This window comes from Bos javanicus, chromosome 12, assembly GCF_032452875.1.
Source record: "Bos javanicus breed banteng chromosome 12, ARS-OSU_banteng_1.0, whole genome shotgun sequence".
NCBI classification, from domain to species: domain Eukaryota; kingdom Metazoa; phylum Chordata; class Mammalia; order Artiodactyla; family Bovidae; genus Bos; species Bos javanicus.
Genome location: NC_083879.1, coordinates 24434471 through 24683855, shown reverse-complemented (window position 1 = coordinate 24683855; position 249385 = coordinate 24434471). Strand labels below are relative to the sequence as shown.

Genomic DNA, 249385 nt, shown 5'->3' with positions numbered 1-249385 from the left:
CAAGTGTATGTTCCTCAGTTCTTTGTCTCATCACAACAAAAATTTGGAGCAACGGACATTAAAGCCCTTGGCGCATCACAGCTCTCAGGTCTTGGACAAACCGTGCTACAGCTCTTAGGCAAATCAGTATTACAGCTCCATTTTAGTTAGAAGATAGCAGGAGAATCCAAGACTCGAAGAGAAGAGAGTGGAGGAGCGTGCAGGGGAGGGAGGGAGGGAGGGAGAGAGAGAGAGAGAGAGAGAGAGAGAGAGAGAGAGAGAGAGCGAGCGAGCACGCAGGCACTCGGGAGAGAGTCCATGAGAAAGCGCTTTGGCTCCTCCTTTTATATGTTTTTCCTCCACCTGGGCCTGCCCTATGCAAATTGGGCTTAGCCAGGAGTCCTGTTTGTTCTGCCTGAAGTCTTCACTCTGGTCCTCGGACCTTCCTTTGACCTTCCTTGTCTTTTAGCCACTGCCATTTTGAACTCCTTTTCCCTATTCTACCTACCTAACACATACAAGTACTGCACTTTGGACTCTTTCGTTGACTATGATGGCTACTGCATTTCTTCTAAGGGATTCTTGCCCACAGTAATAGATATAATGGTCATCTGAGTTAAATTCACCCATTCCAGTCCGTTTTAGTTTGCTGACTCCTAAAATGTTGATGTTCACTCTTGCCATCTCCTGTTTGACCACTTCCAATTTGCCTTGATTCATGGACCTAATATTCCAGGTTCCTATTCAATATTGCTCTTTACAGCATTGGACTTTACCTCCATCACCAGTCACGTCCATAACTGGGTGGTGTTTTTGCTTTGGCTTCGTCTCTTCATTCTTTCTGGAGTTATTTCTCCACTGATCTCCAGTAGCATATTGGGCACCTATCCTTGGGAGTTCATCTTTCAGTGTCCTGTCTTTTTGCCTTTTCATACTGTTCATGGGGTTCTCAAGGCAAGAATACTGAACTGATTTGCCATTCCCTTCTCCAGTGGACCACACTTTGTCAGAACTCTCCACCATGACTCATTCACCTTGGGTGTCCCTACATGGCATGGTTCATAGTTTCATTGAGTTAGACAAGGCTTTGGTTCATGTGATCAGATTGGTCAGTTTTCTGTGATGTGGTCAGTTTGTCTGACCTCTGTTTAAGAAGGATAAGAGGCTTATGGAAGCTTCCTGATGGGAGAGACTGATTAAAGGGAAAACTGAGTCTTGTTCTGATGGGCGGGGCCATGTTCAGTAAATCTGTAATCCAGTTTTCTATCGATGGGCAGGGCTGTGTTCCCTCCCTGTTACTTGACCTCAGGCCAAACTATGGCGGACATAATGAAGATAATGGCAACCTCCTTCAAAAGGTCCCATGCACACATGCTATACTCAGTGCCCCCAACCCTGCAGCAGGCCACACCAACCCACGCCTCTGCAGGAGACTCCTGGACACTCATGGGCAAGTCTGGGTCAGTCTCTTGTGGGGTCACTGCTCCTATCGCCTGGGTCCTGGTGTGCACAAGGTTCAGTTCATGATCTGAGCCACAGTCAACTCCCAGTCTTGTTTTTGCTGACTGTATAGAGCTTCTCCATCTATGGCCACAAAGAACATAATCAATCTGATTTTGGTATTGACCATGTGCTGATGTCCATGTGTAGAGTCTTCTCTTGTGTTTCTGGAAGAGGGCGTTTGCTATGACCAGTGCGTTCTCTTGGCAAAACTCTATTGGCCTTTGCCCTGCTTCATTCTGTACTCCAAGGCCAAATTTGCCTGTTACTCCAGGTATCTCTTGACTTCCTACTTTTACATCCCAGTTCCCTATAATGAAAAGGACATCTTTTTTGAGTTTTAGTTCTAGAAGGTCTTGTAGGTCTTCATAGAACCATTCAACTTCAGCTTCTTCAGCATTACTGGTCAGGGCATAGATTCAGAAGGTTTTGATTATCATACCAGATAATCACGACGGTGGGATCAGTCATCTAGAGCCAGACATCCTGGAATGTGAAGTCAAGTGGGTCTTAGGAAGCATTACTAGGAACAAAGCTAGTGGAGGTGATGGAATTCCAGTTGAGCTATTTCAAATCCTAAAAGATGATGCTGTGAAAGTGCTGCACTCAATATGCCAGCAAATTTGGAAAACTCAGCAGTGGCCACAGGACTGGAAAAAGTAGGTTTTCATTCCAATCCCAAAGAAAGGCAATGCCAAAGAATGCTCAAACTACCACACAATTGCACAATTGAGCAAAGTGATACTCAAAATTCTCCAAGCCAGGCTTCAGCAGTATGTGAACCATGAACTTCCAGATGTTCAAGCTGGATTTAGAAAAGGCAGAGGAACCAGAGATCAAATTGCCATCAATTTTTTGATATTGGATCATTGAAAACGCAAGAGAGTTCCAGAAAGACATCAACTTCTGCTTTATTGACTAAGCCAAAGCCTTTGATTGTGTGGATCACAACAAACTGGAAAATTCTTAAAGAGATGGGAATACCAGACAACCTGACCTGTCTCCTGAGAAACCTGTATGCAGGTCAAGAAGCAACAGTTATAACTGGACATGGAACAACAGACTGGTTCCAAATAGGGAAAGGAGTACATCAAGGCTGTATACGGTCACTGTGCTTATTTAACTTCTATGCAGAGTACATCATGAGAAACGCTGGGCTGGAAGAAGCACAAGCTGGAATCAAGATTGCCAGGAGAAATATCAATAACCTCAAATATGCAGATGACACCACCCTTATGGCAAAATGTGAAGAACTAAAGAGCCTCTGGATGAAAGTGAAAAAGGAGAGTGAAAAAGTGGCTTAAAACTCAACATTCAGAAAACGAAGATCATGGCATCTTGTCCCATCACTTCATGGCAAATAAATGGGGAAACAATGGAAAGTGTGACAGACTTTATTTTTCTGGGCTCCAAAATCACTGCATATGGTGACTGCAGCCATGAAATTAAAAGACGCCTGTTCCTTGGAAGAAAAGCTATGACCAACCTAGACAGCACATTAAAAAGCAGAGACATTACTTTGCCAACAAAGATCCATCTAGTCAAAGCTATCATTTGTCCAGTAGTCATGTATGAATGTAAGAGTTGGACTATAAAGAAAGCTGAGTGTGGAAGAATTGATGCTTTTGAACTGCGGTGTTGGAGAAGACTCTTGAGGCTCCCTTGGACTGCAAGAAGATCTAACGAGTCCATCCTAAAGGAAATCAGTTCTGAATGTTCATTGGAAGGACTGATGCTGAAGCTGAAACTCCAATACTTTGGCCACCTGATGCAAAGAACTGACTCATTGGAAAAGGCCCTGATGCTGGGAAAGTTTGAAGGTGGAAGGAGAAGGGGATGACAGAGGATGAGATGGTGGATGGCATCACTGACTCGGTGGACATGAGTTTGAGTAAACTCCGGGAGTTGGTGATGGGCAGGGAGGCCTGGTGTGCTGCAGTCCATGGGGTTGCAAAGAGTCAAGGACACAACTGAGCAACTGAACTGAACTGAACTGTGGTCTTGATGTGCAGTTCTCTGATGGCCAGTGATATTGGGAGTCTTTTCATGTTCTAATTGGCCATTTGTCTATATTCTTTGCAGAAATGTCTATTCAAGTCATTTGCCCATTATTAAATTGAGTTGTTTGTCCTTTTGTTGTCTAAATTATGAGTTCTTTGTATATTCTAGATACCAGACTCTTATCAGATATATGATTTACAAGTATTTTCTCTAGTTCTGTAGACTGTCTTTTCACTTTTCTGACATTTTTTTGATATACAAACTTAAATTTTTGATGAAGTCTATGTGTGTTTTTTTGTTGTTTTTTTTTTCTGTTGTGAACTGTGATTTTGGTGTCATATTTAAGAATCCATTGCCAAATCCAAGGTCATAAGGATTGTTGAAAACCATCTTTGTATTTTGTTTTATACAAAGCAGAAAGTGAGTTTATCCCAAGGGTTTCAACCTGCAAGCCAAGAAACTCCAGGCTATGGGAGTTCTGAGTTCCTCACAGACTAAAGTGTGTATATAGGGTATATGCAGAAGTAATTTGACTTTTTCAGCTGATCTTTATTTGGATCAGGGTAGTTGTGTCAGGGGAACAAGGAAGTCCAAAGATAGCATGAACAGACTTGGTCTTTGAGGATGACTGGCATCCTCTGCCGATTTCTGAGAAGGGTGTAAATTCTTGCCAATTACATTCAATAATGTTTTGTTTTTCTTTAATGCATCTTTGTTGTCCTCCATTTTGTCCCCAGTATGACATCACTTTAGTTTGGGTTCTGCAGGATTTATCCCTATTTTCTTCTAAGATTTTTATAGCTTTAGCTCTTATATTAAGTTATTAATCCATTTTGAGTTTATTTTTGTATCTGTTCTGTGGCAGGCATTCCATTTCATTCTTTTGCATGTTGTCCCTGAACCATTTGTTGAAGAGAATGTTCTTATCCTCAATGAATGAACTTGACATCCTTGTCAAAAATCAGTTTGCCATAGATGTATGCGTTTGTTTCTGGACTGTTAATTCTACTCCATTGTTCTATATGTCTGTCCTATGCCAGTACCACACTGTAGCTTTGTACTGAGTTTTGAAATTGGGAAGTGTAAGTGCTCCAGTTTTGTTCTTCTTTTCCAATATTATTTTGGCTATTCAGCCCCCTTGCAATTTTATATGAGTTTGAGATCAGCTTTTTCATTTGTGCAAAAAAAGAAAAAAGCAACTGGGATTTTGATAGGGATTGAATTAGGCATCGAAGCAGTAGGTCTCTTTGACAAGTGTTGTTATCTTAAAACATTAAGTCCTCAAATCTGTGAACATGATGTCTTTTCATTTATTTAGATCCTTTTTAATTTTTTGCAATATTTATAGTTTCCAGGGTACAAGTCTTTCATCTCTTTAGATAATTTATTCCCGTATATTTCTTTTCATTTTTGAATGCTATCTTAGTCTCAGGGTCGCTATAGCAAAATGCCACAGACTGGATGCCTTAAACAACAGAAATTTCTTTCTCACAGTTCTTCTTGGGAAGTCCAAATATCAAGATGCTGACAGACTTGGTTTCTGGTGAGAGTTCTCTTCCTGGCTTGTAGAAAGCTGTCTTCTCCTCACGTGATGGTGAAGGAGAGAAAGGGATCCTCGGTAACTCTTCTTGTAAGGATACTAGGCCCTCTCTCCAAAAACAATCCCACTGCAGAATAGGGCTTCAACATCTGAACTTTGGGGGACACAACTTAGTCTCTAGTTGTTGTTTTGTCACTCAGTCACGTCTGACTCTTTGTGATCCCATGGACTGCAGCACGCCAGGCTTCCCTCTCCTTCACCATCTCCCAGAGTTTGCTCAAACTCATGTCCATTGAGTTGGTGATGCCATCCAACCATCTCATCCTCTGTTGCCCTCTTTCTCCTCCTGCCCTCAATCTTTTCCAGTATCAGGGTCTTTTCCAGTGAGTTGGCTCTTCGCATCATGTCACCAAACTATAGTAAATTCAGTTATAAATAAAATCACTACTGAATTTTCTTTTCAGATTATTCATTGTTGATGTATTAAAAAAGAATGGATTTTTGAGTATTGATCTTGCACTCTGAAAACTTGCCACATTTATTAGTGCTAATAGTTGTATGTGCTGTGTGTATATGTTCTTTAATATTTTTAATATATGAAATCATGTCGTCTGTTAAAAATTGAGCAAGTTTTACTTATTCCTTACAATTGGGGTGCCTTTTATTTCCTTTCCTTGCCTAATTGCTCTGGCTAGTCATCCCTTCATTTTAAAGAATTGGTTCGTGCAATTGTAGAGGCTGGCAGGTATGAAATCTATAAGGCAAGCTGGTAGGATGAAAATACCAGGTCTCTTTGTTGTTTTAACAAGAGCTGCCCGCAGGGGAAACTAGTTAACCAGAGCCTGATCTGATGGAGTTTTATCCCCTGGAGAAGGGAATGGCAACCCACTCCAGTATTCTTGCCTGGAAAATTCCATGGACAGAGGAGCCTGGTGAGCTGCAGTCATGGGGTCAAAAGCGATTCAGACATGACTTAGTGACTAAACAAAAAGCTGACCTGAGGGAATGGAAATACCTGAATCCAATCTACTGTAGCTGTCTTCTCTCACCTACGGGCAGGGGAGTCTGAGAAACACTTGGGAAGTCTGAAAAACACTTCAGGGACACAGACTCACTAAAAGATTGAGACCTAATCAAAGGGCTGTAGACTGCTTCCCCTCCCACACCTCCCCACCACGTAAGTGCTAAGTGAAGTCACTCAGTCGTGTCCGACTCTTTGTGACCCCGTGGACTGTAGCCTACCAGGCTCCTCCGTCTATGGGATTTTCCAGGCAAGAATAATCAAGTGGATTGCCATTTCCTTCTCCAGGAGATCTTCCCAACCCAGGGATTGAACCTGGGTCTCCCACATTGTAGGCAGATGCTTTACTGTTTGAGCCACCAGGGAAGTCCCACCACCACATAACTAACAGCTTATTTACGGTAGTTCCTTTTATCCACTAAATCATTTCTGACTATCAAGAAAAATTACAAGGCATACTGAAAGGCCAAAAATACAGTTTAAAGAAATAGAACAAGTATCACAACCAGATGTGACATGGATGTTGGGATTATCAGACTGGCAATGTAAAACTATGATTAATGAGATACAAACTGTTATGGACAAAATAAGCTACAAGAATATTTTGTACAACACTGGGAATATAGCCAACATTTTATAATAACTATAAATGAAGTATAACCTTTAAAAATAATGAATCACTGTATTGTACACCTGTGACTAAATAATGAACAACACATAAACTATACTTCAATATATAATATTCAATATATAAACTATGATTTATATGCTAAGAACTCTAAGGGATAGACAACATGCAAGATCTGATAGGTAATGTGTGCAGAGAGATGAAAATCCTAAGAAAGAACTAAAAAGAAATGGTAGAGATAAAAAAAAAATGCAACAGAGATGAAGCATTCCTTTGATGGACATATTAATAGACTGGATATGACTGAGGAAATAATAACTAATGGTTTCCATTAGTGGAAGTGTGAAAGGGACCTTTATAAGGAATGGATCAGGCTGACAATATTTTATCAATCTTTGCAATACAAAAAGTGAGCTGGTCAAGTATTATATGCCTCTTGACATAGGGTACTCCATACTATTACTGTTTATGAAATATCTTCACAAAAAAGAGCAATTGAAACTGAACTGAATCAAGCCCCTGGGTCTAATTATCAGTATACTAAGAAAAAGAGTCACAGGTTAAAGCGACAGCATGATAATACAATCTGCCCAGATCAGATCAGATCAGTCGCTCAGTCGTGTCCGACTCTTTGCGACCCCATGAATCACAGCACGCCAGGCCTCCCTGTCCATCACCAATTCCTGGAGTTCACTCAGACTCACGTCCATCGAGTCAGTGATACCATCCAGCCATCTCATCCTCTGTCGTTCCCTTCTCCTCCTGCCCCCAATCCCTCCCAGCATCAGAGTCTTTTCCAATGAGTCAGCTCTTCACATGAGGTGGCCAAAGTACTGGAGTTTCAGCTTTAGCATTATTCCTTCCAAAGAAATCCCAGGGCTGATTTCCTTCAGAATGGACTGGTTGGATCTCCTTGCAGTCCAAGGGACTCTCAAGAGTCTTCTCCAACACCACAGTTCAAAAGCATCAATTCTTCGGCGCTCAGCCTTCTTCACAGTCCAACTCTCACATCCGTACGTGACCACAGGAAAAACCATAGCCGTGACTAGACGAAACTTTGTTGGCAAAATAATGTCTCTGCTTTTGAATATGCTGTCTAGGTTGGTCATAACTTTCTTTCCAAGGAGTAAGTGTCTTTTAATTTCATGGCTGCAGTCACCATCTGCAGTGATTTTGGAGCCCAGAAAAATAAAGTCTGACACTGTTTCCACTCTGCCCAATGCATCGTGTAGTAAACTGTAGGAAAATTGGATGTGAATTGGCTGCTGCTGCTAAGTCGCTTCAGTCGTGTCCGACTCTGTGTGACCCCATAGATGGCAGCCCACCAGGACCCACCGTCCCTGGGATTCTCCAGGCAAGAACACTGGAGTGAGTTGCCGTTTCCTCCTCCAATGCATGGAAGTGAAAAGTGAAAGTGAAGTCGCTCAGTCGTGTCTGACTCCTAGCGACCCCATGGACTGCAGCCTACCAGGCTCCTCCGTCCATGGGATTTTCCAGGCAAGAGTACTGGAGTAGGGTGCCATTGCCTTCTCCAGTGAATTGGCTATGTGATATTAATACTAAGGGATTACTGTTAACTGTTACAGGCTAAATTGTGCCATTCCCCAAATTAATATATTGAAGCCCTAATGCCTGGTACCTCACAATCACATTGTGAAGATAGGGCCTTTAAATTAAATGAGGTTGTTAGGGTGGGCCCTAATCCAGTATGACTGCCAACACACAAACAATAGACCTTCTGAGGGTACATCAATAAGGGGCTATTTGCAAGCCAATCAGAGAGCCCAGAGAGGAAACCAGATCTGCTCTCCCCTTGATCTTGGATGTCAGCCTCCAAATGCTGAAAAAATTAACTCCTGTTATTTAAATCTCCTAGCCTGCAGTATGTTGTTGTGGCAGCTGTGGCAAACTAATACAGTGACATTAGATGGAATAGGGATTTTTTCGTTATGAGAATAAGAAAAAATGGACTTTATTTATTACAGATACAAAATGCAGCATTTACAAGTAAGTAAATAAAAGGAGAAAATAGAATTCTGTTAGAATTTTAAATCCTTTTTACATTAATAAGCCAAGTACATTCTGTTTATACACAAACCCAATTATCTGTATATTTTATATTCCTTGAAAAAAAAAGGAGGCAACTTCAAACCTGTACTAAATATTTAATATGTCCAAAAAATGTATTTCAGAGCTTAAGCCTGGTAGATAAATGGTTGTATAGAACAGTGCCTTAAAATTATTATTATACTTTTAGGCTTAATTAAATAAAAACATTAATAAGGTAGGGAGGTAATAAAACAAGATTTGTCATATAAAAAATTCGGTACTATAAGATTTTTATTTAAACTCTAGCTCCTAGATCTGATAGCCTTTTTCTCACACTGAAGATATTGGTCCCCAACTGCATCAAAATCATGATTGCTTTATCCCATGTAACATTTGCTGCCATCTCAGAATGACAACAGAAATGCTTACCATCAACAGGATGATCTCTGGGACATTTAAAGATTTTTATGGAAGGTTTTTTGACCTTAGATTGTATACTACTAGGAATATATATACACAAATTATGAGTTTTTAAAGTTGTTTAAAATAATTTCTCTCTGGTTGTCTCTATCAGCAACTTGATACACAGAGGTGTTTGTTTTTGCTTTTAGAAATTGAAAATTTTTTGGTTCTTAGCAATTATTTTATAGTTTATTTTTGTAAGTATTTAAAATAATCATATAGTTTCAAAGCAAATCTACAAAATAAAATTGAAGTCAGAAATTTTATTTTCCATTCCAGTTTTTCATTCTGTTCGTCCTTCCCTCAATTGGTAACCATTATGTTTTAGTTTTTTGCTTAATTCTGCCATTTAACATATTATACAATATAATAGATACAGGGGACTTCCCTGGCGGTGCAGTGGTTGAGACTTCACTTTCTAGTATAGAGGGTTCGTGTTCGATCCCTGGTCACAGAGCTGAGATCCCACATGCCTTGTGACCAAAAAAAAACCCCAAACCCCCAAAAAACATAACACAGAAGGAATATTGTAACAAACTCAATAAAAACTTTAAAAATTTTCCACATCAAAAAAAAGTAATAAATATAGAGAAATACTTATATCTCCTGTTACTAATACTAATGAAAACTGGTAAATAAATAGAATTAAGCATTTATCTTATTTTTATAATTGTTTTTATAATAAGGGATCCGATTAATTCATGAGCGGCATTTCCTTTTAAAGAAGTATGAAGGCTAATAAATGCAGAAGGACTGGTAGGACCAGATTTTCACCATGTTAAAATCATTGGGGTGCATGTATCTTTTTGAGTTAAAGTTTTCATCTTTTCTGAATATATGCTCAGAAGTGGGATTGCTGGATCGTATGTGACTCTATTTTTATTTTTTAAGGAACCTGCAAAGATACACATTTTAAAAAAGCCTTTAACCTCCTCTCTCCCCCAGCCATCCATTTGAAATGCAGTCATCAAGGAAGATACGGTCCCATCTCCCATTGTCTGCTGGGAGAGTAGGAAGGTGCCTGCTGGGAGAGTTAGCAAGGCTGCCTAGCTCCAGGTTGTAAAACATCCACAATCATGAAGATAAAAGAAGATGTACTCTTCCTTTGGGTATGGCCAGTTAACACAAGTGATCAAAAAGTCCTCATCCCAGCTCTTGAAACCTTTCCTGCTATAAACGTCCGTATTTCAAAGGATTGAAAAGAATCAACAGTCAATAGAGTGAAAAGGCACTCGTGGACTGGAAGAAACTATTCAGATCACACATCTGATGTGGTGTTAATATCTGGAGTACAGTACGAACTCCTACAACTTAACACCAAAAAACCCCAAACAATTTAATTGCAAAATGGCCAAAGGAGGAGCTTCTGGTTTTGGTGAATGCATCCACGTGCCAGGAGGGTGTGGCCACCTCGATTCCTTGGGGACAGAAGCTCCTGGGCCTAAAACCCTTCTGTACTCCATCCTGTGTACCTCTTCATCTGGCTGTTCTTCTGTATCCTTTACAATATCCTTCACCGTAAACGGGTAAAGGATCTTTCTTCTGATTCCTATACTCTTGTTCTTCTGGATCGTAATTTGTGTCATTTTATCAAGCAAGAGATTGTTTCAAAGGGCATTTGGAATTATGAGAGCTTACTCAACATTCAGAAAATGAAGATCATGGCATCCGGTCCCATCACTTCATGGGAAATAGATGGGGAAACAGTGGAAACAGTGTCAGACTTTATTTTTCTGGGCTCCAAAATCACCACAAATGGTGACTGCAGCCATGAAATTAAAAGACGCTTACTCCTTGGAAGGAAAGTTATGACCAACCTAGATAGCATATTCAAAAGCAGAGACATTACTTTGCCAACAAAGGTCCGTCTAGTCAAGGCTATGGTTTTTCCTGTGGTCATGTATGGATGTATGGATGTGAGAGCTGGACTGTGAAGAAAGCTGAGCACTGAAGAATTGATGCTTTTGAACTGTGGTGTTGGAGAAGACTCTTGAGAGTCCCTTGGACTGCAAGGAGATCCAACCAGTCCATTCTGAAGGAAATCAGCCCTGGGATTTCTTTGGAAGGAATGATGCTAAAGCTGAAACTCCAGTACTTTGGCCACCTCATGCGAAGAGTTGACTCATTGGAAAAGACTCTGATGCTGGGAGGGATTGGGGGCAGGAGGAGAAGGGAATGACAGAGGATGAGATGACTGGATGGCATCTTTGACTTGATGGATGTGAGTCTGAGTGAACTCCGGGAGTTGGTGATGGACAGGGAGGCCTGGCGTGCTGAGATTCATGGGGTCGCAAAGAGTTGGACACGACTGAGCGACTGAACTGAACTGAAGGTCTGTAAGGGATTTTTTGTTTTGTCTGTGTATGGAGGAAATACAAGAGAATGCTGTTTGGAGACAATGAGAAAATAAAATGAAGGTGATGGCAGGACTAGTGCCTAAGATGAGTTTGCAATAGTTTCTTAAATTGCCTTTAAAGATATCTGCACTTTATTTCTATTTTTTATAAAAACTGAAAGTCAAATGCAGAAAAAATTGTGTGATAGATTGATATATTTTTTCATTACTTGAGAACATGTACTATTGTTTTCCCCTGTATATTTAGCTATTTTGGCCTTGCACCTTTGTACTTCCATCAGTGTAATATTGAAGCCCATCTTAGGTTCTTTGAAGACTTAGCCATGTTTACTCTTTTAGTGACTATACTGGAACTAAGCACATCTTGGCAGAGAAATCATAGTGCCTCCCACCATGTGAAGTACCCACAGCCCATGGACGTAATTGTCTGTCAACCCTATAGAGATCTGTACATTTATTTGAAAGACCTGCAAATGATGAAGAAGGACCTGGAGAAAACGCTGAAAACAAATATACTTCTGTTATCACTGACCTCAGCATCTACTGTGGCTAGTTCCATGATCAAAACCAAAGGAAAACATTTTATGACAAGTAGCAACATTTCTGACTGATTTTTAGCTATATCCTTAAGAGGGAATAGATGTGTGTAACCTGTAATTATTCAGCTGTTACTCTGAGTGTGTATGATACTCAATAGTTCATATCCTGATATACTACATTTTAAAGTTTTAAATGATGCCATAAAGACTATATTGGTATATACCCCTACAGAGCCAACACTCATGTCATAAATACTGCTGTGAGCTCTAATAACCAGCTACATGTTAGGTAAATACATTTAGGTTTAGAAAATAGCAAATTATTGGCCATTTGCTATATATATGTAGGGAATTTATAAACACTCCAAACTCATACTTGCTATGGAAAAATTTTATCATTCAATTATTACTTGACCTTTTTAAATCATTATTTGGCTCCTTTAGACAGTTTACCTAATATGGACAAGTACTTTCCTCCCAAGAGGGAGTAGTTTTACTAGCATGTGCCTCAGAGGATCAGAAATAAACTGTTAATTGTTTCTTTAGTGTTGATAGCTTCTTTCAACTATTAAGAGGACTAATCTTATGTAAATACCAATCCAGTGAAATAATATGATATTTGTATTCAAAGCAATTAGATAGCCACTTAAATTTCTGTTCTATAACTCAAATTGCAATAAGAAACTTGAAAAAAAAAATGGGCAAAAGACTTGAATAGATATTTCTCCAAAGATATACAGAAGATGTTCAACATCACTAATCATTAGGCAAATACCACCTTCACACTCCTTGGGATGGCTATCACCCCCCGCCCCAAATCAAAATTATTATAAGTACTGGTCAGGATGTGAAGAAATCAGAAGCTCTGGACTTTGAGGGTGGGCAGGTGAAATGGTGCAGATGTACTGGAAAACAATATTGCATGCTCAGTTGCATCCGACTCTTCGCAACCCTATGGACTGTAGCCCTCCAGGCTCCTCTGTCCATTGGATTTTCCAGGCAAGAATACTGGAGTGAGTTGCCATTTCTTCCTCTAGGGAATCTTCCCGACCCAGGGATTGAACCTGTGTCTCCTGCATCTCCTGCATTGCAGGTGGATTCTTTATTGCTGAACCATCAGGGAAGCCCAAAAAACAGTATTGTGGTTCCTAAAAAAGTTCAACATAGAATCATCATGTGATCCAGCAATTTCACTTCTAGGTATATTCCCCAAAGAACTGAAAGCAGAGCCTGGAAGAGATACTTGTACACCAGTGTTTATAATAATATTATTCACAGCAGTTAAAAGGTGGAAACAACCCAGTGTCCATCAACAGATAAATTCATAAACTGTGGTGTATATATTCAACAATATTTTTCAGCTTTAGAAAGGAATAAAATTTTGACACACACTATAAGCTGGATGAAACTTGATAACATTATACGAAGTGAAATAAGCCAAACGCAAAAGGACAATAATTGTATGATTCCTTCTAATGAGATACCTAAAGTAGTTAAATTCTATTTAACTGTGTATAGAGACAGAAAATAAAACAGTTTATCAGGGACTGTGGGATAGAAGGAATGGAAAATTTATTGTTTAATGGGTACTGAGTTTCATTCTGGAGGATGAAAATGTTCTATGCTATGCTATGCTATGTTAAGTCACTTCAGTTGTGTCCGACTCTGTGTGACCCCATAGATGGTAGCCCACCAGGCTCCCCCATCCCTGGGATTCTCCAGGCAAGAACACTGGAGTGGGTTGCCATTTCCTTCTCCAATGCATTAAAGTGAAAAGTGAAGGTGAAGTCGCTCAGTCGTGTCTGACTCAGCAACCCCATGGACTGCAGCCTACCGGGCTCCTCCATCCACAGGATTTAGAAATAGATAATTCTGATGCACAACAACTGTGAAAGTACTCAGTGCCACTGAATTATATATTTAAAATAGATTATAGTAGTAAATGTTATGTGTACTTTACTATAATGAAAAATGTTTAAAAGCCACCAAAACAACTTTCCGATTCTTTGTTTCAGTAGAGATGAGTTCAGACTGTGTTCTGATCTCTTGTAACTATTTAGACAGTCTTGAGTGAAGTCTTCCTACCCTGTTTAGCTTTGTTGGGGGCGGTTTTGCTTTGACAGTTTGTAGTTCTGGCATGTGGAGAAGACAATGGCAAGCCACTCCAGTACTCTTGCCTAGAAAATCCCATGGATGGAGGAGCCTGGTGGGCTGCAGTCCATGGGGTCGCCACGAGTCGGTCGCGACGGAGCGACTTCACTTTCACTTTTCACTTTCACGCAATGGAGAAGGAAATGGCAACTCACTCCAATGTTCTTGCCGGGAGAATCCCAGGGACGGCAGAGCCTGGTGGGCTGCTGTCTATGGGGTCGCACAGAGTCGGACACGACTGAAGCGTCTTAGCAGCAGCAGCAGCAGCAGCAGCAGCAGTTCTGGCATTGCCTTGTATGTTCCATGCATTGTGTATAGTTGTTTGAGCACACGTCTGTTTCTGTGTGGCATTTTAAGCCCCTTGAGGTCAGCAACCATGCTGTGTTCATGTTTTCATCATCCAGAATGCACATTCTGGTGTCCTTACAAATTAGAGCCTCAGAACATTTTTCTGAATACAATTTAAATTGTTTCTGTTGTACATGGAGAGTTTTCTTGTATACAGGTGACATCTTGTGGCAACAAATGGAATTGCGAATACTCTATCAGTATTTTTCTCAAATTGTTCTCCTTTAAAAAATCTGGATCTTATATATCTTTTAAAAAATTACCCCAAATAAGCATTGTGCATTTGGGGTAAAAGGATAATGGTATTGCTAAAGGAGGCTTTTGTTCCGTGGCTGGAGCCTACCTGGGACAGTTCCACAGCCCCAACCAGGTCGGGAAAGTCATCACACTTTTAAGAGAGTCTCTAAGAAATAATGATTAATTTATTAATAACTGACATAAGGTGATAGTTGAAACCAAGGAAAAGGAGAAGTATGTGTGTTGGTTGCAGAGGCACAAGGCTTGCTAATTGTCTTGAGGGAAGATTTTGTGCTTGAAAAAACTATTTACAGTTGCCATTGTTTTAATGAATATTCAACTTAGATCTTTTAGGCCTTTAAACTCAAGGTACTTATTTTATTATAAACTTGGTAAATTTTGATTTGATTAAAAGTAGTCTCCTTTTCTAACTCCTCAATGGATTCTTACATGCCATGAAACTTAAAAAGCATTAGAAGCGTTTCTAAATTACAATGAATGACTCTCATTCTTGAATTATTATCTCAGTGAGGCCATAAAGACTACACTTCATGGATTTGGCATGAAGATTGCATAGCATGTTCAGTTCTCATTGGTGCAGGAAAAACCGTAGTTTTTTTTTTTTTTAACCTGGCACTGAAGTACCTGGTTGTTTTTACCTGACACTGTGTCTGACTTTCTCCTAAGGATAACCCTGATAAGGAAAGAAAGCAAAGCAAAAAAAAAAAAAAAAAGGCAAGAATGGAAAGAAGAGTTACACAGCAGTCCCCAGTGTAGAATTTGACTTTCTGTCTCTGCCCCTCTCTTCCTTTCCTCAGGCAAGCATATTTGAACCAGTCTAACTCTGAACATAGTCAATAAAGCAGAAATACATATTTTTCTGGAACTCTTGCTTTTTCGATGATCCAGCGGATGTTGGCAATTTGATCTCTGGTTCCTCTGCCTTTTCTAAAACCAGCTTGAACATCTGGAAGCTCATGGTTCACGTATTGCTGAAGCCTAGCTTGCAGAATTTTGAGCATTACTTTACTAGCGTGTGAGATGAGTGCAATTGTGTGGTAGTTTGAGCATTCTTTGGCATTGCCTTTGTTTGAGATTGGAATGAAAACTGACCTTTTCCAGTCCTGTGGCCACTGCTGACTTTTCCAGATTTGCTGGCATATTGAGTGCAGCACTTTCACAGCATCATCTTTCAGGATTTGAAATAGCTCAACTGGAATTCCATCACCTCCACTAGCTTTGTTCGTAGTGATGCTTTCTCAGGCCCACTTGACTTCACATTCCAGGATGTCTGGCTCTAGGTCAGGGGTCACACCATCGTGATTATCTGGGTCGTGAAGCTCTTTTTTGTACAGTTCTTCTGTGTATTCTTGCCGCCTCTTAATATCTTCTGCTTCTGTTAGATCCATAACATTTCTGTCCTTTATCAAGCCCATCTTTGCATGAAATGTTCCCTTGGTATCTCTAATTTTCTTGAAGAGATCTCTAGTCTTTCCCATTCTGTTGTTTTCCTCTATTTCTTTGCCTTGATCACTGAGGAAGGCTTTCTAATCTCTTCTTGCTATTCTTTGGAACTCTACATTCAGATGCTTATATCTTTCCTTTTCTCCTTTGCTTTTCACTTCTCTTCTTTTCACAGCTATTTGTAAGGCCTCCCTAGACAGCCATTTTGCTTTTTTGCATTTATTTTCCATGGGGATGGTCTTGATCCCTGTCTCCTGTACAATGTCACGAACCTCTGTCCCTAGTTCATCAGGCACTCTATCAGATCTAGGCCCTTAAATCTATTTCTCACTTCCACTGTATAATCATAAGGAATTTTATTTAGGTCATACCTGAATGGTCTAGTGGTTTTCCCTACTTTCTTCAATTTCAGTCTGAATTTGGCAATAAGGAGTTCATGATCTGAGCCACAGTCAGCTCCCGGTCTTATTTTTGCTGACTGTATAGAGCTTCTCCATCTTTGGCTGCAAAGAATATAATTAGTCTGATTTCGGTGTTGAACATCTGGTGATGTCCATGTGTAGAGTCTTCTCTTTTGTTGTTAGAAGAGGGTGTTTGCTATGACCAGTGCGTTCTCTTGGCAAAACTCTATTAGCCTTTGCCCTGCTTCATTGTGTACTCCAAGGCCAAATTTGCTTGTTACTCCAGGTGTTTCTTGATTTCCTACGTTTGCATTCCAGTCCCCTATAATGAAAAGGACATCTTTTTTGGGTATTAGTTAAAAGGTCTTGTAGGTCTTCATAGAATTGTTCAGTTTCTTCAGCGTTACTGGTTGGAGCATAGACTTAGATTACTGTGATATTGAATGGTTTGCTTTGGAAACGAACAGAGATCATTCTGTTGTTTTTGAGATTGCATCCAAGTACTGAATTTCGGACTCTTCTGTTGACCATGATGGCTACTCCATTTCTTCTAAGGGTTCCTGTCCACAGTAGTAGATATAATGGTTATCTGAGTTAAATTCACCCATTCCAGTCCATTTTAGTTCGCTGATTCCTAGAATGTCGACATTCACTCTTACCATCTCCTGTTTGACCACTTCCAATTTGCCTTGATTCATGGACCTGACATTCCAGGTTCCTATGCAATATTGCTCTTTACAGCATCGGACCTTGCTTCTATCACCGGTCACATCCACAACTGGGTATTGTTTTTGCTTTGGCTCCTTCCCTTCATTCTTTCTGGAGTTTTTTCTCCACGGATCTCCAGTAGCATATTGGGCACCTACTGACCTGGGGAGTTCCTCTTTCAGTATCCTATCATTTTGCCTTTTCATACTGTTCATGGGGTTCTCAAGGCAAGAATACTGAAGTGGTTTTCCATTCCCTTCTCCAGTGGACCACGTTTTGTCAGACCTCTCCACCATGACCCGTCCGTCTTGGGTGGCCCCACAGGGCATGGCTTAGTTTCATTGAGTTAGACAAGGCTGTGGTCCGTGTGATTAGATTGACTAGTTTTCTGTGATTATGGTTTGTGTGTCTGCCCTCTGATGCCTCTCGCAACACCTACCGTCTTACTTGGGTTTCTCTTACCTTAGACGAGGGGTATCTCCTCACGGTCGCCCCTCCTGACCTTGAACGTGGAGTAGCTCCTCTAGGCCCTCCTGCGCCTGTGCAGCCACTGCTCCTTGGACGTGGGGTTGCTCCTCTCTCTATGAAGTTCTGTCTCTTTTTTTTCATGTTCTTTGTTTTAAAAAAAAGAAAATGGATTGGGCCTTTTGCGAGGTAGAATTTCTGTTTCTAGATTAATATTGTTTAACATGTTTATCATCTGTTTATTCCCCCTAGCCTGCTATTAGATTAGATCTGAGTCTAGATGGATGTGTTTGTATTTTGCCTATTACATTACATTAATGAGAGGCTATAATGTCCGGCTGTCTCTCTTCCTGATGTCAAGATTCTTCAGTAGATTCGGGCATTGAATTAATTCAGTTTAGCCACTAGAGGTCAGGACTTTATTTTAAAAATAAGTGCTTCATGAAGGATGTAGACTGAAGTTTTATAAACGAGTAAAAAAAATTATGTTTCTAAGGTGTCCTCTTTAGGAATTTATGGGTAAATTTTCTTGACTGAAATACAAATGTCACTTTGAAGGACTGAATACTTTTTTTTTGCAATATAATTTTTCTATGTTTAACCATTATTACTATGCTAAAATTTTGTTTCTTAGATTTAAATACTCCTTTACCCTAGAAGTTCAAGTCACTTTACATGCTGCTTTAACTCAATATAGTACTCCGGATAAAATGGAAAAACAGGAAATATAGGACAGAAGGGAAAATACTGGTGAAAGCAAACGTGGAATACCAAGCACTGAGCCGTGAGGGAGAGGAAGAAGTAAATTTGTGTTAGCCGTGGCTGCAGTGGCAGCCCATGACGGCTTCCTCTCTGGGACGGGCTGCTTCCCGGTGCTATCTCCAGCACTATGTCATGCCCTGCTATGGGTAGCCTTGTGCCCAAAGAAGTTCCTCAGTCTAATCATTTTAAGAGTTTTGTTTGGGGTTGCTGCTATGCATTGTCTGGGTTTTTCACAAGTGGGAGACATTTGACTCAGCAGTGTAACTGTTATGATAAATTACTGGCCCCAAACTATACACCAAAACAATAGATGAGTATGATATTAGCAGTACATTGTTAGAATCACATCTTTTCTCCAATGAACAATCTTATAGGGGTAGAAAAGCATGGACTAACCTGGAGAGCTCAGGGTTTAGATTCTGGCTCTTCTTCATTATGGCATCTTGTACCATGACCACTTTGAGCTTCTGTTTGCTGCTGCTGCTAAGTCGCTTCAGTCGTGTCCAACTCTGTGCGACCCCATAGATGGCAGCCTACCAGGCTCCCCCGTCCCTGGGATTCTCCAGGCAAGAATACTGGAGTGGGTTGCCATTTCCCTCTCCAATGCATGAAAGTGAAAAGTGAAAGTGAAGTCGCTCAGTCGTGTCTGACTCCTAGTGACCCCATGGACTGCAGCCCATCAGGCCCCTCCATCCATGGGATTTTCCAGACAAGAGTACTGGAGTGGGGTGCCATTGCCTTCTCCGTTGAGCTTCTGTTTACCTGTATGTAAAGCGGGACCAATGAGACCTAGAGCTGCCTGGGTGGTTGCAAGAACTGGGTTTTCATCTTATTTCATTGGTTGCTTCTGTTCAGATTCCCTTGCTGGATCCTTGTAGAGTCCCAGCCTCATTTCTTTCTCTTTTTTTTGTGGTCACACTGCATGGGGGATTTTGGTGCTTCCTGCAGTGGAAGCGCAGAGTCTTAATCACTGGACTGCCAGGGAAGTTCCCTCGTTTCTTTTTATTGTTGAATATTCCAACTTATGGATCTATTGCATTTATTTATTAACCAGTTCAGGGTAATTTGGTTTGTTTTCATGTTTTGGTTATTCTGATGAATGTTGTTATAAACACTTACGTATAAGTTTTATGGTGCACATGTTTCCCCCGCCCCCTTGGGGATTTATTCAGGGATAGGATTATTAAGTCATTTAATAACTCTGTATTTAACCTCTTTAAGTAAGTAAGTGTTAGTCACTCGGTCGTGTTGACTCATCGAGACCCCAGGAACTGTAGCCCACCAGGCTCCTCTGTCTATGGAATTCTCCAGGCAAGAATACTGGAGTGGGTTGCCATTCCCTTCTCCAAGGGATCTTCCCCACCCAGGAATAAAACCCAGGTCTCCCACATTGTGGGCAGATTCTTTAGGGAATGCCAGATTCATATGTTGAAGCCCCCTCATTGTGGCTAGATTTGGAGTGAGGAAGTAATTAAGGTTATATGAGGCTATGATGGAGCCCTGATCTGATAGGATTTATGTTCTTATGAGAGGAGTCACCAGGGAGCTCTCTCTTCATCTTTCCTCTCACCTATGAAGACCCAGGGAGAAGTTGTCCATCTGTAAGTCAGAGGAGAGCTGTACCCAGAAACTGAATTGGCTGTGCCTTGATCTTGAACTTCCTAGCATCCAGAACTGTGAGAAAATAGACTTCTGTTGCCTTTTAAAAGTTTATTTTTAATTTCTATTGTTTAAACCACTGAATCTGTGGTATTTTTATGGCATCCCAAGGTGACTAATGCTTCCCTTTTGGCTCAGCTGGTAAAGAATCTGCCTGCAGTGTGGGAGACCTGGGTTCGATCCCTGGGTTGGGAAGATCCCCTGGTGAAGGGAAAGACTACCTACTCCAGTATTCTGGCCTGGAGAATTCCATGGACTATATAGTCCATGGGGTTGCAAAGAACTGTACACAACTGAGCAACCTTCACTTCACAAGGTGACTAAGATGAGTGATGCTCTTACCGTGAATCAGTCTTTTTTGTCCTTGTATTTGTGATTGCAGTGATATAATTTAGTTATGTATTGTGTAATGCATGAAATAAAGAGTAGGAAAAGTTATTTTTCTGAAAAATAAATAGATCTTTGGAAAGACATGATGAAGGCACATCTCTAAAGAAAAAGCATTGAATTAGGTATCTATTTCTGAAAACGCTTTGTTAATAATAAAGTTCTCAGAAAACATGTTATCGTCGGTTCTGGAAGGAATCTGTCATACTGAGTTCTCTTCACTAACCTAAATTTGCATTCTACTCCCATAGAGCAATTTCAACCACAGCACAGTACATGGCTCCACCAGATTAGAAGCAGGGGGTGGCTCAGATGGTAAAGACCCTGCATGCAATGCAGGAGACCTGGGTTCGATCCCTGGGTTGGGAAGAGCCCCTGGAGTAGGGCATGGCAACCCACTCCAGTGTTCTTGCCTGGAGAATCCCTGTGGACAGAGGAACCTGGCAGACCATAAACAGTCCATGGTGTCGAAAAGAGTTAGACACCACTGAGCGACTAAGCACAGCACACATAATGAACTAAAATAGACAATAATCTGGGTGGCAGAAACCTAGAACCAAAGTTACTGAGTGTACCTAACTCCTAGGAAAATAATGAAATGAGCTTGAGTCAGGAACTATGGAGCCAGTACAGGAGTTGTAAATGCTGGGAAGAAAATAGCATTTCTAGAGTTGGCTTCTAGAAACAGGAAGGATTAGCAGCACAGAAAACTGCCCTGAGGCTCCTCTATTTAAAAAAATTTTTTTTAATTTAAATTTATATATTTTTAGCTGGAGGATAGTTGCTTTACAGTATTGTGTTGGTTTTTGTCATATATTAACATGATTCAGCCATAGGAATGTATACATCCCCCTCCTTCTTGAACCTCCCTTCCACCTCCTGCCCATCCCACCCTTCTAGGTTGTCACAGACCACGGGATTTGAGTTCCCTGCGTCATACAGCACATTCCTAATGGCGATCCCTTTTCCATACAGTGATGTGCATGTTTCCGTGCTACTTGCTTTTATCGTCCCGCCCCCTCCTTCCCCTACTGTGTCCACAGCCCATTCTCTATGTCTGCATCTCCATTGCTGCCCTGCAGATAGATTCGTCAGTACCATCCTTCTTGCCAGGTCTCTTGGGAAAGCAGCTCTGCCCCAAAACATCTTATCCATATTCCTTGGCACATTTTGATTAGTGACAGATGAGCTAATAGTTATAAATTTGTCAAAAAAGTTATTTGGTTTTAAGATAAAAACAGTTCCTGGAACACTGAAGGTAGGGAGATACCAGATCACTCAATGTGCACAGACTCTCTCCCCCCCGCCCCATTTCTGCAGGGTTCCTAGTTCCCAGAAAGTAAAACTAAACTGGTATTTTCTCTTTCAAGTAACTTTTTCACAAAAAAGCTCAAAATTGTAGACATAGTTTATTTTGTTAATGGTTTTGAAATTTATAAAATATTGAGCTTTTAATTTTAATATTTGCACTATAGGTTTAAAATAGTGTTACACATAACACTGTAAGTTCATTAATTTTATTTCTTTAATTAATTCAGCGAACAACTATTTAGACAGCACTATTATGTACCAGAAGTTGTACTGTAGGCATAAGAATGAAAAGGGGATCTTCTGTTTTGAAGAATCAGCTATGATAAAATTCTAAATATATATGGTAGAATGGATCCATTCATATGGGGATGTGAACAAAAAAGAAGATGTTTTCTTTGGAAAATATGGGAACGTTCTTTCTCTGAGTACATGAAAACCAGGAGTGTGATTACTGTAAGAAAATTGGGGGCTCATGGACCAAGTATTAAAAAAAATACACCAAGTCTATTAAGAAGATAGTTGGGGGAGGTTGACTCTTAAGCAGTAAGATTATCTTAAAATTTAAAGGGATTTGTGTATGTTTGTAGTCTATCAATGGCAAGAGAGAGATTCCATCTACCAGAAAGAGAAAAATCTTTGTTATTGTTTAATGGGGTGTCTGAGTACGTTCAGAAGGGATTACAAAGAGTAAACTAAAGTGGGACATAAAATAGCCTGTGAAGAGTGCTTGGAAACTCCTCTGGCTGTTTATATTTGCACTGGGGAGTATGTAAGCACCTGAATTGTAGTTAATCCTATTTCCCAAAGCAGTAATGTTCTCCATATTTGTATAGCAGCCCATGGAAGCCAAACAAAGGTAAATTTCCAGTATTTTGATGCTAAATCAGATATTTTTCTGTATCAAAGTCACAGACTTAATATTGTCTGTCTTGGGCTTTAAGCAATTTATTTTTCCGCTTAACTGTCCCATACAGAAAAGGTTACTATGAATGGGAGACACATAAACCAGAAGTTATAAAATACTCCAGGGTGAGCTGTATCAGAGGAGAGGCATCAACACGGTGAGCAAAAAGAATTTTGTAAGCAAGAATATTGTAAGGCTATTGAATGCTAGAATGGACTATCAAAAGAAGTTGCAGAATTTTTATGTTTTGAGAGCTTTAAACGTATGACATAGATCCATTTAAGTTAAGAAAGTTTTAGAACAGCCTCTGACTTTGCACATGTGGTTATCCTAGTATATTTCCTATGACCCAGTTCTATCAGTACCATCACTAAGAAGCCTTTCCTTAGCCATCTACAAAGATTTGATTATTTCTTTCTGTGTATGGTCATGTCACACTATCACCACAAATGTATAAAATTTTAGGACAAATTTTTTATATAGATTTTTCTATATTATAGCTCTTCTAGAGCATAGACACTCTCTTATTTATCAGTTGTATTTCAAGTTTCTAGTTGAGTGCTGGCAAAAAAATAAATAAATAAATAAAATAGAGAAGTATTAAATAAATCCCCTCTCTCTTCCATTCTACCTAAATTGGTCATCTCATTGTTCTCGGAACTGGCCCCACACATTCCAATTTCTTGTGTTTATACCATTTCTCTTATTTTGGAATGCACTTTCTCTTTTCCATTTGAGTAATTCTTATGTATCCTTCCAGCTCCAGCATGAATCTCACTTCTTTCATAGAGTCCCCAGGAGATTAAAGGCTTGAGTGACCATTTTTTCCTTGGAAATCCTAAAGAATTTACTTACAGATTTGATGGATTTAAAAAAAAAGTGCATGTCCCACAACCCCCCAACTACTTTGTGAGCATCTGGGATCATGCCTTTTCCCTCTTTGTCACCTCAATGCCTGGAACAGTGGTCTTTTTAGAGAAGCTGGTCAGTAATAAATAATATTTGGTAATGAGGGAGGTGAGAAAATGGCTATTATCTCATCACTTATGGAATTTTCTATTGAAGATACTGATGTTAAATCTAGTTTCTAAAGTCTACACACAACGGAGAAACAGGATCAACTTTTCCAGTATTTCAAAATAAAGGGATAGGTCCCCGTTCCTCTTCCAGAACCCTTGGAGCCAGATTGTTTTAGAACTTAGAATCTTTCCTCTTCATTGAGGTAGTACTCCCCATTAATATTTCACAATAAGTGGGTAAATAAAAACAACAAAGACTGTAAATATCCTCATGTTCAGATCTGGTTTGAGTTAATAAGATGAACCTCAATAATCTTAACTGTGTAGACTGTGAAGTCAAATTATTTGCTTGGTGATTACCTTGCAAGTCATATTGTTGACCTTGTAAATTGTTCATAGTCTGAAATTTAGCCTTTGCAGTTAATTCAGTATTCTTTTTTTTTGTTTCAATGGGGAGATACCATTTAAAATAAGTTCGCAAGAAGACTGTAAAATCAGAATCTCAGGATTCAGCAAATAACTATTCTTAGAGTTTGGTGGCTCATACATGTAGGGTAATTTATGTATCTTAACTATTTTTTGGTGAGACTTCTGGCAAGAGTTTTTAAGGGTATCTGTTCAAAACGCCTACTTCTTCAGATAGAATGAACTTGAAGGACAATGAACTTTAAAATGTGGTAAAAACACCTTTCATTCAGTTGATTGACTCTCGCAGGAGCACACTCCTGTTTTTTTTATTTTTTAACTGTTTAAAGAGGATTTAGAAATAATAAACCACATTTATATATGACCTGGACTATATACAGTATTTTATATTCTCAGCATCTACTCTTCTTGGCTAGAGTTTCATTATATTTTGTGATCCAACATTCATGGATTAGTTGAGCAAGCTCTCTTGGCATGTATTTAGGTCAGTTTATTTGTTCACAGAAATGAGGTCATTGTCATATGGAAGCACTTAGTGTATTATTTAACTAATACATTGGAACAGTGAAACCTAGAAAGCGCTTTTTTTTTTATCAAGTTAAAATATCAAACCACACAGTTTTTTTCCTTTTCACTCAGCATAAAATTGCTCCTAGGAATTGTGTAATTAATATAACATCTGCATTTTCTAAACATGATTTTCTTTTTGAAAAATTAAAAAAAACAGATTTTGACAGGGAAGACACCACATAGGATAGTGTCATAAATGGATATTTAAAAAATAGAAGAGGATCAAAAAAGAGAATGGAGGTGAGAGATTGGAAGTAGGTGAGAGGAGAAGGAGGAAGTGCTAAGTGGTGAGGAACCTGGATGGAATACAGCAGCAGTGGATTTGGGAACACATTTTAGCACATTCCCAGGACCCATGCGATGAAGGGTGACTGAGGGTGCTTATAACCAGACCCTAAAAGGATGTGACTGTGAATATAAAAAGACAGCATCACACCTGAGAGGCCTCATGAAAAAAGAAGCAACAGACCATAATAATAGATCAAAGGTAGCTGGCAAAGGAGAAAGGGTAACTTTGATAGGAATGAGGAAATTGGGAAGGGATGATTATTAGTTGAGATTGGTGGTGTGTTGTTTTCCTCTAAGTTTCAGGCCACTAATATACAGGTTTTGTGTGTGTGTCACGGCCTAACCATGAAACAGTGAGAATGGCCGTGCTGACAGATAAAAGGTGGGCTTACCTCTGTGCTGGGAACAACCTCTGCACCTGTGACCACACCTCTCCACAGATACCTGAAGGCAGTGTAGGTTTAAAAATAAAATAAAGTGAAAAAGTGAAAGTGAAAGTGAAGTTGCTCAGTCGTGTCTGACTCTTTGTGACCTCATGGACTGTAGCCTACCAGGCTCCTCCCTCCATGGGATTCTCCAGGCAAGAGTACTGGAGTGGGTTGCCATTTCCTTCTCCAGGGGATCTTCCCGACCAGGGATTGAACCTGGGTCTCCCGAATTCCAGGCAGACGCTTTAACCTCTGAGCCACCAGTGGGAAGCTCATCACAGTTATTTAGCAGGTTGAGGTTCAAAAAGGAAGAACATAGTTTCTGTGATACTATAAAATATATGGTGGTGTGTGCACTCAGTCGTGTCCGACTCTTTGTGACCCAGTGGACTGCAGCCCACCAGGTTCCTCTGTCTAGGGGATTTTCCAGGCAAGAAGACTGGAGTGGGTTGCCATTTCCTACTCCAGGAGATCTTCCCAACCTAGAGATCAAACCCATATGTCCCACGTTTCCTACATTAGCAGGCAGATTCTTTTACCACTGAGCCACATAATGGCAGTAAAATATTTTCCCTTCCCTAAAAGTGACTGTGGAGTTGCTCTGTGGAAATGGAGATAAATTGGTTTGGTTGTTTTTCTTACAAGTGACAGAAATCTAACTTGAACCATCTTAGGGAAAAGAAGATAATTTATTGGTTCATATAACTTGAAAAGTTCAGGGATTCACTTCTTCAGACATGACAGTCCCCAGTTACTTAAATAATGTTGTCAGGCGTCTGTTTATTTTTTACATCTCTTGGCTCTATTTTTCTTTCTGTTGGCTGTATTTCTGTGTCAGGTTCTTTTTCAAATGATAGGAAAGATGGTTTCACATATATTTGGATCAAAATAGCTCTTATAACTCTACCCTGGAGTATTCTACTTTTTATGAGTCCATTTGGCCACCTGATGGAAGAACCGACTCATTCCCTCATGCTGGGAAAGATTGAAGCCCAAAGGAGAAGAGAGTGGCAGAGGATGAGATGGTTAGATAGCATCACCAACTCAGTGGACATGAGCAACCTCTGGGAGATAGTGAGGACAGGGAAGCCTGGTGTGCTACAGTCCATGGGGTCACAGAGTTGGACACGACTGAGTGAACAACAACAAATCAGTCCCTTAAAGACAATGAAGGCTCCAAGTGATCTTCCCTGAAGTTAAGTACACCAGTCATTGAGTCTTAGGGAGCAGAAGTGTCTCTCATCGACAGGTCTGATTTTGTCCATATTGCTGGGACGAGAGAGGTGATGTCTGATGATTAGCAGCCCCCATGGCATTCCATGGAATGGAGGAAGTGGGGCTCCTAAGAGGAAATGATGAGAGGCTGAAAGCAACCTCAGGTGGGCTTAAAGTTATTGGTAGGATAGAAACATTAAAGCAAAAAAAAAAAAAAAAAAGGTGTTTGGGAGATGGGGGGAGGAGAGACATCCAATAAATGCTCATCAATTACAGAGGAATTTAAGAAAAACGCAACACCTTAATTTCAGCCCTTGGAGAGTTCTGAAGCCAGAGAAAGCCCAGACTCCTGACCCACAGAAACTATAAAATTAAAAGCTATTCTCTATGTGGCAATAAATAGCCGGTACACTGGGCAAGCAACACATCAACTCCAGGCAGTGGGACTCATGGGAAGCCCAGTGGAGTTGATAGGCCAGGTCATGACAGGAGCAGTTGTAGGATAACTGGAAAGGAGCAAGCGCTAGAGAGTCTAGTAATGGCCTCAGTAGACCCCCAAGGAGATGCATAAGATGAAGATGATGAATTTGCCAAATTCCCCATTCTTAGAGGCTTTACAACATGGTGAAGACCCAATAGACCCCATGGTCAGAAAGAAGTTCAAAGCCCAACTTTGTTAAGAGTTACTGAAGTTGTCTTAACCTTACTTTTCTTCTCTGTGAAGTAGGACGACCTCTTATTTGGAGGATTGGCTGAGGTGCACGTGTCCCACTGTGCCTGATACATAGGGACTCACAACACATGGTCTTTATTGGTAGCTTGAACATTTTTTCTCCTTGTCCAAACTTTCTCTAGTCCATATTTGTCTGATTTACATTTCTGAGACACCACCCTCATTTCTCGATTTATCTTTCTGGCTGCCCCTTACCTTTGTTGCTTCTCTATTCTTTATTTTCCCAGAGATTCCATCATGGGTTTCCTCTTCCCATTTGCCATACTCTGCCTGAGAAATATTATCACCAGGGAAGCTATTCTTTCCTTTCCAGAAGTTCCTTTGGGTCATAAACAGGAACTTCCACCCACACTTTCACACACACAGAAGCACTCATTTGGAAGCAAGCTTCCATCTTCTCCATTCCTCCAAACTGCTTTTATGCCCAGAAGTGGAAATGACTTTACTTTTTGATGACATTGGGAAAAGGGGACTCTGTGTGTAAATGTAGCTTTTGGATTGCTAGAGTTCTCCCTCTCTCTGTTCCTCTGTCTCTTTTCTTCTTACCCATTCCTCTTCTTTTCACCTTCTGTTTCCAAGTCTTCTGTGATATTCTTTTCCTTGAAAGGAAGCATATTAGACAAGCCTGGGATGGTCCAAATTGAGCAGGGAAATTCAGCTTTGTTTAATATGGAAGAAACAGCATCAGAATAAACATTGTTGACATAAGTGCTTTAAGAATTCAAAGTGTAAGTTTACGATGTTTACTGTTTCACTTCAGATAAGAATGATTAAGGAAGGACAGAATTTTATTGTTGATTTCATGTTGAACCTATAATGTTATGACCATGTTAATCTCAAAGCTTATTCAAATGTTTGCTATAGGAAATTGTGTTCGCTCACTAAAGTTGTAAGCTATGTTTGTCCTAGGAAATTGAATTTGCTCACCAGCTTTGTGATAATTAACCCACTGACTGTGACCTCATTGATCTTAATAAAATTGACCCTCTCTGTATTTAAACTTTGTAAATTCTCTTTGGATAGGAATATATTTGAAACTCTTTGCCTAGATATTTCTTCCTGCTGGTTGTCGAGTTAAAATAAAATGTCAAACCTCATTCTTACACAGTACTGCTTGAGGTCCCAATGTTGTTTTTCCAATAATAATAAAGACTATATTTTGATTTCTATATTTTTTCTATATTTCTTGATCAATTTTGAATCTGGAGAGGATGGTTTAATTCACCTGGGGACTTGTTTTCATTGTAACATGCTACCTGGTAGTAAGATTGAGGAGGCGGGAGTGAATAACCCTACTTAATTCTAACTTGGGCAACTACCAACCTTTTAGAAAAGACATCACCAGGATGGCAATATAGGAGGATTCTGAATTTTCGTTCTTCTGCATTCCCATGTGCATTGCAGCCTTATTCACAATAGCAAAGGCATGTAAACAGACTGAGTGTCCATTGATGAATGAATGAATAAGAAAATGTGGTATATGTAAACACAATGGAAATATATTCCAATGTGGTATACATCTGACCTTAAAAAAGAAGGAAATCCTGCCCTTTGGGACAACACGGTTGAATCTAGAAGGCATTATGTTAAGTAAACTAAGCTAAGCACACAAAGACAAGAAGAATCTTTCTAAGTCAGTTTATAATTTCCCTACCTTTGATATATGATCTCCCTGGCTTGCCTTCAGCAAGAATCCTGTTATATTGATTTAACAAGAATCCCCCTACTCTTGATGTCTGATTCCTCATAGTTAACTTTCATCGACTGACCTCCTCATCTTGTTCTTTGGCTATAAATTACTGCATATCCTTCTTATACTATACTGAAGTCTCCTTTTCCTCGATTATAATAGTTTCTGAATAAAATCCTACTTCACCAACTTGATCAGTATTTGGCTTCAGGTCTCTTTGACAGTTTTAAGAATCTTCATTTATAGTCCTCTCCAGACTCCACAGATCTTGTTGTTGTTGCTCAGTCACTAAGTCATATCCAACTGTTTGTGACCCCATGGGCTGCAGCACACCAGGTTTCCCTGTCCTTCACTATGTCCCAGAGTTTGCTCAAGTTCATGTCCATTGAAGTCGGTTGATGCCATCCAACCATCTCATCATCTGTCGCCCTATTCTCCTTTTGCCTTCGGTCTTTCCCAGCATCAGTAAGTCAGCTCTTCACATCAGGTGGCCAAAGTGTTGTAGCTTCAGCTTCAGCATCAGTCTTTCCAGTGAATATTCAGAGTTGATTTCCTTTAGGATTGACTGGTTTGATCTTCTTGTAATCCAAGGGATTCTCAAGAATGTTCTCCAGCACTACAATTTGAAAGCATCAATTCTTCAGCACTCAGCCTTCTTTATGGTCTAACTCTCACATCCACAGAAATTAGGGGTGGGCTTTTTACCAAGCATTTATTATTTGCCTGTCACAGTGCCAAGTGTCATTTATCATATGATCCACATACTAGCCAATTGATAGGTCCTATTGCTGACCTCAGTTTACACACAATAAAACTTGAAACACGGAGATGTTAAGTAACTTTGTCAAACATCTCCCAGCTCAGAAGAGTCAGAACTGGGCCTGGAATGGGGCTACTGCCTCAGAGACTGAACTCTTAGCTTCTGTAGAGCTATTAAAATGGCAATTGTGATCCACATTTATTTTGAAGTGAATAAAACAGACTCATTAACCACAAGTAGTGAGGTTGTCTGGAGATAATAATCGTCTGGGAATCTGCAACAAATTGCTCAGACTCCAAGATTTGCCTTTTCAGACATGAGACTAATTGTAAAAACTGCTTACATTAACCTGTAATTAGTTCTGCCTTAAGTAATATAACTGCACAATGGAAAGAGTGGGTAATCTTGTTCAGATGGGAGTTTCTTCAAATAAACGAGCAAAGGAATGGAAAGAATCTACTTGAAACCTGAATGGAAGTAGCTCTGTACCACTTATTCAGAAGCGTTAATAGGTATGGGAAAGGTAGACTTTTGCTTATCTTGAGATAGAATGACAGTGCTCAAGAATTCTCTCTCTATATATATTGTTATATATGATATATTTGTTATACATATGATATATATTATATGTGATATATATGTTATGTATCAATCCTAAAGGAAATCAACCCTGAATATTCATTGGATGGACTGATGCTAAAGCTGAAGCTCCAATACTTCAGCCACCTGATGCAAAGAGCTGACTCATTGGAAAAGACCCTGATGCTGGGAAAGATTGAAGGCAGGAGGAGAAGGGGACGATAGAGGGTGAGATAGCTGGATGGCATCATCGACTCAATGGACATGAGTTTGAGCAAACTCCGGGAGATTGTGAAGGACAGAGAAGACTGGTGTGCTGCCATCTGTGTGGTCACAAAGGGTCAGATACGACTGAGTGACTGAACAACAAAATATATATTATATAAGATATATATACTTATATATGTCTTTACTCTTAAGATTTAGAATGTACTCTACTAGCAGGCAGGGTCCACACTGTATATCTTTTTTTTTTCTATTAAATTTTTAAAATTTTGTATTGGAATATAGTCAGTTAACATGGCACACTGTGTCTTTAAATACTCAATGTTAGAACAAATCTTTACCCACTCAAATGTTAGAATTGTCATCTAATTTAGAGCATCACCCCTGTTGGAACTTGGCCCTAGTGGAAAGTTTACAGATCTGCAGTAAACCTGTTTGTGGTTTGCTTCTTTGCTCATCATATTTATGTTTGTTCCTATTAAGATCAGTTTTTAATTTGAGAAATGTCATGTTTTTTGGCTCTTCATAGGACCATGAATTTTCCAAGCTCCTGATGATTTGTAAACCACAGGACACAGCAGCTGAAATGCATTAATTTAATAATAAAGGCAGGGAAATGTTTGATCTTATAAAGTATCAGTTATGCAAATATCTCACACTGAACAGTGGCCTTAATGGTCACCATGTTTCAGCCATAGCTGGTTTCTCAATATACTTTTAGGTTTTTTTTTTTTTTGCATGTGATTATAGAATTCTGACTTATTTCCAGGATAATTGAATTTCCTGCTTGTCCCTTACTGTGTTTTATCTTTCACAGTATTGCCTAAGCAAAGCATAAAGGAAATCTTGACTCACAGATGGAATCAGCAATGAAAAGTTCTGTGCTGTCTCAATCCCCTAAGTGAGAAAAGGTAAAAGTATTTAGAGAGACCATCAAGGACCCCTGGAGGTAGAAAAGCTACATCGCTGTAGAGGAAGAGTCAGCCATGTTGACTGCTGCCTGTTAGGTATCCCTGTAGGTATTAGCAGTCAGCAGCCTTCATTAGGTATCTATATCTCACAGTAATCTCAAACATATAACAACACACAAAACTGAATTCCCGATCTTGCCCTGCCCCTAATACACCCTGCCTAGGTCTTCTCCATCTCAGTTTACAGTGACTGTCTTCTGCTAGTTACTCAGTCCAAACATCAGTAAGTCATCTTTATCTTTTTTTTCCCAATATGGATAAAGAACACCATTGGCTCTACTTTTCAAGTACATCCAGAATCCAATAACTTCTTATTCTTTCTCAGCCTGATCCTAACCACGGTCACCTGAGTACCTAGATTTTTGTGGTAGAAACTGAATGGGATTTCTGCTTCCAAGCTTGCCTTCCTTCCTTCAAGCTCTTTTCCACACACCAAACTGATTCCATTAAACCTTCATCAGGTCATGCCGCTCCTCTGCCTAAAACCCTGTAACCTTTCTTCATCTCATTCTTTACCTCCTCTCCTCTACTTCCAGTTCTCTGACCTTATCCCCCTGTTGCTCTACTTTCTAGCCTTAGCAGCCTTCTTGTGCTCAGTTGCTCTGTTGTGTTTGACTCTGTGGCCTATGGACTGTAGCCTGCCAGGCTCCTCTGTCCATGGAATTTTCCAGACAAGAATATTGGAGTGGGGTGCCTATTCCAGGGGATCTTCCCAACCCAGGGATCCAACCTGTGTTCTCTTGCATCCCCTGCATTGGCAGGTGGATTCTTTACCACTAGCACCACCTGGGAAGCCCTGCCATTTCTGATACTCTTAGCCTGTGCCTGCTTCAGAACTTTCGCACTTATTGAAATGCTCCTTCAGCTCCATGTCTTTGCTCAAATGGAATTTTCTAAGTGAGGTATTCATGACTACCCTATTTATGTCTGTGCTGCTGCTGCTAAGTTGCTTCAGTCGTGTCCGACTCTGTGTGACCCCATAGACGGCAGCCCACCAGGCTCCTCCATCCCTGGGATTCTCCAGGCAAGAACACTGGAGTGGGTTGCCATTTCCTTTTCCAATGCATTTATGTCTGTAACTGTGTACAATACTCCTTATCCCCTCCACTATGTTATTTTTCACCACAATTATAAGTAATTTAATTTACTTGTTTCTTTTATTTATTTGCCCCCACTAGAGTACAGATTCTGTGACAGTAGGGATTTTTGTCTTTTTGTTCACTGATATGACCCCAGCAACCAGAACATTATTTGGCCTGTAGTGGGTATTCAATAAATGAATACTGAATGAATAAATGAAGATGTGAATGAACTGTGCTGGAACATGACTGTGTGCTCTTCTCTCCACTGTTTAATTCTGGAACTATTTCCCTGACCATGGAGAACAACACTCATGCCCATATAGGTGTTTATCTATCAGAATATGTCTAAGGTTAAATGTTAATAGGGGCAGAGGAAACCTATTTTGTCTGAATTGATAGATTCTCCTGTGTGCATTCTCCTTTCTGTGACAAGGATAACAGATTGACCATAAGGGATTTGAGGGGTAAATATGAGACTTGCAGTAAAAATTAATTTTATCTACAATTTTCAAGTCAAATATCAGACTAAGAGTCAACAAATGGGTTCAAAGAAATGCAGCAGGAAGCCTTTGGGATTTTTTCCCCAGGGTTTATATGAACAAGTCCTTATGTGTGCAACTGTTGTGGGTAGTCATGCTTGTACTGTAGGATTGGGGTGAAAAATGTGTATTTTCAAACTTCTGTGATCAACTTGGGTTGGAAATATAGCACCATTCTTGGCTGTTCCATCTTCATAATAGGTGGCATAATGGCCCTCAGGAATCACTGGTGCAGGAGATGCCTGGAGAACAGGAAGAGGGTGAAGGGACAAGGAAGATTCCATTCAACTTGTTGTTTAGTCGCTAAGCTGTGTCCAACTCTTTTGCGGCCCCCTGGACTGTAGCCTGCCAGTGTCCTTTGTTCATGAGATTTCTCAGGCAAGCATATTGGAGTGGGTTGCCATTTCCTACTCCAGAGGATCATCCTGACCCAGGGATCGAACTAATGTGTCTTGCATTAGCTGGTGAGTTCTTTACCACTGAGCCACCTGGGAAGCCCTCCATTCAACCTACACATGAATCAAACAACTATCCTTCCTTTTTTCCTCTTTTTTGGTTTAAAAAGTTCCCCCTAGCATTTTGTAAATTTTTTGTTTGTTTCTGAATTTCTTTATGATAATTTATGACTTTTCTGGGTTTTTCATTAAAATTTTACATGTTGAGGGACACTTCTAAATTCCATGATTATCCTGTGCCTACGCCAAGTTTCTAAATTATATCATACTTGGGAACTGTAGCCAGGAGTTAAAAACCTGGCAGTTAAAAACTTGGACTCAGTATAGGTTTTCTGCTATTCCTTGGAATCACTCAGTATGACCTCTTGATGAGTGAGGGCTCCATCTCTCACTTTTCTAGTTCCTGGGGATTTCAGAGTTGAAAGTCAAATAAACAGACAACTGATGATATGCCTTTGGAAAATGTGTAATTTTATTTCTACGTATTTCAGATAAGTGCTTTTTTGGTGACCCGTGTAAAGGTATCAATATGTTAAGAAAAATATCTACATATAAATGTGTGCATACTTAAAAAAATGCTGTGAACTTTAAAACATAAAATGTTTCATTATCATCCATCTTTATGTGGTAGATTAAAGTCATTTTTACTACTCTGTTGGAGAAGGGAAAGGCTACCCACTCCAGTATTCTGGCCTGGAGAATTCCATGGCCTATATAGTCCATGGGATCACAAAAAGTTGGACACGACTGAGCAACTTTCGCTTAGTACTCTATAAGAGATTCCCAACCTGGACACAAAAGGACTTGCACATGGATTGTTGAAGATTGATTCAGGGTATGGAGAGAAGAGTTAATGTCAAAGAGCCAAGAATGGGAATTTTTTGAGAAGTTGTTACTGTCCAAATGCTATTTTAGTGTTCCACTCACCTTAATCCATTTATTACTTAACAGCAATCTTATCCAGTAGCTGTTATTTCCCTTAACTTACTGGATAAGGAGGGTAAGTCTCAAATTGCATAACTAGCCTAAGGTTGTACAGAGATTGTGAATGAGCTGTGTACACAGCTGTGTAACTGAGCTGTGTGACCAAGGCTTGTGTAACTCTGAACTTTGTGTTCTTTCAACTTCCTCACACAGAAATGGGAGTCCCAGGGGCTTGTCAGGGTTGGGGGGGGGTGCGCGTAGATTTTCTTGTTTTCTTGCCCAGTCATGAACTCACCTACTTCCCTAGCCCTCATCTTTTCCTGGTTTATTGAGAATCATAGTACCATCTCTTGGGTTTTTCCTCTGCCATCTCTTTTATTACTTCCTTGTTGAATTTACTCAAAGTTTTTTTTTTTTTTTTTTTTTTTTTAACTGCTAGTTACCTTGAAATTGAAATGTCTTTTTTTTTTTTTTTAAAGCTATCTTTTAAATGCCCCTTCCTCCCCTCCCCCCACCCACCATGGGATCCTTCAAGTTAAACTGGGTTCCATAGAGAAGTTCTGATAAAACTCTGGCTAAACAAAGAATTGCGTAAGAGTTCACCAAAATTCAAAGGGAAACCAGACGTAAGTGATTCTGAACATTTTCTCAGAAGAATTGGGGCAAGCACTAACATGAAAGCCTATATCATTTGAAAGATATCCCCGCTTCATTATTCTCATGGGAATTCACATCAAAACTAAAAAAAAAAAAAAAAAAACCCAAGATTCTTCTGTTTTATGAGGTACAGTAAGCAGATGGGACAGGATTTGAGTATACTGCTAATGGGGCAGTAGCATTGAATTTCAGGAGGCAGTGGCAGAGAGGCAGGAGAGGGAGGTGCAGCTTTGACACTTGGTATCCCATTCTTCCTTATTCTGTCACATCACAAGTTTCTGATCCGCAGCAACCTGAGGGGAAAGAAGAAGATAGTTTGAGGTATGAGTGGGCATAGAAAGTTACAATGTGCTTTAAAATATATTATTTTATTCAATCTTTGTAACACGTGTGTGAAGTGGGTAGCACAGCATATTACTTGGCTTACCCTCAAATCTGAGTGACTTACAACAACAAAGTTGATTGAACATTTACATTTAGTGTAGGCTGTAGATCAGCTGCATCTCTGCTTCCCATGTCCTCGTCATTTTAGAATTCCAGCTGAAAGAGCAGCTTCCTCACAGGCACACTGTTGTAATAACAAAGAGATGGGACAAGCATCACATTCCAGTGGACACATCATATGATCAAATCCAAAGACAGTGGGTTGAAAGTGACAGAAAGTGAAAGTGAACGTCATTAAGTCATGTCCGACTCTCTACGACCCCACAGACTACACAGTCCATGGTATTCTCCAGGCCAGAATACTGGAGTGGGTAGCCGTTCCCTTCTCCAGGCGATCTTCCCAACCCAGGGATCGAACCTGGGTCTCCCGCATTGCAAGCAGATTCTTTACCAGCTGAGCCACAAGGGAAGCCCAAGAATACTGGAGTGGATGGCCTGTTCCTTCTCCAGCAGATCTTCCCAACCCAGGAATTGAACCAGGGGCTCTGGCATTATAGGCAGATTCTTTACCAACTGAGCTATCAGGGAACCCCATGTTGAAAGTGTACAATAAAATGCAGCACACCACTGGAAAGTTTATTATTGTGATTGTGCTTCTTATTTTACAGAGGTGGAAACCAGTGCTTAGAGAGGTTAAACTGCCCAAGTTCACACCACTGACAACTGGCAGAAGCCAACTTGGAATCTCAAATTTTGACCCAAGGCCATTACTTTTTTTGTATTATAGCAACAAAAATGGCAGCTTCATTTACTCATCCATCTTTGTTGCTGTTTGTCTTGAGAACAGTTTTCCTCGTAATGACTTCCTAGGAAAGTAGTTAACCCAGTGCCCATTACGCTTCCTTCCCTTTCAATTCTCCAATAAATGGCTTTAAAATGGCTTTGAAATGCAAATGTGTTCCACATGAGAGAAATATTTTGTAAGTTACCCATAGTCCATTCTTGGATGAAAGCTTAAATTAAAAAATAAAATCCCTTTTCAACACTGGAACTAGATTAACTTAATTTTCCTTTAGCAATCCTAAATCTCAAATTTCTTTGCATCAATTAAAGACATTGTATCAGTTAAAGCCAAATATAATTTATAGTGCTGGTTGTGTGGATTTTTAGTGAATAGGAATTTTGCAAGCATCTCCAGATTGAAGTGCTTTGTTAATGAAAGTGGTGATATGACCCTGAATTGTTTCCAGCCTCTCACAAGTTCTCTAAACTTTAAGGCATCAGGGCTGCTGACTTTTCCCAGAAGCCTTAGATTCTGCCTTTTCTTGTCTCTGGGTCTTGGCTTAGTCTATTGTTGTCTCAGCCTGAAATGCTTCCAGCCTGCTCCACCTTTTCCATCACCCAGATCTAATCTTGATAATTTTTCAGGCTCTATCCTTAAATGCTTTCTGCTCCAGGCAGGACTTTCCCAATCTCATCGAATACAAGTACACATCCCAGTAAAAAAAAAATCCAAACAATTCTTTGCATAAACTCCAGTATTCCTTCTTACTAAACTATGATAAACCTAGACAGCATATTAAAAAGCAGAGATATTACTTTGCCAACAAAGGTATGTCTACTTAAATCTATGTTTTTTCCAGTAGTCATGTATGGATGTGAGAGTTGGACTATAAAGAAAGCTAAGCACTGCAGAATTGATGCTTTTGAACTGTGCTGTTGGAGAAGACTCTTGAGAGTCCCTTGGACTGCAAAGAGATCAAACCAGTCCATCCTAAAAGAAATCAGTCCTGAATATTCATTGGAAGGACTGATGCTGAAGCTGAAACTCCAATAATTTGGCCACCTGATGCAAAGAATGGAAAAGACCCTGATGCTGGGAAAGGTTGAAGGCAGGAGAAAAGGGGGACGACAGAGGATGAGATGGTTGGATGGCATCACCGACTCGATGGACTTGAGTTTGAGCAAGCTACGGGAGTTGGTGATGGACAGGAAATCTTGACATGCTGCAGTCCATGGGGGTCTCAAAGAGTCAGACACGACTAAGCGACTGAACTGAACTGAACTGACTCTTTTGCCCAATACCTTTCCTCTAAAAGATGTGCAACAAATAGTTTTAAAAATTGTTACATTTGCTAAATTGAAAGTCTTCTGGACAGTGTATGGAGTTGATGTGTGTTCTTGTTTCTTCAACAAGTAGTTATTCAACACCTTTCATTGCAATTTTTAAAACTATTGTTTTCAATTGACTCGCTAAAGGTGACATGGCTATGTAGACCGACTGATTCAGGGTTGAAATCCAGAACTGCCCAACTCCACAACCAGTACACTTAATCATTATATAGATATCAATAGGTAGAGGTTCCTGAATGCTAGGTGGCTTCACTGTTGGGCAGCTATTAATTTTATTTCTTTTTTTAAAAAAATTGTATGAAGTATTTCACCAATGCCTTTTTAAACTCCTATTAGTCTTAGTTTAAAAATTGTCATTAAAACCTTTTTTTTGGTCCATATGAATCCAAGATGATCCCATTAAAGGTGAAATAACATTTTCTGGGTGGACTGTATTGAGTAAACTGTACTGCCTAGGGTAGATTCAGGTTTTTTGGGTCCTGAGCTTATAGAACTTTTTGGCTTTCTTTAAGAAAATGAAGATAAAAGTATAAACATAAAAATAAGCGTGACATATTTAGTGTAGGAAAAGAAATCAAGATAATTTACTTGAGTGTTGGAGGTTCAACTTCTGTTTTTCTAATCTATCTGAGGCAGTGTACCAGAAATACTTACAAACGTGCTTCCTTATTGCCACCTGATCACTGGGCTTCTCCTCCTCACTCACCCAGGGCGCTTCATAACTCCTGGCCTCACCCAACACTCACGATGACCCTGCACACGAGGCTTTGTTCATTTCCCGTAAGTCCACTTCTGGTCCTGGCAATTCAAAAACTACAGTCAAATGCAATTGATTTTAGTCTCATATAAGTTTTTGAGTTAATTTTTGGACCCCTTGGTACTCTTTCTCAACAAATGGAGATATTTTACTAGGGGATAGCCTTTTCAAATACAAGGATTTCTTTATAATTATAAAAAAATTTTTTTTGGCCATAGCATTGGTTAGACTACTGTCTTCATAGAAGCCATTTGGCATGAACATAATTTCATTTTGGAAACGTTTAAATAGAATACAAAAGAAGTAGTGAAAATCGGTTCTTAAGTCAATAATGTTGTCACTAAGGGATTTAGCTGAGGTTTATGTGGCTGACACTATGTTCAGAATAGCATTATCTAGAATTGTCACTTCCATTTTTAAAAATCTTGGGAATGACTAAGCTTTGCTTAAGAAGTTAAGTCATTTTTCCCTTGAAGCTTTGTTGAAGTATTGGCTCCTGCAAAGACAATGAGATACCACTGGAAATTAGGCTTTTTAGTGTAGTCTGGTGGGCTGCCGTCTATGGGGTTGCACAGAGTCGGGACATGACTGAAGCGATTTAGCAGCAGCAGCAGCAGTAGCAGTGTACACTTCACAGTGTAGTATTAAGAAAATGGCAGCAGAGGGCCTCATTGCAATGTGCTAGATTTTTCTTCATGAAAGAATTTTTCTCTCTATTGCTCTGCATCTGTTCTCATTTTGAAACTTGCAGTATGTTTATGTGGGAAAAAATTTTTTTAAATACCAATTTTACTAGATTGGGAATGTAGAGTGCAATTTAAGCCCTAAAAGCCATTATGTTTCTTCTTGGTTCCTGTGAAGATGTTGAAATTTTGACATCTTTCTTCACTTCTTCACTTCACTTTCTTCACTTCACTACAAGCAGTGAAGAATTGTATACTCTCTTTTGCTTTTTCTTTCAGGCTGTTACTGTTTTTATTAAGACCATTCAATTTGTTAGCAGATTGTTATGAAAACACATTCAGGCGAGTTATTTTACTTTATTCACAGATGAGAAAAATTGCATGGCAAGAGTTCATAACATAATTTCACACATATCTTTCAGTTGCCTTTCAGCTAATTGTCCTCAAGTCCTAACAAAGTTATTTCCCATAATTAAAAGAAAAGAAAAGTTGTAGATTATAGCTATGTCAGATGTTCAAAAGGAATGGGGTTGAGTACAGGTGACGTTAATTAAGCCTGCCTTAATGATTCTATGGGTTCATCTTGCTATTGGTTTGACTATGGTCAGGAAGGATAATGGCACAGAAAATAAGAGAACTGGTCAAACTACAGTTCAGTGCACTCTGAATAGATAGACATGGGTTTGCACTTAATCCTAGTGAGTTTCTTTTTAGCACTATTGTTTAGGTGAGAGTGTCTCTTGCAGACCACAAGTACCTTTGATAATTATGGGTTCTGTAGTCAAATATACCTGTTTTTGGAGTCTCAACCTGGTTATTATAATGTAATAATATCATTATGTTAATAGAGACTTTTCATCTTACTCAACTCTCAAAGTACATCTCTAAAATCCTGCTTAAAAAACAGATTCTAATCATCCTTTAGAAAGGACTTGTCTTTAGATGAAAGAGAATTTCAGAAAAATGGATTATTGTTCATTTCCAGCTTTCAGAATCCTTGCTTTTTGAAGAGCTGAAATAATCTAACTATTCAGTTCGGTCAGTTCAGTCACTCAGTCATGTCCCACTCTGAGACTCCATGAATCGCAGCATGCCAGGCCTCCCTGTCCATCACCAACTCCCGGAGTTTACTCAGACTCACATCCATCGAGTCAGTGATGCCATCCAGCCATCTCATCCTCTGTCGTCCCCTTCTCCTCCTGCTCCCAATCCCTCCCAGCATCAGAGTTTTTTCCAATGAGTTAACTCTTCGCATGAGGTGGCCAAAGTACTGGAGTTTCAGCTTTAGCATCATTCCTTCCAAAGAAATCCCAGGGCTGATCTCCTTCGGAATGGACTGGTTGGATCTCCTTGCAGTCCAAGGGACTCTCAAGAGTCTTCTCCAACACCACAGTTCAAAAGCATCAATTCTTTGGTGCTCAGCCTTCTTCACAGTCCAACTCTCACATAATATTATATAAGAAAGGGCTAATTTTTTTATTGAGATTAGATGAACATTAACATTCTATTGAATCATAAAGATAATATGGAAACATAAAAATATAGGTATTAAATAGAAATGTTATATAGACATGGGCCCCCATATACTTTCTATGGAAAAAATATGAACATTATAAACATTATATAGAAAAGGGCAAATATTTTATTGAGATTAGATGAACATTTTATTTTGCATATATTTTTTGTGATCCCCAAAACAAAATGTGAATAATGATCGTTACCAGTTAGACAATTTAGGTCACTCCCTACTATTTACTTTTTGTGATAAAACAAGGTATATTCTGATTGTGTTTTCGGATAAAGCATTATACAACAATAAAACTAGACAAAATGATAAAAAATCACCATTTCGGGGCTCTTAAGATTGACCGAAGGCATACAACAAATTGAGATGAAATTTATTCATGACAAAAATACCATATGTCAGCTATGAATGGTGGGAGTCTCTGGCGTTCTTGCATGGGGCTTCTCTCATCGACTCCTACCCACAAGGTGAATCTCAGCAGAAATGAAGAGGGCTCTGCAGAACCAGAACAGCAGACGATTCTTTGCCAGAGGGGGCTCACTTGGCTTGGAGCTGAGGGTGGGAAACCTCACATCCAGGAGTGTTGTCAGTGAAGTCTTAATTTCGGAGGCAAAGGAATAGGGGAGACCAATGACTCAGGTAGACTAAGGCTGTAGCACAGCTTGAAACAAATTGGTGGACTGGTGGACTAGCCTGGAATTTAACTGGGAGATCTGGGAAATGAGATAGCCATGCTGCTGCTAAGTCACTTCATTCGTGTCCGACTCTGTGCGACCCCATAGACCGCAGCCCACCCGGCTCTGCCGTCCCTGGGATTCTCCAGGCAAGAACACTGGAGTGGGTTGCCATTTCCTTCTCCATTGCGTGAAAGTGAAAAGTGAAAGTGAAGTTGCCCAGTCGCGTGCAACTTGAAGTGACCCCATGGACTGCAGCCTACCAGGTTCCTTCATCCATGGGATTTTCTAGGCAAGAGTACTGGAGTGGCTTGCCATTGCCTTCTCCGAGATAGCCATAGAGGGTCTTGAAAACCTCTCCACATATCCACTCGGGAGAGACTGGAGAAGTCCCCTAGATCCATATATCCCTGGCTATGTGTGAGACCATACACCTGTGCAGAAGGCCTGAGTGGGTGTGAGTGATGGTCAACTCAGTCATGTCTGACTCTTTGCAACCTCATGGACTGTAGCTTGTCAGGTTCCTCTGTTCATGGACTTGTCCAGGCAAGAATATTGGAGTGTGTTGTTATTTCCTTCTCCAGTGTAGAAGGCATGGTGGGAGGTAAAAGCCAGGGAGGTCTTGAAAACTGATTGATTAATCCAGTGGCAAAACTTTCTTTAGGTTACCCTAGTGGCTCAGACGGTAAAGCGTCTGCCTGCAATGCAGGAGACCTGGGTTCGATCCCTGGGTTGGGAAGATCCCCTGGAGAAGGAAAGGCAGCCCACTCCAGTATTCTTGCCTTGAAAATCCCATGGACCGCGGAGCCCGGTAGGTTACCGTCCATGGGGTCGCAGAGTCGGACACGACTGAGCAACTTCACTTTCACTTTCAAAGACCAAGATAGGAATATATAATGTCTTCTATGTCTGTAAATTCTGTAATTTCTAAATATTTAACCTAGAAATACACTAGACTAGGGAAGAGTTTTTTAAGCTGAGTTGTGAATCTCTGATATCTCTTTCCCCACCTACAAAATAGAATTCTTGATTACCTTTAGTGTTTCTGTCAGTGTTAGATATCATTAATATCAATAGAGAATTTTGGAATGTTAATAATAGTTAATTGAGCACCTATTATCAGCTCGATGCTGTGCTGATTTGGTACTTTTTAATGTCATTTAATTCTGCAATCACCCATGGTAGTATTATCCCCATTTCTGAATGGGGAGATTGGAATATAAGTAGAATACATTCCTTTTCCAAGGTTACAACAGCTAAGCAGCAGAACAGGTAAAATGCACCTGAAGACAATCTCATTTCTGGATTCATATCCTTAAACACTAGGCTAAATTTTCAAATGTTGATGCTATATAATATAATTTTTTCTGCAACTATAATAATGCGATCTGATAGCAAGCAAATGGCCCTATGCAGAGTTATTGGTCCATTAAGCAGGTATATATTTTAACTTTCTAGTTGAACCTTTACAAAAACACTTTATATTAAGGTGACTTTCAGACAGATACAAAAGTAGATAATAATATCATGATCCTTCATGTATGTCCCCATCACACAGCTTTGAGCTTTTTCTGTGAATGCTAAAATTTCTGCTTGCCATGCTCATCTTCACTACAAAAGGGACATAGTTATAGACTGACTTTGGTAGAGTAAATACAGATAAGTTTCAAATTTGTAATTAAACTTTTTTAATAATGGCTTTTACTAACTTGTTATTCTATAAATATTTCCTTTTGAAATGGACACACTGATGATATGTTTTCAAAAACAAATAACTCTGTGCAAATTGCATGAGGAGTAGAAGGAGCAGGCAGGTGGAGGTATTCCACTATCTTGGCGTAACAGAACAAACAACTCCAGTGCAGTAGGGTGGAGCTGCAGAATTTGTTTTGTTCATCCTCCTTTTTCTTTAAGGTGTTGTCTACGGACTCTGTGCGTGCGTCAGTGACCAGTGAGTTAGCCTTCTTCTTAATTTTTTTTAAGGCTAATTTTTGTAGCAGTTTTAGATTCACTGCAGAAAAGCTGAGTGGCAAGTATAGAGAGTTCCCATATATTGGATTGGCCAAAAAGTTCTTTCTTTTTTTTTTTTTCCATAACATCTTATGGAAAAACCTAAATGAACTTTTTGGCCAACTCAATATAACCCCTGCTCCTACATGCACAACTTCCCCTACTAGGGACATCCTCCACCAGACTGGTTCACTTGTTACAATCGATGAACCTGCAAAGTCCATAGTTTACAACTGATGAACCTGCAAACTTGTATGAGCTTCACCCCATCCCCCTCTGATGGCACACCAGGTAAAGAATCCGTCTGCCATTGCAGGAAACACAGGAGACTCAGGTTTGATCCCTGGGTTGGGAAGATCCCCTGGAAGAGGAAATAGCAGCCCTCTCCAGTATTCTTGCCTGCCTGAAAAACCCTACAGAGGAGCCTGTGTGCTGCAGTCCAAGTGTCGCAAAGACTTGGACACGGCTGAGTGACTGAGCCACAACTCAGTGCTGTATATTATATGGGTTTTGACAAATGTAAAATGACATGTATGCCCCATGATAGTTTCATACAGAATAGCTCCACTATTCTAAAGATCTGGGCTCATCTTTCATATATAACATTTTCTCTCATATATCAGCACTTGTTAAAAAATTGTGTTTCTAATCATGTCATGGTTTTCAGTGACTCTGGGGGGTAGGTAGATAACTGACAAGCAGTTGTAATTACTGCAGCCTCTGCCTGGTGGTTTGCAATAGAGGTGGAGTGCCTTATGCAACTGGAAGGAATTAGTAGTATAATCATACCTCATTCTTTTACTCCACCTACAGAAATATTTTATATTGCACAGAGCATTGAACTGCTTTATTTATTTCTATTTCCCTTGAATAGCATGTGGTATTATAAGCCATATGTTTCTGTAATAGCCTTTTAATTCTCCGTTTCAAATCTATTTACAATAACTCTGGCTCCTGACAGAAACCATTTAAATTAGTTCTGCCTCTTCTTTGGCCTCATACTTTTGTCCCATATTTCAGTAGTGAATATCATTGCTAAAGCTTTGATTTATTTCTGGGAAAGTCTTCCTGGCTTTCTTTCTTTGGTTTCCTCAAGAGATTGTAAGCTATGCACAGCTAGACTATTTTCACTTTATTTGACAAATCGTTTGCATTAAATGAATTTAGAATAATGTTGATTACTAATGTTTGACTTGCTTATTTTCCTAAGCCTCTGGACTCTGGTATGTTTGGAAAATGTGCATTTTGATTATTACCACAACTTCTTTAGCAGTTTTGATTCTTGGCCCCTTAAACTATTACTCTCTTTTGCTCTTCAAGGAAACTCAAAATTATAGTCAATGAGGTTATCTCCTTTGACTCCTTAGTAGGCAAGCCCACTCTAGGGTAAAGTTTCGGACACAGTCCCTCTCCTCTATAGCACAGGTTGCCATGTACATAGTACGTTGTAAGAATCCTCCAATTCTTTTCAGCTAGAGTTATTGCTGCTATGCTAGATGAGATTTGCTCCGTTTTCATAGTTCACAGATTGGTTTTTGTACAATTTGTGAAGCTCTCAGATGACTTCCAATGGAATATTTTTCATTGTATAGATCTTAGAAATAGCAAGTCAAACATCATTTAAGAGCTCAGATTCTGGGTCTGACACCTAAAAGCCAAGTGATCCTAGAAAAAATGAACTTCACTTTTTTCATTTGCATAGAGGAGGTAATACTACCAGACAAAATTTCAGCTAGGATAATTGAAATAATGCCTGCAAAGCCCTTAACTTGGCTTAAACTGTAGCAATGTATACTTTGACTATAAATATACACTTGGATTATAAAACTTCTTCCTCCTGTCTGGATATATTACTGATCACCCTCTGTACCCCAAAAGCACCCCATAGAGTTTTTGTTTGTTTGTTTTTACTCATAGAGTTTATAGTACCTTGTTACACTCACGTCCAGAGACTGTAACTAGCTTGGCGTAGAGTGGACATTGAGACAATACATGCTGAATGAATTAGTCTACTTCAGCTGAGAGTGTCTGCTCCAAATCCCACGCAGTAGGTTTTGTCATTATATCATCACCACCATCACCCTATTAATGACCTAAGGGCACATAGAGACAATTTACAGACGAGGAGACACAAACACATCTATTAAAACTGTAAGAATAGTGAGATTATCTTTCACATCCTCTAGAATGGTAAATGGCTTCCTGGTGGTGATACTAGTGGTAAAGAACTGACCTGACAATGCAGGAGACATAAGAGATGCAGGTTCTATCCCTGGATTGGGAAGCTCCCCTGGAGGAGGCATGGCAACCCACTCCAGTATTCTTGCCTGGAGAATCCCATGGACAGAAGAGCCTGGCAGGCTGCAGTCCATGGGGTTGCAAAGAGTCAGACATGGCTGAAGTGACATCATGCATGCACACAGATTAATTTGGATTATACCGTTGTTTCAAAGGACATAATGTGAAGCTAGAGAAAGATGTTATTGCCTCTCTTCAGAGTGCAGTCCAATGCTTTGCCCATTCCGGGACTCTAATGTAACTCTCAAGATGATTGTGGTCTTTGCCAGTCTTTGTTCAAGTGTCTTTTGACCATGCAGTGTTAAGTTCCAACAACCCAAAGGGCTAGTCTTTTCTTTGTCCAGCGTGGAGGGTGCTAGGATAGAGTCTATATGCTAACTTTTAATTTCAGAAATATTTGGTACAAAGCTTCCCTCATCTGCTATTGCAATGTTCTTATGAACATCCAAAATTGTGCTCCAAGACCTCTGGCTTTGGTCCTGGCAGTCTGGAGGCTGTGAAATGTGTGCTGCCAGGTATGTCATAGGACATGCCTATACAACTGGGCAGAAAGGCAGGCTCTCATGTGGAACCAAATGAAATAATAAAGGACTCCTATAAGTCTCAAAGATCCCATCAAAATTCTTGGAAGAAATTACTTATACCTGGCAAGTAGAAACACAGCTGCATTTTCAATGATTAAAAAAAAAATACTCATTAAAACACTGGCAATAGCAGAGCAAATTAAAAAGTTAATATAATTTTTGGTTAGACAGTCCTTTTTATGAAAACCCATAGTTCTTTCTCATAATTAACACAGTGAAAGAAACCTTGGTTGTAAGCTGAGAACTGAGAAAAATGCCATTCAAGCACCAGATCATGTATTTGATGAATATATGACTTTGGGCCAAATAATATTTCTGAACCTCAGTTTCTTCTTCTGTAAAATGGAGCTGATACTCTCCCTACTTTATCTGGTTTTTGTGCTTGAATGAAGTAATATACAAGCTGTAAAATACTCTACATACAAAGTATATTAGCTGTATGGTTTCTAATGTGCAAAACTTAGAAGATAAAATTATGTATAGACAACATCCACTCGATGCACCTTTTCTGTAGCATTTAAAAATAATTGTCCCATTTTTGGACATTTCTGGCAATGGGCCCATATTCTCTAGGAAGCAGGTCTTTCTGTATTTGGCAAGAATCGCAGGTCAGGTTCCTCACATGCAAACTCAGAGAAGGAATTAGGGTGACGGTCATTTATCAAAGGGTGCTCTTCACACCAGTACCTGAGGGAGGGAGAGGCGAGGCAGGACGGGGCACAGGGAGAAGTCAAGCTGTCGTGCAGTCCCTGTGAATGCTTCCCAGCAACCCAGGGCCAGCTCAGGCTGCAGCGGGCCACCAGAGTGGTCACGAGTTTGGGCCAGAGGGCTGGACTTTGATGTTCTTGTGTTGACCAATCACTGGATCTTGGGTGAGGCAGTTGTTTTAGACTGAGGCAGTCCTCAAAAAGAGTTAAGAACTGAAGGTTATCTACTCCTGCAACTAAAGGGAAGAAGTCTTTCCATCACCAAGGGACAGCTGGGCATCACTGCTTCTATCAGATGAGCCCTGTAGGTAAAACATTCAGCCCTCTTTTGGGTGGAAACCTTTCTCACTGTGACTGTTGTGTAAGTTACTCTCCTCAGAGTCAATTCCAAGTCTTACCAATATTTTCTTACATAATTCTTTACTATATTCTGGAAGCACTTGTTCTGTAATACTGATGCATGTATTTTACATATATAAGTGATTTATATATGTGTTATATATTAATATTAATATATCAATCATATTAATAACAATATTATATGATAAGTTATAACCATCAATATATTGATATATTTACAGTATTAATGTATTATTAACCACTACTATAACATTAATTATCAATATATTAATATAATCATTAATATAAATATTAATAATTGTAATACATTGATACTTAATAACATACATGCAAGGCTCTAATTTATATTTATGCACATATTCATGTGCATATGTAATATATAGATACATTCTGAAAACATGTCCTTTAAGTGATCTGAGAATATGTTGTTAATAATTGGCTCAATGATGCCCCACTGTACTCAGCACGTAGCTTTTAGTAACCATAATGACGCCAATTAGAGAGTAAAACGAGTCTGCTGTCCAAGAGAACTGCGTTGGGAGATCATGAATTCTGTTTTGGACGTGTTGGGTATGAAACCCTTTTGACACATCTGGAAGAAAACAGTTGGTAGGTGTTTGAATGTATATATCTAGAGTTTTGTGGAGAAGGAAGTGGCAACCCACTCCGGTGTTCTTGCCGGGAAGTTCCATGGACAAAGCAGCCTGGTGGGCTACAGCCCCTGGGATTGCAAAGATTTGGACATGACTGAATGACTATCTCTGATGCTAGCATTTTGAAAGGAAGTCTACACTAGCAATAAGTAATTAGGAGCTGATGTTTCTTTAGTAACTGAAGCTAGGAAGCCACATTTCCGTCGCATTCCTGCAAGTCCATGATAAACTGGGGCTGGGTTTCCCTTTCAGATGGTAGAGTTTTCCTTCACTGGAGGGTTTTTCCTGATCTGTTTCACCGGATTCCATTACCTGCCTCACTCTCGAGGCATCTGGGAGTGCAGTCACTGCTGTAGGGTGGGAGGAGGAAGGGACCTATGACTAAAAACTGGAGGAAATCCAACATGTAAAGGCTGGTAGATGGGAACTCTGAGGTAGGAAAGGAGTGGCTGGGGAGGAAAAAGGGTGGAGTCATACAAGCAGGAGAGAGAGAAGGGGTCAGCGTGGGTCAGCGTTCTAAAATTCTTCAGAGAAATGGTGTCATCGGAGGTGGGAGATAATTGATGATCTTTGGGAGGGTGGTTTTGGTAGGAGAAGCCGGACTGGAGTGGGTTGAGAAGTGAATGAAGGGTGAGGAAATGAAGGCGATGGTGTTCACAGTGCTTTCAAGAAGTGTAGCCTTGAAGGTGAGGCCGGAGATACGGACTAGCTGGAGTGGAGCAAGGTTGTGTTGAAACGGTGGGTCTGAGTGTGAGGAAGAGAACTAGAAATAGCACCCCCCACATCGATGCTTTAAATATCCCCCTTCACCTTTAAGTGGTGTGAACTATAGTCTGAAACATTAGAGAAATGACAAATGAATGTTAGTGCTTTATTAAAAGCAAACATAACCAAAATAGTTGGCTTGTGGACAACTTAGATTATAAAACTGAAATTGAAAAGGAGATAAATATAAGATAATTTTCCTCTTGAATTATTCAGACCAGGGAGTCATAGGTTCATCTGGTTTTTAACTAAGAAAATCTTTTCTGACATGCTACTTTACATTTTACTTGAAAAGAAAAGTCTTTTATTTGTCTTATTTATTATCCAGATGAACAATGTCTTTTATAAAAAGGAGAGGAGCTGTTTTTGCATGATCCTAATGCAAAGATGGATTATCTATCTATCTGACTCTGATATACTACTTCTAAAAACTGTTATTTTCTTATGTATGGGATAGGAGTAAAAGTAAGGACTTTCTTCAGAGAAATATTTCACAGATTCTTTTCTTGAGCACGTATATAATTTATCACTCCAGTCCTAACCCCCCTCTGCTCAGAAGAGGTGCTCAAACCCCAAGACAGTCCTCCTAAGCCTTCCTGTGACTCCCAGGGAGTGTTTCCAGGAGCTGGGCAGCGTTTTACAACCTTGTGCCACTCCACTGCGTACCTAAATCTGTCCTTGGTGAATGTGGTGGCTGCTGGGGCTGCTCCCCAAACCCCACTGACTTGGCAGTGATTTCCTCACTCCAGGCAGAATGTGCTCCTGAGTCTAGTTTTTTTCCAAAGACCATGGCCCAGAGCTCTCAGACTGAGATGATTCATGCTGAAATGGGCAATGAGACTGAAGGATTCTCTCTGCTTTTGTGTTAGGATCTGTTGGAGGGCTCATAGAGCTGATTTTCTTAGGCCCCCAATGTACAAGACCTTCTAGAACAAACACCCAAAAAAGATGTCCTTTTCATTATAGGGGACTGGATGCAAAAGTAGGAAGTCAGGAAACACCTGGGGTAACAGGCAAATTTGGCCTTGGAGTACAGAACGAAGCAGGGAAAAGGCTAATAGAGTTTTGCCAAGAGAACGCAAGAGAGTGTCATAGCAAACACTCTCTTCCAACAACACAAGAGAAGACTCTACACATGGTCATCACCAGATGGTCAATACAGAAATCAGATTGATTGTATTCTTTGCAGCCAAAGATGGAGAAGCTCTATACAGTTAGCATAAACAAGACCAGGAGCTGACTGTGGCTCAGATCATGAGCTCCTTATTGCCAAACTCAGACTTAAATGGAAGAAAGTAGGGAAAAACCATACCATTCAGGTATGACCTAAATCAAATCCCTTATGATTATACAGTGGAAGTGAGAAATATTTAAGGGACTATATCTGATAGATAGAGTGAATGATGAACTATGGCCGGAGATTCATGACATTGTATAGGAGACAAGGAGCAAGACCATTCCCAAGAAAAAGAAATGCAAAAAAAAAGCAAAATGGCTGTCTGAGGAGGCCTTACAAATAGTTGTAAAAAGAAGAGAAGTGAAAAGCAAAGGAGAAAGGAAAGATATACCCATTTGAATGCAGAGTTTCAAAGAATACAAGGAGAGATAAGAAAGCCTTCCTCAGTGATCAGTGCAAAGAAATAGAGGAAAACAATAGAATAGGAAAGAATAGAGATCTCTTCAAGAAAATGAGCGATACCAAGGGATCTCACACGCTAGTAAAGTAATGCTCAAAATTCTCTAAGCCAAGCTTCAGCAATACATGAACTGTGAACTTCCAGATGTTCAAGCTGGTTTTAGAAAAGGCAGAGGAACCAGAGATCAAATTGCCAACATCCGTTGCATCATTAAAAAAGCAAGAGAGTTCCAGAACAACATCTATTTTTGCCTTATTGACTATGCCAAAGCCTTTGACTGTGTGGATCACCACAAACTGTGGCAAATTCTGAAAGAGATGGGAATACCAGACCACCTGACCTGCCTCTTGAGAAATCTGTATGCAGGTCAGGAAGCAACAGTTAGAACTGCTATGGAACAATAGACTGATTCCAGATTGGGAAAGGAGTTTGTCAAGGCTGCATACTGTCACCCTGCTTATTGAACTCCTATGCAGAGTACATCATGAGAAACGCTGGGCTGGATGAAGCACAAGCTGGAATCAAGATTGCCTGGAGAAATATCAATAACCTCAGATATGCAGATGATACCACCCTTATGGCAGAAAGTGAAGAAGAACTAAAGAGCATCTTGATGAAAGTGAAACAGGAGAGTGAAAAAGTTGGATTAAAGCTCAGCATTCAGAAAACGAAGATCATGGCATCTGGTCCCATCACCTCATGGCAAAGAGATGGGGAAACAGTGGAAACAGTGTCAGACTTTATTTTTTTGGACTCCCAAATCACTGCGGATGGTGACTGCAGCCATGAAATTAAAAGATGCTTGCTCCTTGGGAGAAAAGCTATGACCAACCTAGACTTCATATTAAAAGCAGAGACATTACTTTGCCAACAAAGTTCTGTCTATTCAAGGCTATGGTTTTTCCAATAGTCATGTATGGATGTGGAAGTTGCACTATAAAGAAAGCTTAGCGCCGAAGAATTGATGCTTTCAAACTGTGGTGCTGGAGGAGACTCTTGAGAATCCCTTGGACTGCAAAGAGATCCAACCAGTCCATCCTAAAGGAAATCAGTCCTGAATATTCATTGGAAGGACTGATGCTGAAGCTGAAACTGCAATACTTTGGCCACCTGACTGGAAGAACTGACTAATTTGAAAAGCCCCTGATGCTGGGAAAGATTGAAGGCAGGAGAAGGGGATGACAGAGGATGAGATAGTTGGGTTGCTTCACTGACTCAATGGACATGAGTTTGAGTAAACTCCAGGAGTTGGTGATGGACAGGGAGGCCTGGCGTGCTGCAGTCCATGGGGTCGCAAAGAGTCGGACATGACTGAGAGACTGAACTGAACTGAACTGAATGTATTCTGAGGGAAGCCACTTTTTCTTACTGCTTATGGTTCTTTTGGGGCTTCCCCAATAGCTCAGTTGGTAAAGAATCTGCCTGCAATGCAGGAGACCCTGGTTCAATTCCTGGGTCTGGAAGATCCACTGGAGAAGGGATCAGCTACCCACTCCAGTATTCTTGGGCTTCCCTTGTGGCTCAGCTGGTAAAAGAATCCGCCTGCAATGCAGGAAGCCTGGGTTCTATCCCTGGGTTGGGAAGATCCCCTGGAGAAGGGAAAGGCTACCCACTCCAGTATTCTGGACTGTAGAATTCCATGTATAGTCCATGGGGTCATAGAGAGTCAGACACGACTGAGTGACTTTCACTTTCATAGTTCTTTTGCCCTTAAAGTTAGATGTGTGTGTTCAGAGACTTTACCAAAGAGAGTGGTTCTCTCCCTATATCTTTCTATCTTTGACCAGAAGGGTCATTAGAGTCGGTGGATTCTCAGGTTCACCTACCTAATCACTATTTCCATAAGTTTGTCTCAGGCATTTGGATTTTTAGCAAATCCTATCTATCTACCTATCCATCTATCATCTGTTATGTAGCTCTTGGTCTGTCTATTTTAGATCAAACTTTTGTGTTCCCCGCCAGCCCACCCCAAATTCATGTGTTGAAATCCTAACCCAAGAAGGTGATGGTATTGGGTAGGGGCCTTTGGAAGTTGATACCGTCGTGAAAGCAGAGCCCTCAAGAATGGAATTAGTGCTCTTAAAATTGGCCTTAGGAAGCTTCCCTGTCCCTTTCCTGTCTTGTAAGTTTATTGCAAAAATGATCATCTAGGAAATGAGCTCTGATCAGATGCTAAATCTGCAGGCACCATGACTTTGGGCTTTTCAGTTTCCACAACCATAAGAAAAAAATGTTTGTTGTTCATAAGCTACCCAGCTTATAGTATTTTGTTATAGCTGCCAAACAGACAAAGACACATGCACACGCACGCGCGCACACACACACACACACACACACACTCTCTCTCTCTCTCTATCTTAATTTATTAATCCATTCATGACATGTTTATTCATATTTATTGAGCAACTGCTATTAACATACAGTGATGCATTAATTCTTTGAATAATTCCTCCAGGGCTTTTTAAAAAAATAGTGCAAAGTTGCACCAGAGGTTGGGAACAGTGTGTTTCAGTGTCCGTTTTTCAAAATCATCTGTTACCAAAAACATGGGAAAAGCTGTGATCTACAGAAGAAAAAAATGTGCAATTATATTTCCTCCATGTATTTCTACTAGCCCACTGACGGAAACTGAAAAAGTTATTTATTACAATGGGTAAAAATTAGGAGAGGATCAATCATTCTGCCTAATCAGTCTGCACAATATTGCATCAGAGGCAACAGCACAGTGAACTACAGACAAAGCCAGACTTTATGGTTTGAGGGGGAAAAAAAAGAATAATTACTATAAGTGGGACTTCTGGACAAAATTTCCAAATGATGTGTAGGTAACCTGGAATAAATAGATATTTAAAGAAAAATTTTAAATGCTTTTTTTCCTCTGGTCTTTCTGAAAGATGACTTATCATGGCTTGGGGAATATTAAGGAACTGAAACATATAAAGAAATAGATTAGATAATGGCAGTTACTATAAAGAAAGGAAAACGGTTCCTAGCAGAGAAAATATCTTGGAAGGTTGTACAGACTTATGAAAGAAGGTGATCAAGACTTAAGTGATGCCCTGAATTAACACAGAGTCATGTAAGAAAATTAGGAAAGAGCAATCAATTTGAGAGTACAGTTCTGAAAGCTGAAATGTAGTCTGATGGTCAAGAATTCTCATAAAAATCCTCATGAAGCTGAGTTTCCCCTTATTTTTCTTGTGACATCAAAGTGTATTTGTGAGACTTCCCTGGAGTGGGTAAGACTCTGCCTGCACTGCAGGGAACATGGGTTTGATCCCTGATAGAGGAACTAAGATCCCACATGCCTGGGGGTGTGGCCAAGAAATAACTAAAAATAAAAATTGATGCAAAAAAGCTCATGATGAACAGCAACAAAAAATCAATGTTTATTTGTGTATCCATATGTGTACATTTGATTCTTTCATCTCCAGAGAATTGGAAAAATTTTAAAGCTTTGCACTTTAGAACATTACACGCCTTGGGTGCAGCACGTTTGTTCTATGTAGCATGGATTGGATGTTTTTTCCTCAGTACACATCATTTTTAAGCTTTATTTCTCTTTTTTCACTCAGTTGTCTTTCCTATAATTTAAAGCTGTAAAACTGAATTTGTTTTTATTTTTCAGTGCATTAAGCCCTCAAAGAGGGAGACTCTCTTATTGTCTTACTTGTGGAAATGTCTTGCTGTCACATTTTGCCTTTCTTCCACACAATAAGCAGTTGTGCAGCACTGGCAAGCATCCATAAATCTAGTTCCAAAGAAATGAACCCTTCACTGTGTATCTCCCATTTCCTCTTGACCTGACCTTTCTCTTTGACCTCATTTGACTTTATCTCATTGTGACTGTTCTGCCTGTATGTGTGTCCCACCCCACACACATGCACACAAATCCCTGGGAAAAGTTACTATGTTGACTCTTAGTGGGGGAGAGGGGTGGTTATAAAGGTAGAATAAAGAAGTTGGACAGGAACTGTGTAGGACTTGAGTAGATGTTGCTGAACAAATTGATTCAAACAGAGGAGCTCCTCTCATTATATTCTGAGTGGGCGTCATAATGTATCCATTTCTTTCCTTTTCATGCGGCAAGTGGCTACTTCTGTGCACAGGGGAGAACAGTCCAGTCTGCTTTGTTTCCTGTCCTTTGATTCAGGCTATTTTATATTGCCAGGAACCAGAAAAGCCTGGAGCCATTGTGCACTGACACAGTCCCCGGAGTTCCGTTGGGAACAGTTGCAGCCAAATGCTTCCACAAATGGAGGTAGTGTGGTTTCCGCTGGCCCACCATGTCCGCCTACTTTCCTTAAAGACTTAGTTACCTTCCCCAGACTGCAAACGGAACCAGTTTCTGTCATCATCACCATCTTAAAAGAACATGCTTTCTTTCAGTGATCCAGCACGACATTAATTTTTTGCCAGAAAGAACACTCTGTATCCTTCTGTGAAGGTCTTTTTTCCTGTCCAGTCAATCCATATGCAGGTCAGGAAGCAACCGTTAGAACTGGACATGGAAAAACAGACTGGTTCCAAATAGGAAAAGGAGTACGTCAAGGCTGTATATTGTCACCCTGCTTATTTAACTTATATGCAGAGTACATCATGACAAACGCTGGACTGGAAGAAGCACAAGCTGGAATCAAGATTGCTGGGAGAAATATCGATAACCTCAGATATGCAGATGATACCACCCTTATGGCAGAAAGTGAAGAGGAACTAAAGAACCTCTTGATGAAAGTGAAAGAGGAGAGTGAAAAAGTTGGCTTAAAGCTCAACATTCAGAAAATGAAGATCATGGCATCTGGTCCCATCACTTCATGGGCAATAGATGGGGAAACAGTGAAAACAGTGCCTGACTTTATTTTTCGGGGCTCCAAAATCACTGCAGGTGGTGATTGCAGCCATGAAATTAAAAGACGATAGCTCTTTGGAAGGAAAGTTATGACCAACCTAGATAGCATATTAAAAAGCAGAGACATTACTTTGTCAACAAAGGTCCGTCTAGTCAAGGCTATGGTTTTTCCAGTGGTCATGCATGGATGTGAGAATTGGACTTTAAAGAAAGCTGAGCACCAAAGAATTGATGCTTTTGAACTGTGGTGTTGGAGAAGACTCTTGAGAGTCCCTTGGACTGCAAGGAGATCCAACCAGTCCATCCTACAGGAGATCAGTCCTGGGTGTTCATTGGAAGAACTGATGTTGAAGCTGAAACTCCAGTACTTTGGCCACCTGATGCGAAGAGCTGACTCATTGGGAAAGACCCTGATGCTGGAAAAGATTGAGGGCAGGAAGAGAAGGGGACAACAGAGGATGAGATGGTTGGATGGCATCACCAACTCAATAGACATGGGTTTGGGTGGACTCCGGCAGTTGGTGATGGACAGGGAGGCCTGGTGTGCTGCGGCTCATGGGGTTGCAAAGAGTCAGACACAACTGAGCGACTGAACTGAACTGAACTGGAGTCAATCCATAGATTCCTTTTTCTACAGTTCTACCTGAAATGTCACTGATTTATGGTGAATTTCATTATAACCATCAGGTCTCCTCCTTCCTTTCCTTCATTTGTTCTTTCATTTCTTTCTTACTTGTTCTCTCCCTTTCTTTTTTCTTTTATTCAACACATATTTAAGGTCTATTTGCTTAACACACATCAGGTGCCAAGGATACCGTGGTGAAAACACCACACAAGGAAGCTCTAGTCTCGAAGGGAGGAAAGATTTTAAAATTAGTCAATTGTAGTTGTAACACGCACTGCAAAGTGGATAATATATGTGTAAATAACAGGATGAGGTACCCTGCTTGTGGAAGTGATGTTTAAAAGGACATCTGGAGAGTGAGTAGAAATTATGGAGACAAAGGGTGTGAGGTTAGGACTCCATGGGAGTTTTTTCAGGCAGAGAGAATGGAATGTACAAAGGCCCTAAGACCAAAAGGAATGGGATTGACTTTTAAAGAGGCTAATGAGGCCTGAATTCAGAGCGAGTGAAGGAAGTTTGAGATGGTATGCAGAGGCCAGATGGACTGGTTTGTCATAGCTAGGTTAAGAGTTTAAGGTTTATCCTGTCGTAAGAGGATGCCTATGAAGTGGTACTGAAGAAATCAGACACAATGCACACAGATATTTAAGAAGCGTAAACTGTTCTAATATTGTCAGAAATTTTATTTTTAAAGGTGGAACTATGAGTTCATCTTCTTCATTCTGGGAAGAACTGTTTTAGTGTCTCAATCGCGATCATAGAAGACACGTTGAAACCTGCTGTTCCAAGGGATGTGTAATGGAAAATATGTTTCCAGGGGAATCACCTCATTCTTGCTCTGCTGCTTCTGCCCAGGGATCTCAGGCCCATGGATTTAGACAGGAGGATGAGGAGTTGACCCACTTTTGTAGGAGTCATGGGAATTTCTGGGTGGAAAAGGGTTATGATTGTTTCTGGAGTTCAGTGTGATTATACCCCATCTGATACATTAGGATAATGGGACAATGAAGAGCTTCTTCCCCTTCTAATTCCAAAGAATGTATCAGTGATGGAGTCTGGGTCTGGTCAGAACACAGAGTCGTTGTATGTGTTCTGAATAGGAAGAGTTTCAATACAGGGAAATAGAGGCTTATGTAACTGTTGAAGCACTGTGGGGGCAAAGGGCAGGAAAGCTGGACAGATGATCTCATCCGGCAGAAGTGATTTCCACGATTCTGAAAGAAGCTCAAGTGACTTTGATCCTCATGTCAGCTCACGTGTCTATCTGCAGCTGCCTCCAGAGGGTAACAGCCTCTCCATCTCTTCTGTCCCCTAGAGCTCACACTAATGCCTGCTGCTGGTAGACTCTTAACTTGTAATTATACAAGGAAGTGGAGTCTGGAAATGCAGTTCCCAGTTTCTCTTCTGTGGATGCAGAAGAGACTTCCGGAGAGGATGGCTGTGATGTCAAGTTGACAAAGGGACAGTCCAGCCTAGATGGTGACTGTGGGTCAGCAGCACAGCCCCAGCTGCTGTGAGGGAGGGAGGGTTCCTAGAGAACAGGAGCAGGCTCCCACTTTGAGAGTGTGGGTGTGCCTCCTTGAGGCTTCTTGTGGTAGCCAGGGTTCTCTGGAGAGATAGAACCAATAGGGATATGCGTGTGCATGTGTGTGCAGAAATGGAGACAGATTTATTTTAAGGAATCAGCCTGTGTGATCATGGAGGCTGGCAAGTCTAAAATCTGCAGGGCTATTGGCTTAGAGATCCAGGGGAGAGCTGGCAGAATTCCTTCTTGCTCAGGGGAGGTCAGATATTGTTCTATTCAGATCTTCATCTAATTGGATTAAACCTACGCACATTGTGGAGTGCAATCTCCTTTACTCATAGTCCACTGATGTGAATGTCAGGCTCATCAGAAACACGCTTGACCAAACATCTGGGCAGTGTGGCCCAGCCAAGTTGACACAAAAAATTAACATCACACGTCCCCTTCTTCATTTACACCTGAGGAGTTCCACTACTGTTAGATGCGGTTCTGAAATAAACAAAAATATGCCCCAAATTAAAAGTTCATGATCTATTTTTATATATTATAAACAGTTTAGTCCAACTCTTTTAAAACAAAGAGTGTGATAATTATTTTTCCCCTCTCCTTTAGATTTAGGAAAGAGTAGAGACATCTCTGGAGAAGGCAATGGCAACCCACTCCAGTACTCTTGCCTAGAGAATCCCATGGATAGAGGAGCCTGGTAGACTGTGGTCCATGGGGTCGTGAAGAGTCTGACACGACTGAAGCAACTTAGCAGCAGCAGCAGCAGCAGAGACATCTATTTATGCTGTGCCCTCTCAGTATTCATTTATTCATTCAGTCAGTCTTTCAACAAGCGTTTATTGAAGATACAGGCACTGAGACTAATGCAGTGATATTGATACAATATCAGATCCAGACCCCCCAAAAATGTGTTAAGCTAAGGAGCAACACAAGCACTTTGTTGTAACTTGGGAAAATAAGTAAAGGAAATTGCAAGTGCAAAAGATACTAGATTTATAAGATTGCAAGAGTTGATTTTAAAAACTTTATAAAAGCATAAAATTTTATAAGCAAATTAAACCAACCAAAGTTTACAGATCTTAGCAAATCATGATGTATGCAGACTTGTTCCCTGAATAATCAAAGATGAGTCAGAACAACTGTTTATTCAAACAGCTTAATGTCAACTAATCTGAGAAGGCAATGGCACCCCACTCCAGTACTCTTGCCTGGAAAATCCCATGGATGGAGGAGCCTGGTAGGCTGTAGTCTGTGGGGTCGCTAAGAGTTGGACACATCTGAGTGACTTCACTTTAACTTTTTACTTTCATGCATTGGAGAAGGCAATGGCAACCCACTCCAGTGTTCTTGCCTGGAGAATCCCAGGGACTGGGGAGCCTGGTGGGCTGCCGTCTATGGGGTCGCACAGAGTTGGACACGACTGAAGTGACTTAGCAGCAGCAGCAGCAATGTCAACTAATATAGTTTGTTTAGGAAGCAAATGCCTTAATAAAGAATACACTGACCCTAACACACTTAATGACTTTTTCATAGTTCCCCCAATCGCCTTTTCTTTTGTAAGATCCTGGTTTTACCAGCTGATGTCTTTCCAGCTACTGTGTTTTCAGAACAATTACTGCCATGTTTGATGGAGGATTATTATGTTGAGAAGTTTCTGAGAGGCTAGTTTTTGGCCATATGACAGTACATGTGTCATGACAGCATCACCAACTCTGTAGTGTGAATAAAATTAAAACAAAACTGACAGGTAGATTTCTAAGATAATTTCTAACGACCCTCACCCATATATAATACCCTCCCCTGGGGGTAAGGGGGCACCTGTGAACATGATGAGGTGATTATATGTATGGCAAAAGAAAGATTATCTTGGGTGGGCCTGGACTAATCAGGGAAGCCCTTTAAGAGCAGAGAGTTTTCTCCAGCTGGTTTCAGAACACAGAGTTTCAGAGCAACAGAGACATACTTCTGCTGGTCTTAAAGAAACCAGTGCCTCGCTATGGAAAGGGCCACTTGTCAGGGAACAGTGAGAGGCCTCTACAAGTTACAGATGCCCTGGTCTGCAGCCAACAAGGAAACAGGGATTTCAGTCATAAAACCTTCAGGAACTAAATTCTATCAACAATAGAATGATCTTAGAAGTGGATTTTCTTTTTTTCAGAGCCTCCAGATGAAAACTCAGCTCAGCTGACACCTTCATTTCTGCCTCATGATGCACTGAGTTGAGGACCCAGTCATACCACGCTGGATGTCAGAACTACGGAATTGTGAGTGAATTTAGAATTTTCGTTTTTTGTGGTACTTTGTAGTAAATTTGGGGTACTTTGTTGTGCAACAAACAGAGAAAAGAGAACTAAGACAAAAAGGAAAACAAAACAACTTTTATCCAATTTTTGTTTGTTTCTTTGTTTGTTGTGGATGTGATATTGTGCTGAAATTGGTCTTGTGGTGCCATTGCTCTATTCAGGTCACATACAGAAAGGTATGATCTCAGTGGTGAGGTGACGCAGCTGGAAGAAGACCTCCCAAAATGGAAAGGTGGTTCCTTCTGGAGAGGTCCACTTCAATCCTTGTAAAATCTAGGAACAAATTTAAAAGTGTATCTTCCCCATGAACTTTCTGAAGGTGTGTAGGTATATTTGGGTCACCATTTTTTTATCATAAATATATTTATGAACATGGAGTTTAGAATAGTCATCTGATTTGTTAGTCCAGAATTTGATAATATTTCAAACTCAAGTATGTGACTCAGATGATCACATTGTAATCTTCAGTTTAGAGTGGTTGAGGGCTAATTCTTTTTTTGAGAAATAATTCACTTTCTAACTGGTAAGTCATACATCATCTTCAGAAGCTTTTCACAAGTTCAATATAATAGTTTGAATAATCAGAATTATAATATATTTATTTCAAGAGAGTTAGACTGAATAACGAATCCAAAGGTGTGAAGTTAGAAACTTCTTGAGAAAAACATAAAAATGCAAATCTAACATTATGCATTGTTCTTTATCTTCTTTCCCTAGTATAAAATGTTTGAATATTTAATTCCTTGAAGTTCTAACACTGATCTCTTCAGAAATTCTTTCAGCTCTACTATCATGCATTATATGAAAGTGAAAGTGTTAGTCACTCAGTCATGTCTGACTCTTTGTGACCCTATGGACTGAAGCCCAGCAGGCTCCTCTGTCCATGGAATTCTCCAGGCAAGAATACTAGAGTGGGTTGCCATTCCCTTCTCCAAGGGATCTTCCCAATCCAGAGATCAAACTCAGATCTCCTGCATTGCAGGTAGATTCTTTACCCTCTGAGCTACCAGAGAAGTCCATCATGCATTATATTTTTAGGATAATTGCATATTGTATTAAGGTAAAATAGATCAATTATCTTTTAAAATTACTTATTAGCTAGAAGATTAGAGCCACAGCCGTGGTTCTTCTTTTTCTTCTCTCTGTAACTCAGATTCCTTATCTCAGAACCTCCTCTCACGCTCCATACTCAGACCCTTCTCTTCATGTCCAGTCATCTTTTCCCCTTTAATTCTCATCCTTGACGTTTCCTCATCCAAATTTTCCATGAGAATCTTGCTTCCTCCTTTTAACCATTACTTTACCTACCTTTCAACCTCTTCTCTCATAGACCATTTTTTTTTTCATCACTACTGCCCACCCGCCCCCCCAGAAATTAATCTCTTTCCTCATCTCTTTTTTTTTTTTTAATGAAATAATTGCTCAACCCTAGAAATGTATGAATTCCACACAGAAATTGGGCCAGGATGTGACTTATACAAGTAAAGCCTCTTTCCTCTCACTTCCTCAACATAAATGATAAACACATCCTGTTTATCAGCCTACCTTTATCTTCTCTCTCAACTTCTAGCTTCTACTTCATCACTATAAATTGCTGAATATCTGTGCATAATACCAGAGCTAAGCTATGCAAAAGTTGGGACATTCAGAATGTTACTTAGGAATTTTACTTGCATTTTCTGTGGTCCTGTCAGAGATCTGCTGAAAAAGAACAAGAGAACACAGTGTTCTGCTGGATCAGGTGATAGCTTTGTGCACACTGGCGTTATCAACCACGTAGGTGCAAAGCTTCACAAGCAGAAGAGAACTTCATGTAATTTAGAATAAAGCTGACCTTTCTTCTGGAAGGATATAACATTGTGTCAAGGTTTATGGCTAGAAAAGGGGTGTGTGGGTTGCGTCCAGCCTCAGCTCATCCCCTTTGCTGGGCCCTTTTGTGTAGAAAGCAACCTGTGCAACTGTATGTGGCCTGCCTGGTGAGTGTGCCGCCAGTACATGTAGAACAAGCAGGGGATAAAGAGCAGGGCTTATGCTATGAAAGGTGACAGCAATTCTTATTTCCTTGGAAAGAACTAAATTTTACTTACAAGTGTTTTTCAAGCCAAATACTGAAAGTATGGTGAATGATCCTTAAGGTTTATAGTAAATTAGGACTTAGAAATGTGTATTTCAGTTGGAAAGAGAGTAAAATTGGGAAAGTAAAGATAGGTAGATGGGGATAATGAGCACTGTTCAGAAAACTTTTTGTTAAAACGCCATTTTTGTTAGAATACCACACAGTTCAGGCTTTGTGGACCATATAGACTCTGCTGCAACTTTTAAACTCTGCTCAAAAGCACCCATAGAAAAATATGTAAATGAATGAGCATGGCTGTGTTCCAATAAAACTTTATTTACAAAAGTGGGCTGGAGAGGGGGTCATAATTTGTGAACACCTAGTGTAGAATATTGAGAAAAAAGGGTTCACAGAGGCATTTGGTTGTTGTGAGTCTGCTGTTGATTCAGAAAGAGCCCTAAAATCTGAGTAACAAGTGTTCATAAATTATCAGACAGATAAATTCTAATAGGTTGAAAAAGAACCTTTTGATAACCAGTTTTAATTTATAGATCTATAAATGCCAGAAATGGAAATTTTATTTGTCAGGTGTTTATTTCTCCATTGAATCTCCTGTAATATATATGCTTCAGAAGATTAAAAAGTGGACTAACAGACTATATTTCTCATAAAATGTTACTCTTTAAACTTCTCTTGCAGTGCTCAACTTAAACAATATGTAATGGATGTATATTATGATTTGGTGGGTGATGGTGAATTTTATTCCCTTTGCTTCATAGCAACTCGCTGATATCAGAACTGATCTTTGTTGGGGCTGGCCTGACTCATGGAATTCAGATGCTTTGCTCAGATAAGTAATTCTTTGGGGAAAACTCATTGTACGCAAAATACTTGAAAAGATATGAGAAAGGGCAACAGTTGGGCTATAAAAACAGACTTTATATTTTTCCATGGGAAAAAAATTATGGTCCTAGCATTTTATTCATTCCCTAATTATCTAAATATGTTATTCCATAGCATAAATACAAAGATGTTTTTGTTCTTTGGGCAAATTGCCCTTAGTTATCAAGCTCTCAAATCTTGAGAAGGATCAGTCTTGAAAAGATCCTTCTCCTCCCTTCTCCTTCTTCCCCTTCCATCTATCCTTCTTTATTTATTTTTTTTTCCTCATGTGTTTGTTTTCAAGATGGATATAGACTGTAACAGCAAAGTCTTTGTAAAAACTAAGAATATGTGAGAGCTTACAGGTATGGACAACTGAGCATCTGGGCCTGGGTGTTTCCTGCATGGAGCAGAATTCCTCTGGCCTCCCCAGCACCCCGGCATTGTTTATTGTAGCCTGTAACCTCTCCTTTCACTGAAGGGGCAAATTTATGAAGGGGTTCACACAGCTGTTCTGGTTTTTAAGCTGACCAAGGCCGGCTGGAATACACTTTATTCACTGTAATACACTTTATATCATAAGATTTTTATATTCCAGTGAAAACTGGCCGTTAAGAGGCCTCAGAGGCAGGGTTTAGATTTTGATTGTCACTTAACACCGCTGGAAGAAATTAAATTCTAGTGAGGACATAACTCAGTGAAAAGCAACCTTCTCTTACATAGCACAGTGATGAAAAGAGCCTACAGTTACAAGGATTTTTCTGAATTCCATTGACTCTTTACTGCTAATTAGTAACATGACTTGAGTGAATTTTTTGATACTTGCTTTGACTTGCCTTTAATAGCACTTTAATTTCCCATGGGACCTTTTGTTCTCAACTTGCTGCAGATAAATATAAAAACTGTGGACAGGATCAGTCTTGTTTATTTATGAAACAAAGTTTTGTTTTTATGATGTTTGGAGTTTATTTCCAGGCAGTTAAAGGAAGGAAGTAATTGGTACCTTCCTTCTAAGTCCATTTTGGAATTTTATGAAAGAAAATTTATGTGATAGAAAATCGATCTGGAAATGCAGTGAGTGAACTGGTTCCAGAGCTACTTAGTGTATGATGCTAGATGGAACTTCTAGCATCATACACCGAATAGGGGGGTGGGTAGGGATGATGTACTTCTCTGGATCGGAGTCTAATTATAGCTTATTTGCTTTTCCTGCCGGTGTGCTCTCTGGGGCAAGTAATCTAGAGAGAGTGTGCCACTGAGAGGGCTGGCTGGGATGAAGCTAATTGAATATTTGACAACGTGGCTCTACTTATCTCCTCAATGTGATTCAAACATAATGGGAGAAAAGGGTGAATGCGGGGTGTTGGTGAGAGAACTACAGTTTCATCCAGTCCTTGAAAGACGTTATTTCCAGCAGCGTAGAGATTTGTCAGTGACACCTCAGAACATTAGTTCAAGTCTGTGCATTTATTAAACTGTCCCTTTTTGAAGAACCACTCCAACAGCTGCTAGACCTAGAACTCTGCTGTTGCAACTAAATCACTGGAGTGGGTTGCCTTTTCCTTCTCCAGGGGATCTTCCTGACCCAGGGATCGAACCCAGGTGTCCTGCATTGCGGGCAGACGCTTTACCCTCTAAGCCACCAGGGAAGCCCAACTAAATCACCAGTTTACACCAGATCTTGACATTTACAGACCAGTTAGCCTATAATGCTATAAATATAGGTTTCGGTTATTTACTTTGTAGTAAAAATACTCAATGTATGATGAATTCATACTTGTTAAGAATTGGGGAGCCTTTTGGTTAAGATTTTTTCAGTATATTTGCTGCTACTGATTTTTTTTTCCCTTTTGGTTCAGCGAAGGTGAATTCCTTTAGGGCCTGTGACTAATTTCCCTAGATCCAGAGATTACCTAATGAGTTCCGTAGAAAACCTTGGAACTAAATTGATTCAAGGTTTACGGAGTGACTAATGTAATCATACCTCTGGGGAAATAAACTGGCCCCTAGTTTACTGGTTAGTTGCAAAAAATTCTGGCAATAAATGGAAATAAGAATAAACATCTGTTATTAAAAAATCATCAGGGGCCCTTGATGTCCATATAAGTAATAGATAGCCTCAGTTTTAAATTTTCATCCCAAATAATGACAGTTCTTCCTTTGCCATTATATCTGTTGATAAAATTTAATATGTGTATGCATGAATATGATTTATAAAGTTAAGATGTAGACTGGATTTTTATAATGTAAAAGTTTCGAATGGATTGTTTTTGGAAGAGCAACTGTGAAAAGGAATGTTTACTTAGAACTCAAGTTGGGAAAACATATATAACCTTGGAGCATGTTATTAAAGGAAAAGTACTATCAGCAGGTTCATCTGTTTCAATCTTTGATGCATCAGAAAAATCAATCTGTGCTCCAGAAGGCATTTTGAATAGTCAAAGGCTGTTTTTTTTGTTTTTTTTTTCCATCAGACATTTCATATTTGTGCTTAGATAATGCTTCAGATGTTTAGAAAAAACAGAGAGATGCCATGGAAAAAATAACTCTGTTTCTAAATCCTAAATGATCATAACTCATTACTGGCCAGAATTTTATTTTCTTAAGACTATACGCTACACATATACTGGTAATTGATATAATAGTTCTTAGTATCATATATATATATATATATATATGCTCTGTGTGTGTATATATGTGTGTGACTTGCATGTATAAATCTTTTTGTACTTTATGAGTTTAATTTGGAATCTAATTCTAGGTTTTTATCTTTAAGACCTAGAATAACAGAATTTGTGAAAATCAGAACATTACCCATTGATTAACACAAGCCCTGGGATAAGATATGAAGTGGGTGAAGTTATCTTCACTGAGAGTCCATCCCTTCTGTAAGGACTTTACTCTTTGAAGTTCCTCTCGGACTGGGGAAACCATATTAGACCACCAGAAGAGAACTGTCCTCGGGTATATGTAGTTTGGAGAGTGATTTCTGAACCAGTTCCCAACTTCCTGTACTTTCTCTTGCCTGTACTTTTCTGTATTTTCTCTTGCCATTCTGAAATTTTTCTCTCTCTCCTTATTGTGTGCTAATTTCTTTTAATGTATACATTTTATTTTAAAATTTTTACTTACATTTTTTATTAGATATAATTGACAAATAATATTAGTGTCAGTTATATAACATAATTTTTTTCTTGTGATGACAACTTTTGAGATTTACTCTCTTAGCAACTTTTAAATGTATGCTGCTGCTGCTGCTAAGTCGCTTCAGTCGTGTCCAACTCTGTGAGACCCCATAGACGGCAGCCCACCAGGCTCCCCCGTCCCTGGGATTCTCCAGGCAAGAACACTGGAGTGGGTTGCCATTCCTTCTCCAGTGCATGAAAGTGAAAAGTGAAAGTGAAGTCGCTCAGTCGTGTCCGACTCAGCGACCCCATGGACTGCAGCCTACCAGGCTCCTCCATCCATGGGACTGTCCAGGCAAGAGTACTGGAGTGGGGTGCCATTGCCTTCTCCATTTAAATGTATACTACAGTGTTATTAACTATTGTCACCATGTTATACATTTAAACCCCAGACTTGCTTATAACTGAAAGTTGTTTGTAGCTTTTGACCACCTTCACCCTTTCACCCAAACCTCACCCCTTGCTCTGGCAACCCCTATTCTATTCTCTGTATCTGTGAGTTTTTTTCATTTTTTTTTAAGATTCCATATAAAAGTGAGATCATATGGTATTTGACTTTCTCTGTCTGACTTGTTTCACTTAGCATGTCATTTAACATATGAAGAAAGGAAGAAAACCACACACTCAAACTAGTCAGTCATGAACCATGGGAACTGTGTGAAAGCCAGACAATCACTTTGACAGTATTTGAGGAAGCTCCAGTCTTCTAAAGGTGGAGGACAGGTTGTGTTGAAAATTAGGTCCAGTATCTGGTTGTGAGAGTAGCAGAATTACAAGAGAGGCTGAATAACAGCTCTGGCAAGTCTCCTTCTGAAAATTAGGGAACTGAGAAGAGTGGGACCCTTCTATCTAGAATGGATTGACTTGAGAATCTTAAACTCTTTCAAGAGCTCTGTGAGCTCTTGGACTTATAAAGGTAGCCTACGGAATTCCTCCAAAATCTCCTTAAATTGCTGGGCCTGTAGAAATTGCTAAGTCCTTTACCTTTCTCAATCCTTCTTTGCCTGGACATCACTGAGAGGCAGTCCTTACCTGAGGCAGATGTTTTGCTGGATAATATGCTTACAAGTATCTTCCTAGGTGGGCCCAATGGTAAAGAATCCGCTTGCCATTGCAGGAGACAAGAGATTCAGGTTTGATCCCTGAACTGGGAAGATACCCTGGAGAAGGAAATGGCAACCCACTCCAGTATTCTTGCCTAGGAAATCATGCACAGAGAAGCCTGGTGGGCTACAGTCCATGGGGTCACAAAAGAGTCAGACATGACTTAGTGACTAAACAACAGCAACAACAATGCTTGCAAGTATACTTACCTCTAGCTCTGCTCCAACTGCCGCTATGGTATCTAAGATCAACCTCAGCATAACCTTGGGGGAAGTACTCTCTCTGCTTTGGGAGGAAAGGAATCATTCACCAGATGAGTTGCAAGACCAGGCTAAAATGTATTGTCAGGAACCAGAAAAATGTGTCTAGAAATAAATTTTGAGAGTGCTGTATGAGAAATTACAAAATAAGGCTGGGTAAAGGAGAGTTGACCAATAGGAGTACTCTCACTTGACTCAGAATTTAGTATCCTGAAGAGGACACCAGGAGTCAGTTATAATATTTTGCTTGAATGGTGGAGATGCTGAAACTACCGTGGCAGAGATTGAAGGAGTCAAAAGGCTCAGAGAGGTCAGCCTGTTAGAATAGATTTGCAGTCCTTGCTTTGCATGGTTCTGATATACTTGGATTTTAGTTGCTGCAGTTCAGTTAAAAACTACCAGTGCTCCAACGACACAGTTCAAATTGCAGTTACTAAGATATATTAACTGTAAGTAATTGCATAAAGCATAAACTTTGCTGCTAGCTCTTCAATGCAGAAATCACTATGTAAATAACAGAGGCACATTATGATCAGTGACCAGTTGTGTCACTTTTTTCGAAGTGGGTGGGTAATCGGTCACTGCACATCTGTTACTCAGTTCCCATATGGATGGAAGAGTAGAGCCAGCTGCATTGTCTGTTTATCACCCAGGGACAAAGCCATGTAACCTTTTACTGAAATGGATGATTGAAAGAAGGAATTGGCTATCAAAAATCAATTAGAGAAAAGAAAAATGACAATGCTAGAAGTGAAATTCTGATCAAATATAAATGAGGTTAAAGAAGATATAGCTAAAAAAAAAAAAAAAAGAAGAAATAGCTGACCATGGAAATGTGGACACTGCCAGACATGTGATCAGAGGAACTCAGTGAGGGCAGCCTTATCAGCATAAATGAGAAAAATGTTCATGACAGGTTGAAGATATCTCAGAGAAAGGGATGCCAGTGAAAAACTTCACATTCATGGAATGCTCAGAGATATTTCACCACACTGAAAGTGGGAAGGATAAAATACTGGAAGCGGATTCAAACGTTGTATGACAATTTGCCAAGGCATGGAAAGATCCTTGATTTATATCCTAAGTTATAGACAAAAAGAAGAAGGCAAGCACTGTTCAAACTACTCTTGATAGGTTATTTTTTTAATCTTTTTTTTTTTTTTTTTGGTGAGATCTTCCTGGATCAGGGATGGAACCCCTGTCTTATGCACCGGCAGGCTGAGATTCTTTACCACTGAGCCACCAGGGAAGCCCAGTAGGGATTATTTTTTTTTTAAACAAAGAAATATAACACTGCAGTTCTCAGTGTTTTTATAAATACGGAGGGGGCACCCACTGAGAGTTTTGTTGTACCTCTGTAAGTGAAAAGGTCAAGAACAGGTATTGATGTCACGTGCCAACAGCAACAAACAAAAATCATGATCCCTTATCCAGTGTCCAGATCTGAAGCAGTTCTCAGGCCCAGAATTGATCCAAGAGAAAGATGGGCCATCCTGATGAAGAACTTTGCAGCCTCAGCAAGCACAGGCAGTAGTAATGTCCACAATCTTTTCCTGAAGAGTTGTATGGCCGCTTGCCAGGGTAACTATACACTAATATTAAGTAATTATACCAATTAAGTAATTATACCCAAGTAGTTTTCTTTTTTAATCAAAATTGTGACTGGCTACCAGAAACAGTAACTAGATGAAGTGAAATTATCATAAAAAAACTTTTGTAACTATAATATTAATATGTATGTTATGACTTAACTAGACTTGTGAGGGTGATCATTTTGCAGTATATGTAAATATTGAAGCATTATGCTGTACACCTGAAACTAACATAAAGTTATATGTTAATTATTTGTTGTTGTTTAGTCACTAAATCATGTCTGACTCTTTTGTGACCCCGTAGACTGTAAGCCATGGATTGAACCCAGAGATCAAACCCAAGTCTCCTGCATTGACCTTTACTACTGAGCCACCAGGGAAGCATGTTAGTTTTACCTCAATTAAAAAAAAAAAAAGAACTGATTCAAATGTATTCTTTTTAATGACTGAGTAATATTCCATTGTGTATATGTACCACAGCTTTCTTATCCATTCATCTGCTGATGGACATCTAGGTTGCTTCCATGTCCTGGCTATTATAAACAGTGCTGCGATGAACATTGGGGTACACGTGTCTCTTTCAATTCTGGTTTCCTCGGTGTGTATGCCCAGCAGTGGGATTGCTGGGTCGTATGGCAGTTCTATTTCCAGTTTTTTAAGGAATCTCCACACTGTTCTCCATAGTGGCTGAGGTGGATGAAACTGGAGCCGATTATACAGAGTGAAGTAAGCCAGAAAGAAAAACACCAATACAGTATACTAACGCATATATATGGAATTTAGAAGGATGTTAACGATAACCCTGTATGCGAGACAGCAAAAGATGACAAAGATGTATAGAACAGTCTTTTGGACTCTGTAGGAGAGGGAGGGGGGAATGATTTAGGAGAATGGCATTGAAACATGTATAATATCATATAAGAAATGAATCGCCAGTCCAGGTTCAATGCAGGATACAGGAAGCTTGGGGCTGGTGCACTGGGATAACCTAGAGGGATGGTATGGGGAGGGAGGTGGGAGGGGGGTTCAGGATTGGGAACATGTGTACACCCGTGGTGGATTCATGTTGATATATGGCAAAACCAATACAATATTGTAAAGTAATTAGCCTCTAATTAAAATAAATAAATTTAAATTAAAAAAAAAGATACAAGTTAGTATGGGGACAGAGTACATCTAATTGGTGCAAGGGATAAACTGGCGAATACGGTCAGTTCCCTATTCATAACTGTGGGAAATCCTGCTCATTGACAACTGCTGGTGTCTGCATCTGTGCCTAAGGCTCTTTTTGCTGCAACTATGGAGAGCTGCCTGTACACGTGATGCCCTTAAAATACCTGTGAACCCACAGTCCCTGGAGGGCAACCCTCAGTCAGTGACTCTTATAAGCAGGTGTTGGACAATTCTGAGATAGATATTTTGCATGCATCCTCAAAGTTCCTCTGTGGGATTAAACTTTAGTTGCTTACTGTTGTAGGTGGTGTAGTAGCATAGCCATTATGGGATGCCTTCTTTTCCCCATATTAATTTCCCATTCCTCACCGGTGTTACTTGTGCTTTCCAACGGCTCTCACTTGAATTCCTGTCTCAAGCCCCGCTTCTGGGACAGTTTAAAATAAGACAGTTCCTAAAACCTTATATAATTACTTATATTTTATTTGATCAGTATACAGAGAATAATTACAAACTATAATATGAAGCTTGCTAACAATAAGCCTAACAAGAAAAAATTTGATTTCTTGGCCGTGTTTTTCTTCCTAGACAAAATCACACTTATGATGTAAAATTAGAATACTATATTAGAAAAGATGCATGTAATTTGAATTAAAACACATTGACTCCAGATTTCTAGTTGTCAGATGATGCTGGGAGGGAGACTGTATCTGTTTAGAAAACCATTTTGCCTAGAAGTTCAATGATATGACATTTTAGATTATCTACAATGCTTTTGCCTAGTTGAGTAAGATTTCCAGAGGTCAAGTAAGGAAAGAGAGGGTGTGGATCACAGCACAGAGTTGGGACTTATCGACAATTCTGTGAGTCACATAAAACTTTTTAATACCAAATATTTGTGCTAAGCAAAAAGCATATTTGGTTAGCATAAAACTCAAATGAAAGCCTCTCTATTTTTCTTTTTCTCCAATAGCTGACCACTTTCAGGGAGAAATGATAATATAAAATGAACTAGCATAAAGACTGCAATAAAAGGGGAACAAAACAAAACAAAACAGAATGGAGACAGAGAATATATCTTATAAGAGGAATTATCCAGGGGAACACAATAAGGATTAGCTCAGAAATAAAAATTCACTTCAACTTATAAAAGTCAATATTCTCTTTCTAGACTAACAAAAACCAACAAGAAATACAATAAAATAGAATGTTATTTGTAAAAAGAAAGCGATTCTATATTATGTAGGAATTAACCTAAGAAAGAATGAACAAGAGAAAAATCTTAAAACTCAATTGAAGGACATGGGAAATATCAAAATGAATGAAAATCTATGATATCTATCTAGAACTAGATAGGTATCTATGTACCTGTCTGTGTGTGTATCTATTATCTAATCTCTCTCTCTTCCTTTCCTCCCTTCTCCTTCTCTTCTTCATTGCTTCCTTCTCTTCCTCTTCTTCACCACCACCTTCATCATCATCTATTCATCCATAAGATACAGAGAGATTTAAGATCAAAGATATCACAATGAAAGGGATGATGAAAAAAAAATGGACCTATGAAGTAGTAAAAAGAATACAAAATGAAGGAAAGGATAAGCCATTGGTCTAGTGGGAGAGAACTCAGCAAACTGAAAGCCAGAGGAGAGAGAACTTGAGAGACAGAGATATTGCTTTCTAGAGATTTATCAGCTCCAACTGCTTGTCAGTTAACAGTTGTAGTTCTAGATCTTATATATCCTTATGATAAACTCTGTTTTTCTTAAGGTGGTCTGAGTGCCTCACTTTCCTTTTTAAAAAAGCAATTCTCAGGATCTCTGCTCATTATTATTACTATTGATCAATTCAGTTCGGTTCAGTCATTCAGTCGTATCCGACTCTTTATGACCCCATGGACTGCAGCACACCAGGCTTCCCTGTCCATCACCAACTCCCGGAGTCCACCCAAACCCGTGTCCATTGAGTCAGTGATGCCATCCAACAATCTCATCCTCTGTCGTCCCCTTCTACTCCTGCTTTCCATCTTTCCCAGCATTAGGGTCTTTTCCATTCTTTGCATCAGGTGGCCAAAGTATTGGAGTTTCAGCTTCAACATCAGTCCTTCCAGTGAACACTCAGGACTGATCTCCTTTACCATGGACTGGTTGGATCTCCTTGCAGTCCAAGGGACTCTCAAGAGTCTTCTCTAACACCACAGGCATTTAAACTTTTATATTATACATTTACATTCCAGGCAATCAAATAGAGACCTCACACACTGCTTTGATTCCAGAAGAGCACAGAACATAGGGAGAATGAGTTAAAAGGAAGGAATGTTGCTGTAGACTTATCCATTACTTAATAAACTTGAATAGATATGTGGTGAGTATTCCAGATAATAGAATAAGTATCATAGTAACTTACTAAAAGAATTTTAATGTTTGTTGGGTAACATGTCATATAACTTTTGGAACTTGATAGAAAATAGACTTATCTTTATTATTTGCAAAAGTGTAGGTTTTGTATAGTGACAAAATTAAAAAAAAATGGTCACTGCACATGAGGTGTGGGCAGTGAAAGGTAAGACTGGAGAAGATTGGTATTTTCTTCAGCAATTAAGTAACTCTGACACCCAGTACCAGCAATCTCGAATTAGATTATAAACTGATAATAGAGATATGCTTGCATTGAACTTGAATCTTCATTTTCAGTTATTTTATTAAATATTTCATGATGCTAAAGAAAGTATGATCTGTCACTAGAATTTACTTCCTTTTAGGGGTAAAGGAAAGAGTCTATGGAATATTTGAACTTATTAAAATTTTATTTTTTTGAAAAATATGGCTTACCACTCTTTTTAAAAAAATATTTATTTATTTATTTTACCAGCTTTGCCAGGTCTTAGTTGTCTCACATGGGTTCTTGAGTTGCAGGATGTGGGGTCTGGTTTCCTGACCAGGGGTCAAACCAGAGCCCCTCTATTAGGAGCATGGAGTCTTAGCCACTGGACCACCAGGGGAGTCCCTGAACTTGTTAATATTTTAGATCATAGCACCATTCTCATTTTTATTAGGTTGGTAATAATGAGTCATTCCTAAATCTGGACTCTTTTTCCTACTCTACTTAGTCACATAGGGTTAGAAAAATAAGGAATGTGCTACTTCAATAGGATCCAAGTCAAAAAGAGTCAAAATATGCTGATTAGTGTTAAAAATACCAATGACTGATGAAGACATGGAAAGGAGCAATAAGCCCAAGGATGGTCAGAGAGAAGAATGATAAGCAGTTCTCTAAATTTATCTTCAGATACAGAATAGTTATAATCATGTAATATGTTCCAAGTCTGCATATACATGAAGTTGCTCTCAGATAATGCTTTAGTATCTGAATAATTATAAGTTTCACTTCTAGTTAGGAGTACGTGTATTCAGTTGGAAATAATTTCACCTCTTATAAGTAGATCAAAATAAACCAAATTAGTACATTCCCCAGAGCAATTGAATTCAGTAATTTTTTTTTCAGCAAAACCTTCTGAAATCCAATATGGTGTTAACCACTTAATTTCAGACAGGTTTGAACTTATGTGGTACTGCTTAAAGAGTTGTGGGGAGAATGATTTCCAGGCCAGTAGGAAAGAGTACTGGAATCAAGTGATTAGTGGCCACTGTGTGTCAGGGGACAGAGTGTCAGCCTGTCTCCTCTGACCCTTCAGTATTAACAGAGATGGCATGCAGGTGCACAAATTTTAATTTTGGTACGATTCTTAGGTAAACCCCAACCAAACAGAGTGAGGAGAATGATTTTGATGAATGAATAACTGCAGCATTTTGATAAATGAAATTGTAAGCACAATATTGATCATTTTAATAATCCCTTACTGAGGGTGTCTGACTCTTTGTAACCCCATGGAGTGTAGCCCCACCAGGCTCCTCTGTCCATGGAATTCTCCAGGCAAGAATACTGGCGTGGATTGCCATTCCTTTCTGTAGTAGATCTTCCCGACCCAGGGATTGAACCTGGGTCTCCTGCATTGCAGGCAGATTCTTTACCATCTGAGCCACCAGAGAAGCCCTATCTTTGATTGAAGCCTTGCTAGCTCATACCTCTGGGCAGAGCATAAGTGCTGTCCTCTTCATGAAGTCTTCCTTGATACCCTCATTGAACCTTGGCATTTACTGAGATGAACCACTGTAGCAATTTATTTGTATTCTGTGGTGACACTTTTCACATTCTATCTTTTATTCATTGCTTATATATCCTTCTTCCCATTACTTTGTAATGATAATGCTTTGTAGCATTTGCATAGTTTTGATAGCTTTAAAAGTTAACACATTTAAAAGGTTATTCACATGATCAGTTCTCACATAGACCTTATGATTTAATAATCATCCCCATTTTTACTGGTATGAGGGATGTGAGGTGGTGCAATGGGCAAGGATCACAAGGCTTGAGTTCTGGCTTCCACTTTATTACTTATGAGGCCACTTATGCATGTGAAATTGTAGTTTTCTCTTCTGAAAAATACATAGGGGTGATGCAGTGTGTGGGGATCCTGTGTGTGCAGCATTAATCAGGTTTGATATCCTTCAAACACCATTCAGGTGACATTAATTTATCACCGTATGTATGCGCTCAGTCGTGTCCAACTCTTGAGACCCCACGGATGGAAGCTGTCCAGGTTCCTCTGTCCAAGGGATTTCCCAGGCAAGAATACTGGAGTGGGTTGCCATTTCCTCCTCCAGGGCATCCTTCTGATGCAGGAATCAAAAGCCTCTCTTGCTTCCTGCATTGGCAGGCAGATTCTTTACCACTGTTCCACCATGGAAGCCCAATACATAATAAGTGCTCAATAAATATTTTTTTAAACATATAGAAAGGGAATCCTCAAACTTTTCCTGCAGAGGGCCAGATAGTGAATGACTTAGGCTTTGTAGGTCACGTGGAATCTGTTGCAGCTACTCAGTGCTGCTCTTGTGGTGCGGAAGCAGCCGCAGACAATATATAAATAATGAGCATGGCTCTGTTCCAATGCAATTATTTATGAACACTGAAATTTTAATAACATATCATTTTTCATATCATAAAACACTCTTCTTAAATTTTTCAACCATTTATGAATGTAAAAATCATTCTTTGCTCATAGGATGTACAAAAACAGATGGTGGGCTGGATTTAGCTTGCAGTTTATAGTTGCCAATCCTTGGAATAAAATAGTAACAACTGGATATTAATTTTGATTTACTGTGGTAATTATAAGAGCATATTTTGTATAATATTACTTGACCAAGGCAAGAATATTTAATCATTCACTAACATAATATTGTGAGGATAAGAATTGTAGTTAAAGGCAAATTGAACATGCTGCTGCTGCTGTATTGAATTAAATATAACTTTGTCTTTCTTGTATTATGGTATATAGATTTTCATCAAATATTGTGGATTTTTAACTCATTTCTGGATTCATTTAAAAGTATATTGGAAAAATTGAAAAGGAGAGTATTCGTTGAGGAACAACTGATGAGGCAATAAGATGAGGTAACCTGTTTGATGTTACAGAAAGTCACGAAGCTGTGCAGACTTTGTTCACTGCAAATTCATGCTATGTAACCTCATTTGGGCTTTTAATGCTTCTTGTCAATAAAGAATGCAACATTCTTTATCTTTTGCTTGTGAAATTCTTAGTGCATTCCTCACTGCAGCTGTTTGCAATTCTCTACACGTTTCAGCTCCCAGTCCTCTGACATCTCCCTTACTCTAAGAGATGACCCTTGCTCCTTTTGGACATGTCATCAGATGACCCCCGGCAACTTGACTCCCCTTGCCCTCAGATGTTTGTATCGTCACTCTTTCCTGATAATCTCATAATGCCTCTTTATCTTCGCCTCTTTTACTCTCTGCTATAGGGGGAAAATGCTTTTCTTCTTTTTCCATCACTCAATTGTCATTTGTACTCTTTAGGCCATGATTTTTTAACCCTTTCCATAAAATTCTTCACCGAATGACCTCCTCTGTCTCTGATGTGAACGTCTCTCTGCCTCTTTCTCTTCCTCCTATAGAACCGGACTCATTCAACTTTTCTACACTGGTGTGACCTGCCAGCCAGCATCTCCTCTGATTGGTGAAGCTTCTGTTCACACTGGGAGGCACCTTAGCATATTACCCCTTTGCTGCTAAGTCACTTCAGTTGTGTCCAACTCTGTGTGACCCCATAGACGTCAGCCCACGAGGCTTCTCCGTCCCTGGGATTCTCCAGGCAAGAACACTGGAGTGGGTTGCCATTTCCTTCTCCAATGCAGGAAAGTGAAAAGTGAGAGTGAAGTTGCTCAGTCGTGTCCGACTCTTAGCGACCCCATGGACTGCAGCCCACCAGGCTCCTCCGTCCATGGGATTTTTCAGGCAAGAGTACTGGAGTGGGGTGCCACTGCCTTCTCCATATTACCCCTTTACCTCTTTTAAAACATATAATCAAAAATTCATACAAAAATTAATCACGTCTTGAACCTTCTGTTTATTTCTAAGACTACTGTCCAATGTCTTTTGTGTTCAACCACCAAAGAGTTGGTTTTCAAAGTTGGTCTACACTTGATGCCTCCATGACTTATTTCTTTTGCCCTTGCAGTCTGCCTTACCCCTTCTCCATTTTTTGAATCTGTTCTCAAGAATCACCAATGAGCTTCCAGGGGATAAATGTAACAACTTTTTGTTAATAATGAACTACTTTTACTTCAGTAGCATTACATCTTGATAACTAATTCACACTTTTTGGAAATTTTCATTCTTTGGCCTCTGAAAATGGCCATCTTCCAGATGTAACAATCTCTTATATCAGATTGTTTCTTCTTTAAAAATCTTAGTTACTCTTTTTCCTCCCTGCAAAGATTGGTGTTCTCCAAAGTAATATCCTTGTTCCTCTCTTTTCTTTTTCATCCAGATTCTATCTTATTACCTTTAGCTCATGTTTTTCACTTCCCTCTGGACCTCTCTCTCATAAACTCTAGTTCTACTTGGTCAGGGGCCTCACAGATATCTCCACCTGGATGTCTTATAAGCACTTCAGACATTATATTTAAGACAGAATTCATGATCTTTTCATTCAAATTCTCTCTCACACTCTTAATTTATTTCCTAATTTTTATAAAGGAAGAGTAACAAAATCTTGGAGCCTCCTCGATTCATTCCTTTTTAGCACCTCCCAAAGATAACCAGTCCCTAAATCCTGACAAATTTGCCTTTGGAATATTTCTGACATCTTTTCCTTTCTGTATTTTCCTGCTGCTACTACCTTATTAGCCCTTAATCATCACATATTTAAGAAACTGGTGGTTTTCTCTTTATTGCTCTCATTTCTTACAGTCACCCTTCTCCAGTATATTTAGACACTTTCCTAAATCTTTGATTTATAATATTTTAAGCTCAATTATAATAGCAATACTGGGGAGTTTACTTTGTTGGAGGCACAGTTCTAAGTAGTTTATGTGGGTAGACTTAAATAATCGACACAAGAATCCCTTGAAATGACTAGTATTATCGTTTAACAGCTCAAAGAGTTCAGCAGCTCACTGAAGATCAGATAACTTGCAAGACCCAAGGTCAAGAGTCAAACCCCAGATGTGGATGTGGTTGGACGTGTGGGGAAGAGGGAACAGTCCCTAGGCTCTTAATCACACACTGAAATGCCTTCCGTTCAAGTGACTGAGTGAAGCTCAGACTCATTAACTTGGCTCTCTCTCACTAACTCAACTCTCTGACCTTCAACTTCTTTTAACTTTCGCAAATATCTAACATGAAACCGGGGTAATGGCTCATCTGTCTTATTCATAATTCTCATATGTATACACTGGATTTTTGGTCTGCATAGTCTTATTTACATTGTTTTCTTTAACCCCACCATGCATTCCCTCCTCCCCCATTTAACCGAAGATCTTCAGTGTAAAACATCTGATCATCTTGGAACACTTTCTTAAGTACCCTGTCCTCTACCTCACTCAGGAGGGACCCTTGTCCTCTGCTACCAATTACACTTATTTTAGGTACATTTGTAGTTAAAAATGTATTTTGTTATTTATATGTCATATGATATGTTGGGTGGTATTTTGAACTTTGATGTTTATGTATTGTCTCTTCTACTACTAGACTGTGGATTTCTCTGGTGGCTCAGATGGTAAAGAATCTGCCTGTAGTGCAGGAGACCCGGGTTCACTTCCTGGGTTGGGAGGATCCCCTGGAGAAGAGCAACCCACTCCAGTATTCTTGCTTGGAGAATTCCATGGATAGAGGAGTTTGATGGGCCACAGTCCATAGGGTCACAAAGAGTTGAACACGAAGGAGCAAGTAACACTATCACAGAGTATTAGACTGTACTCTCTGCATGTTTTAGAGTTATATGAAATAGCTGTAAAATAATTTAAGTGGGTCAGATATATTTTCTGTTATTTTAAAAAATGCAGAAATTCAACTGGAGAAATGGAAAGAAACAGTAGCTTTCCCCCAAACTCAGAGTGATCTCAGATTATGTCACGGTTTCTGGTTTTTAGTTACTATTGAATCTCAAGTACTGTTACCACAAGAATGGAGAGCTTCCCAATAGTTCTGACTGGGAATAAACAGGAAGTACAGTTCCAGAAATCTTGCTTGAAAGTGTGGTCTGATGAAACCTCTGGACCCAGTGCTTTAGCTTTTTTGAAACTCTTGCTAAATTATTTCAAGTGTGGTCACCACTTTCTATTACCTAACTAAGTGGGACTCTGGAATATTAGTTCTAAAACCACATACAGAATGGATGGAAACCAAATGTTACAAGCGTAAAAGCTGCTGCAACAAAACCTCCCTGACAAATAGAGCTGTCAGGTTTGTGAGCTGATGTGGTTGCGGGCATACAGATGCACAACAGGGTGGTGAAGAAGCACCAAACTCAAATGACGCATGAAGGGCTGTATTTCCCCCTTCGAGTGACTCCAAATGCAACTTGTACTTGGCCATTGAAAAAGTGGTCTAGTTAGAGTATATAGTTATAGGAAAAAAAATTGTGACTCAGTTTTTCCCTTCTAAACTTGAGCCTAGCCAAATTAAACCCTCGTAATCAGAGGCTCCTTGAAAATGCATATTGTTTGCTGATCTTATGAGGGCCATGTATTTCCTAAAATTAAATCCAGAATGATATCAAGAGCTCCTAAACTTGTGAAAATTTATATTTAATGGCATCCCACTCCAGTACTCTTGCCTGGAAAATCCCATGGATGGAGGAGCCTAGTAGGCTGTAGTCCTTGGGGTCGCTAAGAGTCAGACACGACTGAGTGACTTCCCTTTCACTTTTCACTTTCATGCATTGGAGAAGGAAATGGCACCTCACTCCAGTGTTCTTGCCTGGAGAATCCCAGGGACAGGGGAGCCTCATGGGCTGCTGTCTCTGGGGTCACACAGAGTCAGACACGACTGAAGTGACTTAGCAGCAGCAGCGGCAACGTTTTTAATAACAAGTTAAGTGTTTGTCTCAGTATCTAGTAGGTCCATTTTTGAAGAGAGTTTCTTAGTTCTTTTCCCATTTTTGTGGTAGAACAAGCAAAATGGACAACTACATTTTATAGTTTCTATGACAACACAGGCACCTTGTAGATTTCAGTAAACGTTTTTTTGCTCTGCCATTTTAAGAAGCATACGATACGGTCTGTAATACTGATCCATGGAGGAACACATTGTCAGAGGAGAATGGGAGGAATCTGTCTTCCTACACACGGAGTTCAAGAGATTCTATTCTAGTGTTTAGATAATTAATTCAGGTGTTGTATCCCATCCTAGTTGGTTTTTCCTGTGTTCTGAATTTTTCTGGAAGGTTTCAGAGGATAGAAAGATGAACTTTAGGTGGAGATGGAAGTTAGAGAAGCTTTTATAAATGAATCACAACCAGGAGGAAGAAAGATGTGGGCTAATAGTGTACTCTGAAGTTACAGGTCAGTGTTTGATAAAACTAGGTATTTAGGAACTGTTCATGGGGTTCACAAGGCAAGAATACTGAAGTGGTTTGCCATTCCCTTCTCCAGTGGACCATGTTTTGTCAGAACTCTCCACCATGACCCATCCGTCTTGGGTGGCCCTACATGACATGGCTCATAGTTCATTGAGTTAGTCAAGGCTGAGGTCCATCCGTGATCAGGGAACTAAGAGCCCATAAGCCTCGCTGGGTGACAAAAAAAAAAAAAAAAAAAGAAGATGATCCAGGAAGGAGAAGCAGGGTAAGGACCACTAGGCAAACTGCAAGCCCAGGTTACAGCCCCACACACTTTGCACTTGGCCAATTGAACATGGAACAACAGACTGATTCCAAATCAGGAAAGGAGTATGTCACGGCTGTATATTGTCACCCTGCTTATTTAACTTCTATGCAGAGTATATCATGCAAAATTCCAGGCTGGATGAAGCATAAGATGAAATCAAGACTGCTGGGAGAAATATCAATAACCTCAGATATACAGATGACACCACCCTTAAGGCAGAAAGTGAAGATGAACTAAAGAGCCTCTTGATGAAAGTAAAAGAGGAGAGTGAAAAATTTGACTTAAAACTCAGCATTCAGAAAAGTAAGATCATGGCATCTGGTCCCACCACTTCATGGCAAATAGATGGGGAAACAAAGAAACAGTGAGAAACTTTATTTTTATGGGCTCCAAAATCACTGCAGATGGTAACTGAAGCCATGAAATTAAAAGATGCTTGCTCCTTGGAAGAAAAGCTATGACCAACCTAGACAGCATATTAAAAAGCAGAGATATTACTTTGCTGACAAAGGTGCATCTAGTCAAAGCTATGATTTTTCCAGTAGTCATGTATGGATGTGAGAGTTGGACTATAAAGAAAGCTGAACGCCAAAGAATTGATGCTTTTGAACTGTGGTGTTGGAGAAGACTCTTGAGAGTCCTTTGGACTGCAAGGAGATCCAACCAGTCCATGGTAAAGGAAATGAGTCCTGTCACTGGAAGGACTGGTGCTGAAGCTGAAACTCCAATACTTTGGTCACCTGATGCGAAGAATTGACTCATTGGAAAAGACTTTGATGCTGGAAAAGACTGAAGGCGGGAGGAGAAGGGGACAACAGAGGATGAGATAGTTGGATGGCATCACTGACTCAATGGACATGAGTTTGAGTAAGCTCTGGGAGTTGGTGATAGACAGGGAAGCCTGGCGTGCTGCAGTCCATGGGGTCACAAAGAGTTGGACATGACTGAGTGACTGAACTGAACTGATTTAGTAACTGAAAAGATAAGCAACATAATACCTCCTAGGAAGATATTTCAGGCTAAATATAAGCACATAAATCTACACCTCATAAGACTGCTTTAGGTATTAGCCATTAGTTAATAGGGAGCTTCTCAGGTGACACTAATGGTAAAGAAGCTGCCTGACAATGCAGGAGACATAAGAGACACGGGTTCAATCCCTGGGTCAGGAAAATCCCCTGGAGGAGGGCATGGCAACCCACTCCGGTGTTCTCACCAGGAGAATCCCATTGACAGAGGAGGCTGGCAGGCTACAGTCCATTGGGTCACAAGGAATTGAATATGACTGAAGTGACTTAGCACATGTGCATTAGTTAATAGAACATGTTTTCTGTCATCTACCAGCTTAAAAATAGCGCTTTCCTTTTATTTGCTATTCAGTCTCGTATAGCAAAGATTGATTGTAGAAAGCTAGATAGCACATAAATTCCTATAGTTAAAATGTAATAACACCGAGGTGTATGTAAAAATAAGGGAACATAAGGTCTGGGGTAAGAATGCTATCTTCCAGGCATTTTAGAGTGCAAATGTAAGTCTCTGTGATGCCTCAGAATCTTATCACCAGTGTCTAGATACAGTGGATTCTTGATATTTGTAGTAGCTACATGTTCTATAAAGTTGTGGTAACCATCAGATCAGCTCCTAGGGGGTATGCATATCTCACATAGTGTATAATTTTCAATCCTAAAAACAGCTCACCCTAGTAGATTCTATTCTCCTTATTTTACAAAAGAGAAAATAAAGTTCAGGAATGTTAAGTGACTTGCTTGGGGCTGCCGCACTAATAGATGGCAGAGTTAGAATTCAAACCCCCTGAGCCCGTTGCTGGAGCTTCACCACTGCTCCCGTGTTCTCCATTCTCTGGTCGTGTCTGTGTTAGAGTGAAGCAAGAAACCAGAGCGTCTCCTTGCCTAACCGCAGCTGAAAACGAATACCTTGGACAACTCAATTTTTTTTTTTTTCCTGCTCTGAGCATGTTCATGAATTATCACAAAAGTGATTTTTAGTGTGATATTGATTGGGGGGTTATAAACTTTAGAAAGTAGGTGAATTCACAATTATGGTACCTGTGAAGAGTGACATTTGAATGTATGAGAATATAATTGCACACATACCCACACACACAATCTTATGCCGTTCTTGGAGGGGCAGAACTGAGGGGAAGGGGTGTCAGTAAGGTACCAGACATTGTCTCTGACCTTTTTTCACTCTGTCCTAAATTGGAAGCTAGCAAGATTCTTTGATTGTTTTTAGATTTTTGGCTTATGTTCTTGACCTTGTCTATGTGGCTGGCTGACTTTTTGTGGATCAAAATGAATCAATCCATTGGCTAACAGGCACAGAATCTGAATCATATAAGCATCTAATCATTTACTTTTCCGTGGTCTAGCCTCACATCTCAAATTAAGCAAATGTTGGTAGAGTTGGTAAGTCATATTGATGCAATTTGAATCACAAAGCGTAGAAGAGTTTCACTAGCTATTATGTCCTTGCTTTTCTCCTTTTTTCATTTCAACTAATCAAAGGTCTGTATGAGATGATTCCAGTTATTTCCACAGTTCAGTTTGAGAAATGAGGTAATGACATTTGGCAGAAACATGAAAGCTATACTAACTTCATGCAAGTGCTAACATTCAGAATATTATTCCAGACAGCTTGGACCTCGGAGGCAACTGGAAGAACACAACAAATTACAAAATTGGAGTAGGTGAAATTTCTCCAAGTGGAAAATCATTTGGGTATAAAATCTATTGTCTTAGGTTTTTCCCTCAGTCTTGCACCCCTCTCTTTAGAAAAGAGAATTATTTTGGAGTTAGCCTTTTTCACTGTTTTGATTTTTTCTAGACTATGCTGTGTGATTTGTTTACAATATGAATATTTTAATTTTTTAGACTACTTGATAGCAAAAATTTTATGATTGATTTTTCTTTAATGTAATGTCTATCATATTTTGAGTAATAATTTTTAAATTTTATCTAATAATAAACATTTTAAAATAAATTTATGTTTGCATTTTATGCTTTGTAATAAGCTAATACTTTTTTGGATTTTAAATGTATCAGACATTTAATTTCTGGTTTGGTTATGAAATCTGTGTATTTTAAAATAAAATGCAGCTATTTAAAAACTACCAGAATCATTATTTTGCTTATTATATTGCAATATCAATTTGAATAGGAATATTTGCCTAGGACTGTTGACTACTGCCAACTCTGGAACTTTTGTTCAATATTTAAATAAAAATCATTATATTAAAGACTTTGAAGATATTTCTGCACAATTGAATTACAAAATAAGATGTGTTTGAGGAGTAAAATGAATCATTTATTGAATGAATGGATGAATAAATGACTTTGTTGGGTTGTTACTTTAAAAATGGAACTATTTCCGTGGAAGTCAAGAGAAATAGAAGTGACATTTTTTAACTTGCAGACTAACTACTTAATAATTTGATTTAATAATAAGAATGTATTTAGTATTTAAAGAGATATTTCTAGGCATTAAAGAGCTGAACATAATGTATTGTCTTTGGCCTCTAGGGGCTTCTATCAGACGGTAAAGCGTCTGCCTACAATCCAGGAGACCCGGGTTCGATCCCTGGGTTGGGAAGGTCCTCTGGAGAAGGAAATGGCAATCCACTCCAGTACTCTTGCCTGGAAAATCCCATGGATGGAGGAGCGTGGTAGGCTATAGTCCATGGGGTCGCAGAGTCGGACACGACTGAGTGACTTCACTTCACTTCACAAGAGGTTTATACAAACTACATTGTACAGTGTATCAAGTCCTCTGCTGGTGTCACAAAGAAATATATCTGTCATAAGCTGTACCTGTGCATGCATGCTTAGTCATGTCTGACTCTTTGTGACCCCATGGACTGTAGCCTGCCAGGCTCCTCTTCCCATGGGATTTTCCAGGCAAGAATACTGGAGTGGGTTGCCATTTCCTTCTCCTGGCAATCTTCCTGATACAGGATCAAACCTGTGTCTCCTGCATTGCAGGCAGGTTCTATACCGCTTGAGCCATTGGGGAAGTGCTGTCATGAGTTACAGTGTCAGCTAGAAACCTAAGTAAAGTTTTACAGAAGAGACCTTAAAATTCATGAGGCATGGAATGGAGAGAGAATCTCAGAAGATACAGAGGAAAGAGACATCATGCATCTCTATTTAGCAGCGTGTTTTCTATAGATTGGTCCAGACCACACAGAAGGAATGTGACACTGGATGAGCAACAGCCTAGAATCAATTCTGATTTGTTCCTTTGTTCTTTCTCTCTCTTTGAAGAATGGATTTTATGCTTTACTTGAGCAATGTAGAAGATGCCAAGCCACAGAACCCAAGCTTCTCTTGTTTGTGGTCCAGTTACAAGAAGGGCTAGCTTCCTTCTTTCAGCCCCTATCTTAACTAATTGTCCCAGACTGGATCAGGTGGACAAGCCAGCTCCAACCAACAGTGGTCAGTGTACAAGCATGACTCATGGGAGATCACTGTGTGGACATGTTAATTGAGGTTACAAGAGTGATTGCTGTGTTTAGAGTATAGATGTTGGGCTGACAACACAATGATTCATTGACACACTAATGTAACTCTATGCCTCTGATACCTAGCTATTAATTCCCATTTGCATAGACTACTTATATATATAATAAAACATATTATAATAGGAACATTATGCACTGTTTACATAAAGCAGGAGTATTTTTTAGTAATAGCAAAAGGATACCTTGCCTGTGAAGACCAGGGTATCATCCCAGTCTTTCTACTCCAGACTTTACAGGAAATTCCTCACCAAATTACTGAAAACCATTCTCAGACAAAACTTTTTATAATCCTGTCATCAATTAGTTTTTCAAACAGCAAGGATCCTCTTCTTATTCTGTATAAAACCATATGCTTTTATTGGAATAATAAGCCAGAAATAAAAATTCATTCCAACCCATGATTCCAGTCTTTCCTATAACAAAAACATTGAAAATAAGCTTTGTATTTTACCATAAGAACCAAAAGTAATACAGACATTTCTTTTAAGAATTTCTGGTGCAATGTGGTATGGCCAAGCTGCAATGTTCAGTTAAATCTTATGTATTCTTTTAGATTGCCACCTCAGAGTCCACAATAATTAGTCACATTTTTATAAAGTATCTTTTCTTATCAAATCTGATTATCTTTTCTGTCACTGGTTACTAGACTGTGGACATGAAATCAGTAGACCCTTGTTCATTGCTGTATCCTCCATTGTTTGAACAGTGCCAGGCATACAGTAAGTGCTCAATATTCCTAAAAAAGTGCATGAAAAATTTATAAGAATTAAAGTATCATTATAAGTGACATCATTACAAAACTTAAAGTATTTGTGTGTGTGTGTGTGAGTTGCTCAGTCATGTCTGACTCTTTGCAACCCCATGGACTGTAGCTCTCCAGGTTCCTCTGTCCATGGATTCTTGTCCACGCAAGAATACTGGAGTGGGTAGACAATCTCTTCTCCAGGGGATCTTCCTGATCCAGGGATTAAACCCAGGTCTCCTGCATTGCAGGCAGATTCTTTACCATCTGAACCACCAGGAATGCCCAGTGATAGAGAGAAATGTAAAGGTGAAACAGAAGTTATTCTCTTATTTATTTTTTTTATTTCTTTTCCTGAGGGTAAAACTTAGGACCAGAAATATCTTTGCTTGAGAAAGGCCTACATCTTTGGAGAACTGAAGGACTTGAGGTTGAGAAAAGAGGATAAGGCTCAGGATGAGGCTGAGATCTAATAGAAGACACTTGATAGGTATTTGCTGCTTTGCATAAATATGCCTCCTACAGCCTGGATTGGCCTGGGTTGTAAGAGAGTACCAGGAGGGTTAGCCTTGAGATTTCTACACAGTCCAGGCTTTTTCACCAGCATTGATAATCAAGTAGGCATTTGTAACTGAAGTGAAAGTGAAAGTGTCAGTCACTTATTCATGTCTGACTCTTTGCAACCCCATTGGCTGTAGCCCTCCAGGCTCCTCTGTCCATGGAATTCTCCAGGCAAGAATACTGGAGTGTGTTGCCATGCCCTTCTCCATGGGATCTTTCTGACCCAGGGATTGAACTTGGGTACTTTGATATAAAGAATGCCTATTTGACTGATTAGAACTCTGATATCTCATGGATACCTAAATATCAGACCAGGGATCTGGCTGATCTGCGCAAATAGTGGAGTCAAGGGAGAAATTAAAGTAATGTCTGATGTCAGCTCTCTGGTCCAAATTATTGGCTTTAATAATTTACCAAGTTGTTCCTGGGCTGAAAGAACTAATTTCTGCATCCATTCTGAACCCATTCATAGTCTATTTACTGCATGCTAAGTCCTGGGCTTTGCCTTGAGAATACCAAGAAAAATAATACTTATTTCTTATCTTTCAAAGAATCATAATCTAGATAGAAAGAAAGTCATGTACAACCAACCTCACTAGGATGTGATCAGTAAATAGTGTAATGAAGACAAAGGGCTCTAAAAACCTACATGAAGGAGAAAATAATGTTGCATGGGAGAAAGTGGGAATCAGGAAAGGTGAATTAATGCACATGCTTAACTTTCCATCAGCTTGTGGCGGATTCATCTCGATATTTGGCAAAACCAATACAATATTGTAAAGTTTAAAAATAAAATTAAAAAAAAAAGAATGCACAAGATGAAAATATTAGTAGTTCTAACTTCTGTTGTACTCTTCTTGACTTATGTGTGGTTCTTTCGCTAGATGTTTTGAGGATGCCTGGGCAGGAGGAGTGCGTAAAAGCAGATTCCTGTTGAATCTGACCACCTGATCCTGTTAGGTCTCAACAGGACCCATTGAATTGAAACGAGACTTGAATTTCAGAACTCACAGCAATTCCTCATGCCCCCCTCCTCCCAAATGTGGCTCAGATATCAGAGGTTTATGGGTCCAAACTCTTATACTTCCCCAATACAGCCTCTTTCAATTCATAATAAGCAAAGAGACTAGGAGTGGGAGGGAATGAGAAGGACAACACAAGACTGGGGAAGGAGGCACCGCTGCTTCGTGGAGTTAGGGCCACATTGGGGCAGCTGCAGGTCATTCAGTGGACTATTACCGTTAACTTCTATTTGTATCTAATGTAAGTGAACAACAGTGTGATGGTGATATTTAGGATATAACTTTGCAGTCTCCCCCCAGATAAGTTGGCAGATCCATCTCTCCCTCCAATGAGGGGATGGGCACCACATTATAGTGCCTCCTACTTTTGTGACAAGTGAAGCCTCAGAAAACAGGAAAACAACAATATGATTGAATTAAAAGTGAATACATAAGTCAATAGATATTTATACCCAGTCAAAGCACTGGAGAAAATCAATCTTTAGGCATATTTTGAAGTTCGTTTTATATGCCATATTTGCATTTTGTTGACTGAGTTGATCTCCCACTTCCACCCTCCCATCCCAGCATGGAAGTAGAGAGGGTATAAAAGATAACAGGGCTTCCCTGGAGGCTCAGTGGTAAAGAATCCGCCTTCCAATGAAGGAGACATGGGTTCTATTCCAGGTTAGCAAGATCCCACCTGCTGTGTAACAACTAAGCTGATGTGCCATAACTATTGAGCTTGTGCTTCAGAGCCTGGGGAGTGCAGCCACTGAGCCCATGCACCCTGGAGCCTATGCTTCACAGCAAGAGAAGCCTGCTCGCTGCAACTAGAGAGTAGCCCCGCTTGCTGCAACTAGAGAAAAGCCCACGCAGCAACCAGGACCCAGCACAGCCAAAAATAAGTTAATAGATAAAATTATTAAAAGACGAACCACTTGCAGGGAGACGTGCTCTGAAGCGTCAGCAAGATGACAGGCGCTTTAGTCTGAAAAAGCCCTTTTCTTATGGCAGAAACTGTCTGTGCTGTGATTCTGCTTTTGCCTTTTAATAACATGTCCACACGGATGTGTAGTGGTGAGACTGATGATGTACCAGAACTAACTTCGTGACCTGCAGAGGCAGGGCCCCTGTCAGGAACACAGGTCATCTCCTCCTTTCTAGGAGAAACCCTGGGGGCTCACTGAGTCCTCAGAGGCATGGGTCACATTGCCCTTGCCATTTTTTTCCCCTCGGACAGAGAAACACAAGTCCAGTTTCTGAGGGACTGAGTGAAGTTGATAAACAGGCAGTGGAAATTTGACTTTGCAGTTCTGTACGGCACTATGCCTGCTGTGGGCGAAATTTGCTTTGGCCATTTACAGGAACAATTGAATTTAGAGGAAAAAGGTCTATTTCACAGCTTACATCTGGCTCTGTTAAATCATTAACGTAAAAGCAGATGCTCCTGAATACTTTCCTTGAATTTTAGGAACACAAGAAACAAATCAGAACCATCAGAGCTGGACTTATGTAACATCCATTCACTCGTCTATTTATTCAACAAATATTAAACATTCCCTATGAGTTAAAATGTGCTGTTTCCCGGGGCTGTAAGAACAGAACATAGAAGGAAGGACCCTGGCTTGCACAGAAATGATTGTGAGACATCATACAAATGATAGTTGTGTGTGCCTGAATGCATGCTTCGTTGCTCAGTTGTGCCCGAGTCTTTGTGGGCCTGTGGACTGTAGTTTGCCAGGCTCCTCTGTCCATGCGATTCTCTAGGCAAGAACACGGGAGTGAGTTGCCTTTTCCTCCTCCTGGAGATCTTCCCGATCCAGGGATCCAGGGATCATGTCTCCTGCATTGGCAGGTGGATTCTTTATCACTGAGGCACCTGCGAAGCCCAGAGGTGATGACTAGGAGATACTTATTGGATACTATAGAGATGAAAATAGTAATAGTAAAGAGAAAGGCAGAGAAAGCAAAGCACTCCCGGCAGAGGACCTGGTAAACAATCTGAGTGGGAAAAGGGCATGGGGAATGGACGAACTAAAGGCCAGAAATAACTGGAGAAGCAAGAGCAAAAGCAAGGAAGTTGATGGAGGTGAGGCAGGAGAGATGGGCAGATCATGCAGCACATGGCTGGCTTATTTAAGGATTTTGGTTTCCTATTGGAAGGGCAGTGTGAAACCATAGGAGGATTTTATTTTATTTTTTATTTTTTCCTGGGAGGATTTTAAGTAATGTGTTGTCCATTTGAAAATTAATTGTTTAAAAAGGTAAAACTGTGATTTTCATATAAATATTAAAAAACACATGTCAGAGATATTATTTAGCTCACTAATGAAGAAATCTGCAATATATCTCCTCTGGTTCAGAGGAGAATGCAGCATCTATATTACACACGCATGGGCTATCAGAAACACTGAAATGCCCTGTTTTAGGCATTAAATCATTATCACACATATTTAACTTACACATTTTGGAGCTCCTCAAGGCTCTGTTCTGAACCATTTTCATCTCTCTGTCTACAACCTTGCCTTGGTGGATCTTATTTTCTTCAAAGCCTTTTTATTTATCTGCTGTGAATGTGAAAGTCACCCAGTCGTGTCAGACTCTTTGCAACGCTATGGTCGCCCTCCAGTCTCTTCTGTCCATGGGATTCTCCAGGCAAGAATACTGGAGTGAGTTGCCATTCCCTTCTCCAGGGTCTCTTCCTGACCCAGGGGTCAAACCCGGGTCTCCGGCATGGCAGGCGGATTCTTTATAGTCTGAGCCACCAGGGAAGCCTGCTGGACCCTACCCAGTTCATGCCACCTACTTGTTTCCACAAGTCTCGTCTCCTAGATGCCTGAAAACTGAGATATAGCAAACAGATCTCATGATAATTTCTCCTTCCACATTCCCAGTGGTTCTCCTCCCAGGTCTATTCACCTGGTTGGTCACGCCAGAAGGAGGAAGCCCTCTCTCATGCCCCTCACTCCCTCTCCTCTGTAGCAGATCTATCACTTATATGCATTTCTTCCCATACCCTCTACCACTGTTCTGCTTCATAACTCCACCATTTACTCTGTGCAGTGCATTCTTTTTCTTCTCTTTTATTTAAAAAAAATCTTTATTGAGATGTAATACCCATACCATTAAATTCACCACTTTAAAATCATACAATTCAGTGGTTTTTGTTATATTCACAGCATTGTGCAGCCATCAACAAAACCTCAGTTTAGAACACTTTCATCACCTAAAAAGAAATGCAGACTGCATGAGTATTAATGTGATGCTTATAAGCACTACAAAGTAATGAAGTACTGATACATGGCATGACATGGATGAACCTTGAAACCTTATACTCAGTGAAAGAAGTCAGTCACAAATGACACATACTCTTGGGTTCCATTTACAGGAAAAGCCCAGGATAGACAAATACACAAAAACAGATCCGTGGTTGCTTGTGACATTTCTATTCATTAAATATAGCTCCTGCCTTACACACTGCTTTTCCAGATTGTAAATATGCTAAGTTGTTTCTTAACTTTGGCCCTGAATTTGTTACTTCTGTCAGAAATGCTCTCTTCCTTCTTAAACTGAATAAACTCTATTAATAATTTTGGCATTGATTTAACTATCACTTCACATAGAGACTACCAAATCTAGATTACATCCTTTCTTGTTATTCTATCACAGCATTTTCAGCATTTACAATGATACACGGTGGGGTTACTGAGTTAAAAATGTTCACCCATACTGCACACAAAGCTTTGTGAGAATATGGCTGATGCTACTATATAACCAAAAGAACTCACCTGCCTGTGCAGGAGACACGGGTTTGATCCCCAGATCGGGAAAATCTGCTGGAGAAGGAAATGGCAACCCCCTCCAATATTCTTGCCTGGGAAATCCCATGGACAGAGGAAACTTGGCAGACTACAATCCATGCAAAAGAATTGAACACGACTTAGTGACTGAGTAATGATGACAGCTATTATATATAATATATATATGCAATGCCTATCATAGTACCTGGCATAGGGAAGATATTGAAAATACCTTTGAATAAATGAACGTGAGACTTGTTACTAAAATCTAGTGTGTCATTCTGTCGCTGATTGGGAATCATGATATATGAAAGTATGCAGCTGTTCCTTGCCACTTTTCCAACCACTGGGAGGGAGTGTTTTGTAGATGTAACAGCATCAGGCTGCCAGCTGATGCCAGGAGGCTATCAGCTTCTAAATTTGGTTCATTTCTTCCACTCACTCCTGATCAGGTCACTTGTCCCTTTGTTTTCCCATTGGTTTTAGATGATCAGTTCAGTTCAGTTCAGTCGCTCAGTCGTGTCCGACTCTTTGCGACCCCATGAATCGCAGCATGCCAGGCCTCCCTGTCCATCACCATCTCCTGAAGTTCACTCAAACTCACGTCCATCGAGTCGGTGATGCCATCCAGCCATTTCATCCTCTGTCGTCCCCTTGTCCTCCTGCCCCCAATCCCTCCCAGCATCAGAGTCTTTTCCAATGAGTCAACTCTTCACATGAGGTGGCCAAAGTACTGGAGTTTCAGCTTTAGCATCATTCCTTCCAAAGAACACCCAGGGCTGATCTCCTTTAGAATGGACTGGTTGAATCTCTTTCATAGATGAAGAATATTCCTTAATAGCTTAAGTAACCAATTCCAGTCTTTCTGGATTTGTTATGGCAAAATACTCCATAAAGAACTAGAGGGAAAAATGTATTTTTTAAAGTTCTGTTTTAGTCAATTTTTGAGTACAATCACCTTTGTTATAAAAGTGGTAATTTTTTTTTCGAGAGTTTTTAGTATATATTCTATGTTAAAGAAATTTCAGTGTGTGTGTGGAAAGTATTTCCCATAAGTTTTTAATAGTATAAAAAGTTTAATTGATACTGTAAAATAATTTCCTGTTTCTAGGGCTTTAATGGAACACTTGAATATGACTCATATTGCTGAAGCAAAAAGAAAAATATGTCTTAGAAAACTAGACAGTTCCTCAAGTCCTTCAACTGCTGCTTCTTGTTTTCTTGCTAGTATAGTTTGTAAATATATACATGTACAAATGTAGAAGGTAGAAAGCTTAGGCACTTTGAAATTTTATATTTATATACTTTTCCATTTTGCTTTTTTTTCACTTTTACTGACCAAATGCCTTATAATGTTATCTATATGAAAGACACATTTTACTCTTGCTTCTTGATGCTTACGAATAAAGAAATTGAAGTGATATTTTGGCCTCTGTGTGAACACATAATGTAGTCAGATGTATGTGTCTCATACTTAACTGCATTTACAAATCATGGTTTCCTGGTGAAGTCAATTTCTTAAAATGTTCTGAGTTGCCTACGTGTTTTAATGTCACAGGTGAGATTCAAATCTGTGTGTGTGTGTGCTAAGTCGCTCAGTCAATTGTCTTCAACTGGGAAGTACCTGAAACAGACAGGGACATGGAAGCTGTTTTCACATTAAAAATAATTGCTCTTAACCAGGCCACTTTTTTCCCCAGAAAATATGGTTTTGAGAGTAGACTCTATAGATTCTTGAAGATAGTTGAAAAAAAAATTATATATTAAATATATATAATGTATATTTAATATAAAATAATTAAGGGTTAAAATATAAGTATAAAATAGTTAAGGGTTAATATAATATAATATATATTATTTTATATTAAATATATATATATATTTTAGCCTTAGGCATGGTCTTTATTCACTTGGACACTGTACAAATATTACAATTTTCCCTTTGTTGCAAAAAGCATAAAAGTAATCTAATCCATCCGTTACTGCAAATCTTTTGAAATCTCTGCAAATGGCTCTAAATGAGGGTAAATGAATAAACAGGAGAGGGGCTATGGGGAAGAGGGAGGCTGGGCCAATCCTTAGGGGCTCAGCCGCCCAGATTCTTAGCTAGAAATCTCCATTCCTTCCTGTTAGCACCCCCACCTCAACAGGTTCTCAGGGCCAAGGGCCCAGCAGAAGAGGGGGCACACAAAAGGAGGTGTGTGATCGGGCATGGGGAAAGTTAAGGAGGCCAGGGGTGGTGCTGGCATGGGCCCATCCCCACCCTAGACTTCCTCCTGGAAGGGAGAGGGACTGGCAGGTACAGAGCAGTGGGGCTGGACAAGCAGCCCTGTGAGGGTGATGGAGGGTCCTTGGTTCTGTGCCACTGGATGGCAGCTGAACCTGAACTCTTGGAGGGCTCGAGGAGGTAGGGTAAGGCCCCCCAAAAGGAGAGGCAAACACTTGGCTCCATGGTAGAGGGGGCTACGCTCCTTTCCCTGGCTCTCCCAGCACAGAACAGTTGTTGGTGCAGGAGCGGGACTTGCGGCCAGAAGTGTGCAGTGAGGAAAGAGTGGGGGAAGCCAGGAGTCTGCGGCTCTCAAGCTACGGGGGAGTGGGGCGGGGAGAGGTCCCCAGACAGCCCCCAGGCCAGACAGTCTGTGTCCCAGCCAGAAAGGCATGCCCCTGTCAGTCAGAGGTTGAGAACAGGTGCCTCTAAGAGGCTACAGACACCTTCAGTCTCAACCAGGTTGTAGATGTAATCGTAGTGTCCAGGGGGTGGAGAAAGGCAGAGGAGGGGTGCAAACACTTCTGAGGACATCAGCTCCTCCAAGAGCTCTGAGCTCATGCATTCTTGAGGGGGATCGAAGATTTCTGACAGCTCTTTCAGTTCAGTTCAGTCGCTCAGTCGTGTCCAACTCTTTGCGACCCCATGAATCGCAGCACGCCAGGCCTCCCTGTCCATCACCATCTCCCGGAGTTCACTCAAACTCATGTGCATCGAGTTGGTGATGCCATTCAGCCATCTCATGCTCTGTCATCCCCTTCTCCTCCTGCCCCCAATCCCTCCCAGCATCAGGGTCTTTTCCAATGAGTCAACTCTTTGCGCGAGGTGGCCAAAGTATTGGAGTTTCAGCTTCAACAGCAGTCCTTCCAGTGAATACTCAGGACTGATCTCCTTTAGGATGGACTGGTTGGATCTCCTTGCAGTCCAAGGGACTCTCAAGAGTCTTCTCCAACACCACAGTTCAAAAGCATCAATTCTTCGAGAGCTCTTTGGGAAGTTCCAAAACACCTGTGGGGTCTGCCGTGATGGACGCAAAGGAGGTAGAAGGGTTGGGTCCAGATGAACTGCCGTTGCTGCTGCTGCTGCTGCTGCTGTCCAACAGGGCAGAGGACTGCAGCGGCCAGGTGTCCAGCGCTGCCAGGCCCAGCGGGAAGGAGCTGAGCTCACCACTGTCCTTGCTCTTGGTCCCATGGCCACCACTCCCTGGGATCTCAGCTGCTGGACCAGACACCCCCTGGGCCTCGGTGCTGCCAGGGACAAGGTTGGAGGCGGTCGCCTGGGGACTGCTCAGGCGTGAGGCATCCTGGGGCTGGGCCAGGGCAGACTTGGGCAGAGGCAGAGGGGTAGAGAATATTTTTTAATGAAGCCCAAATACATTTTATACAAACATGAAAGAAATATTTCAAAGATCTAGTCTTTATTGTTTAACTATAAGAAATCAAACAAGTCATTTATTTTCTTTTTGTTTAGTTTCTTGTTCTAAAAGTTGAATTTGTTAGATTCTTTTTTTTTAAATAAATTTATTTATTTTAATTGGAGGCTAATTGTGTTACAATATTATATTGGTTTTGCCACACATCAACATGAATCTGCCACGGGTGTACACGTGTTCCCCATCCTGAACCCCCTCCCACCTCCCTCCCCGTACCATCCCTCTGGGTCATCCCAGTGCACCAGCCCCAAGCATCCTGTATCCTGCATCGAACCTGGACTGGCAATTCGTTTCATAAATGATATTATACATGTTACAATGCCATTCTCCCAAATCATCCCACCCTCTCCCTCTCCTACAGAGTCCAAAAGACTGTTCTATACATCTGTGTCTCTTTTACTGTCTCGCATACAAGGTTATCAATACCATCTTTCTAAATTCCATATATATGTGTTAGTATTCTTAACATGTTTTCAAATTGTCTGTGGAATTACTGAGAGGAAAGAAACATCTCCTTGTATTTATTCCTAGGTATGCATAATTCCATGATGGAATTTATTAACCTGTTTTTCCTTCCATTCTCCAAGGGAAAAAAAATGTAGCTTTCTAAATTTCATTGAAGATATTTTAGCTCCTTAATGTTGTATTTTAAAAGCTTTTTTTAAAAAATATAACTGGCATCTTAGGATATTGTAATTTTGAATCTTTAAAATACACTGCAATGTACATATTCATAATCTTATTTTAATATAAAAAATGAAAGATTGGAGTGATTAAACCATTTTTTCCAAAGTCAAGGCCAATAAAAATTAAGTAAGATTTAAACTGAGATTTGTGTTTAACCAATGTTTCTTATTTTTAGAAGTTCTATTTTCTTCTTTATTGGGCTTTGTGAGTCAGAAATACAAGGATATGATTAGCAGATGGTCGATGCTAAGAAGGAATCTATCAGTGTGTCTTATTTATGTAAAGAATAGTTAACTCTGTGCTGTGTTTGGTCCTGAGTGTACTCTGAGAAATTTATTGTAGTTATAAGTTTATGGATGATCTATAGCTCATCTTAGTGGAATATGAAGACCTTATCTCTTCTCTTTGGAAGATTCATTGTAAACATAGAAAATTATTTTATTTATCTTTGCTGCAATAAAAAGAATAATTATTCTAGATCAAAAACTCCAAGAAAGCAGGGCTAGAATCGGTTTCACTTGCTTGTAGGATACTTTTAACTATTAACGCTAATAAAGGACAATGAAGTGGATCTTTGTTACTTGTTTAGTCCATACAGCATCTAAACTATTTTATGCTTGGGAGAGCCTTCTCTTTTTGAGTGGAATAAAGATGATCTTGCCTAGAAAAAGATGAAAATGCTATATATTCACTTTATTTTGTAGCTTCATCATCACACAAAAGCCATCAAAGGATGGCTACACTAAGGGATGTAGAGGGCAAAGAGAGAAGTGAACTCTTTCTTTTTCTCAAAAGAGACATTAGAAATGATTATCAGGTTAAATTTCTAGCATGGGGGTGCTGGTCGTATTAGCACATGGAATACAGCTGTATTCCTGGCAGAGCAATTAGAGCAGTGAAAATTGTAGGATCTATTGCTTAGTGGAAGGTAAAGTTTTTCTCATTGGCCCAGACCTGTAGCATATTATTTATTTATTCTGATTGGGAGAAAATGTTTACAGTACAAATAAAAAGGACCATTTTCTAGATTAATTTTGGACTAATTCTCTAGAAGAATTTCTACATATCGATAAAGAAAAGGCCAACAACCTAAAGGAAAAATGACTTAAGGGCATATAGGGACAATTTACAGACAAGGAGACGCAAACAAGTGTATTAAAACTGTAAGAATAGTGAGATTATCTTTCACATCCTCTAGAATGGTAAATGGCTTCCGGGGCGGGGGGGCGGGGGCCAGTGCTAGTGGTAAAGAACCTGCCTGACAATGCCGAAGAATAAGAGACCCAGGTACCATCCTTGGGTTGGGAAGATGCCCTGGAGGAGGGCATAGCTAACCATTCCAGTATTCTTGCCTGGAGAATCTGATGGACAGAAGAGCCTGGTGGGCTACAGTCCATAGCGTCACAAAGAGTCAGGCACAACTGAAATGACTTAGCATGCACACAGAATGGTAAATATTATATTGTCAGGTAACCCTAGGAGTTGTTGAGGATGTAAGAAAGGGGCTTGGTTAACATTACAACTGAGAGTATGGATTAATATAACACAATTGGAGAGCCATTAATCAATATCTAATAAAATTAAAGATGAACATACCTTCCATTCAGCAAGGGCATTCTCCAGGTATATCTACCCTTGAGAACTCTCAAATGTGGCAAAAAGAGACATGTCAAAAATATTCATACAATGTTTTTGCAGTAGCAGGAAATGGAAATAATCTAATTGTTCATCAGTCTAAGAACTAAGTAAACTGCAGTTTATTATTATAGTGGAACATGACACAAAAAATGAAGTGAGTAAACAAGATCTACATGGCCTTCCCTTGTGGCTCAGCTGATAAAGAATCGGCCTGCAATGCGGGATACCTGGTTTGATCCCTGGGTTGGGAAGATCCCCTGGAGAAGGGAAAGGCTACCCACTTCAGTATTCTGGCCTGGAGAATTCCATGGACTGTATGGTCCACGGGGTTGTAAAGAGTCGGACATGACTGAGTGACTTTCACTTTCACTTTCACATGCTGGCAACATGGATAAATACCCAACATACTGTGTTTTAAATATGTCACAAAGCTTATTTTTATATAAAGTTTAAAAACACTAGGATTAGTTGTTCATAGATCCATGTATATACAGCCAATGTATAAAATATATCAACTTCAGAATATTGGCTAATTTAGGGGAGGAAATGAGGAGAGTCATGGGGGAATTATTTTTTCTTTAAAATAAAAAGAAATAAGAAAAATGATAAAACTTTAATATCTGTTTAAACTTGATTGTGGGTACACAGATATCTGTTGATTACTTTTCTATTTCAAATACCTCAAATTTGAAATTAAGGAAAAATCTGCTTTAGGTACTTTAAAATAATGGAGAAACATTAGCTTCATTATTAAAATAACTCAAAAGTCTGTCTATTCCTAGACAGTTAAAATTTTATTCTTATGGTTTTGCTTTTATCTGTTCTCTAATTGAAAGACCGCATTTGTTAAATACATGGTGATTTTAAAATACATATACTGATGTACATATCATATATGCATACATATGTTGTTTGCTTCATATAGTAGACAGAACTGATTATTTTAGCTAAAGAAAGCTGGGTACTTCATCTCTTTGAGGCTTAGCTTTTTTTGTTCTTCTCAAACTTTCTGCCACCCAGCTTGAGAAAAGATGCACTTTTACTCAATATGTTGTTTAACTCATTGGAGATGCACTTTTCTTATATATAATATTTGAATACTCTTAATTTATCTAGAAGTTTGTAAGCATTAAAGACATCATGTATGTGAAAATTATTTTCAAACTGTAAAAAGCAATTAAAAATAGATGTCAGCATTTTCTTTAATTTCTGGTTGAATACCTCTGGGCTGAAAACTAAGAAATTCTCATACATTTATGTATTTATTTATTGCATGCCTACTAGGGGCTTCCCCAGTGCCTCAACAGTAAAGAATCTGCCTGTAATGTCGGAGACATGGGTTTGATCCCTGGGTTGGGAAGACCCCCTGGAGAAGGAAATGGCAACCCACTACAGTATTCTTGCCTGGGAAATCCCAGGATAGAGGAGCCTGATGGGCTATAGCCCATGGAATCTCAAAAAAGATGGAAATGACTTAGTGGCTAAACAAGAACAACAGAACACAAAGTACAAAATAATTGTTGTCATTATATCAGCTTTTTTTTTTTTAAAGTAGCATTTACTCAATATCTTTGTAGAAAGACATGATAGTGACCCAGGAAGGGAAATTATCTTGTGAACCTATGAAGTATTTGATGGCAACGTAAAACTCAGATCCTGCTTTTGTAACATATATTCAAAAATGTAAAGATTTCCTAGCAAACCGCAAACTGAATAAAAAAGGTTATTTTAATAATAGTATGTCTTTTTAGTGGGGGGTCTTTTGGTGAAAAATTCTCTTATTTTTTATAGAAAATATCTGTATTTTGGTTTTCATTTTTGGAGGATATTTCTGCTGGATAGTGAATTATAAATTAGCCTGCTTTTTTTTTTTTTTTAAATCTTCCATCATTTACAAAATACCACTTCATTATCTTCTAGATTCCATGGTGTCACTGGAAAGTTAGCTGTTAGTCTTGCTGTTGCTCTTCTGGAAATAATGTGTGTGTGTGTGTGTTTTTTTTTCCCTCTGCTTGCTTTTAAGTTTTTTTCTGGCTTGGAATTTCAGCAGTTTGTTTTGAGCCATGATATGTTTGGGCTTATTTTGCTGTAGGCTTGCTGGCTTCTTGAATCTTTGTGTGGCTATCTTTTATGCATTTGCAGAAGTTTTGGCTATTACTTCTTAAATATTACTTCTGACTCGATTTATCCAATCCCTCTATTTTTGAACTTCAGTTTACATGTACATTAGAGGTTTTGAGTGTCTTACATGTTTCTTATGCCCTTTAGGTTTGTTTGTTTTGTTTTTTGGTCTCTCACTCTGTCCCTCAAATTGCATATTTTCTATTGACCTACCTTTGAGTTCAGTAATCCTACCTTTTGCTGTGTCTACTTTGCTGTTAAGCACCTCCCACTAGATCTTAATTTCTGATATTATATATTTTAGATCCAGAATGTCCATTCAGTGATGTTATTTCTTCCTGAGATAGTATCTCCTTTACTCTGTTAGGCAGATAATAAGATAAACCATTATATCAATCCAGTCCAGGACTGCAGTTGGTTGGTTTGGGTTGCAGTTTTAGGAAGACCTATCCAGTTTGTGTTTTGACCTTCTTACTTGGGCACTGCCTCCCAAGTTTGTGACTAAAAACCTGGAAAATCTCTGTATTTTCAGCCCTGAGAAACTTAGAGATTCAGTTGTGCCTTTCAGATTTTTTTGAGTCTGATTCTTTGATTTCCTATCACAAGTTTCAAAATCAGGCAAAGATCCTGAGGGGGAGACCAGTGGAGTGTTTGAGGCAGGCTTTCTCTCTCTAGTAGACTTATATTTTACTTTGTTTCCAGTCTAGAACGTCTGTTTTTTTTCCTACTACAGAACTCGAGAATTATCCTTTGGGGTGAAACAGATCATGATTTCAACTCTAGTCATCTGTTATATCATCCTAGTCCATGTGAACTTCAAAGGCTTAGTATATTTCTTTTCCACAGTAGAATACCTCTGCCTCATTCAAGCTGGATCCTCAGGACTGCTCTTAAAAATCAACAGATTCCCCCAGAGACAAAAAGATTATTAGTTCACTTGGGAAGGACTTTTAGTCCTTCTCAAGTTTTGGGAAGACTTTTAGTCCTTCTAGTGCTCTTTGTTTTCATAGCTCTACAATGTTTTTAAGAGTATAATTCTTTTTTTTTTTTACTTTTTATTTTTATTTATTTATTAAAAATTTTTATTTTATTTAACTTTACAATATTGTATTGGTTTTGCCATACATTGACAGGAATCTGCCACAGGTGTACATGTGTTCACCATCCTGAACCCCCCACCCACCTCCCTCCCTATGCCATCCCTCTGGGTCATCCCAGTGCACCAGCCCTGAGCATCCTTTATCATGCATCAAACCTGGACTGGTGATTCGTTTCACATGTGATAATACACATGTTTCAATTCCATTCTCCCAAATCATCCCACCCTCACCCTCTCTCACAGAGTCCAAAAGACTGTTCTATACATGTATGTCTCTTTTGCTGTCTCACATACAGGGTTATCGTTACCATCTTTCTAAATTCCATATATATGTGTTATTATACTGTATTGACAGAGAAGGCGATGGCACCCCACTCCAGTACTCTTGCCTGGAAAATCCCATGGACGGAGGAGCCTGGTAGGCTGCAGTCCATGGGGTCTTGAAGAGTCGGACACGACTGAGTGACTTCACTTTTCACTTTCATGCATTGGAGAAGAAAATGGCCACCTACTCCAGTGTTTTTGCCTGGAGAATCCCAGGGATGGGGGAGCCTGGTGGGCTGCCGTCTATGGGGTCACACAGAGTTGGTCGTTACTGAAGCAACTTAGCATCAGCAGCAGCAGCATACTGTTGGTGTTTTTCTTTCTGGCTTACTTCACTCTGTATAATAGGCTCCAGTTTCATCCACCTCATTAGAACTGATTCAAATGTATTCTTTTTAATGGCTGAGTAACACTCCATTGTGTATATGTACCACAGCTTTCTTTATCCATTCATCTGCTGACGGACATCTAGGTTGCTTCCATGTCCTGGCTATTGCAAACAGAGCTGTGATGAACACTGGGGTACACGTGTCGCTTTCAATTCTGGTTTCCTCTGTGTGTATGCCCAGAAGTTGGATTTCTGGGTCATAAGGCAGTTCTATTTCCAGTTTTTTAAGGAATCTCCACACTGTTCTCCATACTGGCTGGACTAGTTTGCATTGCCACCAACAGTGTAAGAGGGTTCCCTTTTCTCCACACCCTCTCCAGCATTTATTGCTTGTAGACTTTTGGATCATAGCCATTCTCACTGGTGTGAAATGGTACCTCATTGTTGTTTTTTGATTTGCATTTCTCTGATAATGAGTGATGTTGAGCATCTTTTCATGTGTTTGTTAGCCATCTGTATGTCTTCTTTGGAGAAATATCTGTTTAGTTCTTTGGCCCATTTTTTGATTGGGTCGTTTATTTTTCTGGAATTGAGCTGTAGGAGTTGCTTGTATATTTTTGAGATTAATTCCTTGTCGGTTGCTTCATTTGTTATTATTTTCTCTCATTCTGAAGGCTGTCTTTTCACCTTGCTTATAGTTTCCTTTGTTGTGCAGAAGCTTTTAAGGTTAATTAGGTCCCATTTGTTTATTTTTGCTTTTATTTCCAATATTCTGAGATGTGGGTCATAGAGGATCCTGCTGTGATTTATGTCGGAGAGTGTTTTACCTATGTTCTCCTCTAGGAGTTTTATAGTTTCTGGTCTTAACGTTTAGATCTTTAATCCATTTGGAGTTTATTTTTGTGTATGGTGTTAGAAAGTGTTCTAGTTTCATTCTTTTACAAGTGGATGACCAGTTTTCCCAGCACCACTTGTTAAAGAGATTGTCTTTAATCCATTGTATATTCCTGCTTCCTTTGTCAAAGATAAGGTGTCCATACATGTGTGGATTTATCTCTGGGCTTTCTATTTTGTTCCACTGATCAATATTTCTGTCTTTGTGCCAGTACCATACTGTCTTGATGACTGTGGCTTTGTAGTAGAGCCTGAAGTCAGGCAGGTTGATTCCTCCAGTTCCATTCTTCTTTCTCAAGATTGCTTTGGCTATTCGAGGTTTTTTGTATTTCCATACAAATTGTGAAATTATTTGTTCTAGCTCTGTGAAAAATACCGTTGGTAGCTTGATAGGGATTGCATTGAATCTATAGATTGTTTTGGGTAGTATACTCATTTTCACTATATTGATTCTTCCAATCCATGAACATGGTATATTTCTCCATCTATTAGTGTCCTCTTTGATTTCTTTCACCAGTGTTTTATAGTTTTCTATATATATGTCTTTTGTTTCTTTAGATAGATATATTCCTAAGTATTTTATTCTTTTCTTTGCAATGGTGAATGAAATTGTTTCCTTAATTTCTCTATTTTCTCATTATTAGTATATAGGAATGCAAGGGATTTCTGTGTGTTGATTTTATATCCTTCAACTTTACTATATTCACTGATTAGCTCTAGTAATTTTCTGGTGGAGTCTTTAGGGTTTTCTATGTAGAGGATCATGTCATCTGCAAATAGTGAGAGTTTTACTTCTTCTTTTCCAACTTGGATTCCTTTTATTTCTTTTTCTGCTCTGATTGCTGTGGCCAAAACTTCCAAAACTATGTTGAATATAGTGGTAAGAGTAGGCACCCTTGTCTTGTTCCTGACTTTAGGGGAAATGCTTTCAATTTTTCACCATTGAGGATAATGTTTGCTGTGAGTTTGTCATACATAGCTTTTATTATGTTGAGATATATTCCTTTTATTCCTGATTTCTGGAGGGTTTTTATCATAAATGGATGTTGAATTTTGTCAAAGGCTTTCTCTGCATCTATTGAGATAATCATATGGTTTTTATTTTTCAATTTGTTACTGTGGTGTATTACATTGATTGATTTGTGGATATTTAAGAATCCTTGCATCCCTGGGATAAAGCCCACTTGGTCACGGTGTATGATCTTTTTAATGTGTTGTTGGATTCTGTTTGCTAGAATTTTGTCAAGGCTTTTTGCATCTATATTCATCAGTGATATTGGCTTGTAGTTTTCTTTTTTGTGTGGCATCTTTGTCAGGTTTTGGTATTAGGGTGATGGTGGCCTCATAGAATTAGTTTGGAAGTTTACCTTCCTCTGCAATTTTCTGAGTAGGATAAGTGTTAGCTCTTCTCTAAATTTTTGGTAGAATTCACCTGTGAAGCCGTCTGGTCCTGGGCTTTTGTTTGTTCGAAGATTTCTGATTACAGTTTCAATTTCTGTGCTTGTGATGGGTCTGTTAAGATTTTCTGTTTCTTCCTGGTTCAGTTTTGGAAAATTGTACTTTTCTAAGAATTTGTCCATTTCTTCCAAGTTTGTCCATTTTATTGGCATATAGTTGCTGATAGTAGTCTCTTATGATCCTTTGTATTTCTGTGTTGTCTGTTGTGATCTCTACATTTTCATTTCTAATTTTATTGATTTGATTTTTCTACCTTTGTTTCTTAATGAGTCTGGCTAATGGTTTGTCAATTTTATTTATCTTCTCAAAGAACTGGCTTTTGGCTTTGTTGATTTTTGCTATGGTCTCTTTTGTTTCTTTTGCATTTATTTCTGCTCTAATTTTTAAGATTTCTTTCCTTCTACTAACCCTGGGGTTCTTTGTTTCTTCCTTTTCTAGTTGCTTTAGGTGTAGAGTTAGGTTATTTATTTGACTTTTTTCTTGTTTCTTGAGGTATACCTGTATTGCTATGAACCTTCCCCTTAGCACTGCTTTTACAGTGTCCCACAGGTTTTGGATTGTTGTGTTTTCATTTTCATTCATTTCTATGCATATTTTGATTTCTTTTTTGATTTCTTCTGTGATTTGTTGGTTATTCAGCAGCATGTTGTTCAGCCTCCATATGTTGGAATTTTTAATAGTTTTTCTCCCGTAATTGAGATCTAATCTTACTGCATTGTGGTCAGAAAAGATGCTTGGAATGATTTCAATTTTTTTGAATTTACCAAGGCTAGATTTATGGCCCAGGATGTGATCTATCCTGGAGAAGGTTCTGTGTGCGCTTGAGAAAAAGGCGAAATTCATTGTTTTGGGGTGAAATGTCCTATAGTTATCAATTAGGTCTAACTGGTCTATTGTATCATTTAAAGTTTGTGTTTCCTTGTTAATTTTCTGTTTAGTTGATCTATCCATAGGTGTGAGTGGAGTATTAAAGTCTCCCAGTATTACTCTGTTATTGTTAATTTCCCCTTTCATACTTGTTAGCATTTGTCTTATGTATTGCGGTGCTCCTATGTTGGGTGCACATATATTTATAATTGTTATTTCTTCTTCTTGGAGAGATCCTTTTATCATCTAGTGACCTTATTTGTCTCTTTTCACAGCCTTTGTTTTAAAGTCTATTTTATCTGATATGAGTATTGCTACTCCTGCTTTCTTTTGGTCTCTATTTGCGTCGAATATCTTTTTCCAGCCCTTCACTTTCACTCTGTATGTGTCCCTTGTTTCAAGGTGGGTCTCTTGTTAGACAACATATACAGGGGTCTTGTTTTTGTATCCATTCAGCCAGCCTTTGTCTTTTGGTTGGGGCATTCAACCCATTTACATTTAAGGTAATAATTGATAAGTATGATCCCGTTGCCATTAACTTTATTGTTTTGGGTTCGAGTTTATTCTGTGTTTCCTGTCTAGAGAAGATCCTTTTGCATTTGTTGGAGATCTGGTTTGGTGGTGCTGAATTCTCACAGCTTTTGCTTGTCTGTAAAGCTTTTGATTTCTCCTTCATATTTGAATGAGATCCTTGCTGGGTACAGTAATCTGGGCTGTAGGTTATTTTCTTTCATCACTTTAAGTATGTCTTGCCATTCCCTCCTGGCCTGAAGAGTTTCTATTGAAAGATCAGCTGTTATCCTTATGGGAGTCCCCTTATGTGTTGTTTGTTGTTTTTCCCTTGCTGCTTTTAATATTTGTTCATTGTGTTTGATCTTTGTTAATTTGATTAATATGTGTCTTGGGGTGTTTTGCCTTGGGTTTGTCCTGTCTGGGACTCTTTGGGTTTCTTGGACTTGGGTGATTATTTCCTTCCCCATTTTAGGGAAGTTTTCCACTATTATCTCCTCAAGTATTTTCTCATGGTCTTTCTTTTTGTGTTCTGCTTCTGGGACTCCTATGATTCAAATGTTGGGGCATTAAACATTCTTCCAGAGGTCTCTGAGATTGTCCTCATTTCTTTTAATTCGTTTTTCTTTTCCCCTCTCTGTTTCATTTATTTCTACCATTCTATCTTCTACCTCACTTATCCTATCTTCTGCCTCCATTATTCTACTGTTGGTTCCCTGCAGAGTGTTTCTGATCTCATTTATTGCATTATTCATTATATATTGACTCTTTTTTATTTCTTCTAGGTCCTTGTTAAACCTTTCTTGCATCTTCTCAATCCTTGTCTCCAGGCTATTTATCTGTAACTCCATTTTGTTTTCAAGATTTTGGATCATTTTCACTATCATTATTTGGAATTCTTTATCAAGTAGATTCCCTATCTCTTCCTCTTTTGTTTGGTTTGGTGGGCATTTATCCTGTTCCTTTACCTGCTGGATATTTCTCTGCCTTTTCATCTTGTTTATATTGCTGTGTTTGGGGTGGCCTTTCCGTATTCTGGCAGTTTGTGGAGTTCTCTTTATTGCGGAGTTTCCTCACTGTGGGTGGGGTTGGACGGGTGGCTTGTCAAGGTTTCTTGGTTAGGGAAGCTTGTGTCCGTGTTCTGGTGGGTGGAGCTGGATTTCTTCTCTCTGGAGTGCAATGAAGTGTCCAGTAATGAGTTATGAGATGTCAGTGGGTTTGGTGTGACTTTGGGCACCCTGTATATTGAAGCTCAGGGCTATGTTCCTGTGTTGCTGGAGAATTTGCGTGGTATGTCTTGCTCTGGAACTTGTTGGCCCTTGGGTGGTGCTTGGTTTCAGTGTAGGTATGGAGGTGTTTGATGAGCTCCTGTTGATTAATGTTCCCTGGAGTCAGGAGTTCTCTGGTGTTCTCAGGATTTGGACTTAAGCCTCCTGCTCCTGGTTTTCAGTCTTATTTTTACAGTAGTCTCAAGACTTCTCCTTCTATACAGCACCTTTGATAAAACATCTAGGTTAAAGATGAAAAGTTTCTCCACAGTGAGGTACACCCAGAAAGGTTCACAGAGTTACATGGAGAAGAGAAGAGGGAGGTGGGAGATAGAGGTGACCAGGAGGAGAAGAGGGGGAATCAAAAGAGAAGAGAGCAAGCTAGCTGGTAATCACTTCCTTATGTGCACTCCACAGTCTGGACTGCTCAGAGATGTTCACAGAGTTACACAGAGAAAAGAAGAGGGAGGAAGGAGACAGAGGTGGCCAGGAGGATAAAGGGGGGAATGAAAAGAAGAGAGACAGATCCAGCCAGTAATCAGCTCCCTATGTGTTCTCCACAGCCTGGAACGTACAAAGAGATTCACAGAGTTGGGTAGAGAAGAGAAAGGGGAGGGAGGAGATAGAGGCGACCTGGTAGAGAAAAAGGAGAGTCCAAAGGGAGAGAGAGCAGTCAAGCCAGTAATCTCGTTCCCAAGTAAAAATGAGTACTGAAGATTGGGTTCTTAAAGGTACAAAATTGATAACAAATACCAAAAAGCAAAGATTACAAATCTAGATTAGAGGTTGGATTCTCAAAAATACAATATTAAAGAAAAAAACAAAGTCACAAAAATTATAAAATATATATATATGAAGTTTGCTTTAAAAAACAGGATTTTTTTTTGCAAAGTAATAGTAGGTTATAAAAATGAAAATTAAAGGAGTAATAGAGAATTTAAAAATAAAAAAAATTTTAATTTAAAAAATAATAATAGTAAAAATATATCTAGGACTTTCTCTGGTGTTTTTGTGGAGTGTGGGGTCAGTTCATTTTCAGATAGTTCCTTGATCCGGCTTATACTTCTCAAGATCTACAGGCCCCTTCCTATGTAGTGGGTACTAACTACAGGGTTTTAATCTATTGCACCTGTTACTTCCAAGGAGGTTCCTCTGTTTTTTTTTAGCTTCTGTTTGCTGGTCTTTTCAGTGTCTAATTTCCTCCCTGACACAAGGGGGCGGTGGTGGACACTTTTTTTTAGGTTCATTTGTTCAGTCGTGATCACACCATCGTGATTATCTGGGTCGTGAAGATCTTTTTTGTACAGTTCTTCTGTATATTCTTGCCATCTCTTCTTAATATCTTCTGCTTCTGTTAGGTCCATACCATTTCTGTCCTTTATCGAGCTCATTTTTGCATGAAATGTTCCTTTGGTATCTCTGATTTTCTTGAAAGAGATCCTTAGTCTTTCCCATTCTGTTGTTTTCCTCTATTTCTTTGCATTGATCTCTGAAGAAGGCTTTCTTATCTCTTCTTGCTATTCTTTGGAACTCTGTATTCAGATGCTTATATCTCTCCTTTTCTCCTTTGCTTTTTGCTTCTCTTCTTTTCACAGCTATTTGTAAGGCCTCCCCCGAGAGCCATTTTGCTTTTTTGCATTTCTTTTCCATGGGGATGGTCTTGATCCCTGTCTCCTGTACAGTGTCACGAACCTCATTCCATAGTTCATCAGGCACTCTATCTATCAGAGCTAGACCCTTAAATCTATTTCTCACTTCCACTGTATACTCAGAAGGGATTTGATTTAGGTCATACCTGAATGGTCTAGTGGTTTTCCCTACTTTCTTCAATTTCAGTCTGAATTTGGCAATAAGGAGTTCATGATCTGAGCCACAGTCAGCTCCTGGTCTTGTTTTTGTTGACTGTATAGAGCTCCATCTTTGGCTGCAAAGAATATAATCAATCTGATTTCAGTGTTGACCATCTGGTGATGTCCATGTATAGAGTCTTCTCTTGTGTTGTTGGAAGAGGGTGTTTGTTATGACCAGTGCATTTTCTTGGAAAAACTCTATTAGTCTTTGCCCTGCTTCATTCCATATTCCAAGGCCAAATTTGCCTGTTGCTCCAGGTGTTTCTTGACTTCCTACTTTCGCATTCCAGTCCCCTATAATGAAAAGGAAATCTTTTTGGGGTGTTAGTTCTAAAAGGTCTTGTAGGTCTTCATAGAACCATTCAACTTCAGCTTCTTCAGCATTACTGGTTGGGGCATAGACTTGGATTACTGTGATACTGAATGGTTTGCCTTGGAAACGAATAGAGATCATTCTGTCATTTTTGAGATTGCATCCAAGTACTGCAATTCAGACTCTTTTGTTGACCATGATGGCCACTCCATTTCTTCTGAGGGATTCTTGCCTGCAGTAGTAGATATAAGGGTTATCTGAGTTAAATTCACCCATTCCAGTCCATTTCAGTTCGCTGATTCCTAGAATCCTGGAATGTGAAGTCAGGTGGGCCTTAGAAAGCATCACTATGAACAAAGCTAGTAGAGGTGATGGAATTCCAGTTGAGCTATTCCAAATCCTGAAAGATGATGCTATGAAAGTGCTGCACTCAAGATGCCAGCAAATTTGGAAAACTCAGCAGTGGCCACAGGACTGGAAAAGGTCAGTTTTCATCCAATCCCAAAGAAAGGCAATGCCAAAGAATGCTCAAACTACCGCACAGTTGCACTCATCTCACATGTTAGTAAAGTAATGCTCAAAATTCTCCAAGCTAGGCTTCGGCAATATGTGAACCGTGAACTTCCTGATGTTCGAGCTGGTTTTAGAAAAGGCAGAGGAACCAGAGATCAAATTGCCAACATCTGCTGGATCATCGAAAAAGCAAGAGAGTTCTAGAAAAACATCTATTTCTGCTTTATTGACTATGCCAAAGCCTTTGACTATGTGGATCACAATAAACTGTGGAAAATTCTGAAAGAGATGGGAATACCAGACCACCTGATCTGCATCTTGAGAAATTTGTATGCAGGTCAGGAAGTAACAGTTAGAACTGGACATGGAACAATAGACTGGTTCCAAATAGGAAAAGGAGTTCGTCAAGGCTGTATATTGTCACCCTGTTTATTTAACTTATATGCAGAGTACATCATGAGAAACGCTGGACTGGAAGAAACAGAAGCTGGAATCAAGATTTCTGGGAGAAATCTCAATAACCTCAGATATGCAGATGACACCACCCTTATGGCAGAAAGTGAAGAGGAACTAAAAAGCCTCTTGATGAAAGTGAAAGTGGCGAGTGAAAAAGTTGGCTTAAGCTCAACATTCAGAAAACGAAGATCATGGCATCCAGTCCCACCACTTAATGGGAAATAGATGGGGAAACAGTGAAAACAGTGTCAGACTTTATTTTTCTGGGCTCCAAAATCACTACAGATGATGACTGCAGCCATGAAATTAAAAGACGCTTACTCCTTGGAAGGAAAGTTATGACCAACCTAGATAGCATATTCAAAAGCAGAGACATTACTTTGCCAACAAAAGTTCGTCTAGTCAAGGCTATGGTTTTTCCTGTGGTCATGTATGGATGTGAGAGTTGGACTGTGAAGAAGGCTGAGCACCAAAGAATTGATGCTTTTGAACTGTGGTGTTGGAGAAGACTCTTGAGAGTCCCTTGGACTGCAAGGAGATCCAACCAGTGCATTCTGAAGGAGATCAGCCCTGTGATTTCTTGGAAGGACTGATGTTGAAGCTGAAACTCCAGTACTTTGGCCACCTCATACGAAGAGTTGACTCATTGGAAAAGACTCTGATGCTGGGAGGGATTGGGGGCAGGAGGAGAAGGGGACGACAGAGGATGAGATGGCTGGATGGCATCACTGACTCAATGGACGTGAGTCTGAGTGAACTCCGGGAGTTGGTGATGGACAGGGAGGCCTGGTGTGCTGCGATTCATGGGGTCACAAAGAGTCGGACACGACTGAGCGACTGATCTGATCTGATCTGTTCAGTCGTGCTGTGCGGAAGGAGGAACACTGCCAACAAATAACACTGGCGTGTGCTCGCAGTGTCTCAGCCACACTGGGTTTGCCCCGGCTCATGGAGTGTGTGCTTTCCCTGTCTACACTGCTTAGGCTCTAGGTTGCTCTGCCGGGAACTGTGTGAGGCTGACCCTGGGTTGTATGCACTTCCCAGGTCTAAGCCGTTCAGGTTCAGGTACTCGGGTACGCCACAAAGGCGCAGACTCAGTTGGGTCTGTATTTTGTGCCCTTCCCAAGTCTGAGCAGCTCAGGTGACTAGGTGCTTGGTGAGCACAGTCGCTGTGACTTATTGCCTCCCCCGTCCCTGCCGCTCAGTTTTCTGGGTATACAACAGGCGCACCTTCTCAGGTGTGCTGTGTGTCTCTTCTGGGGAGCTCATCTCTGGCTGTGACCTTCCCGGTGGATGTCGACCATCTGGAATCCCAAGAAGTCTTGGTTAGCAATGAAGCCTGCTAACCAAGGTAGCATGATGCCTCTCTGGGGTAGATGATGCCTCTCTGGGACCACAGTTGCCCCCTTCTGTCTCTGGCTGCCCTCGCCTGCCTGTAGATGATGCCTCTCTGAGGTAGATGATGCCTCTTTGGGGCCACAGTTGCTGCCTTCTGGCTCTGGCTGCCCTCACCTGCCTGTCTCCAGAGGGGGATGGGCCAGCCTGCAGCCAGCTAGCTCAGCTCAGTCCTTTGTTCTGTGAGCAGGCCTGGCGTTGTCTTAGGTTGGGGCTTTTCGCGGGATAGCTATCCCACAGTCTGGTTTGCTATCTCAAGTTAGTTCCCTCAGATTGCCCTCGTGGCATTCAGGCCTGGTCCTTACTCTAAGCAATGCAGCCTGCGCCTCCCTGCTTGGCCCCCGCTTGCTAGTGGCAGATGTGGGCGTCTGTGCTGCTTCTCCACTGGGAGTTACCGTTGGGCACATAATCTGTGGGTTTTAATTATTTATTTATTTTTTCCTCCCAGTTATGTTGCCCTCTGAGTTTCCAAGGCTCGCCACAGACTCGCCAGTGAGAATGTTTCCTGGTGTTTGGAAACTTCTCTCTTTTTAAGACTCCCTTCCCGGGACGGATCTCCATCCCTACCTCTTTTGTCTCTCTTTTTATCTTTTATATTTTTTCCTACCTCCTTTTGAAGACAATGGACTGCTTTTCTGAGTGCCTGATGTCCTCTGCCAGCATTCAGAAGTTGTTTTGTGGAATTTACTCAGCGTTCAAATGTTCTTTTGATGAATTTGTGGGGGAGAAAGTGGTCTCCCCGTCCTAGTCCTCTGCCACCTTAGGAATGCCCCCCCTAAGAATATAATTCTTGTTCATTCATTCATTTTTTTTTTTCAACTGTCTCAATGGGAATGTTGACCTGCTGCATCCCTAGTATATTCTACTCAGAAGTAGAAGTTCTATGGCATAATTTGGATTCTGTTTCTAGAAGCCCAGATTCAAGTCTTGCTTATAATCATTTCAGTGTTCCTTCAAGTCATGCAAAATATTCTTTAGCTGTTCTCCCTCACCCACACTGCCCTATTCAGGGAAAATCTACTTCTGTTGTTTACAACAAAGAACCTTGAATATTGAAATAGAGGCTGAGGATGGGAAAGGAGTGTTGAGAGAATCAGTCATAAGAAGCCTGAGGTTGGGATAACGAGGCCATAGAGTATGTGGCATTTCAGGAGGCAAGGCAAAGTTCTATGATTTTCTCAGCAGCACATATGAGCCTAATTCTAAACAGACCAAGTGGGAGCAACTACATCCCTGTGGATGCTACGTTAGGGTAAGCAGTGACCAGACAGACCAGTTATATCTTATCAGATACAGTGAGAACAGGAGTCAGTGCTTTCACCAAATGGGATGAGTTGTCCAGTCAGAGAAAATCATAAGGACCAGTCACTTCCTACCCTTTGCTGATTGGAAATTTATCTTATACCTCTGTTTAGTAGCTCAGTTTTGTGTCTGACTCTCTGCGGACACACTCTTTGCAGACTCTCTGCAGTCCTCATGGACTGTAGTATGCCAGGCTTCCCTGTCCATCACCAACTCCTGGAGTTTACCCAAACTCATCTCCATCGAGTCGGTGATGCCATCCAACCATCTCATCCTCTGTCATCCCCTTCTCCTCCTGCCTAGAGACTGTGTTGAGAAGAAATCTGGAAATCTCTTCCAGGAAAAGCACAAATCTGGAAATGAGTAATTACTCTAAATAGACAATTTTCAAATAAAACCACCAGGGTACATTTAGTTGGCAAAGTTGGAAAGGCAGCTCGAGAGCCAAGATGAGGTAAGTAATTTAAAATACAGAAAATCATACACTTGCATGTCTGAGTATATAGACTGTAGATTTCATCCCCTTGATAATACATAGTGAGACACAGCCTGATGTTGGTGCAGGAAATAATTTTTTCCGTTGGCTATGGAAGACAAGAACTAAAAATTCAGTTCAAGTTACTGAAAATATGTGTAATTTTATTAAACATAAATTTCCTTAACAAAAACTTTTTTTTTTGTCAAGTCACACTTTCATCTAGATAACTGAACACAAAAGTATTTGCTTACTGTGAAGTAAGTGCTTACTTATAGAAAGCAACACAAAGCCTGTTCTCTGATAAGCTTCTGAATAAGGAATATGTGAGCTCTAAGAATACCTGTGGTTTTTATACTTATTGCTTTTTATCATTTAAAAAATAAAATTAGAATTTATTTTGTCTGCCTCACCTCCAAAAAATGTAATAACAAATAATAATCTTTCACTGCTTTAGAATTTGAAGTTTAAAAAAAGGAAGATAAGCTGTAACAAGATATATGTGTCCTTATTTATTTCACAATTGACAGTATAAATGAAAATACCTAAATTGTTTTGTTTGGGCTCTTTCACAGGATGAAGAAACAGTTTACAGTAGTGATTGAAGGTTTATTCTAAATGTAACCTGTTTGCTAAATGGCCTGGGCTTAGAGGTGTACAAAGTAAGAAATGACTATCCTCTACCCTCCTCCCCACATTCCCCTAGTTTCAAAAATGCTCCACCACATCTCGCTGCCTGTGGATGACAGCTCTGGAAGATCCTATGGTGGTTTAGTCATTAAATCATGTCTGACTCTTGTGACCCCATGGACTGTAGCCCACCAGGTTCCTCTGTCCATGGGATTTTCTAGGCAAGAATACTGGAGTGGGTTGCCATTTCCTTCTCCAGGGGATCTATTCAGACCCAGGAATCGAACCTGAGTCTCCATCATTGCAGGCAGATTCTTTACCAACTGAGCTAGGAGGGAAGATCCTATAACCTTTAGTAAATTTCAGCTTTGAGGATTTTCTTTTCTTCAAAGTAGTATACTAACAATATATATACTAAGTAAAATATTAATACTAAAAATATATCCAACCCAGATTACATTGAAGTTTTAATCTCATACCCAATTCAAAGTTTCTCCTTCCTTTTTTTTTTTTTTTTTTTGGTTTTTAAATTGAATTTTTTTTTTTTTTTTGGCTGCGTGGTGCAGCATGTGGGATCTTAGTTCCCTGACCAAGGATCAAATCCATGCCTCCTGTGTTGGAAGCTCGGAGTCTTAATCATTGTTTTCTCTCCTCACAGTCTCAGCTCCCACTCTTGTCCAGCCAGATCTGGGGCTCAAGGACTGGTAGTAATTGTTCCTTCACATACCTAAAAACCTCACTTCTGGTTAGTTCAGGGTCTAAGCAAAGAGAATGGGGGTTATAGGGAAAAGGAGAACCCGTTTTCCTTAGCTGGGGCTCTTTCTTCTTTGGCTCATACTGGCTAAATGTCAAGATTTTGTGAAGTGAAAGAAAGTGAAGTCACGCAGTCGTGTCCAGCTCTTTGCGACCCCATGGACTATAGCCTACCAGCTCCTCCATCCATGGGATTTCCAGGAAAGAGTACTGGAGTTGGTTGCTGTTTCCTTCTCCAGGGGATCTTCCGGACCCAGGGATCGAACCCAGGTCTGTCTCATTATAGGCAGACGCTTTTACCCTCTGAGCCACCAGGGAAGGGCATGAATCTAAATGCCCTCTCCTCAGTTATTAGAAGATTCTTCTTATTTGTTTATTTGGCTGCAGAGTGCAGTGCTTGGAATCTCCATTCCCCAACCAGGGATCGGATCTATGTCCTCTGCATTGAAATCTTTGGAGTCCCAACCACTAGACTGCCAGAAAATTTTTGGAAAGTTATTCTTAGACAATCTCATTTTGACCCCCCCACCTCCACACCAGTTGATCCCTAAGGCAAGTGGTGTAGTGTATAGCAAACTTATTGTAATGTTTTTTCAGACTCAGTCCTATTTTGCAGTGGAATTCCCTATTTGGCATCATCTTTCTTGGACAAGTTCCCTCAAGACATCTTTGCAAGCACCCACATGCTCTTGAGTTTTAAGAAAGAGGGGGATGTTTGAAAAACTAGGGAGCTACTATGTCAGAATAGGAACCCTCAAAATAGATTTAAATTAGCAGCAAAATAGATAGCTAGTGGGAAGCTAGCTGCTGGATAGCACAGGGAGCTCAACTCGGTGCTTTGTGACGACCTAGAGGGGAGGGACAGGGCTGAGGGGGTGGGAGGGAGGTTCTAAGAAGGAGAAGTTATATGTATGCATATAGCTGATCTACCAGTGTTGTACAGCGGAAAACTAATGACATTGTAAAGCAGTTATATTCCAATAAAAATAAATACACCTACCGCTGAAAAAAAAGCACTATTTCCCCTACCCCAAATTGATTTCTAAAATCAATTAATTAAACTTATTTGTATTCTATAGAAAAACAACAATAGAGATTATACTCTCGTGTCTATCTTCCTATTATGATGTTTGTAATACTCATTCATCATGTTTTGATTTTTCTGATTGTTTTCATTGATCTTTAGTATCTCAGTGTATGAATATGTGAGAATTAATTTATCCATTCTCTTGTTTCTAGAGATTTGGGTCATTTCTCGTTTAGTGCTATGTTGAGTAGCACTGGTTTGAGCATTCTGGAATGTCTTTTGGTGTATATATGTATTCTGTTGTTTCTTTTTAGCATGTTTTATATTGTAATTAAGACAAATTTAAAATAAAAAATGAGGACATGAATAAAAAATAAATTAGTAGTAATCAGTATTCCATGTTAATTCTTTTGGGATTGAGAAGCAGTTTTAGTCCTCCTACGTTTTCATGCTAAGATGGAAAGATTTCTGTAATTCTGTATCTTTTGTTTAAAAACTTATGCATTCGTAAAAAGGTAGAGGGTAAAATAACAAAATTGGTCTAGAATATAAAAGAATAGCAGGTAGCCTGCCTTTTTTGAAGGGGTGGGAGTTAGTAGGGTTCCTTAATTCTTAACACAATACATTTTTGACACGTGTACATGACTTTCAAGTAGCCCTACTTAATAAATTCACTTTTGGTTCCTGATTCACATCTATACTCTGAAAAACTATAAATAATAAGTGGCGTGTTTAAATGAAGTTAAATATGTCTGACAGAGGGTTTCACTCAGTCACTGAAATTTCCTTTGGACAATGTTTTCTTTTTATTATTTTACTCTTGATTCCATATATATTGCCACAAAGCAGTTTTACACATTTTTCCCCCAGAAAATTGTGCTGTATAGAATAAATCTGAAAGAAGAGAGTCTATTATCCTCAGCTTTGAGGCAAATTCCATGCATAAAACTTTCCTGCAGTAAAGCCAGATACAAATACAGAGCAATTAAATGACAGAAATGAGAAACACAGGACTTGACCACGCATATGGTGTTCTTCTGCCCTGTGGGACTTTATTTAAGCAGTTGATAACTGTTTTTTGGAAAGAAAATCTTCCATAGTATGCATTTATCATTCATGTGTTTATCATTCATGTGTCATGGGGCATATTTACTTGGGCAAGAATTATTTTTGAGAAATTAAGATTCTCTAGAGCAAAGCAGACAATTTGAAAATAAATTCACCAAAACCTCTCTCTACTTTTTAAAAATTATGTGCTCAATTTTACTAGTCTTGGAAGTATACACATATACAGGGTGTATATATACATATATATATATGTATATATATATGTATATGCTATGTGTGTGTTCTAAGTTGCTTCAGTCATGTCTGACTCTTTGTGACCCTATAGACTATAGCCCGCCAGGCTCCTCTGTCCATGGGATTTCCAAAGCAAGAATATTGGAGTGGGTTGCCATGCCCTCCCTCAAGGGATCTTCCTGACCCAGGGATTGAACCTGCATCTCTTATGTCTCCTGTACTGGCAGGTGGGTTTTTTATACTAGCGCCACCAAGAAGCCCAAACAAGAATGTGTCAGAAGTGGGATATATGCTGTACTTCATTATTATTCATTACTTTTGTGTGTGAACATTTTGGTTTCGATAAACTAGAAAGATATTTTAATATCTATGAAAGGAAATAGTAATTTGCAACATTTGGGCTTTTTAAAATTTTTTTGATGTGAGTCATTTTTAAAGTCCTTATTGAATTTGTAACAATATTGCTTCTGTTTTGTGTTTTGGTTTTCTGGCTGTGAGGTTTGTGGGTTCTTAAATCCCTAACCAGTGATGGAACCCTCACCTCCTGCACTGGAAGGGGAAATTTTAGCTACTGGACCACCAAGAAGTTCTAATGGGACTGTTTTTAAGGATCTGTTTGTTTGCCAGTGTCCCACAGAGACCACCAGAGAAGTCCCAGTAGTATGCAGTATTTTATAGCCTGATATACATTAACTTGAACCTGATATATTTCCAACTGTTTAACTCCCACACCAATGCTATGATGAAAATAATATTAATCATAACTCAGATTCTTGAATGCTTTATATATTCTAGGAATTATTTATAGCAATTTGCATGTATTTAGTAATTTAGTCCAGAGAAGGTAATGGCACCCCACTCCAGTACTCTTGGCTGGAAAACCCCATGGACCGAGGAGCCTGGTGGGCTGCAGTCCATGGGGTCGCTAAGAGTCGGACACGATTGAGCGACTTCACTTTCACTTTTCACTTTCATGCACTGGAGAAGGAAATGGCAACCCACTCCAGTGTTCTTGCCTGGAGAATCCCAGGGACGGGGGAGCCTGGTGGGCTGCAGTCTATGGGGTCGCACAGAGTTGGACACGACTGAAGCGACTTAGCAGCAGCAGCAGTAGTAATTTAGTCTTGTCAGTGACTCTGTGAAGCAGATACTAACATTATTTTTGGGTTTTTCAGCTGAGGAAAATGAAGAACAGAGGAGATTTCTGAGTGTCATGGAGCTAGGGTGTGACTGAGCCTGAAGTGGAACCAGATCACTTGTATCTCAATTTTACATTCTTAAGTATTATACTACAACAAGGTTGTAAAATGGAGGGTTCAGGATGGGGAGCACGTGTATACCTGAAATTAAAAAAAAAAATTAAAAAAAATAAATATTAATAATTTTGTAGCTAAAAAAAAAATGTAAAATGGGAAATAGGTATCAAAAACATTTTGATCAATTAGAGTCAATAAAAACCAGTAGATTTATGTTAAGTCTTTCATTTTGATTTCCTTGGGGTTGGCATTTCTATTCCTTGTTTTTTTGGCAGTTTTGAGGCAAGGTGCACCAGATAAAATGGAGAACTACAGCTTCACTCTTAGAGCAGGGATTGACAAAGGTTCCTTCAGGGCGGGCTAATACCACTTTTTAAAAGGACTTCTTATCCTGACCCATGGAGATTTTGATTTGGCAGGTTGGGATGCAATTTAGGAATATATTTTAAATCTCCCCTATAGGTTCAAGTGTGATGTAGATCATAGAATTCCAATTCAGCTCCTTTTAAGCTGTTACATGGTTGTTACTTAAACTGCAATCTGAAATTTTAAATTTTAACGCATCTCTTTAAATAGATTTATTTTAAAAGTTTAATTAAAGAGATTAATTTTTGAGCATTTTCTATGAAGGGACCAATAAAAGGTTACCACTGGTGGGAGCAGTGGTTTAATGAAAATGTATTTTGTATTACTTTTCCTCCATTCAAAGATGCCTTTGTTTTCTTTGCAGTCTCATGCTTCTGAGGCTAAATACCTATTACAGGTGAAGGTCATATGTGATACATCTAACTCCACTTTTCATTATTATTAACTCAGGGGTGCCTTTGACTTAGGGAAACAGACTGCTTCTTTCTCCTTGTACTCTGTACTTTCTTTGAGGAAATATTGAAACTCTTCTTGAGACTTGTGTTGGGCATCATAGTTATAGGAACTAGATTTGGTGTGGCAACAGGGACTCCAGAAACCATGGTCAGTGGTCTAAAAAGCTGTACCTAAAGGACAGGGCATCACTGATTCAATGGACATGAGTCTGAGCAAACTCCAGGGGATAGTGAAGGACAGAGGAGCCTGGCGTGCTGTGGTCCGTGGGGTCGCAAAGAGTCGGACACGACTTAGCAACTGAACAGCAAGGGGACAGGAGTGAAATCGGGTCCAGGTAAAATAAACAACTAGATCACGCTCCAAGTGGAGAGTCCTAAGTAAGAGGGAATGGGAAGGAAACAGGACAAGCAGACTGGGATGAGAGAATAAGGAGTGTAGAGAGGAAACCTGAGCAAAAAGCATTTGTAAAGATTTTTTAAAGGTGAATTTTATCAAGTACCCACAGCCTTACTCTGGTTGAATAGAGGGTCCTGGTGGTGCTTCAGGACTCCACCTAAAGGGTTGAATTTGTGTAGATGGAGGAGATGAATTGTATTGATGAGAGTTACTAATCTTCTCTTTATTCATTGCATATAGAAGCCAACCACTCGCTGTTAAAAGTATAATGGAGCCAGATAGGGCTCAGATTCATATGTTTACATTTACTCCTATATTTCTCCCACTCCTCTATGGGAGTCAGGGAATAGATGGTAGTAACAAGTGGATCCTGAGCCAAAGGCAGTTTGTTTTCTGCATCATTGATATTCTACTGGTGTGAGTAATTCTCAAATTGCAAGTTGCTGCTCATGGACCCTAGAATTCACAATATCTAGTGTTTCTGGGTAGAGACAGAGGACAGATTCTTTCTCCATCACCTTATTTTCTTTCTTACCAGTGCAGAACTTGGCTGTCTGCATCAGTGCTGACCAATCTTTCATAGCATATTTATCAGACTACATAGGATTTGGAAATTGTGCTTACTCTGAAAAAATAAAAGGTTTTGGTACTAAGCCATCTATCAAAGAAGGACACGCATGCAGGAAGACTCAAATGATATTTATGCCTGCAGTGGGAGAAACACATAATAAAAAAAGCCTAGATAAATTTGTAGCAGGGATTTGTTTTTACAACTGGAAGTTTAAGTAATAATTCAGACTTAATCTATCAAATTCTATGGTCAAGATTGCTTTTTCAGTGTTCTTTAACTCTTACTACATGAGAAAGGAAAAAAGTAAGAAAAAGTATTGAATTTCCCTATGACTCTGTTAACTTAAGAAAAATTAATGTTTTTTTGGGCTGATTAGTAGAGTTGTGTGTGTGTGTGTGTGAGTGTGAGTGTGAGTGTGAGTGTGTGTGTGTGTGTGTGTGTGTGGCTATTGCTTATTCAATACAGAAGGGAAGAATGTATTTTTGATCCATTATGGTTATTGCAAGAACTCACATTTTAAATTCTCATGTCAGTTATAATAACTGTTAGTTCATGTGATTCATAAACTTAAATATGATTTTAAAACCATTTATGTATATGATTAAAAGTTTCCAGACATATAAAAATAAAGGAATGCATTGCTTGTTGTATCAACTTTTCTGAAACATTATTCACTTTATCTTGTTAGGTCCTGAAATGACTTGCTAAATACATTTTTAATAAAATTTGTAATCTCTTGATGTGAACAGAGTAGACAACAGAGATTTGCCAAATTTATATAATGTATTAATCAATAAGACATTTGACTTTAGCATACAAGTGATGACAGAATAGATTGTTTAGTGAAGTTACTCAGAATCCAATTACTTATTTGCTGTTTTCTATGGAGAATATTTGACTACTGAGTAAAAGTTCTAGCTGGTAGATATTGCTCCTTAAAAACCAGATGCACTTATTTCTCTTTATTGACTGATTTATTTATTTTCACAGTTTATTTCTCTTGCTAAAGTTTTTCACTCTAATGTTTAGCATTTCAAATACAGCTCTCTTCAGTTTAGTCGCTTAGTCATTTCTGACTCTTTGCAACCCCATGGATTGCAGCACACCAGGCTTCTCTGTCCATCACCAAATCCTGGAGCTTGCTCAAACTCATGTCCATCGAGTCGATGATGCCATTCAACCATCTCATCCTCTGTTGTCCCCTTCTCCTCCTGCCTTCAATCTTTCCCAGTATCAGGGTCTTTTCTAAGGAGTCCGTTCTTTGCATCAGGTGGCCAAAGTATTGGAGCTTCAGCTTCAGCATCAGTCCTTCCAATGAATGTTCAGGACTGATTTTCTTTAGGATTGACTGGTTTGATCTTATTGCAGTCCAAAGGACTCTAAAGAGTCTTATCCAACACCACAGTTCAAAAGCATCAATTCTTCAGTGCTCCAGCTTTCTTTACGGTCCAACTCTCACATCTATACATGGCTACTGGAAAAACCATAGCTTGGACTAGATGGATCTTTGTTGGCAAAGTAATGTCTCTGCTTTTTTTTTTTTTTAATTTTTAAACTTTACATAATTGTATTAGTTTTGCCAAATATCAAAATGAATCCGCCACAGGTATACATGTGTTCCCCATCCTGAACCCTCCTCCCTCCTCCCTCCCCATACCATCCCTCTGGGTCGTCCCAGTGCACTAGCCCCAAGCATCCAGTATCGTGCATCGAACCTGGACTGGCATCTCGTTTCATACATGATATTTTACATGTTTCAATGCCATTCTCCCAAATCTTCCCACCCTCTCCCTCTCCCTCTCCCAAAGAGTCCATAAGACTGTTCTATACATCAGTGTCTCTTTTGCTGTCTCTGCTTTTTAATATGCTCTCTAAGTTGGTCATAGCTTTCCTTCCAAGGAGTAAGCGTTTTTTAACTGCATGGCTGCAGTCACCACCTGCAGTGATTTTGGAGCCCTACAAAGTAAATTCTGTCACTTGCCATTGTTTCCCCATCTATTTGCCATGAAGTGATGGCCCAGATGCCATGATCTTTGTTTTTTGAATGTTGAATTTTAAGCCAGCTTTTTCACTCTCTTCTTTCACTTTCATTAAGAGACTCTTCAGTTCTTTTTCGATTTCTGCCATAAGGGTGGTGTCATCTGCACATCTGGGGTTATTGATATTTCTCCCAGCAATCTTGATTCCAGCTTGTGCTTCATGCAGCCCAGTATTTTGCATGATGTACTCTGCATATAAGTTAAACAAGCAGGGTGACAATACACAGCCTTGTCGTACTCCTTTTCCAATTTGCAACCAGTCTGTTGTTCCATGTCTGGTTCTAACTGTTGCTTCTTGACCTGCATACAGATTTCTTAGGAGGCAGGTAAGGTGGTCTGGTATTTCCATCTCCTTAAGAATTTTTCCAAGCTCTCTTAGCTTTCATTAATGTGGAGAGTTAGTAGTCTTTGAACTCAGATATCTGAGAGAATTTGAAAGGGAAAACTAGTAAAGTTTTTTTTTTTTTTTTTTTTTTTAATAGATTAACCATTTCCACAGAAGTAGCAGCAGCTCTCTTAGCAGGTCAATTTTATGATGTGATTCTGGAGGTTGTTCCTGAGAAACAAAGCTCTGATGAGTCTGATCCTGTGACATGGATGAGATTGGTCCTGATTATTAAGGTGATTTTAGAAATTTCTTCTTGAGGGTTTCCAGGTGACGCTAGTGGTAAAGAACCTCCCTGCAAATGCAGGAGACTCAGGAGATGCAAGAGACGCAGGTTCCTTCCCTGGGTCAGGAAGATCCCCTGTAGTAGGAAATGGCAGCCCACTCCAGTATTCTTGCCTGGAGAATCCCATGAACAGAGAAGCCTGGTGGGCTACAGTCCATGGGGCAGCAAATAGTCGGACACGACTGAACGACTAAGCACACAGCACAGCACAGCTTCTTCATGAGAGTTACTGGGAATACACCTGAAACTCAGGAGATCTTCAGAGTGACTAAAGTGTTTGTCGGATCCAGTTATAAAAGCTAAGTAGGATGACAAGAATGAACTCTCAGAAAATAATGTTTGGATTATCACCTAAAGAAGGAACACTGAATGGCAGAAATTTTGGCATGTTTTAGAATAGTTTCTTCTAACTAGATATTTTAAAATATCGTGAGAGAGGGTTTGTATTGTAATGAATGAATTTATTATTTTAAAATTAGCTACCTTTTATGACATATTTGTTTGCTTTTTTAAAGACTGTTTATTTTAGAGCATTTTAATTTCACAACAAAATTAGGAGGAAGAGATTTTATTAAAATCTCTTAATCAAAATTAAGAGATTTCCTGCATAACCTCAGCCTATCCACAAACAAAGCCTCCCTATTATCAACATCCCCACAAGAGTGGTACATTTTTACAGTTGATGAATCTACATGACATACAATAATTGCCCAAAGTCCACAGTTTATATTAAAGTTCATTCTTGGTATTGTACTTTCTATTGGTGGTTTAGCCGCCAAGTCGTGTCCGACTCTTTGCAAACTCATGGCCTGTAGCCCCTCCAGGCTCCTCTGCCCATGGAATTTTCTAGGCAAGAATACTTGAGTGGGTTGCCATTTCCTTCTCCAGGGGATTTTCCCAACCCAGGAATGGGTTCTTTACTGACTGAGATACAAGGGAATCCCTGTACTTTGTACTTTCTATGGGTTTGGGCAAATGTTTAATGACATGATTCATCATTATAGCATCATACAGATGCTATAGGGCAATTTTTTTAGGGCAATTTTTCATTGCCCTAAAAATTCTCTGCCAATTCACCTCACCGCTTTCCCCCAGTTACTGGCAACCGCTGAATATTTTACTGTCCCGTAGGCTTTTCCAGAATGTCATGTAGTTGGGATCATACAGTAAGTAATTAGCCTATCCTGATTATTTTCTTTCCTTTAGTAATCTACATTCAAGCTTCCTTTCTGTGTCTTTTCATGGCTTGATAGGTCACTTCATTTTAATGCTGAATAATATTCCATTGTCTGGATGTACCCCATTTTATTTATCCCACTCCTACTGAAGGCCATTTACCCCACTCCTAATGAAGGCCATATGTTGCTTCCAAGACATAATGGTCTGTAGTTTTCTTTTCTTGTAATATCTCTGTGTGGTTTTGGTATAAGGATAGAGCTGGTCTCATAAAATAAGTCAGAAAGCATTCCCTTTGCCTCTGTCCTGGAATAAATTGTAGAGAACTGGTTATTTCTTCCTTATGTATTTTATTGAATTCACCAGTGTATCCATCTGTGCATGCCGCTGTCTGTGTTGAAGGTTACTAATTATTGATTCGATTTCTGTAATATTATGTGATCCCATTCGGATTGTTTCCTTCTTGTGTGAGTTTTGGCCAGTTGTTATAGGCTGTAGTCATAGTCTCACCCAGAATCAAGGGGAACAGAGGCCCACAGACCCTGTAGAAAGAGTGGCAATATCACATTAAGAGAAGAACATGTGGAATGAGAGATCTTGCTGTGGCCATCTTGAAACATACACTATAACTAAGTTTAAAGATATTCGTATAAGTCAATAATCTTAAATTTGTATATTTCAATAACCTTAATCAGAAAAAGTTTACTTCTTGCTTTTGCTCTGGGTCCAAGGTTGAAGATTGCTTGTTATCACATCATAACCTGGCCTTTTCTGCCTGATATGAACATAATTTAAAGAGTCAGTTAGGTCTATAACACTTGTCTCTGGCTCTTAATTTCGTCTCTTCCAGAGGTAGTAATTTTTTGTTTTTCTAGAATATCTTTTTTGTTTATCTCCATATCTCTAAATAACATGCTTGTATTGCTACTTCTGGTTTTCTCAATTTTAGGTATTATCTGTTGATTTTGCACTAAGGAAGCTAAGGACTTACATTTCTTTAATTCCCTTCCCTGAACACACAAATATATTCTTCGCCCCCATTCTCTTCATAGAGTTATATTCTAATTTTTTCCAGATTAATATATTGGTAAATATTATCATGTTACATTATCATGTTATAATGTATGTATAATATTCAGATCTAAGCCACATGGTAAAATATAATTATTTCCCTTTCTGCATAACTTTAAAAAAATTATTTAATTTTGAAAAAAAAGTGACACAAATGAATGAGCCAGATCAAGAGCCAATATTTTCATTACCCTACCTATTCACACTTTTCATTCTTATTCTTAAAAATAAACATTCTGTTGATAATAATAATCACTTCTGTGTTTTACAGTTTTGTCATCTAATATGCATTCATCAACACTACGTCTAGTCTTGCTTGTTTTTGAATTTTATGTAAATGGCATTATATGATATTCATTCTTTTGTGCCTGGCTTCTTTTGCTTGATATTACATTTGTGAGATTCATTCATGTTGTTTTGTGTAGCTGATATTTGTTAATTTTTACTGAAACATTTTATTGCATGAATATATTTGTTTCTTTACCCACTTAAAAATTATTATTTATTTATTTGGCTGTACTGGGTCTTCACTGAGGCATGCAGGATCTTCATTTGCACCATGTGGTATCTAGTTCCCTGACCAAGGTTCAAATCTGGGCTCCCTGCATTGTGGCGCAGAGTTTTAACCGAGAGACCACCGGGGAAGTCCTGCTTTACCCATTTTTTTGTCGGTGGGCATTTAGGTTGTTTCACAGTTTCGACCATTGAAAAATAATGCTATTAGGAACATTCTTTTGTATATCTCTTGGTGCATATATGTACATATTTATATGGGTCATATGTGTAGGAGTGGAATTACTGGTCATAGAATATTTTCAATGTATGTATGTTCAATAATAAGCTGTTTTCCAAATTGGTTGCATCCATTTATGATTCTACTGGCATCGCACATAAATTACTACTCTATATCTCTGCCAATATCTGGTATTGTTAGTTTTTTAAATGTTTGCTAGTCTAGTGGGTGTGAAATGGCTTAGTGTGGATCTCCTGAATAATAAAGTTGAGTACCTTTGCCTATGTTATTTAGTTTTGAATTTCCTTTTTCGTGAAGTGCCTGCTCAAGACTTTTGTTCATTTTTAATTAGACCGTTTCTCCTGTACATTTTGATTTGGAAGAATGCTTTTTTTAAATCGAGGCACATGGATGTGGAACCTATGGATCTGGAATAGTTTATTTTTTTGAAAAATATTCATGAATAAGTATACCTGCACTGTTCAAACCCATGTTGTCAAGGATCAAGTTTTTTGAGAAATGATCACTAAAATAGGTCTAGTCTATATCTGTCATCATATATAATTACATTTTTTTCTTGTGATAAGGACTTTTCAGATCTCTCTTAGCAACTTTCAGACATGCAATTTAACATTATTAACTATAGCTTCTATCTTGTATATTAGACCCCATGACTTAGTTATTCTAATAAGCAACTCTTTTTTTAAATATAAATTTATTTATTTTAATTGGAGGTTAATTACAATATTGTATTGGTTTTGCCATACATCAACATGAATCCGCCACGGGTGTACACGTGTTCCCCATCCCGAACCCCCTCCCTCCTCCCTCCCCATACCATCCCTCTGGGTCATCCCAGTGTACCAGCCCCAAGCATCCTGTATCATGCATCGAACCTGGACTGGTGATTCCTTTCAAATATGATATTATACATGTTTCAATGCCATTCTCCCAAATCATCCCACCCTCTCTCTCTCCCTCTCCCACAGAGTCCAAAAGACTGTTCTATACATCTGTGTCTCTTTTGCTGTCTCACATACAGGGTTATCGTTACCATCTTTCTAAATTCCATATATATGCTAGTTAGTATACTGTATTGGTGTTTTTCTTTCTGGCTTACTTCACTCTGTATAATAGGCTCCAGTTTCAATACTCTTTATGTGTTTTGAATCAACCTTCCTCTGGTTATTTATATGGCACATAGTCCTCATCATTTGTCTTTTTGCTTTCTTAGTGGTATCATTTGATGACCAGATTCTTAATTATAATTAGCCCAATTTATTAAAAACTTTTACTGTTAAATAATATTTATGAATAAAATTTTCTCAGCACCAAATCATGAAAATACTATCCTAAATTGTTTTCTAAAACCTCCATTGTTTTTTACCTTAGCATATAAACCTAACTTCCTTTGATTTATGTGTTTGCCATGAGGAAAGAGTCAAGTTAATTTTCTTTTTCATATGGATAATCAACTGTCCTAGTCCTTTTATTAAAGATAGCCTCTGCAAAGTTGCTATTGTCATAGACCAAAAGGCCGTCTTGTATGGGCCCATGTCTTGGCCTCTGTTTATTCCTTTATTTTATTTCTAAGTCTTGATTTTCAGTAGAGTAGTCTTCCTACCTTTTCTTCTACTTTAAGTTTGTCTTAGCTATTCTTGGCCCTTTGCATTTCCATATAAATGTAAAATTTGTCTTATAAATTTCCTTGGTACTTTTATGTGGATTGCATTAGATCAATTTGAGGATAAATGATACATTATAATATGGTTATTCTAATCTGCAGTTATGATTTATATATTTATATAGGTCTTCTTTAATTTCCTTCAATATTGTTTTAAGGTTTCATGTGCAGTCTTTTATATATTTTATTGGATTTATTCCTGGGCATTTCATATTTTAGATGCTATTGTAAAAGTATGTTTAAAAACTTTATTTTCTGACCTGAAGTTTTCCGTGTCATACAGAATAAAAGCAGGTTTTTGAATGTTGACTGGGAAATATTAATAGTAGGCTAGTAAAAAGTGAACTGGGTGATGCAGAACAGATACTGGGTGATTAGAATTTGGCTTCCAGAAATCCTATGCAAGGGAGACTCTTCCTACTTTACTCAGTATTTCAATGTTTGTATTTTTATCTTTTTATAAGAAAATATAGCTCCCCTGTATTAGTTTCCTATTTTCACTGTAACAAATTACTGCAAACTTAGTGACTTCAAACAATACAAATTTATAATGCTGTAATTCTGGGGTCCAGAGTCTAAAACTGGTTGGTAGGTCTGTGTTCCTGGAAATTCTAGAAAGATAAGTTACACTTAAACCATGTCTTTTGTGCCACCTGACATAGCACTGAGCATTCCTTTGTCTTTTTAACCTTAATTGAAAGTTGAAAAGGAGAAAGATCTGGGTGCTGCTAATTACCAGCTGTATAATCTTGGGCAAGACATATGCTAGGGTCTGAATGTTTGTGTCCTTCCAAATTTATAAGATCAAAATCCTAAAGCCTGAAATGATGGTATGAAATAGGGCCTTTGGGAAGTGACCAGGTCATGAGGGTTCTGCTCTCATGAATGGGATGAGTCACCTTATAAAAGTGGTATCAGAGAGCTTGCTACTTTCCTCTTCCCTCAAGTGAAGATTCAACAAGAAGTCTGCAACCCAGAAGAGGGCTCTTGATGGCACCTGGATCTTGGACTTCCAGCTTCCAGAACTGTGAGAAGTTCCTGTTGTTTATAAGCTGCCCAGTGGTATACTCTTTTCATAGCTCCCACAGACTAAGACCCCATTTAACCTGATCTATAAAATGGGAATTGTAGCGACACTTTACAGAGTTGTTTTGACAAGTGTGGAAACTGTGCTATGTAAACCACAGTGACTCTAGTTTTTGTTATCCATTTTTTTTTTTTGCTGAGCGTGAAGTCTGACCATTAAAGACTTTTCTAGGATCACTGGAGAGAAAATCCAACCCAAACTGGCTTAAGCTAAAAGAGATGTTTGTTGGCTCACAGGACTCAGAATTCCAGAGGAGCATCTGCTGTAGGAGCAGTTTGATCAAGGGGCTGAAATGCTGTCATGGGGTCTCACTGTCTCTTCAGTCTGCTGTCCTGCATGGTGGTGTCAATCCACTTCCCTGCGATGTCAGTATGGCTGTCACTAATGCTAGATCTACAGCCTCCTATGTTCAACCCCAGTGAAAAACAGCGCAGCTTCCTCAGAGTTTCTGCACAAACACTAGGATTAACTCTAAATTGGACCAGTTTGAGGGACATGCCTATCCCTGATGTGGCCTGATTTGATCATGAGACTAGAGGGACTGAACCAACATGACTCACTCAGTCTGTCCCCAGAGTATGGATGGGACCTCTGAGCCACAAGTACCAGGAGTGACAGAGCATTTGCTGGTTATAACCAAAGAGGGGTGGCTTCTAGATGATTGAAAAATGTCCACTTCAGGGGTATTTAATATTTCTGAGAAGATGTCACTTTATCCTTAGTTTGCCCTACTCAGGAGAGATAACTTTCATGGAAGAAACTTTGTCATTTTTGTCTTGAAATATTTTTCTCCCTCTCTTTGTTTATTCGAAGCTCATAATTATAACATGCTGTATATCTTCTCTTTCTTTCTGGCAACCAATTTTCCCCATCTGTTTTTTATTGAATGATGTATGGGAAAGCCACATTTTCCTAGCTGGGAAAGCTTGATGAGCCATTCTGTATGTCTTCTTGCATTCTGTTTAAGACATTTCTATTTTTAGATTTTTGGGATGATTTATACATATGACTGGTAGCCAGTATTAGCTCTTAAATTTTTTTCTTAGAAAATTTAAAGTTCCACTTATTCTTGAGCACTTTTCCATACTTAGAATATTGTTCTAAATTTGTAAGACTTCAGCTTATATAGGTATAGTGTTTAATATTTTTAATATTTTATGGACATAAGTTTGTGTTTTTTCCTACCTAATTCCATTTGTATTCACTTATTCGGACATGACTTAAACAACAACAACAAATTTTTTAACAAATATTAAAGCAGACAAATAAAACTTAATGACTTCTTTTTCTGAATAACTCTGAAATTGATCATAGGTAGCTTGCAAAATTTCACAATATCGGTTCTACCAGAAAAAAAGAAAAAAATACTTTTAAGGCTGGTACACATTATATAGCATATCTTTATATTTACAGTTTCAAATGATGAAGCTGAAGAATTCGATTTTAGAAAGAAGCATTGGAATCTTATTGTTACTCCTGGTAAATTTTGCTGGAAAACAGGAACATAATTAGATCATCAGTGGTAACACTTTTCTTCTAGTACATTTTCAAATCCTTGCAGGGACAGTTTGTGATGTTTTATTTTTGGCTAGATTTGTCTTCTGATTTGGTAATCTCAGTAATTCATATTCTTTTGGTAACATTCAGTATTTGTAAATAAAATGCATAAATAGTTTGATTGACCAAAATAATTTCCATTTTTATAAAAATGTAATTAAAACAACTATTCAGTTTCCTTCTCGTCATCCTGATAGATAGTTCAACAAAAGGGTAGGAGAAAAAGGAATTTTTCCTACATAAGCACACTGCTTACAAGAATCAGGTGCTTGGGGTGCTTCTGTACTATTGGATTTAGTAATAGGCATTGTTTATAAGAATCTGCCTGCAGTGTGGGGAGGGGGTGCTGTGTTCGATCCCTGGATTGAGAATATCCCCTGGAGAAGGGAATGACAATCCACTCTAGTATTCTTGCCTGGAGAATTCTGTGGCTAGAGGAGCATTGTGGGCTACAATCATGGGGTCACAAAGAGTTGTAGACGACTGGACGACTAACACTTCCACTTCTTTCACTATTGTTTATAACAGTAAACAAAGTTCCTGTCGCATGGTCTTGTGGGATTACTTAATTTTTCTGTCTTCATTTTCCCCATCTCTAAAATGGGGATTATAATATTATGACTATGGGATTGTGGTTACGACAAAAGGAGTCATACTTATATGATACTGAGAAGAGTAGCTGTGTAGCACTGTGAAGAGATAGTAAGTACTCTGCAAAGGTTGACCATTATTACATAATGGTGTAGCAGACAGCAAGTATGCACCAGGGCTTTGAGGTCAAACTTGCTGATCTCTTCCTGATTATGCTGTTGGAAAAAATAATTTCACTGAGTTATGATTCTCTCATTTGTGAAATAAGGGTACCAAAGTCATAGGGTTTTTGTGAGTTTAAATAAAATGATATATATGAAGCACTTAGAATAATGCCTGGGGTATGTAAGCACTCAAAAAATATAACCTATTAGCAGCATCTTTTTTGGGTTATGAACTCCACAAGAACACATAGAAGACATTTATTTAATTCAGTTTGCATAGATTCAATGAGCGAAATTATGGATAAATACTTCCAAGTAATTAGGTCTTAAATTTGGATTGACTGTGCTTTATTTTTTTTTACTCCATTATCCAGTAATATGGTAAGTGGTTGAATTTTTCTAACAAATATAAGTAAACACACATGTACTAAATGTGAAACAGTTAAATAGAAAAGCCCTGTGTTAGACTAGGCTCAGCTCCAAGAGAAAACGAATCCCCAATCATATAAATATTTGTATCAAGAGGCAGGAAATAATTAAAAGTGAATGAACTTTATGAAACAAAAGAATGTAGCAGAGTCTCAGAGAAATCCTTTTGTATAGACAGGAGTGTATTCACCTAAGGGTTACTGGCATTACAGCTGCATGCCTCAGAAGGCATTCATAAACACCGGTTTGTTTTGGAGAGCTCTATAACATCTGTAGTTCCTGCGTTATACAGATTGGTGCAAAAGTATCTAGAAAGAGAGACAAGAAATACTAGCATAGAAGTGATAGAAATACACTTGAGGGACTACATATAGATGAGTCACTGGAGTCATGTCTTGTTAATTGAGCTTTGAGCAATTGCAGACAATACTTTTGAGCAATTGAAGACAATACTCTCCCTTCCTTCCCTCTCTTCTTTCTCTTTCTTGCTTTCTTCCTTCCTTCAGTTGATATATCAATATTTGTATCAGGAAAATGACCTGCCCAGTGGGAATTGGCATGGGGAAAGCAAACCTCCAAAAAACAAAAAAGTTGATGCAGGTTGGAAACTGCAGGCTTGACATAAGGAGAGCAAGATCAGGACTAGGGCAGTGATATGACCCAAATTGTTCCTGACCAAGGGCTTTATAATCTGTAGTGGGTGTTTACTACATACCAGGCACATTGTCAAATGTTTTAGACATGTGATTTCATTTAATCGTCACTGTAACCTTTTAGACGTTACTTTTGTCTGTCCCATTTTATAGTGAAGTCATTTTTTCAATGTTATACTTTGTTCATGAAGTGTGTGTGTGTGTGAAACATCAGCAGCAGGATTTTCTATTTAAATCTTGACTTTGTAATGCTATGAGTGGGTGTGTTCATTAAGTTTTCTGATATTTAAATGGTTATTCATGGTAATATCATTTGAAGAGAAAAATTAAAAAACACATTTGTACCTTTCCCCAAAATATCTTTAAACTTTAGTGTTAGATCACAAGTTTTGAGAGGAAAAGATTTTAAAAAGTACTTATCACGTATTAAAATGACAAAACCAGAACTACTGCAGTATTTATAAATTATGATGGAATATAATATTACCACATAGAAATTAATTTATATAACTTTATGCTTTGATGGATAGTATGTGTTAGTTGCTCAGTCATGTCTGACTCTTTGTGACTCAATGGACTGTAGCCCATCGGGCTCCTCTGTCCATGGGATTTGCCAGGCAAGAACACTAGAGTGGTTTGCCATTTCCTACTCCAAGGGATCTTCCCAACCCAGGGATCAAACCTGGGTCCCCTGCATTGCAGACAGATTCTTTACCATCTGAGCCACCACAGAGTAGTAGCAGTAGTCTAGTTGCTAAGTCGTGTCCAACTCTTGGCGAGCCCATGGACTGTAACCCGCCAGGCTCCTCTGTCCATGGGATTCTCCAGGCAAGAATACTGGAGTGGGTTGCCATTTCCTTCTCCAGAGGATCTTCCTGACCTGGGAATCGAACCCAGGTCTCCTACATTGCAGGCAGATTCTTTACCAACTGAGCTATGAGGGAGCCAATGCATATATATATATATATATATATATATATATATATATATATACAGAAAGCAATTAATTTATATAACTTTATGCTTTGATAGTTCAATCTATACTTTTTGTAAACCTGTTGTTCCCAGAAATATATAGATGGACAAGGCTACAAATGTCTGTTTGACATATTTATTTGAAATGTTTAATAATTCAAATATTAAGTGCCTAGAAAAAATTAGAAATTAGGAAAAGATATATATCAATCATACACAGGTCCTGGTGAAAGAAATGATTGTGACTTGAATATCTTTATTTTTAGTCATTTTCTTTTATGCATAATTGCAATCAAGTTACATAAGTGCTAAACAGCTTCTGTTAATTAGTCATAATTTCTTTTTGTGTCATATAGTTAGACTTCCTAAGCCACCCTGTAAAATAGTTGGGTAATCAATGAGTGCAAGTTCATAGTTTACTTAACTATGTATGTATCACTGATCATTTAGACAGTCTCCAAATAGCTACATATAATGTACATGAGCCTTTTCTGATATTAACATTATTTCACTGAGATAGATTTATAAAATTAGTGGATATTTTATCATTTTGATACATGTTGCCAAATTACTTTCCTCATAATAGTATTTTCCACTACCATTAATGTATAAACTATAGTTCATTTTCTCTTTTGCAAGTTATTTGTTCATGTCCTTTGATGGTTGAACTTTTAGCATCTTAGGATTTCTCTTAGAAATTTGTTGGTCATTTCTGTGATTAAACTCTTAAATACTTGCTACAAATATAGTCCCTAATAAGTTGTTTATCTTATTACTTTAGAAGTGTTTTTTGTCAAAGAAATATTCACATTTTTATCTAAATTTTGATTCATTTTCTTTTTTCTAAGTATTTTTTCCCCATCAACTTTATGAAAGCTAAGGGAGAGTTAACTACTATTGTTCTGTCTTTTAATTTTTTTATATTTAATTTGGGAATATACTCTCTATGTTACTGCATGTTGTTGAGGTGAAGGAATATTTCTTTCTACAGGGATAAAGCAAAGAGAAGTTTAACTTTTTAAGATATCTATAAAATAAAATTTAAAGCAAACCTTTTAAAAAGTAAAAGTATTTCTCTTTAAGCAGTAATATGCCTAAATTGCAATGCCCTTCAAACTGTGTTACACCAAAGACTGCCTGGTGTCTGAGGCTTGAGTCCCTAGATAGTTTTGAAGGCCTTAATACACTGAAATGCTGACAAATTAGTCAGAGTATCATGTAGCTATCTAATCCTCAGAGTTTCCATTATCATAGATGACACACACACATTTGGTTTTCTGTACATAGACCATTACTCCATTTATTCCATTGTATTTGAGTCTGTCTCACAAGCTTCTAGTTCTACTCAGGCACAGTGCTTTGAGGGGTTTGCCAAGTTCTTACTGAACACATAGGTGTTGCTGAGCCCAGTCTGACAGCTGCTGTTCTCGTTTAATGACTTTGCCAGCGACTCGATAACTCACTTGGCCATTGGCTGGAGTTTGCATGTAGTCTCGCTTCTTGTAATTTTATGAGTATGGAAAAAAGCCCTGCTATCCCATTTAAATCAACTGAAGGGAAATTTTACCCAAGGGAAAGAGGGGATACTGCACATGAAAATTTGCCAAAATTGTTGATATATCTATGAAATATGAGAATCTTTGAGATAGAGGTTAATAAGTCAATCAAAAGGGCATTTGGGTAGTGATAAAGCTTAAATTTGAACTTAATTTCTCCTCTCTTCCATAATCCCATTATAACAGAAGTTGACTGAAAGAAAGGTAACCAAAGGCATTTCTTTATGGAGATGAAACAGTTACATTTTCTTTATAAGTAAATTGGAGATAGAGCTGAGTAGATTATTATAGACCCATACAAAGTAGGTATGTAGACATTGGATTGGTTATTTACCATTATGACTGGTGGGAGACAATACTCTATGAATCTCTCCTTTGTCTGCACATCTTGTGAGCAAGACACTGCTGCTGCTGCTGCTGCTAAGTTGCCTCAGTCATGTCCGACTCTGTGCGACCCCATAGACGGCAGCCCACCAGGCTCCCCTGTCTCTGGGATTCTCCAGGCAATAACACTGGAGTGGGTTGCCATTTCCTTCTCCAATGCATGAAAGTGAAACGTGAAAGTGAAGTCGCTCAGTGGTGTCCGACTCTTAGCGACCCTGTGGACTGCAGCCTACCAGGCTCCTCGGTCCATGGGATTTTCCAGGCAAGCGTGCTGGAGTGGGGTGCCATTGACACCCTTTAATTCCACATTATATTTTCAAGGATATTCATGCAGAGAATATCTTTGAAAGATGAAGATATTGTCTTTCCTTCTAACAGATCACAGATGTCCTTATTTTTCAGTGTAATAAAGATAATGTCCCCTTCCAGAGCAAAGATCAGGCAGGTTTGCTTCCTGCCCATTACAGAAGGTTTGGGTTACCTGCCCTCAGCCTTCTTCAGCTGTTGCACTGCTGTGCTGTGTGTAGTATCCACCTGGCCTACACTGGATCAGCCTTGTGGGATTCGAGGAGCAAGGAGAAAGACTCAACCATAAAGATCCGTTTCCATGAGTAAAAGTGTCTTACATCTCTGACTCAAGAGTCTTTTCTCAGATCCAGAAGTGTTAATTCTTTGGGATAACTTTTAAAGGCAACTTCACGTCCTCTCTTTCGAAGGTTTCAGAGGGCTGTTCATAATTGCCCTTGTACTGTTTCATGGTATTCAACTCAGGTAGATTTTTAAAATTGAAAGACACCTTTATTATTCACCATTTATTTTATTAGTCAGGATGGGTTATATATACTGTGATAGCAAGTCAACCCCCAAATCTCAGTGATGAAACACAACCATGGTTTATTTCTAGCTCACACAGCATTCAATGAGAATTAGATAACTCTCTAGGGATGACTCTTCATCTTTTATCCTTCACATGATGATTGGTTTAGATGTTCCAACCTGGGATGTTTGCATCTGAATGTGTATACTCCTAGGCCGAGCAGGGGATGAGACTAAGTGAGAACACCTACCCACCCTTGTGTGTCTTGACTCCTATCGCTTTCTGTTTATTGGCTGGAGCTAGTCAAATGGCTCTACCACTATGCAAGGTGGCTGAGAACCTGAGGGGAAACCATGGTAAAATAAAATACAGTAAAAAAAAAAAAAAAATCAATCAGTAGTGGCTTGGTTCCCTGGAGTAGGAAATGGCAACCCACTCCAGTATCCTTGCCTGGAAAATCCCAAGGACAGAGGAGTCTGGTGGGCTTAATTTTATTGGTAAATACAACAATAAAAATTTTAAAATAAATAAATAAAATAATTTGGCTTGCCTAATTATTCTCATGTTGGAACTGCATTTTAAAAATTACTATAGTCTCATAATAAATTTTAGTAACTGCTACATGTGAATTCATGCTTCCTTAAAAAAAAGGATCTTTGCTATTTTTGTCTGATTATTCTTCCAGATAAAACTCAAAATCCTTTTTTGCACATTAAAATTCTCTAAAAACTTTTGGCATTCTTACTGGGATCAAATTAAAGCTCTAAAGTAATTTAGGAAGAACTGGTATTTTTATAATATTAATCTTTCAATAAAGAGTCAGGACTATATTATAATTACTGTAGGAATAAAGATTTGTAATTTCTTTTAAAAAATTCATATACATCTCTGAAAATTATTCACAAGTATTTTATGTTTTTAATTGTTTCTTGTGAATTTGTTTCTTTCATCTAATTACTTCGTACACTTGATTATGAGAGATGGAATACGTTTCTTTGAACAGATTGGTGAGCTAGGTTAACCTGTGGTAAGGCTTACTGAGAAAATGTAGAAGGAAAAACAGTATAGAAAACAAAATGTGAATAATTGCATCAGATCAGATCAGATCAGATCAGTCGCTCAGTCGTGTCTGACTCTTTGCGACCCCAGGAATCGCAGCATGCCAGGCCTCCCTGTCCATCACCAACTCCTAGAGTTCACTGAGACTCACGTCCATCGAGTCAGCGATGCCATCCAGCCATCTCATCCTCCGTCGTCCGTCGTCCCCTTGTCCTCCTGCCCCCAATCCCTCCCAGCATCAGAGTCTTTTCCAGTGAGTCAACTCTTCGCATGAGGTGGCCAAAGTACTGGAGTTTCAGCTTTAGCATCATTCCTTCCAAAGAAATCCCAGGGCTGATCTCCTTCAAAATGGACTGGTTGGATCTCTTTGCAGTCCAAGGGACTCTCAAAGAGTCTTCTCCAACACCACAGTTCAAAAACATCAATTCTTCAGCACTCAGCCTTCTTCACAGTCCAACTCTCACATCCATACATGACGACAGGAAAAACCATAGCCTTAACTAGACAAACCTTTGTTGGCAAAGTAATGTCTCTGCTTTTGAATATACTGTCTAGGTTGGTCATAACTTTCCTTCCAAGGAGTAAGCATCTTTTAATTTCATGGCTGCAGTCACTATCTGCAGTGATTTTGGAGCCTAGAAAAATAAAGTCTGACACTGTTTCCACTGTTTCCCCATCTATTTCCCATGAAGTGGTGGGACCGGATGCCATGATCTTCGTTTTCTGAATGTTGAGCTTTAGGCCAACTTTTTCACTCTCCACTTTCACTTTCATCAAGAGGCTTTTTAGTTCCTCTGCACTTTCTGCCATAAGGGTGGTGTCATCTGAATATCTGAGGTTATTGCTATTGCTCCCAGCAATCTTGATTCCAGCTTGTGTTTCTTCCAGTCCAGCGTTTCTCATGATGTACTCTGCATATAAGTTAAATAAACAGGGTGACAATATACAGCCTTGACGTACTCCTTTTCCTATTTGGAACCAGTCTGTTGTTCCACGTCCAGTTCTAACTATTGCTTCCTGACCTGCATACAAATTTCTCAAGAGGCAGGTCAGGTGGTCTGGTATTCCCATCTCTTTTTTTTTTTTTTTTAGGCAAATCAGTGTTACAGCTCTATTTTATTTAGAAGATAGCAGGAGAATCCAAGACTTGAAGAGAAGGGAGTGGAGGAGTGCATGGGGAGGGAGAAAGAGAGAGAGAGAAAGAGAGAGAGAAAGAGAGAGCGCGCGCATGCACGGGCAGAGAGAGTCCGAGAGAAAGCGCTTTGGCTCCTCCTTTTATATGTTTTTTCCTCCACCTGGGCCTGCCCTATGCAAATTGGGCTTAGCCAGGAGTGCTGTTTGTTCTGCCTGAAGTTTTCATTCTGGTCCTGGGACCTTCCTTGTCTTTTAGCCACTGCCATTTTGGACTCCTTTTCCCTATTCTACCTACCTAACATTCCCCCCTCAAGAGATGGGAGGCCCAATTCCTTGGGAATAGGGGTGTCGAGGTCTTTCTGGCTACTTCCTGCTGAACTGGGGCGGCGAGGGGTATTGGGCCTCCCCCTCTTGTTAGTCTAAAGCCTCAGAGTCCTTATAGCGGTGTCCAAGGGTGTGTGATATTTTCCGTGGTCAGCTGTAGTTTTATATCTTTGTTGAACTGGCACTGCATGTTGTAGCTGGTTGACCTGGGCAGAGACAAAACAGGTTGGTCTTAGTCCTTATGAGATGCTATATGGGAGACCTTTTGTTTATGTCAATGACCTCTTCCTAGATCCAGAGGTTCAGACCCTCCAATCTTATACCATGGCCATTGGGCAATTCCAACAGGATATACACTTGTGGGGTATGAACCAGGACCCAAAAGACTCTAAAGAGTCACCACTATATGCTCCAGGAACTCAAGTCCTAATTAAAGTCTGGAAAGATGGGTCCCCAAAGGCTCAACTCCAGCCCACATGGAAGGGCCCCTACCCTGTAATACTTTGTACCCCCACAGCAGTCAAGGTACCAGGACATGACTCCTGGATTCACTACTCACGAGTTAAGCCATGGAAGAAAACAGAAGAGGACACTTGATACACCTGTGAGCCCCTGGGAGATCTCAGATACCTATTCAGGACTACAAATGAGTGTCATTCTAATGAACACCCCCAAAATCTGGTTTCTGGGGATAAAATTTCTCAGGATAACTCTAAGGAGCCAACACAGCTTGACAGAGACTGTACTCCAAAATAGACAGGAGATAGATCTTCTGATCCCTAAACAAGGAGGGACTTGAGCTATCCTGGCCATGTGAATTTAAAATTGACCAATGTTCCTACTAGTCCTTGTTATGCTATATTGATGGTGCTTATGATTATTCCATGTACTATCAATTGTCTAATCCCATCTCTTTTTTAAGAATTTTCCACAGTTTATTGTGATCCACACAGTCAAAGGCTTTGGCATAGTCAATAAAGCAGAAATAGATGTTTTTCTGGAACTCTCTTGCTTTTTCCATGATCCAGTGGATGTTGGCATTTGATCTCTGGTTCCTCTGCCTTTTCTAAAACCAGCTTTACATACGTATAAATAATTTCAAAATATAAAGCAAATATTATGAATAATCATGTGCTAATTTGAACTGATGTGGCTACATTTCTGGAAAAAAACAAAATGCTAAAGTTGATTCTTAGTAAAATAGAAATAGAAAAGAAACAGAAAACTTGAAAGTAAATTGAAATGGTAATCAAAACAGTTGTCTCTATAAAAGCACTAGGCTATCTGATTTTTCAGGCTAGTCCTACCCAACTTTCAAATAACACATTCCAAAAACCACTTTATTTTAGGTTGTTCAAGAAATTAGTAAAAAAGTCAAAAATTGCTCAATACTTCTTACAAGGAATATAACTTAGATATCAGATACCAAAGTCTCAGAGACAGAAAATAAAGAGAAGATTAAAGGTCAATTTTATTTATGATTAGAGATGAAATATCTATACTAAAATCATATAATAGTAATTGTATGAGCTAAACTTACAATTTTAGCATTTTGACTGATTTAAAGTATATGGTAAGATAACTATAATAGTAAAATACATTGGAATTAATAATATCTTGAATGCTCAATCTTTTTGCACGTGTAGAGTTAACCAAGTTCCTCTAAGTAAAAGAATAATGGGAAAAATTAATATCAATGTGACAATACTCAGAAAAAGAGAATGTGGGTGACTCTACTGATTGTGTGGTAAATCCTTTTGCAATTAGTTTCCAATTTTTTGTTTTCAACAGTATTGGGGAAAGACCTAATAGAGGTTGATTAATTATGAAAAATAATTTTTAATTTTTAGGTTACTATGTGGTTTTGATGAAGGAGTACAAAGAACTGAATGACATTTGCTAAACAAATTCCTTTCATTATCGTATTTGTTTATGTGACTAAAGTTCCGCACTTAATGCCTGTAAAAGTAGAAAACAGAACTGATGTTGAGCGTTACTTCATCCTAGCAATCATTAATATTCTATCAGACGTATATATATAGGACATATATATGAATGCCAAGGGGGAAGAAGGGTGCTGGGAAGAATTAGCGGGTTGGGATTGACTATTGATACTATGCGTAGAATAGATAACTTTTGAGGACATATCATGTAGGACAAGGAACTCAATGCACTGTGGTGACCTGAATGGGAAAAGTGAAAGTAAAGGTGTTGGTCTCTCTGTCATGTCCGACTCTTTGTGAACCTATGAACCATAACCCACCAGGCTTCTCTATCCATGGAATTCTCCAGGCAAGACCTGCTCCCTTTTCCAGGGCATCTTCCCAACCCAGAGACTGAACCCATGTCTCCTGTGTTTCCAGCCTTACAGGCAGATTCTTTACCATCTGAGCCACCAGAGACCTGAAAGGGAAAGAAATCTAAAAGGGACGGGATATATGTATATGTATGGCTGAGTCATTTTTCTGTTCAGCAGAAACTACCACAACATTGTAAAGTAACTATACTCCAATAAAAATCAATTAAAAATATTCTGTCATGGATACAGTATCTGACCGGGCAATAAAAATACCTTTACCCATTAATTGAGATGTATAAACAAATAAAATTTACTTTCTTGTTTAAAGATGTTTACAAAAATTTGTAACATTGTTTTGATGAATTGCCAGTTATCAGTAATATTAACAAATCAACTTGAAAGAGTCTTCAGCCTAGTTTTGTTCCCTGTAAGCTCTCACTTGATGCCGAAGCTGCTGACCTGAGAAGCATGCTCTAATATGCTTGAAAAACTACTTATGTAACTGTCTGGAAGAGCTGTGTCCCATAGCATGGGGGCACTGAGGGCACCCTGGTCCCATGTGTTCCACCTAGGTCAGGCGCCAGGGCATCATTAGGAAAACAGAGAAGCTATGGAAACTAATTGTGCAATCAGGGTGACATGCAGTTGACATGATCAGAGACAGAACTTAGTCTTAACCACGACTAAAACCACAAGAAATGAGAGAAATGATAGTCTGCACAGCCTTTTCCTTTTCTATAGTTTTTTTTGAGTACAATCTTAATGTCTACTCTTCAAACTGGATCAAGTACTCACCTTTTTCAGTGAGGCTGTAAGTATAAGATTATTGAATGGTTTGACTCAAAATAGTCTTTTCATAAGTGTAGAATTCAGGCAGAATGGAAATATACCTGTACTTCTTTGATTTGAGTTAGAGGTGAGGGATTTTGATCATAATGAGTCTGAGTACATATTTAATAACTTCATTACTCACTATAAAAATTTACTGTAATCCCGTCAAACTGAGTTGTTTTTGTTTTTCAGTCACTCAGTCATGTCCAACTTTTTGCAACCCCATAGAGGGCAGCGCGCCAGGCTTCCCTGTCCATCACCAGCTCCAGGAGTTTGCTCAAACATGTCCATCGAGTTGGTGATGCCATCCAACCATCTCATCCTCTGTCATCCCCTTCTCCTCCTGCCTTCAATCTTTCCCAGCATCAGGGTCTTTCCATTGAGTCAGTTCTTCACATCAGGTGGCTAAAGTATTAGAGTTTCAGCTTCAGCATCAGTCCAGGACTGATTTCCTTTAGGATGGACTGGTTGGATCTACTTGCAGTCCAAGGGACTGTCAAGAGTCTTCTCCAACACCACAGTTCAAAAACATCAATTCTTTGGTGCTCAGCTTTCTTTATAGTCCACCTCTCACATCCATACATGACTACTGGAAAAACATAGCTTTGACTAGACGGATCTTGGTCAGCAAAGTAATGCCTCTGCTTTTTAATATGCTATTTAAGTTGGTCATAGCTTTTCTTCTAAGGAGCAAGGTTTTATTCCAAGTAAAATCTTTTATTCCAAGTAATGTCATAGCTTTTATTCCAAGTAATAACATCATTCATATTAATAACAATATTAATATTATTAATAGCAACATTAATAATATCATTTTCAAGTAGTAACATAGTACAAAAATTTACTGTATCCCTCTAAAACTGAATTATTAGGCTTATGAAATTGACATTTTGACATTTAAAATTGACATTTTAAAGTCAAAGATTTTAAATAAATATTAGAAATAAACATTTTATTTAAAAATGAACTAGGATTTAGTTATCAATAAATCAAGCATGATTGCTGAATTATGTCAATGATGTTTCAAAACTGGATGTATATCTTGAAAATATTTTGTTGTGAAGTCCTTAGATTGCAAGGATTTCTGGAAAGTCTATTCCTGCTTTTGGACAACTTTATACGTAACTAGAGGCTTCCCTGGTGGCTCTTATGATAAAAAAATCTGCCTGCAATGCAGGAGACATGGGTTCAATCCCTGGGTCAGAAAGATCCCTGGAGAAGGGAATGGCTACCCGTTCCAGTGTTCTTGCCTAGAGAATTCCATGGAATGACGAGCCTGATGGGCTACAGTCATGGGGTGGCAAAGAGTCGGACATGACTGAGCAACTAACACTTCACACTTCATGCTTAACTAGTTCCAGTAGGATATCTGGCATTTTTCTGTTTCTGTGGGGAGATGTAAACTTTTGACACTTTTATTCCCACGATGGAACTTTGGCTAACTTAACTAGCCCTAGAAGAAATTTGTTTCAATTGCTTTATGAAAATAGTCTCATTCTGAATTGTGTAATACCAATTTGAAAATTACATTATTCATTCATGATGTGGTTAAGAGAGCAGGCTTCAAAGTCAAACTGCTAATGTTTCCTTCCATTCTATTTCTACCATTTAATAGTTACTTCATCTTGACCTCTCATAGCTTCTGTTTTTCTCATATGTATATCAGGAATAATAATTAGATAATTAAAATAACACACGTAAACAACATAGTGGGTGGCGGCAATAAATTAGTCAGTAAATACTAGCTTGTATTGTTATTGTATGTAGTCATCTATCCATTTATTCCTTCAGCCTACATTTATTGCATTCATAGAGTTGAGGCTCCTGGAAGTTAGAGATAAAGACTTTGCCCCAGTCATCAATGAACTTACTGTCCAGTTGAAGAGACAAGTAAATAAATTAATGCAATTCAGTGTCTAAGCAGTAAGATAGAGAGTGTTATGAGCCACCCAACATGGGTGGGAAGTGAAGGCCATGATTACTTGGAGGAGGTGATAACTGGACTAAGGTTTAAAGGATGAGTGAGATTTTTAGGGCAGTAAGTAATAGTGTTGCAAGCAGCAGAAATAGGACTGGTGACTGAAAATATATCTGAATATGATTCGTTCATGTAAAAATCTTGTCTTAAAGTTTATTGATAATGTTTGTGAAATCGATGTTCTGTTTGTCAAACTCTGTTTCTCACACTCCTACTTTTTTTAACTTGAATCCTACTGGACCGTGAGCTTTTTGAGCTGGGATGGCCTCTTAATGACTAATATAATGACTGGAACATAGCAGGAGATAATAGGTGTTTGCTGAACTGAATGAGGGAATTTAGTCTCATGAGGGAAAGTCTTATGGAAATAAAAGTATAAAGCAGAATTTCTAATCCCAAAGAAGGTTAGCAAGGGAGAGATTAACTGTAAATATAAGGTGTATTGCAGTGGGGAAGTCACTCAAATTCAGATAGAAAAAGCCAGCAACTCTGTTTGAGGCAAGGCAATCAAAATACATTTTTGGAATATAGGATAAGTTTAAATACAAGAACAAAAAAACATTTAAAAGTATGTTCATCTTTTTCACTTGCTTTCTTTTATTAATATAAACAATTGAGAAAGCTATATGGTCTCATAAATATGAGATTGAAAATAAATATGAGATGATAGCATAATTTAAAACATGTAAAGGATGTCTAATTTATTGAGCATTAAAAAGACAATCACATTTATAAATGACAGCCTAAGAAGCTTTGCAAACACTTTGTTGTAGAACAAAAATACTTCATCAGTGAGAAGTTTTCAATGTCAGTGTATTTTCTGAACAGTGCAGAATCTAAATAGATAAATCTCACGTGAGAAATTAGGAACATTTGTCTGTATTGACTATGAAGATCTGAGCAGTAAACTGATCTCCAAAGGAAATTTTTAGACTTTGATTTTCCTGCTTCAGAGAATTTGTACTTATCTTTTTTATCATTGTGGTGCTAGCTACAAACACTCTATACTTGTACCAACAACCAAAACAGTATTTTCCACTGTTTTTGTGGCCTTGATGATCATTGTTTTATATCAAATTATGGAAAGAAAGCTAAATAAGGAGAACTGGTTGGGTAGTTGGTGGCCTGCATTTTTTATGCTGTCATTGTCTATGGCAAATAAGATGATTAAGTCAACCTTCAGTTCACTTCAGTTCAGTTGCTCAGCCGTGTCTGACTCTTTGTGACCCCATGGACTGCAGCACGCCAGGCCTCCTTGTCCATCACCAACTCCTGGAGTTTGCTCAAACTCAAGTCGGTGATGCCATCCAACCATCTCATCCTCTGTCGTCTCCTCTCCTGCCCCCAATCCCTCCCAGCATCAGGGTCTTTTCAAATGAGTCAGCTCTTCACATCAGGTGGCCAAAGTATTGGAGTTTAGGCTTCCACATCAGTCCTTCCAATGAATATTCAGGACTGATTTCCTTTAGGGTGGACTGGTTGGATCTCCTTGCAGGCCAAAGGACTCTCAAGAGTCTTCTCCAACACCACAGTTCGAAAGCATCAATTCTTTGGCGCTCAGCTTTCTTTATAGTCCAACTCTCACATTCATATATGACTACTGGAAAAACCATAGCTTTGACTAGATGGACCTTTGTTGGCAAAATAACGTCTCTGCTTTTTAATATGCTGTCTGGGTTGGTCATAACTTTTCTTCCAAGGAGCAAACGTCTTTTAATTTCACGGCTGCGGTCACCATCTGCAGTGATTTTGGAGCTCAAAAAAATAAAGTCTGTCACTGTTTCCACTTCTCCCCTTAGCTTGAATGGACTTTAGATTAGTTCTTTCTCAGTCTGGGCCCCTGACCTCCTTTTTCTTAGAGCATTTACATCAGAGAATTTGTCAGTTCTTTCTCTGCCCCCTGGAAAGTGAAAGTTGCTCAGTCGTGTCTGACTCTTTACGACCCCAAGGACTTCTCCAGGCCAGAATACTGGAATGGGTAGCCTTTCCCTTCTCCAGGGGATCTTCCCAACCAGGCATCAAACCCAGGTCTTCCACTCTGCAGGCAGACTCTTTACCAGCTGAGCCACAAGGAAAGCCCAAGAATACTGGAGTGGGTAGTCTATCCCTTCTCCAGCAGATCTTCCCAACCCAGGAATCGAACTGGGGTCTCTGTCATTGCAGGCAGATTCTTTACCAACTGAGCTTCCAGGGAAGCCCGGAGATATATGTAGAGCACTTAAAAATCTTTTGCCAGTTTTATAACTGAGGAGTTTCTTTTCTGAGAGACTGGAGAGCCCTCATCTATGGCCTGTTAAGGGCAAAAATATATGAATTGTTACTTAAGATAGTGAAGTAAAGCCAATTTTAAAAGTCTCCCCAACTCAAAAACCTAATACTATAAAAGAAAATCATTAGGAAAAACAAGAATCTGACACAAAAATGCTAGCATGAATGAAACAATGCAAAGGAAGTGGCTAATCAAAGAACAATAAAAATTTCCAAGAGTTGGCATAACATTGATTGGAGCAGCTCCGATCAGCTACTAACTTTCCTGTTGAGAAACAGCAACAGTGAATTTCAAGGTGGAGATGGAAGTTAGAAAAAAGCTGTGTTTAAACACAATTTTGAAATACCTAATGCACCAGGTACCTGTGGCAGAAGGAGAGACAGAGAGATGATGTGAACAAACATGGGAAAATATGCATGTGGAAATGCACTTGAAATTGAAATCTTCTTTCTTGCCTTTCTGGTTTGTCAGAGAAAATGAATTTGCCCTATTTGGAGACTGCTATTGAGACAAAAAGGGAAGAAAGAAGACAAAAGGACCCTCAAAATATTAAATACTCATAACTACAGCAGCAAACAGAAATTAGGTGAAACAGCAGGCAGAAGAGGAGATCTAAGACTAGATCTTCTGAGGGAGACAAGGAAAGAGATGAGCTAAGAGAATCTGGTAAATTTACCTTCACCACACTGTGGACTCTTAACACAAAGGAAAACAAAACAAAACAAATGCAATAAAGCCAATTTTCTCTTTCCTTTTGGTGAGTAAAACCACTTTTTTCTCTTCCTTTGGTGAGTAAAAGTGACCGGTGGCAAAGGAAAGGTAAAATGTGGCTAGGGAAAAATGCAGGCTGACGTCTCTAGGGACTCACTGAATTGGAGGAATTGTTTCAATTTCAAATTATCCACGCTGGATTAAGATAAATTTAAGATTAGATAGAACTGGGGCACAGATTATTTAGCAAACCCCCTGAAAACACAGAAGAGCCCAGTCTTGCTTACAAGGATGGCTCACAGTGCCAGCTGGAACTTATTTTTCTCCAACCCTAGGTAATAAGACCTGAGGCTACAGTAAATGGAACTATGAAAGTACAGTGTGGAAATGGATTCAAGAAGCGTACAGCCAGATTCCATCAGACCAAATGGCAGATGTTGACTTAATTGCTTAGTTACCCTTCTTGCATAAGCAACATACAAATGAAACAAAAAGTAGTATGTCAATCTGGGGTCTACATAAATAAAATGTAGTAAATACGTTAGGGGAGAAGTGGGGTGTCAACTTTTTGTTGTTGCATGGGCTGTAGCTTGCCAGGCTCCTCTGTTCATGGAATTCTCCAGGCAAGAATACTGGAGTGGGTTGCCATTTCCTTCTCCAGGGGATCTTCCCAGCCCAAGGATAGAACCCAGGTCTCCCGCATTGCAGGCAGATTCTTTACCATCTCAGCCACCAGGGAAGCCCAATACTGGAAGGGTAGCCTATCCCTTCTCCAGCCGATATTCCTGATACAGGAATTGAACCAGTGTCTCCTGCATTGCAGGCAGATTCTTTACCAGCTGAGCTACCAGGAAAGCCCCTAACATACAAATGAAACAAAAAGTAGTATGTCAATCTGGGGTCTATGTAAATAAATGTAGTAAATATGTTAGGAGAAAAGTGGGGAGAAAAGAAAAAAAAATCGTTGCAGACAAAAATACATTTAAAAATTATTTCAAAAGTAAACATAACCCAGGGGGAGGGATAAACTTCTTCATGAAAACATCTAATTAGTAAAAAATTTACAAACAAATATGAATTTAACAAGATAATCTCAAAGATAAGATTGTGAAAGATGACATGAGTGGAACCATTTAGAATAGAGCTGGAGCAGCTGTTCCAATGGAACTGCCTGGTATGTCCTGTTTTCCGAACCCTTGAACTGGGCTAAACTGCCGACATTCCAAGAAGGCATCAAGAACGATAATATCCTATTGAAAGGCCTGATGAAAGGGCACTTTTACCCAGTGATCACTTCACCTGATTGATTAATGAAGTACGAATCTCGCTTTCTCTCTCTGACTAATGAACACTTCACCGGATTGATTACCGCATCTTGCACCAATAAACCTTCCTCTTTTTTGCCACGCTGAATGGTATGCAGGATCTTCGTTCTCCCAACAGGGATCAAACCGATATCCCCTCCAGTGGGAGTGTGAAGTCAGTCTTACCAGTGGACCTCCAGGGAAGTCCCTATGAACTCTTCTTAAAAACAACTTATCTCATCTCCCTCTCTTTTCCCATAAAAATGCTGAGCCTCTCCTGTCATTGGGACACTATTTGGGTTTCTACCTAAATCTGAGTGCCTTGAATTGCAATTCTTTGATCTCAGATACATGCTTTGCCTCTTGAACTGGAACTCTTGTATGGTTTTATTGTTGTTTTTGTTTTTGTTTTTTTAGGTTGGTAAGAGCATAAAAATTAGATTAAGAATGAAAAAAAGAAAAGGTTTCCCAGAATAGGAGGCATGTTTGTTAATTCAAAGATTGAATGAACAGTAACAAAATGTTAAAACTGAAGCTACCAAATAGATACTAGAATAAAATGTAAGCCACATTTCAGGCATTCTGAAAGAATCTTCGAAGTTGATGATTCCAGGAGCAGTTCCACAATCCTTGAACTCCCTCACTGACCTGGAGAAAATAAAAGAGCAGAGTTAGTGAGTGGATGTATCAGTAAACACAGAACTATCAACAGCAGGCCAAAAGAGCGGCCCCAGAAGACCACCTAGGAGGGTGAGGAGACTCCACAGTTGTGAGTGGATGTAGGCAAAATGGTCCACGGGAGGAGAAGCATAGCCCAAGTCAAGGGAACCGTGGTCAGACAGACTCACCAGGGGGCCCACAGAAGCTCACCCAGAGCCCACGAGAGAGAGAGAGAGAGAGAGAGAGAGAGAGAGAGAGAGAGAGAGAGAAAGGGAGAGAATTTTTGACACGTGACAGCCCCACTCACTAGTAAGAACTTTCTATCCTATTCCCTGCCCTGTCTCTTTTTCACTGGCTGAGTGGAAACTACTGCCAAAGACTCAGGAGGAAGTGAGCTGAGAAAAAGAACAGAAACCAACTCCCCTCGCCTTTGTCTCAGTGGGACACCCTGCCAGTACAAGCCTCAGGCCGCCGGGAGTCCCACCTTTCTATAAACATTAAAGTGCTGATTACTGCCTGGGACTAAATGGATTACATTTTGGTAATATATTCAAGTGACCATAGACTCATTGTATATGTAAAGTGAAAAGAAAATCATGAAGTTTGGTGAGTTTTTATCCAGTGGTAGGGGAATACGTTTCCCCCATTAAAACGGAAAACCAAGAAAGTGGCTTTGATTACATTCCATGCTGTTCTTGTTCAATGGAATATAACAATTGTCACTTATCTCCTAGTAATTTTCCATCCAGTCTTCTCCATTTGACCAAAGCCCTAGTGAGGAGACTGTGCAGAGCTGATCCTGTTTCTATTGAGAGGGGAAATGATAACCTCTGTTCAGTTGTATAGTGCTGAGCATGTAGGAAGCCGAGTGTGTATGTCTGAGTGATTTGATAGGGTAACAAGAGGCCAGCTTTCCTAAAGACAGGACAGGGGAAGAAGGAAAAGGATGTTTGTGGATCTAGGAGATATGTTTTCTGTAGCTCTCTGAGTCCCTACATAAACTCTGTAGCAAACTCCCAATCTCAGCTTTGGAAACATTAATAGCTCCAACTCTACTTTTGAAATTAAGGTGGGCAGAGTGCTGGGCAATCATATTTTCCCTCAAACTGTTCTTTTGCAATTTTAATTTTTAGACAAACTGTCTGCTCCAAAGTTAGCAAAATGTCTGTGGGAAAGGCCTGGGTGTACTAAGCCAATGGTAAGGTTGAACACGTATTGCCCTGGGAATGCCAGCAGGCTTACATTCTGTCAGCCTTGTAATTACCTTGGTGATTGTATCTCATGCCAATTTCTAGCATTTATCTTGCAGACTTGGAAATGTGATCTTGGCAGCACTGAGATCAGATGCATTTCATGGGAGGAGATTCCCAGAAACCAAGTTCAAAGCACTGATATCTAAAGCCAAAATGGTAACTTGACAGTTTGAGATGAGAAAAGGAAAAAAAATTTCATGGGGGATGGAATGCTTGTCCTGGCACCAGGGCTCTTTTATCCCTGTGGTCAGGCAACCTGGGTAATACAATTATAAGCCAAAGGTGCTTGGTAAGAAGAAGGAGTCGGCATGAAGGTATATTAACTGTGGGCTTCCATGGGCCTTGCAATGCTTGAACAAGGAGGTGGTTATGAAGGTTTCCCTTTAAATATTTATTAGCTGCACAACTGTTTTCACCATCTTTCTTTTTACTTTTTTACACTATTAATTTTACATTGGAGTATAGTTGATTAACAACGCTGTGTTAGTTTCAGGCGTTCAGCAAAGCGACTCAGTTATACCTGGACATATGCCTATTCTTTTTCAAATTATGTTCCCATTTAGGTTGGCACATAATATTGAGTAGTTCCCTGTATTATATAGTAGGCCCTTATTGGTTATTTATTTTAATATAGCAGTGTGTACATGTCAGTCCCAATCTCCGTAACTATCCCTTCACCCCATATGCTTAATATTTCACAAAAACAAATGTTAAAAAAAGAGTACAACATCTCAAATTGCAAAAAAATACTGTTTATGTAGGGAAAAAACTATAAGGAAAGTGTATATAGCATAGTAACACAGTTATCTCTGCTCTTATAATGATTAATATTTCTTTCTTTATGATTTTCTACAGTCAGAATATTTAAAATTGTGGTACTTGTTTTTTTAAATCATTTCAGTAGAGTTTGGCTTCATTTGTTTCTATTTTTAAAGTCCATTTAGAAATGAGAAATGAATCTAAAAGTTTTGAGGAAAGGAAGGGAATTTTATGAAGTTTTTGTGTGCCTTTATATTTTACAAAACCCTCCAAGTATTTAAAGACTTATTGAAGACATGAAGAAAGAAAAAGAATAAGTGTAAGCTTTATACTATTCTTCATTGCGGATTAGAAGAGTGTGCTAATTTTAGTTCTGTGTTTACCCAAATCATTCTTTCACATTCATTAAATTTTTTTTTAAGGCTCACACAATGTCCCAAGTCACTAAATCCATAATGAAAAGAAAGAAATAATGGAATAGAGTATAGCAGTCTTTAAAATACCAAAGCTTTTCTTTTCAGCTGTTGCAAATTTCCTAATATCTCAGGGCTATGGGTAGAAATGGAATTCACAAACCAAGACAAATCAAGCCTCCTAACTGGCAGCCAACTTTTTTGCCTGGTGTTATTTCCATTTTTCCCTGGCTTTATGTTAACACCAATTGCACTTACATACTTTTCTTCTTTCAAATAGCCAAGTTTTAAGCCTGCAGCTCTAAAAGTGGAAGGATAAACAAAAGTTTAGAAAGAGTTTCTACAGAGTAACCTTTGTGTTGGATGGTGCTCCTGCCTTCTATTAATAATTAGGCTGTTTCCCAAGGGTGGAAATGTTGTAGACAACATTCTTTTACAAAGGGGCATTTCTGAACACTACTGGAACTCTGATTCACTGCATCTCAGGTTAGGCTGACAACAGACCCTCTACCTTCTGTGAATCCTACAGACTAAGACAGGCAGTAGCACAAGCTCGTCTTTACTAGGAGTTTGACAGTTTGGAGAACTTTCCTATTACTTAGCTCAGTTTTCTCTGGAACAACCTTCTCAACAACCCAAACAGTACAGGTTTTGGGTGATGAAGGGAGTGAGAAAGTACAAAGTATTTAAGGATGACAGCAATAAAAAAAGAAAAAAGACATACTGATGGGTAGTTTATCTCATCGCTGGTTCTCTTCCTTAAAGCAATGATCCTTCTAATGCTTTTAATTTTTTTTATTTTGAGCTGACAACAGTCTTACATGAACAAGAAGTATAACTGATAATCATAGATATATATTTTAATCTTGAAAATAAGAAAAAAAAAAAAACTTTGAACAAAAGTAGCCTAGTACATTTAATGACAGACTGAGAAGATGGGTTCCAAATAGCCATTTTCCTGGAGCTGAGGGAAAAGTTTCAGATTCCACTGAGGTTAAGAAATCCCAATTTAAAAGAGATCATTCAGAGTTTGAGAAAGCAATGTTCCAAGTAGTTAATTCAAAGTAGCAATTTTAAGGATGAGGGATATCAATTTGGAACAGAGCTGGAGGCTCTGTGAGCTGATGAGGGTGCCCTTTATTGAAGACTTAGCCTTACAAGAAGTTCCAAAACTGGAAAGGTCAAATCCTACCTACAGACTCAGATGATGAGAGTTTGGCTAGCTGACTAAGACTATGACAAGGCCATCAGACATTTGAACCATGGCCATGCAGCAATTTGTTTTGTTACACTTGGTTGATAAAAGAAATCATAAATTGCTGTCTTGGTCACTTGCCAGCAGGTCCCAAGGCAACACCCCATTCTTGGAACTCTCAGCATGGGTGCTTATGAAAGTCAGATCCTTCCTCTGTCTGCTTTCCTTCCACTCCTTCCCAAGCTCCCCCACTTCTGCTTTCTCCTTGACTTTATTTCTGTAGTCTTTTTCTTTTTTCTCATAACATTGACCTTGATATCTGATCCAGAAGGTCTGTGATCTCATTTAAAATTGCTTCCAAAAATAATTCCAATAGAAAACCCAACTTCCCCTCCTTTTTGGTAGAGAGGCTTCCTCTTAGAAACACAGTGTCTGGTTCTTACTTCCTGGATCTGAGGGGGACATTTCAAATTCCATTGAGGGGAAGGTTGTCTTCTTAAATATTTGTTTTGTTACACTTGGTTGATAGAAAGAAGAAATCATGAATTTCCTTATAATCTCCTAATAGGATACAATTAAAGCTCTTCAAACAGTCCCTATTTTACCATATTCTAAGAAAAAGATTGTGAAGGAGTTAAGGACATGCCATCCCCAAGTATGCTGCTTTGGCATCCTGATTATTTTGAGCAAAAAGTACTTGGGAGTCAGCTGGTACAAGAAGGACACCGACCTCCGCCTTTCTTCCTGAAAGCAGAAGATGAGACTCCTGTTTAAGAGATCCCCTCCCTATACCAGGTGGAAAGAAGTATTCTTATCACCAGAGATGTGGAGCCCAGATTGAGAGAAATCTGTACAAACAGATCTTGTCAAAATAATTCTAATCTTCTTTTAGTCTACCCATATATTTTAGTTACTTTTCTACAACTTCTGCTGTTTTTTTAACCTGGCACTTAGGCAGAAACTGTTACTGAGTCCCGCTCAGCTTGTGTGCTGCATGCTGACAAGGTGCTGGGTCAACAAATAGCGACTTTATTTGGAAAGCCAGCAAACTGAGAAGATGGTGAACTGATGTCCCAAAGAACCACGTTACATTAGGTAGAATTCAGGCTTCTTTTATACTAAAAGGGGAGGGAAGCTTCTTGTTGCAAACTTCTTGGTACTGGAATCCTTTGTTCTTGCAGCTGTCCCCCTAAGTCTGGTCACAATGTTCTTATAAACCTCCAAAGACAATTATTATTTTCTGTTCTGCAACTTTTTATCTCTGTATGAATGGAAGTGTTATACCTTTAAAGGTCAGAGCTTTCAGAATGTGCTAGCATGTATATTTCAGGCTATATAGACACTATTATTTTACAAAGATGCAGTCAGCGTGACTAAACACAGGCAGCAAAGCAGAAAGGTTAGAGCTAAAGCAATAACTCTAACATGGAGACAGGTTTGTTCTTCTCTGTTCCATAGCCACTTCTTTGGGTCTTCATTTTTCTTGTGAAGACTCCCATGCACAGGTGAAAATTACTAAATAAAATTTGTATTTTTTTTCTCCTTTTAATATCTAGTCAAGGCTATGGTTTTTCCAGTGGTCATGTATGGATGTGAGAGTTAGACTACAAAGAAAACTGAGTGCTCAAGAATTGATGCTTTTGAACTGTGGTGTTGGAGAAGATTCTTGAGAGTCCCCTTGGACTGCAAGGAGATCCAACCAGTCCATCTTAAAAGAGATGAGTCCTGGGTGTTCATTGGAAGGACTGATGTTGAAGCTGAAACTCCAATACTTTGGCCACCTGATGCGGGAGAGCTGATTCATTTGAAAAGACCCTGATGCTGGGAAAGATTGAGGGCAGGAGGAGAAAGGGACGACAGAGGATGAGATGGTTGGATGGCATCACCGACTCAATGGACATGGGTTTGGGTGGACTCTAGGAGTTGGTGATGGACAGAGAGGCCTGGCGTGCTGCGGTTCATGGGATCGTAAAGAGTTGGGCACGACTGAATGACTGAACTGAACTGAACTGATTATCTTATGTCAGTTTACTTCTTAGCCTTATCTGAAGACCCTAAGAAAACAGAGAAACAATTTTTCTTCCCCTACAGTGGAACAATTCCTTGGTAGAGGAAAAGAGTATGGAGTCAGACGGTTTGGAATTCAAATCTCAATTCTACCATTTGGTATTTATTGCTCTCGAATAAGTAACAGTGTTTGAGTCTGCTTGTATCACCAATTATGATCAAGTAGTTGTGAATGTTGGGGTCAGGGGACAAGGTCATTCTTCATTCTAATAAATTCTTCCACGTGAAAGGGGCTTTATTACCGTATGGCCTCCCTAGCCCCCAGCACCTCTCCAGGGAAAGAGTGGCTCGTTTTTTAAAAAACGTTTTATGTTGTATTGGAGTACAGCGGATTAACATGTGATAGTTTCGAGTGCACAGCAGAGCAACTCAGCCATGCATGTACAAGTATCAATTCTCCCCCAGACTCCCTTCCCACCCAAGCTACCACATAACATGGAGCAGACTTCCCAGTGATACACAGTAGGACTTTGTTGGTTATCCATTTTAAATATAGCAGTGTGTACATGTCCATCTCACCCCCTACCCTTTCCCCCTGGTAACCATAAGTTCGTTCTCTAAGTCTGTGAATCTGTTTCTGTTTTGTAAATAAGTTCATTTGTATCATTTCTTTTTTAGATTCCATATAGAAGGGACATCATATGATATTTCTGTTTCTCTGTCTGCCTTACTTCGCTCCGTATGACAACATCTAGGTCCGTCTATGTTGCTGCAAATGGGATCATTTCATTCTTTTTAATGGCGGAATCGTATTCCATTGTGTATGAATCCTCATCTCTATCCATTCCTCTGTCGATGGACATTTAGGTTGCTTCCGTGTCTTGGCTGTTGTAAACAGTACTGCAGTGAACACTGGGGTGCATGTATCCTCTGATGGGTGGATTAGGGAGAGGAACTGCTGCTAAGTCACTTCAGTTGTATCCAACTCTGTGCGACCCCATAGACGGCAGCCCAGCAGGCTCCCCCGTCCCTGGGATTCTCCAGGCAAGAACACTGGAGTGGGGTGCCATTGCCTTCTCTGGGAGAGGAACTGGTCCTACTCAACTCAAGCCATTCTGTTCTTGCCCTCTGAGTCCCCCAGGCCTGGTGGGTAAATCGGACTAATTACAGAGCCCAGTACATCTAGCCATATTCTCTCAGTGCTCATTGGTAATGAAAGGGATGTTCAATCTTCTGACTTAACTGCTTGTTTTTTTAAATGGATGCTGGTCTCTCATCAGCAAGATTAATTGAGTCTCTCAAATTCTAGAAGACAGTCAGTATATTTCTAAGTTAGCAGTTCTTAAAAGCACTTTACGAATGTTTTGTCTCTCTCACTACTCTGCCTTTCAGTTGACTATTCTTCTACCAAGTGATACTATCAGTGAGTCCTGACATATGTCTAAAGCGATTTTTTCCTCCCAAAGACTGTTTCCTCTTGATCAGTTTTCAGAGGAAATAAATTGGTGGCGAAGGGAGAACAGCTGGTTGCAATTTCTTTGAAGTTTTTTAATCAGAAAATTCCATGGTTTATTTCATTTGGCTGCTTCCTAGGGCATGACTGCTTAGGTTGATTATTTAAGTATCTTTTTCAAACCTTCCACTAAAGATTTGAAACCCAGAGTATGATCTTATAAACTAAAAATATTAGTGGAAATGAAAGGTAAAACTTAAAAAACAATTAAAATAAATATCCTCCAATGTATTAATATTAAACCATGCCTTTATATAGGCTTGATGTGCTTAATTGCTCAGTCATGTCTGACTCTTTGTGACCCTGTGGACTGTAGCCCACCAGGCTCCTCTGTCCATGGGATTCTCCAGGCGAGAATACCGAATGGGTTGCCATGCCCTCCTCCAGGGGATCTTCCCAACCCAGGGATCGAACCCAGGTCTCCCACACTGCCAGGGAAGAGGAAACTAGATATATCTGTCCTTGGGGATCATTGTACTAATGACACATCCCTGCATTCCAATATGCTGAAGGAATAAGCAAATGAATAACATTTGTTACTGTGTCACTGAGGATGTTACTTCCAGAGTTATGACACAGTTGAAACTTTTTTTTTCACACTGCTTTGGTTTAACTTTTTGTCTTAATTTAAATGCTCATCTGCTCTATAAGGGGCTTCCCTGGTTGCTCAGAGCGTCTTCCCTGGTGGCTCAGATAGTAAAGAATCTGCTTGCAATGTGAGAGACCCGGGTTCAATCCCTGTGTCAGGAAGATTCCCTAGAGCATGGCAACCCACTTCAATATTCTTGCCTGGAGAATCCCATGGACAGAGGAGCCTGGTGGGTTAAAGTCCATGGGGTCATACAGAGTTGGACATGACTGAGTGACTAACACTAAACACACCTCTATAAATTTACTTCATGCCTAGTCTGACTATCCCTATTTAGGTCATGTGAAATAAAGAAATCATAGGAAAAGTGAAATAAAGAAGTCATAGGAAGAGCCCTCCCACTGAGAATTAAACAGATTTCTTATCTGGATTGATCAACTTGACTGTAGCTGCCTGTATTTCTTGCTGTAACTGTTGCTACCTCGTTTACTTTTTGCAAATACTAATTTAGTAAGAGAAGAACCAGGGCTCAGTTCAGTTCAGTTCAGTCACTCAGTCGTGTCCGACTCTCTGCGACCCCATGAACTGCAGCACGCCAGGCCTCCCTGTCCATCACCAACTTCCAGAGTTCACTCAGACTCACATCCATCGAGTCAGTGATGCCATCCAGCCATCTCATCCTCCGTCGTCCCCTTCTCCTCCTGCCCCCAATCCCTCCCAGCATCAGAGTCTTTTCCAATGAGTCAACTCTTCGCATGAGGTAGCCAAAGTACTGGAGCTTCAGCTTTAACATCATTCCTTCCAAAGAAATCCCAGGGCTGATTTCCTTCAGAATGGACTGGTTGGATCTCCTTGCAGTCCAAGGGACTCTCAAGAGTCTTCTCCAACACCACAGTTCAAAAGCATCAATTCTTCGGCGCTCAGCCTTGAGAGAGTCATTTCCTAGGCAGGTTGATAAGGAGTCTAGGGGTCCCCAAGGAGAGAGGGGTCTGGAATTCTCAAGGAGGAAGAAAGGACAAACTTTTTTTCTTTCTCCACATTCCTTAGGATTGTATAACAATAATGTATCCTGCCTAAGGACAGTCTTTGGATTCAACCTTCTGTTATCTTAAAATGTTAATTATGGGAGCAGACCTGGTCTTTACAAGGATGTATCTTGCCCGAGGACCGCGTTATCTTAAAATGTAAATTATGGGAGTAGGTCTGATGAGGTCTTTACAACCTCCAGATATTCTTTGGATTATATAACTTCATTGTTAACACTAGCAAGCGGGTACTCTTTCTACCCCCTTCTGATACCTATGTCAGAAGCTTTCTCTATCGCCTTTATACTTTAATAAAACTTTATTACACAAAAGCTCTGAGCGATCAAGCCTCGTCTCTGGCCCGGGATTGAATTCTTCTCCTCCGGGAGCCAAGAATCCCGGTGTATTTGCGTGATTCAACAACAACCTTTCAGCCTTCTTCACAGTCCAACTCTCACATCCATACATGACCACAGGAAAAACCATAGCCTTGACTAGATGGACCTTTGTTGGCAAAGTAATGTCTCTATTTTGAATATTCTATCTAAGTTGGACATAACTTTCCTTCTGTCACGCGAGTGTATGTTCCTCGGTTCTTTGTCTCGTCACAACAAAGATTTGGAGCAACGGACATTAAAGCCCTCGGCGCGTCACAGCTCTCAGGTCTTGGACAAACTGTGCTACAGCTCTTAGGCAAATCAGTGTTACAGCTCTATTTTATTTATAAGATAGGAGGAGAATCCAAGACTCGAAGAGAAGAGAGTGGAGAAGTGCGTGGGGAGGGAGAAAGAGAGAGAGAGAGAGAGAGAGAGAGCGCGCGTGCATGCAGGAGAGAGAGTCCGAGAGAAAGCGCTTTGGCTCCTCCTTTTATGTTTTTCCTCCACCTGGGCCTGCCCTATGCAAATTGGGCTTAGCCAGGAGTGCTGTTTGTTCTGTTTGTTCTGCCTGAAGTCTTCACTCTGGTCCTTAGACCTTCCTTGTCTTTTAGCCACCGCCATTTTGGACTCCTTTTCCCTGTTCTACCTACCTAACACTTCCAAGGAGTAAGCGTCTTTTAATTTCATGGCTGCAGTCACCATCTGCAGTGATTTGGGAGCCCCAAAAATAAAGTCTGACACTGTTTCCACTGTTTCCCCATCTATCTGCCATGAAGTGATGGGACCAGATGCCATGATCTTCATTTTCTGAATGTTGAACTTCAAGCCAACTTTTTCACTCTCCACTTTCACTTTCATCAAGAGGCTTTTTAGTTTCTCTTCACTTTCTGCCATAAGGGTAGTGTCTACCAAGTATTAAAAATTCCTATATTCGAATTGTCTCTCGCTCCACGTAAGTTTTAGCCCTTCCAATCCAGTCTTTGCAGATTACAGGGGGATTTTTCTAAGTGTTAATATGTGTATGTCAGTCTCTGACTTAAAGCTCTCTTCAGTAACTTTCTGTCTCCAACAAGGTCAAGTTCCAGTTGGTTAACTTTGCATACAAAACTATGCAGGAACTGGCCTTGTGTCATCACCACATCCTCCCCGCAAAAGAATTTGTGTTAAAGAATATGTGTTTCATACACAAAAATAAACTCAAAATGGATTAAAGATCTAAATGTAAGACCAGAAACTATAAAACTCCTAGAGGAAAATATAGGGAAAACACTCTCTGACATAAATCACAGCAGGATCCTCTATGACCCACCTCTCAGAATATTGGAAATAAAAGCAAAAATAAACAAATGGGACCTAATTAAACTTAAAAGCTTTGCACAATGAAGGAAACTATAAGCAAGGTGAAAAGACAGCCTTCAGAATGGGAGAAAATAATAGCAAATGAAGCAACTGACAAATAATTAATCTAAAAAATATACAAGTAGCTCATGCAGCTCAATTCCAGAAAAATAAATGACCCAATTAAAAAGTGGGCCAAAGAACTAAACAAACATTTCTCCAAAGAAGACATACAGATGGCTAACAAACACATGAAAAGATGCTCCACATCACTCATTATCAGAGAAATGCAAATCAAAACCACAATGAGGTACCATTTCACACAGGTCAGAATGGCTGGTATCAAAAAGTCTACAACAATAAATGTTGGAGAGGGTGTGGAGAAAAGGGAACCCTCTTACACTGTTGGTGGGAATGCAAACTAGTACAGCCACTATGGAGAACAGCATGGAGATCCCTTAACAAACTGGAAATAGAACTGCCATACAACCCAGCAATCCCACTGCTGGGCATACACACCAAGGAAACCAGAATTGAAAGAGACACGTGTACCCCAATGTTCATCGCAGCACTGTTTATAATAGCCAGGACATGGAAGAAACCTAGATGTCTGTCAGCAGATGAATGGATAAGAAAGGTGTGGTTCAGATTTACTCAGCTATGAAAAAGAATGCATTTGAATCAGTTCTAATTAGGTGGACAAAACCGGAGCCTATTATACAGAGTGAAGTAAGTCAGAAAGAAAAACACCAATATAGTATATTAACACATATATATGGAATTTAGAAAGATGGTAACAATGACCCTCTATGCGAGACAGCAAAAGAGACACAGATATAAAAACAGATTTTTGGACTCTGTGAGAGAAGGCAAGGGTGGGATGATTTGAGAGAATAGCATTGAAAGATGTATGTTACCATATGTGAAATAATCACCAGTCCAGGTTCAATGCATGAGACAGGGTGCTTGGGGCTGGTGCACTGGGATGATCCTGAGGGATGGGATGGGGAGGGAGGTGGGAGGAGGGTTCAGGATGGGTACCCATGTACACCTATGGCAGATTCATGTCAATGTATGGCAAAACCCACTATAATATTGTAAAGTAATTAGCCTCCAATTAAAATTAATTTAATAAAAAAATGATCCATTTTGAGTTTATTTTTGTGTATGGTGTTAGAAAGTGGTCCAGTTTCATTCTTTTACAAGTGGTTGACCAGATTTCCCAGCACCACTTGTTAAAGAGATTGTCTTTAATCCATTGTTGAAAAGACAGCCTTCAGAATGGGAGAAAATAATAGCAAATGAAGCAACCGACAAACAACTAATCTCAAAAATATACAAGCAACTCCTACAGCTCAACTCCAGAAAAATAAACGACCCAATCAAAAAATGGGCCAAAGAACTAAATAGACATTTCTCCAAAGAAGACATACAGATGGCTAACAAACACATGAAAAGATGCTCAACATCACTCATTATCAGAGAAATGCAAATCAAAACCACTATGAGGTACCATTTCACGCCAGTCAGAATGGCTGCAATCCAAAAGTCTACAAATAATAAATGCTGGAGAGGGTGTGGAGAAAAGGGAACCCTCTTACACTGTTGGTGGGAATGCAAACTAGTACAGCCACTATGGAGAACAGTGTGGAGATTCCTTAAAAAACTGGAAATAGAACTGCCTTATGATCCAGCAACCCCACTGCTGGGCATACACACTGAGGAAACCAGAAGGGAAAGAGACACGTGTACCCCAATGTTCATCGCAGCACTGTTTATAATATAATAGCCAAGACATGGAAGCAACCTAGATGTCCATCAGCAGATGAATGGATAAGAAAGCTGTGGTACATATACACAATGGAGTATTACTCAGCCATTAAAAAGAATACATTTGAATCAGTTCTAATGAGGTGGATGAAACTGGAGCCTATTATACAGAGTGAAGTAAGCCAGAAGGAAAAACATAAATACAGTATACTAACGCATATATATGGAATTTAGAAAGATGGTAACAATAACCCGGTGTACGAGACAGCAAAAGAGACACTGATGTATAGAACAGTCTTATGGACTCTGTGGGAGAGGGAGAGGGTGGGAAGATTTGGGAGAATGGCAATGAAACATGTAAAATATCATGTAGGAAACGAGTTGCCAGTCCAGGTTCGATGCACGATGCTGGATGCTTGGGGCTGGTGCACTGGGACGGCCCAGAGGGATGGTATGGGGAGGGAGGAGGGAGGAGGGTTCGGGATGGGGAACACATGTATACCTGTGGCGGATTCATTTTGATATTTGGCAAAACTAATACAATTATGTAAAGTTTAAAAATAAAATAAAATTAGAAAAAAAAAATGAATATTTGTTTCATTGTGTTCCTTGTGAGGAAACAAACATCCTTGGTTTCTTTCGTTGATAGGGTTTATGGTGAGAGTGTGTGGAGAAGTACAGGAAACCTCATGATCTGGCAGCCAGCCTCTCGGGGCTCATGGACTGTTGACCCAGATCAGCCCAGTTCATGCAACAGCAATTCCATAATGAACTCCTTATAAAAGGGCAATCACGATCTCTTATGAAGTCCACAGTCTGATCTCAGTTTCTCTGTCTCTACTTTTCTTTCTACCTGCTTCTTTTTCCTCCTCTTTTCCTCGCTGGACTTCTGCCAAGGTCTCTTTATCTTGCTTTGTTACTGTCTGCTGCTAAGTCGTTTCAGTCGTGTCCGACTCTGTGTGACCCCAGAGATGGCAGCCTCCTCCGTCCTTGGGATTCTCCAGGCAAGAACGCTGGAGTGGGTTGCCATTTCCTTCTCCAATGCATGAAAGTGAAAAGTGAAAGTGAAGTTGCTCAGTCGTGTCTGACTCTTTGCGACCCCATGGACTGCAACCTACCAGGCTCCTCGGTCCATGGGATTTTCCAGGCAAGAGTACTGAAGTGGGATGCCATTGTTACTGTCTACACATGACCAACTTCCCTGGTGGCTCAGACAGTAAAGCATCTGCCTACAGTGTGGGAGACCCAGATTCAATCCCTGGGTTGGGAAGATCCTCTGGAGAAGGAAATGGCAACCCACTGCTGTACTCTTGCCTGAAAATCCCATGGACAGAGGAGCCTGGTAGGCTACAGTCCATGGGGTCCCAAAGAGTTGGACATGACTGAGAGATTAAGCTTTCACTTTCTTTTCACGCATGACCAACAGAATGTGCATCCTCTTCTAGGTGACTCTGACAAAGGCCTTTCCCCGAATATCTCTGTATTTGGTTCCTTGATAATGAGACTCAGAGGAGAAGATTAATGAGTTCCCTATCAAGAAACCTGAAACCAGGTACTGAGCCAAGTCCCTGGAAGGTCCCAATGGGCAGCTCTGCTAGGGTCCATGTGATGGATGTTACTTCTCTGTGACTGACACAGTGCCATTCCTTCCTCCCCTCCCAGTGAGTCTTGAGGTGAATTGGAGAGCCATAGCAACCTTTACTCAGAACTCTTCATTTTAAAATAGACAGAAGTAGGGATTACACTGAGGTCCCTCTGTCCCTAGGTAAGACCTGAGTTCCTATGCCAAGATTAGAGTTCAGTGGGGGCATGAGAGGAAAACTGCATTTCTTGTTTCTCTCAGATACTTGTTCATAGTGACTCTGATCCCCACAACCTTTGCCATGAGGATGAAGGGGAAACAGATACTGCTGTTTGGTTTTAGGTCTGTGATCACCATCACTAAGACTCTTGCCCACGTTTGGCTATGCATGAGTACTTTGGGGTCCCTACAAATCTCCATCATCGTGAGCTACACTGCTAAGTATATTATTAGTATAGATGTAGTATCTCTGTGTGCTCTGACTCACCTTCACTCCCAACTCCTGACTGGAATTGCTATAGTTAGGACCAACTCAGTGGGGTAAGTAGAAGACTCTGAACCTATCTGACTATCATTGCCTAGTTCTACTTTCCTCTTCAAGACAATATTGGCTTCCTGGGGGAGAAAAAGAAATAACAGCAATTGCCAAACTTAAGGGAGCCAAAGGGAAATGATTTCTCCATTTAATAGTTCTGTTTGGCCCATGTTCAAGGCCTTGATGCTGCCGTTGGTGCTGGTGGACCTGACATTGTGACTGTCACAGAGACTACTGGCCAAGCCAAGGGATGTTGGTACATGGCAGTTTATATGTTAAATGCCTTTTTTAACTGTCACTTTCCATCCAGATGATCAGGACCAACTTGCCTCTGTTTGGTTAGAATGAGTCGCATGTGTACGTGTGTGCCATCACTTCAGTCATGTCTGACTCTTTGCGATCCCATGGACTGTAGCTCACCAGGCTCCTCTGTTCATGGGATTCTCCAGGCAAGAATACTGGAGTGGGTTGCCATTTCCTCCTCCAGCGGATCTTCCCGACCCAGGGATCAAACCCACATCTCTTAAGTTTCCTGCATTGGCAGAGAGGTTTTGTTTTTATTTTTTACCACTAGCACCACCTGGTGAGTGGTAGATCTTTAATGTCCCTCCACAAGGTTACTTAAACTCTTCACTACCTGCCATCAGTGGGTGTGGTATGTTCCTATTCCTTGAAGGAGCATTGGCCTTCTACCATATTGGCCTTCTGGTGGGCCCAGACAAGAGTCCTGCCCAATAGAGTCTCAGCATGCTGTTGACCCACATGCAGCAACACAGCTAGGCCATTAACACAGACAGAATACATGCCCATAGCCCCCAAGTGATATTCCTGGGTATAATCTGGGAAGGGACACAATATTTCATTTCAGAGTAGGTAACTGCAAAGCTTTTGGTCATCTCTCCCCACAAATAGAAAAGAAGACCAATGATTATAAGTCCTATTTGACTGCTGAAGCTCTCACATACCCCACAGATTTTGATGTCACTTTCCTAGGTCATTTTGGGCCTCTTGTCCAGTTCAGAGGGTTCTGGTGGAGCCTGACTGCATTTGAAAGTTTTTAGGTGTTTGGCCTAGCCATCCCCATATGTAACACTGACTCAGGCTACATATTCTAAACCTTACAAGACCATGTTTATTTTCTGTTTGGTTTCCTTAAGCGCACTGCATTTGCTAATGGCTCGGGATTCTCAGCCCAAGCTACACACCAGTGGCCCAACATGTTCTCCATAAAATTCGCAAACCACAAGGTGGAACATTTTAACAGATAATTAGAGTAAGGGCTTAAATGGCTGATGGATGAGGACAAGGTAGCTCTTCTAGTGAATTTATCAGTTCAATATTTTACTTTTAAATTCCAGGATTTCTATATTGTTCTTTATTTAATAATTTGTATCTTTTTATTACTTTTCAGTATTTAGTGAGATACTGTTCTCATACTCTAACTTAACTCTTTAAGCATAACTTCATTTATTTATCTATAATAGTTGATTTAAAGTTCTTGTCTGCTGCTGCTGCTGCTAAGTCGCTTCAGTCATGTCCGACTCTGTGTGACCCCATAGATGGCAGCCCACCAGGCTCCTCTGTCCATGGGATTCTCTAGGCAAGAATACTGGAGTGAGTTGCCATTTCCTTCTCCAAAGTTTTTGTATAGTAAATCTAAAATCTGGGCTTCCTAAGAGATGGTTTCTATTGATTATTATTCCTGTGTATGTGTCATATTTGTTGTTCAGTCTTGAGGTCATGTCTGACTCCTCGTGTCCCCATGGACTGCAGCACACCAGGCTTCCCTGTCCTTCACCATCTCCCGGAGTTTGCTCAAACTCATATCCACTGAGTTGGTGTATGTGTCATACTTGGCTGTTTTTTTTGCATGTCTCATAATTATTTTTTGCTTAAAACCGAACATTTTGAATAACATGCTGACACAACTGTAGAGCTCATAGGTCCTGTTTAGGGTTCATTGTTATTGCTGTTATTACTGTAGTTGTTTCTGCTGCATGGTTATTTGTTAAGTGACTTTCCTGAACAAATTCTATAGTCTCTACTCTGTGTTGTGCATGGCCACTGAAGTCTCTGTTTGGTTAGCTTTGTAGTCAGTTAATGGTTGCTAGAGATATCCTTAAATGCCCTGAACCAGTGCCTCTTCCAGCCTTTGTTGGAGGGCTTTGTGTGCCAGTGGGGGTACGCCTTCCATGTTCCCGTCGTTTACAACTTTGTCTTAGCTTTTATTTCTTGCTTGTGTAGGGACTTGAGGTCAGCCTGAGGTGAGAGTTTTCAGATGTTTTCCTGCCCCTGCTCACAGCTGTGATCTTCTCTGTTCTTTTATGTGTTGGTCAGTCAGGAGTGGCCCTAACAGGGACACGGGCAAGTCTCAGGAAAATTTATTGTACTTGCAGGGTCTATAAACAGGAGGCAAGGAACACCACACAGGACCATATGAGAAATGCCAGGTTTTGGTCAGGAGACAGAATTCAGGAGTGAGGGAAAAGTCTAGGTCAAACCTTTATTGTAATTTTCTCAGGAAAGGCAAGACAGGACAGGGTAAACAGCTTAGAACTGACTAGTCTGAATAACTCCAGTGAATTTTGGCCTATAGTCATGGTCTCTTGCTGCTGTACCTGGCCCTGAAATAATTAGCCCACCCCCACCCCTCCTGCCCTGAGCTGCACATACCAGAAAGAGTATGTGTCAGTTTCACATTAAAGTCATGTTCCAGCCGCGATGCCCCCCGCCCCCTCCTACTCCCCCCACTCCCCAGGCCCACACCCCCCCAACCCCCTGCACTGCCACATCCTTTACTATCTCCAAGAATTGGCTGGTCTCAAGAGGAGAAGTCTCTTCCCACACAGAAATATTCTTAAAACATCAAATCATCATGATACACAGAAAATTAAAAATATAAAAAATAAACCTACACATTTCTTGTGGTCTTCTAAACTCCCAGATAATGTCAGATCTTCTCACAGCTTACTCTAGACATCTTATTCCCCATTTTTTTTTTTTAAATTTTTTTGGTCAGCCCCTTGTTTGCCCCAAATGTTACCCCTATCTTAGTCAACCATGATGTTAAACAGTTGCTACTAACTGTTGTCAATAACTGCCCTGGGGAAAGCTATTTACAGTGAGTCAGCTCTGAGTTATGTCAAACAAAGATGAGTCCTGCACGTGCAGACTTCTAGGGAGCTAATAGCCAGGTCAAATAGTAACAAATCTCTGGGAATAGATATATTTAAAAGAAGATTCAAACTTGTTCTTCTGTTCTTCCCCCTCCAATGGCTGCTGGGTTTACAGTTTTCACAGCTACTATAATTGTGAGACTATTGCTTTTTATGGCTGTGAAAATGAGGAGAGGAGAATGGTAATAGGGTGAGTTAAAACGCTATAAAGCTTTACTTTTCCTCTTGACAGTCAGTCTCTTTCCTTGAATAAATTCTTCTCGTATTATTGAAAGCTTTCAGTTAATTTCCAGAGTTCCGAAAACAGTGATTTTTTAAAAAAAAAATGTTGACATTGTTCTAATTACTTTTATAGAGGAGTAGATTTTTCGAGATCTTCTCTCTGATATTTGAGAAATCCTATTTACCAGTCTTTTTTTTTTTTTTTAATAGTATGAATGTGTTACTTTTAGAGCTACCACATCTTTCAGATGATTAAATTGATCTGATTTTATATCAGATAGGGATATAAGATCAAACAGGGAAGATCTGATTTTATATCAGATCAAATAGGGAAAGCAATATAGCTGTTTTTTCAGTTTATTATTTTTTACATACTGTTGAATTAACCATTTCTAAGAATTACTCTGAACTCTGTGATAACATACACTGAGTTTGAGATATTAAAGTGGATCTCCCCTTGGTCACAAAGTAACAGACATGAGATGATTTTTCTCTACTTCTGTGCAATATATATAGCTTCTCATCAGTCTTTGCTACTAAAGATGAAAAATGGCCAGCCACATAAAGCAATTCTTCGTTATTCTTCAATGAGAGAGGGGCACCTCTTCCAAAACAACCTTCCTCCGTTGTATCTTCCCCAATGATATGTTTTTACCAGCCTTCCAGAAATAATAGCTTTAGTTTTCCAACTCAGAATAGGGACTAAAACACTGAATATATCAAGTAACATGGATCAAAAGGGAGGAAGTGCCAAGAAAAGTACAAGGAGCAAAAAATATTGAGATAATTTAGATTTCTGTGATAGCTCTCAAATTATTCAGATCATTGCTCATTGCACTTACATTTAAGGCTAGGTGGTTTGTAAAAATCTCTCTTTCTTAACCAAGGGTATAACTTGGCCTTTCCAAATAGAAAACAAGAATTATTTTGAAAATGAATCAATCAAAATTTCAAATTATTGCATTAGCTGAATTTAATGAAAGCTCTCCAGCAAGCCCTATCATGGAATTGCCAATGAAACCTGCAGCAAATGCCAAGCTGTTTGAGAGGATTCAGGCATATTTCGACTTGTTCAGCATTGGTATTTGTTTCTAATCACTCTGGGAAGGGGTGTAGTGGAAAATAAATCTGAGAAGAAATGTGTGGGAACAGCCAAAGGAGCCTCTGGGAACAATCAAAGGAGGCCAAGCTGCCTGGTTCCTGATATACCTTCAGGACACTCCGTGCTGCTGCGCAGAGCTATCACTTAACAAAAGAGGCAGACTGTTTTCTTCCACTTTAGATTTTATGTTGGTTTGGATCCACAGATTATCTCTACCAGCATTTAAAATGCCTCATGTGCAAAGCCTGCCAGGGAGTGATTATCACTGGGTTATCATGTATCTGTGTAATGTCAAGAGGAAATTTCTCTAACTTTGGTAAAAGTTTCAAGGCTTGGGTTAGACGAAGGACACATGTATGGGCAATAATTTGAAGGGGGAGCAAAGGCCATTTACCAATATATTATACTAGTCATGGGACTGTTGATCCTTTCAATTGTCCCCAGAAAAAGATGCTTTGAATATTAAAAATAATCCTTTAAAATTGATTTTAGAAAAACTATCAAGGTATCAGGTAGATTGATTGACGCAACAGGGTCATTCAAAGTTGGATAGGCTTTTTAGTTTTGTCCAAAAACAAGCCTTTAAAAAGCTGTAATTGTTTTGATATCTATATACTGATAATGTCTGCTGTGTACAGAATAAACTGAGGTTCTTCATACTTTGCTCAAAATATCATTCTAATTCTTCTTTATCATGACTTCTTGAACAAGTTATTTAACCTTCTGGGTCTTAATTTTCCTTCTTTTAATGTGTATGTTTTAAGGACTAAATTATATTAAATGAAATCATTTGTGAAAATATTAGCTTAGTTCTTGACATGCAGAGAGCACTTTATATAAATTGTTTTCAATCTGAATCTACTGTCTATTGCTATTCCTTCCTCATCTCCATGGACTATCTACATGGCAGGTGGAAATCTTTTTCTCCATCATCACTGTAATCATAGACTTATTAAATGGCCTTGTGTATATGCATGTGTGCTCAGTCATGTCTGAATCTTCATGAGCCCATGGACTGCAGCCCTCCAGGCTCTTCTGTCCATGGGATTTCCCAGGCAAGACTACTGGACTGCTTCGCCATCTCCTACTCAAGGGGATCTTCCGGAACCAGACATGGAACTCACGTCTCTTGCGTTTCTTGCATTGGCAGGTGGATTCTTTACCACTGCACCACTTGGGAAGCCTTAAATGGCCTTATTTGCTACCAGTTATATTCAGGAAGGACACTTCTTCCTTGAGCCCTTTGAAAAAGTAAGAGGAGTAGAAATGAGCATATAGTCAAGCTATACTTAGTTTTGGGAGTTAGGAAGACAAATATTTATTGGTATCTAAACTCATATTGACGGAGAAGGCGATGGCACCCCACTCCAATATTCTTGCCTGGAAAATCCCATGGACGGAGGAACCTGGTAGGCTGCAGTACATGGGGTCGCGAAGAGTCAGACACGACTGAGTGACTTCACTTTCACTTTTCACTTTCACACATTGGAGAAGGAAATGGCAACCCACTTCAGTGTTCTTGCCTGGAGAATCCCGGGGACGGGGGAGCCTGGTGGGCTGCCGTCTCTGGGGTCGCACAGAGTCGGTCACAACTGAAGCGACTTAGCAGCAGCAGCAGCAGTAAACTCATATTGAAGTGAAAGAGGAGAGTGAAATTTGGCTTAAAGCTCAACATTCAGAAAACTATGATCATGGCATCTGGTCTCATCACTTCATGGGAAATAGATGGGGAAACAGTGGAAACAGTGTTAGATTTAATTTTTTGGGCTCCAAAATCACTGCAGATGGTAATTGTAGCCACGAAATTAAAAGATGATTACTCCTTGGAAGGAAAGTTATGACCAATCTAGATAGCATATTCAAACACAGACATTACTTTGCCAACAAAGGTTCGTCTAGTCAAGGCTATGGTTTTTCCAGTGGTCATGTATGGATGTGACAGTTGGACTGTGAAGAAAGGTTAATGTTGAAGAACTGATGCTTTTGAACTGTGGTGTTGGAGAAGACTCTTGAGAGTCCCTTGGACTGCAAGGAGATCCAACCTGTCCATTCTAAAGGACATGATGGACTTAATGGACATTAGTTCAGTTCAGTTCAGTCGCTCAGTCTTGTCCAACTCTTTGCGACCCCATGAATCACAGCACGCCAGGCCTCCCTGTCCATCACCAACTCCTGGAGTTCACTCAGACTCACGTCCATCAAGTTGGTGATGCCATCCAGCCATCTCATCCTCTGTCATCCCCTTCTCCTGCCCCCAATCTGTCCCAGCATCAGGGTCTTTTCCAATGAGTCAACTCTTCGCATGAGGTGGCCAAAGTACTGGAGTTTCAGCTTTAGTATCAGTCCTTCCAAAGAACACCCAGGACTGATCTCCTTTAGAATGGACTGGTTGGATCTCCCTGCAGTCCAAGGGACTCTCAAGAGTCTTCTCCAACACCACACTTCAAAAGCATCAATTCTTTGGTGCCCAGCCTTCTTCACAGTCCAACTCTCACATCCATACATGACCACTGGAAAAACCATAGCCTTGACTAGATGGACCTTTGTTGGCAAAATAATGTCTCTGCTTTTGAATATGCTATCTAGATTGGTCATAACTTTCCTTCCAAGGAGTAAGCATCTTTTAATTTCATGGCTGCAGTCACCATCTGCAGTGATTTGGGAGCCCCAAAACAATAAAGTCTGACACTGTTTCCACTGTTTCCCCATCTATTTCCCATGAAGTGATGGGACCAGATGCCATGATCTTAGTTTTTTGAATGTTGAGCTTTAAGCCAACTTTTTCACTCTCCACTTTCACTTTCATCAAGAGGCCTTTTAGTTTCTCTTCACTTTCTGCCATAAGGGTGGTGTCAACTGCATATCTGAGGTTATTGATATTTCTCCCGGCAATCTTGATTCCAGTTTGTGCTTCTTCCAGCCCAGCGTTTCTCATGATGTGCTCTGCATATAAGTTTGAGTTTGAGTAAACTCCGGGAGTTGGTGATGGACAGGGAGGCCTGGCGTGCTGTGATTCATGGGGTCGCAAAGAGTCGGACATGACTGAGCGATTAAACTGAACTGAACTGAAACTCTTATTGTTGGAACATGACTATACCATGGTAGATTGTTCCTTATAGTCTGCTCATGATTGGCCCAGCTCCATGCTCCTTGACCATTGATGATTGTGGAAAGTTAAAGTGAACGTGTTAGTCATTTAGTCATGTCTGACTCTTTGTGACCCCATGGACAGTAGCTTGGCAGGCTCCTTTGTCCATGGGATTCTCCAGGCAAGAATACTGGAATGGGTTGCCATTTCTTTCTCCAGGGGATCTTCCCAATCCAAGGATCAATCCTGGGTCTCCTGCATTGCAGGCAGATGCTTTACCATCTGAGCCACTGGGGAAGCCCTCTGCTGATGGTGGAGGAGCCTCCTTCCCACAGGCTCCATCTTTCCAATATGGAAGAATTTCCATGAGAACAAAGCTGGTGTTTTATTCCAACCTCTGGGGAGATATCCCTGGATATTTTATCCCATCCTCTCCCCGAGTGCTTCAAAGTGAATGATGACTTTGGAAGGAGGAATTTTGAGTATGTAGCTTAGTTATTTCCTTCTCAATGGCTTTTCCTACAGAAAGCACACATGATCTTCCATTCAGACTCTGCCCTATTGAAGAAGTTTACTGCCTTCACCACTGCCTGTGACTGTTAAATTTGGGAATCCAGTATTAGGAAGCTCATGATTAGTGAACACCTAAGCCACATCACCCACCATTAATAATAAAATTGGTGTTTTGTTTTCCTCCTGTGTATGGCCTGCTTCTATCTCTCAATTACTTCTGAAGTTGCAAGAGGAAAAGATGATTTCATTTATTAGCTTTCTAAAACCCCAGTATACGTTTAATCCACATATCTGCCAATGTGCCAGCCTTTATCTGCATAATGGCAGATCTCAGTCTATCACCTGCAACATATCCCTGTTATTTCTATATATTTCAAAGAAGTTGCTCATAATAGCCATACCTAGATATAGTTGTCACTTTGTGCCCAGTCTTCGTATTTTTATGTTCTAGTTTCTAAGTATATAGAATTGCTGCCCAAGGAGGATTATTATTGCCACTTTATGTCATGAGCACACTAGTTTACTCCAAGAAAAATATCTTCAGATGTGTCTCAAACTGCAGTCCTTGAGCTGCCAAGATGTAGTAGAATTCTGGTCAGCAATGGGAAGATTGGGTTCATCCTTAATTCCACACCTTAACTTTTTAAAAGATTGAGTTCCTGAGAATCTCTTCTTGGGCTTGATATTTTACAGCATCTTTCTGTAAAGATGTTAAAGAGTTTAACCATATTTTGAATCCCACTTCTCTAATTGTGTGGTCTAAGCATAGAACCAGAGTTCTATTGGGAACAGACATCACAGTACCTCTTCCACCTTCTCCTTTCTTAGGATTTGACTCTTGCCATAAACTCCCTATGCTTCTACTTACAAAACAGAAGCTCCTATGTGTATCACTTACTGCATATACGTTCCTTGGGTGTGGCTGTTTGAGTGAGAGTTGATGAATGAAGTAAGGTATGAACTCCAATTTCACCTGTTTTAAACCACAGATTATGTATTTTATCTGTTAGTGTTCCCACTAAACTCTATTGGATGTTTGCTACTATTATAGCAGACAAGTTACATATGTCTTTATTCTATAACTTGATATATATTTTTATAAGTGGATACAAAGAGGCACAGTATGTAAGTAATTTGATTTTCTGTATTTACCATTTCTTAGCCAAGGTAGAGAGCATGTAGACACAGGGTGGTAGAAACCAGCAGTGGGATGAATTGGGAGATTGAGATTGACATGTATGCACTGCCATATGTAGATAGCTAATGGAAACCTCCTGTATCACACAGCTCTGTGCTCTGTAGTGACCTAATGGGTGGGATGGGAGTATGGAAGGGAAGTCCATGAAAGAGGGGATATGTGTATACATATAGCTGATTCACTTGACTGTACAACAAAAGCTAACACAATCTTGTAAAGCAACTATACCCCAAAAAATAAAAAAATAATATTTATTTCATTAATAGGTAAGTAGAGAGCCATGAAACTCATTCTTGCTCTCCTAGCTAGGTGCAGGTGTTTGGAGACAGTCCAAGCCTCGGGTCTTGCAATCCAAAAAGTATCAAAGACTTCAGATTCCCTCCCCCTTTTCCTTTGGCTGACTTCCTTTGATTCATGAAATTGGTCTCTTGTGAGCCTGAGAGCTTGCTTTGAGGTGGGGTGTGTGGTCACCCAGGAGTGAGAATGAGAGATATGAGCAGAGCAATGGAGAGATTGCGTGACTTAAATGTCTGGAAACCAGTTTCTAATCCTTGAGTTACTCATAACCATGGAAAACAGTTAAAATGACCATAATAGATTAGCCCTACTCCAGCCCTTGGCTATATACAAATAAAGTAGTTTTCAAGTAAAATTAAAAACACGAGAGAAAAAACATCTCATCCTACAGTATGCTCACATTTTCCAATAGATTTTAAAATGACAACTAAAAGTATTCTTTTGCAATTGCTCATGTATTTTACGTTGGACATATGGAAAGCAAAATTACTGGTAAACAAAATAAAGTGCAGAAATAAGTTCTTTACCATGGATAAATATTTATTAATATTTACTCTCCCTCATTTTTTTTGAGGAGGGGCTGGGCCTGGAATTTCAGTAAGGACAGTGAAAATTTTATAGAAATGGAAGAATGAAAGTCAGCATATCTCTAGTAATTGAGAAGAAAGAAAGGGCAAACAGTATAAATAGGCTTTTGAGGCGATTCTCCAGTAAGATATCACAAACCAAGTTAAAAATATATCAAAACACAATTGGATTTATTACAGCTGGTGGTTGAACTAGTAAAAATTAAGCCCCTGTTATGAGCAAGCTTTTCTACTGGGCACTATGTAGATGAAAAGATGTTAAAAGAGTCAGTGTCTGTACGACTGCAATCTAGAGCAATTGTCTACAAACCTTTGAATAAAGATAAATATATAGGTGGTGTTCTATTATACTATAGATGTATACGAGGTATTTCAAAGTAGCATGTTAGTAATTGACAAAAAGTGAAAGTAGCAAATGCTAAAGCAGAGATGCTAAGGAAAAAGACACCACTGCCTTCTATAGTGAGTTAAAACAATTTAGGAAGATCCAACATTATCCATTACTTACTATGTGCTAGGCAATGTTGTAAGGATTCTACATGTATTAATTCATTGAATCTATATTATAACCCTATGAAGTAGAAGCAGTTACTCTCATTTCATTTTATACCTGAAGAAATTTGAGACCGGAGAGGTTGAATAATTTGCCTAAGGCAGCAGAGGAGATAGAATTTGAGCTCCTCTGTCTACCTATCCGCTCCAGATACCATGTCCTTAATTACTGCTGAGGACTCTGTATGAAGGATTTTGGTTGCTGATCTTTCAAATTCATGTGACCTGGATATGCACAAGCTCAAGCAGTTTACTTCTAAAACAACTGTGCATATAAATTTCATAGGACAAACCATATATTACCTAAGCTAGTTTTAAATATACATTAAAGAATCAACAGCCAGCCAAGATCATTTGGTCATTTATGACTATTGTCCCTTTTCTCTTCTCTAACTATAGGTAAGAACTTTTAGGGGAGAAAAATGCATGGGTAACCTCTTATGATTGGATGGTGAGATCTTAGAAACATCTCAACAGCAAAAGGCAATCAGTTGTTAAATTTGAAACAGGAAGGAACATTTTGCTTTTCCTGAGGTGAAAGAGAAAGAAAATGAGAATAAAAAGAAGGTTCGATGCACGATACTGGATGCTTGGGGCTAGAGCACTGGGACGACCCAGAGGGATGGTATGGGGAGGGAGGAGGGAGGAGGGTTCAGGATGGGGAACACATGTATACCTGTGGCGGATTCATTTTGATATTTGGCAAAACTAATACAATTATGTAAAGTTTAAAAATAAAATTAAAAAAAAAAAAAAAGAAGGTCAGTGAGAAGCAAGAATAGTTCTAGGGAGGATGAGGGGCTAGGAGAAGAAATGAGATGCTTCCTAGAGAAAGGACCAAGATAGGGCCCATAAGTCCCATTCTTGTCAGAGAAAATTTGAAAAAAACATATCTGAAAGATGAATTGTAAAATTTGAGCTCTGTCATACTCTTCTGATCTTTTGAAATCTTTAATAAAATCTCCATTGATCATACTGATCCATGTATGGTTTTTCTTGAAAAAAGTAATGTTTGTTTTAATTTTTTCAAAACCAGTGAAAGGTATGAGTTCACAGTTTGGTTGACTCTGTGAGACACCGAGATAGTGCACACAGAAGCAGACCGAGGATGAAGGCAGAAGGGGATCCTGGGCACGTGTAACACTCCCACAGGCTGTGGAGCTGGGAGTTACAAGCAGCTTCAACTTAGAGCTATCCTTACTACAACTGCAAATGTAGTGTTTATCCCAGAATTTTTTTTTTTTTTCTGTAGTGCCAGTCAAACCCCCTGCTTTTAGTGCGATTCTGAGAGAACTAATACTAAAGTAGTTCTCATTTTTTTTTTTTTTTAGTAAATTCCTTAAATGTTGAGGTGATCACTTTCATATCTCAGTTCTCCTTTATCAAAAATTTTCTCTCAAATTCTAGTCAGAATTGCCAAGTATCTTTTCAGGCTCCATTGCCGTTTCTCTTCCTTTTAAATCCTGTATCCGTTTTTGCATCTCACCCAACAGAAGGGAGTCCTAAACAGCCTCATCTCCTTCTCTCACATACTCGGAGCAGTTATGGTCAAGAAGAAAAAGCTTGTGCTGGTGTTCAGGGCCTTATATTTGGGTTTTGGTTTCAGTTTCCGCATCTACAAAGTAGTGATCCAAGCACTGCTCTTATTTCTACGTGTGCTCAGTCGCTCAGTTGTGTCGGACTCTTTGTGACCCCATGGACTGTAGTCCACCAGGCTCCTCAGCCCATGGAATTTTCCAGGCAAGAATCCTGGCTGGAGTGGGCTGCCATTTCCTCCTCCAGGGCATCTTCCCAACTGAGGGATCAAACCCGCATCTCTTGGGTTTCCTGCGTTGGCGCGTCGATTCTTTACTGCTAGCACCACTGCGCCACTGCTCTGATGAGGGTTAAAAAAAAAAAAAGTGGGTAGCACTTTGAAAGGTGTAAGTAGCTACCGAAATTTAAGTATTATCCTACAATAAAATGATAAAAGATATTTTATTAAAAACATTTTCTGGATTGAACAAAATAACCCATGTCTTTTTGCTATGAAACCTTTTGTCATTGGAAAATGGATACTGGGTGGAATCTTAGCTCCTTGATGAGTGAATTGGCTTGGGCTGAGTCTTTGCCACTGTAAGAAGGGGCAGAATCTTTAAAATTTTACTGAGAGGACTGAAAAAGTAAGTTGCAAAGTGTGGTGACATGGAGTTCTGAGAAACCACAAGGAAGCACAGCAGAAGGTAACTGACGTTTGTCAGTTAAAGCTTGCAGTGATTTGTGTCTCTTTTCTTATTCTTTGCTCAATAAGATTTTATTTTATTTAAATGGTTGTGAAAGTTTTATTTGGAAAAGCTCTATTGTTCCAATTATAGGAACCTATATGTCAGGAAAGATTTATCTTTTTGGAAATTGGGTGTTAATAGCCATTGTTAGTCATAGAAATACTAGTGCACATAATATAATTAATCTGATTTCTATATCTGCACAATCCTTTGAAATTCACAGAATTTTAAAAATAAATCTTTCTTTCCATATTTAGGATTCTTCTGACATCTTCAACTGCTCTATGAAATCTGTTAGAATATGCCAAAAGGAAAGAGATTTTCCATCTTTTGGGGGAGGGATATCTTGTTCTACATTTGTCATGTACACACATCATCATGTTTTCCAGTTGTAGACCAGATGGGTAAATGTCACATATTTAAAAGTAAATATACAAGCAACTTCCAGTTACCTGTTTTCTTTCTTCATGATTCAGATTTCTTATTGGAGACATAATTTCAGAGGTGCTTCTACAGCACCTTTTCAATTTTTTTAAGTAAATTATCAAAAGTAGATGAAACAATTATGTGAATAAATATTCAATAGTTTGGGAGTATGAATAGTGTATTTGTCAGGATGTCAGATGTACAGAAATACTGTTTCTAACTAGTGAATTTGCAATTGTGGTTTAAATAAACTTTTCTCTACAAGTTTATTTAATACTTTTAAATATTAAATAGAAAAGGAGGTTTCTTCTCCCCTAGCATAAAAGGGAAAATATTTAGACACATGGGTTACAAGAGCCATTTATGCTCAAACTATTTGCTCAAAGCCGTGTTCAAAATGTCTCTGGCATTCCGAAGCCCTGGAAAACTCAGAGCGTACTCTTCTGATTAGAACCGGGACGGATCCCAGTGGGCCTGTCATCCTTCCCTCCACCTGGTCCAGGCACCCTCTCTGTACAGTGTGTGCAGTGCTGTTTGGCTGCTCCTTCACTCTAATTGGAGTCAGTTGCACACGTGGGCTGGCCTCAGGGGGCCCCGGGCCCGCGGAACACTGTCTGAGTGGAGTTTTCCACTCCATGTTTGGTTTGGCCTGGTCCGGGCGATGTCTTGCCAGACCCCAAACTCCTGTCGAAGTCAGTCATCCCCGGATGGGAAGTATTCCTTGTACTGTGGTGAGAGAACTCTGATCTTTCCCTGTAAACCTGGTGGGGTGTCTGTTGGCCAGACCGAAGTATGGAGAAGCCAGATTCTCCCCCTGTGAAGTAGGTGTCTGCAGTGGATGGTATCTGTACTAGTAGAAGTATTTTGGGTCGTGCTGTTGGCCAGGTTCACCCACTTAAAAAATGAGAAGCTCATAAATGTAGTACTGAAAAGCCCTCCACTTAGAAATAATGGAGGCAATGACTCTTCCTGTTCAGCTGCCAAAGTAAAACATAAGGTATGGGACAGGATGTTAACTTAGGAACAGAATTGTGTGCTGAGGTCTATAGCCTTAGAGAGTTAGCAGAATATTCTTCTATAAAGTGAGCATGACACGTGGGCACACATAGCTGTGCCAAGGGCGTGGTGATCTTGGCATCGACATCAGTGTCTGTCCCTCCCCTCAGCCCACCCTCACACTTGTGAGGGTGGATTCCTTTTTTTAAAAAATTATTTATATATTTGGCTGTACCCGGTCTTATTCGGCACACTGGATCTTTAACTGAGGCATATGAACTCTTAGTTCCAGCCTGTGGGATCTAGTTCCCTGACCAGGAATTGAACCCAGGCCCCCTGCATCGGGAGCATGGAGTCTTAGCCACTGAACCACTGGGGAAGTCTCAGGATGGATTGCTTTTTATAGTTTATTCCTGTGCCCAGATCTCTCATTCTCTTTTGACTCACTTGTGTGTATGGCAAATGAAGCCCACAAGTTAAACCAACAGATATCTAAGTTTCCTTTTATCTGACATTATACTGGGCATGTAACTTATTGTGGTTTAAAGGAAGTACAGAACTCACACATGTACAGATCAATAAAGTCTCATAGAGCATACTCACAGAGGGAAAACACTCATATTACTACTACTACATATCAAGAAACAAAACACTTGTTGGTATCCCAGAAACTCCCCTTGTGACCCTCATAGTCACTCAGTTCAGTTCAGTCGCTCAGTCGTGTCTGACTCTTTGTGACCCCATGGACCACAGCATGCCAGGCCTCCCTGTCCATCACCAACTGCTGGAGTCCACCCAAACCCATGTCCATTGAGTCGGTGATGCCGTCCAACCATCTCATCCTCTGTCGTCCCCTTCTCCTCCTGCCTTCAATCTTTCCCAGCATCAGGGTCTTTTCAAATGAGTCAGCTCTTTGCATCAGGTGGGCAAAGTATTAGAGTTTCGGTTTCAACATCAGTCCTTCCAGTGAACACCCAGGACTGATCTCCTTTAGGATGGACTGGTTGTATCTCCTTGCAGTCCAAGGGACTCTCAAGAATCTTCTCCAACACCACAGTTAAAAGCTAACCACTCCTAACTCTAACCACTCCTCTCCATAAATTATCTCCATCCATCCTTTTGAGGTTTATGTAAATAGATGAGTTTATTTAATGAATCATGCAGTATGATGATTTTGTTTTGGTCTGGTTTTGTTCCAAATTAAGTTTCTGGAATGCATACATTTTATTGTAAGTAGCAGTATTTTGTCATTTTTCATCATAGATAATCTTTCATTGTATGTATATAGCAAAATTTTTGATCCATTCAACTCTGAATAGATTTTGAGTTGTTTCTAGTTCTGAGCTTTTATAGTGCTGCTGTGATAATGTCTGTATAGTTTTTTTAATGAACATAGGTTAACATTTATGTTAGCTATTTAACTAAAAATAGAATTGCTGGGTCATGTTTTCCAAAGTGATTGTATCACATTTTGTTAATGAGCAGCACAGGAGAATCCCAGTTTCTCTAGGTCCTTATCACACTTACTATTGTCAATCTTCCTAATTTTAGCCATTCATAGCTGTCAAGTGTTGTACTCGACATATTGTCAATATTGTTGTCAAGTGTTCTGTTGACATAGCTGTCAGTATTGTATTTGTCTAATGACTAATGTGGTTGTATACTTTTTCATATTTTTAGTGGTTATTTATATGTGTCCCATCCTCTTTTTAATGATTTTTCAAATTTTCTATGGGCTTATCTTTTTCCTATTGATTTGTAGTTGTTCTGTGGTTATTTGAAATCATTTCCTTATTGATTATATTTTCTTCCACTCTGTGTATTTCTGTTATCATAACTGTGTTTCTTTTGATGAAGAAAAGATTAATTATCTGTGTGTGTGCACACGCACATGTGTGTATGTGTGTGTATCCTGTTTAGGAAATCCTTGTCTAGCACAAGGTCATAAGTATATGCGTTTATATTTTAGAAGCTTTACTCTTCTTTTATACTGATATCTATAGTCTACTTACAAATTGATTTTTGAACATTGTGAGATAGGTATTAACATTTTTCCATATGAAAACCAGTTGATTCAAAACTATTGAGACAACATCCTTTCCTCCACTGCTCTTCAGCATCACCTTGTAATAAATCAAATGTATAAATATGCATTTTTGAATTCTCTATTCTGTTCCATTTATCTATTTGTCTACATCTTTTTGGCATTACTATGTTTTCTTAATTACTGTAGGTTTATAATTTATGTTTTCCTAGATTATAGTTTTCCAAATTTGTTCCTATTCCCCATAATCTTGTCAAGTCAAGGCCCTTATACTTGTCACAATTGGGCAAGAGATTCCCAGTGGTGCCCCAAAGTGCCCAACATTACCAGTGCTGTAAAATGGCAACACTGCCTCTTTCTGATGCTCAGGGCCCATGTCCTGTTACGATGGTGATTCTTCCTGCCTGCTAGTCCCTGGTGGTGCTGTAGCTTGGAGTGAAAAGGAACTACTGTTTTTTTTTTCCTTTTTTTCCTGTGGTGAAAGTGTGCTGTCTTTAGGGATCAGGGACTCTAGCTCTACAGAGCTCAGAGCTTAGGGATGTTTATTCCAGAGTCCTTCAATGGGTCATGGGAGTGACAGTAAGCAGGCTATCACGCGCTCTGGTTCCTGTGTTCATGTCATCTTCCTATTAGGTGCACATGATCACATCCAATTCTGTAGTTTAATATATATACTGTCACAGAGGATGGAATTCTCTCCTCATGCTGGGTAGCCTCTACAATGGCACATTGATTGTGACTCAGCAACAACAACAGCTTTTTTGGTGGTATAATATGCAATCCCACCAGTAGATCCTACACTTCTGTTATCAGGGCTCACTTTGTACCTCCTTTGCTGTAAACATGAGTCATTTGGTCATCCGATCTGATCCAATGTGATGTGAGTCTGATACGGTGGAACAAATACTCTATAAACATTTATGCAGTGGTGCTATTTGAAGCTTGAAGTGCAGGAATAACAAACCCACATCTAGAAAGTCTATCTATTTCTTTGAAATCATGTTACTTTTTAGGAAATAAAGAGCCCATTTAGTAAACTTGGCCTTATATAGTAGAACTTGGCAGAGTTCCTTGAGGAGCAGTGCCATGTAGGGGTTCAACGCTGGCCTCTGTTGCTCTCAGGTTGGGAACTCAGTGGCAGCAGTAGCTAAATAGGCTCCAGGCAGTGGGGCTAACACGGTTGGACCTGTGTACAGTCTCCACATCTTTTACCTTGGCCACTCCATTCATGTGCCAACTGCGGCTTTGTGGTGACTTATCACTGACACCGGCTGATGTCCACAAACTATGTCCTTTTTTTCTGTTTGACTATTTAGTGCCTCTCCTGCAGTGGATGCTCTCTGATATGCTTTAACATGTGAAAAAGGTCTTCACAGTTGGTGCTCACTCCCCTCTGTGCATCCACATATCTCTGTACCAGACCTCCTTGTCTCTATCTTCCAATCTTCTGGACAGGCTATTCCCCATCCATGAGTTTATATATATTATATCCTGGGACTATTTCTTCACACAAAGGGGATGACTAGTCATTCTGCCCAAACTCCAACCATTGAGAGGGTTTTTCTTTGCACTGTCCTTTAAGGATGCTTCTGAATAAGACTGTGGTGAAGCTACTGTTAATTTTTGTCTTGCGTTTCATACTGAGCTGATTCATCTATAAAGTTTCCTTAGGTTCTTTCCTTCTCTATCAGATGGTCATAAGAAATCCTCTATGCAGTGATAGGTCTGAGCTAAAGGAGGTACACTGCAATAATACTGGTGAGTGACGTTGGGAACTGGGCCCTCTCTTTATGTAGCTGGCTTATGTCATCTGGTCCTGCCAGTGGTGAATCTAGGATATACCATTTCCATCTTATGATGGACTATTTTTGAGATTCTTTTTTTCTTTGGCTCCAAATCACTGCAGATGGTGACTGCAGCCATGAAATTAAAAGATGCTTGCTCCTTGGAAGAAAAGCTAGATCGAAGTGTGGTCTAACACACCTAGACCACATATTAAAAAGCAGAGACATTGCTTTGCTGACCAAGGTCCATCTAGTCAAAGCTATGGTTTTTCCAGTAGTCATGTATGGATGTGAGAGTTGCACCATAAATAAAGCTGAGCACTGAAGAATTGATGCTTTTGAACTGTTGTGTTGGAGAAGACTCTTGAGAGTCCGTTAGACTGCAAGAAGATCAAACTAGTCAATCCTAAAGGAAATCAGTCCTGAATATTCATTGGAACGACTGATGCTGAAGCTGAAACTCCAATCCTTTGGCCACCTGATGCGAATAACTGACTCATTTGAAAATACCATGATACTGGAAAAGATTGAAGGTGGGAGGAGAAGGGGACAACAGAGGATGAGATGGTTGGATGGCAGCACCAACTCGATGGACATGAGTTTGAGCAAGCTCCAGGAATTGGTGATGGACAGGGAGGCCTAGTGTGCTGCATGCAGTCCATGGGGTCACAAAGAGTCAGACACAACTGAGCGACTGAACAGAACTGATTTCTGAGTCTGCCTGTCCTTATGACTTATTGGGTCTGACAGAAACTAGCTCGTGATATACATTTCCAAATACATGGCCACTTAGTGTCCTGTGTCAGGCATTTAGTCTCCATTGTTGTTGTTTAGTTGCTAAGTCGTGTCCAAATATTATGTGACCCCATGGACTGTAGCCCAGCAGGCTCCTCTATCCATGGGATTCCCCAGGAAAGAACACTGAAGCGAGTTGCCATTTCCTTCTCCAGGGGATCTTCCCAACTCAGGGACTGAACCTGTGTCTCTTGCATTGACATGGGGGTTCTTTACCACTGAGCCACCAGGAAATCCCCATTTAGTCTCCTGTAGGTAAAGGGCAAAGAAAGATTAGGACCAGGATTTAGGAGAGCAGCCAAATTCCAGAGAAAATTAAATGTCTAGATGTGTTAGGTCTGTTATGCTGAGATCAGTACTCCTATTTTGGGCAAGGAGAAAGGAGAATGAAACCAGAACACTTGAGATTAGGATCTGCGCCTTCCAGAGCAGTAAAATTTCTGAATTCAGAGATTAAAGGAAGTCCCTTCCAAACTAGGAGCTTCCCAGGTGGTGCTAGTGGTAAAGAACCCACCTGCCAATGCTGATAGAAGTAAGAGACGCGGGTTCAATACCTGAATCAGGAAGATCCCCTAGAGGAGGGCATGGAAAACCACTCCAGTACTCTTGCCTGGAGAATCCCATGGACAGAGGAGCCTGGTGAATTACAGTCCATAGAATCACAAAGAGTTGGACATGACTGAAGCAACTTAGCACACATGCAAGCCTCCAAAATAAGCTCTATGTTTCATGTGGCATCTTTTCCCAACACTAGTACCTCTCATACTATCAGTTCAGTTCAGTCTCTCAGTTGTGTCCAACTCTTTGTGACCCCATGGATTGTAGCATGCTAGGCTTCCCTGTCCATCACCAACTCCTGGAGCCTGCTCAAACTCAGGTCCATCGAGTCAGTGCTGCCATCCAACCATCTCATCCTCTGTTGTCCCCTTCTCCTCCCACCTTCAATCATTCCCAGGATCATGGTATTTTCAAATGAGTCAGTTATTCGCATCAGGTGGCCAAAGGATTGGAGTTTCAGCTTCAGCTTCAGTCCTTCCAATGAATATTCACGACTGATCTCCTTCAGAATGGACTGGTTGGATCTCCTTGCAGTGCAAGGGACTCACAAGAGTCTTCTCCAACACCACAGTTCAAAAGCATCAATTCTTCAGTACTCAGCTTTCTTTACGGTGCAACTCTCACATCTATACATGACTACTGGAAAAACCATAGCTTTGACTAGACTGACCTTTGTTGGCAAAGTAATGTCTCTGCTTTTTAATATGTTGTCTAGGTTGGTCATAACTTTTCCTCCAAGGAGCAAGCATCTTTTAATTTCATGGCTGCAGTCACCATCTGCAGTGATTTTGGAGCCCAAGAAAATAAATAGTGCACATGAATAGTATACATAAATAGTGTGCATGAATCGACTGACTCATGGTTCAAAGGCAAAGCCACTTGCAGCCCAGCCTAGACCTGGTGCAGAGTGTTTGGTGCTCTGGCTTCCTCTCAAAGCTTGCAGCCTTACATGTCACCTGGTATGTAGGTTGAAACAGTGTCACCGGGTGTGCAATATACTGCTTTGGGAACCAGGAAAGGTTATCAGGCTTTGTGCTTTCTTCTTTGTGATGGGAGACATATGATACAACAATTTGTCTTTTACTTTGGAGGGGACCTCGTGACACACCTCTAATTTCTGAATCCCCAAGTTTTACTGCTCTGGAAGGCAAAACAAGAGCACCAGTCTCGGCATAACAGACCTAACATGTTGGGGTGTTTCATTTTCTCTGGAATTTGGCTTCTCTAACTCCTAAATCCTGGTCCTGATCTTTTTTTGCTCTTTGCCTGCAGAAGATGAAACATTCTTTTTGAACTACTAAGGAGCTCTGGTGTTTTTCACACTTATCTTTCAGTTGCCTGTTAACCCCTTGCAAATTTTCATTACTTTTTAGGTTATCAATGACATGTGGCCATAGCCCTTTGTCCTTATAGGTAGTGGTTTACCTGTTACTTCTCAAAACCCTGATATTTGCATTGTGTAGTACATTCTTCTCCACTGGCACACTACCACAATGATTGCTTGTTATAGTTTTTTTTTTTTAACTTTTTTTTTTTATACTGGCTACTCTCTAACTGTGGTGCACGGGCTTCTCATTGCAGTGGCTACTATTGTTGTGGAGTATGGGCTCTAGGGTGCATGAGCTCAGTAGATATGGTACACGGGATTAGTTACTCTGTGGCATGAGGGGTTTTACTGGACCAGGAATTGAACCTGTGTCCCTTGCACTGGCAGGCAGATTCTTAACCCCTGGCCCACCAGGGAAGTCGTGAAATACAATTGATTTTTACATATATTCTCTTTATCTAGACCTTGCTAAATTTACTTGCTTATTCTAATAGTTTTTAATATGGATTCTTCTGGGTTTTCTATGATTTATTTCAACTGTCCAGAAATACTTATAAAAATTGACTGTTCAGTTCAGTCACTCAGTTATGTCCAATTCTTTGTGACACCACGGACTGTAGCACGCCAGGCCTCCCGGTCCATTGCCAACTCCTGGAGTTTACTAAACTCATATCCATTGAGTCGGTGATGCCATCCAACCGTCTCATCCTCTGTCGGCCCCTTCTCCTCCTGCCTTCAATCTTTCCTAGCATCAGAGTCTTTTCCAATGAGTCAGTTCTTCTCATCAGGTGGTCTAAGTATTGGAGCTTCAGCTTCAGCATCAGTCCTTCCAGTGAATATTCAGAACTGATTTCCTTTAGGATGGACTGGTTGGATCTCCTTGCAGTCCAAGGGACTCTCAAGAGTCTTCTCCAACACCACAGTTCAAAAGCATCAATTCTTCCACACTCAGCTTTCTTTATAGCCCAACTCTCACATCCATACATGACTACTGGAAAAACCATAACTTTGACCAGATGGACTTTTTTGGGAAAGTAATGTTTCTGCTTTTTAATATGCTTTCTAGGTTGGTCATAACTTTTCTTCCAAGGAGCAAGTGTCTTTTAATTTCATGGCTGCAATCACCATCTGCAGTGATTTTGGAGCCCCAAAAATAAAGTCTGACACTGTTTCCCCTATTTCACCATCTATTTGCCATGAAGTGATGGGATCAGATGCCATGATCTTAGTTTTCTGAATGTCGAGTTTTATGCCAACTTTTTCACTCTTCTCTTTCACTTTCATCAAGAGGCTCTCTAGTTTCTCTTCACTTTCTGCCATAAGGGTGGTGTCATCTGCATATCTGAGGTTATTGATGTTTCTCCCAGCAATCTTAATTCCAGTTTGTGCTTCTTCCAGTCCAGCGTTTCTCATGATGTGCTCTGCATATAAGTTAAATAAGCAGGGTGACAATATACAGCCTTGACGTACTCCTTTTCCTATTTGGAACCAGTCTGTTGTTCCAAGTCCAGTTCTACCTGTTGCTTCCTGACCTGCATACAGATTTCTCAAGAGGCAGATCAGGTGGTCTGGTATTCCCATCTCTTTAAGAATTTTCCAGTTTATTGTGATCCACATAGTCAAAGGCTTTGGTATAGTCAATAAAGCAGAAGTAGATATTTTTCTGGAACTCTCTTGCTTTTTCCATGATCCAGCGGATGTTGGCAATTTGATCTCTGGTTCCTCTGCCTTTTCTAAAACCAGCTCGAACATCAGGAAGTTCACGGTTCACATATTGCTGAAGCCTGGCTTGGAGAATTTTGAGCATTACTTTACTAACGTGTGAGATGAGTGCAATTGTGCAGTAGTTTGAGCATTCTTTGGCATTACCTTTCTTTGGGATTGGAATGAAAACGGACCTTTTCCAGTCCTGTGGCCACTGCTGAGTTTTCCAAATTTGCTGGCATATTGAGTGCAGCACTTTCACAGCATCATCTTTCAGGATTTGGAATAGCTCAACTGGAATTCCATCACCTCTACTAGCTTTGTTCATAGTGATGCTTTCTAAGGCCCACTTGACTTCACATTCCAGGGTGTCTGGCTCTAGGTGAATGATCACACCATCATGATTATCTGGATCATGAAGATCTTTTTTGTGTAGTTCTTCTGTGTATTCTTGCCACCTCTTCTTAATGTCTTCTGCTTCTGTTAGGTCCATCCCATTTCTGTCCTTTATTGTGCCCATCTTTGCATGAAACATTTCTTTGGTATCTCCAATTTTCCTGAAGAAATCTCTAGACTTTTCCATTCTATTATTTTTCTCCATTTCTTTGCTTTTATTGCTGAGGAAGGCTTTCTTATCTCTCCTTGCTATTCTTTGGAACTCTGCATTTAAATGGGTATATATCTTGCCTTTTCTCCTTTGCCTTTAGCTTCTCTTCTATTCACAGCTATTTGTAAGACCTCCTCAGACAACCATTTTGTCTTTTTGCATTTCTTTTCATTGGGTATGGTCTTGATCCCTACCTCCTGTACAATGTCATGAACCTCTGTTCATAGTTCTTCAGGCACTCTGTCTATCAGATCTAATTCCTTGAATCTATTTGTCACTTCCACTATATAATGTAAGGGATTTGATTTAGGTCATACCTGAATGGTCTAGTGGTTTTCCCTACTTTCTTCAATTTAAGCCTGAATTTGAGAATAAAGAGTTCATGATCTGAGCCACAGTCAGCTCATGGTCTTGTTTTTGCTGACTGTATAGAACTTCTCCATCTTTGGCTGCAAAGAATATAATCAATCTGATTTTGGTGTTGACCATCTGGTGATGTCCATGTGTCCAGTCTTCTCTTGTGTTGTTGCAAGAGGATGTTTGCTATGACCAGTGTGTTCTCTTGGCAAAACTCTATTAGCTTTCAGCCTGCTTCATTCTGTACTCCAAGGCCAAATTTGCCTGTTACTCCAGGTGTTTCTTGACTCCCTAATTTTGATTCCAGTCCCCTATAATGTAAAGGACATCTTTTTGGGGTATTAGTTCTAGAAGGTCTTGTAGGTCTTCCTAGAACTATTCAACTTCGGCTTCTTCAGCATTACTGGTCGGGGCATAGACATGGATTACTGTGATATTGAATGGTTTGCCTTGGAACGAACAGAGATGATTCTGTCATTTTTGAGATTGCATCCAAGTACTGCATTTCAAATTCTTTTGTTGACTATGATGGCTACTCCATTTCTTCTAAAGGATTCCTGCCCACAGTAGTAGATATAATGGTCATCTGAGTTAAATTCACCCATTCCAGTCCATTTTAGTTTGCTGATTCCTAAAATGTCTCTTGCTATCTCCTATTTGACCACTTCCAATTTGCCTTGGTTCATCAACTTAACAGTCCAGGTTCCTATGCAATATTGCTCTTTACAGCATCGGACTTCGCTTCCATCACCAGTACATACACAACTGGGTTCATCTCTTCATTCTTTCTGGAGTTATTTCTCCACTGATCTCCAGTAGCATATTGGGCACCAACCGACCTGGCAAGTTCATCTTTCAATGTCCTGTCTTTTGTTCATGAGGTTCTCAAGGCAAGATACTGAAGTAGTTTGCCATTCCCTTCTCTAGTGGACTGTGTTTTGTCAGAACTCTCCACAATGACCCGTCCGTCTTGGGTGGCCCTACACGGCATGGCTCATAGTTTCATTGTTAGACAAGGCTGTGGTCCATGTGATCATATTGGTTAGTTTTCTGTGATTGTGGTTTTTAGTCTGTGTGCCCTCTGATGGAGAAGGGTAAGGGGCTTATGGAAGCTTCCTGATGGGAGAGACTGAGGGGGAAATTGGGTCTTGTTTTGATGAGGCCATGTTCAGTAAATCTTTAATCCAATTTTCTGTTGATGGGTGGGGCTGTGTTCCCTCCCTGTTATTTACCTGGGCCAAACTATGGTGTAGGTAATGAGGATACTGGTGATCTCCTTCAAAAGGTCCCAGGCATGCACTGCTACACTCAGTGCCCCCAGCCCTGCAGCAGGCCACTGCTGACCCATGCCTCTGTTGGAGACTCCTGGACATCGGGCAAGTCTGGGTCAGTCTCTTGTGGGGTCATTGCTCCTTTCTCTTGGGTCCTGGTGCACACAAGGTTCTGTTTGTGCCTTCCCAGAATCTGTTTCCCAGTCCTGTGTAAGTTCTGGCGACTCTATGATGGGGTTAATGGTGACCTCCTCCAAGAGGGCTTATGCCATACCCAGGTCTGCTGCACCCAGAGCCCCTGTCCCTGTGGCAGTCCACTGCTGAGCCGTACCTCCTCAGGAGATACTCAAACACAGTTCTGTCTCAGTCTCTGTGGGGTCTCTGGGTCCTGGTGCACACAAGGTTTGTTTGAGTCCTCTCAGCATCTCTGGCGGCTACGGGGTTTGATTCTAAACGTGATTTAGCCCTTCCTACCGTCTTGCTGGGGCTTCTCCTTAGTTCTTGGAAGTGAGGTATCTCCTCACTGTCACTTGGGTGCTGTGCGGCCGCCACCCCAGAACCTACCATCTTGCTGGGGCTTCTCTGCCCTTGGACGTGGGGTATCTCCTCCGCTCCCATGCTGTGCAACCGCCACGTACCCGCTGGTGTACACAGGGCCATTTTATAAGTGTCAATACATTTCAAAGGATTGAAATTGTACATAGTTTGTTCTCTGGTCACAGTGAAATTAATCTGGAAATTGATAAAAAATTTCTTAAGTGGCTGGAAGTTGAGGAATCTACTTACTGGTAACAAAGATCAATTAAGAAGTCAAGATGAAAATTAGAGAATATTTTGAAGTGAATGTTAGTAAAATTAAGATGTATTAAAACATGTGGTACAAAGCCAAAGAGGCAAATTTATAGCCCCGATTGCATACATTAGAAAGAAGGATGTTGTGTGCTGGTCTTAGCCTATCAGTAACCAATGTTATGCTTGGACCAGCTCTTGCGGTTTTTGTTATAACTGCACAGTGCCTGCCAGCAATAACCATCAGAAACTTTGTGAAAATAAAAGTTTATTACTTACAAGACATAGAAACTACACAGCATATCAGGGTACACAGAGTGAGGTCATTTACAGAGACCACAGGGGCCTGTGGTTCTGCTTTTATCAGAGTTGAGGATGGGGGCTTCAGGTTTCCTGCACTCACTCATTTTTATTTATTTATTTTGCCGTGTATGGTCTTCACTGAGGCATGCGGGATCTAGTTCCCTGAGCAGGGATTGAACCGGGGCTCCCTGCATTGGGAGCTAAGAGTCTTAGCCATTGGACCACCAGGGAAGTCTCTCATGGGCTTATTCTTTATTGGTGAATTTAAAACATAAGAGGCAAAATTTTACGAGCTGGAAGAGAAAAAAATCAAGTAGCCCAAGTGGTCAGTTACAGAAATCAACTAGATCTCTAGCGCAAAGAAGCCTCAGTGTGGGAAGACATCTTGGCTCTGAGTCTGAGTCTGGCAATGTGTTCATTGGAGATAGCAGTCTTTGAAAGGAATGCCTTTTTGAGATAGATGCCTCTGCAACCAAAGCTTAAGTCGGGCACTTGCATTACAAAAAGCAAACAAGCAAAAACCACAGTGATCAGGGCTTACACTACAAAAGGCCAAAGTCAGTGATCTAAATATCAATCTCAACAATTAGAAACAGAAAGCTTAATCTAATAGAACAGAAGAAAAGAAATTGTAAATACAACAGTATTTCTATTGTTTTAGTGGTTGCTACATAGATTACACGTATATCCTTGATATAGTACATCTACTGTAAAGTAATATTTTTCTCACTTCCTGGACTTTGTCAGGACCATGTATCTCTACCCCTTCTTAAACTCCAAGAAATCATGTCATTGTTTTATGCAATGAATAATCATTTGGATTTATATATTTATTCTTTCTGTTATTATTGATTCCTCTCTCAATTTCCATGCTTTTATCCAGGATATTTTTTTCTTCTGCCTGAAGAATTCATTTTGGTAGATTTTTATCTTTATTTTATTTCCTTTTTGAACATTGTTTTCTTTAGATGTAGAATTTTAGGTTAGCAGTTACTTTTCATCCCTTCAAATAAACCATTCTATTGTCTTATAGATGGTTTTCATTGTTTCTATTGAAAGTCAGCCCTATTCTTTGATGGTACTGAATCTTTTTTCTGTAGCAACTTAAACCTTATTCATCTTTGTCTTTTAGCAGTATTACTATGACTTTTAGCTTCCCAGGTGGCCCAGTGGTGAAGAATTTTCCTGCTAATGCAGGAGACACAGAAGACATGGGTTCAATCCCTGGGTTGGGAAGATCCTCTGGAGGAGGAAATGACAACCCATTCCAGTATTCTTACCTGGAAAATGCCACGGACAGAGGAGCCTGGTGGGTTACAGTCCATGGGGTCGCAAAGAGTTGGATGGTTCCAGTTCCAGAGCAACTGAGCATGACGAATGATGATATGACTTTCATTGAGCCTGCTTGGGTTTCATAGATCTTCTTGATGTTGTAGATTAATGTCATGGTTGTTTTTGTAATATCCTCAGGCAATATTATGTAAAATACTCATTTTGTCTCAATGTATCCTCTCCTAGGTCTTCAATAACTTGTCTGCTAAATCTTTTATACAGCTTTATTTTCCATCATTTCCCCCCTCTGTTTTTTAGTCAACTGACCTAACTTTCCATTCTATTACTCTTTTCTCCTATTTGATATGTCTATAAATTTCTTAATTTTACTAAGTTTTTTCATTCTAGAATTTTTAATTAATTTCAGTTTCTGATCAACTTGTCCATCTTCTCCTCTATTTTCTGAAAATGTTGGTCACCATCATTTTAACATCCTTGCATGAGAACTCCAAGGTCTGCATCATCTTGAGTCTGTTTCTTTCTTTTTAAAATATTTTTTTCATGATTTTTGAGCATTTAAATCTCTCGGCATGCCTAAGAATTTAAAAAAAAAAAACAAAAAAAACAACCAGATGTTGTGTATGAAAAATTATAGAGATAATTTGTGCAGTTCTGCTTCCTGTTATTTTTGTCCAGAGAGGAGCAAGAATAGATCACCTTTACCGAGGCTTGGGTTGAGGTGGATCAATACAAAAGAGTCCATAATGCAGTACTTAGATGCAGTCTCAAAAACGACAGAATGATCTCTGTTCGTTTCCAAGGCAAGCCATTCAATATCACATTAATCCAAGTCTATGCCCCAACCAGTAATGCTGAAGAAGCTGAAGTTGAATGGTTCTAAGAAAACCTACAAGACCTTTTAGAACTAACACCCCAAAAAGATGTCCTTTTCTTTATAGGGGACTGGAATGCAAAAGTAGGAAGTCAAGAAACACCTGGAGTAACAGGCAAATTTGGCCTTGGAATACGGAATGAAGCAGGGCAAAGACTAATAGAGTTTTGCCAAGAAAATGCACTGGTCATAGCAAACAACCTCTTCCAACAACATAAGAGAAGACTCTACACATGGACATCACCAGATGGTCAACACCGAAATCAGATTGATTATGTTCTTTGCAGCCAAAGATGGAGAAGCTCTATACAGTCAACAAAAACAAGACCGGGAGCTGACTGTGGCTCAGATCATGAACTCCTTATTACCAAATTCAGACTTAAATTGAAGAAAGTAGGGAAAACCACTAGACCATTCAGGTATGACCTAAATCAAATCCCTTATGGTTATACAGTGGAAGTGAGAAACAGATTTAAGGGCCTAGATCTGATAGATAGAGTGCCTGATGAACTATGGGTGGAGGTTCATGACATTGTACAGGAGACAGGGATCAAGACCATCCCCATGGAAAATAAATGCAAAAAAGCAAAATGGCTGTCTAGGGAGGCCTTACAAATAGCTGTGAAAAGAAGAGAAGCGAAAAGCAAAGGAGAAAAGGAAAGATATAAGCATCTGAATGCAGAGCTCCAAAGAATAGCAAGAAGAGATAAGAAAACCTTCCTCAGTGATCAATGCAAAGAAATAGAGGAAAACAACAGAATGGGAAAGACTAGAGATGTCTTCAAGAAAATTAGAGATACCAAGGGAACATTTCATGCAAAGATGGGCTTGATAAAGGACAGAAATGGTATGGATCTAACAGAAGCAGAAGATATTAAGAAGAGGTGGCAAGAATACACAGAAGAACTGTACAAAAAAGATCTTCACGACCCAGATAATCATGATGGTGTGATCACTCACCTAGAGCCAGACATCCTGGAATGATCCTGGAATGTGAAGTCAAGTGGGCCTTAGAAAGCATCACTACGAACAAAGCTAGTGGAGGTGATGGAATTCCAGTTGAGCTATTCCAAATCCTGAAAGATGATGCTGTGAAAGTGCTGCACTCAATATGCCACAAATTTGGAAAACTCAGCAGTGGCCTCAGGACTGGAAAAGGTCCGTTTTCATTCCAATCCCAAAGAAAGGCAATGCCAAAGAATACTCAAACTACTGCACAATTGCACTCATCTCACATGCTAGTAAAGTAATGCTCAAAATTCTCCAAGCCAGGCTTCAGCAATACGTGAATCGTGAACCTCCTGATGTTCAAGCTGGTTTTAGAAAAGGCAGAAGAACCAGAGATCAAATTGCAGACATCCACTGGATCATTGAAAAAGCAAGAGAGTTCCAGAAAAACATCTATTTCTGCTTTATTGACTATGCCAAAGCCTTTGACTGTGTGGATCACAATAAACTGTGGAAAATTCTGAAAGACATGGGAATACCAGACCACCTGACCTGCCTCTTGAGAAACCTATATGTAGGTCAGGAAGCAACAGTTAGAACTGGACATGGAACAACAGACTGGTTCCAAATAGGAAAAGGAGGACGTCAAGACTGTATATTGTCACCCTGCTTATTTAACTTATATGCAGAGTACATCATGAGAAACGCTGCACTGGAAGAAGCACAAGCTGGAATCAAGATTGCTGGGAGAAATATCAATAACCTCAGATATGCAGATGACACCACCCTTATGGCAGAAAGTGAAGAGGAACTAAAGAGCCTCTTGATGAAAGTGAAAGTGGAGAGTGAAAAAATTGGCTTAAAGCTCAACATTCAGAAAACGAAGATCATGGTATCTGGTCCCATCACTTCATGGGAAATAGATGGTGAAATAGGGGAAACAGTGTCAGACTTTATTTTTTTGGCTCCAAAATCACTGCAGATGGTGACTGCAGCCATGAAATTAAAAGACGCTTACTCCTTGGAAGGAAAATTATGACCAACCTAGATAGCATATTCAAAAACAGAGACATTAATTTGCCAACAAAGGTCCATCTAGTCAAGGCTCTGGTTTTTCCTGTGGTCATGTATGGATGTGAGAGTTGGACTGTGAAGAAGGCTGAGCACCGAAGAATTGATGCTTTTGAACTGTGGTGTTGGAGAAGACTCTTGAGAGTCCCTTGGACTGCAAGGAGATCCAACCAGTCCATTTTGAAGGAGATCAGCCCTGGGATTTCTTTGGAAGGAATGATGCTGAAGCTGAAACTCCAGTACTTTTGCCACCTCATGCTTAGAGTTGACTCATTGGAAAAGACTCTGATGATGTGAGGGATTGGGGGCAGGAGGAGAAGGGGATGACAGAGCATGAGATGGCTGGATGGCATCACTGACTTGATGGACGTGAGTCTGAGTGCACTCCGGGAGTTGGTGATGGACAGGGAGGCCTGGCGTGCTTGGATTCATGGGGTCGCAAAGAGTCGGACACGACTGAGTGACTGAACTGAATGCTGGATTTTTATGTGAATTTTACCGTTAATCCTAAAGTCTGCTCATTTCAAACTTTTTTCTGGGCGTCTGGGTTGTTTATCCAGGGCCATTTTCTTTAAGAACCTCTAAGATTTAATTTTTGCCTCCCCAGTCTCATTAGACTGTTCAAAACTCAACTCAGATTCTCAGCATTTTGGTGACAGTTTTCTATTTTGCTTCTCAGCCTCTCAATCCTGCCTTTCTTATAGCCTAACAAATATCTCAAAGGGAAAGGCACCACAGTGTACTTCGCTTCTCTCCAATATCTTGAATACTCAAATTATTGTATCTTTAAAAGTATCCATTTTTTAATTCTAAGTTTCCCTATTGTTTCATATTAACTCTGTAAAATACTGCTCTTCAACAAGCCATGCGGCTAATGTCAGGTGCACAAATTCCAGAGGCTTTTTCAATGAGAAGATTGTACTAGGTTTATTGATGTATTCCTAATATCTTCTTCAATACTTGATACATGGAAGTGCTTAGAGATTTTTTCAATGAATGAAAATGCATGAGAGAAGTGTAAAATAGACACATCCTTGGGATTTTTTGATCTGATGAAATAGCTAAGACTTAGTCAAAAGGTCTCTAATGCTTTAACTAGAGCATTAGATTTAATTGTTAATTAGCTTAATTAATAAATTAGATTTAATTGTTGATTTAATTCTAACATATCTAATAGAGTTTTTCTTTATAACTTGAATTCTCTTTTATCTTTTCCACCCCCTGTAAAACATTTGGAACCCATCCTTCAATTTATCTCTTAGTCTTATACTGTCTTAATAATTGCTTGATGTTATAATCTGGAAGATATATTTGTCTTCTTAGCATAAGGTAAACTCTAGAAAACAGGCTGTGTTATATTTCTGCTACATTCTTCAAGGTACCTCAAGCAATGCTGAATACATTTGTGGCATATGATAATTTCTTCTTTACAATATAAAGTAATCAAAGTTAAAATGCTGTATTCTAAGCTCCAGGGATTCAAATGACATGTATTGCAATGTATATTTTTTAAATTAAAAAAATCTTGGATGTGTATATTTTTGATACATAGTGGTTTTTAATAGGCTGCTTTCAGAGCCCTGTGTTTATGAACAAGCACCCCAACACTCCATCGGTGTCATTCCTAGTGGCCACGATGGCCTGATAAGAGGAGGACAGAATGATTGTGGTTAAAAAATAATGAGCTCTGTTTATTGTATGCTTAGTATATGACACGGAGAAGGCAATGGCACCCCACTCCAATACTCTTGCCTGGAAAATCCATGGACGGAAGAGCCTGGTAGGCTGCAGTCTATGGGGTCGCTAAGAGTCAGACACGACCGGGCGACTTCACTTTCATTTTTTACTTTCATGCACTGGAGAAGGAAATGGCAACCCACTCCAGTGTTCTTGCCTGGAAAATCCCAGGGACAGGGAAGCCTGGGAGGCTGCCATCCATGGGGTAGCACAGAGTCGGACACGACTGAAGCGACTTAGCAGCAATATATGACAGATATCATGGTTATTATTTTAATTAATTGCTTCATTTAATCTTCATAATAACCCAATTCAAAGATACAATTGTTATCCCAATTTTTAGAGGAAACTGAGGCAGGAAAAGGTTAAGTCACTTTCCTAAGGTTATAAAGCTAGTGAGTGGAGGAACTAGGATAGTGATGTGGTAGCATGTGGCCTAAGAAAAACATGTTACACTGTTCTACTCTCCGCTTCAGACTCTCTGGTCGCTGCTCTGATAATGAGAGAGAAGCAGGGAGATATGTATGATTCAGTTTATTGTCTCATTGCCCTCAGTATAGAAGCACTGAGAAGAAGGGAAGAAATTCTTATTTGGAAGTTCTTTCACCCTAGGCATATATACTTGTCTGTAGTAAAAGACGTTTTACAGTAAACAGAACTTGGTTCAAAAATGTGTTTCTTTAATTTTCTGGGTTCTCTTGTTTCTTCATTTTTCACTGGAAAATTTTACTGTACTCAAGAAGTATAAGGGGACGTGTATGCATATGGCTGATTCATGCTGATGTATGGCAGAAACCAACAAAATATTATAAAGCAATTATCTTTCAATTAAAAATAAGTAATTAAAAAATATGTACAAAATATTGAAAGTGTCAGAGAAGAACCCTAAAAGTATTTAATGGGATGAAAATGTTGTTCTGTAAGGACAGAATGAAACATTAGGCTTCTTGAGTTGGGAAGAATAAATGCTAAATGAATGTCCTCAAAGTCTATAAAATCACGGAAGTTATTTTTTGGATGGAAAAAGGATAAAATATATGAAGAATAATGTTTGTAATATATGAACTGTTTAGAAGGGGGAAAAATAGCAGGTTTCATCTAGAAGAACTGAGAACCAGTTAGCCAGATGCAAGTGACAGAGAAGTTCATTTTCCCAGAAATTCAAAATTGGAAAAATGAAGATTGTGATGGTTTCTCTTTTTATTGGACTAATTATGAGAAAAGAGGAAAGAGAGAGTGAGGGACGTCTCTGTTTCAGATTGAAAGAGATTAGTAATGTCCTGCCAATAACCAGAAATTTAACAGATAAATTTGTTGGGCATAAAATTTGGGTATTGCAACTAGAAAGCTTGTGTGTGTGTGTGTGTGTGTGTGTGCACGCACACGCACTCCAAACAGGGTGATGCATAGCTTCATGATATTTCTGGTTATAAAGTCTAGGCACTTTAGGAGCATGGATTATAAGAGAAAATTCAGCGTTGGTCTGCTTAAGTTGAGATAACACTGCCCTTTAAATCAACCGATGGTCAACAGCAGATTAAAACAGTGAAGAGAAGCAGAAGACCATACTGAGGAGTTGTTAAGTCTTTTAAGCTTGCTTTATTCCATCTCTGAACATTAGTGTAAATTTCACAAATGATTGTATGTCAAAAGGAAGCTTTGGAATTTCACTTCAATGAAATTTACTGACAGACATTCAACATAACTTTTGTAATTTTTCACAGAGTGCTGCAAGAGACAAGTTCAAGCACTTCAGAACAATGGAGAAGGACGAAGGGAGCAAGACTCTCCCTTGTATTCTCAGGTATGTAGGGTTTCTAGACTCATGAGTATTCTGCTTGCCCCTTTATAGGTGAATTTAGGTTTTAATCGCCTGTAGTCCAACTAATGAACACAGTAATCTGGGCTGAACACAGTGGAAATTCACGTCTTGATTTTCAATACAGCCTAAGGTAGTAGCTATTTTAGAATCAGCATCTTCACCATGAATTCCAATTAAGGAAAGCTAGGTAAATGTTGGTCTCTACCACTCTGGCTTCCCAATTTTGTGATGTGCAGGAAGTCCAGGATGCTTTCAAGTTATTTAACAAATTTTCAAATATTCTCCAAAAGCATTGGAGTTGTTTCTCCTAAGATTCATTGAGAAACTGATGAAGGAATATGTTTGTATTCTCTTCCTAACTGGTTTCTTAAAGGTGGATATTTGACCACCATCATAATTATAATTATCTGTTATATTACTGTGTTAAGCACTTTATACACTTATATCTTTTAATACTTTCAATAATAAAATAGGTAACTAATGAGTACCTATTGTATGGCACAAGGAACTCTACTCGATGCTCTCTGTTAATCTAAATGGGAATAATTTCCAAAAAAGAGGAGATATATGTATATGTATATGTATAGCTGACTCACTTTGCTGTACAGTAGAAGCTAACACAACATTGCCAAGCAACTATACCCCAATAAAAGTTAATGAAAAAATACTTTCAACAGTCCTGTGAGGTAGGTATTTTTGTGTCCCTGTTAGAGCTGTGCATACTTATGTCTGGGAGATTTAAGAAACTTACACCAAGTCAGAGTTGGGATTCGAATTAAATTCAAAATCTCTGTTTTCAGTCCCTATACTGTAGTGATTTTTGTCTTCTATTCTCTTCTCATAAAATAAACACTGGTTAAAAAAAGAAAAATAGAATATTCCATTAGATACGAAAGTGAAAGTTGCTCAGTCGTGTCTGACGCTTTGCGACCCCATGGACTGTATAGTCCATGGAATTCTCCAGGCCAGAATACTGGAGTGGATAGCCTTTCCCTTCTCCAGGGGATCTTCCAACCCAGGGATTGAACGCAAGTCTCCCACATTACAGGCATATTCTTTACCAGCTGAGATATAAGTATATATTTATACTTGAAATATTATCTTACTGCCTGCATACACATACCACACGCAATACACATGCAAACACAATAAGTATCATGGCAGTGCTGCTGTTGTTGTTGTTCAGTCGCTCATTTATATCCAATTTTTTGTGACCCTGTAGACTGCAGCATGCCAGACTTCCCTGTCCTTCACCGTCTCCTGGAGCTTGCTCAAACTCATGTCCATTGAGTGGGTGATGCCATCCAACCATCTTGTCCTCTGTCATCCCCTTCTCCTCCTGCCTTTTGTCTTTCCCAGCATCAGGGTCTTTTCCAATAAGTCAGCTCTTCACACAGGCAGTATAAAATATTATTTTTCTGGGCATTTGAATGATTATTAAAACTGGCTTTTGAATATGTTTATAAGGCAAGATTTATAAGTTTCAGAGATGAAAATTTTTAGATCTTCATTTATTACCCATGGACTTTCGGGCTTGGTGAAAATATACACTACAGAAAATTTCTGCAAGTCCAGCAGAAATCAGCTTTGTGGGGATAGATTGGGTAGAAAAATTAATGGAGAGTATAAAGCCACTGCAGACTCCTTGGATTACTAGCGGATTCGAAAATGAACAGGTATTTGCATGAACAGTAGTTTGACTGCTTATTATATTTTGCCCTCTTCCCTGGTCACATTACATGATGTAACCCAATGAATCAGAAATTGGATCTCTATGGGGAAATGTGGGTGACCACAATTCCTTGCTAGTCACTACTTCTCCCAATGAGCTATTCCAACATTCCTTGGAATCATTCTGGAAATCAACCAGAATGTAATATTTGTTAAGGAAGTTTGCTAAAATGCTTGCAAATAGAGCATACAGTGCTGATCCGAGTCCTGTTTCAGGGACTTCCACTCCTGACATCCAAGTAACCTTCTGAATTGGAGTCTTTTGTCTTAGAGTTCTGCTTCTTGTCCTCCCTTCAGAAACTACCGTTATCTCCAAGATCTTAGTGTTTTTTCTCAGGGGCACCAGTATCTTAAAATCTACTGTCTGTAAGCCTCTAAGACCTGGTCTTTATCCACTTTGTCTGGTTTATGCATGCCTGCATTTATGAAACAGAGCTGATCCAGTTGGTGGGATTTGCTCATGAATGAGGGATGGAACTGATATGTCTACCTCTCGCTACTCTTACAATGCGTGGTAGTTTAAAACATTTTGGTTTTATTAGATAAAACTTACCGCATCAGCTATAACTTCTAGTACAGTGTTAAAAAGGAATGATGAAGATTTCTTTCTATTTCTAGTTTAATGGGAGTTTTCTTTTTCTTTTTTTTAAATCACAAATGAGTGTTAGATTTTGTCAAATGCTTTTTTGTGTGCATCTAATGATATGTTCCTGTTATTTGACTTAAATTAATTGATTTTCAAAATGTTGAACCAACCTTATGTATCTGAAACAGTTTCCAGTTAATGTGGTGTTCTTTTTATGCATTTGATTTGATTTTGCTAATGTTTTGTTGAGGGTTTTTGTAGCTAATTCATGAGAGTTAATGATCTGTAGTTTTCTTTTCTTATAATGTCTTTGTCTGGTTTTGGTATTCACATAATTCTGGAATCACAGAATGAGTTAGAAAGGATTTCTTCTGCTTCTGTTCTCTGAAAGAGATTGTAGATAATTGATATAATTTCTCTTTTTATGTATTTGGTAGAATTCACTAGTGAACCCATCTCATTCTGGTGCTTTCTGTTTTGGAAAGTTGTTAATTACTAATTCAATTTATTTCACAGATACTGGCCTATTCATAGTATTTATTTCTTTTTTTGTGAGTCTGAGAGACTTGTGTCTTTCAAGGAACTTGTCCGTTTCATCTAGGTTATCAAATTTGTGGGCATAGTTGTTCTTCACTGTATTCCTTTATTATTATTTTAACATGTATGGAATCTGCATTGATTTCCCTCTTTAATTTTGGATATTAATCTTTTTCTTTCCCCCTCTCTCTCTTTTTTTGGGTCTTAGTTAACCTGACTAGTGGCTGATCAATTTTATTGATTTCCCCCCCCCCCCCAAAACCAATGTTTGATATTGTAGATGTTCTCTACTGATTTCTTTTTAAAAATTTATTGATTCTGTTCTACTTTTTGTTGTTTATGTTCTTCTGCTTATTTGAATTTAATCTGCTCTTCTTTTTCCAGTTTCTTTAAGTAAAAACTTAGAATATTGATTTTATACCTTTCTTCATTTCTAATCTAGGAATTCAGTGCTGTAACTTCCCACTGAGCATTGCTTTTGCTGCAAACTACAAATTTTGAAAAGCTGTACTTTCATTTTCATTTAGTTAAAAATAGTTTAAATGTTTCTAATGATTTCTTCCTTGACCCATATGTTATTTAAAAGTATATTGTTGCTGTTTTCTACCCATCTTTCTGTTATTGATTTCTAACTTAATACCGTTGTGGTCTGTGAGTATGTAGTATATGATTTCTATTCTTTTAAATTTGTTTAATTGTGAATTATGGCCCAGAATGTAGTCCATCTAGGTGAATGTCCCATGTGAACTTGAGAAGAATGTGTTTTATGCTTTTGTTCAATGAAGTAATCTATAGATGTTAATCACATCCATCCGGCTATGTCTTTACTCATTTCCTGCCTGCTGGATCTGTCCACTTCTGATAGAGAGGTGTTGAAGTCTCTGTTTATCATAGTGGATTCATCTATTTCTCCTTGCAGTTCTCTCCGGTTTTGCCTCATGTAGTTTTCTGCTCATCCATGTTAAAGATTGTTATGTCTTCTTAGAGAATTGATTCTTTTATCATTATATCTTTCTTTAGCCCTGATAACTTGCCTTGCTTTGTAGTCTTCTCTGACACTTATTTTAATAACCTGTTTCATCATGCCTAAAAATGGAAAGCTATTGCCTCTAGGAGTTATTGTGAGATTTACTGGACTAATGAAATTAGAGCACTTAAAACAGTGACTAATGTGTTATAAACATGCAAAAGTGCTCCCCATTATCATCAATAAAGTGCCTATTACAATGTGGGTACTCAAGGATAGCTATTACTTTATATTTTAGCTCACAGAAATGTTTTCATAAAATCCTTATTCATTGATTTCTCAAGTGAGTTATGTCAGTGATGTAGGCAAAGATCATAGAGAAGGAAGGATCCAATTCTGTACAGACTTTGAAGTTATAACTGATTTATTGTGAGAGGAGCCACGGATGTCTCCAAGCTTTTAAACATTGAGTACGATATTGCATTTTCTGAGATGAAGAACTCAAAGCAGATGGGGTTTTTCAGAGGAAAAAAAAGTTATGTTTTTATTATTTAAATTTCAGAGGACTATTTGAAATCCATTAACTAGTAAAATTGGAGAAGGAAATGGCAACCCACTCCAGCCTTATTGCCTGAAGAACCCTATGGCCAGAGGAGCCTGGCAGGCTGCAGTCCATGGGGTCACAAACAGTCAGATATGACTGAGGGACTAACACTTCTATGACTAGTAAATTGGATACAATAAAGTTGAGCATGTAATTGACTATTTCAATCAGGATACTTTGAGAGTGACAGGACTATTAACTGGTAGGAATCTAAGACAGTAAAATAAATTTGAACTTTCCCTGGTGAGTGGTCATCTTAGATATGAAAATCTAGAATTTAATGGGAGGAGTAAGCCCAGAGATATGTGTGGACGTAAACAGGGTGTCAGTTCAGTTCAGTCGCTCAGTCATGTCCATGACCCCATGAATCGCAGCACGCCAGGCCTCCCTGTCCATCACCAACTCCCGGAGTTCACTCAGACTCACGTCCATCAAGTCAGTGATGCCATCCAGCCATCTCATCCTCTGTTGTCCCCTTCTCCTCCTGCCCCCAATCCCTCCCAGCATCAGAGTCTTTTCCAGTGAGTCAACTCTTCGCATGAGGTGGCCAAAGTACTGGAGTTTCAGCTTCAGCATCATTCCCTCCAAAGAAATGCCAGGGCTGATCTCCTTCAGAATGGACTGGTTGGATCTCCTTGTAATCCAAGGGACTCTCACATAGCAAGTGTTAAACAGTAAGACCAATGAAATCACACCAGTGAGTAGGTAGTGAGAATATATAAAACTGACAAGAGGTATGAAGATCAGGAACTGAACTCTGTCTGGTTGACAATATGTTTATAACAGAAATAAGGACTATTGTGAAAGAGATCTGAGACATATAATACCATGTTATATAAGATAGCAATGGTGAAATTAAATCTAGAGTAAAAATCTGTCCTTTTGCTTAGGTTACTTACATTGCTATAGGTGAGAAAAAAGAACACTTTTGGTAAAAACACTAACTTTTTTTAGTTGATTTAAAGTTTTTAAAATCAAAGTACATATTTGGTTAAAAAAATGTAGAATACTACTATATATTAACACAATACAAACCGGAATCCTCCTTCAGTACTACTTTATATGACTTAGGCTTCCTCTGAAAGAGCAATTATTTTGAACTTTTTCTCTGACTTTTACTTTATATTTCTAAATATTAGGTATTATGTGAGTATAATAGCACTAAACCTCAAAGGAATGTTGAGAAGATTAAATACAGTAATATATGTAAACTGCAAGGACTCAATATGTTAGCTGTTACTTTTTATTTTTAATTTACAGTTATGGAAGAAAAGGCTAAGTAAAATGGTTACACTACTTAATTTCTATTGATACTAGAGAAAAATGTTCTTGACACATATTTGCCATCAAGACAAAAACTTTCACATCATAAAGATATGATTGCTTGGCAAATGGACTGAATAATGGCCTATTTCTCAATAGGATCTTAATAATGGTTAAATCACAATAGCGGTTGAAGAAGATGTTATGAGGCTGCTTTGAAAAGTTAACCCTAATTTGTTAGGTTTAGCAAAATGAAGAGTTTGAAAACTCCACTGTTCTTACCAAAGGAAATAAATGGAATATGTTAAACCACTGCAAAGTCTGATATTTGAGAGCTCTGAAGATCAGTTTTGGCATGTATCATAGTTGATTTATCACGGAAGAGGGTTTTCAAGCACTGGTATTTCTTGCTCTCATTATTCTTTTTCGTCTCTGTACGTAAGACTGTGTGTGCTCAGTCACTTCAGCCATGTCCAACTCTTTGCAACCACATGGACTCTGTAGCCTATCACACTCCTCTGTCCATAGGATTCTCCAGGCAAGAATACTGGAGTGGGTTGCCATGCCCTCCTCCAGGGGATCTTCCTGACCCAGGAATTGAACCCACATCTCTAATGTCTCCTGCATTGGGAGGCAGGTTCTTTACCACTAGAGCCACCTGTGACATCTGTAGGTCTATTGAACTATAAATAGAAAGTTAAAAAAAAGTAATGTAATCAACAGATTTCCCAATTCACTTAGATTTGCTTTCACAGTTGTAGGATCAAATTTTTACCAAGTTTGAAGAACTTGGTCAGTTCAAAATACATTAACTTTGTCTCAGTAAATTTGCCTTTTTTCAGTATTCCTTTTAGGAAAAGCTACCAGTGATAGTAATTTTGTTTTAATTCTGAAATTTGCATTTACCATAATGTTAGTAAATTATGTCAAATTTAGCTCAGTGGAATTAGATTTATTTATTAGATGTGTTCTTGTTCCAAACTTAGCCTGGTCAAGGAGTAAAAGACAAGAAATAGGAATATAGAAAAGTTTCCTCTTTGAACAGCAGTGCCAGGAGAAAATGTCAACCCACTCCAGTATTCTTGCCTGGGAAATCCCATGGACAGAGAAACCTGGTGGGCTACGGTCTACGGGGTCGCAAAGAGTAGGACATGACTGAGCACACACACCAGACAGTCTCTTGTGGTTGTTCTCTGGAAGAGGTTCCTTCTTGTTTTTATATGTTTACATATGTGGACAGTAGCACTCGTACTAATCACAGACTTCAGTGCCCCAAAACAAAATGGTTTATACAGCCGATAGGTTATTATACTGGACTTTGGGAGAGTAGGTTCATTAATTTTGAACCACTCAGTACTATAGGTGAATATCATACCCCAGATTATCAATTTAGCTTCTTGGCTGTCTCAACTGTGGAACCCAAACTTAAATATAAACTAAAGCAAAAATATAAGGCAAAAAAGGCCACTAAGAAGTCAGAACTATATTTGCAAAGTCCTAGGACTAAACCTCACATTTTTCTTCTACAGGCTCCCACTCAGGGATTATTTCAGTGAACTTGCTTTAGACATGATGAATGAGGATTGTGTGATGTAATGGAGAAACTTTTAGAGGTCAAAATGATAATGGTTAGTGAAGGGAGGAAAAAAATTCATGTTAACAGAACTGTAAAAGTACAGATGTTTTGCACTATGAAGTGAAAGAGTATATCTGTATATCTAAAATTTTGATGCATCTCATTTTAGAACAGAATGTTAATTTATGCTTAAATGAGAATTGATAATTATTAGGACATTGCTGTGAAGTAGCTAGGGTTTTTAGAATCAAAAGAATTGCTGGGAAGTAGCTAGGGTTTTTAGAACCAAAAGAATGCTGTTCTAGCCACCTTCCCTTTCTCCATACGAGAACTACATGATAGACAAGCTGGACACTTCTTATTTCCTGGCCATGCCATGTTCTTTCATGCTCTCATGGGTTTGTTTACTCTGATTTCCTTTTGTGGAAGCTGGTCTCTATTTCCTGAACCCCTGCACATCTCTTGGAGATCAGCAGAAACCATTTTATCTGCCACTCTCCTTCCTCACTCTCCTCTGACAGAAAGTGTATCTAACATTAAACTTAGTTAATGCAACCAGCCTCAGTCCAGTTCAGTCGCTCAGTCGTGTCCGACTCTTTGCGACCCCATGAATCACAGCACGCCAGGCCTCCCTGTCCATCACCAACTCCCAGAATTTACCCAAACTCATGTCCATTGAGTCAGTGATGCCATCCAGCCATCTCATCCTCTGTTGTCCCCTTCTCCTCCTGTGCCCAATCCCTCCCAGCATCAGGGTCTTTTCCAATGAGTCAACTCTTCACATGAGGTGGCCAAAGTATTGGAGTTTCAGCTTCAGCAACCGGCCTACCTAATTAAAAAATTTATGAATGTAATTCTGAGTCTCGCTTTAATATAAAGAAAAGTAGGAAAAAAACTAACTTAAAATAATGTGTATTTTGATTGAAAATTTTGGGGCATGAAAACACAGGAAGAGATAATGAAAAATCAGATATTTCTGATATTTAAAATGAATATGTTTAAGAAAAATGAGGTTCACAAGCCAATCTGTATAAGAAATACAGGAAGTGAAAGAACAAAGGTATGAATATAATGACCATGAACTCTTACAATAAGAAATACATACTAGGTGTGAATATAACTAGCATGCAAACTATTACAATAAGTAATACATGCTAAGTGTGAATATAATACCATGAAGACTGTTTTAATAAGTAATACATACTTATTTGCATATCATCGGAAAAAAAAGGGACATGACCTTCATTGAATTACTGGTAGCATACCTGGACTAACTACCAACAATAGAACTGAGTAAATAAGAAGGTATAATATTCTTGAAACTAAGCTGAGTCTTTTTTATTAGTATATTGTCAAAATTGTTCCCTGATTTATGATGTAGGGGAGAAGTGTGGCTTTCTTAAATTAGCGTTCCATCTAACTTGAACTCCCACTTGGGAGGCCTACATTTAGTCACTGGTACTTGAAAGATCGTGGAGGATCTTGGATGGTCATGGAGATCATCAGGTCCTTTGACATGCAACTGGCAATCCACTGGAAAAATAAGCAGTCATACAGGGAACTATAAGAAGTTACATAGTCAACATCTGGGCCAGTATCAGAAATGAAAACAACAGGCAACTCAACATAGTTTTAAGGTCATTGTTTGAGTTTGTAAGTAAATTTGAAAACAATATAAAAATATAAGGTAGCTATTATGTTAAATATTTTTAAGCTGCGTTTGTTAGTAACATTTAACAAGAGCCCTGAATTTCATGTGCTTTGCTCTTTTAACAGTGCTGATCTGTTAAAAGAGATCTCAAGTCTTCTTCAACATGAATATGCAGTTGTCTCACTGCTCTCCAGTGACTGCACCGCAGCTCTGAAACCTTGCCTATCTAGATAGTCTCTGTCGGGTGTGGTTGTATGTGGGTGCCCCAGCAACACCCTGGGCATTTTCAGCATAACCATTTCCTGAAACAATTAAAAATGTGCATTAAATAATCAGTAGTGCTGTTCTCTGGAAGCTTTCCCCAGTTCTGTGAAATACTCCATTCAACAACATGATTGATCTTCAATAAAGTCTTCCAATTTGACTTTGATAGATAACATGAAGGAAGAAAGCTCCTAAATGTGAAAATAAAGGAAATTCTTTATTAACAATCTTATTATTTAAGAGCATAAATTTGTGAATCATAATGAATATTCATAGTTATTATACTTCAGAATCCTCACTTCATTTAGAAACATGAAATTTTTAATTTTTTATATAGAACTCTACATCACAAGGTTTAGGAAAACTTAGTTTTTCTGAGCTGAGATACAACATTGCTTGATAAGCCCTGATGTCCCTAGAATATGGGAGGCAGGGCTCATGGGCAAAAATTGCTATATATTTTGTTATATATGCAATGTACGATGTTAAATGTTATGATATTGTTATTATCATTAGTAATAGTAGTATTAAGAAGAGTAGAGTCAAGAGTGGAAATTAGCTAAGTCTTCATTAGAAGTGAAATCTTGAGAGGAATTATACCATGGGATAAAGCACTGGATAGAATTCAAAGGATGGGGAAAAGTCCTTGATTAGGAGAGATGTATTCCCTCAGCTTTACTGAGATATAATTAACATATAACACTGTGTAAATTTAATTTGTACAGGGTGTTGATTTGATTTGATAAACATGTATTTTAAAACAGTTATCACCATAGTAATTAGCTAACATCTTCATCATGACACATAATTATCTTTTTTTTTTTTTTTTTTTTATAGTGAGAACATTAAAGATCTACTCTGGGAGGGATTTCTTAAACCATCATCTACTCATGAAGCAATTCTCATATATATATTTTTTTTGGTTGAAGATTTTTCTGATGTACATTCAGTCTTCAAAAATATTTCTAAAGGAATTATATGAAATACAGTGTTTTGTTGTACTGGTTGTAGGTAGCATGCCAAAGCTATTCTATTCCAAGACAAAAAGAACTTTTCAGTGAAGGATGTAAGTAGGTAGGGGATTTTAACCCAGTTGATAAATCAGCAACTTTTTTTTTTGGATACATAATTTCCTACAGGTCTGTACAAATTGTGTGAATCTGTAAAGCCTTAAGATGAGGGGAGGTGGTGGGGAAGTGGCTGGCTCCAGTTGAAATAGCTCTGTATGCTATTCCAAATTTTCGCAGCTTTATAGCTAATGAAAACACTGACTAATCTGATTGGTATACATCCTTGTTTCCTTCCATCTTGCTAACACATAGTTTCCACAGAAGCGTCTTAACATGATTCATAGTTCCTTCAGGTAGTATGTGGAAAAACATCAGTTAACTGGATTGCATGTATAGACATATGCAGGTATTCAGAATGGAGCATTTGGGGTAGACCATTTGCTTTTCAGTTCACTTAGGTGGAATTAATATACATAAATTCCCAATACGTGAAGAGTCATTATACCAGAAAGATCTAGAAGAGATCAACCAAATCAACTCCAGTTTTTCTCTCTGTATATATTGTACCCACAGGCAACTCAATTCTGATTTAATGTCTTTTCCCTTTCTGTATAGAGGAGCTAATCTGATAGGTTATAAATTGCAAATGCCCAGCTTGCACGTTAGTTTTTCATGGTCATGAGAAAACTATTAACATTATTGAATGATTGGCAAGTATCTTCAAGGGATTTGGAAATTTTAAACATGAAGGAAGCCTTGAGGAAAGATTTAACCAACATTTTATTAAATCTGTGGAATTATTCAATTTAAGGTTGTCCCTTGGTAAAAGCTGTGAGTAGGAGGCATTTGCTTCTAGACAAATAACCTATTGCCTTTCTCTTCCCTTTACAGCTCCTTGCTCTCCCTCCATTCATTTCAATGAATCAATTTCCTCTTATTTTCTGGGTAGCCCCCACCATCAAAATCTGTACTCAGTTGTACATCAAGGTGTGACACACTCATAAAGCTCTAAAGTTTTCTTCTTTCCAGAGTGATCCCATGTTAATAATTGTAGCCAAATACTTTGGGGTGGGGGGCTCGTTATGAGCTGCAGAATAAGGGAGAGTAATTGAAACCAGCTACTATGAAAGACTATCCATGGAAACCAAGTCCTAAGAACTTTTCTAAAAGAGGATTCCATGTTCATATGTTTGGGGAAGATCATTTATTCCTTTGTTGGAAATTCAAAATTTACTTTAGGATAGAAAAGACTCTGAGAAGGTTTATGAAAAGAGATTCTTTAATTCTGCTTGACACCACATTTGGAGATTGTATTTAATCATGAAAGTCACCTCTCAATCATTTGTTTCTACATCATCTATTACTAATTATCAGAATCATTGGATCATAGTATGCATTACTGGAAATACTGGTTTAGTGGTTTTGCCTATTACCTCTGAACTCACACCACATGAGCCCTTTTTCACGGTGACATTCCCAGGATAGACTGTGTCTTTGTGACCAATGATCTTTTCCACAGAGACAGAGAGAATAAATTTACATTATTTACAAGTAAGAAGACTTTTCTGACACTGGTCATAATTTATACTTTGAGTGCATCATCTGGAAAAGCTCTGAGGACTTTAGAATAAAAGATGAGTTTTAATCTCTTCGGGCCATTCTGAGGTATGAAACATTGTGTTGTCCTTATCACACGAGCCCCAGTAGATGCACTGGAAAGATGCCAAAGTTTGTTGCAGAGAGTGTTTATGTCACTGGACTATATTCACGTTTTTAATGCTCAGATAAGTACCATGTTCCTCTGCATTATTTTACCGCAGTATTTATCATCATCTAATGACTATGCCAAAGCCTTTGACTGTGTGGATCACAATAAACTGGAAAATTCTGAAAGAGATGGGAATACCAGACCATGTGACCTGCCTCTTGAGAAACCCGTATGCAGGACAGGAAGCAACAGTTAGAACCGGACATGGAATAGACTGATTCCAAATAGGAAAAGGAGTACGTCAAGGCTGTATATTGTCACCCTGCTTATTTAACTTATATGCAGAGTACATCATGAGAAACGCTGGGCTGGAAGAAGCACAAGCTGGAATCAAGATTGCCGGGAGAAATATCAATAACCTCAGATATGCAGATGACATCACCCTTATGGCAGAAAGTGAAGAGGAACTAAAAAGCCTCTTGATGAAAGTGAAAGTGGAGAGTGAAAAGTTGGCTTAAAGCTCAACATTCAGAAAACGAAGATCATGGCATCTGGTACCATGACTTCATGGGCAATAGATGGGGAAACAGTGGAAACAGTGTCAGACTTTATTTTTTTTGGCTCCAAAATCACTGCAGATGGTGATTGCAGCCATGAAATTAAAAGACGCTTACTCCTTGGAAGGAAAGTTATGACCAACCTAGATAGCATATTGAAAAGCAGAGACATTACTTTGCCAACAAAGGTCCGTCTAGTCAAGGCTATGGTTTTTCCAGTGGTCATGTATGGATGTGAGAGTTGGATTGTGAAGAAAGCTGAGCGCCAAAGAATTGATGCTTTTGAACCGTGGTGTTGAAGACTCTTGAGAGTCCCTTGGACTGCAAGGAGACCCAAGCAGTCCATCCTAAAGGAGACCAGTCCTGGGTGTTCTTTGGAAGGACTGATGCTGAAGCTGAAACTCCAATACTTTGGCCACCTCATGCAAAGAGTTGACTCATTGGAAAAGACTGTGATGCTGGGAGGGATTGGGGGCAGGAGGAGAAGGGGACGACAGAGGACGAGATGGCTGGATGGCATCACTGACTTGATGGACATGAGTTTGAGTGAACTCTGGGAGTTGGTGATGGACAGGGAGGCCTGGTGTGCTGTGATTCATGGGGTTGCAAAGAGTCGGACACGACTGAGAGACTGAACTGAATATATTGTAATTATTATTTTGCTTATTGTCAATTCCCCATCTCTCAACTGGAATGTAATTTCCATGAGGACAGGGAATTTTTTTCTTTTAAAAATTTATTTATTTTTTTATTGAAGGACAATTGATTTACAGAAGTTTGCTGTTTTCTGTCAAACCTCAACATGAATCAGCCATAGGTATACATATATCCTCTCCCTTTTGAAACTCCCTCCCATCTCCCTCCACATCCCACCCCTCTAGGTTGATACAGAGCCCCTGTTCCTGAGCCATACAGCAAATTCCCGTTGGCTATCTATTTTACATACGGTAATATGTTTCCGTGTTACTCTTTCCATGCATCTCACGCTCTCCTCCCCTCTCCCCATGTCCATAAGTCTATTCTCTATGTCTGTTTCTCCATTGTTGCCCTGTAAATAAATTCTTCAGTCACATTTTTCTAGATTCTGTATATATGCGTTAGAATATGGTATTTATCTTTCTCTTTCTGACTCACTTCACTCTGTATAATAAATTCTAGGTTCATCTACCTCATTAGAACTGACTCAAAAGTGTTCCTTTTTATGGCTGAGTAATATTCCACTGTGTATATGTACCACAACTTCTTTATCCAGTCATCTGTTGATGGACATCTAGGTTGCTTCCATGTTCTAGCTATAGTAAACAGTGCTGCAATGAACAATGGGATACATGTGTCTCTTTCAATTTTGGTTTCCTCAGGGTATATGCCTAGGAGTGGGATTCCTGGGTCATGTGGTGGTTTCATTTCTAGTTTTTCAAGGAATCTCCATACCGTCTTCCACAGTGGCTGTATCAGTTTACATTCCCACCAACAGTGCAAGAGTGTTCCCTTTTCTCCACATCCTTTCCAGCATTTATTGTTTGTAGACTTTGATGAGAACCGTTCTGACCGGTCTGGGATGATATCTCATTGTAGTTTTGATTTGCATTTCTCTAATAATGAGTGATGTTGAGCATCTTTTCATGTGTTTGTTAGCCATCTGTATGTCATCTTTGGAGAAATGTATGTTTAGGTCTTTTTCCCACTTTTTGATTGAGTTGTTTGTTTTTCTGGTATTGAGTTGTATGAGCTGCTTGTATATTTTGGAAATTAATCCTTTGTCAGTTGTTTCATTTGCTATTATTTTCTCCCATTCTGAGGGTTGTCTTTTCACCTTGCTTATAGTGTCCTTTGCTGTGCAAAAGCTTTTAAGTTTAATCAGGTCCCACTTGTTAACTTTTGTTTTTATTTCCATTACTCTAGGAGGTGGGTCATAGAGGATCTTGCTTTTATTTATGTCATCAAGTGTTCTGCCTATGTTTTCCTCCAAGAGTTTTATAGTTTCTGGTCTTACATTTAGGTCTTTAATCCATTTTGAGTTTATCTTTGTGTATAGTGCTAGGAAGTTCTAATTTCATTCTTTTACATGTAGCTGTCCAGTTTTCCCAGCACTATTTATTGAAGAGGCTGTCTTTGTCCCATTGTATATTCTTGCCTTCTTTGCCAAAAATAAGGTACCCATAGGTACATGGGTTTATTTTTGGGCTTTCTACCTTGTTTCATTGGTTTATATTTCTGTTTTTGTGCCAGTACCACACTGTCTTGATGACTGTAGCTTTGTAGTATAACCTAAAGTCAGGAAGCTTGATTTCTCTAGTTCCACTCTTCTTTCTCAAGACTGCTTTGGCTATTCGGGGTCTTTTGTGTTTACATATGAATTGTGAAATTTTTTGTTTTAGTTCTGTGAAAAATGCCATTGGTAATTTGATAGGGATTGCATTAAATTTGTAAATTGCATTTGGTACTATAGTCATTTTTATAATATTGATTCTTCCTACCCAGGAACATGAAATATCTCTCCATCTGTTTATGTCCTCTTTGATTTCTTTCACTAGTGTCTTATAATTTTCTGTGTACAGTTCTTTCATCTACTTAGGTAGGTTTATTCCCAGGTATTTAATTCTTTTTGTTGCAATGGTGAATGGGATTGATTCTTTAGTTTCTCTTTCTGATTTTTCATTGTTAGTATATAGAAATGCAAGTGACTTCCGTGTATTGATTTTGTATCCTGCTGCTGCTGCTAAGTTGTTTCAGTCATGTCCGACTCTGTGTGACCCCCATGGATGGCAGCCCACCAGGCTCCCCCGTCCCTGAGATTCTCCAGGCAAGAACACTGGAGTGGGTTGCCATTTACTTCTCCAATGCATAAAAGTGAAAAGTCAAAGTGAAGTCTCTCAGTCATGTCCGACTCTTCACGACCCCATGGACTACAGCCCACCAGGCTCCTCCGTCCATGGGATTTTCCAGGCAAGAGTACTGGAGAACTTTGCTAAATTCACTGATTAGCTGTAGCAATTTTCTGATACTATCTTTAGGGTTTTCTATGTACAGTATCATGTCATCTGCAAACAGTGAGAGCTTTACTTCTTCTTTTCCAATCTGGATTCCTGTTAGTTCTTTTTCTTCTCTGATTGCCGTAGCTAGGACTTCCAGAGCTATGTTGAATAATAGTGGCAAAAGTGGGCACTCTTGTCTTGTTCCTGATCTTGGGGAGAATGCTTTCAGTTTTTCACCATTTAGAATAATGTTTGCTGTAGGCTTATATATTGCCTTTACTATGTTGAGGTACATCCCTTCTGTGCCCATTTTTTGAAGAGTTTTAATTATAAATAGGTGCTGAATTTTGTCAAAGGCTTTTTCTGCATCTATTGAGATGATTATGTGGTTTTTATTTTTCAATTTGTTAATATAGTGTATCACATTGATTGATTTCCATATATTGAAGAATCCTTGCAAAAACAAACTTGATCATGGTGTATGAGCTTTTTGATGTGTTGCTGAATCCTGTTTGCTAAAATTTTGTTGAGGATTTTTGCATCTATGTTCATCAGTGATATTGGCCTGTAGTTTTCTTTTTGTGTGTGTGTGTGGTCTTTGTCTGGTTTTGGTATCAGGGTGATGGTGGCCTTGTAGAATGAATTTGGAAGTATTCCTTCCTCTGCAATTTTTGGAAAGAGTTTTAGAAGGATAGGCATTTGCTCTTTTCTAAATGTTTGATAGAATTCTCTTTTATTCATTTTTATATCTCCAACATTTAAAATAAGTGTCTGTCATGTAGAAGGTACTCAAAAATGCTATATTTGTTAAATGAATGAAGTACACCCTGAGGAAGGTGTATACACTTATATTTAGCATTCTTATCAGCAATAGATCATGACAGTAGCTTCAGTTCAGTTCAGTTCAATCGCTCAGTCGTGTCCGACTCTTTGCGACCCCATGAATCGCAGCACGCCAGGCCTCCCTGTCCATCACCAACTCCCAGAATTCACTCAGACTCACGTCCATTGAGTCAGTGATGCCATCCAGCCATCTCATCCTCTGTTGTCCCCTTCTCCTCCTGCCCCCAATCCCTCCCAGCATCAGAGTCTTTTCCAGTGAGTCAACTCTTTGCATGAGGTGGCCAAAGTACTGGAGTTTCAGCTTCAGCATCATTCCTTCCAAAGAAATCCCAGGGCTGATCTCCTTCAGAATGGACTGGTTGGATCTCCTTGCAATGCAAGGAACTCTCAAGAGTCTTCTCCAACACCACAGTTCAAAAGCATCAATTCTTCAGTGCTCAGCTTTCTTCACAGTCCAACTCTCACATCCATACATGACCACTGGAAAAACCATAGCCTTGACTAGACGGACCTTTGTTGGCAAAGTAATGTCTCTGCTTTTGAATATGCTATCTAGGTTGGTCATAACTTTCCTTCCAAGGAGTAAGCATCTTTTAATTTCATGGCTGCAATCACCATCTGCAGTGATTTTGGAGCCAAAAAAAATAAAGTCTGACACTGTTTCCACTGTTTCCACATCTATTTCCCATGAAGTGATGGGACCAGATGCCATGATCTTTGTTTTCTGAATGTTGAGCTTTAAGCCAACATTTTCACTCTCCACTTTCACTTTCATCAAGAGGCTTTTTAGTTCCTCTTCACTTTCTGCCATAAGGGTGGTGTCATCTGCATATCTGAGGTTATTGATACTTCTCCCGGCAATCTTGATTCCAGCTTGTGTTTCTTCCAGCCCAGCATTTCTCATGATGTACTCTGCATAGAAGCTAAATAAGCAGGATGACAATATACAGCCTTGACGCACTCCTTTTCCTATTTGGAACCAGTCTGTTGTTCCATGTCCAGTTCTAACTGTTGCTTCCTGACCTGCATATGGGTTTCTCAAGAGGCAGGTCAGATGGTCTGTTATTCCCATCTCTTTCAGAATTTCCCACAGTTTATTGTGACCTATGCAGTCAAAGGCTTTGGCATACTCAATAAAGCAGAAATAGATGTTTCTCTGGAACTCTCTTGCTTTTTCCATGATCCAGCAGATGTTGGCAATTTGATTTCTGTTTCCTCTGCCTTTTCTAAAACCAGCTTGAACATCTGGAAGTTCACAGTTCACATATTGCTGAAGCCTGGTTTGGAGAACTTTGAGCATTACTTTACTAGCATGTGAGATGAGTGCAATTATGTGGTAGTTTGAGCATTCTTCGGCATTGCCTTTCTTTGGGATTGGAATGAAAACAGACCTTTTCCAGTCCTATGGCCACTGCTGAGTTTTCCAAATTTGCTGGCATCTTGAGTGCAGCACTTTCACAGCATCATCTTTCAGGATTTGGAACAGCTCAACTGGAATTCCATCACCTCCACTAGCTTTGTTCGTAGTGATGCTTTCTAAGGCCCACTTGACTTCTCATTCCAGGATATCTGGCTCTAGGTGAGTGATCACACCATCGAGATTATTATGGTCATGAAGATATTTTTTGTACAGTTCTTCTGTGTATTCCTGCCACCTCTTCTTAATATCTTCTGCTTCTGTTAGGTCCATACCATTTCTGTCCTTTATCAAGCCCATCTTTGCATGAAATGTTCCCTTGGTATCTCTGATTTTCTTGAAGAGATCTCTAGTCTTTCCCATTCTGTTGTTTTCCTCTACTTCTTTGCATTGGTCGCTGAGGAAGGCTTTCTTATCTCTTCTTGCTAGTCTTTGGAACTCTGCATTCAGATGCTTATATCTTTCCTTTTCTCCTTTGCTTTTTGCTTCTCTTCTTTTCACAGCTATTTGTAAGGCCTCCCCAGACAGCCATTTTGCTTTTTTGCATTTCTTTTCCATGGGGATGGTCTTGATCCCTACCTCCTGTACAATGTCATGAACCTCCATCCATAGTTCATCAGGCACTCTATCTATCAGATCTAGTCCCTTAAATCTATTTCTCACTTCCACTGTATCTTCCATCATGTAAATATATGGAATGAGATGGTAACAATTCTTGAGTTGAAACATTGAAACTCTCCAACATTTATAGGAAGGCAGGGCAAAGAAAAGTCCATATGGGCACCAAGAAATAGAAATGAGAGAAGTGGAGAACAAAAAGACTAAAGGTATCCTAGAAATAATGGAATAAGAGATTACTAAAAAGGAAAATATGTTATTTTTTATAATATATTAAATATTGTTAAATATGTTACAGGGAGATTGGGTCTGATAAGCATCTCTTCTCTGAAAAGCCTCACTTTAATGATCATATTGTCTTTTATAAGAGATACTCCATTCTTAATTTTATGCAACTGGTACTATAGAAATTTTTTAGCAGCTCTTGCTGCTGCTAAGTCACTTTAGTCGTGTCTGACTCCGTGCGATCCCATAGATATCAGCCCACCAGGCTCCCCTGTCCCTGGGATTCTCCAGGCAAGAACACTGGAGGGGGTTGCCATTTCCTTCTCCAATGCATGAAAGTGGAAAGTGAGAGTGAAGTCGCTCAGTTGTGTCTGACTCTTAGTGACCCCATGGACTGCAGCCTACCAGGCTCCTCCGCCCATGGGATTTTCCAGGCAAGAGTACTAGAGTGGGGTGCCATTGCCTTCTCCAAGCAGCTCTTACAACCTAGTAATTAAAAAAAAAAACCTCTTTATATTCATGTTATAGTATATCTTTTAAATAATATATGTATGAAATCCTCTTGATCTTGAAAAAAAAAACAGGTGATTGAATCTACCTTTGAGAGTTGACTTTGGGAGTGAAAGAGTTAATCTTAGCATTCTTTCTAGCTCTAGGGTAAGTGTGGGGGTGGGTATATGAAAAATGGAGCAGTAGTTCCAACTGTGTATAATCTCAAATAATGTGATACCTTCTGGGCTCATTTTCAGATTGTGTTTATGGTACCAACTGTCATTTCCCTTGTCCTATGCGATGGGCTCAGTATGGATGGTGACAGACATCAGTTTTTAATAATGCAGTGGGAATTGAATTCTCTGACCACATGCTGAAGATGTCAACCTTGTGGGGTGCCTTTTTATACCCACTGACACATCATTTGTAATATATTAATAAATTGGTATATAGTTTATAATATATTAACACATTATAGTCTTATGAGTTTTCTACGTAATTTTTCTTTCTTGATAAACCTGTTTATACATCTGTCATTCCACTGCAATTATTTGTGTTTGGAACTATATTTTATATTGAATGTGTGGTGGCCTTTTAATATCAATAAAGAGGTTTCTCGTGCTTAGTCGTGTCTGACACTTTGTGACCTCATGGATGGTAGCCTGTCAGGCTCTTCTGTCCATGGGGATTCTCCAGGCAAGAATATTGGATTGGGTTGCCATGTCCTCCTCTGGGGTATCTTCCTAACCCAGGGATTGAACTGGGGTCTCCTGCATTGCAGGTGGATTCTTTACCAGCTGAGCCACCAGGGAAGCCCAGTGAGGATTCTAGGAAAGTATGGTTTTGGTGATTTCTAAAAATGTGAAGTCTCAGTCTATATGACCAATGGCAGTATTTGTGTTCTGGGAGCTGACTTCTACCATTCTCTTAAGGATTGAATTCAGTGACATTTAGCTCACTATTTTGTATTTGAGAATTTGAGAGGAGAAAAGAAAGGTTGAGAGTTTGTTATGTGTTCTCTTCAACATCAGTAGCTTTTGGTACCATCTACTATAGCACTCTAGCTATATCATCATGTGATGTCAATTAAATTTAATTTAATCAATGTTAATCTGTGATTAATCATAATATTCTTAATGATTTAAAATAACGTGTCAGAATATAACAGAAAAATATGAAATCTCTCACTACTATTGTACTTTACAAAGAATGGGCCAGACTAATTCTGTAAATGGAAAATGTCTTGTCTAAAAGAAATGCTTTCATTCATCAGAGGCAAGTTAACAGAAATTTGACACAATCAGCATCTTAACATGGTGGAAAGACCATTAATCTCCCAGTTAGGAATCCTGGGTTTTAGCCCCTGCTCTGTTATTAATTATAAATTTGCTTATTGACAAATTCGGGGCCTCTGGTCATATGACTTTTTTTAATGCCTCGATATCTTTAGAGTCTTATGGTTATGAATCATATTGATTGAATGAAAAAGAAACACATGTCCAAATTTGGCTTATGTCTGCATGTGGATAATCTGTTGAAATTGCATCAAGTTTTTAAGTACAAAAAGATGAGTAAGGAATTTTACTTTGTCTTTTTAATGCCAGAGAACCCTCATAGAGTAGATGTTCAACTGCTGTGGTAGAGAATGTTGTAAATTTTGTCCCACCAAACAGCTTGACTCGCTTGACATGTGTTTTACTTTTGCTGTTGAGGGGTCTTTTGAAGTTCCTTGGAAAGAACTGTGGTGTTCTATGAAGAGACAAGCCAGGACAAGCAAAGTTAATGAGCGGAATGTGGCATACGTGCTTCAGGCTGCCTGTGCAATTTGTCATTCTTTGCAAAAGATGGGTGAAGCTTTAGCTGCTGAGAAGTGGGGCCAGGAGTTCATCTTTTCACTGAAACATTAAACCCAAAGTAAAGAATTGCTGTCATTTTAGCTAGTACCTCATTTTGTATTTTTTCAAACATAAACTATTCTTTTCTTAACTGCTTTTATAATCATTTTTATGACTATGGTCTGCACTGGTAAGCACCTTGGAAAACGATAGTAAGCTGAATTCCAGGTCTTTGGAATCAGTTGTAAATCTATAGGTGTTTTGTGTTTAATATCTATAGATATAATATATAGATATATAATACATATATTACTTAGTTGAAAAGCAGATCAAGAGCAAATAATGTTTCACAAACATTTGCAGTCCATGATTTATGAGCCAGAAATGGGTAAGGCTAGGCATAGGTTTGTTTTATGTGCAAAAATCCATTTTAACGTTACATTAAAAAAAACACACACAACTCTTTGATGTAGGATACTAGGAGTCTTACTAAATGTTTTTCCATTGAAATAGACAAGATAATAAGATAATAGACTCTGGACTCTAGTCCTTGGAATATTCTCTGTGTGGGTATAATTGTGTCTTTTTTTTCTTCTGAAATTTATAGACGGTACTTTCCAGATCTGGTCTTTATTCATTTTAGGCTTTGGAAATATTGCCTAGTTTATACCCAGACCTGTGAATGCAATCTTGGGGAAGAAAAGTGAAGTACTGACTAAAGTTGTCTTGAAGGAATGAACTCAGAGACTAATTAAGGAGCAAGATTAACATAGCTTAAGCAAAACTTGAACTCTACAAAAAAGTGTTAAATTGTGAACCAAAGGAATTCTGGAATATAGGACTTCAACTTGGCCTCTACTACTATTTCCTTTTATTGACATACCTCCAATGTTGGAACACATGATATCCAATATAGGTAAATTTTTCAGATAATTGAAATTTATCGTTTTGATTTAAATTATTTTGAGAATTTTTATAAAATATTTAACATAAGTTCTTCCTAAATAAAAACGTTTCCCTGGCAAGCCAGCTAATCACTATGGACATAGATACTTTGAGCTAAAAATAAATTTAGAGAATATCGAGTCTAATTTTTTCATTAGACAGCTGTGGAAACTGAGTTTTAGAGATTTTCCCAGAGGGGAAGAGTAACTCAGATTTAATCTCTTCTGACTCTTGGGATTTTAGAAGGGTATGTCTTCCAGGGTTTCTGATATATTGAAGGCTGTTTCTTTTCCCATGGTAAATGATCCTAGACTGTTATTTATGGTTTTTATCACATTTTTCTTTGCTGTTAGCCCAACTTTTTAGGACTATGAAGGTGCCTGATTTGGGCTAGAAAATCTCCAAAATAAACCCAGCAAGGGCTATGAACAAAGCAGATACATTTTATTCCATGGATTTTCAAATATTTTGGCATTTGGCTCCCTGTTTTCTGCTTTACTCCAAATTCTACCTTCATCCTGAGTTACTTTATCATCCACACTGAGGATGGATTCAAACCCTGAATTTCCAGTTCTTACAGTTCACGCTCTGTCCCTTCAACCACTCTCCAGACAATTATCCTCAACTCCCTCAACTCCCTCAACTCCCCATTTTCCCTTTCTTGTCTGTGGGTAACCTAGCCATCTCCTTTAAGTCTCTACCAGAAAGTCATTGGAAAGTTGGATAGCTCCTTTCAATGGGTACTGCCTTAAGTTCAAAGTCTCCAAACTTATTTCATATTTTAATACTATGTAGAATTCCTTCTATGTTTTCCTAGATAACTTTTTATCTTATTCTCTGTGGCTGTCAAGCTCCTCCCCCTTTTCAAACATGTTCTTCTCTTACTTTGGCTCTTACTTTCAATGGGTGGTCATAACCCACAGAAGAAAAGAAGCTGCTGTATTCCCAAAAAATATAGCAGCTTTTGCACATATTGGTCCCTTTTCCTCTTTGGTTACTGTGTATTTTGTGAAATTGGGATCTAATTTTATTTTAATTTTGCACATGGATAAGTGTGACTCAGACAGGAAAGAATCCACTTGCAATGCAAGAGACCCAGGTTCAGTCCCTGGGTTGGGAAGATCCCCTGGAGAAGGGAATGGCTACCTATTCCACTGTTTTTGCCAGGAGAATTCCATGGACAGAGGATCCTGGCAGGCTGGGATTACTAGCGACCCCAGTCCATGGGGTTGCAAAGAGTTGGACATGACTGAGAAACTAACACTTTCACATGTTTCAGTTCAGTTCAGTTCAGTTGCTCAGTTGTGTCTGACTCTTTATGACCCCACGGACTGCAGCATGCCAGGCCTCCCTGTCCATCACCAACTCCTGGAGTTTATCTAAACACATGTCCATTGAGTCAGTGATGCCATCCACCCATCTCATCCTCTGTCATCTCCTTCTCCTCCGGCCTTCAGTCTTTCCCAGCATCAGGGTCTTTTCAAATGAGTCAACTCTTTGCATCAGGTGGCCAAAATATTGGAGTTTCAGCTTCAACATCAGTCCTTCCAATTAACACTCAGGACTCATTTCCTTTAGGGTGGACTGGTTGGATCTCCTTGCAGTCCAAGGGACTCTCAAGAGTCTTCTCCAACACCACAGCTCAAAAGCATCAATTCTTTGGCACTCAGCTTTCTTTATAGTCCAACTCTCACATCCATACATGACTACTGGAAAAACCATAGCCTTGACCAGACAGACCCTTGTTGGCAAAGTAATGTCTCTGCTTTTGAATATGCTATCTAGGTTGGTCATAACTTTCCTTCCAAGGAGTAAGCATCTTTTAATTTCATGGCTGCAATCACCATCTGTGGTGATTTTGTTTATAGTTAAATAATTTATTCATTAATTATGAATAAATAATCATAAGGAACAAATGCCATGTATTAAGTCATTTTCCCCATACTTTTAGAAAATGTCATTGCAAGAATTTTTCCTTTTATACCAGTGTGTTTCTGAATTCTTTATCTGTTTAATTAGTCTATTTCCCTCTCACCCTGTTAATTATCATGTAGTTTAATTACTACAGTTTTGTTGTTGTTGTTGCTGTTAAGTCTTAATATCTGGAAAGGTGAGAGTTCCCACACTGTGCTTCTTTGCAAAATGGCCTGATCATTATTGGAGTTAGAACCATGTTGCCAAGTTACATGAAAATAACTTTAAGGGATTTTGATTGGAATAACACTGACTATAAATTCAATAATATGTAGTTTATATATTAACTAGGGAGAGATCTGACATCTTTATAACATTGAGTCTTCTAATCCATGAATGTGACATATCTCTCCATTTAAATAAATCTTTTATCTCCTCTAATAATGCTCAAACTACCACACAATTGCACTCATCTCACACACTGGTAAAGTAATACTCAAAATTCTCCAAGCCAGGCTTCAGCAGTACATGAACTGTGAACTTCCAGATGTTCAAGCTGGTTTTAGAAAAGGCAGAGGAACAAGAGATCCAATTGCCAACATCTGCTGGATCATGGAAAAAGCAAGAGAGTTCCAGAAAAACATCTATTTCTGCTTTATTGACTACGCCAAAGCCTTTGACTGTGTGGATCACAATAAACTGTGGAAAATTCTGAAAGAGATGGGAATACCAGACCACCTGACCTGCCTCTTGAGAAACCTATATGTAGGTCAGGAAGCAACAGTTAGAACTGGACATGGAACAACAGACTGGTTCCAAACAGGAAAAGGAGTACGTCAAGGCTGTATATTGTCACCCTGCTTATTTAACTTCTATGCAGAGTACATCATGAGAAACGCTGGACTGGAAGAAGCACAAGCTGGAATCAAGATTGCCGGGAGAAGTATCAATAACCTCAGGTATGCAGATGACACCACCCTTATGGCAGAAAATGAAGAGGAACTAAAAAGCCTCTTGATGAAAGTGAAAGAGGAGAGTGAAAAAGTTGGCTTAAAGCTCAACATTCAGAAATCAAAGATCATGGCATCTGGTCCCATCACTTCATGGCAGATAGATGGGGAAACAGTGGAAACAGTGTCAGAGTTTATTTTTGGGGGGCTCCAAAATCACTGCAGATGGTGATTGCAGCCATGAAATTAAAAGATGCTTACTCCTTGGAAGGAAAGTGATGACCAACCTAGATAGCATATTGAAAAGCAGAGACATTACTTTGCCAACAAAGGTCCATCTAGTCAAGGCTATGGTTTTTCCAGTGGTCATGTATGGATGTGAGAGTTGGACTGGGAAGAAAGCTGAGTGCTGAAGAACTGATGCTTTTGAACTGTGGTGTTGGAGAAGACTCTTGAGAGTTCCTTGCACTGCAAGGAGATCCAACCAGTCCATTCTGAAGGAGATCAGCCCTGGGATTTCTTTGGAAGCAATGATGCTGAAGCTGAAACTCCAGTACTTTGGCCACCTCATGCAAAGAGTTGACTCATCGGAAAAGACTCTGATGCTGGGAGGGATTGGGGGCAGGAGGAGAAGGGGACGACAGAGGATGAGATGGCTGGATGTTATCACTGACTCGATGGACATGAGTCTGAGTGAACTCCGGGAGTTGGTGATAGGGAGGCCTCGCGTGCTGCGATTCATGGGGTCGCAAAGAGTCGGACACGACTGAGCAACTGAACTGAACTGAATAATGCTTTATATTTTTTCTATGTTTTTATAATATTTGTAGGATCTTGCCTGAGTATCTTAGTTTTTGAGGTTATTTTGAAAATGCATAGAAATATTATTTCTTTATTGTTATTTGAAAGTTACATTTTTTATGTATATAACTAATAAATAGTCCCTATTTAAAAATGGTCCACAAAATTAATCATTCTTATATTTGAGATTTGAATAATAAAATATTATCAGCTTACTCTCTGGATCAAGCTTTAGCAGTTAAAAATGAGGATTATAAAAAATGATTATTTAATCCATAGAAACAGACTGAAATCACACCTGTATGAGAAAAACTTTATTAACAAACTGTGTACCAATTCAAGGCAAAGTTTCATTTTGGTATCAATGATGACGATGATAAACTAGTCTGGTACTTATTTATAGTAATGATAACAGGCTTAGTCCAAATAGAATTCTGCTTACTTGACACTCTCAAATATGGCATACTGGGGTTATTTTTTACCTTGGCTTCAACCAAAGTTGTTCCTTCTAGTTTTCAAAAGGAAACCTTGCCAGGAAACAATTCACTGTCTAACTTCTAATGAGTTACTATGATCAGTGAGCCAATTTTTCTTTAGCTTAGGTAATATTTTATGGGTAACACTTAAAAAACATAAAGTATGTTTAAATTAGCTCCCCTACATTGAACCAGACCTAATAAATTTGCCTCATGTTATAAACTACATTAATTTAAGAATAGTTCAGAAAGAAGCTTTGCATTTTCAAAATTATTCTATGCTTGATTTCTTTATTTTCGGTTCATAGCCCCTTGATATCCAGATTTTGCCCTCACCATACAAAGATGTGGCTCTTAGCAAGGTCACTAGTAAACTTCTACTTATCATCTCTATCTCATCAATTCCTCTGCTCTAGTCCAAGCTTCCTCTCAGATCTACACTATTAAAATAACCTTCATTGGTCCCTTCACTTACAGTCTTGCCCACTCCAACCTACTTTCTGTATGACAGCTAGATATCTGTATTGTTGCGGTTAAGATACGGATTAGTGAGAAAAGACTGATATACACAGCTGCTGGAATTTCTGGCTTATCTTAGCTGAGAATACAGAATTCTGGAATACAGAATTTAACAGAAATTAATAGAAACGAAATGACTGCACCAAGCAGAAGCAAGCAGCCAAATATCTTGGTCTTTGATTCCTAGCTGGTGACATTTTCCAGAATAGTAGCATCTGGTTACAGTTGAGAAAGAAGTCTAACTCTTCCACTGTCACTTACTGACTTTATCATATAAAACAAGTCTATGTTATATTGCTGGATACAGCCTTTTTGCACTCCCTGCCTATTATGTAGATAAGAGATATTAAAAGTTTTACCATGGCTATATGTCAAGGAACTTGATTAGACTTGAAACATGTCCAAGAACTAATTCTCAGCAATTTTTTTAAACCATGTAATTATTTTCAAAGGATCATTATGTAGTGAGGGGTGGGTATTTAGTACTTTTTGGAAACATGTAACTAATTTCCTTATCAAGGTCATTGAACTTAAGCAGAACTTCCTTAAATTTTTCTGTACATACAACTTACGCAATTAATTATAAATCAAAAACATTTACTGTTTTGAGAGTCTAATTAGACAATTTCACTTGGTGGATGAGTTTTAGGAAAAGAGAAAACAAGCATGGTACATATTTACTATGCCTTATGGTCTACATTTTTCAGAATTATGAAGAGCCATATCATTTTATAGAGTGTAGAGTAGATGACTTTCATGTTCTGAAAGAAAGATGGAGGCGTGTAAAACATCAGTGTGAATTTACTCAGTGAGATTCATTTGACTTTTATTTTTTTATGACTGCTGGGTTTAGAACCCAGCATGGTGCCTTCAAGAACTTTCTTTGAATGAATATAAATATATTAATCAACAGATATATAAGTGTATATGTTGAGTATATGAATATATTTGTTGACATAGTTGTTGAATAAATTGACAAAATTTCACAAGAATTAAAAGAAACTAGTGTACTTTTGAAAAAGTGAATAAGTAGAATTTCTAAAACATTTTCAATTGTATATTTTAAAATGCACAAATAAAGATAAAAATTAAACATGGAGTTGCTCTTTCTTTGAAATTTACTTGTTGTTTTTGCCTATCACAAGTATCTGTTCCATTTGGCATTTTTAATTACAGTTTTGGCCAACAAAGGTCTGTATGATGTAGATACCATAAGCTCGAACAATTAGTTGTTTACTTTTCCGATCCTTTTGCTTTTTTAAGAAATATTTTTTTCATTTGGTGTTAAGCATTTTGACTCATATGAATAGTGTAATGCTCTCAAAATTTTTCCTTAGACTACCTAATAGTAAAACTGAGGCACTTTAAGACACAAGCATAGGATCATGTTTGTAGAAATAAAATGTTCCTCAGTTCAGTTCAGTTCAGTTGAGTTGCTCAGTCATATCCAACTCTTTGAGACCCCATGGACTGCAGCACACCAGGTTTCCCTGTCCATCACCAACTCCCGGAGTCTGCTCAAACTCATGTCTATTGAGTCGGTGATGCAATCCAACCATCACATCCTCTGTCGTCCCCTTCTCCTCTGGCCTTCAATCTTTCCCACCATCAGGGTCTTTTCTAAAGAGTCAGTTCTTCTCATCAGGTGGCCAAAGTATTCGAGTTTCAGCTTCAGCATCAGTCTTTCCAGTGAATATTCAGGACTCATTTCCTTTAGGATGGACTGGTTGGATCTTCTTACAGTCCAAGGGACTCTGAAGAGTCTTCTGAAACACCAAAGTTCAAAAGCATCAATTCTTTGGCATTCAGCTTTCTTTATAGTACAACTCTCACATCCATACATGACTACTGGAAAAACCATAGCCTTGACTAGATGGACCTTTGTTGGCAAAGTAATGTCTCTGCTTTAATATGCTGTCTAGGTTGGTCATAGCTTTTCTTCCAAGGAGCAAGCGTCTTTTAATTTCATGGCTGCAGTCACCATCTGCAGTGATTTTGGAGCCCAAGAAAATAAACTGTGTCACTGTTTCCACTGTTTCCCCATCTATTTGCCATGAAGTGATGGGACTGAATGCCATGATCTTAGTTTTTTGAATGTTGAGTTTTAAGCCAACTGTTTCACTCTCCTCTTTCATTTTCATCCAGAGGCTCTTCAGTTCCTCTAAACTTTCTTCCATGAGGGTGGTGTCATCTGCATATCTGAGGTTATTAATATTTCTCCTTGCAATCTTGATTCCAGCTTGTGCTGATTATATTTAAATACTTAAATAGAAATGAGCTAGTAAACGAACTAAAGAAAAAGAAAGAAAATATGCTCCATTTTGTGTCTTATGTTTTGTCTTTTTGTTTAGTTTGTTGTATGAATCTTTTTTTTACTTGTAGCATAAGTGTTCTCAGTGAAGAGAGATTACATTCCCTGAGAAAACAGAGTTGTTACTGAGAAGAATCCATCTTTTGTGTGTGTGTGTGTGTGTGTGTGCGCTCAGTTGTGTCTGACTCTTGTGACCCTATGGACCATAGGCCTCTAGGCTCCTCTGTCCATGGGATTCTGTAGGTGAGAATACAGGAGTGGGTTGTCATTTCCTCCTCCAGGAAATTGACTCGGGGATCGAACCTGCATCTCCTGTAGTGGCAGGCAGATACTTTACCAGTGAGCCACCTGGGAAGCAATTCATACTTCAGTCTATGCCAAAACCCTGTGCAAAAAAATGTTTTTGGAAACAGAAAAACAAACTGTGACATCCTGTTTAGCTGGCAGGGGAACCACCAGTTTCTAAGGGGGAACCATACATTTTCTAAGTATGGATATATTCAGGATGCTCACTGGAAATACCCTACATCGTCTCTGAATTCCTGTGAATGTATCAACATGTTTTGTTTCCTCTTATTTGGAAAAAACCTGATTTACATTTTCTAAGCTTGCGATGTATAGGAGGAAAAAAATCCCACTTTATCACTTGTATTTTGGGTTTTCTTGAGGTCACTCAAGGCTATGTAAATAGAGTCAGGGTTGTTTATGAGAAGGCTAACTGAGAGGAGAGGGATATCTTTTAGAGTGTGAGAGATTCTCTTGTTTCTTCTGCGTGAGAAGTGGCTACTGTGGTGCTCTCACTCATTTATGTCTTATCTGGAGCAAACACCTATAAATCAAATAACTAGGTCAAGACCCCTTGATTTTCTGTGCTATCACATATTCATATTTGTCTTTGATAAGGGCTAAATCAAAGGCTATTTTGATACTAAATTATCAAACTAATCTTTAGTACAAAATATATAATAACCCATTTCTTGGCCATATGATCACTTATATACATTTTCATAACAGAAAAATGAGTTTCCTCTTTAACTGTAGGTTTTAAAGCCTGTGAGAATTTTGAATAAAAGGGCAAAGTGCAGTTAGTAGAAGAAAGTTTTTAAAAAATCAACACAAAATTGATATTGTCAGGAAATAACCTTGAAAACTTTAAAAGTAGATGAAAAGTAGTATAGTGTAAAAGTTTGGAGCAGGAACGAAAAATTTAGTAAAGATTGGAAGATGTTAATGAAATTTTATTTTTTAGACTGGAAATCAATTATATTAAAATATAGTTATCGAATCAAAGTTTTCATGTAATAATATATTGTGTTTCTTTTATTTTTCTGTGTGGAAAAGTGCTTTAATTTTTCACAAAGCAAAGATAGAGGCACAGATGTAGAGAAATTAATCTCCTCCCCTAAACATCCTGGGGGTAGAGTTTGAGGCACCCATTGAATCCAGTGCACAAAGATTGTTTTAAATTACTGGTTAAAAAATAATGCCCTCAGGTCCATCCTTGTCTTTACAAATAACCCAGTTTTGTTTCTTCTAATGGCTGAGTGACATTCCATTGAGTATATGTACCACATTTTCTGTATTCATTCGTTTGTCAATGGATGTTAAGATTGCTTCTGTGTCCTGACTAGTGTTTAAGTAGTGCTTCAGTGGGCTTCCCTTGTGGCTCAGGGGGTAAAGAATCTGCTTGCAATGCGGGAGACCTGGGTTCAATCCCTGGGTTGGGAAGATCCCTTGGAGAAGGGAAAGGCTACCCACTCCAGTATTCTGGCCTAGAGAATTTCATGGACTGTATAGTCCATGGGGTCGCAAAGAGTCGGACACGACTGAGCAAATTTCACTTCACTTCTTCAGTGATCATGGGGGTGCATGTGCCTTTTGGAATTATGGTTTTCTAGGGTATAAGTCAGAAAGAGAAAAATTAATATTGTGTATCAAAGCATACATATGACATCTAGAAAAATGATACAGATGAACCTATTTGCAAAGCAGAAACAGAGACACAAGTGTAGAGAAGAAATTTATGGACTCACCAAGGGGGGAAAAACAGGGAATGAGCTGAGAGATTGGGATTGACATGTATACATTGCTATGCATGGAATAGATACCTAGAAAAGCCTGTTGTACAGCGTGGGGAACTCTACTTGATGTTTTGTGGTGACCTAGATGGGAAGGCAATGCAGAAGGGAGGGGATATGTGTATACATATGGCTGATTCATTTTTCTGTACAGCAGAAACTAGCACAACATTGTAAAGCGGCTATACCCTAATTAAAAAAAGAAAAGTCCTACTTTTGTAAGAACAAAAATTGCTAAGATTACCACCACGTAACTATAATCTAGATTTAGGCCTGAAACTTCTAGGTTAGATGCACAACAGTTAATCAAATTGTCAAGTTGCCATTTTCCTGAGCAGCCTGGGATTTTCCAAAAGGGGAGCAAGTCACTAGGAGAAAGGCTGGAAACACACATGTTCAGTGAGGTGCTATTTCTGCCAAGCACAGAAAATGAAAAGCTGAATGAGGCTCACGGCTAAGAAATACCAAGTTAAGACAAATTAATAAAATGTGGTAAGTAATGATGATTCATGTAGCTGAGCTTCATCTCTGATCTTCAGGGAATAAAGAAGCAGCTGAGCTGTAGAAATGAACAAAAGAAGCAGCTGCTATATTGGCAGCAAATGAAGGAATGGAAGGCTTTCCAGAACTCAAGCTTTTTGTAATAGATAAAGGAGCACGCAACCATGAGCTTGTCTTCCTGAAATTAAAATGAAAGTGACTTTAATTTTGTATTTTCAGTTAGCAAAGTGACTACTATAAATCTTCAATATGAATATAATTTCAAAGATTTTTTTGTATTATAAAAGTATTTTCAAAAACTACAGATAAGTAAAGAAGAAAATAACAAAATTTAGTATATATCTTTTCACAACTTTTTCTACTCATAACCAAATTTATCAAGATATAGGCATGATTATACTGAATTTATTAACTTTTTCCCCCAGCTGTTTCACTTTTGAATGTCAAGCCCATTCTTTAAGGACAAACTTAAAATGCTGCAAATGCGACAGGTAACTAGAATATCATTGATAATTTATTTATGAGACTATTTGGCTTATAATGCGTTAGAGGTATCCTTTATCTCTTTAAAAGTTTTTTAGGATGGAACATAGTTTTAACCAAACCTAATAAAGGATTTCTTTACGAGTTGTAAAACAACTAAGCTTAAGAGCAAGCATAGCCCTTTAATCTATCCTTCCAAATGTGGGAGATTTTCTGAAGTTTCTGTAATATCTAGTTTATGTGAATATGATACAAATAGCTTATCATTTATCCAGATTATAAGCTTGATAAAGTAGTCTCTGCTCCTTAGTGGAGTCAACTGGGTAATAGTATTTATACTGAAAATGTTTCAATATATTTTAAAGAACTTAGAAGATGTGTGCTTTCTTAGCTCACCTTGTGTTTTATTTTAAGAAACATGTGGTAACTACATAGATGTCAATACTAGACGAATGTGTTTTCCAAGCACCTTTTTTCCTGAATACCAGAGGTCCTGGACTGACAATTGTTTTTCTTTGAAATAAAGAGCAATAACTAGGTTAAGATATTCTGGGATACAAAAAAAGCAGTAAAAATCCTGCTTTTTCTATTCATAGGTTTCCTTGTAATCCAACTTTAGCTTGAGGTGTGACATAGATGGGGCTTCCCTGGTGGCTCAGATGGTAAAGAATCCGCCTGCAATGCAGGAGAACCAAGTGTGATCCCTGGGTCGGGAAGATCCCCTGGAGAAGGGAATGGCAACCTACTCTAGTATTCTTGCCAGGGGAATTCCATATAGATGTGTGTTTGTGTGTGTGTTTGTATATGTAGTTGAATAAAAAAAGAGCTCTTGGGTGATTATCTTCTCTTACTTTTCTACTATTTCCTTTCCATTTTTAAAATTCAGATTCTTGCTCATTAAAAGGAAGTTATTATTTTCTCTCTCTTACTCAAATTACCTTTCTTTCTCTCTGCATTGATGAGTCAGGATCATATGTTGCTATTCATTAATTCATTCAGTAAATTGGCTGATGGCTGTGAGCCAGGTGCCCCAATGCTGTTTTGAAATCCTATGATTTCTTTGAAGATAAACAGCCAGGTTGAAAGAAATCACTTTCAATGCCTACTCTCCTGGGGAGGAGAAAATACAAAGGGTTTACTTATATGACAAATACTGAAGAAACTGACTATGTGAAGAATTTCTTCATTTAATATTAGGAGCAGCAAGAAGTAGTTCATATTAACTCTTCTTAAATTAATGAAGTCCCAGACTATACAAAAACAATATATAATACACAATGTCCTTCAGTCAATATTGCAGAGTTTTGTGTGTGCTCTTGTTTATTGATGTGAAACATAGGAAGGACATGCATTTATGGTTTTTGCCCAATTTTTTAAGCATTTATATATTTTCTAAAAAAGGTTTATGCTTCAGGTGTATTAGGATCACATGAAGTCCCATAAGCTACTGAAATGCTGTATTGCTTTCAGTTCATACATTATGACATTTGTCCTAATTATCAATATTATTATGAACAAAAAAACTAATGAATTCAGCAAATTAACTGAGAAGTTTGTAATACACAATACACAATTTCTTTGAATAGTTTTGAATTTCAAAACATGAGAACACAGGCCCAGAGGGAGCTAATAAAGATGTGAGCCAACAGATGATGGAATATTGGATTTTGGCCCTGTGTGGATTTCAGATCCTAATGTGGAAAAGGAAAAAGTGGGACACAGTTCATATATAGGCTTTGTGTGAGATGTCAGTGACACTTAATTTTACTTTAAATAACAAATACCTTTTGCATGCCATTTAATGCCTCACCAGTACTTTTCTCAGAAATGTGAATCATCTCTGGGTGGGTCCGTAGTTTGGGGGGGTTCCAGGCTTCAGCCTACCTGCAGGGAAGTTGATAGCCACGTGGTGGTAATCAAGCCGTTTCCCTTGGCTGTGCCTTTGACTGGTGGTGGAAGAGTGACGGGCAGCGAGCAGAGGGAGGGCTGCTTGCCTTCTGTTAGTTCAGTGGGCTGAGGATGTATATTCTGGCACGGCTTCTTTCCTTCAATGTTCTGCCAAAGCATTTCTGCCTGAATTTACTGAGACCAAAGATGCCATGGTAGAGAGAAATTTCTTTTCCAAGCTGGATTAGTCATTGACCTTTTTGCTGAATAGCAGCTCTCGGTGACTCTGGTGGAGAAGTGATTGAGAAAGGTTGTATGCAGGTGTTGCCTTTGACCCTCCTCCCCCTCTTTGTGTACCTGCGTGTTTAGTCGCTAAGTTGTGTCTGACTCTTTTGCAACCAGGCTCCATCTGTCCATGGTATTCTTTAGGCAAGAGTACTGGAGTGGGTTGTCATTTCCTTCTCCAGGGGATCTTCCCGACCCAGGGATTGAACCTGCGTCTCCTGCATTGGCAGACGGATTCTTTAGCACTGAGCCACCTGGGAAGTCCCTTCCTCTCTTTTTCTCTACCTTTAGTCATCTAGGCCTATGAAATATATTTTCCTCTCTGAGAATCAATCAGCAATAGGTATGGCCTTCAGATAAAGATGAAAAGATTAGCTTTATTATTTCTAAAGCTGAATTGGAAACTGAAGCTTGAATCTGTGGGGAAAATGAGCCTTCCTGATACTTTACCCCAGGTCCACATCTCAGGGTTTACCTGGGGAAACCACTGCATGGCATATAGTCTGCTCACTCCCCTGAAATGAAGCCTGGGAACAGGGACATGTAAAGAGATGTTTCTGATGGCAAGTGCTTCCCTGGTGGCTCAGTGGTAAAAGAATCTGCTTGCAATGCAAGAGCCGCAGTAGATGTGGGTTCGATCCCTGGGTCAGGAAGATCCCCTGGAGGAGGGCATGGCAACTCACTCCAGTATTCTTGCCTGGAGAATCCTGTGGACAGAGGAGGCTACAATTCATAGGCTCGTAAAAAGTTGGACATGACTGAAGCAACTTAGCAAACATGCATGGGTCTGATGGCCTAACTCAAAAAGGAAGGAAATCCTGCCGTTTGCAACAATGTCATGAACTTTGAAGACATTGTGCTCAGTTTGATATGTCCGACAGAGAAAGACAAATACTGTATGATATTACTTATATGTGGTATCTAAGAAAGCCAAACTTGTAGAAACAGAGTGTGGAACGGTGGTTGCTAAGGACCGGGTAGTGGTAGAATTAGGGACATGTTAAAGATGACAAAATTGCAACTAGAAAATGAAGTTCTAGAGAGCTAAAACTCAGCATATGAGTATTATTAACGATATAGTATTACATATTTCAAAATTGCCTGAGACTACATCTTAAATGTTCTCATCACAGAAAAGAAATGATAATTTTTAATGTGATAGAAATTTTAGCTAAAGCTGTGAAGAACAGGAAGGATGGCATGCTGCAGTCCATGGGGCTGCAAAAAAGTCAGACACGACTGAGTGACTGAACAACAAAATTAATACTTAGATAGTAATCATATTGCAATGACTAAGTATATCAGATCCACACAGTGTACATCTTAAAGTTGTACAGTATGTCAATAATTAAATAATATTAAAAAGGCAGACCCAGGGCTGTGATATGGTTGCTTACTATGTGAACTCAGGCAGGAGGAGGGCGATGATCACTCTGATATGTGGGTGTCCCCAAAGCCGAGTTCTTTCCTTCAGTGTCACCAGTTGGAAGCCACCATCCGCTATTTTCTTTTTTATGATGCTTTAATTTTCTGGGTTGTTGGTGGGAAATACAGAGAGAAGGAAAATTAGTGTACTCTTATACTATTCTTCCCAATCACCAACTTAGGTCAGGCCTTGAAAATATCTGCATTGATATGATGACTATTCTGAATGTGCTTAATATTACCCACCAGAATAAATGTTTTTAATAAATATGATCATGTCACCACTCAGTTAAAATTTCCCAGATGATTTTCCATAGTTGTTTGGATATAATCCAAAATCATTGCTATCTCACCATGGTGTTCTAGGCAGCTTGTAATCAGCTCCCTGATAAACTATTCACTCTCACTTTTCATCACACTATCCCAGTCAACTTTTGCAAGCTTATCAAATTCTTTGCAGATTTTCAAACATGCATGCCTTTCTCTACTTCTTTGCCTTCAGTTTTGCCTTTTCCAGAAATATCCCCACCTGCTTTCTTTATGTAGGTAGACCTTACTGAGTCTTTACAACTCAGCTTAGGCATGATTTTGTTGTTATTTAGTCGCTCAGTCATGTCTCACTCTTTGCAACCCCTTGGACTGTAGCCCACCAAGCTCCTCTGTTCATGGGATTTCCCAGGCAAGAATGCTGGAATGGGTTGCCATTTCCTTCTGCAGGAGATCTTCCCGACTCACGGATCAAACCCATGTCTCCTGCATTGCAGGCAGATTCTTTACCACTGAGCCACCTGGGAAGCCCCTTACATCCTAGTTGTTGTTCAGTGGCTAAGTCATGTCTGACTCTTTGAGACTCCATAGGCATAATTAGCTCCTATTAAATACCTTCATCAAATCATTGAGCCACGTCTGCCTTCAAGTTGGGTTAGGTTCATTCCAGTGTTCCAAGCTTTGTGCTTTTCATAAAATACTATGGGAGAGACTATGAGACTAGGGAACAGGTCTTATCTGCATATTTATACTGTGTGCAGTGCTTGCCATATAGAAGACAATCGTCATCAGACACGTTATCCATTGTACTACTGGCTATAGTAAATAGTCAATAAATATTGCCAGGATCATTCACATGATTTCCTTCCTTAACCAGAGTTTTCATTGTTTTGCTGCTTGTTACACTCTCAAATGTATTTTGCAGTAAAAACTGTCTTGATTATGATAGAAATAGGCAATATTTCTATTTATAAAATTCTTGGTAGCTTTAGGAATTTGAACAGTGCTTTTCTCACGAAATGACATTTTTGTTTTTCTGTAATTACCATTCTTTCAAAACATAAGTGAGCTGATTTTAATTAACTTGTCCTAGAGTTTGTGAAATAGTCCTCAAAATGGTAATAAGAATGTTTTTGTTATTCAAATTTTGAGAATATTCATTAATGATTTCCAAACCCTCATAAAGACAAACATGTACCCTGGCCCAAGGGTTTGGATGGTGTGATTTTGAACTGAGTTGCTTAGGGATTTAGTTATATGCTGCATGAAAGAGTAAAAATCATATAAGAAATAGAGAATATGTAATGTTAGATTGAACTTCCCTGGTGGCTCAGTGATAATCTGCCTGCCAAGCAGGAGACACAGATTTGATCCCTAGGTCAGGAAAATCCCCTGGAGAAGGAAATGGCAACCCATTCCAGTATCCTGGCCTGGAGAATCCCATGCACAGAGGTGCCTGGAGGGCTACGGTCCATAGGGTCGCAAAGAGTTAGACAAACAACACACAATGTTAGATTATTCTAACAGGCATCCTTAAACCTTTTTGAAATGTTCAATATTTAACACAAAATAAAAACTGCACAGCCTTTGAGGGGCAGAGAATTAACATTTAATTAGTTACATTCAGGTTGAAGTAGAAAGCGACTGCCTGTTTAGCCTTTTGACCTAACATTATATCTCCTCCAGGAAGAGTCAAAATGATTTGGGGGGGTAACTTGACTCATTGTTTATCTCTGAGCTCAATTTTGTCCAGTCAGGTAAAAATATTTGCCTAGTGTATATTATGATATGATTATCTGAGGACTGAAAAATGTGGTCTGAATTATAAAGACTGGATTTCTAATTTTTAATAAAACCTTCACTGTTTCACATTTTCTCCCCTAACTTACAAAGAGCTTTTATAATCATAAGAAAGTAGCTTTATTCATCCATCCATTATACTGAACACCTATTATGTGGTGGGCAAAATCATGCACATGTTAAAATATTCTATGGTTTGGTATATAGGGATATAATTACATTTATTCCTATTTCCAGCAATTTCTAGTTGAATTTTCTTGTGATCAGAAAATATGCTCTGTATAATTTTGATCTTTTCAAATTTATTAAGAATTATTTTGTAGCCCAGCACATTCCATCTTGGTGAATATTTGACACGGACTTGAAAAGAATGTTTATTTTCTAGTTGTTAAAAGTAATAACACACCATTATATAAAAGTGGTAGATACAGTCTTTTGTATCTTTGCCTTTTAGAAAATACCATTGTTCAACAATACTTAGAATATCTTTAAAGACTTCACATATTATTGTGAATTTGTCTATTCTCTGGCTTAGAGCTTTTTATTTTCTGTTTGACATTTGAAATAAGTACCTTGTGAAAATGTATGGCAGCTTTTAACATCTTTCAAACAATAAAGACAGTAGAGAGTAATTACAAGTATCAAACAGTAACGAAATACTCCAAGAACATTCCAGTTTTTGGAGATAACTGGCATTGGAGAAGGAAATGGCATCCCATTGCAGTATTCTTGCCTGGAGAATTTCACGGACAGAGGAGCCAGGCAGGCTATAGTCCATGGGGTCACAGAGTGTTGGACATGACTGAACTACTATCACTGATACTCACTCATGCCAGTTAAAGTCACTATATTTGTTCATTCATCAAACCGTTTTAGGACTTGCTTTGTGGCAGGTCGCAGTGTAGATACAGATAAGAGACATATTCTCCGCTCTTGCGACTCTCCTCCCCTGGAAACATGCAGCAACATGGATGGATCTAGAGATTAGCACACTAAGTGAAGTAAGTCAGACGCAGAAGGACAGATATGATATCACGTTACATGTGGAATTTAATTTTAAAAATGATATAAACGAACTTATATACAAAACAGAAATAGACTTACAGATTTCGAAAACGAACGTGTGGATACCAAAGGGGAAAGGTAGGGGAGGGATAAATCAGGATCTTGGGATGAACGTACTCATACTGCTATATATAAGATAGATCACCAAAAAGGACCTACTGTATAGCACAGGGAACTCTACTCAATGTTCTGTGATAACCTATATGAGAAAAGAAGCTAAAAAATGAATATAACTAACTTACTTTGCTATATCCCTGAAACGGCACAATTGTAAATCAGCAATCCTCCAATGATATAAAAAATTTAAACAGTTAAAATACAATATTATATATTCTACAACAGAGAAAGTAATCATTACAAAAGATAATGCTTATGTCATTATCAAACCCTATTTAAATAAATCCAAATTTACTCAGTTCAAATTATATGTGGATATTGCAAGCCTGGCATAATGAGAAATGTCTTAGTGTTATTAAAAAAAAATAATTGGACTTGATGCTGCAGGTCATCAATGGGTGTGAAGGGAGGCAACATGATGTTGGAAGTTTGAGAAGAAAGGCATGGAATGGCTAGAAATTGAGATTCAGTGGGTCTGCAAACATTGGTCATGACAAATTCTAGGCTACAGCTTTGAGAGTGAGTGGTTGGATGTAGCATGAAGGATCAGCTCTTTGGAGGATAGGGTCAAGATATCGAGGACCAAAGTGTTGGAAGGACATCTGTATTCACACAAATAGAATTAGAATTATAATTAGAATCAAATTATAAGATCTGAATGATAAAGTAATGACAGTTACTAATAAATGCTTTCTGACATAGAACTTAACTGCAGATGTCATTTTCTGATATATTCTTCAAATGCCATCTGTAGATAAATACAAGAAGATTAAAATTTTGAAGTTACAGATGAAAGGTCGAAGGAAGCAGTACAGTGCAGGATCCATTTTTATGTCTGCACAACAGAGTCACTTAATAAAATGTCTCTTCTGCAATTAAAATTCAGCTGTGCTGGCTTATTATAGTTCTCATTTTTTGAAAACAACTGGCAACAAAGAAAAATGCACTGGATTTAGTTTTCCAGTGTAATTGCACACTATGGTTTAGTTTCCAGGCAATTTGTTCTGAAAACTTGGAAAATTAAGCACAGCATTATCCAGTATGGTAGGATCTGGGAAATCATGATCGTGGTAAAGACTGACATCATCTTCTCTAATCGATTGAATTATTATAATATATAGTTGCAGGGTTTGTGTGCTCTTCATGGCATTATGCTGTTACAGTCCTGAGAGACCCTGTGAAGTTAGATGACAAACTAAATTTCAGAGACATTAAATGAATTGCCTAAGTGACTCCACCACTTCTGTCTGATTCCAAATTTATTTATTTAATCAATAAATATTCATTAATCATTATGTGGCTATGCTAAACACCAGGTGGACATGACACCCCCACAGTCTAGGCCCTCATATAGGTTACAATATATTTATGGAATGTTCAAATATTGTAAAATTATACAAGAATCTGTTATATTCCTGCCATCAGAAATAAGGATTTGACAAATAAATTGATTTACTAAACTCTAAGAGTTTTGTTGCTTAAATCTTCTCTGCATTCTGAAGCAGCAGTGTTCTCTTGCTATTAGCAGTGGTATAAACATCTATAAACCTTCATGGCATTTAGAGGATTCCCAGGTAGCTCAATGGTAAAGAATCCACCTGTCAATGTGGAAGACACTGGAGTCCCAGGTTCTATCCCTGGCTGGGAAGATCCCCTGGAGGAGGAAATGGCAACCCACTCCAGTATTTTCATCTGGAGAATCCCATGGACAGAGAAGTCTGGTGGGCTACAGTCTGTGGGGTTGCAAAAGAGTTATGATTCTTTTACATAAGACATGACTTAGCAACTCAACAACAATAGCAATCTTCTGCATTCTACACACCAATGTTCCAAGGACAGCAAACATTTATGGAATAATTTTTAGTTATATTGACAACTAATATATTATTAGTTGTCAAACTTCACTGTGGATGAGACACACTTGGAGAGCTTAAATATGCAGATTTTCACAATCTACCCCGAAGTTTCTGTTTTAGAGCATAAATAAGAAATGTTCCATGCTCTCAAAGGACTTAAAATAATTTCAATATTATAGGGTAACAAAACCTTTCCACCATTTCATGTAGCCCAAAATAGAATATTCATTTGAAATTAAATATAATTAAAATATACTATGTGTAATGCAAATGCTTTTTTGCACCTGTGTAAACTTTCCTGTGAACTGTGGTGTTGGAGAAGACTCTTGAGAGTCCCTTGGACTGCAAGGAGATCCAACCAGTCCATTCTGAAGGAGATCAGCCCTGGGATTTCTTTGGAAGGAATGATGCTAAAGCTGGAACTCCAGTACTTTGGCCACCTCATGCGAAGAGTTGACTCATTGGAAAAGACTCTGATGCTTGGAGGGATTGGGGGTGGGAGGAGAAGGGGACAACAGAGGATGAGATGGCTGGATGGCATCACTGACTCGATGGACTTGAGTCTGAGTGAACTCCGGGAGTTGGTGATGGACAGGGAGGCCTGGCGTGCTGCGATTCATGGGGTCGCAAAGAGTTGGACATGACTGAGCAACTGAACTGAACTGAACTGAAACTTTCCCGCTAGGCCTTTATTTTAAATGACTCTATCATTATTTTCAGTTGTTATTATATTATACAAATATAGGATTATATCACCATCTGATGTTTAGAGTTTCTGAACATTAGCACTAAATGAATTTGGCATTCCATATTTGGTTATTATTGTGCCTTTTAAAAGGGAATAATTTGGGATGTACATTTGATATCTGTGGGTTTCTGATTATTATCTTAAATATTCAAATGTTTTGAGAAGTCTCATTCAGACTTGGTTATATTACTAAGACAGTTTGATGAAGACACAGAATAGTTTAATAATTATATATTTGATATTCTCTAATAAATTAGCTATTTACCACTTAAAATCTAAGTCATGCTCATTCTGAAGAAATGAGCACATTTTGATCTGCACATGTTGATCAAAGAACTTTATTATTTTTTTTTGTCATGACTCACTCAGACTAGATGATAGAATGAGAAACTTCAGTCTAAATGTAGTTTTAAATTTTATTCCTTTAAAATTCCTTGGAAAAATAATTGTATTAATTAAATACAAATGATTATTGGGAAAACAAATTCCTTACTGGGAAGAAAAAGTCTGTTTTTAGTTCTGAAGAACTCTTCATTCAGCTGTCTCTAGAAAGGACCTTGTGAACTGATGAAAATTGGATTAAGTGAAGTCTGGTTAGTGAGTGAGGGTGGGCAATGGAGAAAAAGGTTCAGATGTCTGGATAAATGCATCTGGGAAATGAGAGATGAGATAAAATAAAATAATAACAGTAGTTCCAGGGTCAAAACCAAGAGCAAATATTTTAAAACTGATTTATATTGTCACCCTGCTTATTTAACTTATATGCAGAATATATCATGTGAAATGCCCAGCTGGATGAATCACAAACTGGAATCAAGATTATCAGGAGAAATATCAACAACCTCAGATACACAGATGATACCACTCTAATGGCAGAAAGCCAAGAGAAACTCAAGAGCTTCTTGATGAGGTGAAAGAGGAGAGTGAAAAAAAGGGGACTGTTGGCTAAAAACTCAACATTCAAAAAATGAAGAGCATGGCATCCAGCCCCATCATGTCATGGCAAATAGAAGGGGAAGAAGTGTTAGCAGTGACAGATCTTATTTTCCTGGACTTCAGAATCACTAAGGATGGTGACTGCAACCACCATATTAAAAGATGCTTGCTCCTTGGAGGAAAGCTATGACAAACCTAGACACTATGCTAAGCCTAGACCCTAAAGCTGTGGTAAAAGTAGACACTCGGAATTTGCCCAAGTTCATGTCCATTGAGTCGGTGATGCTATCCAACCATCTCATCCACTGCTGCCTCCTTCTCCTTTTGCCTTCAGAATATACCTTTGTTGGTATGTAGGAACTTAAAAGTTTCAGGAAGTTAAAAAATGTAGAGAAATCGTATGAAGGATTAAATGAATAATCATCCTCTTACAGAATTACACTTACGTAGTTTACAGGTTTAATTTAAAGAAGTAAAGGGAAGAGGAGGAGTGAAATAACTCCCCTTGAACACAGAATCAACTTGGTTTGTTCAAGTTCCCAAATTATCTTAGCTACTTTGGCAGCATTTAAGGAGCAAAGGGTGCCATTTGCCTCTGCAAATCAGGAAAGGACTTGTTATGTCCATATCACTTTCATTGTGTTGAAATGCCTCCACTAAACAACTGAGTTTGTATTTATGATTTGAGTAAGAGACCCTTGGATGTGGAAATCTGTCTATATACCTGGGACTGCTAACTATTAAGTGCTGGCAAAGAATCTGCTTGCAATGCAGAGACATGGGTTTGATCCCTGGGTTGGGAAGATCCTCTGCAGAAGGAAATGGCAACCCCCTCCAGTATTCTTGCCTGGGAAATTCCATGGACAGCAGAGCCTGGTGGATATAGTCCATGCAGTCTCAAAAGAGTTGGACAGGATGTGGCAACTAAACAACAATAACAACAACAACAACATCTAGCGTTGGTTGAATCTGTTGTAAAGTGAGGTCAAGTTTTTTTTTTTTTTAATTTTAATTAAAGCACCAGTTTGGTAAAAGTGGTTGAGATAATTTTGGATAAACAGAGATTACAATATACACTTAGCATCTGTCTGATTTATATGACAAGCAAATCCCTCCAACATTTCTCAGGAAATTGAGCACAATGATTATATTTTGGTATGTAGCGTTTATCTGTATGCATTTTTATTGCAGTTAAGACATAAATGCTTTCTAGTGTAATTTATACTCTTTTCAAAAATGCTTTCTCCTAATACAATTTTTCTTTTGATAATAGGACAAATATTTTCTTTATATAGTGCACTCGGTACATTTGACTTACTTAGGATGAACTTTGTTCCTTGAAACCAAGATATATGTATGTTCATAATTGTAGCTATCAATTAGCATTTTCCTTGATTTCAGATATCAAGAGCCTGTTCTGTGAGACAAATGATAACTCCATGGTTTCATAGTTTACAAGTCCGTGGCAGACACGGAAAATTCTTGTTTTCTGTCTCACAGCAGGGTTCAGGCCACTTCTGAAGGTCTTCATTTCTATCATTTACCTGCCTGCCCTTTAGCTAGACTCAAGACCGGAGGACGTTTTTTTCCACTCCCACCTTTCTCTTTGTACCTGCAACCCGAGTCTGATGAGAGATGCTCCATTTTATTCCTGTGCTTCCCCTCATTACACAGTGCAAAAATATCTCATCTCCTGCAATTGCTCTCTGCCAGTCTTGCCTTATTTTGCACTACAGCCAGCAGACCGATTTTTCTGAGCACCAGTGCATAGCCCCCAGAGGCCCTGGGGGCTTCCTATTTCCTGAAGAAAACTTTAGATTTCAGGTTCACACGTGTTATCATTTGTAGCCATCTTCTCCTGTAATGATTATTGCACAGCCCCTCTGCTGGTGCCTCAGGGGTCAGTTCCTGCTCTGTGTTCTGTTCCCAGGTTGATGCCATCCTCCTCCGTCCTTCCAGGATGTTGACATCCTTCAGCAGTCGGGGTCGGGTTAACTCTTCCAGAAAGTCCTCCAAGACTTCCACAGTCTAGGATGATTTATTGTTCCCGATTCCCATCTGTTCTAAATACTGGAAAACTTAACTGTTCCTGCCACTAAGTTGGCAACTGGCATTTGAGAGGGAGAGGGCAGAGAGAGAACAAGTATTTATTGAACATCTGTCAGAAAGCCCTATTCTGAACCCATCCATACGTGTCAGCTAAAGGTCCCCATCTGTGGAAACAGAGGCTAAGGGAGATCAAGTGATTTCTGTGCAAAGAGCTGAAGTGCTTTGAATCCACCAAAGTTCATATTCTTTTTATATATCATGGGAGCCAATCACCTCATGAACAGAAAACAGAACATAGGTATGGTGTCTTTGATTCGGAATCCTCACTTATAATTCATTCGGCCTGTACCCACTTGATGAGCACCTATTATGTGCTAGACGTGACTGTATGTGCTTTGAAGGGATTCAAATGATGATAGCGGTAGTGGTGTTAGCATATATATTTTACTGTCTCTGTGCCAGGCACTATTCTGAACAATTTACATATTGTATCTAATTTATTCTTTGCAATGATTCTGTGGGGACGGTTCTAGCATTATCTTTCTTATACTCAAGAAAATAAGTATAGTGAGGTTAAGGAACTTGTTCAACATCACATAGTTGTTTTAAACCCAGGAGCCTGGTTCTTAAGCATATTACTACAGTCTTCCTCAAAGGAAGGAGACCTAGTCCCTGTCCTCAAGGTGATAAGACACATTTATGCTCCATCAGTATATTCTTATTTCTGCACATGAACAGCTATTAGGTCAATGAGTAATAGGTATAAATGTTTAATTTATTCTCTAAGATTTGGATCCAAGACTTTATTTATTCTTCCATATATCTTAAGCATATGACAATTTAAACAGGTAGCTTTTCCCTCAATCTATAAAAGGCCAAACTTCAGATCTTCATTTCAGAGCAAACTATCCCTAGGTCACCATTTGTCCCATGGCCCTGGCAAGGTTTGAGTAAACATTTATTTACTGACTGACATCCAACTTCCCTCAAGTTGACAAAATCAACAAATAATGTCAGAAGTAAGCAGTTTCACATCTAATGTGGATTAAATCAATGATATTCATGAAGACTTTTTTGAGTATGAATATACATATTCTCCAAACTGTTTGCTTGTATTGTGTGTGTTTGCTCAGTCGTGTCCAGCTCTGTGACCCCATGCGCTATAGCACGCCAGGCTCCACTTGCCGTGGAATTTCCTAGGCAAGAATGCTGAAGTGGGCTGCGGTTTCCTTCTCCAGGGGATCTTCCCAACCCGGGGATCGACCCGGGTCTGTTGCATCTCCCACACTGGCAGGCAGATTCTCTACCACTGTGCCGCCTGGGAAGCCCCTTGCTTGCAATATCCAATCCCAACTAAAGCAAATGTTGACTAACAAAGCACTTGGTGAAATAACGAATAGTGATATTTAGCCAACTTTGTAGAGATCACAGCCTGCGGTGTTCTTCCCCTCATGGCTTGAAAGCTATTGTTAAGGAAGAACAGAGAGATTTTCTCACAGAGGGGAAGTCTGCCCCCACTTCGATGACATGGCAGCCGGAGCACAGACTGTCACTCAGATACTGTGAGAAATGTGAAAAGGGTATTCTTGTCTTTCCAGGTGGCTTCAAAACTCCTTTCCCACCTCAAACAATGTCTGTATCTACTCTGACTCATATGTTTGGGTGAACTTTGCTTGGTACTCATCTGTATGGTAATACCAAAAAGTATTTCCAGGCAGAAAATCAGCATTTTAGTGGGTACATTGTTTTGTGTTTGGTGACCATTTTGTTCTCTGGGTTCTAGAGTTATAGGTACATTTTGAAGGCTAGGACTTCCCTGGTGGCTTAGATGGTAAAGCGTCTGTCTACAATGTGGGAGACCTGGGTTCAATCCCTGGGTTGGGAAGATCCCCTGGAGAAGGAAATGGCAATCCACTCCAGTACTATTGCCTGGAAAATCCCATGGACAGAGGAGCCTGGTAGGCTACAGTCCATGGGGTCGCAAAGAGTTGGACACGACTGAGCGACTTCACTTTCACTTTCACCGTTGAAGGCTGTCTTGGCCAGATTTCGGTTAGTCTTTGGCAGTAGGGGACAACACAGAAAACCATCCCTATCTACTCTTTTCTAGAAAGAACACTTCTATCAGAAGCACCATTTTATTTCCACACCCACCAATAGGCTCAGTAAAGGAAAGGCAAGTAACAGTTACTAAGTGTAAGTACCTGCCATAAATGATACTAGCTCTTAATGTGCTTGTCTTTAATTATTCATAGGCCCTTGAGATGCTATAGTATTATATTCATTTTATAGAGGCACAGGAGAGGCTGAGAGAGTTAAAGTTGCCTGAAATCAGCATATCTGGGGCAATACAAACCCACGTTTGGGAGTGCCAGGGCCTGGCAGGGGAAGAGTAGAACTTAAGCACAGATTGATTCGTCATGAGTGTTTCATATCACTCTCATTCCCACTTGCCCTCCTCCCTTTCCTCAGCTGCATTTTCCTCCATGAGTTGGCCCTAGTTCTTTGCAACAACCCATGGGCTTCCTCCATGAAAAGGCAGTTGATAAGGGGGCTGGAGGCTGAGTTGCCATTAACCCTCTGAGACTTTGGTTGAGAGCCCTCTGTTCTCTCAGAAGCCCCATCTGTTAGTTGAAGGGTTGGAACTGAGGTCACTCCCCTTCTCTCATTCTTAGATGTCCACCAAGGGACCATACACATCCTTCCCTCTCATCTCATCTTGTCTCTTCTCGCTTCATCTCATCTTGTCTCACTTCCATAGATGCTCCTTAATATTTTCCGATTACCCTTAGCTGTGGTCACCCAGCAGAACTGCAGTCGCTTACCCGAGTTTCTCTGTTTGAAATAAAAAAGTTAAGCTCCGAACCTGAAAGGGAAAACAAAATCACACTATTATCAAACAAAAACACTGCAGTCAAAGAGCTTGTGAATTGTTGCCCCATACACGTACTGGGGAAATGTTGAAAGAACGAAGACAAGTCACTTAATTGAACTTCAGTTGAAATTGCTGCTTATTTCCAACTGGCTTTGACATTGTGCTTTATAAGTAGAAATGACTCTCTTGGGTTATGTCCCCATTTCTAAACCCATCACTGTGTTTAGGGTCATAGGATACTGTGATTAGTCAGGCCTGGGTCGGGTCAGGGGTCCCTCCTAGTGGGCTATACACATATGAAAAGGTTTTCAGGAAAATATATATAAAATTAATGCTGAAGATAATATTTGGGGCTTCAGTGATTCTTTAAACAATAGTTTTGACATGTTTCAGTAGTAATGGATAATGATCACAAAGTGTCTAAAGATAATAATTGATTTGTTATAAAAATTACTATTTAATTCCAGTCTTGTAATTCATTGCTCAAGTGAATTTTCAGAGAAAATGAGATGCCTCTTCCGGCAGATGTACTTTGGGATGTAGCATAGATCATTACAGGAAAAATTAAAACTCAAAAATTCTCCTGAGAGGTAATCCTTCTCTGATTTATAGCAAGAAAATGTTACTCTGTGAATCATTAATTACAATTCAGCAAAATAAATTTTAAATAGAGTTGTTATACAGATATTTTCACAGAAACTTATTTTTCCAGTGACATTTACTTTTTGGATAGCAAGAGGACCTAAAATGTTTTCGAGGGAGGGAGAGTAATTTTGCATTGCAATTACTGCTATTGTTGATGCTTCTCTTGTGTAAACTTTTCAAAAATGAAAGCCTTTTCCTAAGGCTTTAGGAATTGTGGTTCAGAGCATGTCACTGAGCATGAAAAAGAGAAGGAAGGGACTGGTCCTAGACAGGCATGTCTTGAAAACAGGATTTGATAGCTTCTTAAGGTTTTTAAAAAATACAATTCTTATTTCAAAATGAATGTCATAAATGGCCAATATTATTGATCTCAGTGAGATGAATGCAGCATGACCTTCAGATGAAGGAGATTAGTCTGTAATGTGAAGTAACTAAAACTTTCCCCCGTTTTTTTGTCAAGACAGGACATTTTTTCCCATGAATTATCACTCTTCAGGCATGGTCAGGAGGCTGCTAGTAAACCAGACTCTGAAAACTCAGACTGCTCTGGAGAAATCATTAACCTCCATAGCTGTGGTCAGACTGAGGACACACGGAGAGCATGGCTTTGTCCAAGACATACATCCGGGCCATCTGACATATCCTGGTAAGCGAGGGGGTGGTTCTCTCAGACCTGAGATTTATTGCAGGCCTTGATTCTAAGCTATCTGCAGGCACAAGCAAGACCAAGATGGACTCTTGGACTTAGTTCTATGGCATTTTTTCATCCAGTCTTATTACTTTAACTGCCCCGTTAGAGAACTTCCTTCACCTGGAATAGAAGGATTAGTGCTGGAGTGGGAAGAAGTCGTTGGACTCAGAATGTATTCCAAGGATAGAGCAAATGATCTGCTGAGGAGGTGGGTATAGGATGCAGAGGAAGAGGGGCAAAGACGACCCCAAGTCTATAGTCTGAGGTGTGTAGTTATCATTGCTGATATGATTAAGACTGAATGATATGATATAGTATATGTGAGGCAGGCTGTGGAGTGGGGAGATGATTAGAAATCCAGAGTTCAGCTTTGGATACATTGTTTGTTCACGCTCTTCTGCACACACACATGTACGTACTTAAGTAGATCGCTGGATAGATACATCTGATATTCAGGGAAGAAGTCCAGGTGGAGTGAGAGTTGTCAGCATATAGGTGGTGTTTAAGGCCATGGGACTACATTAGGCCACCCAGGGACTCAGAAATTGAACTTTATGTGACCTTTAGATGCAATAGATTATGAGTGAAAAAGTGTGGGGAGAACACAGTATCATACTGCCGGTAAGGTATTTATTTCAAATCAAAGATCATTCATTCATCCACTAATATTATTTAACAAATATATATTTGGTGCTCCGTCAGGCTATACCAGGTACCAGGGACAGGTACAGTGAGGAAAAACAGTGACATACTTGCTTGGATAATTCATTGCTATAAGACCCATCTCTAGCATATTCCAAAGTATGAAGACCATTATGATGTCAATAGTTTCCCTTTAATAGGTATTTTCTCCTTTGATGCCTATTTCTTCTTATTATCATATCTGTCCCTAAAGAACAGTGATACCACATTGTTAGAATTGTTGGGTATATGACTATAAATGCTTTCTTTGGTTATATATGGGTGTAGTCCTAATAATTTGAGGGGAAATAAGATTTTGAATATCCAAATTTTACAACTCTGAAGGGAGTTTATTTTTATTTTTTAAAATAATCTCGAAACTTTCAAATATTAGAAAATAGCACATACTTCTTTCGGTCTACCAGATATAGAATGCTGAATTTGGAATTTTTGGCTGTCTTTACTGAAATAAAATTCAGGAGGAAAATGAATTCATTGTAGTATAGGCCAGGAATGTCTGAAAATAAGTTAACTGCACATTTTCCATATAGTTTGTAAAATATGGTTTCATGGCTCATGAGATGAGGTGAGGTTTAGTAAATCCACTGGGTTGAATAAACAAGAGTCTAGAACAGATGGAGTTGGAGATGGAGCTCCAGGAAGTCAGCATAAGGAAAATGTGAATGACGATGCTGATTTACGATATAAAAACCTGCCCTAGTCTGATTGAGACTGACCCATAGCCTGATCTTTTTCTCTTGTAATTGAGGTTGTTTCCCAAGGGATACCCAAGCTTAGACCAGAGTCTCTCCAGCCAAATTTTTTTTCCTGGCTCAGAGAGACTGCCATCCACTGCAGACCAGAAAATGAAACATTTGTGACACTATGTGAAAGGTAATAAAATTACTAGAAGGAGAAATTGGACAGATGCTCAGGCCATTTTCAGATATTTACAAAACTGAAGTCCAGTTAAAGCTCCTTCAGCAATAGGTCTTACTAAATAGATCAGAGATGGTTGGCTGGCATCATCACCAGCTCAAAGGATAAGAGCTTGAACAAACTCCGGGAGATGGTGAAGGAGAGGGAAGCCTGGCGGGCTGCAGTCCATGGGGTTGCAAAGAGTTGGACATGACTGAGCAACTGAACAACAACAACAGATAGACCAGAAGCCACTTCCTTCTGATTTTGGCTGTCAGCCTTGTAACCCTAATTGCCTGTGATTTTAATCAGTTTGGATGGTTAACCAGTCATGTCAGTGAGAGGAGAGAGACACAGCACACACATAAATAACAAAACAAACAAAACTGGTTAAGAGAGTTTTTGACTCACATCATTTATTTGTTTGGAAGCTTTGTTTAAGTTCACCTGTCTGCTGCAGGAGGTTACGTGTCTACCCCTGTGGGCCCTGTGGTGGAATCCAGATGGCTCTGCCACATCCTGCCAGAATGATTATTCCAGCATGTTGTCAAACCCAAGTGGCACAAGCTAAGAAATCTCTTCTGTTGTTTAGTCGCTAAGTCATGTCCGCCTCTTTGCGACCCTACAGACTGTAGCTCACCAAGCTCCTCTGTCCATGGGACTTATCAGGCAAGAATACTGGAGTGGGTTGCCATTTCCTATTTCAAGGGGATCTTTCCATTCCAGGGATGGAACCCGGGTCTCTAGCATTGGCAGCGGATCCTTTACCACTGAACCAGCAGGGAAGCCCAAGACATCTTTAGTGCCTCCCCATTGCCTTTGCAATGAATTTATGCTTTATAGCCTGACATTTGAAACCTCCGTACAAGGTGGCCCCAAGTTACCTTCTGTTTATTCAACAATATTTGTCAAGTCACTACTATACACTGGGCGTCGTGCTTAGAGCTGGATATAAAACAGTGAGCATGCAGAGTGTAGAAAGTGACATGTCCTTATGGGACCTTGTAGTCTAATGTGGCAAGGCAGGTGTTAAACAGTCATGCAAATGATTAATTACAAAGTTTAAACCAGGACACACAATGAAAACATTATGAGGGTCCTTGGCTTTGTCAGTTAGGTCATGGACACGGGTCTCTTAAGAGTGCAGTTGTGGGAGTAGAAGGCTGGTTTTAGGAGTCCAAGGAAGAGTCTGGGAAACACACGGGCTTTAAAGAGAGAGGAATGTAAATTCTGGATGCACCAGGGCCTCACAGATCTGTGGCTTAATTCCGACTATATTCCCTTACATTTGCTTTGATGTACTGCATGCCTTTCTTTCATTGTTTAGCGGTTACACTGGAGGTTAACACTTTTCCAAAAACTGTCCTCAACATGGGACCGAGATAAATCTAAAGCTCTGCTGCTCAAGCTGGGCTGGGTGGGACTGTTATCTTCCCAGCAACTGCCAGTTCCTAGAATACTTGCGCCTCAGCATAGAATATGCTCTGACATCCCTGTTGTCAGAACACTGGGTGTGTCCTAAGTCAATACATCAAGTACTTTTGCTCATGAGTAAGGAATCCCCTTTAAATTGCTCTAATATAGCTGACTAGCTAGCTATAAGATGTGTGCGTTCACATATTTTTATAATATTTTTGAATAAAATTTCTGACTCCTTAACAGAATCGTCAATATAATCTTCCCAGTTTGTCACTGGGGAATCTATGTATCTATTGTGGGACTGTTGAACCTCATAGCTCCTATTCTTACTCTGCTGTGAGGGACCTTCTTGGCGGATTTCACCCTAATTAATGCCATTATGACATTATGAAGGGATGTGAGTTTTAAAGCTGTGCACTGACTGGATACTAACAGGTGAGAGCAGACTGGCACATTAAAATAAGACATTATTAACTGCTTAGTGCAAATGAAAGGGAAATAACCAGAGAGCAGCATACATTTAGAGAAGATACTTTGCCAGACAAATTCAGTTCCTCCTCACTTGTAATTCCTACAGTGACGACCCTCTCTCAGCCAGTTACCTGATTCCCTAGGGCAGAGGGAACCTGTGATCCTTAAAGCCGCCAGTTTATCGAACAAGTTGAATGCTAGCTGCAGAAAGACGACAATGTTGTTCTCACGGCTCTCCACTAAACTTGTTTTGTCAAATAACTCCTTGGCCGTGCCTGGGACTTGCCCAAGTGCCGTGATGTTTCTGGTTATTGTTAAACAATGAAAGGTCCATTTCAGTGTAAGCACGTTATCCCCCTCTTTAGTGCAGATTCAAGTTTTTCTCTTTCCCTGACTCAGGCGCATTTCAGGCTTAGGAGACAGCAGTTGAAGGGGGTTACTAAGGTTAGTGTCTATTTTGTTGTTTTTTTTTTTTCTTTTTTCATTTTCTCTACTCGTTTTCTTTCATTTGGTATGGCATGCAGGCTCCCCTGAGTTCTGAGCAGGAGAGGTGAAAGTGAAGTTGCTCAGTCGTGTCTGACTCTTTGTGACCCCATGGACTGTATCCTACCAGGCTCCTCTGTCCATGGGATTTTCCAGGCAATAGTACTGGAGTGGATTGCCATTTCCTTCTCCAGGGGATCTTCCCAAACCAGGGATTGAACCCAGGTCTCCCACATTGTAGACAGACACTTTACCGTCTGAGCCACCAGGAAGTCCCTGGTGGAGCAGGAGAGGGAGGAGATGTAAATGTGGAAAGTCTTACTTGAAGTGAATCTGGGATCGATGCCCTCTGGATGTAGCTAATTCAAAATGATGATGGTTTTTGTTGTTTTTGATGTTGCTGTGATAATGGAGTTTTTAGGATTCTTTGGAGGACTCCCTCTCAGTTCCTTTTGACCTAGTAGATACTTCCTGTTGTTAATTGCTTGTTGTCTTCCTCCAAGACCCCTGGATACTGGTGCACGGAGCTGAGCACCCCTGCTGGGTCCTCCTGTGCCTCTGGGCCTTCCTCCTCAGCAACCCTGCTCAGGATGACTCAGGCCAGCTTCTTTCTGTGGGGTCCACATCTGACCCTAGGATAGCTCTCACAGCCTTGAATGTCCAGACCGCTCCCATCTCAGCCACCTCTTCTTGCTTCAATAACTCAGGGCGATTAGTTAACCCAATGCCTTTCTTTTCGGGAAAGAGACTAATTTTAGTCCCCTCATCTGTCAAACTTCAGCGAACATAAAACAAGTTATCTGAAGTTGTCCTATTCCATGCCACATCCCATTTCCTCTCTCAAAAGAGGAAAAGAAAAATGCACTACACCCTGACAATCTCTGCGAAGGGATTGTCACTACCACCTTACTCAAACTCTTTAAAATTTCTCAAATAAATTCATCTTCCTTATTCATTTGTGGGTTTACCTAGTAGCGCAAACGGTAAAGCATCCACCTGCAATGCAGGAGACCCAGGTTCAATCCCTGGGTTGGGAAGATCCCCTGAAGAAGGAAATGGCAACCCACTCCAGTATTCTTGCCTGGAGAATTCCATGGGCAGAGGAGCCTCTCAGGCTACAGTCCATTGGGTCACAAAGAGTTGAAGCCTGAAGGTGGGTGGTGGCTGAGGCTAGAAGAATCTGCTTTAAAATTCCACAGATCCTCCTGTATAGGTGACCCAGATCTTTGCTTTAAGATACAAAGATATCTTGTCTTTTTTGTTTGTTTTTTTACTTCTTATTGATCCTTCATCTGAAGCTCTGAGAAGACAGAAAATATTACATTTAGCATCCATTGTCCAGGGGTGGTGGTGGTGATTTAGTTGCTAAGTCGTATCCGACTCTTGCGACGCCATGGACTGTAGCCCTCAAGGCTCCTCTGCTCATGGGATTCTCCAGACAAGAATACTGGAGTGGGTTGCCATTTCCTTCTCCAGAGTATCTTCCTGACCCAGGGATTGAACCTAGGTCTCCTGCACTGCAGGCAGATTCTTTACTGACTGAGCTACCAGAGAAGCTCATTTCAACACAAGTCTAGATTTCATGAAGTCCAAAGTCAAGTTTTGGGGGGGAAGCACTAGAAGAGACGGGATACCCTCTCCTGCTGATTTAAAGTCTGCCCCTGCGGTTCTGATAGTTTGCCCATGGATCTGCTTCTTCTCCATTC

The 249385-nt window shown here is 39.3% G+C and overlaps 1 long non-coding RNA gene across 1 annotated transcript; it reads left to right on the top strand.

The window, feature by feature from the left end:
- The first annotated feature begins 59770 nt into the window (after positions 1-59770).
- On the top strand, positions 59771-243787 carry LOC133258072 (uncharacterized). The gene is made up of 3 exons (XR_009739793.1): positions 59771-59872; positions 195127-195206; positions 243477-243787. It is a non-coding gene; the product is annotated as an uncharacterized LOC133258072 (long non-coding RNA).
- Positions 243788-249385: the final 5598 nt, after the last annotated feature.